This window comes from Castor canadensis, chromosome 5 (assembly GCF_047511655.1).
Source record: "Castor canadensis chromosome 5, mCasCan1.hap1v2, whole genome shotgun sequence".
NCBI classification, from domain to species: Eukaryota; Metazoa; Chordata; class Mammalia; order Rodentia; family Castoridae; genus Castor; species Castor canadensis.
This window is the reverse complement of record NC_133390.1, coordinates 109863707-110152064: the sequence shown is the minus strand read 5'-3', so window position 1 is coordinate 110152064 and position 288358 is coordinate 109863707. Positions and strand designations below refer to the sequence as shown.

General features: G+C 38.6%; 5 protein-coding genes and 2 pseudogenes across 8 annotated transcripts in view; 5 read left to right on the top strand and 2 right to left on the bottom strand.

The window, feature by feature from the left end:
* Rsrc1 (arginine and serine rich coiled-coil 1) overlaps nucleotides 1–73849 on the top strand; it is a 426533-nt gene extending 352684 nt beyond the window's left edge. The window contains exons 8-11 of the mRNA XM_074073903.1: nucleotides 53376–53444; nucleotides 60055–60161; nucleotides 67922–68074; nucleotides 68862–73849. Coding sequence (XP_073930004.1) covers nucleotides 53376–53444; nucleotides 60055–60161; nucleotides 67922–68074; nucleotides 68862–68954 — 422 coding nt within the window. The 3' untranslated portion in view covers nucleotides 68955–73849. The remainder of the gene's footprint in view (nucleotides 1–53375; nucleotides 53445–60054; nucleotides 60162–67921; nucleotides 68075–68861) is intronic.
* On the top strand, nucleotides 71815–76429 carry LOC109684898 (eukaryotic translation initiation factor 3 subunit L-like; annotated as a pseudogene).
* Nucleotides 76430–102908: 26479 nt separating this feature from the next.
* Nucleotides 102909–151904, top strand: Mlf1 (myeloid leukemia factor 1). Of its 3 annotated transcripts, XM_020157367.2 has the most exons (8): nucleotides 102909–103088; nucleotides 131058–131205; nucleotides 138105–138149; nucleotides 144266–144349; nucleotides 145877–146005; nucleotides 147971–148130; nucleotides 149598–149736; nucleotides 151646–151904. In XM_020157367.2, exons 1-8 carry the CDS (start codon nucleotides 103042–103044, stop codon nucleotides 151749–151751), a joined length of 858 nt encoding a protein of 285 aa, XP_020012956.2. In that variant the 5' UTR covers nucleotides 102909–103041; the 3' UTR covers nucleotides 151752–151904. The 3 variants fall into 3 exon arrangements, with proteins under 3 accessions (XP_020012956.2, XP_020012963.2, XP_073930002.1); XM_020157374.2 differs by lacking the exon at nucleotides 138105–138149 and having other exon boundaries at nucleotides 102912–103088; XM_074073901.1 differs by lacking the exons at nucleotides 131058–131205; nucleotides 138105–138149 and having other exon boundaries at nucleotides 102945–103088.
* LOC109682254 (tRNA:m(4)X modification enzyme TRM13 homolog pseudogene) lies at nucleotides 103908–114858 on the top strand (annotated as a pseudogene).
* A 10470-nt stretch (nucleotides 151905–162374) lies between the features above and the next one.
* Gfm1 (G elongation factor mitochondrial 1) lies at nucleotides 162375–205767 on the top strand. The gene is made up of 18 exons (XM_020157348.2): nucleotides 162375–162583; nucleotides 163595–163747; nucleotides 166331–166463; nucleotides 166867–167071; nucleotides 168248–168364; nucleotides 171419–171569; nucleotides 174737–174894; nucleotides 175690–175774; nucleotides 179273–179410; nucleotides 181246–181347; nucleotides 182892–182948; nucleotides 185485–185622; nucleotides 186108–186190; nucleotides 195446–195608; nucleotides 197339–197483; nucleotides 203690–203850; nucleotides 204658–204711; nucleotides 204857–205767. The coding sequence occupies exons 1-18, from the start codon at nucleotides 162497–162499 to the stop codon at nucleotides 204986–204988; spliced, it is 2262 nt and encodes a 753-aa protein (XP_020012937.1). The 5' UTR covers nucleotides 162375–162496; the 3' UTR covers nucleotides 204989–205767.
* Nucleotides 170866–191889, bottom strand: Lxn (latexin). 2 transcript variants are annotated; one of them, XM_074073900.1, is made up of 7 exons: nucleotides 191653–191889; nucleotides 190352–190414; nucleotides 189192–189369; nucleotides 188756–188892; nucleotides 186766–186828; nucleotides 173428–173498; nucleotides 170866–170881 (listed from the first exon to the last, which is right to left on the bottom strand). In XM_074073900.1, coding segments are annotated over exons 1-7 (642 nt in total). In that variant the 5' UTR covers nucleotides 191782–191889; the 3' UTR covers nucleotides 170866–170880. The 2 variants fall into 2 exon arrangements, with proteins under 2 accessions (XP_073930001.1, XP_020012945.1); XM_020157356.2 differs by lacking the exons at nucleotides 170866–170881; nucleotides 173428–173498 and adding an exon at nucleotides 186217–186523 and having other exon boundaries at nucleotides 191653–191887.
* Nucleotides 205768–209978: 4211 nt separating the features above from the next.
* On the bottom strand, nucleotides 209979–237688 carry Rarres1 (retinoic acid receptor responder 1). The gene is made up of 7 exons (XM_020157330.2): nucleotides 237502–237688; nucleotides 236898–237457; nucleotides 223310–223372; nucleotides 220329–220512; nucleotides 215054–215190; nucleotides 210391–210453; nucleotides 209979–210311 (listed from the first exon to the last, which is right to left on the bottom strand). Exons 1-7 carry the CDS (start codon nucleotides 237686–237688, stop codon nucleotides 210162–210164), a joined length of 1344 nt encoding a protein of 447 aa, XP_020012919.2. The 3' UTR covers nucleotides 209979–210161.
* Between the last annotated feature and the right edge of the window lie 50670 nt (nucleotides 237689–288358).

Below are 288358 nucleotides of genomic sequence, written 5' to 3'. Positions count from 1 at the left end.
GATAGAATTCAGCAGAGAATCCATCAGGTCCTGGACTTTTCTTTTTGGGGAGACTCTTGATTGCTGCTTCAGTTTCATTTTGGGTTACAGAACTATTCAGGTGATTAATTTCCTCTTGGTTCAGTTTTGGATGATCATATGTATTTAGAAATCTGTCCAGTTCTTTAAGATTTTCAAATTTATTTGAATGTAGGTCTCGAAGTAGTCTCTGATGATTTGCTGGACTTCCATGGTGTTTGTTGTTATCTCCCCTTTTGCAGTTAGTTGTTTTTTTTTATTTAAGTGTTTGATTGTGTGCAGCTGAATCAGTGTTAGTCTCTGATTCCTTGTCTTGTCTTCTCCTGTAGTTTGGTGCTACCTATCCTCTCTTGGTTTTGTTTGTTTTCATTTTCTGTGTGCAGAATTCTTTGAAGAATCTTTTGTAGTGGTGGCTTGGTGGTCATATATTGTTTTAGTTTCTGCTTATCATGGAATACTTTTATTGCTCTATCTATTTTGAATGACAGTTTTTCTGGGTTGAGTATGCTAGGGTTGAAGTTGTTTTCATTCAATGCTGGAATACCTCACTCCATGCCCGTATTGCTTTTAAGGTTTCCGTTGAGAAATTGCTGTGATTTTGATGGGTTTACCTTTGTATGTTATTTGTTTTTTCTCTCTTACAGCCTTCAATATTTTTTCTCCATTAAAAGTTCTTTAATTTAGGTTTTTTACTAAGTTAAACTGTACTTGTTCTTAATATATGGCATTCATACTCAATTCAATTCAACCTTTTTCAGTTCAGTACCTGAGAATTGTGGCAAAAGCACATCCCTACCTGTTTGAATTGCATTTTTCTAAGTCTGTTATCCTTACTAAAGCCTAGCCCCCAGCACTGTAGAAGACTAAGTATCAATGATGCCCAACACGTAGCAGAATCTCGATTTCTTGATTTAATGCATGAATAAGTGCATGACTAGTTTCTCTTTGTTCTTTTAAATCCATGCTTAAGTGGCTGATCTTGAGCTTGCAGTCAATCCTAAATAATTTTATTTAAAGTAGGAGCCAACTTTGTTATGTCCCTTCTTAAATACCATACCTGTTATGCTGTTGTTCTGATGAATTATAGTCATACAGAGTAAAGCCAAGAAATGTCAAAATACTATTATTATTTGCTAAATGGTTTTATCTTTACTTGAGCTCCCTGAATTTTCTGTGCAGTAAAAATGTAAGAAAAATTATTACCACAAATGTTAAATAATTTAGCTAGTTAAATAATCTATACAATACTTTTAAAAAGATGAAAAGTGTGTTTCTTATTCATGAGTTTTCCTTCACTTATTTTTTGTGAGTAAAAGTAAATCACTTGCTTGGTTCTTTGTTGTGTTTTTGTTTTTTGCTTTTTTTCTTGTGGATTGTCTGGATAGTTGAATGCTATTGAATTAACTTTTCCCTGAAAATGATTAATGTATGTTACATTTATTTTATTTCACATAATTAGCCTAGGTGCAAATTAAAACTTGAGACACACTGGTATGTGTATATGTATGTACTTCTGTATCTGAAAGAATAATAATCCTTTATCTCTAATCTCTATGCCACTACTAATTCATTATGTCATATCATTTATACAATCCATCCCTTAATTTCTCAGCATGCTGATATGCAGCACAAGGTTGAAAGCATTGTTAAAATGTAGACAAATGTTGTCTGCCCAGCTTCCTTTACCCACTCTCTCTTATCTCAGAAAAGCCATTGTATTAGCATAGCAGAATCTCTTCCTTACAAATCTACTCTCTTATGCAATCCTTTTCTTTAAGTGTTCTTAAATCAATACTATAATTATTTTTTTAAGTGTGGTGTCTAAGATAAAATCAGATCAAACACCAGAACTTGTTCAAGGTACCTGCTTTGCCTTTCATTCTTAAATAGTTGGGTCCCATTTACAGTGCTTTTTATGGTCCTTAGAAATAGCCTCATTTATTTTCTCTTACTAAAGAGCATAGAGCATTGGCAGTGGGCCCTCTTTCTTCAGCCATTAACTCACTCTCTTCACTTTAGTTGAGTTACATAAAGGATACATCGTTTAGTTATGGTAAATTGGATATTTAAAGTTTAGGTGTACAGCTTCACCCCTCCTTAAAAGTATGTCCTTTTATCCCCTAATTCTTGATATTGCAGCAAAAATCTTCCAGGCCTGTTTTCTTTCTTATTTTCTGACCTGATAAATATTTAACTTTGAGTCTTCCCTTTTCTCTGTATATGTTTGAAATGCTCTAACTTGGTTGTTTTTTTTTTTTTTAAGAAACTTTATAGCTCTGACTGACCTAGAACTTGGTATGTAGCTGAGGCTGACCTCAAGCTCTTGGGATCCTGCCTCAGCTTGTGGAGTTCTGGAATTATAGGCATGTACCACACAGCTCTTTACCTATACTTGCAATATATACAATCAGAACCTATCTCAACTTTTTTCCTTCCTTTGAACCCTTTCTCCATTATTGTGTGCTTTAGCACAGTTGCTTCAGTTTTCTGAATGTTTGTGTTATGGAATTTGAACTCAGGACCTTGTGCTTGCTAGGCAGAGCTCTGCCACCTGAGCACACACCTCCAGCCTAGAATGTTATTTTTTTATATTTAATTTAGTATTCATTTAAGGGCACTAATTATGTTTTAAATGCATTTATGAGCATAATCATCTTTCTTGGTATTCAGCTTCTCTCTAATATGAATTTCTTATTTGTGGTATAGGTACAGTAGCCTTTGCATTCTTTTCCCCTTGTGTTTATTCAAAATAGCTCAATCCATCTGTTAGGTTTTTTTTTTTTTTACTTCAAATATTTTGTTTCCAAGAGTTAGGCAGCTCATTCTAAATTATTCATGCAATTGGTGGACAGTGAAAATGTGAACACAATATGAGGCAGTTCAAATGAAGATTCAGAGCAAATCTCAGGTCTCATTTGTTTAAGTTGAAATTCATCAAATCTTGTGCCACCACTGATTGACAAGAAGTAAAATAAATTAGTCTTAGTTTTTCTTCCTACCTCTCTCCCCTTCCTTCTTAATAATCCTTTGGTGAAGGTCAGGTAAAGAGTACTAGGCACTGAAAGGGAAAGGAGGTGGCAGGTGGTGTTCTAAGTACCGTAGCTACTTTAACTCTTGTAAATCCTCATGAACTATGTGAGATTTGTGCTGTTATTATCCCCGTTCTATAGCGAGGGTGGGAAACTAAGGCACAGTTCTTATCACTTGCTATCGAGTTAGTAAGTGGTGAGACAAACCCAGGAAGTCAGGTTGCAATACAACCTTTAAACAACTTTCATAAACCTAAACTTTACAATCAGTGTTAAAAGAGTGACATTTAATTCTCCCTTCCTCTGTCCTTTGCCTGTCTCACTGGATCCTGCCCTCCAGCTCCTAAGCATTTGTTCACTATGAAGAATTCCTGCCCTCAGTTGAACCCATATTGGGTTGCCTTGCTTGGTTTTCTGGGACTTACAACAGGTATACACTACAGGCAGACACATTTTGCCAGGATGTCTGTGTTCCTTGCCCATAATCTATCTGCTTTTCTCCCCTCAGATTGGCCTATGTAAAACTTTCCCGGTGTCCCCTCTACATCCAAGCCTTGAAGTCTTGACCAGAGCCAGACTTAAGCATCCAGCTTCTCAGGTCCCTCCTCTGATACTTTTCCCACACCAAGGCTTCAAGGTTCCTAGCTAGAGTGTGTAGTCTTACCACACCCAGAGAGAGAACTGTAATAATCCATCCTTCACCGTTTTTCATCATCCAGAGGGAAAAAAATGAATGTTTGGAGATCTTACATATCTCTACAAGAAGGTTGGAGTGACATTAAAAGAAAGAAATTAACAGGTAGACTGAAATCACTTAAGAGTCACTGTTTGAGTATTGATGTAAGGTTAGAAGAAATAAAAAGATGATCCTTGCTAGCCGATCCTTGCTAGCCCTCATTCCGAATTGGCTATCCATTGCAATATGCAGTATTATTGTTTTGTTAGATTTAAAAACATTTGAGAGCCCCCATCTGGCAACTTTGACATGCTTTATTGAGTATTTCCTGTACACGATTTTTTAATGAATTTTCTCTAATATCAGAGTGCTATTTTCTTTAAGAAAAAAATCAATCTGCCTACCTTGAGTGCATTCCTTATGATATGTTTTTCCTCAAGTTCTTATTTAGTTAAAGATTGTTCAAGAACACTGTCACTTATCTCAGCCATCTGTCTTATTTCCCTCAGCAGCTCTTTGTCCTTTACATTCCCCTTGATTCCATGTCTGCAGGATTTGATTGCTAAATATTTTAACCTTTCTCTATTATATCATTTTATCTGTATCACATTGCATAGTATCAACTGTATTCCTCATTTTGATGCTTCCAACTTATTTTTAGTTTCTTAAACAAGGAAAGGAATCTTTCCTTAATTTTGAGCTAGCTGAGTGTTAATGTTTTTCCTTTCATACACTTTTTGCTTCATACATATGCAGCTGTATTCGTTATGGATTTGGAAGCCAGTTTAGATCACATTTTACTCATTTTCAGTAAGATGTTCTTGAAATGCAGATTTGCTGGTATCTGTTTAACCATTTCAGGCCTCCAGTAGCCTACCAACATGTGTTTCCTTACCAATGTAGATAATTTCTGTTCTCTGCACATGTATTTCAAGACCAACTTAGAGCTACAGGCTTTCTATTCAGTTGGATATTTCCAATATAAATTAAACATTAGGAAGCTGACATACATGTTAATGCTCACCAGTGTGAATCCTAGGGAAGCCAGTGCAACCCAGGGGTCAGCTGTGCGCTAGTAGAAGCAGCCCTAGTGTGCCCTTAGCTTCAGTAAGAGAGTGAGGTTCAGAACCGAGGCCCTGTCATTTCTTGCCTTTGTGTTTAAACAAGTCACTTAACTTCACTGTGACACAATAAAGTTGGCCCAGAATTGTTATACTATGAAATAGCATGTAGTATTTAAAAAGCATTTCATGACCACATAGTACTGTATAAACGTAAATTATTGTTATCATTCAGAATCGCAACATCAGTGTAGTGACTGTCCTTTTATCATTCATCTCTTTAGTAACGTCTATCAGTTAAAAAATAATGACCTGACATTCACTACGTGCTAGGTACTGCTCTACACCCTGAGAATGAAAACCAAGGCCCCAGCATTCAAAGAACTTACATTTGAAAGACAGGAGAAACAAAATAAACATGAAAACAAATAATAAAATGTAGATCCAAATAGGGGTTAGTTCTTTCTCATCCTGTGAAACCTTACATGGTCCCTTTGAATCCAGTTTTTCCATGTGCTAAAAGTAAGTAGGCTAATAACCTATCTTTCATCTAAAGATGTAGTTGTGATACAGTAGTATGAGACTCTCTTGTATGCTTTATAAAATGTTGGTTATTGCCCTTTTTTTTTTTTATTTTAGCACAGTTTTATTTACCTGCCATTGTATATTCTTTGAGGGATACGGAAATGAAAGAAAGAGTTCCCCCTTGCTCTCAATGACACTTAGACTTAATTTAGGAAGAAGGCATAACTAATGTACTTGAAATAGTAACTAGCAGAACAAGGTAATAAATAATTATATATATGGACTAAATTGTTTGAAGATTACTAAATTAGACCTGTTTACAACAAAATAAAATAGCTTTTTGTTTTGTTTTCCTTTTATTAGGTTGACTTTATTGCAGCTCCAAGTAAACTACTTTTTCCAACAATGGGATGCAGTTCATTTACTTTTACTATGTTTTCTGTGTTCTTACAGCAGCTATTAAATACTTATATAGGGGCAACTCTATTTGATCATGCTGTTACTGATAAGGGCAAATTAACTTCTGCAGTTATACTTCATGATTTGTTTTGTCAAGTTATCTATAAATAAGTCAAGTATTAAAGCTGCTACCACTTACCTTAGGAGGAATTTTTTTTTCAGTTTTAGTTTCCTATCATTAAATACAGATTTTTATGTTCTCATCTTAGCAGCATTATCTTGATTCTGTTATCCCAAGTGAAAACACTCCTTGGTGACTACCCTCCTACTTTTCCTCAGAATTGTTTGATTCAGAAGTAATTACTTTTTGAAGAAGATAGGCATAGTGATTAATAACACTTCTCTGTAGCCAAACTTCCCAGACTAAATTTGTTACTTACTTAACCTGTGCCTCAGCTTCCTCATCTGTTCATGAAGCTATTAAAAATATGAGTTCCCTGCATTAGTATATGTAAAGCACTTCCAGTTGTGCCTGGCAGGTAGTATGGATGGTAGAGTAGTAAGGCTATTGTACTTAATTCTCTGTAAAATTGTGTTTATTTTTGCCTTCACAACATCCCAGATATTTTACTATAAAAATGTGAGATTTTTTTAGCCAGGTGCAGGGGCTCATGCCTGTAATCATAGCTAATTGGGAGTTAGAGATTAGGAGGACCAAGGTCTGAGGCCAGCCTGAGCAAAAGTTCACAAGACCCCATCTCATCCAATAAAATCTGGGTGCAGTGTCACATGTCTGCTGCCTGAGCTATGTGGAAAGCATAAATAGAAGATCATGGTTCAGGCCAGCCGAAGCATAAACGTGAGCTGAAGGTGTAGCTCAGGCAGTGGAGTGCCTACCTAGCAAGCATGGGGCCCTGAGTTTGAACCCAGTACCTCTCCTCCAAAAAAGTAAAGTGAGATTATCTATCATATTGTTTCCTAACATTAAAAATGAAATAGCTCATAAAAAATCTAATTCCCCTACAAAATCAGTTACAAATTTGGTCTAATCCTGAAGGCTAAACAGTGGGTAAATTTTTCACTAAAATTCATTTTGATAAGTTACTTCTCAAAACAATAAGAAAAGCACCTAAAAGTAAATAGCTAACAATTATTCAGCCAATTACAACTTTCTTTTTTATTTTAAAAGTTTCTATGAATCCCTTCATGTGTGCTAGTTTTTTTATTCCATCCCATTTCACATCCAGGGTTGCAGCTTCTTCAAGACGGTTCTTGATTATGATAGAAGTATGTCATCTACATGAGGGGAAATGTATGTCTGCTTACTAATCCAGAAGGAGCTATCGATCCAGTTGATCTAAAAACTACATAATGTTTTTTAGCTATTATTTAAAGGAATGCCAAAATTATAATTTCACAATATTTACATTTAATACAACTATCCAAAAGTCCATTCTTATTGTATCTAACTTTAGAAGTTTCATGTCAAGCATGTCTTTAAGCCAGGCATGGTGGCGCGTAGCTATAATCCCAGCTTCTCAAGAAGTGGAGGCAGAATGATCTCATCTCAAATTCAAGCCCACTGAGGCAGAATTAGCAAGACACTATCTCAAAAACAAAATACAAAAAAATGAATGGACTGGGAGTAACTCTCAAATAGATATGCTTGAAAATTCTCTATTTGTTTACCGAGAACAAAACCAATGGTTAGTTGAATAAGCTGGAACATTACTTACCTGTCATATTATCTTAATTTTTTATGGTGGCATGATCCAACTCCAGGCCTGTGTATGCTAGGCAAGCACTCTGCCACTGAGCCACACCCTGCCCCGCCTTATATCCAGTTTTTAGCAGAAATATTTAACAGATATATGTCCGTGTTGAAGATCAAACGTGTTCGTGTTCACATCAGGAAGGCAAGGTAGCAAGTGCATGGACCATGCTTTCTGTATTTGAGATGAGAATGACTTAGCCTAAGTAAAAAGCCTTTCCTAGTTATGGAACTTGTATCTGGAAATAGTAATTATCTAAGAAAGGAAAACAAGTGGAATTAAAATAGTTTTTGAAATGCACATTCTAAGTACGAGTAAGATTCAAATTTTATTAATAAACAGTGGTGACAGAAATATTCACTCTAACAAATTTAATAAATTAGTCCTGTTAAAAGAAGTAAGAGGTCAGGCTGTGGTGTGGCTCAAGTGGTGAGGCCCTGAGTTCAAACTCCAGTACCACCAAGAAAAAGAAAAGAAAGAAGGCCAATACCCATCCCAAGTGTGTAAATATTTGTCGCCTGTAGCACATCTTATAATTTGTCTTTGGCCATAAGATACATGTCTATAACATATTTAGAGGTAAATATACCAAGAGTACTAAATTACTGATTACATGTTAAACAATATGTATCATAAATAATGAAGTCAGACCTAGCTTTCTGTTTTATGCCAAAGACTTTCATTCTGCTCTCAGCAGCTCAGAATGGGCATCCACAAAAAGTTGTTGTTGTTGTTTGGCAGTACTGGGGTTTGAGCTCAGGACCTTGCACTTGCTAAGCAGTCACTCTACAACTTGAGCCATTTTTGCTTTAGTTATTTTTCAGATAGCTCTTGTGAGGTTTGTTTTTTTTTTTTTTTTTTTTTTGCTTGGGACTGCAATCCTCCTGTCTGTATCTCCCCTAGAGCTAGGATTACAGATATGCCCCCACAACCCAGTGTATTTGTTGAGATGGGTTCTCACTAACTTTTTACCCAGAATGGCCTTGAACTATGATCTTCGTAATATCTGCTTGATGAGTAGCTGGGATTGCAAGTATGCACCATGCTTGGCAAGAATTCTATTTCTGAAAAGTTTTTCAAACAATCAGCCTTGTTTCTCTCTACTGTTATGAGTATATTTCATGTGACCGTCTTTTCTGAAGTTGACCTTTCTTAAAAATGTTGTTGTTTTAGTTATGTAGAATTATGTCATATTCTATGTTCTTTATTTTCTAAAACCACTTTGTTAGCTGATAGAGGAAAAAATGGAGAGTTAATACAATATATGATAATATTTTCTAAATTACAGTTGTTTCAGTATAATTAACTTGTATAAAATTAATATTTTTAAATTTTTAAATAAATTTTTATTAGATATACTCATTATACAGGGGGGATTCACAGTGACAATTTTGATTAGACTTATATTGTATATTATTTGCATTGCCCCCATCATCTCTCCCCCTCACCCCCTTCCCATACCACTTAAAGCAATTACAAGAGGTTTCTTAGTTCTGTTTCATATAGGTATAGGAAAAAGTCCATCAACTATATACCCTCACCTTAATCTCCTTCCTTCCCCCTCCCACTAGTATGCCCCCTACACACATACACACACACACACACACACACACACACACACACACACTCTGTATCTATTTTACAGTCCTGTTTTCATTGTTAATATTTATGTTGATATTCAAAGGTGTGTCTGAGTGTATGCCCTCTGTGAGTATACTTTACTTTGGTCTGTTCAACCCCTGCCATTACTCACCCTTACCTCTTTACCTCCCACCCCCCATTTTTCAACAGCTTTCAGTATACATCCGTTTATCCTCTACCTTCACATCTTCTGGTATGTGATATTACTGATGCTCCACCATTCTCTTTTTCCTTTCCCTCTTTCCCCAAGTCCCATAGGGTTGTTCCACTGTTACAAACACATTTTACATCTGAGTTTATATATGATCATCCTTGTTTTTGTGTATATGTTTATCTTTCGATCTGTCTACCACAGTGAGAGAAAACATGTAGCTTTTGTGTTTCTGAGCCTGGTTTACTTCACTTAACATGATGTCCTCCAGTTGCCTCCCTTTACCTTCAAACCACATGTCATTATTCCTTATGGCTGAGTAATACTCCATTGTGTACATATACCACATTTTCTTGATTCATTCAGTTGTAGAGCACCTGAGTTGTTTCCATAGCTTGGCTACTGTGAATAGTGCTGCAGTGAACATTGGTATATAGGTGTCTCTACTGTATCCTGTCTTACATTCCTTTGGGTAGATGCCCAGGAGCGGTATCACTGGATCATATGGCAGTTCTATCTTATTTTTTTGAAGAATCTCCATACTGCTTTCCATAATGGTTGTACTAATTTGCATTCCCAACAACAGTGTATAAGGGTTCCAATTTGCCACATCCTCGCCAGCATTTGTTGTTGTTATTGCCCTTGACTATGGCCATTCTGACTGGGGTGAGATAAAATCTTAAGTGTTTTTTTGATTTGCATCTCTTTTATAACCAGGGAAGTTGAACACTTCTTCATTTATTTACTGATCTTTTGTATCTCTTCCTTTGAAAATTCCCTGTTTAATTCATGTGCCCATTTCTTCATTGGGGTATTGATTCTTTGGGAGCTGAGATTTTTGAGTTCCCTGTCAATTCTGGATATTAATCTCTTACTGGATGAGTAGCTGGCAAAGATTTTTGTCCCATTTTGTGGCTGTCTCATGAGTCTAGTGACTGTTTCCTTTGCTGTGCAGAAGCTCTTTAGTTCGATGCAGTCCAATTTGTTCATTGTTTTTCTTAGATGCTGAGCCTTTTGAGTTCTGTTTAGGAAGTGGCTCCCTATATCTGTCTATTCCAGTGTATTCCCTACTCTTTCCTGCACTAGTTTCAAAGTTTCAGGGCTTATATTAAGGTCTTTGATCCACTTTGAGTTTATTTTGGTACGGGGTGAAAGACAGGGATCTAGTTTCAGTCTTCTACATGTGGATATCCAGTTTTCCCAGCAACATTTGTTGAAAATGCGTCTTTTTTCCATCATGTGTTTCGAGCTCCTTTGTCAGTTATCAGTTGGGTATAGATGTGTGGGTTTATATCTGGATCTTCTATTCTGATCCATTAGTCTTCCTGGCTGTTTTTGTGCCAATACCATGCTGTTTTATTGTTATGGCTCTGTAGCACAGTTCAAAATTGGGTATTGTGATGCCTCCAGCATTGGACTTTTTGCTCAGAATTGCTTTGGCTATTCGAGGTGTTTTGTGTTTCCATATGTATTTCAAAATTAATTTTTCTATTTCTGTGCATAATATCATTGGAATTTTGATAGGGATTACACTGAACATCTAGATTGCTTTTGGTAGTATAGCCATTTTCACAATGTTAATTCTACAAATCCACTAACATGGAAGGTCTTTCGATCTTCTGATGTCTTCTTTGATTTCTTTCTTAAGTGGTTTATCATGTCATTAGAAGGGTGTTTGGTTTCTTTCCTTAAATTTATTCCAAGGTACTTGATTGTTTTTGAGGCTGTTGTAAATGGGATTGTTTCCCTAATTTCTTTATCCATCTTTTTGTTGTTGCTGTATAAGAAGGCTAACTTGTATAAAATTAAGAAATAGAATGAAGACTACCTTTAAAAGAAAACAGTATGTGTAAACCCTGATTGTGCAACTTTAGCATAAGTGGATAACTAGCCACTGTTGTAAAATAAAGCTGAATTTTTTTGTATAAGGTCATAAACTAATCAAGTCTGGACATTCTTATCTTACCATAAACTATTATAATTCACGATAACTAGGAAGACCCATTTGAAATTATCTTCATTAAAAGAAAAAAATTGTTCTCTGTCATCCCTCTCAAACTGGACATTAGACAATGAGCTCAAGGTAAAAAGCAAACATTAGTGTACTACAAAAGTGATGAAGTTCAAGAAGCTTATGTAGCAAAAATCAGACTCTTACACTGGAAAACCAAGCAGAGGCTGAAACAGAATTTGGACAATGTTAGACTTGAGCCCAGGTCTAGAAAGTGATTAGAAGCTGTACAATTTTATACAGCCTAAAAAGTTATGGAAGACTGTTGCCAGGCATTGTTGTGCAGACCTGTAATCCCATCACTCAGGAGACTGAAGCAGAAGGATCAAGAGTTTGAAGCCAGCTGGCCAACAGTGACTCATACTTGTAATCCTAGCCACTTGGAAGGCTGAGATCATCAGGATAGCAATTTGAGGCCTGGAAAGGGAGTTCACAAGACTCCATCTCAACAAGTAACTGGTCACAGTGGCATATGCCTATCATCCCAACTACGTGGGAGGCTGAAATAAGACAATGTTCCAGATCAGCTGGGATAAAAAAAAAGTTTTCAAGACCCCATCTCAATCAAAAAATGCTGGGTGGGATGGCCTGCATCTGTCATCCTAGCAACTGCAGGATAGTAGAATAATGGTCCAGGCCAGCCTGACCAAAAAGCGAGACCCTATCTCCCTATAACAAGAGTAAAAAAGGGTAGGGGCATGGCTCAAGCAATAGAGCACCTGCATAGCAAGTGCAAAGCCCTTAGTACTGCCACCAAAAAAATAAATAAATAAAAAGTTCAAGTCCAACCTGAAATACAGAGCTAGTTTGCTAGTGTGAGGCCAACATGAGCCATATAGTAAGACCTTGTCTCCAAAAAAAACAACAATAACAACAACAAAATATACACACACACACACACACACACACACACATATTTGGAAAGAGAGAGAGAAAGTAAGTAGAGAGAAAGAAAGAAAAAAGAATGCATGAAATGCAAGCCCTAGCTGACAGGGTAACTTGAAGTCAAAAACATATTGACTTGTCTATCAGCAACACTTTAGTAACATTGTGACTGAATAAATCATGCAGCTCCTAAGGTCTTTGTTTTCCTACACATTAATGTCTTGAAAGCCTCTAGCACAGAGCCCAGAATATACCAAGTATTTAGCAAAGGTTAACTATTTTTACTACAGCAGAAGCAATAGTGATACTGGTATACCTTGGTTAGAGAAGGGCAGATAAGGGCAATGGAACCTCCATCTTCAAGGTCACTGATTTCAGAGTACAAATCACCAGTTGATCTAATCCCATTACAAATGACACATAATTCAGATGCTTGCCATTGATTGTGAATTTGCAGAATTTGCTATGAATTTAGAGTTGGAATGACTGAGAAACTTCAAGGCTATAAAAAGGTGACTGCCAAGGAACTGGGAAAGTTAGGAAGTTGTTGGAATGTGAGAGAAGGAGAGGATTCAGTCATCCTATTGAATTCTGTCCGGTTGAGGTGGTCATTATTGCTGGTGACTTGCATCAAGCCCTATTGCAGTGCTGTTCACAGCCCAGTAACCACTATGCCAACTGTGTACATGCTGTCTAGGCTTCAGACCTAAAACACACTAAGACATTTCAGGAAAGTATCACATTAGGGTTGTTTATGTGAAAAGACAAAAATGCTTATTCATTACACAAAGAATGAGTCACTGCAAACAATCATTAAGTACCAAAATACAGACCTCTGAAAAGTAAAAATTTTATGTGACAGCAACATTCTCAGTGTCCTTAGTAATTTTATTGCATTTAGTTTTCACTTAGTCTTTGTTTCTAAAGACTAACCTCATTCATAAATAAATTTTTGAAATTATGTCAGGTTTTTATTTCCAGACTTTTTAATCCTAGGCTAAGATTTTCAGGTCAAAGTGCGACTGGCCAGCATCTACTTTGATAATTGAAAATAAGAAATTTTCTCCTTTTGAAATAGCCTCTTGTTGAAAAAAAGAATCCTTTCCCATTCTCTTATTTAAATTTTTTCTCTAGAGCATCATCTGTGTTTTGTGTACAACACTCAAAACTGTGCCAAGAATACAACCTGTAATCCCAGCACTCTAGAGGCTGAAATAGGAGGATTGTGAGTTTAATACCAGTCTGGGCTACATAGCTTGACCTGTCTCAGTAATGAAAAAGAGAGAGAGAGAGAGATACAAAGATACTTTACAGTGTAGTTCACATATACATATGTACATATATCTGAAAAAATGTACAAAACAATACCTTTCCACTCCACTTTTTTTCTGATTCTGTTACATCTTTAAGCAAATTAAAATAAAAGATAGGCACTTGTGGATTGCAATCTTTGGTGTAAAAACATTGTTCTGGAGTAGGTTTCTTCCTGCATTTCTATACTACCAAATAATTCATACCTTAAATACAAAAGCCTAAGAAAATACATTGCTTTCACTTATGAGTATAGTTAAACTGAAGTTAGTAAATTACTTCACACGTTGTTGGAGCTTTCTTGAGGCAAATTTTAAAGATAAATCAATATATTGTAGTAATACTAAATGAGATTAAACCATCCAAAATTGGAAACAACCAGATTTCTTTAAACTGGCATCCTGCATGGACTCAATAAATAATTCTTAACTAATTGCAGATTATTTCACTGGAAGTACCTGTGAACTTTGAGAGGACATTAAATGTTCTTACATTGACTAGGATTATCTGTTAAATCTAGGTAATATAAAATTACTAGCTTTTAAGAAGTATCTTATATGTGTAGGTGGTTTATTTCTTCACATCTTTGGTTAGTGTTTTTAAGCTAGGTTATAAATACCTTTCCTTTTGGTACTGTTTTCCAACACAAATCACCAATGCAAATGGAATTCATATTAATATGAGTTTTATAACTGAGCTAAATCTTACTTAATGGTGATTTAGGATACAAACCTGAATCCAAGCTATAGAAATTTCACCTGAATTGATGTAATTATGTATTAGAAGCAAACCTATATTCAAATATTGCTGTGCATTAAAACTTGTTTCGTTTTTTTCTGAAGAAAATTATCTCAGAAGTAAAAATGTAGATTGGGAACAAGTAGACTTTTGAAAAGAGAAGTAAGATGGATTTTTTTCCCTAGCCAGGTTGTTTAAAGTGTATGTCCTCTGCGGTGGAAGTGGGATTCCAATATTATGATATTGGAGTAAAGATATTATGATTTTGGAGCAGTAATGATACTAAGTTACACTTAGTATCAAATTATTAAGTTGAAAATAATATTTGAACACAATTCTAATGCTAGAGCCTAGGATCTTAATCACTACACTATCTTATCTTCCACTATGCCTTCTATGGTAACATTTTTCAGTTTATCCTCCCACAAAAAACTTAGTTTATACTCATATGTGGTTTTCAGAGTTGAGACGCATAAAGATCACAAGATTTAAATTGCCAAATTTTAATCTAAGTGATATTTTTAACTGGAAGTTGATATACAACTTAGAATCTGTTTTAAAAATTTGTTTCTTAAAACTTTATAGCCTGTATTTTCCTTTTCCTAGACACTTTCTTTTAAATATAACTACACTTTAAGTAAAATGTAGTATAGTCTATTTTTTTAGAAAATGTCAATATATAAAAAGTATAAAGCAAGAAAAAGTACACATAATTCTCCTGTCCAGTGGGGCAGGAGGTGGGAATATTTCAGTGTATCTTGCTGTTGTTTTTTTTCCCCCTTCTTTCTTTTCTTTTTTTTTTTGACATTGTTGAGATCATATAGTACCTGCATCACATTGTTCATGAATGTCAGTTTTATTTATTAACTATCATAAGAGAGAAGAAAGATCTCACTACACAGAGAAGGCCACATTCTCTAAACATAGTAAGTTACCAGTGAAGTGTGACTACACCTTACCCTCCTCCCACCCCACAAATCTACCTCATACTTTTTAATCCCTAAATGTATACAGTTTTACACTCTACCTTTTTTTAAACTAGGGATTTCTTTAAATTGGCATCTGATATGGATTCAATAAGTAACTCTTTAACTGATGATGGGTCATATTTCTGGAATCCCCCATGACTTTCTAGGGATCACTTTTCCCTTTAATGATTACATGACTCTTTATATTTATAGACTTGTCATGACCTGAGCATTTCTGTATTATTGGATATTTAGATTGGTGGCAGCATTTTGCCAGAGATGCATAGTTCAGTAATAGGAAGCAGTTCAGGTCTGAGTATTCCATGCCATCCCCACACAGGTGCAGTATGGAGTATCAGCACTTCTTATGTGCAGAGTCATTCCATCTGCCTGGAAGGACATTCCTATACAATCTCATATCATTCATATTAACAGAGCTACAGACTGTGATGGAAAAAAGGCTATTTAAGCCGGAGAGGGACTAAAAATGGCTCTTTCAGTGAACTTCACAAGCATATGTTATTTTACTTACACTTCTCAATCCTGCCAGGTATGAAGTATTAATTCCATGTTACAGTAGAAGAAATTAATTAATTTTGTCAGTTTTTGCTGACAAATAATAATTATCTGTATGCAAGTCTCATGACCCATGCAGGCTCATCCTAGAAACCTAACTGGGGGTGATGAGCAATGCAGAAAGGACAAAAGACAGAAGACAAAACATGCACAAAGCTGGGGCCACGTGGGATGGGCACTCAGATGGAGACACACAACAGTCTCATCCACCTTCGAGTTTATTATATACAATGGTAAAAAGAGGTGGAGCAGCAGCTCTGGAGGGAGGGGCATGACATTGTAATTCTCAGGAACAGGAGAAACCTGTGACTGCTTCTCTTTGAAGGTAAATATCTTAGGAGAAACAGCTGTGCTGCATTTTGCCCTCACCCTCTTCTGTGGCTGGGGCTGTGCCAATATTCAGCTTGTAGATTATTTGGCATAACTATGCTGGCTCCCTTCTGTAGCTGGGGAGGTGCCAAACCCAGCCTGCAGATTATTTGACACAGCTGTGCTTATATCAAGTTCTCATAGGCCTCTGATACTCTGCTGTCCACATGCCCCCCTTTTTATTTCTTAAATGCTTCCAATGAAGCCTATCCCCCAATTCAAGGAGTTGTCTTTGCACCATGCAGCATCTGACTGAAAGAACAAGAAAACGAGTGAACAATAACACACTTATTCCTGCCAAATACCAGAAGGAGTGCTTTAGCAAGTTAAACAGATTGAAACCCTCGAGTTCATCCAGGATGGTTTTTGCAATATTAGCTGGAGAAACAACATTATCATAAACTTTTTGCATGACCAATATTTGTTGCCTTAATTGCCGTAAGTCTGCAGTATCATTTGCTTCATTCCCATGCGCCCATAAGATGAGCTTTACCTGTAAAGCTATAGTCACTATATTGAGGCACCAAATGTCCTGAGGAATGACCTCCCATGTGCACTGTATCATTAGCAAAGATAGCTACAGGGTGGCTCTTCCAAGTGATAGGATGCACCACTGGTGAGTTGGGCGTGAAAGTCCAGTATGCATCGCCCTGGACAACACTCATCTGTATTGTGATTATGACCAATGCCACCAGCAATGTGGCTGTGGGATTCCCAGTCATCCCTAAGTTACTGGTTACTGTTGTCATCATGTCTATTAGTTTCTTCATTTGACCCCAGGTGGGTGGCTCACTGTTCCGCGTCTGTGTCACTGGTGGTTGTCTTCTTGGCCACCCTCTGCTCGGCGGAGGAGTCAGCCTCAGCGGTTCCCTTTCCCGGGGAGTCCTCCAGTCTCAGCCTCCTCATCTTTGGGACCAGGGGGTCCATGAGGCTTGACAAACCACGATGATACCCACACTGGGTGTTCTGCATCTTCAGGAAAAGCACAAGCATGCTCCCAACCGCACATCAGGACAGGACTAGGATTGACATTTGCCAGTCAACACATTTTTCCAAAGAACCTGAGGCCTGCCAGTCAGCTCCTCCAGTTGCCAATGCCTTTCAGCAGGTATTAAACCCCATTCTAGGCAGTTCAAAAAATTAAGAGTATGTAAAGCTTTATGCAATTGGCCAGTTTGGGGAAGTACCTCATCTCCCCCTTTTAATTTTTTTAATTGCATTTTGAGAGTGGCATGTATGCATTCCACTATGTCCTGTTCTTGAGGATTATAAGGAATACCAGTGGTGTGATGTATCTGATAGGCCTCACAGAACCACTGAAAAGCAGTTGAAGTATATGAAGGGCCATTATTGGTCTTGAGCTGTTGGGGTTTACCCATGGTGGTGAAGGCAGCCAAACAATGAGCAATGACATGCTTAGTGGCCTCACCAGCGTGCACGGAGGCATAGATATAACCTCCATAAGTATCCACTGACACATGAACATAGCACTGCTGGCCAAAGGAGGGAACATGAGTGACATCCATCTGCTACAAGATTCCAAGCCAAAGGCTCTGGGGGCTAACCCCCTTAGGTGCTTATGGCAAACACGTGACACACTGTTGATATGATTTAATGATTTGTTGAGCCTGCTCCCTGGTAAGGTGAAATTGCCTATGCAAGGCTGAAGCATTTTGATGGTACAAAGCATGACTTAGTCGGGCAGTTTCCATGGGAGTGGCAGCTTGCATGGGCAAGCCCAAAGCAAGCCCAGAGACTAGGTTATCTGCCCAGGCATTACCTTCGGCGAGTGGGTCAGGGAAATTAGAATGTGAGCACAAATGGCTCACAAAACAAAGATAAAGGAAGGTTTGCACCAGACTACCCAACTGGAATAAAAGATCAAATAACTCTTCACTACTAGTATGGCCGATATAAGCAGTTTCAATGCAGCATAAAATACCCACCACATAGTGGCTATCATTGTACAGATTGATAGGTTGTTGAAGAAGGTCCCTGAGGACCATGGCAACAGCATAGAGCTCCACCATTTGAGCAGAGGCAAAAAAGTATGTTCAACCTTATGGCAATCTTTGGTGTAATAGACAGCAGCACCATGCCCAGAAGCATCAGTGAAAATTGTGACAGCTTCCAACAGAGTGGAGGATAGAATAATTTTTGGAAAGACAAACACATGAAGGGAGGCAAACTGGAAAAGTTTTGAATGTGGGAGATGTTCCCTGACCTGCCCTGAAAAATTAGCCAGTGCAGACTGCCATAAGTCTGAAAATTGCCATAACCAATGCTGTTGATCTTTTGAAATTGGGACAATGTTACTGGTCTCATGCCCCAGCAATTCACGAGTGCATCCCTTAGCAGTCAGCCTAGCTACCAGCTCATGATATGGTATAGGAACCTTAGTGGGAGAGTGACCTAAGTGTAACCATTCCAACACCCCCTGCAATTGCCAGAGTGCTCCTGTTGGCATTGATGGAGAGCATAAAATCAGTAATTGAACAGACTGCTGTGGATCCCAGCACTGAAGCTGGGCTGTAGTAATTGCTCTCTCTACCTTAACCAATGCCTGTCGGGTGTCCTCAAAGTGAGGAAGGATTAGGGCCGCCCTTGAGCAGTTGAAAAAGAGGAGGTAAGGTGTCAGAGGGTCTGAGCCAATTGATATGTCCCAGCAGTTTTTGTAAATCATTTAAAGTTTTTAAATTACCCTTTTTGATCTCTACCTTTTAAGGACAGATCAAGCATCCATCAATAACCTGCCCTAAATATTGAAAGGGCAGCATTTTTTGTACCTTTTCCAGGGCAATGCACAATCCCCAGGCCTCAAGGTCCTTTGTAAGCTCTTTCAAGATTAATAGAAGTATAGACTCACTGGGATGACTTATCAGAATATTGTCCATGTAATGAAGAACATAGCTTCTGGATACTTACGGCGTGTCGGTTCTATTGCTGCAGCAACAAATTCCTGACACATAGTGAGACTGTTAACCAATGCCTTGGGGTAGCACTGTCCAGTGAAATCAGCGCCCAGGGCCCTGATGATTTGGTGATGATAAAGTAAAAGCAAATTTTTGTCTGTCTTTTGAATGGAGAGGAATGATTAGGAAAAAAAAAAAGCATCTTTAAGATCAAGAGTGCAAAGACAATAATTTAGTGGAATAGCTGTGGGTGAGGGAAGGCCAGGGTGGAGTGCCCCCTCCCCCCATTGGCTGCATTACTCTGTTGATATCTCTTAAATCCTTTCACAGCCTCCATCTTCCTGACTTTTTTCTAATCACTAAAATTGTACTATTCCAAGGGCTATGGGTAGCTCAATATGCCCTGCCTTTGTTTCTCCACCAGAGCTGTGGCTGCAGCCAATTTCTCCCCTGTCAAAGGCCTCTGGTCCACCCAGACTGGATCTGTTGAGAACCAAGTGATCTGGGCTTCATGTTTGAAAGGGGAGTATTTAATTTGTTGGACCAGGGCCCCTACTGAAAATGCTGCATGGCCTAATATCTAGCCATGTCCTTCCTAGCTTCCCTAAAGGCTGTATAGGATGTAACCTACCTTGTTGATATTTTCCCAATCTCCTAAGGGACTGAAACATTTGGTGAGAGACCATGCTATTAGAACTGCAGAGTATACCTCCCATACCCTTTAATACATCTCTTCCCCACAAATTGACCAGAAGATTGTCTAAGACATAAGGAGCAAAAAGCCCCAAGTGTCCCTCTTCATCCCTCCAACGGATCTGCTGAGCACTCCAGAGGGGGCCATAAGCGGCCCTACTCCCTGCAGATCAGCAGCAGAGGGTTTACAAGGCCAACTTTTTGGCCAGTGTCTAGCAGCAATTACAGAGACATCAGCACCAGTCTCCAAAAGTCCCCAAACCATTTTTCATTTAAGAGCGAAGTCATTTCCAGCCTATCTTTTATTACTTGTTGTACCCAGTAGGCATAATCAGAGGAACCGTGTCCTCCATCTCTCCATAGGGTGTGAGTTAACACCCTGAGCTATTTTTTCCTCTGGGGATACTGCTACAAAGGCACCTGGTGCCTGGGTCATTATCTTAATTTCCCCAGTATAGTCTTCACCAATTACACCTGGATAAACCTGTAATCCCCTTATGGTTGTGCTACTTTTCCCTAATATTAAACCCACTGTGCCCTGGGGCAGAGGGCCATAGACCCCTGCAGGGATAATTTGCACTCCCACATCAGGTGTTAACACATATCGGAAGGTAGGACTGAGGTCCAGTCCTGTGCTTCCTGGGATGGCATGAATGAGGTTTTCAATGGTGGGTATTGGTGAGGAGCCTGCATAGCAATTGCCCCCACTATTTAACGGGGCTGGGGCAGGCACCACTGGAAGTTTCCCTGTCCTATAAGAGGTTGCCCATCTATATCTGTTTTGGAGTGACATTCATTTGCCCAATGTTTTCCCCTCTGACACCAAGGACATATCCTGGTGGGGGGGGGGTCGAGCCCTGGGCCCATTGGCACCAGTTGGTGGCCCGGTGAGGTCCCCAAGATATCTAACTGTAGGCAGGGCTTATTCCGACACTCCCTAGCAAAATATCTCTCTTTTCCACAGGAAAAACATGCTCCTTTTTTTCTTCCCCCAGGGCAGAACACTTCCTTAAAGGCAGCAGCTAAAGCTATACCCTGGATGTGACTCGGACCAACATCTGCACACATTCTAATCATTTCCTACAGAGTAGCTCTTTTTCTGTATGGCTGAAGGACAGTCTCACAGGCCTTGTTATCATTCTCAAAAGCCAGCTGTTTTACCAGTATGTTTACGGCTTGCATATCCACCACTGTCCTGCCTACATTTTGCAGCAGGCATGCCACAAATTCTCGATATGGCTCACTGGGACCTTGGAGAATGCTAGTTAATTCCAAAGTCTTTTCTCCTTTCGTGCATAGTTCTTGCCATGCCCTTGTGCCTGTGATGGCAACCTGCTGATAAGCCTGAAGCAGATACTGTAATTGATTATCTACGCCTTCAAAAGGTCCTCTTCCCATGAGCATATCTGCAGTGATATGCAGTCCATGGGTCAAATTATGGTTTGTTTGCTCCTGACATAACTCTTGTTTTCCATAGCAAGTAATCACCTGGAGAGAGGCATAGTTTAGCCAGACCTATCCAGTCATCTGTAGGCATAGCAGATTCTGCCATACTTTGTAGTAGCCCCAGCATAAATGGCGCTGTAGAGCCATACATTGTACAGGCTTGTTTTACCTCCTTTAAAGTTTTAAATGGAATTTTTTCATGAAATCTCTGTTGCATGCCAGAGTTGTTAGGGTCCAGTCTCTCAAGTACAGGGTAAAATCAAAAACCAGCTGTATCTTCTCCTTGACTACGAGCTGCCTGCAAGACAGCCTGTAGTGGACTCTTAGCAAGAGTAGGAAGTTTCTTGGCCCATGGAGGTAACCCCAAATGCATGGTTCCCAGTATTTGATGGGCCAGAGCTTCCTCCTGACCCTCCTCATCTGACACTAAATCAGAATCAGAATCATCTTTGAACTGAATTTCAATTTTATGTGAAAACTTATCCTCATAAGGTGTGGCTGAACAGTTCAGCAGCTCCAATCCCTGCAGCATTTTGTTCCTTCAAGGGACACTGCCTGACTGACTGTAAGGGGTGAGTCCCACATACCAGCTCGGATGCCAAGGAGGAAAATCTTTCTTTTTGTGAGGGAGTAGGCTCCAAACAATCTCTAATCATAGACCACAAGCCAAAAGTAAAAGTGGGCATACATTCCTGCCCCTCAGCCATATATCACACCCTCAGCCCATCTCCTCCCTTGTTTCATGTTTCTAAATTTACAGTGCCCTCCTCAGGGAACCACAGGCAAGTATCCTGCACAAAATCTACAAACTACATAAGCTGAAGCAACCTGACTCTGCTTCCTCTAATCTTTAGCATAGCTTTTAAAGCCTGTATATAGAGCTCCCAGTCCTTAGACTCACACTGTCCCATGTTTTTACACCTGGCTGTATTCAATTTACTCTCCCCCTCACCTTACTTCTTTTCTATTACATCTTACTTGTTTCTTATTACACACACGCTTCTTGGAGAGTGTCTCCTTGTCTCAGGCTTCAAGTTCCCCCATAGTTAGGTCCCTGTTCAGGCTCCATCTCTCTCGACCCTGTGAGCTCATCCTAGAAACCTAACTGGGGGCAATGGGAGATGCAGAAAGGACAAAAGACAGAAGACAAAACATGCACAAAGCTGGGGCCAGGTGGGCTGGGCACTCAGATGGAGACACACAGCAGCCTTGTTCACTTCCAGCGAGTTTATTATATACAGTGACAAACAAGGAGGAGCAACAGTTCTGGCGGGGAGGGCATAACATTGTAGTTCTCGGGAACAGAAGAAACCTGCAGCCACTTCTCTTTGAAGGTAAACATCTTAGGAAAAATAGCTGTGCTGCATTTTGCCCTCACCCTCTTCTGTGGCCAGGGCCCTGCCAAACCCAGCCTGCAGATTATTTGACACAGCTGTGCTTATGTCACATTCTCATAGGCCTCTGATAATCTGATCCCCAAATACAAGGTTCAATAAATGACCCTCCTAGAGAAGAGAAGATTGCTTGGTCATTGTTTGTATTATTTTTAGTTGTCTGTTTAGTTACTAGAACTGAGTGTAAAAGCTACCTGAAAATGTATTTATTTAAAGTGAGAATTTAATGCTTTTCATTATTTTAACAACCATTGAGCTGTCAGTGTGGCTCAAGCAGTAAAAGCACCTGCCTAGCAAGTGTGAGGCCCTGAGTTCAAGTCTCAGTGCTGCCAAAAAAAAAAAAATCAAATTGCCCATTATAACTTTTTATTTTTTACCTTTAAAAACTTTTAGAACTATCCTTGGGTATAAGTTACAGAGAAAATATCCTGTTTTTCTAAACCAATTTTACTACAAATCACATTCTATTTTTCTTCCAATGGTTCATATTTTTGTCAAGAAAGCATTAGGTCTGGGTTTTGAAGGACAGTTTATTTTGCATACATTGATTTGTTTAGGAATCCTTCACTAGCATATATATTATGTCGCGTGGCTTCCTTTAGCCTTATTGATGGGAAATAAGATAAAGAAGAATCTTCTGATTTGCTCTTAGACCTTCAAAGTCAACCAATATACCCAGGAGTAGAAAAGCACTCAAAGAAGTCCTCATAGATGGTCAAATGATTTGGAAATGGCAAACATCAAAGTTGATGTTGTTCATCTAAATTACTGTTTGTAAACCAAGTTGCATTGAACATATAGATGAGAAAAAAGCCAATTCAGTTATAAACATATAAACTGTACTTGTGGAAGTCAGTTAGCTAATCTTTATTAAAAGAAGGTTTATCTGAGTGATTTTCTCAGTGTTCATTTTTTCATAAAATGGTAAATTGTTCAGTGCTTTATTCTTGCAGGCTAAATGCAAAATTTAAGATATATTGAGATGCTACTTCATACCCACTAAAATGGTTATAATTAAGAAGACAGATTATAAGTGCTGATAATATGGAGACACTGGTGAGAAGATAAAACATTGTTTGTGAGAATATAAAACAGTCCACACACATAGAAAGACAATTTGACATTTGCATTAAAAGTTAAACATAGGGGCTGGGCATGGTGGTACACGCCTGTAATCACAGCTGCACAGGAGGCAAGCATGAGAGAATGGCAGTTGGAGGCCATTCCAGGCAAAAAAGTTAACAAGACCCTATCTCAAAAAACAAGCCAGGCATGTTGGTTTAGGCCCAGCTATGCAGAAGGTGGAGGCAAGATGATTGTGATCTGAAATCACCCTAGGCAAAAAACTCAAAACCCTATCTGAAAATAAACTAAAGCAAAAAAAAAAAGGGCTGGGGGCATGGCTTAAGTGGTAGTACACTTGCCTAGCAAGCTCAAGGCCCTGAGTTCAAACACCAGTACCACACACACACATTCACACACAGAGTTAAACTTAAATTTACTATGTGATTCAGCAGCTCCACTTACAGAAATGAAAACATATCTGTACAAAGACGTACACAAATACTCATAGCAACATTATTCATAATGGCCAAAAAGTGGAAACAACTTAAATAGTCTTCAACTGGAAATCGATAAGCAGCATGTGTCACATCTGTCTAATGGAGGACTATCCACCAATAAAACGGGACGGGCTACAGTGTATGTTCCAACATGAGCCTAAGAAACTGCTGGTTAAAGACGCCAGACACAAAGACTTTGCTTCAGTTTAATCAGTGTCCAGAACAGCGATTGTCTGGGGTAGGAACAAGGAATATTTGTTAAAAGATGTCTTTGGGGCATGATTAAAATGTTCTAAACTGGCGCTTTTGGCAGTGAATGGTTAAAAACAACCAAATTGGCTAGGGAGTGAACTCAGTGGTATAATGCTTGCCTAGCTTACCCAGGCCCTGGGTTTGATCCCTAGCACTGCAAAACTTAAATAAACAACTTAATAAATAAAATTTCTAAGAAATCTTGGTGTTGCATATATGAAAGACACAAGTTTCATAATAACTCAGTAAAGCTGTTTTTTAAATAATGATATGAAAAGAGCCTCTTCCAAATTATCTTTTGGGTTTTTGTGTATTTTTTTATTTTTGTTTAGTTGTTTGGGTGGTACTGGAGGTTGAACTCAGGGCCTGTGCTTGTCAGTCAGGCACTCTGTCACGTAAGCCATGACAATAGCCCTTTTTACTTTGGTTATTTTTATAATAGGGTCTCGCTTTATGCCAACTTGGACCATAATCCTCCTTTATAGGCTTCCCATGTAGGTGGGATAGCAGGCATGTGCCACCATGCCATTTTTATTTGTCGAGATGGAGTCTCATGAACTTTTTCCTGGGCTGGCCTCCAACAACAATCCTCCCAGTCTCTGCCTCCCAAGTAGCTAGTATTATAGGCTTGAGTCACCACACCTGGCTTGCTTGAGTCACCACACCTGGCCTACTTAAGTCTAAAAATGTCTATTTTATTGAAGAGATTTAACCAATTTAAGTTTCAGATAAGCTATTCAATTCAGCAACTGTGCAGTTGGAGTTTGTTTCCAAGTTTAAAACAAGGATCAGCTTTAAAGGCCACTTCCTCCCATTCTTGCTCCTAAAATAGTGCTTCTAGAGCCATTGCAAGTCATCTCTGGGTTTGTGTCAATAGTTAAATCAGAGCAGACTGCTCCTGAAAATTCTACTTTCAGCAGGAGTATTAGTCAGCTTTCTGCTACTGTAATCAAGTATCTGAGATGATCAACTTAAAAGAGGAAAGGTTTATTTAAGTTCATGGTTTTAAAGGTTTCTGTCCATCCTCTCTTGGCTGTGTTGCTTTGGACCTGTGGCAGCACACTGCACCACAGCAAGGAGCATGTAATGGAGGACGCTGCTTTTCTCTGGGGTCTGGGAAGCAGAGAGACACACAAAGGTGCCAGGGTCCCAATAGCCCTTTCAAGGCATGTCCCAAAAACCAGACTTCCTTTAGCTAGGCCATACCTCTTACCAGTTCCAGCACCTCCCAAGAGTGCCTCAAATTGGGAACCAAGCCTTGAATACATAGACCTTTCAGAAACACTTAAACCATGGCAACAGGTTTAAGGTGTGATGTGGAAATCTGAATCTTTAACAAGTGCTCCAGCTGACTTTTAGAATCTGGCAAGTTTGTGCAGTAGGTAAAGGATTGCCTTTTTAGGTGAGGCTGTCAATGTCTTCCTTAGCTGACCTGCAACATGGTGACCAGGATTCTCCCAAAACAAGCAAAGAAGGGACTAATCTATCTACTAATCCCAAGCTCACTCTTTTCCTGCACATCAAGGATAACCCAGTTTATCTCAGCTTCAGTGGCCTTTTCCATGTTCAAACAGTGAAAAGTAAATGCTTTTGGCCCTCACCCGTGCTGTTCTGTATACCTGGAAAGCTGGAACATTCTCCCTCTCCCTTGCCTGCTCTCTTTCAGGTCTTAGCCTGAAGGTATCTTCAGAGGAACTGTGTCTTTCCCTCAAAATTTAATAAAAACTCCCCATGATACTGTCATCTAGCTATCCTGTCCTAGTAGTATTTCTCACAGTTCTTATGCATTCATTTTTTTCAGTGAGCATTTACTGACCACCCAGTCTCAGGCCATAGTAGGAAACAAATCATGGAGTGCACATTCCAGCGGTGAGAGATAAGTTATTAATCAATGAGTAAATATATAATACATGGAATGATGTCAGGTGTTAGGAATAACAGTAGAGCATGGTGATGGAATAGGTTGGGAGAGGGAGGTTTTCTGTAGAACCTCCAGAAAAGGCATGGATGGAGTAGAAGGGCATATGAGCAGTTAGTTACAGGCAGCATAGGTGCCTCTCAGAATAAATGCTTTCTTGGGCTCCTCTCGATAAATCCCACTTCTATAAATCCATACTGTTAAAATTTGAATTGTTTCATATTGTGTCTATTTGATACTTGTTCAAAATAAGAGATGCATAAATGTAAATAATATAGTTATAATCTTGCCTACTAATATGAGTCAATTTGTGTTACAAGACACCTTATCAGTCCAACCACCTTGGCAATTTTTTAAGAATTAGCATTTTCTCTAGAATATCAAAATCTTTTTACGTTATTACCAAGTCCTATCACACAAGTATGAACTTGTGAGAAAATGAGATAATTTTTTTGTGAGGGGCACAGAAGATAAAAAGCCCTAAACTTCAGAAGCTTAACAAAATGTACATTTTAAAAGTGTTTTCTGCTGGTGGAGTGGCTCAAGTGGTAGAGTGCCTGCCTAGCAAGCATGAGGCTCTGAGTTCAACCCAACACCCCCCCCCCAAAAAAAAGTGTTTTATTCTTTTTTTAGAGTTATTAATTTTACTCTGTAGCTGACTATTTAATTAAACAATAGTTTAATGTATTTCATGTAAGAAAGATATTTTGAAGGCCTTTCACATATTGAAAAACCTATGGAGATGCCTCAAAGGAAACATCAGTTTGAAAGCACTCTGAGAAAAATGTTTTTTTCTAATTTTTATATTATAGCCTCCTTAGTAGAAATTAGGCAAATTTCCTATCTGTAACTGACACGTGGGCAAATATAGTTTACTAAAACCACATTCAATTATGTACTTTAACTTATTTCCACTTCCAATGCAAAATAAGCAAATAGTGTACTTTTCTAACTCCCTTAACTGATATTTAAATTTTGTGACTGATTAGAGTACATTATCAGTATGCCTTTAAATGTGGTTTAATTCATTATCATCAAGTGACTACCCTAACAGTCATAATCTGCATACTGCAGAGCAAACCGTCACAGGTATGTTCACATAAAAGGCCATAAATCAGTGGGGGAAAAGAACAGAGATCCCTGAAATTGTTCATCTGAATCTAATTCAACAGAATTAAAGTTTTCAGAAAAGAATTTGGAAGGCAGGACAGCTCTGAGCTTTCAGAGTGGTCTGCAGAGAAACCTCCCTGTGGAAGGAGGACTTAAACTTTTATCCTGATCAGTTGATTTGTAGGCTGCTAGGAAGCAGTATTGTTTGTATTGTCCTCTGATGCAGCCCTGGAGAATTTTTTCCAATTTCTTTAATTAGCATAGACTGTTCTTTGTTTAACATACGTGTGAGTCATGTTAGGTATTGAGTAAAGCCTTTTTATTGGTTCCTACCATTCTCTAACCACCATGAAGCTAGAGTAGAGGATCCTGTGCTGTGTATCCCGTTACTCTCTACATACTGCTTTGTTCACATAGCTAAGCACTAACTTGGTCATTGAATAAACTTTAATGATTTTCTAGTAGTTGTCTCATCTCAAAAATTGGGAAATTGACTCTCATGTTGGTTATTTACACAAACCACACATGAGAACAAAAACCATATCACATGTTTAGGGAAGGTCTGGGAGTTTGGAATCTGGCTGGTCAGCACCATTGAAGTTTCATTATTTTTGAAGTGGCCAGTCTCTGAAAGCAGCCCCAAAGAACTTACGCCATAAACTAAAGGAAGATAAAAATCAAGCAAAAGAATGATTTGAACAAAAGCCTAAGGGTATTTTAAATGTGTATCTGTATATAAACAAATAATGAAGTCTTCTTGAAAGTGTGACTAATGTCCTGTGTCTTCTTTCTTTCTCTATTACCAATTTTTATCACTCTAGTGATGATAATAATACTGTGTCTTCCAATAGAATGTGAGCTGTCAAAGTGTAGTATATAGGCTTGTGTTGTTGACTTTGGTTTGGCTAGAGCTCAGCACAGGATAAGTGATAAGTGTAATAATTTAAGAATGAAAGATGCAATTCCCTAAGGAATTTTTATTTTCATTCCTTTTTTTTTTGCCTTGGCTGGTCTTAAACTCAAGAACTCAAGCACTCCTCCTGCCTTAGCTTCCCTAGTAGTTGGAACTACAGATGTGCACTACCATACACACCTAGAGAGTTCATTTTTAAAATATGGCATTGGATTTTATTGCTCCAGAAAAGGAGCTTAATAAAATCCTTTACTGTTATATTCCTATTTATAATATGAATGTACTTATCATTTTTTTGTCCTCAGTTTTACTGAAGTTATCAAATGTTTTCAATAGTGAATTGACATTATTTGATAAAATTCACATTTACAAAGAGAAAGCTACCAATCAGCAGAGGAAAAAATACAGGTTGATATAATTGTTGAGGGTGTTATTCACAAAATAAATAAAAACAATGCAAAATTAAAAATTATAAAATGAAATATATTTGCATTTATTAATATTTTGATATGATTAAGTCTAGAAATCTTTTATCTTTGCAACAACTTTTTTTTCTTCTTTTTTTTTTTGTTTTGCTGGGTAGGGGTACATTGTAGCAATTATAAACATTCTTACAATGTATCATAGTTGAACTCACCCTCTCCACCACTCTCCTTAATCTCCGCCCCCCCCACCGCCCATTCCTGGAACAGTTTCAACAGTTCTCATTTTTCCATTTACATACATGTGTACACAGTATTTGCACTGTATTCACCTTCCTATACCCTTTCCCTGCCTCCTTCCCCTCCCACTGATACTAACACCCCTAGGCAGGATCCATTCTGCCCTCCTGTTTTCCAATAAAAAAAAAATTACATTTAGCAATACAACTCTTAATCCAAATATTTTCTTCAACCTTTGTTTTGAAAAATTTGTAATCAAACCCATTGACTATTCATCATACGGATGGTAAATTTTTCAGCTTTTAGTTTTCTGCTTATTTCTTCTTTACCAGTAAGAACTTGTCTTGTCTCTTAAAAGAGCCCCTGGATTTTTCAACAGATGGAAGTTTATCTTAGATCAAGGCAAAGCTTTTGCTTCAATGTGGTTCTGCCTAAAGGCAGAACAGACTAGAACTTCTTACAGTCCTCTCTGCATACCTGTGTTTTGTTTGCAGGTATCACTGCTTTTCCATGAGCTAGAATAGATGGAACCTCTAGTGCCACAAAGACGAAACATCATTTTCATCTTTGTTATTGAAAGGGTAGGCCTTGGAGGTGTAGTAAACAATATAATACTTTATTTAAATAAAGTTACTGTTACCTAATCCATGAGAAGGAGTTCTTATTTCTTCCCTTTATAGTTATGGTGTCCCTGCATTATTTTTATTGTAATTGTATTGCCAAATCAGGTGTGAGATTAGTTGTTGGATGTTACGTGTAATCTGCACAGAAATCAAATTATTTAACCTCTAAGCCCACAATACCCCCTCCTGCTGGTTTGCTGTTAAATATTCAGTATTTTCTTGTCATGAATACAAATGGAGGACAAATTAGAATCTACAGACAGCTGACCTGAGCTTCAGATTAGAGACTGGGGGCTTGCGCTATTTTAAATGTTTTAATTATCATAGTCCCAGTAGCCAGTTGAAGGACACACATAAAATCATTTTTAACAAAAGAAAAAGAAAAAGGAAAGGCTCATCCTCCTTCCTCCTCTTAATGTGAATGTTTGAGTGTGATTACATTTGCACTTCCATTAGAATTATGCTAATCTGCCTGAAATTAGGTCTATTAGTGGTAATTTTTTAAATTGATAAATATTTTCAGTTGGTGTTTGTTTCCCTTGTCCAGAAGGGTGATGTATGTTCTTTATTTTATTTCAAAGAATAGATCTGTGTTTACATGTAAAGCCTAATTTAGACAACAGATCTGGTAATTCCTGACTAGGAATAATGAACTAATTTAGCCATGATAGCATATATTTGCATTGGCAAAGAATGAGGAACCCAGATGAAACGAGCTAGAAAGACCATTCTGGGCATTAAAAATATTTAATGTGTGATAGCTTCAGATTTATTTTTAAATATTGCAGCTTAATTGAAAACTTATCATTTAGAAGTGGAGGAAAGGTTATGATGTAGAACGTAATGTTGGCTGATGAAATTTCAATTACCAGCATTTATATAGCAAAAAAAATTAATTTTAAAAAGACAAAAATTTAAGTGTTTTCATGTTTAAAGTAATTTTATGGTAATATTCTCAAGGATACCTGTAGTCTTGAATTTGCATTTTTTGTTCTTCTATATGTTGGTGTAATGCTGATTTGATTAGTTATGCCTGACTAGTAAGCAGTGAAACATTTTTATATACTCTTGGGAAATAAATTTGGCAGAAAATCAGCATGAGTAGATTTAATTATCACTCTGAGACCTTTCCCTTTTCTAGTTTAGTGATCCTGAAACTCCATGTGTCTCGCTGAAATCTGTGTGGACGCTAAGCTTCGCTTCCCAATTTGTTCTTCCACGCAATGATAAGCCAAGCAATTACTGGTTTATTGATTTTTCATCATGGCAAATTTAAAGTTGATTTCTTCCTGAAAAGGCAGGGGTGATTAAGTGTTTCCCCTCGGTTTAGTACAAGAGAACTATGTGGCAGAATCTAATATCCTGAGGTCAACCTCTGCAAGCAGATAATACGGTGTCTCGGCCATGTGCTAAAGAGAGAAATCAGGGCTACAAATGTGATAGGATATATGTGGAGACAGTTTAATTTGCTCCATTTATATGAACAAGTCATGTGGCACATGCTTGGAAAACATCATTTTGAATGGGCTTAGAAGTCCCACATGGGCAGAAAGAATGAGCGAGTACAAACAAGAAAGATGTTATTGGTTATTAAGGGAATTTCACTATCATTTTTAAATGAAAATAGGCAGATCATTGGCATATATGATGTTCAGAACATGGATTGAATTCCACATTTACCATTGTGAAAGATTTGCTGTTTATACACACACACACACACACACACACACACACACACACACACACATGGTAACCTCTTCAGGCAGTTTTCTGGCAGAGCATATTTTTGTGCTTTTTGAAGGTAGAAATTTGTAATCAGATATTCAATACTTGACTCCAAAGTGAAATCACCATATATAAAGCAACTTCAAGAATTTTTTTAAAATAATTTTACTTCAAGGAAGTTGCTAATTGCTAATCATAAATAGGAATATAGTTAAGGATACAGTCGTAATTGTGGGAAGCTTTAAACCTAAGAATGATGAGAAAGCTTATCAGTAATTTGATTGAATACTGGCATAGTTCTCATATAAAATGGAAGGGTTCTAGTTGTAGCTTTTCCAGGTACAACAAGCAAATGTATTTGCTAGATCCTAAAACAGAAGATGCAAAGTCTCAATATGGTAATTTTTTGTAATCTGTTATGTGAAACTAAATATTTTACCAAAATGGTCACCCAGTTTAACCCAGTCCTAACTATACAGGGCCCATTTTCCAACTAGCTCTGCTTCTGATCACATCTTCTGCTGTGAATTAAACCCATGTGTGTAGAATTAGATTACATACCCGCTCCGAGGACTCTTCTACTTCATCCATCAGTGTTTGAGCTCTGAATTTTCATGATTTTTCCCTCGCATCTGACAATAACTATCAGACTGCATTTTGAAATTGGTGAATATTAACACAAAGTTATGCATAAAAAGATGTGTGAATTAATTTTCATTATGTGATATGGGCATATCATTTTCTAATACATGCTGACTTCCATAAATTAGATGGTTATTATTTTCACTGACAAGTTTTTATTTAAAACTATAGAAATTGTAGAAATAAAAGTTACAGAAATTATAAATAAAACTTACAGAAAAATTCTAATTTTAATTATGAAAACTTTCTGAGTTGATGTGAATCCACATGCAAGTAAAATACTCATACAGTACTTAAAAATATTTAGTCAAAACATGAGCTTAAAGACTTGTTTATAAGCATCAAAGAAAACAATTTCTGTTTCGTCGAAACTCCTTATCACTTCTCTAGGTATTTAGAAATACCACACTACATTCTCATCCTTTTCCCAAAACTATTACAGATATTTTCAGACTAAGAAATGCCAGTTTTTTAAATGTCCTTTCCTGAACCAGCCTTCAAGTAAGTGTTGGTTGATCTTATGACTAATTGATAAATCACATTCTTTTGTGCCTTCCCTTCCCAGACTTCTAGTGTTGACTGAGCTGCAGTGACCTCTTTTAGTTGATGGTTGTTCAAAGAGAGAGGTCAATGTGGAAACTAGCTATTTCATTCATATCTTTCTGCTAGCAAAACTCCATATCTCTTCTAGGCATTGTGTTAAATGCTAGGGCTGTGAAGATAAATTAGGCAAGCTTCTTATTGTTAGAAAAAGCTTTCAGCCTATTAGAGGGACTTGTCATGTGCATAAATACGTACAAAACAAAGTAGAAATAAGCTCAAATGTAGGTAGACTCCTGGTAAAAAGGGAGAGATTACTTGCAGCTGAGAGAATTGGGGAATGCCTTGAGGAAATTGCTTACATTTTTCAAATCTGTCAGTGTGAACAAGGCTGGGGTAAACATACCCAGTAGGAGGGGGCAGGGGGATGTTAGAGAATGTTTCTGAGCTTATACCAAGTGCCTGTACCAGTGTTAATACCTAAACAAAGGTTATGTAATTTCAGTTTCACAACAATCCTATGAACTGTGTATGATTCTCATCTTATTAATAAAGTGGACAAGTTAAGTGACTCACTCAAGGTCCTACAACTACAAGTAGTAGACCTGGAACTTGAAAATTCTTATCTGAACTTTATGTTTTCAGGTTTTGTCTTGTTTTATTTTCACCGTGTTGCAGCTTACTAGCCTGCACAGCAATTGGATTTGGCTCTTGACTTCCACAGGCATGCTCTACTCTACACCAGTGCTTTCCAAGCCTGGCATACATCAGAATCATCTGAGAGTAGCTTTTAATACACCTAGATTTCAAGTGCCTCATTTTTAATAACTTGGAGAGAATTAGCCACAAACTGGTAGATCGTAAAGTCTGTCAGGTGATTCCAGTGTTCTTTCAGCACCATTGCATTACATAAACAACACTCTAAATAGTTGAGCTAACCAACTACAAACACCATTTACCACACGCTGTAAGAATGAGCACATAGTCATATATATGGATCTATTTTAATCTCTAATTTAGATTTAATCCTTTTTCTAACCACTCACTGATTGAATATTCAGATATATAAATTTGAAAGTGCCATGATGTCCAATCAAAATATCTGTGGATCCCTGAAAAATAGCAAGCCATTTTTTTTAAAAGGCATACTTTAAAAAAAATTTTAACATCTCTGAAATCAGAATGCATCTTAAGTTAATGTCATCTTAAAACCACTGTCAGCCAGGTAGCAGTGGTGACTCTTGATGTCATCATTTATTCTTTGGTGAACTTGGTCGTTATTCTTGGCCACATGAAGGGTCAACAAACCCTGGCTACCAATAAAGCATTTAAGGACCAGTTGGGGAAGGAAAATGAGCCCTGTTTCTGGTCCAAAACCCTTCCACTGACACCGTTAGGTCAAAATCAAGAAAATACCTGCATAAAACTTGCTGTATGGGTGTTGATAACTTGAAAGAAAACCCAAGAAACAATAGGTGCACCCTTGTTAACAAGGCTGCCTCAGAAACAGTTTTTTTAGAGATCTGTTTCAATTACTACATAATAATTGTACATATTTATGAAGTACAATGTGATACATATATATATTTGTATATGTATATATACATATACACACTCTGTGCAGTGGGAATTTGATTGCTTCACAAATTCTAAAGAGGATAAAGAGAACATTATTGTAAGCAAAAACATGGATATTAACAACCCTGAAGAAGTTTTGGAGATGCTTTAGCCAGTTTGTCTGTCTTATTTCTTTGTCTTTTTATATATATGCAAGAGTGATATAAAATAAAAAATCAGTTTTAAGTCCGAAAGAGCTCTTTTAATAAGTATAAAAACTTGAATAAGAGCATTATGCAATAGTTTGACAACTGCTTCTTACTGATAAATAAAGGAATTGTGCATTATAATCAATGGCAATGATATTAGTACCTGTACCACATTATTTTATTGCACTGTTTTATCATTTAATTTCTCCACTGTGGCCTGCCATGTTCAGCACAAATGATTCTTTGTGATTATGACTGACAAGAGGATATTGCTCAACCAATGCTAGGCGCATTGGAAATTACAGACATTAAAGAGGAGAGGCTTAGATATTAAAGTATATCAAGATGCTGCTAGAAACTTTAGAAACTCTAGCAAAGTATCTATGATGGAAATAAAGTTCCCTGGTAATTTCTAAATAAAATTAATTTTATTTTTGACAGGTGAAAGAGGCCATTGCCACATTAACTTCTACTGTGAAATGAGTAGTTTATTTCTAACTAAGTTAGACCAGGAGATGAGTCCCTTTGTTTAACACTTCTTAAAGTAAAAGTTAACATCCGGCTTTTATCTAATTGCTATCAAAGACATTACCCTATTTGGCTCTAGCATGATTCAATTGCATGAGGTCATGCAGCTTTGCTGTAATAACTTAAAGTGCTTCACTTGGTGATAAGAAAATATATTAAAATGCTCTTAGGTTCATTAGTTACTGCCTAAGGTCATACTTTATGGCTCATCCATTTACTGAAGTTTGTTGTGATAGCACTAAACTGAACTCACTTTTTTAAGAATAAGAAACATATTAAGTTTGTAGAAATTATGCTTGTATTAAACCCCCTTTTTCAAAAGTTTATTATTTTCATTTCTAGCACTTGGCTAGAGGAGTTGGCAATAGAATTAATGTTATCTTATCACTAAAGAGTACATAAGAGATCTTTTTTCTTCAGCTGTAATTCTGAAGACATATTTTTAAACTTTTAGCGAAAAAAACTGCTATATAAAAGGGAAGGCTTTGATTTCATTTTGTTTTTCCTTTGATTGCAAATCCTTCTGTATACTTTCATAAATAAGCAAATGAGAGGAGGTCCCTCCAAGTCCACCCTTTGTACCCCTTATGAACATGTGTTGCTTCATTAGGCTGGCTCAGCCACCTGGTGTGTATTCTTGGGTCTCAAGAGACTCTCTCAACATCTGGCATTAGCTATGATCTTTGATATGTAGGCTGAATCTTTTTGTTGACATTTTATAAGGAAAAGAATGTGGGACAAATTAGGAAAATGTATAGAGCAATACAAAATAAAGCTATGGACTGGCAAATATTTCAAATTTATTTTATGACAGTATGATATATAAAATATGTTATTCAAGATATTTTTGTTAGGCTTTTAGCCTATGGTCAAACTTTAGTCTTCCTTAAATTATATTTTTTGCTCAACTCTTAAGCAAAAGAGTTACCTTTTAAGTATCATTTTAACCAATTAAAATCTTGGATGATTTGACAGTAAAAACAAGAAAGTGGATTGGTATCTTATTAGCCTTCTGAAATATAATATAGTTGAGTTTTTGAACTAGTAATAATGTATAACAGTGACTATTTTCTTAGCACAAGAAAACTAAAAAGGTTTATTTCTTATGTCATGAAAAAACAATAAAGGGAGTTATTGGGAAACTATGTCTGAATTAGTTACAGTGAAAATAATAATGCTATGACTTCTTATATGAAAATACATTTTTCTATCTGAATATTTCCAAAAGAAAGATTTTAAAAAGCTAAATTATTTTCATTATTTTCTTTAAATTATACTCTGTATTTAAAATTGAGGAAAACTAGCACTATGTGGAGAAAATAAAACTGGTGTAGCAAGTGATAAAAGTTTTATTCTATTCTTTTGTGTGTATATTTATAAAGATGGTCATTCCATATGGTATTATTTAATACTTTTATTAAAAGCAAATTAAGCATGAATTACCAAATAAAATATGTCTGTCATTTGTATCTAATTTAGGTAAAGAAGACTTTAAGTTTCATAACGTATACATTTACTTATGTAATACAGGTGAATGGAGGGAAATTTCTGCTAGGAGCCCAGGAGATGGAGACTGAGTCTTAATCTGCTGACCTGCTGAGTGATCTTGATCAGTGTTCATGTTATACATGTACAGCTAAGATTGGAAAGATTGTGCAGCCATTAAATGCATTGCTATTATAACTTAATGGGACAAAGATTAACAGCAGCATTGCACGCAAATTTAATATAACAGATTCACTGAGTATAATTTTAGCAGTTAAAGACAAACCTCTAATAATTTGCAGATGAGTAGAGACATCATTTATTATTCCAATACTTAAGAGAGGTGAGAACATTGAACACTAAAGCTTTTGCTTTTCAATTATCTTTTGCTGCCTTATTTCGAGATCAACTGAAACTGATAATATTTTCCCAGTTATGTGGTTTATTAGCTATATATCTCATTTCCTGTTGTCTACTAGGAAGTAGCCCAGGAAAAAAAAGCCCTTAAAGAAGTAAAATAATAGCTACCAGAGTACTTTTCACTGACGACATCTTTGACCTCTTAAGATTATTTTTAATGTGGCTGGAGTAAAAATGAAAAGTATTCTTAACGTAGTTCCCAACTGATCAAAAAGTGCTGTTTCATGCCCTATTTATAGAATGATATAACTTCAAACTGGTTTTCACATCCAGATAATTCAGCCAATTCCAAAATTGTCCAGAATAATGGAGTACCAAGTTTTTTGGAGAGTTTTTTTTGAGCCCGACTAAGCATGGCTCTTCCATTACCAAATAAAGAATGTTAAGACTTTCCATACAATTGACCTTGTTAAAATTTTATGTTTTAACTGATTGGCAATCCTTAAAAGAGGACTTTGACTGAAAGTTTTAATTAAATTAGATTAACCATTTTAAACAGTTAACAGTTTTATATTCTTGAACAAGCATTGTCATCTTTTGTTGCCAAATTTTATGCTAAAATAAAGTGAAGAGAAGTAAGTTTCAGTGTGATCACAGAACATGCCAATAGTGGATGACTAGTACTTTTGACACCTGGTAATGTAGGTTGGAACATTCCAAGTAGAATTTTCTTATGTTCTTTATCAGAAGTTTTGCCTCCTTTGTAGCATATACAAAAGAGGGTGATATTGTGAGGTTTTTCTGGTGTCAGTAGCATTTTATGAAGTTTTTTTTAAATCCCTAGGTTGTGTTATTTACTATAAGCTTTCTATAAGTGTTAAGTAATAACCTAGGACAATTTTAAAGCCATCTATATTTTCAATCAAATTATAATGCTAGGCTAACATTGGACAGTTTAGAACAGATCTGACCAATGCTACTATTAGTTTGTTTTAACTACAGTATACTCTCTGAACAGCTGCAAAATGGTGTAGAAATTTTGTCTAAATATATGTATCTAAATGTGTTCTGCTTCACAACAGAAATAGGCTGAATATGTAGGGTCTCTTATTTTGCTTGGGTTTTTCCCCCTAGGAAAAAGGTGTTAGTTGATGCTGGTTGATTGAGGTTTGTCTTGACTTCTATAGTAAGGTATTTTTCAAATTATTTTATTTCTCTTCTTGATATCATCTTATTTTCTCTTTTTCTTATTAATACTGTCATAAAAGGCTGAAACTTGTAAAGAATCTTAAAGATGATAATCAGTTCAACTGTCTCATTGCTATTTATAGTGAACATTTCCCCCATCTCTTCACTACCTACCCCCTCTCATTCATACAGACAACCTTTGCCAGAAATGCACAGCATTGAAAGGGAAAAACAAAACTAAGTCAAGAGGAGAAACATGTTTCCGATACTATGGTGCAGAGAACAAAACTCTAAACTTCACATTGCTTGGACAAGTGACTGTTTCTGTCAGGGAATCTACTTCCAGAAGGACACACAAAAACTTGACTTAGCAGGAAACAAAAAGAGGTAGTCTTAACATCCATGTTAATTCACTCAACTCAGTGATCCCACCTGACTCCAGGGGTTTTACAGCAGTACACACCTTCATTTGTCTTCAGTAGCAGCAGAGAATGTGGAAATTGAAGTAAAGTGAGACTTGTTGAATCCCTTTCAATAAATGCTTCAAGAGCACAGATCGTTAGCTACTGAGTTAAAGCAGTAAGCATTGTCCACAATTCAATAATTATGGAGCACCTTGTATGAGAGGTGCCAGTGACCTTACTTTCTTTCAATCCAGTAGAAGCCTTTGAAGTAGTTTTATTCATGTTCTATATTGATGTCTTGAAGTTTGGACTTTTTAAACTTGTTTTTCTGGAAGTAGAGGTAAGAAGGGAAAGAGGAAACTCAGCAGAGAACACAGGAAATATGGTTTTTCTCCAAACCTTCCCTTTAGAGTCTCTTCAAATAACTTTTTTCTTTCTTAAAGAGATGCTCCATATGTGGGCCAAACTACAGGAAGTAGATTTTTCAGTGAATCTCCAAGAAGGCAAAAATATTAAGAAAAACTTAAGACTAACTTGAATATCACACCTGAGATAGATTGTAAAAACAGGGATGGACCAGAGTAGCTTAAAAGGCTTAAGCAATAAAATTTTCAGGATTATTTTGATCATTTCGGTATTATAATGTCATTAAAATATTGTAGTACTTCCCTTTCTATCTTGAATGCAGTTAGGAAAAAGTTGAAATGTTCCTTGTTCTAAGAGTATGCTTAGGAAGCAGAGGGGCAGAGGGGTCCAGTTAGGGCAAAGAAACCTATTACTTACCAAGCACTCCTCTGTCTGTGTACCAGAATGTGCTGTGCAGAGGAAGAAACTCAACATGTTTTTGATGGTTTCAGGATTAGAACTCAGGGCCTCACACTTGCTAGGCAGGTACTTTTACCTCTTGATCCACTCCACCATCCCCAGAGGGGGAAACTGAGACTTGACAAAAAGAGTAATTTTCCTGTAATTACATTACTAGTCTGTACAAGAACAGGATTCAAACTCAGTTTGTGTATCCCATGCCCTTGCTTTTTTTAATATAGAATTTCAGTGTCCATTAAAAAAAGAACAAACTTAGAAATAAATAATAGTTGAAAGAAAATATTTCCATAATTATAAAGCTCACTAATCATTAAGCCAATAGCTGTTTAGTTAATATTTATTAAATACTTATCACCTTATTAGGTATAAATAGGCGGTTTTATGATTTTTCTCTTCAAAAAGTTTCTCTTTACATTTCGTCTCCGTGGATGCTGTTAGCAGTGTATACACAATCTTAATTTATCACACTGGGTGTATTTTCTTCATAGAAAGCAGTATCTCCATTGTGAATTACTCATGCAACATTTGGTCCCTGGTTATATACACACTGCCCTCATTCACTCAGGAAGCTCAAGTAATGGAAAAGGGTTTTAATGACCGCTTTTGTTAGGGGTCGACAAACTACTGCCATTTGACTAAATCTGTTCCATAAACCTGGTTTTGACAATAAAGTACTAGTGGAACAAAAGTCACTCATTTGTTTATATATTTGCTACAAGAGCAGGATCTAGTGGTTGTGACAGAGACGACATGGGCTGCAGAGCCTAAAATATTTCATGGTTTGCCTTTTTTTTTTTTTTATTAAGGTCCTTAATCCACTTTGAGTTGATACTAGTACAGGGTGACAAGCATGGATCCAGTTTCAGTTTTCTGCAGGCAGATAACCATTTTTCCCAGCAACATTTGTTCAGGCTCTTTCTTCTCCATCATATGTTTTTGGTACTTTTGTCAAAAATTAGGTGGGTGTAGCTGCATGGATTCATATCTGGGTCCTCTATTCTGTTCCACTGGTCTTCATATCTGCTTTTGTGCCAGTGTCATGCTGTTTTTATTGCTATGGCTCTGTAGTGTAGTTTGAAAAAAAAAAGTTTTCAAGACCTCATGGTTTGCCTTTTATAAAAAAAGGTTTTCCAACCCTTTTTTATTACTTCAGCAATATTAGAAAGTAAGGCCAGGTGCTGGTGGCTCACACCTATAATCCTAGCTACTTGGAAGTTTGAGATCAGGACAATTTCAGTTCAAACCCATCCAGGCAGATAGTTCAAAAGACTCCATCTTCAAAATACTTGGAGCAAAAACGAACTGGAGATGTGGCTCAAGTAGCAAAGCACTTGCTTTGCAGGCACGAAGTCCTGAGTTCAAACCCCCAGCCCTACAAAAACAAAAGAATTCTGTTGCTAAAATATATTCGCACATATACACATGCATATGTTAATACAGATAAAAGCATAAATAAAAGGAGAATTATTTCAGAATTGCGTGTTCTTTTGTGATGTCTGTGCCCCCATATTCATCTTGTTTAGCTTCTTTGTCCTGGATATTAAATCGTAGTGTTATATTCATATATATAATATATGTGTATATATGATGTAATATATACATATATAATGTATATTATATATACATATGCATATATATAGGGATAGAGAAAGAAACAAGAAGATTTAACTGGAGCTCACAATTTATTTTATGAATAATTCTTCTTCTCTGAATAAGAATTTAACCTTGATTTCATGTTTGTTACAGTCACATAGTTGGGAGGCCAGATTTCTCTTTAAACTATGGTTCTCAAACTCTAGTGTACCTTGAAATCATGTAGAGGCTGATGAGGGTTTCTGATTCAGTGGGTCTGAAGGGGAAATAATAATTCCATTTCTAAGAGTCACCCAGGTGGTGTTGCCACTATTAGTCTAGGGACCACTTTGAGAACCACTGGAATAGACTTTGACAACAGCACAAGGGCAGCAGGGACCCTTGAAAGCATTAACTGAGACAGCCTGAGTCTGCTGAAAACTTACCCCCCTTTCCCAGAGAGGGTCCTGTGGTATTATGGACACTAATGCCACTTTACAAGAGGTGCTAACAACTGCCTGCCTAGCATGTGAAACTCACAAAGCATCCGAAAATTGCCAGGCTGTCTTTCTATGCTGGCATGCAACTATGATGAGCCTCTGCCTATCAACTTATTACAGGCGCTTTGTGCTGAACACCAGATCAACCTAATTAAGATTGGTGACACGAAACTAAGGGAGTGAATAGGTCTCTGTGAAACTGACAAAGGAAAAACCCGTAAGATGGTTCATTAGAGGTAAGTAACAGGGACCATGAAAAATATCAGGTGAAGGATATCAGCAAAGAGTAATTCAAATGTAAGAAATGAACAAATAAAAAGTTTGGCTCATGGAGGAAAAAAGAAGACTTGGTAAGAAGGGATTAAAAAGCAGAATACAAAATAGAATATAAACTACAAAAATGTATAATGGCATAGCGAATGTAGGTAATATGCCATGAAAACATGTTAAGGATAGAAAGATGAACTGTTCTTTTAATGTTTTATGTTGCTTTTAAAGTTGAGAGACCAAGGTCAGGTATGGCGGTTCTCATCTATAATTCCAGCTACTCCAAAGGAAGAGATCAGGAAGATCACAGTTCAAAGCCAGCCTAGACAAAAAGTTAGTGAGGCCCCCATTTCTACAACCAAGTCAGGCATGATGGTGAAAACCTGTAATCCCAGCTATGTTGTAGGTACATGTAAGAGGATCACAGTCCAAGGCTGGCCTGGCACAAGACCCTATCTGAAAAATAACTAAAGAGCAAGAAAGGGCTGGGAGTGTAACTCAAGTGGTGAGCATTTGAACCCCTTTATAAAATAAATTCATGGCCTGAATTCAAACTCCATACTGCCAAAAAATAAAATAAGATAAAATTGAGAGACCTAGATTCACATATGGCCTTTTTGCTTACTGGTTGAGTGAGGTTAGCCAGATCATTTAAGCTCACTGAACTTCAGTTCTTCAAGTAAAAATGAAGAAAGCAATGTGTATACAAAGACACCATGTAGTTTATCTCAGTGTTAACAGAAGGCTATGTAAATACAAATCTTGATTGTGCAAGGAAACAGAATGTACCTATTATGAAAGGATGTCATTATTAGGATAAAGGAAACCTTTGAAGTTTGTTAGAGGAAAGACATAATCAATGTTGTCTTCACTGAATTATTAAGTATATTAGATTTATATATTAACTCTTTCATTGAAATTATAATGTTTGCCCTTCAAATTTCCATTCATTTGAACTGTTTAGACTTTGAGGTTTTCATTTGTCAAAACTGTTAGCTCTTGGGTATTACTAACACAAATATCGATATGTTGCTTTGGCCTGTTAGGTATCAATGAAAATCAGAAAATCAACAAACTTAATAGCCGTTCATTACACAGTTGATGCATTTGCAGGACTATGTTGAGTACTGTCAGCAAATAATCAATTCAATCCAAATCTATTACCAGACACTGCCAGAATTTTTTAATAATACACTATTTTATTTATATCTTTATATAGCTACAGCAGCACTTTTTCATGAAACAGTCTTTGTCTTATGGGAGTCATGCTGCTTATATTTATGATCCTTCCACCCAATTAGAAGCACCTGTTACCCTGGAGGGCTTCCTAAATTAGCCCTCCCTTGATAGAAGCAGGGCTGTAGCTTTTACCTGCTTCCACCTTAGGATTAATTTCATCTAGTACATTCACTCAGCAAGTTACAGTTATTATGTCCCTACTGTGTGCTGAATACTATGGGAGTACACTACAAGAGTTCTTCTAGTGGGTGATAATATAAGAAGTATAAAATAAATGGCATATTCAAAGAAACAGTTCTAATCAACAGAGATCTGAGAAGACTTCATAGGGGATGGCATTTGAGCTGAATTTTGCAGAGGTAAAATGCATTTCAGGAAGATATGCATTTTAGGCTAGATGATAGACATCTAGCCTAAGGGAAGAACATGAAAGGAAGTACTGCAAACAATGGCAGTCTATTATAGGGTTTCTAATCAGACTGTAAGGGTCAAGAGAGGATTTCTTTTTTTTATTATTTTTTATTCATTTATTCACATGTGCGTGCATTGTTTGGGTCATTTCTCCCTCTTGCCCCACTCCCTCATCCTCTCTTCCCCCCCCACCCCCCCCCGCCACTTCTAGGCAGAACCTGTTCTGCCCTTATCTCTAATTTTATTGAAGAGAAGACACAAGCTTAATAAGGAAGACAAAGCGTTTTTGCTAGTTGAGTTAAGGATAGCTATACAGAGAGATTCCTAGCAAATGTACAAATGTGTTACAACCCAAGTTGATTCATCTCTAGCTGTTCTTTACACTGGTTCCTTATCCCCTTTTCATGTTAAACTCTGTCACTTTAAGGTTTCTGTATTAGTTCCTCTGGAGTGGGGGCATCAAATGTTTTCATGTTTTGGGTTTTCTACCTATTACCATATCTCCCTTATGTGCTCTTCCCTTGTCATGTGACCCAAGTCCAACCACATTGCTGCATTTGCCCTAGAGGGTTTCTGAAGGAGATAAATCTAAGATAAGGATTAAAGAACAAATGGTTAAGTGGATGAAAGAGAAAGAAAATAGAAGTGTCCCACATGGAGAAAATAGCATTTGTGAAACCTAAAGACTTGAGAACAGAATAAAGGTTAGCATGGATGAAGCCAGACAATCCTTGTGAAGAAATTATATGCTCCATGTATAGAAGCCTTATCCTGCAGACTTTTATAAACCCTCCCTTAATGAAAAAATATCCAGAGACATTTGTTGGGCCATAGACTTGCCCAAAGGCAGATTTTTATAGATGATTATTGTGAATGTCTATTGTTCCAAAAATTGGTATGCTTGTCGGATTCTTTAATGAGTATGCATGGAAAAGTGATTTTGATTATCCCATTATATAAGATTCATATTTATTCTTTAATGTAGTGTTTAGGCTCTGTCCCAGCACTGTGTTACATAGATAAAACGTGGCCTTAGAGTTAGAGATACCTGTCCTCAAATCCTCATTCTGCCACTTACTAGCTGACTGGTTTCTCTTCTTCATCACAGACCTCAAGTCAACACATCAAGCCATCTTTTCCTCACTACTTACATTCAACTGAAGACCTCCTTCATACTTCATTGACCAAACAGAATCCATCAGACAGGAACAGCCTCATCTTCACCACCTCCACTTATATTACCTTAGTGGAGTTTGCTCCTGTCCTCTTCCTCTTCACTTTTGTATTAGGAGTAGTGCCATTTTTTCCTGTGGTGTTCCCAGATCCCTCTTGCTTTATCAAACATTCATGCCTCTATTGGTCTCCTACCACTGTAGCCTGCTTGGTCTTTCCCTGTTTTCTCTATCATTCAGCATTAGGAAGTAAGATCTCCCATCTTAAAATAATTCCCTTGAAACCGTGATCCTTATCTAATTTCTCTGATACTCTTCATTACCAGATTTTTTTCTACATACATGATTTCCACTACTTTACTTCTCATTCACTTTTTAAAAAATACACGGCTTTATTAAGATATCACTCACAAACCATGTAATTCTTCCATTTCAAGTGTATAATTTAATATGTTTAAAGAGTTGTGCAGCTGTCACCACAGTGTATTTTAGAACACTGTCATCAGCTGCAGAAGAAACCCTATACCTAGTATCAGTCAATCCTCATCCTGTTCCCACCTCTCCCCAATCAGAGATCCCCACTCGTGAGTTTCTCTGCCTCTAGAGATTTGCTTATTCTGGACATTCCATATAGATGACAAATCTCACACCTCATTTCTCTTCTACATGAGTAGTTTGGTTATTTTAAAATATTTGCTCTTCCAGATAAATTTGAAAATGAGTTTTTCAAGTTTCACTAAATTCAGAAATTGACTAATTGAAATAGCCAGATTTTATTAAAATTATATTGGTTTCATACATTGATTTGTTTAAAAAACTACATCTTAGCTATATTGAGTGTTTTTATGATGGAGCATGTTGTATCTCTGCATATTTTTAGGACTTCTTTAATGCCTCTTAGTAAATGTTTGCGATTTTCTCCCTAAAGGATTGTCACATCATTTATAAGATTTATTCCTAGATGACTAAAATTTTTATGCTGTTGAAATGGTTATCTTTTTCAATTACATTTTCTACTTATGGCTGATACACTGAATAGCTAGAAAGTTGGTTTGTATAATACCAAAATTTCCTGTTTGTTTTTTAAGTTCTATAGAATTTCTCTGTAAAACCTTCTGATTGTGGTTGTTTATAATACAGACATTTTTGCAAGTGACTCAATTTCTTTATGGGTTTAAGGCTAGTAGCACTATTCTGTTCATTTTTGGGCTTTGTGGGTTCTTAACTTCTTATGATCTTAACAATATATTAAGCTTGATATTTTTAAAAAATTATCCAGCATTATTTGTTGTTGTGTTCAGCAAATGTGTCATTTAGAGAATTTTATCCTACATAATCCAACAAACAGAAGTCTTCATTTAACAACCATCCCTCTCCAGTGAAACTTACCACATTAATTCAATAAAATTACTTGTATCAAAATCACCAATATTTTCTAGTTTGTTAAATCTAGTGGAATTTTTCTCATCGTATTCCACCTTTCAGCAACATTCAACCCAACTGCTCACTTAATCTGATTTTCCTACCAGACCTATCTCTTTTTCCCCTACCCAACCTCTGAATGTTTTTGTTTACTAGAACTCAGACCTCTCCTCTTCTATCTCTTATTTTTTTCTTAGGTGAATTTATCTTTTTTTATTAGTATAAAGCCTGACGTTCAAATCTATGTCTTAGCCCCGATTATGTCATCTGAACTCCAGACTTGGAGACTTTTTTTTTTTTTACCATGTAAGCATCTCAAAGCCATCATCTTCAACTTTTAACTCACCTGTAAGTCTTCCTTGTCTTAACCAATGGGCTACCATTTATGTAATTGTTTGATACAGAATTGCTGAAACTTGAAAATCAGCCTTGATTTCTATATTTCCCTCACCCTCAGAATTTTTATTAATTTTACATGCAAAATGACTCTCCACTTTCTCTGATATTCCTGGTCCTGATGTTCATATCTTTTACCTGAATTCCAGTAATAACCTTCTACTAATTGGTTCATGTGCTAGCATGATCGATGGCTACTATAGACTGAGTATTCTGGGCAGGACTTCCTGAGGAGCTAGCATTTAAGCTAAGTCTGATACAAATAGGGACTTACCATAACTCAATTTCTTTATAGGTTTAAGCCAGGATAAGAAAAGGAGGAATTGTGACCATCCGTAAGGAGAGGGAAAACCAGTTGTGTATGATATCATGAAATCTAATGAAAAAAAAAAGTATTTTGAGAATGAGAGAACTATTCCAGGAATGGGGAGGGGAAGGGGAAGAGGATAAAGGAGAATGATCGAGGAGGTGAATTCAACTATGATATAGTGTAAGAACTTTGGTACATGGCACAATGTACCCCCAGTACAACAGTAAAAGATAGATAGATAGATAGATAGATAGATAAGGTAAAAAAATTGTTAAGAGTAAAGAAGTGGTCATTTCTACTGAATGATGGGCTGGAAAAGAAATAGAATCTTTCTCCTCAAAGGTCATCATTGAGTAGTTTGAAGGATAGTGAAAAGGTAACTTTTAGGTACTGTCTAGATATTCTTCTGAGAATTATCTTCCTGTTTTCAAAATTTTTAAAAAGAAAGCATGCTTAAAGGTTTTCTTCCCCAGAAAAGGAAGCTCCTCATTACACAAATACCTACTGGATTCATCCTAGGTGTTTAGTATGATCCAAACACTGTTCTTTTTTTATTATTATTATTCATATGTACATACAATGTTTGGGTCATTTCCCCCCCCTCCCCCCACCCCCTCCCTTACCACCCACCCCACCCCCTTCCTCTTCCCCCTACCCCCTCAATACCCGGCAGAAACTATGTTGCCTTTATCTCTAATTTTGTTGAAGAGAGAGTATAAGCAATAATAGGAAGGAGCAAGGGTTTTTGCTAGTTGAGATAAGGATAGCTATACAGGGAGTTGATTCACATTGATTTCCTGTACATGTGTGTTACCTTCTAGGTTAATTCTTCTTCATCTAACCTTTTCTCTAGCTCCTGGTCCCCTTCTCCTATTGGCCTCAGTTGCTTGTAAGGTATCTGCTTTAATTTCTCTGCGTTGAGGGCAACAAATGCTATCTAGTTTTTTAGGTGTCTTATCTATCCTCATATCTCCTTTGTGTGCTCTCGCTTTTTTCTTGTGATCAAAGTCCAGTCACCTTGTTGTGTTTGCCCTTGATCTGATGTCCGCATATGAGGGAGAACATATGATTTTTGGTCTTTTGGGCCAGGCTAACCTCACTCAAAATGATGTTCTCCAATTCCATCCATTTACCAGCGAATGATAACATTTCATTCTTCTTCATGGCTGCATAAAATTCCATTGTGTATAGGTACCACGTTTTTTTGATCCATTCGTCAGTAGTGGGGCATCTTGGCTGTTTCCATAACTTGGCTATTGTGAATAGTGTTGCAATAAACATGAGTGTGCAGGTGCCTCTGGAGTAACCTATGTCACAGTCTTGGGTATATCCCCAAGAGTGGTATTGTTGGATCATTTGGTAGATCAATGTTTAGCTTTTTAAGTAGCCTCCAAATTTTTTTCCAGAGTGGTTGTACTAGTTTACATTCCCACCAACAGCAAACACTGTTCTTTTTGACTTTCGAACATATTGTTTAGATCGCTAATTCATGCTGGTTTGGGCCGTTTTCATTTGTGGCAGAATTTCAGCATGGTTGATAATCAGTTGGACCAGATCCTTTTGGTACTTACAACTGCACAGTGTCTCTGAATAGACAGACACAAAGAAATTAACTATGTTCTCCCAGCAGTCAGCACATGAAGAAACATGAAGACTTGTCTTGTTTACTAGAATCCTCCACTCTGCAGTCACTTTTGAACAGAGACCTTCTGCAGTCAGTAAGTGTTTTGTTTGAGGTCATTACTAGCTTTCTGAATGTTTTTACTACTGAGACTAGAGCAGCAGGAAGACATTGAAACTTATCTTCTAAATCCATTTTCTTGGTATTTTGGTCAAATGGCTTTCTGGCATGTTGGACAGAAATTGCTTCCAGGGACTTGTTTTACTGTCTGGCTAATCACTGTCTTATTGCTTCTGGTTTATTGACTTCCTATGTCCATCTGGCTGCCAGGATAAGCCCTGAGTCAGCCTATGAAAATGCTTCATGAAATGTTTAAAATTAATTGTGGATTTGTAGTGGGTTTCATCTTGAAAGATTCATTTTCTGAATTATATCACCTGTAAATAGAGCTGAATTTACCTATTATTTTCTAGTTGTATAGCAAAGTTTTCTTTTATCATGAAAAAATACTATTAGCAGAAGCAAATTAATGGTTAATATTACTTCATTCCTATAGCTGATTTCCCTCAAAGTCACTGATGAAGGCCTGAAATATGTATCTCATTTCCCGTTTTTTAACTTTTTTTTTCTTTGTTTGTACTCACATATACCATCATATCTGAATAGCTCTATATATGCTTAATCTAGTAAATATTAGTATTGGGCTTTTTATTAATATCTTAATGTATTAGAAGTAGGTTAAAATCCTCCAATTTTATGATCATTATTTATGTGGGATTTCCATTTGAAAAGTTTGCTACCTTTTGTTTTTAATTAGAGTAGAATTTTTTAATGAAATCATTAGGTTACCTCACCAGAATTGAAAAAAAAAATTATGCAGCTGTGCATATAATTCATAGCTCTAACTTACAATATTTATAACATTGTCAAGGAAATTTCAATCTTATCTAAAGTTATCAGCAATATATTAAATAATATATATAGTCTTTAAATCACCTTGATCAATTGTATTTCAACATACAGAAATAGTCCTTGATTTATATAAAACAACAGTAAACAAGACTTTAGATTACTGTAAGGATAAAACATAAATAAATGGAATAGACTAGATACATTAGAATTTTAATGTATATGGTCAAGTAATTTTCAACAAAACTACCAAGACAACTCAATAGGGAAAGGAAAGTTTTCAACCATGGTGCTGATAAAACTGGATATCCTTGTGGAGAAAATAAACATTGATCCTTACCTCACATCATAAGTAAGAATTAGCTTGAAACATATTAAAATCTAAATATAAAGATTATAAAACTTTTGAAAGGTAAAATAGGAGAAAATCTTTGCAACCTTGAGTTAACCAACATTTCTTAGGACACAAAAAGCGCAAACCATTTTTAAATTATAAATTTAACTTTTAAATAAAAAGGATTTGCTGTTTCTTTAAGTAGCAAAAGGGCAAGCCATGGAATGAGAGAAAATGTTGGAAGACAAACTAGCCAATTAAAAATGAACAAAAACTTTGAGCACACATTTCAGAGAAGAATGAATGGCCATTAATTGCATGAAAAAAATGGTCAGTACAGAAATGCAAATTAACATAGCAATAAGATAGTAAACTACAGTAATTAGAAGACTTCAGTTTAAAATCTGATAATGCCAAATGTTGAAGATGTAGAACTGTTTGATGCACTGTTGATGTGAATGTAAAATGGTACAACCACTTTTTAAAAGTTTGGTTTTTGTCTTTTGGTGTTTTTGGTGATGGTAGTAGGGATTGAGCCAAGGCCTCATACATGCTGGGCAAGTGCTGTACCACTAAGCTAAATCTAGCCATTCCAATATTAGTGTAGTATTCACTACCCAAGAAAAAATAAGGTATATGTCCATATAAAAATCTGTACTTGAATAGTATACTAACTTTATTCTCAAAAGTCAGAAACTGAAAGCAATCCATATGTCTATCAGTAGGTGAATGGATTAAAAAATATTTGCAGGTATTCTACCGGCATTAAAAAGAACAGACCATAGATGTATCCAAAAACCTGTTTTTATCTCAAAAGCATCTGAGTGGAAGGTGTCAGATCTGAAGGGAGACTGAGTGTGGAGGGGCACGTGGAAGTTCTTGGTGGCAGTGGGAGTGTTCTACATCTTCACTGTGTGGCAGTCACCCAAGTTAGCTTTTAATATTTCTTAAAGTGAGTGCATTTATTTTAGGTAAGCTCCACCTCAATAAAGCTAATATTTTACAATGCAGTTTGAAGTATTCAGTGGTTTCTTTAAACCTATAATTTTGTATACTGCACTGCATTATATCAAAATACTCTGCTCTTAGGGAAGAGAAATTAGCGTCTCCCATTTGTTACCATTATTCCTCCTCTATCTCTGCTTAAAAGGTCAAAATTGTATGTAAAATGGCTAGGTGTATAAAATAGGCATATGTAATCACAGTTGTCATGTAAGGCTAAGGAGCCACCCAATGCCATACAGAATTTGAAATACAATATCCCAACAACGACTCTTTAAAATGGGGCTGTTATTATCAAAAGTTACAACTTTTTAGGATCAAATAAAATAACAGACAGAAAGGCACTTTGTAAACACAATAAATCCCTATACCTGCCCACTATGCAGTCAATGCAAAATTACTTACAAATGAAAGTTCTAAATACATGTTAGTTCAGTTTTGCCCATAGACTCTTGGAGAGCAAAGCTGTGGATTTTTTTTCAACCATAAAAATCCAGCACCTAGCCAGCCCTAGTGTAAAACCATGTAAGCTGAGTTAATCTCATTTCCTGCTTCTGAACCCCAGTATGTTTACCAACATATTCAGAGAAATTAGGGCCTGTGGGGTTGCAGACTATTTTCTCGTTTCTAAGCCCAAGCACAACACATAAGAAGAGGTGTTAGGATTTATAACGTTATACTGGTTTCTTTATTATTCAAATACAAATATGTACTTACTTCTGACATCATAAAAGAACACATCAGAAGAGATTTAGACTTAGGCTGTTTGCTTATCCCAGCATACCTAGTCCCCTGGTTCAGGGAATCTAGTTCTTATAGAAGACAGCCTCATTGCTTCTAACCCAGGTAGGATGTCCTTAAAAGATGAGAAACTAATAAAGAACTAGCCATAAGGGGAGATGTAAGATGAAGACAAGCCAGGCATCTTCTCCATATCTTAATAAGTGAATGATTCAAACTTTTTTTAGACAACTCCTAAATATGCTTCCCACTACCTACCGTTGTGTTAAAGGTAGGATGCAACTGTATAACTCAAAGGTGACTGAGCTGTCACCAACACCAACATTTGTGGCCAACATTTTCTCAGAAAATTTTAATTCATTAATTTTAATGACACACATGTACACTTTCTTATTTAGTGGGCAGCCAGAGCATAACTTGAAAACAGAAGTAAAGATACAAGAAAAGAGTTGGAGGGGTTTTTTCTCTTCTTTGCTGGCAGAGTGGCTCAAGTGGTAGAGTGCCTGCCTAGCAAGTGTGAAGCCCTCAGTTCAAACCCCAGTATCACAAAAGAAAAAAAAAATTATCCAGGAGTAAGCCTAAACAGTGCTTTGAGGTGGATAGATGGATATAAGTTGGAGAATACATGTTGTCATCTCTCTGGGATAGAGAATTCAGTGGATATGTTACCTGTGGGGTTAGTATTCATTTCTGTCTTTTCATTGTACTATCATCTAATAACCTACTACTTCCGTTCTGCAAAATGTTAAGCTCTGAAGCTAAAATACACATTTATAAACACACTTTGGGATAAATGGTTCTGTTACTCTTCTTCTGCTCTTTATTTCTGTCTCATTGATTTTTAAGTTTTAATTTAAAAAAAAAAGGTAAAGATTTAAGGTTGGAGGTACAGCTCAGTAGCAGAGCACTTGCCTAGCATATGAAAGGCCCCAGATTTGATCCCCAGCACTGAAAAAAGCAAATAAGTATTTAAATACAATACAGTTATCTTAGGTAGGTAAAGAACTAAGAGACTTAAAATTTTTTTAAGTTATTCTTGCTATTTTTAGTAATTATTCTACCCTTGCAAGTATTTATTATAGTCAGCCACTATTAATATTCCTATGTTCTCTAATTTGTTATAAAAAGTATAATTTTAACACAATAATACATTACATTTTTCATGAAAAATCATAAAAATATCTTTATATTTGAATCTAAATGTCAGTATGAATTTGTGAATTCTTATGCTTATATTAATACTTATACTTTGCAAAGTCTGTGGTAGTATATGTTTATTATAGCTGTATTTGACTACCTTGATATGTTCACAGAGATTTATATAAAGGCATTAGAAAAACAGGCATAGTCAGTCATGAGTATTCGTTATATATAAAGGTTATTGAGGATGCAAAGATATAAAAGATAGAAGAACCTAGTAATTGCCTTTAAGATCAGAGCACAAAGCATTAGTTTGGATTTTACAAGGCCAGCCAGCAACAAAAGAGCAGTAATTTATGAGCTCAGCGTAAAAGAATAGCATAATTGCATTAAAAATTAATGCTAATGAACACTAAAATGGGGAAGGTGGTTATGATGAAAGTTTGTATTCATCTTCCCTGGTTTGAATGATGGCTAGTGGCTTGATTAATGGCTTAATTTCTATCAATTAGCGGGGAAAAAAAATCTCCTGCGAGACAAGGGTAAATTGAGCATTGAATTACATATCTTGCTTTTGTGTGCTAAGAAAAAAGACCTGCGTATCTCTGATATTAGCCCCAGTGACAAATGTGGTGTGCCCGAGATGTCTGCGTTAGCTCTCCTGACAGGCGAGCTGTGTGTGGTTATGGGGTGTTTGGAGATGGCTGGCAGACAGCATTCACGGCATGTTTGTTACAAACATTCAGCCTTTCCACCTACAGAATTTTAATTAGAGCCAATAAGAATTCTAGAATCAAAATGGACAGCAAACAGCACCTGCAGACTCTATATTCTGACCTATTAATCCAGTATTCCTCAAATTATACTCCTTTCTTCTACCAGTACTTCCAGTAAAATAGGAATACTTCCAGTAGCTTTCATTTTACTGATATTATTAGTCTTACCACTCCAAAACTGGATCTGACTACCTAGGTTTCTTGAATTTGGAACAAGCATAAAGCTATAGTCTATGTAGTTGGACTGCATAGTGGTTGTTGGTTTAGCCAAATTTACATAAATCATGCGAGTGTTTTTTGTAACAACAATCGCTGTACAGTAAATAAAGGACAACTCTAAAGTGACAATTTTCTACTTTGGTTGTTTACAAGCTTAAAGGGGAAATGCTAAATTTTCTAAAAACTTTAGTTTTTATTCATTTATAAAGGTTTTTGTAATGTAACATATATAATTCTCTGAATTTTTCCAAATACAATGATTCTAGAAATACACATCTGTAATCTAGATGAAGATAATGTCAGAAGAACAAGACAATATATGTGTCATCTCCTCTGTAAGTAGAGGTACATTATATTTTACTGAATGAATAAGCATTAAAATGAAAAATAAGAACACCAAGAACATGTCCTGTTTCTAGTAAATGAATGGGGAGGGGGATAATTTGTTGCTTAGTGGGAGTAGATAAAGAATGCATTCAACTGGAAAATAATGGCAGGATCCCAATTCAGGGTTGAGATACCAGTTCCATCATCAACTACCCATGTGACCTTGGCCAGGTTACCTGTCAACCTCAGGTTCTCACCTTTACAATGAGAATGGTAATTATCCTTGCAGTTAATGATAGTTAAATGAGGTCTTTACCGTGAAATGTTTAGTGTAGAATTCCTTAAACATAACCTCCTCTTGCTTCTCCTTGTTCTGCTTCTACCAGTACAGCTCCTCTGGCCTTTTTACAACCATTTAAATGAAAAATTACCCTATATGACCTTCCCCATGAGAAAGGTACTACAAATAATGACCAAAACAAAGACTTCTGGGGGCCTACTGGTGCTCAGCGAAAGCACATTTTCTTTAAAACATGGCTTCTGCACCTTAGGTAGTTCATGTCCTGACACACCCATTAGGAAGCAGCGAACCTCCTCTCTAATCTCTGGATCCTGTGTGAGTGTGTGTTGGCAAAGCACCACGTCCCCACTCAGCCTTCAGCCTCATGTGACTCATGAGTGGACTTGCATAGTGGGGAGATAAGTGAACTCTTCTCAGAGATGTGCACGAGCCTGTCCTCCGCTGCTTCCATTCCCACGGTGCGGCCACTCCACAGCTACACTACACTACAAGATGTGTGGGCCAAAGCCAGTGACTACCTAGTTGAACTCCAATAAGGTTGCTAGCTTTTAAACTGTACTGTCAGAAATTTAAATTTGTATATGAAACTTTAGTACTATTACAGACTTAGCACTTTAGACTGTTAATAGTGCTAGCCATTTGTGCTTTGTTGGGGGACAGTACTGGCGATCAAACTCAGGACCACATACTTACTAGTCAGGTACCTACCACTTGAGCCAGGCCTCCAGCTCTTTTTGCTTTAGTTACTTTTCAGGTAAGGGTCTGACATCTTTTTGCCCAGTCTTGCCTTACGACATTGATTCTCCTACCTGTACCTCCCATATAGCTGGAATTACAGTTGTGCACCACCTCTAGTTTTGGTTGATAATGGGGTCTCTTTTACATTTTTACTTGAGCTGGACTTGAACCACAATCCTCCTATCTCCACCTCCCAAGTAGCTGGGATTGTGGGCATGAGCCACCACACCCAGCTATTAAGTGATACTACTGGCTCCCTAACCCGCAGTGGGCATAGATACTATTATCTCAGTCACACCATGCTTCTCTGTGCTGAACTGTCACCACATCAGGGAGTTCTTCCCTGTTCACCCTCAACTAGCTTCCTCCTCCTTTCTGACCATTAATGCTGCTCTGTTTTCCTTGGCATTGTATTACTTATTTAGTTTTTCATTATTTGTCTCCTGCATTAAAACATAAGCTCTAGGAGGGAAGAAACTCTTGTTCAGTATCTAAATCCTGGTGTGTGGAACAACATCTGGTGCACTGAACGAAAGGAGGGGGGGGGGGCGGGGAGAGACTGTCTCAGTCACCCTATGATATTTAGGTCATTCATTTTCCTCATGCCACAGATAAGAAAACTGAGACCTGCACAGCTTAAACAACTTGTCCAAGGCCACACAGTTTGTGAGTACGACAGGGAGAGTGTGACACAGCCTTTTAAACTCGCCACGTAAAGACATTGAGTTGGACATTTGCTCCATACTAATTTAATGGATATTTAATATCATTTAATTTTCAGTTATTCAAAAGTATATATTGACTGCCTAATAAATAATGAGCACCCTCCACCAGGTTCTGGAGGTGGCACAGAGTTGTGTCTCCTGGAACTTATCAGTAACAAAGAGGTTAACATCCGTACAAGGCAGCAAACACCAGGAGCAAATGAATTATGGAAAAGCCCCTCTCTCACATGTGGTGAGGGAAGGCAGCTCAAAACACAGGCATTAGGCATAGGTGAGGGAAGGTTCGATGAAGGTGAGAGCACTCCAGGTGAGAGGAGTCAAGTGCAGCATTTGCTGTGGATTTGTTTTTTGTTTGGGTTTTGTTCTGATTGTTTTCACAGTACTGGAGTATGAACTCAGGGCCTTATACTTGATAGGCAGACACTCTACCACTAGAGCCACACCCCAGCACTTTTATTTTTTTGGCTTTAGTTTATTTTTCAGATAGAATCTGGCATCTGGGCTGTGATTCTCCTACCTGCGTCCCACATAGCTAGGATTACAGGTGTGCCCCACTACCTTGGCCTTCGATTTTGTTTTTTATACAGTCTAGCCTGGTGCCCAGCTCACTTGCACTTACTGAAATGTTTAACCAAAATTCCTCCTGGTACAGCCTCATTATTCCTATTACTTAATCTGATATGGTAATCAGTTTAATATAAGGTGAGCTTGTGTTGGACCCCATACAAGAAGTGTTGTTGAAGACACTTCAGGAGCCTCAGCTTCCTTTATGGTTTAATACTATAATGTAAATTCCCAGAAAACTAAGAGATAAGCCCTGTTCACCTAAGAAGTTTTCTAGTGTTTCAAGTTATTTGTGGCATCAATTCTAGAAATTTGTTCTGATGGACATAAACTGTTGGGGTTGGATGGATTTCTAATGTGTCCTTCATTCTAACATGAAATGTATTGTACGAAAAGGGAAGTAGAGGCTATATTAAATTCCAAGCAAATTTCTTTGCATATAAATTTTACTGAATAGCCAATTTACCATACAAGTTTGTTGTTTCTTTCATTCTTGTAAAACAGTTAAAAATGCTTTATATTTCAAGGATTGATTTTTGAGTCCCTATCTTGTACCATAAAAAGGAATTTTATGGATGTTTCCATTCTTGTCTAAAATTTGAGTCAATTTAATCTGAAAATAACATAATTACTTGTATTATTCATGTATTTGTAGTGATTCTATTAGTATATATTTTTTCCTGTAACAATAGCATAAATAACTCAATAACTGGGGCCAATTGACCCAAATTCTTTATAACATAAGATGCATTTTAACTTAGGGTAAATTCATAAAATATTAATATTCAAAAGGAATCAGTTGAAGATGAGCTCTCTGTATGTGTTGAAGATATCTTTCATGAAACGCAAGTTGCCCTTATCTCATGATTACCTCTTGGGCAATAGCGCCATCTGCTGTTACCAACTAGTATCGCTACTAGAGGAGACTGCTTTATGTTTGTAATCTACAAATTTAGAACAGACTAAAACTTTGTCTTTTCAAGTGAAATTTTTACATTGGCCTTTGTAATTTTAAATTTATATATCATTTGATAATATTATAAAAATAAATCTTTGTAAATATTATGAGATTGATTGTCAGATATAATTTAAGAGAGCCTAATTTTTTATAACATCAATAGTAACTCATAAAACATTTTATTTTTTTCATCACAGAAAGACCAAGATTGTTTTCTAGTCAATGAATTAGTATTGATTTTTTTTGGTCTCTAGTAACATGGTTTTGTAATTCCATTATTTTTTTCACTGTGAAGTCTCTTCCACTGATGTCTGACAAACAACATAGAAGTCATTTTGTTTAAGAATAATGTATTTATAAAAATCATTAAGTGCTAATGGGTATATTTGCTTCATGTTTATGATGTCAATGTTTTAAAACATAATTTTTATTCTTCTAGTAACTTTGCTGTCTTTATTTTTACCTCATGGCTGATAATTATAAGATACTGTGTGCTAAGCATTCATACAAGCATATAAAAATAATTAGTTTTAAGTCACATTTCCCCAATCTTAAATTTCATACAGTATTTAAAATAAATTTAAAACAATGTAGCAATGCATGTTATTGATGTGCTTTGTTCTCGTCAAACACCAGAAGATGCCCAACATACATCTGTGGACATTGATGTTAGAATTTTGAGTATGAAGCAATTTAAAATATTTTGTGCGTATTGTTTTCAGACAACAGAGCTGAGCTGTTACAAGACTGAAAATGTAAATCTCTCATGACTCTTTCCAATTTTAATTTAAACATCACTCTCTTACAACTAGAGAATGGTCCCGGCATTAAAAGATAAAAGCCGTGTGGGTTTATTTTCATATTGAGAGTCAGGCAAACTGGCTTTCTCCTTTCTGCACTGTCACCTTGTTAATCCTGAGGTGATTTTTAAAGAAGCACAAAGATGATGTTCTGCTTTCTCTAATCTTTTTCCTTCCCGTTATAACTTCTGCAGTGCTGTTTTAATAAGCACACTAGCCCTTTGGCCAGCTTCTGTGATAACACTTTTATTTGTATTAGGAGCTGGTTGTATTTCCAAATTTAAAGCTACAAACACTGCACACTTTGGAGACCAGTACCGTTTGTGAGTTCACCTCTGACATTTAATACTAATGATGTGCTTTTGCACATCCAAATGAGAGAATATGTTAGAGAAAAAAATCTTAGTGATCCACAGTTGATACATATGAGATATCATCCTGAAGTCAGAAATAATGTCTTTTGGTTGGGAATTAGTGACAGTGAAAAATGCTGTTAAAACTAATTAGGATCTATGCAAGAAAATGTTGTTTTCATATGGACATTAAAGTTGGATTAGGTGGAATGGTACCATTATGACTTTGCTCTGTTACATTCTCATACATGTAGTTTAAAAAATTATCCACTGGTAACCAGGAATGTGTTAGTTTTAATACATTAGTTGGACAAAGAATCTCTCATTTCATATGCTCAGTGTGTTGCACAATTAATATCTAAAGGAGCTTTTATTCTAAAGCATGTGGAACTACTTGCTCTTCTGTGGCACTCTGACAGTGCTTGCATTTATGTAGGAAAATGTTTTCTTCGAAAACTAGGAGTGTTGGCTCTGATGGCTGCTACTTCCAAGTGTTCAGAGCATGGTTTCTCACATGGAAAAAGACTGGTTACAGCTGTCAGGGACACATCTTCACAGGCGCTCTCTTTCCCATAAGTAAGCAGAAGCTTGCACAGGATACACAATTATAATTTGTGATTGGCCAAAAGTTGAGGCAAAGATCTTTAAGAAAATATTAATTTTCATTTAATTATGAAATCAAAATTCTTTTGTGCCCTTCATGTTTATCTCTATAGCAACATTCAACTGTTTCAGCTTAATATAAAAATTACTTTGAGGCAAATAATTTAACCTACTTGTCAAACTAATTATAGTTGTTTCTTAGAAAATCTAGACATTATCCATGAGGTCTAAATCCCAAAGTTTTTGGGTGCCTTCGCTGAGTATACAATGGCTCCTAATTCAACCATGGATCCATGTTAGCTTGGAACAAGAATTTAAACAGCAAAGATGTAAGCCATGTTACAGTTTTTCTGCCCAGCTAACATGTGAAAAACAAAATGCAAAAATATGAAATGAATCATGCAGCTACTCATTAAAACACCAATGTAAGCGGAACAGACTTAAAATATGTAAGCCATTAACAGGGCATTATTAGAAAAAACTCATAAAACTATAAGATTACTATACAGCAGTAAATTGGAATAAAGAAATCTCTAAGCTGCTATAGAGTTATCAGGAGGACATATTAAGTTTAAAAAGTCATACATATATAGGAGTGTGTAATATGCTAATTTTGTACAATAAGCCAGAAGAGAATATGCATACTTACAATTTCAGAAATAAAAAATGGAATGATAAATCCAAACCTAATAAAAGTGGTTACCTGTACATTACAGAGAGAACTAGCTACACCAAATATGAGTGATAGAGAAACATATTAAATGATGCCATGAGGATAAAAATAGCCAGGTCCAGAGTGTGGAAAATTTAATGGCATAAGTGATGTAGTTTCTTTAGTAAGTAAATGGCAATGAAAGAAAAGGATGGTAGACTATTAAGTAATGAAAAGAGACTTAAAATACTTAACAAACAAGTGAATGTGTGGTCCTTGTTTGTATCCAGTTCAAACAAGCCAACATAGAAGAACATTTGTGTAAACAATCAGTGAAAATTAAATATGGACCATGTAAATGATATTAAGGAATTATTGATAATATCTTAGGTGTGAAAATGGTATTGCAGTTATGTTGTTTTTGACTCCTCATCTGTTAGAGATACCTATTAAAATACATAAGAGTAACATGGTATGCTGGCTGAGATTGACTTTTACCTGTTCCAAGTTTCTGCCCTGGAGTAGCATGGATGGATTATATGAGAATAGCAGGACATTAATGATTACAGAATTTGAGTGATGGGAACAGGGGACTCATTGTCCTCTTACTCCTTTTGTATATATTTCCATGGTAAAATGCTAAAATAAAAGTAGAATGGGTAAAGCCCTCCCCCAAGATCATCCTAGATTAGTTGAGATCTTAATAGCAGTGCCTCCTGAGCAGTGTTTTAGGTTTTAGGTGAGAGCCTTAGTTTCTGGGAATGTTATAGTTGAGAATTTTAAGGAGGGAAACTTTCTTATTATACTTAACTATAATGTATTTTCTTTTCATCCAGTTGAATTTTGTAAGTGGTAAAGTTCTTTGTAGAAAGAAAGATTCAAATACCAAAATATACTGACATTATATATCCTCTTTTTTTTTAGACCAAGCCACCCTAGTAGAACAAGTAAAAAGAATAAAAGAAATTGAAGCTATTGAAAGTGATTCTTTTGTTCAGCAGACATTTAGATCGAGTAAAGAAGTCAAAAAGGTAAATTTTCATATAGGCATTATGAATACGTCTTTGGATTCCAACTGAACAGATGCTTTATTAATGGATTTTACTTGATGTAAGTACTTCTTCTCATGGGTAGATGAAGTAGGGAGAGAGAGTGTCAGACATGTTACTAAGAAAGAATGAATTAGAATCAGTTCAAGTTAAACCTGAGTAAAAATACACTGTAAAATGAATCTCATACCATTTTTATTTTAAAATTTACCAAGATTACTAACAGGTCACCTTGGTGGTTCAGTATCAGTAATACACACTTTGTGAATATAGATAGTTTCCTTTCAAATTATATGTATATACTTCCCGAATTGACATTCCTGGATAAGCGTTAGGAAAGATCTTTAAATGATAAAACTAGTAACACATATCTCGACTTTTTCCAGATGTGAATCACTTATTCAACTCCAGATAAAAGTTGCTGGGAGTGATATTTTATTTCTGCCAAATCTTTTATGTATTCTTTCACTCATTATTCTTATTCATTAGTGAGACTGCTTTTAGGAACTTACATACCTTTAGTAAGAAAAGCTATTCTAGGAAATACATGTACTCTTTAATAAAAATCATATAATGAAGACATATAATAGTTACAGTTGCCACTTACTCTGAAATATTCTACATCCTACCAGTGCATTAATGACTAAAATATCCTAATGATGAATTTAATAGCTCATTAGTTTCCCTCTAATATTAGATATTTAAGTAATTATAAGTTTTGAGACATGTTTGCAAATGTGCATTATTAAATATATTTTTCAAGGTGAAGTTAATTTGTTAAAGGTTCCATTGTTTAACACATTTCCAAAGTCATCCTCCAAAAATGTGGTATCAACTCAAATTCTACCAAAAGTGCAAGGAGGTGTCTGCCACTTACACAATAGTAAATACAAAAGTCCACTCACACTTGTTCATGTTTTCTGACCTAATAGATGAAAATTGACATATTAGTTTTATTAGAACTTCTGTAGTTACTAGTGAGATGAAATTCATTTTTTTTTTTTTTGTAGAACTGGGGTTTGAACTCAGGGCCTTCACCTTAAGCCACTCCCCCAGCCCTATTTTTGCGGTGGTTTTTTTTCAAGATAGGGTCTCGTGAACTATTTGCCTGAATTGGCTTTGAACTGCCATCCTCCTTATCTCTGCCTCCTGAGTAGCTAGGATTATAGGCATGAGCCACCGGTTCCCAGCTGAGATGAAATTCTTAATGTCCGTGTACTTTTAACTGAGTATGTGATGCACACCAGGCACAGGACTAGATAGCCTTGAATAATCCCTGGGCTGTCACTATGTTGCTTACATTTGGAGTTTTGATAGTTTATCATCACAACTGCTAACACCTGGAACTATGAAATGGGCATTCATACAGATAGTTCCCCATTTTATTTAATATCTTACACTTGCATACTATAAGACTATTCATCTATCCTAGTAAAGTTACTGTATTTATTTTTAAATTTTCTTTCCTAGTATTTGTTTTCTGGAATTCATCCCGATCTCTCAGTTCTTTTTGGACTCTTTTATAGTCAAGTAGCACTTTCTTTCTGTAGAAATACTTATTCCTCTATAATTATCATACTGGGTTTTCTTCTAAACAGCTTTTTCCTGTTTGATACTACTTATTGATGCTTCCTTTTAAACTTATTTTTAATTCAATGCCTCTTCTTCAAAAAAGCATGCCTTGAACGTTAGGAAGTGGTGTTAACAGGAGATAGCATTTACTCTAGTGAATGCATAGTCGTCTAAAGTCTTCACTATCCCAACACTGAATTTTTATGAGTAATTTCGCTTTGAAATGATCAGAAGAGGAGTGATAGGCTAACAAGAATATAAGTAAGGGACAATTAATAACTTAGAAAGTGACATTCCTTTCTAATTTCTGAAATGTCTGTGTCTGCAATATAAGACTAGGATCTGGGATGCCCAAGAACCTGAATTATTTATCAGGAGATTGCTTAGCAAAGAGAAGTGAATTATCCTGAGGCCGATCTCATGCAGATCGTGAGAAGGTATGATGGAACACCCTGCTGCAGAGAAATAGCTAACTCTTCCTCTTCTGAACAGCTCTGTGTACTTTGGTATAAACATTGTATCTCTGAAACAGGGTGTTGTTTCATGCTAATCCCCTGGACATTGCCTTCAGTTGGTACAGTCTTTCCCTAGCTGTGTTAATTCCACTAATTAAGCTAAGAAGATGTTACCAGAAAAAAATGGCTAATACCAATACATCCTAGACACTGTGTCTCCTGCAACATACATTGATTTAACTAGTTTAACTCTCTAAAGTCAAATTTCTCTTGTCTAAATAGATAATCTGATAGCTCCTGGTACATCATTAACTTAAGGAGCTTTTTCAAACTGCTGTCCCCTATAAGCTTAGTATCAATTATTTAACCCTGAGATTGTCGTATCTGGCAGATAGTTCTCCTGTGTTAAAAAGGGAAGTAAATATGCAGCATGGGCTTTTTTGTTCATTTACTTGAAGTACATTAGAAAACTAGATTTTCCAAACTGAAACACCAGGTGGCAGTGTTGCTCAAAGCCAGAAGCCCGATAGTGCCACTATTGAGATACATGGTACAGTCACTGCAAAATTTTGTTTTCCTCGCTTAAATAAAGAAGCAATTAATTATTCTCCCCACAAAATTTTAAATCGCCCACTACTAAATAATATGTTTACTTTCACTTCTCAAAGAAAACATTAATGTACCATGGAAACCAAAATATAATGAGATTAACTGGCCTACTTAGTAGCATGCTTGCCACCTAAAGAGGTGGGATCCACGTCTTTGGAAACAGGAGTAACAGCACTACGTATCCTTTCAGGGGAACTCAGCATAGATGGCCAGTCTCCTAGCTAAGCACCATGATACGCGGCTGGGGTGTGTAGATGGTGAGCTCCTACAGGTTCTGTGTGCCATTGTAGATGACCACAGCTACTTCTTGGGCCACATCAAATTGCATGTTTTACACCTTCCCCAGTGCAAAATGCTGGGATTACCTTTAATTGTCCTCAATTTCATAAATGATCAATATATCACTTAGAGCCATGAACCTTCCAAGCCAACTACATTGGAAACATAAATGTTTGAAAGTTGAATGGAAAAAATACTCGTTCCAAAATAGAAGAAAACTGCCAAATCAGATTTAATAAATATTTCTTTAAATGTCTATAAAAGTTAATACTATGCTTAACATAGTAATTGTTCAATTTAGTATTCATAAACATTCCCACATTTGGAAACAATTTGTGGAATAATGCCTCTTACTTTGCAAGAATTCTTACACATGTTTGGTACTTCCCAGACTTTCCCTTCCACCATAACCTAACATAGAACTTAATAAGATCTATGCAACTCTAAAAAGTCCAATGCTGGAGGTATTGGAACTTCATCCAGTGAAGAAATGGGCACATGAATTAAACAGGGAATTCTCAAAGGAAGAGGTACAAATGACCAGTAGATGCATGAAGAAATGTTCAACTTCCCTGGTTAGATTTCATCTCACCCCAGTTAGAATGGCCACATTCAGCAGCAATACCAACAACAAATGCTGGCGAGGATGCGGCAAAACAGGAACCCTTATACACTCAATGGGAATGCAAATTAGTACAACCATTATAAAAAGCAGTATGGAGATTCCTCAAAAAAGCTAAAGATAGAACTGCCATATGATCCAGTGATACCACTCCTGGGCATCTACCCAAAGGAACATAAATCAGGATATGGTAAAGACACCTGTACACCAATGTTCACTGTAGCACTATTCACAGCAGCCAAGCTATGGAAACAACTCAGATGCCCTACAACTGATGAACGGATCAAGAAAATGTGGTTTATGTACACAATGGAGTTTTGCTTAGCCATAGGGAATACTGACATGTGGTTTGAAGGTAAGTGGATGCAATTGGAGGACATCATGTTAAGTGAAGTAAACCAGGCTCAGAAAGGCAAGAGTTCCATGTTTTCTCGAATATGTGGAAGATAGATCCGAAAGACAAACATATACACAAAAACAAGCATGATCATATACAAACTCATATGCAGAGCATGTTCATAGTAGTGGAACCTCAGGGAAGGAGGGAAAGGAAAATAGAACAATAGAGCATTAGTAATATTGTAAAGCATAACATCTGTGAAGGTAGAGGATATAAGGATGTGAATTGAAGGCTGTTGAAAAATGGGAGGGTGGGAAGTAAAGGGACAGGGGAGAGTAATGACAGGGGTTGAACAGACCAAAGTAAAGTATACTCACAGCAATGATACATAGAGAAATCCCTTTAAACATCAACTTAAATATTAATAATGAAAGACAGGACTGTAAAAATAGGTACAGATGGGGAGTAGTAGTGGGAGGAGAGAGGGTAAATGAAGCATATTAAGGTGAGGGTCTATGGTGGACGGACTTCATGTACTTATATGAAATAGAATAGAGAAACCTCTTGCAATTGCTTTAAGTGGGGCAGAGAGAGGATTGAGGGAGAGATGTACAATATGAGCCTAATCAGAATTGCCACTATGAATCCCCCACTGTATAATGAACATATCCTACTTTTAAAAAATAAAGATTTCTGTTTTCAGATACTGAGCAATAGGCATAGGGGACTGGTGCTCTTGAAGGAAATAAAAGTTGAATGCCATAAATACCCCAGCTTTCTGCCTGGAATCAGTTTCCTGCTGTGGTACTGGGAGGCAAACCCAAGCAGTGTGGTGTAGCTGAGAGTAGGAAGCAAGGTTCTAAGCTCAGGGCTGCAATATCCACCTGACTCTTTTACTCACTATATACTATCCACTCTGCCTCCTCTCAAGATCTTTGTAGTTACTGTTCCCTCTGACCAAAGCATTCTGTCTTCCCAATCATATACTTGGCTTCTTCTCATTCTTCAGGTCTTAAATTTTACCTCCTGAAAGATGATGTCCCAAACAGATCCCCCTCCCAACTCCCCATCTGTCCCTGTGTTAGCACCTTATTTATTCCTTGTTAGCATATACTACAATTTATGGTTATGTATTTATTTGGTACATATTTGCTTATAATTCATCAACTCCATCAGCAACATGTAATCTTCAGTTAGAACAGGGGCTATGTCTATTTTAGTCTCCTTATGTACACAGTCTTAGCAATTAGGAGTACTCAGTTATATGGGAGAATAGAAGGGTCTCCAATTCTAAAATAAGTTAATCTAAGAAAGGATTAATTCATTCATGCATAATCTATTCTGTAGACATTTTTCTCAGTGACATTTGTTTTGAGCTTCATTTAGAGAAGTAGAAGTTCAGAAATAGGTAAGTCAAAATGGAAATTGAAGAAACAACCATATGGGAGTAGAAATAAGTCCACATAGTGAAGTTAATCTCTCATTCATCTCTTTTAAATTATATTTTAATTTTTAATTTCAGTCTTATCTAATCTGTTTCATATTATTCTTAAAACCTTGCTGCTAACCAGCTACTTCCCTGGCCACTGCCTTCCTCAGGGAAGAAGAGTAAACTACATATTGATGGCTCCTACAAGGCAGAAACAATGATTTATTTGTCAGTGGGGCCTCAGCAATTAGTACAGTACATGGTATATGGAGAATACTCAATAAATATGGAATGAAATGAGTATAATTTTCAAGAAATTCTAGTTTCATTTCTGACTAAAAAGTTTTTTCCGAGCTTTCATATTATTTTTTAAATGTCTTAAGTATCTTAAAACATAGCCTATGAGTCCATCAACTAATGAATGGGTAAATAAAATGTGGTGGATCCATACAATAGAATATTATTTAACAATAAGAAGAATGAAGTACTGATATATGCTAGGACATGGATGAGCCTTAAAAACATTACGCTGAATGGAGGAAGAAGTATAAATGGCCAAAAAACACATGAAGAAATTCTTAACATCCCTGGCCATAAAGGAAATGCAAATCAAAACCACATTAAGATTCCACCTCACTCCTGTTAGAGTAGCTATCATCAAACACACAAATAACAAATGTTCGCGAGGATGTAGGGAAAAAGGAACCCTCATACACTTTTGGTGGGAATGTAAAGTAGTACAACCATTATAGAAAGCAGTATGGAGCATCCTCAAAAAACTACAAATAGAACTGCCATATGATCCAACAAAATACCACTCCTGTGCATATGTAAGTCATAATACAAGAAGGCACCTGCATACCCATGTTTATTGCAGCATTATTCACAATAGCCAAGCTATGGAAACAGCCCAACAACTGATGAATGAATTAAGAAAATAGAATTACATTCAGTTGTAAAGAGAAATGAAATTGAATTTTTATCATTTACAAATGGATAAAACTGGAGAATATCATTTTAAGTAAAGTTAGCCAGGCTCAGAACTACAAAGACCACTTGTTTTCCCTCATAAAGATACAAACACAAATACAAGCATTATCACATATACATACATATATATATGCAAAACATGTTTTCAAAAGTCAGACTGTTAGAGGAGTCTAAGAAAGAAGGAAAAGAAGAAAAGAATCATAGAGATTGGATAATAATGAAACACATCACATCTGTGTAGGAACAAGATATAATGAAACACACTGAAAACTGTTGAACAACACAGGATAGGGGGAAAAGAGTGAAGAAAAATAATAGAAGAGGTTTGACTGTTTAAAGTATAGTGTATTTACAGGTAAAATACAAGGCAAAATACCACTGAACAATGAACAGACAACAAAAGGACAGGAAAGTAAAACAGGTCATGCTAAGGGAAGGGTAGTTGTGAGAAGGGGGAGGGTAAATGAAGAAGGTGAAGAAGGGTGAATATGGTTAAGGTACTTTCTATACATGTATGAAAATGGAACATGGAAACCTGTGGAAGTCATTTATAGATGGGGAGTGGAACAAAGAAAAATGCCAAAAAAAAAACAGGGGAGTAGGTAAAGAGGGAGAATAATGGAGAGGATGAACCAACCCAGGGGAATAAATATGTATATATATATATATATATATATATATATATATATATATGAAAATGTCACAATGAAACCCCCCTATATAACTATCATATACTAATAAAAAATTTTTTAAAAAAACACTGTACTGAATGAAAGAACCAGTTACAAAAGATCACAAATTGGAGGAATCCTTTTATAGAAAATAATGAGACTAGATAAATCCATAGAGAAAGTAGAGTAGTTGGTAGCCCAGGGATAAGAAGGTTGGGAGAAATGGGAATTGATTGCTAATGGGTATGGAGTTTTGGAGGGGATGATAAACATTTCCTAAAATTGACTGTGATAATAGTTGCACAATTCTGTGGATATGCTAAAAGCCATTGAATTACATACTTTAGATGAGTGATTTGTATATTGTGTGAATTATATCTAAGCAAAGATATAATTATAGATTATATAGACTATATAGATTTTTTAAAGCTAACTTTGAAATTTGCCTTCTTTCCCTAAAAGGCCAACTAAGTCTTTTGCAACCTTGCTTTGATTATTAGAATATGAATGTATGTATGTATGTATTTCAGTAGTACACAGTAAGCACTAAGTTCTTAAGAAAAATATGCTAATCATAAGAAATAGTAAAGATTTCCTCAACATTTTTGTATTTATTTGTTTAAAGAACAGTTGTTTCTCATTCACTAATGCATAACATTTTCGAGATGAGTATGGTCTCAAAGGAGCTTAATAAAGCAATTATTCAACATCAGAAATATTATAAAGTACCCTTATAAGAGAGGTTATGTTAAAATGAACACGTTGTGTCTTTCAGTCAGTGGAACCTAATGAAGTGAAACACACAGCCTCAACATCAGGACCAGCATCCACTGCTGCTGATCCACCCAATGTTGTAAAAGAAATAGACCCTAGCAGCATCCCTACAACTATCAAGTACCAAGATGACAACTCTCTAGCTCATCCAAATGTGAGATCCTGAAACATGATAAGTGCCAATTGAAGGCTATCTAAATGAAATTATTTCAAACTGTTATACTTTTGTTCTGGCACCAAGAAGACTATTGGAAGAATGGGTCATATCTTCCTATTTGCTAAAAATAGGCAGCTGACTTCTAGGCCTTAGAGTTTGTTACATATATTTGAATGTGTTATAACCCAACTCATGTTTCCTGACTTCTAGAAGTATTTATGTTTAAGAAAAATAGAAGAGTTTTTCTAACTGTGACACTTAAAGTTCTAATTCTAGCTTAGCTGTAGTTGGTTCTTTGACCTTGAGCACATCACTAATACCATATTTTGCTATTTTTATGAAATAGAGTAATTCTGCTGTGTCTCTCAGAAAGGTTGTAGGAAATGAACTCACAAATACAGGGTACAAAATTATTAACCAGTGATGTTACTTTACTTTTTTTTTTCTGGTGCTCCACTAAGCAATACTGTTGGGTTTTTTTAATTCATTTATTCACATGTGCATACATTGTTTGGGTCATTTCTCCCACCTGCCCCCCTCTCACTTTTTTTTCTTTTTGCAGTATTGGGGATTAAATCTAGGGCTTCAACTTGCTAGGCAACTGCTCTACCACCCCAGCCCACAGCTGAAAATTATTAATTCCCAATAGATAGACTTTAAGTAGTCATCAAGGGTTAAACAATATCCAAATCTTGAGAAATGTTTTCTGTAAAGGTGATTTGTATTACGTCAAATCTAAGTTACTGGTCAAAATAACAGTTTTTCTTTTCCCTTTTTATTTCAGTTATTTATTGAGAAAGCTGAAGCTGAAGAAAAGTGGTTCAAGAGATTAATTGCTCTCCGACAAGAAAGACTAATGGGTAGTCCTGTGGCCTAACTAATATATTTATGGTTGACTTGATAGTAACATTGGAAGTTTAGATTTTTAAATCCCAATACTCTTAAAAATAATTTAGGTGAGTATATTAAAAAAAGTGATCTCATTTCATGCTTTCCTCCTGTAGACTTGAATACTCATTGGTTTGAACTGGGTCAAACATTGTGAAACTAGTATAAAATTTAACAAGGCATGAAAATGTCATACTATTAATAAAACTAATCATAAGAATATCAGTGTTCACATAAATGGTACATAGTGGTGTTTCTTAGTATACAATTTGGTGGCCCTGGGGTTTGAACTCAGGTCCTTGCTTTTGTTAGACAGGCACTCTTCCACTTGACCCATGCCCCCCAGTCCTTTTTGCCTTAGTTATTTTTCAAATAGGGTCTCAAGTATATACCCAAGCCAGTTGGACCATGAAACTCCTATGTATGCTTCCTACATAGCTGAGATGATAGACATGTGCCACCACACCTAGCTTTTATTGGTCTAGATGAAGGTCTTGAAAACGTTTTGCTGGGCTGACCTCAAACTGTGATCCTCCCAATCTCCACCTCCCAAGTAGCTGGGGTTATATGCATGAGCCACCATGCCCAGACTTGATCCAGTATTTATTAGTTATGCTCATATAAGAATCATTTTTTGCTATAAATATAGGATTTCACTTTCCATGTTCTATGAAACCCCTTTGAATCTTTTTGAAAATGGTTAGGCACAATAAAAAAGACCCTAAATAATCTAAGCAAAATGAGCATGTTAAAGGAATAGCATGCTTATTTTTTTTAACTCTTCAACATTAAATAACTGGATGATTTTTGCTAAGAGGTCAGCTTCTGCTAGGTTCTCCTTTGGAACCTGTAAGTAGATCCCATCTCATTCTTACAGAAATCACATACTCATTACATTAGTCACTGACCTGACATAACTTAGAAAGAGGAAAGATTCATTTTGGCTCCCAGTTTCAGAGATTTCACTCTATGGTCAGCTGGCTCTGTTGCTTTTAGGTCTGTGGCAAGGCAGAAACATCATGGAATAGGGGCATATGGTGGAGGAAGCTGCTCACCTCATGGCATCCAGGAAACAGACAGAGACAGAAAGGAAGAAACCAGGGACAAGATATACCCTTCAAAGGCACACCCCCCAATGACCTTCCTCCAACCAGGCTCCACCTCCTAATAGCCCACCACCTGTGAGCTCATAAATGGGCTAACCCATTGATGATGTTAGCATACTCATGGCCCAGTCACCTCTCAATAGTACCAACAGCTGGGACCAAGCCTTTAACATATGAGCCTTTTGAGGGGAACACTTCATATCCAAATCATAACATACACTAGACTTAACCAGTTAGCTAAATACTCATGCTGGAGAAATCATTTCTGAAAAAAGTGGTAAGAGTTCTCACTTTTTACCAATTGCTATTCCCTACAGAGGAAATCAGCTAAGTGTTTTGTTTTGTTTTGTTTTGTTTTGTTTTGTTTTGTTTTTGCAATACTCAGGCTTAAACTCAGGGCCTTCATCTTGAGCCACTCCACTAGCCCAGTTTTTTGTGATGGGGTTTCTTTGAGATAGGGTCTCATGAGCTATTTGCCTGGGCTGGCTTTGAACTACTGTCCTCCTGATCTCTGCCTCCTTAGTAGCTAGGATTATAGGCGTGAGACAAGTGTTGTTTTGATGAGGATACCTGTCATTATAGAATGCCTTTCTTTAGTAGCTGAGTGACAGTACAAGAACAAGCCAAGATAAGGACTTTAGTTCTTGTTTTACAAAACTGATTTTCTAATTCCATTTACAATAACCTCAAAAAAATAAAATACATAGGAATAAACTTAATAAAGGAAGTGAAAGACCTCTACAATGAAAACCATAAACCATTAAGAAAGAAATTAAAGAGAACATCAGAAGATGGAAAAATCTCCCATGCTTATGGATTGGCAGAATTAATATCGTGAAAATGAATATACTACCAAAAGCAGTCTACGTGTTCAATACTATCTCCACCAAAATTCCAATGACATTTCTCATAGAGATTGAAAAATCAACCCTAAAGTTCATTTGGAAGCACAAGAGATTGCAACTAGCCAAGGCAATACTGAACAAAAAGAGCAATGTTGGAGGTATCATAATACCTGACTTCAAACTATACTACAGAGCCATAGCAATAAAAACAGCATGGTATTGGCACAAAAACAAGACACAAAGACCAATGGAATAAACTAGAAGACCCAGACATAAATCCATGCAGCTATAGCCATCTGATTTTTGACAAAAGCATCCAAAACACACCCTGGAGAAAATACAGCCTCTTCGACAAATGTTGCTGGGAAAACTGGATATCTACATGAAGAAGACTGAAACTAGATCTCTGTCTTTCACCCTGCAAAAATATCCCATTCACAGTGGATCAAAGACCTTAATGTAAGGCCTGAAACTTTTAAAATAGTGCAGGAAAGAGCAGGAAATACACTGAAACATAAAGGCATAAACAATAACTTCCTAAATAGATCTCCAATGGCTCAGCAACTAAGAAAAAAAATTGACAAATGGTACTACATGAAATTGAAAAGCTTCTGCACAGCAATGGAAACAGTCCCACCAGACTGAAAAGGCAGCCCACAGGATGGGAGAAAATTTTTGCCAGCTATACATCTGACAAAGGATTACTAACCAGAATTTACAGTGAACTCATAAATTCTCAAAGAATCAATGACCCAATGAAGAAATGGGCAAATGAACTGAACAGAGCCTTTTCAAAGGAAGAATTACAAATGGCCAAAAAAGCACATAAAGAAATGCTCAACATCCCTGTCCATAAAAGAAATGCAAATCATTAAGATTCCACCTCATTCCTGTTAGAATGGCTATCATCAAGAATATAAATAGCTCTTCCATGGTGTTCTCAAGCATAGTAGCCATGTCTTATCCCACTGACACTGAGTCTGAGACTGCTTACAATCCCTATGTGTACCCAGGCAACTATGATATGCACACAGGAGATCCAAGCAGGACCTTGCTTATAAATGTCAGTATGAACAGCAGACCTAGCTGGTGATTCCCTAAGTGATCAAAAACTTCATCCAGTATTTTCAAAAAACTCTCTTCAATTTGATTAATCAGAAGGTGTATAAGCTTCAGGCCAGTTGTGTCTCCAGTGATGTCATAGACCAGAAGGTAAATGAGATATAGGACATCCACGAGAACAGCTGGACTAAGCTGACTGAAAGACTCTTCAAGAATACACCTTGGCCTGAGGCTGAAGCCGTTGCTCCACACGTTGGCAACAATGCTGTATTCCTGATTGTATACAAAGAATTACACTACAGGCATTTATATGCCAAAGTCAGTTGGGGACCCTCCTTAGAGCAGAGGTCTGAATCCTATTACAACTACTGCAATCTCTTTAACTACATTCTTAATGCTGAGAGGTCTGCTTCTCTTGAACTGCCCAACCAGTGGCTTTGGGACATTATCATTGAATTCATCTTCCAGTTCCAATCATTTAGGCAGTACTGCTGCAAGACTGCCAAGAAGTCAGAGGAGGAGATTGACTTCCTTCATTCCAATCCCCAAATCTGGAATGTTCACAGCATGCTCAATGTCCTTCATTCCCTGGTAAACAATCCAACTCAACCGGCAGCTGGGGGTATACACAAGTGAAGGTGACCCCGAGAGTGTGGCTGGGGAGTATGGCCAGCACTCCCTCTACAAAATGCTTGACTGCTTCAACCTGGTGGGTATTCTGTACCAGCACTCCAGGTTAGGGGATCACTACTAGGCCATGAGGGTGCTGGAGAACATCAAACTGAACAAGAAGAGCATGTGTTCCTGTGTGCTAGAGTGCCAGGTCACCACATCTTACTACGTTGGTTTTGCATATTATGATGCATTCCACTAGGATGCATTGCCAACGTCCATCCTGTACATCCTCCTGGAACATACCAAGAGCATATTCTCATACAAGTATGAGATAATTAACAAGCAGAATGAGCAGATGCATGCACACTCTGGCAACCGCCCTCACCATGTACCCCACACAGATTAACAAAAGCATCCACCTCCAGCTGCAGGAGAAATACGGGGACAAGATGCCGTACATGCAGAAAGGTAATCCACTGGTCTATGAAGAACTTTTCAGCTACTCCTTCCCCAAGTTCCTATCACCTGTTGTGCCCAACTATGACAGTGTGCACCCCAACTACCACAACAAGCCCAGACTGCAGCAGCTGAAGGTGTTTTCTGACGAAGTTCAGCAGCAGGCCCAGCTCTCTACCATCCACAGCTTCCTCAGGCTCTTCACCATGCCTGTGGCCAAGCTGGCCAGCTTCCTTGGTCTCACTGAGCAAGAGTTCCGCATCCAGCTTCTTGTCTTCAAACACAAGATGAAGAACTTTGTGTGAACCAGTGGCATCTTCACCCCAGATGGTGAATTCCAGTTGGCCTCCGTGGTTGACTTCTACGTCAGTAGGATAAGACCCACATGCAGACACCAAGGTTGCCAGGTGCTATGGGGATTTCTTTATCCTTCAGAGCCGCAAATTTAGAGCTTACTAGAACCCTGAAGAAGATGGGACAGAGACCCTGAAGACATTTATAATCACATTAGTCAGGAACCTGTTTTGACATTGTAGGTGGGAAGTGTTTTGTCACCATGAAGCCCTTATTCAAGTCAGCCATCAGCTAAGTTGAAATTTATTGAAATTAAGGACTGAAATGTTTTAAGTAGATCTCAGTGAAGAATCTTTGTAGCCACACAAAAAAAAAAAAGAAGAAGAAGAAAAACAACATTGGTGGAGTGGCTGAAGCAGTAGAGTGCCTGACAAGCAGGGGGTGAATATGGTTGAGGCCCTGAGTTCAAACCCTAGTACTGCCAAAAAAAGAATATAAATAACAAATGCTGGCGAAGATGTGGGGGGAAAAGGAAACTTCATACACTGTTGGTGGGAGTATAATTTAATACAACCCACTGTGGAAAACAGTATGGAGGCTTCTCAAAAAATTACAAATAGAACTGCCATATGATCCAGCAATATCTAAAGGAATGTAAGTCAGGTTACAATAAAGACATTTGCACACCCATGTTTATTGCAGTATTATTTACAATAGCCAAAGCTATGGAAGCAGCTCAGATGCCCTACAATTGATGAATGGATTAAGAAAATGTGATATATATATAGGAATTTTATTCAGCCATGAAGAAGAATGAAATTTTGTTGTTTGCAGGTAAATGGATGGAACTGGAGAACATCATCTTAAGTGAAGGTAGTCAGGTTCAGAAAGACAAAGGTTGCACGCATGTTTTCTCTCATACATAGAAGGTAGATCCAATACAAATACACAAGCATTATCACATACATACATATATATACATATATATATATAGAGAGAGAGAGAGAGAGAGAGAGAGAGAGAACATGTTTCCAAAAGTGGAACTGTATTAAAAGAGACTAAGGTAAGAAGAAAAGAATGATAGAGTGAATAATAATGAAATACATCACATCTGGGTAGGAACAAGACACAGTTAAATGCACCAAAAACTGTCTAACAACACAGGATGGGAGTAAAGAGGTGGGGAAGAGTAGTGGAGAGGATTAGATTGATTCAAGCACAATTTGGTTGCAGGTAAAATACCAAGGCAACATCCCCACTGAGCAACAAATAGATGCCTAAACAATGAAGGACAAGAACGTAAAACAGTTCCTGTTAGAGGGAAGGTACTAGTGGAAGGGGGAGGATAAATGAAGAGGGTACAGGGGGTGAATATGGTTGATGTACTTTCTGTATATGTATGAACTTGGAACATTGAAACCTGTTGAAGTTATTTTACGAGAAATGGGATGGGAGGGAGAGTAATGGAGGGGATAGATCAAACCAGGTATAATATACGTACATATGGAAATGTCACAACAAAAACCCCTGTAAAATGATCATATACTAATAAAAATGTTTTTTAAAAACTAGTTTCAACCACTGACATGAATATTTCTCTTTTCCATTTTATCTTGCCATCCATTCTCTTTCTCATTTAGTCTCTGTGTAGAAATTTATATTGCCAACATATAGGATCGTTTTAATGCTTTTGTATTTCTGGAACTAGTAAAATTCTAATCTCTGTTGAAAATGAAAAAAATTCGGAACTTAAGCTCAGTTACCAATGATATAGAAAATAGTCTGATGATGAAATACTTGTTTTCATATACACATGCTTTCTCATTGTAAATAGAACCTGTTTTCCTTAGCTGTAAATGCAAGTACCCAGTATGAAGTCAGGTTTGTGTGGTTTTTACTATAGATAAACAAATTTTAGTAATTTCTAAAAGGGGTTACAGTTTCTGAAATATTTGTATTTATTTGTAAAACTGATGTCTCAGCCTGGCACTGGTGATTCATGTCTATAATTATACCTACTTGGGAGGCTGAGATTGGGAGGATTGCAGTTCCAGGCAGTGGAGCAAAAAGTTCACGAGAACCATCTCAATCAACAGCTGGGTATGGTGTCATATGTAAAAGCATAAAATAGAAGGCCTGAGCAAAAGTGAGACCTTATCTCCAAAAATAGCTAGAGCAAAAAGGGCTAGTGGCATGGTCCAAGTGGCAGCGTGCCTACCTAGTAAACATATAAAGCCCTGAGTTCCAACCCCACTACTGCCCCCTCCAAAAAAGTAGTATCTTTCCAATTAGGAAGTGTATTGCAGTAGTCTGGGCAAGAATATGGAATGTCAAATGCAAATCAAAACTACACTGGAACCCCTCAGCCACAATTGCTAGCAATGATCAAGAAAACAAAACTGTTAGTAGGAGTGTAAACTAGTACAACCACTACAGAAATCAGTATGAAGAGTACTCAAGAAACTAAAAATAAAACTACCATATGATCCAGCTATACCACTCCTGGGCATGTATCCAGTGAAATGTAAGCCAGGATACAATAGAGACACCACATACCCATGCTTATCACAACTCTATTCGCAGTAGCTGAGTTATGAAATGAGCCTACGTCTCCATCAGGATAAAGAAAATGTGGCACATACACACGATGGAGTATTTATTCAGTTGTAAAGAATGAGACTCTGTTGTTTGTAAGAAAATGAATGGAACTGGAAATCACATTAAGTGAAACAAGCCAAACTGAGAAACAAAAATACCACATTTTTGTCTCATATGCTGAACTTGTGTTTGAAAAAATAAAGTGACTGATAAGAGTGTAAAATGGAGGGGTACTGTCTGGGGTTGGGAACCAGCAGGAGAGGAGGAGTGAGAGGAAAGGGTGATGAGGGGCTGAATGTGAAATATCCAACTATGAAAATAAAATAAACCCATTAAAATTGTTTTAAAAGAGGGGACAGGATAAGAATGAGTAACAGAGGAGGTGAATTTGATCAAAGTACATTATATGCATGTATGAAAATATCACAATGAAACACCTTTGTGCAATTAGCATACACTAATTTTAAAAATAAAATAAGGAAATTCAAGGACACTTCCGGCATGTCTTTTCATATCTGAGGAAATACCATCTTACAGATAAGTTTTATGTATAATCCCTTAAGTACTAATCCATACAGAGCAACATAAATCAGATTTATATGTGTGACTTGATTAAAGATATCAACTTCATAGGAAGAAGAATATGGAATAACATTTTGGCCACTAGAGATTCTCCAGAGACCTGGGCTAGGCAGTTTTTTCAATATGCCTGATGTTCCTCATCCACAAAGTAGTGAAAATATTATGATCTACTTTAATTATACTTAACACCATTGTTCCTCTGTGGTACATACCCCAAAAGCAGAAGCATCAACTAAATACATTTTTATTTTAAAGCTAAATGTTTCATGCAGAATAGAAAATAAAGTTGGATTTTTTTTTTAATAAACTGTGTCCCTGAAGGAACTCAGTGACTACTTCCCTCCTTCACTGTGACATTAACTTTACCTGCATTTCTATCTAAAACATCACATGACAAAAAAGGCATATTCAAGCTCAAGTGAAGGGAAGCCTTGCCTTCTTTAATACCTTCATCTAATGAGCCTATAAAACACAGTAATCCTTTTCATGTCGCTTGATTCATGATAACTAGACTTGCAGAAGATCTTAAGCATGTTCTGAAACTTTGACTTCTTATAAAATGATAGGTGCCAATAATGCAAGTTGGGTTTTATTTCTGACTACTGAGTGCATTCTTAGGGAAAACAATAAAAACATTGTTTCTGTCATTCCCTAGTGATGAGGAAGCAGATGCCTAAAGGTAAGAAGACAGAACACCTTGAGTCATTTGCTTAACTGGCTTAAGCATAGTAATGCAGATAGTAAGAGCATACCTGACTTCCTTGATTTTTCTTCAGTAAAATGGTAGCATAAAAGAAAGTTGAAAGTATGCTATCTATGCCAAGTGAACATTTTGACATGGTAGACATTTTAATGTAACAGGGAACAAGCAGTTGCATGGGGAATAGATGGAAAAGGTGCATTCCAACTTGTGTATACTTCCTGTGTGCAGCTGAACTGCAGATCCCATCTGGCTTTGCCCTCAGGCTTCCCTGATTGTCCTATCTGCCAAGGCCATAAGAAACCGACTTTCTCTGAAATTAGTGACCTACCTACCATCTACTTACTCGAGGAATCTCAGCTCTTCTTCTACCTACTTTTTCATTAACATTGGTTTTGAATATCTAGTTTATCCAGGCACAGCATAGGATCCTTGGTAGATAGACAGGTGAATCAAGTGAGGTCCTGCTCTCATGAGGCTGTTATAAAGCCCATAAATAATATAAGAGGTATACTACTTAGTGGCAGAAGAGAGGATTTTGTTGTTAAAAGAGAAGTTACTCTGAACTAAAAAAATAGGGAAGGGTTCATGGAAGAGATCACAACTGAACTAAAACTCAGTATGAAGGCTAGAGCCACAAGAACTCATAGTCACCTATCCATCTTCCTGGTAGCTACTCTAAAAGGCTGGAAACTGCTACAGTTATTAGTTAAGGACAGAGTTCCTCTTGTGAAAGATCCAAGTGAACTTGCTCTCTCACTCATAAAAAATAATAATAAGGTTCCTGTTTACCCTCTAAATCTCTCACCATTTCTTCCTCTTAGTAGAGAATCAGCTGAATAAGTCAAGTCTTCATGTTGTCATTAGCATCATCAGCCTTCATGGCTGCTGCTTGCCTACTCAGACAACAGGAGTTCTGCAATGGTAACTGAAAGAGACTTTCAGAGCCTCTAAGGAAAACTTGGATCTGCCATTAGGGCTTTAATAGCCCTGATACTCTTTCCATTCTGTACTATTATAGAAAGCATCTTTTTGGAGCTAAGAGATGCAATTCATTTGCCCATGGTTAGGTCTCCCCCCAACGATTTCCTTTGGTTTGAACATCATATGAGTAACAAAAACTAGAAATGAAATAAAACAGGACATTTTAGGTAACTGAACTCTAAATGAGTTGATCTGGAATTCTTTCACCCCTGTTACTCCTCCCTTTCCCTATCCCAAAAAACACGTTTTATTATAAAAGAGAATTTAAGCCAGATTCTTTTGGCCATCACTCAATTGTTACAATGCTTAGATTATGTAGACAATTTTTACATGCCGTTCTATAAGGCTTACTCTTTGGAACGCCTTTATGGAAAAATGGAAAAGCAAGTTCTCTTGATAAGAAAACATTTGAGTCTTTACAGCAGAGCAGGAGTGATGGAGATGAGAATGCTGTGGGGTTGGGGCTGATGGCAAGGCTCAAGCTGTAAGAGTTCCTGCCTAGTAAGTGTGAGGCCCTGAGTTCAAACACCCCCAAAAAAAGATTTTTAAAAAATGCTGTTGGTTTCATAGTCCTCTTAACCTTTTATGGTGGGGATGGACATTGATCAATATATTCAGCTCTATTTGGAGTTTTTTTTTTCCTAAATCAAAGAAAATGCCTTGGCACAATATATTTCCAGGTTATTTTTGTTTTCATTGTATCCCCAAAATTTGATGCAATGTCTGACTCAGAGGTCTCAATCAGTATTTTTTAATGAAGAAAGAATTAATTTTGCATCTTGAATGGGAAATCTGTTTAGCAGTGTGGTTACTTAAATTCCTCAAATAGAGATGAGAGTATTTGTGCTAGTCGGTTTCTTGTCACTGTAACAAAATAACTGAGAAAAGTAACTTAGGGGAGGAAAGATTTATTTTGGTTCGGAATTTGAGAGGTGTCAGTCCATCATGGCAGGGAAAGCATATCAGAGTAGCTCACATGGCAACCAGGAAGCAGACCGGCATATGCCTACACTAGCTGGATTTCTCCTTTTTCTATCATATCCAAGCCCCCAGCCTGTGGGACAGTGCCACCCACATTCCAGGGTAGGTCTCCCATTAGGTAATCCTCTCTGGAAAAACCCTCACAGACACACCCATAGGGGTGCTTAACTAATATGCGAGGCCATGAATTCAATCTTCAGTACCAAAAACAAATAAGCAAAATAAATTGCTCAAGTTCTTTGGAGTCTGTGCAAAAAAAATGATTTTTATAACTAAATTAGTTTGATTTTTCAGATTTATCTCTCCAAATGTCTTTGAGCTGACAGGTCTTTGGATGTCACAAAAAAGTACAGAGTATTGGTACCTTCTCTATTGCTTTAGGGGAATAATGGCAGTGGCACTGGCGTTTAAGCAAGGATATTTGTCCTACACTTGCCCAGACTTTTGATCTGATCTCATTTTTTGTATATATATCAAATGATATGGATATGGTTATCCAGGGTCGACCCCTTGACTCCTTTAATTTTTCTCTTTCCAAAGAGATGGATCAATTTTCAAGAAATAAAAGCTACCAATACAGTAAGACAAGACTTTAAACTCAACAACGTACTACTTTATTTTTAGGTTGAGAAAGAATGGCAAAATGATCCTGCTGCAATTCTCAGAGAGTAATGAAATGAGCTGACCCTCTCTCCTTAGCATCTTGGGACATGGTATTCACACAAATCCCACAGTGTAGTGCAGGCTCTCTTATAATCTTAAAATGAACTGACACAATCTTATGTCTTGAGTAAAACCCATGACTGCTGTCTTATCTATCTGTACATGTTACAAGAAAATTATGTTCTAAACTTAAAGTGGATTAAAAACAATTAATAAGCAGTTCCCAAATACCAGCACAGCAGATTGACTATACTAAAGACTGAATAGACTTTTTAAAACAACTTCTATAACTGGATCATTTACTTAACCATATTGCAGCTTTTCTCTTTCCTCTTTCTGCTTTCATAAATCTAATTGATCTAGAGAAGTCATGAGAAAGCTAAATTATTAAGTTTGAAAAATGTCTTTTTTTCAAAATGTGTATTGAATCAGCCAATACCTGACTACATGAGATGAAAATGGAAAGTCATCCAAAATTTTCATCTCAGGTAAATGTATTTTCCCCATTTTCAAAATGTCTAATAAAAAACATTTTGTATGGTTACAATACAGATATGCATGGACATGTCACAGTGAAACTCCCCATATATCTGTCTTAAACAAACAAAAATGTCCTTCTTCAAAAATGGAGTATAGGAAGGCAAAACAGGTCCTGTTTGGCGGTTGGTACCAGTGAAAGGGGGAGGATATGAAGAAAGGGTGGAGAAGGGTGAATGTGGTAGAAATATTGTGTACTCATGTATGAAAATGGAAAAATGAGACCTGTTGAAACTTCCAGGAATTGGAGAAGGAGGGATAAAAGAGAATAATGAAGGGGGTGACTTTAAGATATATTGTGTACACTTTTGTAAATGTCACAATGTACCCCCCAGTAGAATAATACAAAATTTTAAAACGCATTTTATATACACCACATAGCCCACGAAGCATCCCAAGGTCTGAGTCACTTAACAGTTGCTCCATCAAGAAAATTTGGCCTCTCAAGAAGAAACTCATTTTCATATTAACACTCATTTCCTGTGCCGCACTTGAGTTTCAAAGTTTGCATGACCCATTTTCAGCAAAGAAACTTGGAGACAATCAGCACACCTTTATAACTAACAATAAGAGGAGGTGACAAGCAATTGGTAAATAGGTTATTCTTACCTCAGCCTAGAAAATAACAGAGACACTAGGTGTCTATTTGGTCTTTAACTTGAAGTTCCAATTCTAAGCATTCTTACCTGACTACAATAACTGCAATATCATTTCCTACTGACTTTGTTCAATCAATTTCTAACTTCCTAGAAAGATATTTTCACAGATCTGGGAGATCTTTCAAAATATCATGCTTTTTCTTTTTTCATTTGAAATACCTGTTTTGAAATTACCACAACCTATGACAAAAATTTCTGTCCCTTTCTTTAAAAACAAAGGCAGTGTAGGGTCATTGGGGGTTTAAAGACTGGATTCTAGTTCAGACATGGAGCTTGTAAATTAAACATGATTGGTCACCATTGTACTTGATTCATTAACTTTCTGAAAGTAGTTTAAAATTTGCTCAATATTCATTTATGTAGTTTTCTTTTTTTCCAAGATTTAATGTACATTTATTCTTAACATGTGGAACATGTAGAATAAAGATTCCATACTGAATAAATGATATTCATTAAGCCAAAACAGGAGGAATTCACGTCAAGTTTTAGCTACATTTGTTGAAATACAAATGTGCAGATTTTAGCACTGAAAAAAAAATCTTAATTATGTTTCTTCATCAGGAACTTCAACTGAACCTAGAACTTTTTCACACCTCGATTAGAAAGAAAACAAAACAAAACCCCAGAAAAAAAGAACTGTAAGTTTCTGCCTTGCTGGGCAGCAGGACTTTTTACAGAAACCTGTACTGTAAAAAGAGATTAGGTAGCTGTGTCTTGCTTTGTGCAGGTCACCGATTTGTTAACTCATCATACTATGTAGGGGAAGCTGGGAGGGGGATCAAACTGGGGATCCAAGGATATGTACAATGTTCATATATGTATTCTTCTATAGAGTGTATGGCTTAAACATTCCAGGTTGCAAATAGCCACATGTAAGGTAGTAAAAATCTGCTCACTCCGCTAGCCCTCTATGGAGCAAGTGGCCTAACGAAGGATATAGAAAATGAAGGTTCTGTTTGGAATTATAATTTTTTTAAGTGATATCTTCCACATTGTTGTGATTTTTTTTCACTGAAAGATGCTAAACACACACACACACACACAAAGGATAGTCGCTATATGCAAGCAACTTTCAGATGTGAAAAAAAATCTACCTTTCTTATTCTGTTGCTTCCTCCACTCCACTAGGCCGCCTGTATGAGCAATCCTTCCACTCTCTGCTGTCTGCCTAAACAGATACATAGTGTGGAGGTATTTCTACATGGGCTGGCACTCCAGACCAAGAAAACATATTGGAGACTATGAGGAACTCCTTGGCCTGTAGTTAACTTTTGCCCTGAGTATTTATCTTGCATCATTTTGCAAAGCAGAACATCTGTATGTCTTGTTCTTGTTTGATGGCTGCATAGATCCCTCAGAGTGGAACTTCCATAGGGCATATGCTTTTCATATTTAAACTACTCAACAATAAATGAACAGCAACAATAAATACACTTTTATTACACAAATTCATTCAAGTTAAGGTTTTTAGCAATCTCTGCTTCAAATCACTTTAGAATTAAAAAGTCATTTTGTAATTAAGATAAAATTGTATGCTAGTACTCACCATCATCCCTTCAGGATCATTCTTCATTCTTCTTTTCCTTCAGTCCCAGGAGGCTGGCTGACCTTTACAGTCACATCACCCAGTTTCCCTTGCCCTCTGGCTTCTGGTTGCCTTTAGCCAATAGGAGGCACTGGCAGAAAATCAAAGAGGAGTCTGGGAGAGAACTGGGCCCTACTGGGCCATGTTTCACTGTAGATGCTTTTGCAAGGCCACAGCTCTTGTAGACCAGCCCTGCTCTCAAGGAGACAGCTCTCACTGGGTTATATAAGCTTCAGTGGCTCTATCTGCCCTGCACAGGTCTCTGCATTTTATGACTTCATTTAATTCTTTGAGTGTGCCATCTGTTTTCTGCTGGCACAAAGCTGATAAACATCTTCAAAAGCAGTTTGTCATTTAGGATTAATTAAGTATATCAATTAGTTTTGGTTTCATAGTAACACAACGGTGACAATGAGCAGTGGCTTTCAAAAGAAAAATGTTTCTCAAGTGAAAAACATCTAAAAGCTACAGTGCCTCCATGTGTGAAGGGCACAGGTTCTTGTTTCACAGTTCTTTGTAGGCAGCTGCCCAAGCTTTGTCATCATGCCTACATGACAGGACTCTTGAAGGATTGCTCCCTCCCTTTTAAGGAGGTTAAGTTAAAGTTAAACAGGATTGTAAATGTGTATCTCCTCAACTTAGTGGACTGACTGCTTTGTAGGAGAGATTAGGGTTTTGTTAGTCAGCCATTCTTCACTGTAACAAAATACCTGAGGAAAAACAACTTACAGAAAGGAGGACTTACTTTGGCTCATGGTGTCAGAGGTTTCAGTCCATAATCAGTTGTTTGCATTGTTTCTGAGCCTATGGTGAGGCAGAGCATCATGTCAGAAGGGCATGGTGGAACAGAACTGCCCAATAGGAGAGAGAAAAAGCAAGGGCTGAGAACAAGAGAGTTACCCCCTGAAGTCATACCCACAGTGATCTTTCTCCAGTTAGGCTTCATTTCCTAGTTTCTACTTCCTCCAATAATGCTATTAAATGAAGAACCATCAATGGACCACTGATGAGGGCAGAACCCTCATCATTCTCTTCCCCAAAACCCGAACCTCTGAACCAAACAACATGAGCGTTTGGGGGATGTTCCGTGTCCATGTCACAACAGGAATGTAATATCTCAACTCACCCATAGCAGAAAATAATCCTGATGATTATGAATCTGTGTTCTCTGAAGAAAATGCATCTGTACTGAAGATCCTGTAGACTTTTGGCTGACTAGAACATCTAGATGGAATGTTGTAGAAAAAGAGCCAAAATTATCTTGGGCTATATTTAGTCCCTTTGTTTGTTTGGTTAGGTGGGGTACTGGGGTTTGAACTCAAACCTTGCAAGGCAGGCACTCTACCACTTGATCCACGTCCCCAGTCCTTTTTTCCTTTAGTTATTTTTTAGGTAGGGTCTTGAGTTTTTGCCTGGGCCTGGCCTTGGACCACTATCCTGCCTCTCCTATAGCTGGAATCACAGTTACACCACTTCGCCCAGCTTATTGTTTGAGATAGGATTTCACTAACTTTTTGCCAGGCTGGCCTCAAAATATGATCCTCCCAATCTCTACCTCCCAAGTAGCTTGGATTATAGATGTGAGCCACTACACCTGGCCTTTAGTCCCTTTTAATAGCTGTTTACCATCAACCTCTGTAGCTGACCTAATATCCTCGTAACTACTTTGAAAAACTCTTTGAATGTGTCAAGCTTAGCAGAACTCCAGCTTCCACTATGCTTACGATAAGATAGTTTATGAACTCTACAGAAGAGATGTCCCACTCTTCTTTCACCTGCCTTCCTGATGCCCCACCACTGCATTTGGTAAGTACATTGATTTATGACTTTTTTTTGGCACTACTGGGGTTTGAACTCAGGACCTTGTGATTTCTAGGCAGGCACTCTACTACCTGGGCTATTTCCCTAGCCCTTTTTGCTTTACTTGTGTTTTGAATAGGGTCTCTCATTTATGCCCAGACCAGCCTGGACTGCAATCCTCCTATTTACACTTCCCTCTTAGCTAGAATGACAGGTGTGTGCCAGCTTGTTTTGTTGAGATGAGGTCTCAAACACTTTTTTCCCAGGCTGCCCTCCAACCTCCTGATCTCCATGTCTCTCCTGAGATGTTAGGATCACAACTGTGAGGTACCACACCTGACTTATGACTTTCTTTTAAGGCCTTGGTCACTCATATTTAGCTCAACATGAGCTACCTCTTATTTCCTTTGGAAGAAGAGATGTGTTTGGTGTCAAAAAATCATTGAAAAAAATTTTCTGACTTGTTGTGGTGGTGCATACCTGTAACTGCAACTATTTGGGAGGCACCTGTAACTGCAACTATTTGGGAGGCAGATGCAGGTGAGTTTCAGGTTCAAGACCAAACCAAGCAAATTTACCTATCTCAGAAAACAAAATGCTCTGGGTTCACTACCACAAAACACTTTCAAACTATAGAAAAATCCCGAAAAAGAACCTACCTATATAGCATATATACCGATTTAAATTTCCTTTAATTCAGAGAACGATTTTGTGGGGTGCTGCTGGGTGGCATAAACCCTTTCCAGCTCTCCAGAGGCTGGGCCTTTTCAGGAAGGTATATCAAGCAGTGCTTGATGTGGAAACATTTTCAAACATGAAATAGCGACGTTTAGACCCTGAGAACCCCAAATTGCTGCTCCTCAGCAATCTATCCCAGGCCAATAGTAGCTAAGAGGAGTTGCTCTGGGCTGGGTTGCTCAAGCCTGTAATCCCAGCTATTTGAGAGGCTGGAGTCAAAACTCTTAAGTTGATACAGGAAAGAGTAGGAAATACTCTGGAGTTAGTAGGTATAGGTAAGAACTTTCTCAATGAAACCCTAGCAGCACAGCAACTAAGAGATAGCATAGATAAATGGGACCTCATAAAGCTAAAAAGCTTCTGTTCATCAAAAGAAATGGTCTCTAAACTGAAGAGAACACCCACAGAGTGGGAGAAAATATTTGCCAGCTACACATCAGACAAAAGACTGATAACCAGAATATACAGGGAACTTAAAAAACTAAATTCTCCCAAAACTAATGAACCAATAAAGAAATGGGCAAGTGAACTAAACAGAACTGTCTCAAAAGAAGAAATTCAAATGGCCAGAAAACACATGAAAAAATGCTCACCATCTCTAGCAATAAAGGAAATGCAAATTAGAACCACGCTAAGATTCCACCTCACCCCTGTTAGAATAGCCATCATCAGCAACACCACCAACAACAGGTGTTGGCGAGGATGCGGGGAAAAAGGAACCCTCTTACACTGTTGGTGGGAATGTAGACTAGTACAACCACTCTGGAAAAAAATTTGGAGGCTACTTAAAAAGCTGGACATCGATCTACCATTTGATCCAGCAATACCACTCTTGGGGATATACCCAAAAGACTGTGACACAAGTTACTCCAGAGGCACCTGCACACCCATGTTTATTGCGGCACTATTCACAATAGCCAAGTTATGGAAACAGCCAAGATGCCCCAGCACTGACGAATGGATTAAGAAAATGTGGTATCTATACACAATGGAATTTTATGCAGCCATGAAGAAGAACGAAATGTTATCATTCGCTGGTAAATGGATGGAATTGGAGAACATCATTCTGAGTGAGGTTAGCCTGGCTCAAAAAACCAAAAATCGTATGTTCTCCCTCATATGTGGACATTAGCTCAAGGGCAAACACAACAAGGGGATTGGACTATGAGCACATGATAAAAGCGAGAGCACACAAGGGAGGGGTGAGGATAGGTAAGACACCTAAAAAACTAGCTAGCGTTTGTTGCCCTCAACGTAGAGAAACTAAAGCAGATACCTTAAAAGCAACTGAGGCCAATAGGAAGAGGGGAACAGGAACTAGAGAAAAGGTTAGTTCAAGAAGAATTAACCTAGAAGGTAACACCCACGCACAGGAAATCAGTGTGAGTCAATGCCCTGTATAGCTATCCTTATCTCAACCAGCAAAAACCCTTGTTCCTTCCTTTTATTGCTTATACTCTCTCTACAACAAAATTAGAAATAAGGGCAAAATAGTTTCTGCTGGGTATTGAGGGGGTGGGGGGGAGAGGGAGGGGTGGAGTGGGTGGTAAGGGAGGGGGTGGGGGCAGCGGGGAGAAATGACCCAAGCCTTGTATGCACATATGAATAATAAAAGAAAAAGGAAAAAAAATAGAAAAAGAAAAAGAGAGGCTGGAGTCAGAAAGATCAAAGTTCAAGGATAGCATGGGCAAAAGGTTCATGAGACCCCATCCCAACCAATGTGCCCAGCACAAGGTGCACAGCCCCAGCTATGTGGGAAGCAGAAATAAATAGAAGGATTGCAGTGAGACCCTAGCTAAAAACACCTAAAACCAAAAGGGTTGGTGGATTGAATCCTAGTACCAAAAAAAAAAAAGTTCTCTGAAACTGAATGTATCCCATGTAGAGAGACCTATTGTGAGTGTCTCAGCTCAGCTGTGTATCATAATGGTATGGCTTCATGGGGTGAGGTCCCAGGGGAGAGGAGGCACCAGATTATCAGTTAACTTTGGTGCCTGTTTGCCTCCTTGCCAATGTAAGCTATTTAACTTAACTAAACTTTTCATCCTTTTAAAGGAAAAAAAAAAGCACTTTTCATTCATCATATATTCTAAGCACATGGAAAATGCCCAGTTCCATTCTAATTTGACAGTTACTAGTCAGTCTTGGCTGTATGGTTTCTGACTCCACTGCAATGGTCTTTCTGTTAATAAACATTTTTATTTACTAAGCACCGAGCTAACTGGCTGCATGATCTCATATGAGAAACACAATACATTCATTTTCTTCAGCCTGCATTTGGTCCTGAAGAGCTAAGAGAGGTTACAGGAATGAAAGGAGCCATAATCTGGTTTTCTCTGTCCTTGACAGAAGAATTGAGGGGATCCGTTAATGTTCCTAGTCCTTCCTGGCCCTCTTCTCAAGGTAGCAGACCAGCCAGGAAGGAGAGGTAGAATTCTCGGCCAGCAGAAGCAGTACATCTGCCTGGAGTTCATTGCCTATGTTCTTGGAAAGCAAATGGGTTGACAGAAATTGTCCTTCTCCCATAAGGGAGAAAGACGACAACCTCAACTTCAACATTAAGCCACAAGTAGCAGTATACAGTAGGGTGTTTGTTATTCCCTGTGATGACTTTGAAACCTGTCTGAAAATCTTTCAACACTTTGAATCTGTATCAGTCTCAGAGACTTCCTTGTAATCAACAGATTGCATTAGAAGTGCCACAGGAAAGGCTTATCACTAGTTCTTCTGGAATACTCACTCCTGGAGTCTTGAGCTGCTACGGAAAATGATCAACTACTTAGGTTACCATGTTGAGAAGAACCCAGGCACATGAAGTTACTTTACTAACAGTTCCAAATGAGTTTCTGGCCAGAAACCAGCATCAACCACCAGACATGTGTGTAAAGAATCCTCCGGACACCGTCTTCCCCGCTGAGGCCCCAGCATCAGCCATCATCATTTCGCTGTTTGGATCCCTTACCCATGGAATCTATGAGCACAATAAAATGCCTGTTTTATACCCCATAGTTTGGGGTGGTTTGGAACACAGCAATAATAAAACACCAATTCTAGTGAGTCACTGAAAATCTGGGTAAACCAATAAATGATGATGTTTATATGAAGGCGTATTTAACATTGGGTGATGATACTATTGGAGATCGAGAGGTATGATGCTATGAACCTAAGCTATAGAGTTAGGCCTTGACTTTTGCAAGCTGCCTAAGCCTCTTTTTCATGAGCTGGCTAACAGCAATTGTGATTTCTACCATGTCAAGTTCCTCTGTGAATTGGAATTGGTGTGTGCAAAAACACTAAACACAATGCCCAGCACAAAAGCAGAATGAAAAAAGGGAGTTAAAAATAAGAATAAGATAGTGTTCTGATTTTATGTTCCCTGTCATTTTCCTTCTCAAGTTGGATCTTTTCTGTCTTGTGAGCAATTTCCTTATTTTATGAAGCAGATTCACCATATATAGCTATGGGTAGCTATACTTATAAAAGTGTTTGAGTTAAATGAAAAATATAATTAGAAAATGAGAGTGCCAGGTAAAAACAAACTCAGGGTTATTTAGTGCCTTCAGCTGATATCAGCATGTTGGATAAAACTGACTGCCATGAGTAAGACCATATGAGCCATAATCATCAAAATGCCTGGGAATTAAGAAAGAAAATTAATTCCCAAAGGAAATCACTGTAGATCTCATTATTTCAGAAATAACCTACCTTAGGTCTTTAATTAAAAATAATATTTATTCAAAATAAATGAGTGCTGGCAGGTTTCTGCAGAATCCATAATCTTGGTTATGCTAAATCTCCCTATATTAAGGTAGACATCATTAATCTCATTTGAGATGCCTTCCAGTATGACAGCCCTTATAGCAATGGGGCAATTTCTTGCAGAAGCCTTTTATCTTCACAAAAGAGTTATAACTCATGCAGATACCTAATGTGAAAAGGTCTGGGCAATTAAAGCCATCACGCTGAGATCTACATCGCACTTTATCATGTCACCAAGCAGCTCATAAATGAGTTTGTTCTCAAAAGGAGCCCAATATCTCAACACCACCATCAAATTAACAGTGGTTACTTTATTGTTTTATTTTTACCTACCAATCTTTGTTCTAGAAAAGCATCAGGTGTTTTATTAAAATTCATAGAATATAACCAGATGAAATACAAATTTCAACAAGTCAATCTAGAAATGAGAGGAGAAATGAGAAAAAGGAGAAATGAGAGTAGAAAAGGTAAGAAGTTAGAAAGAATGTGGTGACTTTTCTTTTTTTTTTTCATTTTTCTTTTATTATTCATATGTGCATAAAAGGCTTGGTTCATTTCTCCCCCCTGCCCCCACCCCCTCCCTTACCACCCACTCCACCCCTCCCGCTCCCCCCCCTCAATACCCAGCAGAAACTATTTTGCCCTTATCTCTAATTTTGTTGTAGAGAGAGTATAAGCAATAATAGGAAGGAACAAGGGGTTTTGCTGGTTGAGATAAGGATAGCTATACAGGGCATTGACTCACATTGATTTCCTGTGCGTGGGTGTTACCTTCTAGGTTAATTCTTTTTGATCTAACCTTTTCTCTAGTACCTGTTCCCCTTTTCCTATTGGCCTCAGTTGCTTTAAGGTATCTGCTTTAGTTTCTCTGCGTTAAGGGCAACAAACGCTAGCTAGTTTTTTAGGTGTCTTACCTATCCTCACCCCTCCCTTGTGTGCTCTCGCTTTTATCATGTGCTCATAGTCCAATCCCCTTGTTGTGTTTGCACTTGAGCTAATGTCCACATATGAGGGAGAACATATGATTTTTGGTTTTTTGAGCCAGGCTAACCTCACTCAGAATGATGTTCTCCAATTCCATCCATTTACCAGCGAATGATAACATTTCGTTCTTCTTCATGGCTGCATAAAATTCCATTGTGTATAGATACCACATTTTCTTAATCCATTCGTCAGTGCTGGGGCATCTTGACTGTTTCCATAACTTGGCTATTGTGAATAGTGCCGCAATAAACATGGGTGTGCAGGTGCCTCTGGAGTAACTTGTGTCACAGTCTTTTGGGTATATCCCCAAGAGTGGTATTGCTGGATCAAATGGTAGATCGATGTCCAGCTTTTTAAGTAGCCTCCAAATTTTTTTCCAGAGTGGTTGTACTAGTCTACATTCCCACCAACAGTGTAAGAGGGTTCCTTTTTCCCCGCATCCTCGCCAACACCTGTTGTTGGTGGTGTTGCTGATGATGGCTATTCTAACAGGGGTGAGGTGGAATCTTAGCGTGGTTCTAATTTGCATTTCCTTTATTGCTAGAGATGGTGAGCATTTTTTCATGTGTTTTCTGGCCATTTGAATTTCTTCTTTTGAGACAGTTCTGTTTAGTTCACTTGCCCATTTCTTTATTGGTTCATTAGTTTTGGGAGAATTTAGTTTTTTAAGTTCCCTGTATATTCTGGTTATCAGTCCTTTGTCTGATGTATAATTGGCAAATATTTTCTCCCACTCTGTGGGTGTTCTCTTCAGTTTAGAGACCATTTCTTTTGATGAACAGAAGCTTTTTAGTTTTATGAGGTCCCATTTATCTATGCTATCTCTTAGTTGCTGTGCTGCTGGGGTTTCATTGAGAAAGTTCTTACCTATACCTACTAACTCCAGAGTATTTCCTACTCTTTCTTGTATCAACTTAAGAGTTTGGGGTTGATGTTAAGATCCTTGATCCATTTTGAGTTAATCTTGGTATAGGGTGATATACATGGATCTAGTTTCAGTTTTTTGCCGACTGCTAACCAGTTTTCCCAGCAGTTTTTGTTGAAGAGGCTGCTATTTCTCCATCGTATATTTTTAGCTCCTTTGTCAAAGATAAGTTGCTCATAGTTGTGTGGCTTCATATCTGGATCCTCTATTCTGTTGCACTGGTCTTCATGTCTGTTTTTGTGCCAGTACCATGCTGTTTTTATTGTTATTGCTTTGTAATATAGTTTGAAGTCAGGTATTATGATACCTCCTGCATTGTTCTTTTGACTGAGTATTGCCTTGGCTATTCGTGGCCTCTTGTGTTTCCATATAAATTTAACAGTAGATTTTTCAATCTCTTTAATGAATGTCATTGGAATTTTGATGGGAATTGCATTAAACATGTAGATTACTTTGGGGAGTATGGACATTTTTACTATGTTGATTCTACCAATCCATGAGCATGGGAGATCTCTCCACTTTCTATAGTCTTCCTCAATCTCTTTCTTCAGAAGTGTATAGTTTTCCTTGTAGAGGTCTTTCACATCTTTTGATAGGTTTACACCTAGGTATTTGATTTTTTTTGAGGCTATTGTAAATGGAATTGTTTTCATACATTCTTTTTCCGTTTGCTCATTGTTAGTGTATAGAAATGCTAATGATTTTTCTATGTTGATTTTATATCCTGCTACCTTGCTATAGCTATTGATGATGTCTAGAAGCTTCTGAGTAGAGTTTTTTGGGTCTTTAAGGTATAGGATCATGTTGTCTGCAAATAGGGATATTTTGACAGTTTCTTTACCTATTTGTATTCGTTTTATTCCTTCTTCTTGCCTAATTGCTCTGGCTAGGAATTCCAGTACTATGTTGAATAGGAGTGGAGATAGTGGGCATCCTTGTCTGGTTCCTGATTTTAGAGGGAATGGTTTTAATTTTTCTCCGTTAAGTATAATGCTGGCTGTAGGTTTGTCATATATAGCTTTTATAATGTTGAGGAACTTTCCTTCTATTCCTAGTTTTCTTAGAGCTTTTATCATGAAATGATGTTGGATCTTATCAAAGGCTTTTTCTGCATCTATTGAGATGATCAAGTGGTTTTTGTCTTTGCTTCTGTTAATGTGGTTTATTACGTTTATTGATTTTCGTATGTTGAACCACCCCTGCATCCCTGGGATGAAGTCTACCTGGTCGTGGTGAATAATGTTTTTCATGTGTTGCTGAATTCGATTTGCCATTATTTTGTTGAGGATTTTTGCATCAATGTTCATTAAGGAGATTGGCCTATAGTTCTCCTTTTTGGAGGTGTCTTTGCCTGGTTTTGGGATAAGTATAATACTGGCTTCATAAAATGTGTTTGGCAGTTTTCCTTCCCTTTCTATTTCATGGAACAGTTTAAGGAGGGTTGGTATCAGTTCTTCTTTAAAGATCTGATAGAATTCAGCAGAAAATCCATCAGGTCCTGGACTTTTCTTTTTGGGGAGATTCTTGCTTGCTGCTTCAATTTCATTTTGTGTTATAGGTCTATTCAGGTGATTAATTTCCTCTTGGTTCAGTTTTGGATGATCATATGTATCTAGAAATTTGTCCATTTCTTTTAGATTTTCAAATTTATTTGAATATAGGTTCTCAAAGTAGTCTCTGATGATTTCCTGGACTTCCATGGTGTTTGTTGTTATCTCCCCTTTTGCATTCCTAATTCTACTAATTTGGGTTTTTTCTCTCCTCATTTTAGTCAGGTTTGCCAGGGGTCTATCGATCTTGTTTATTTTTTCAAAGAACCAACTTTTTGTTTCATTAATTCTTTGTATGGTTTTTTTGGTTTCTATTTCATTGATTTCAGCTCTTATTTTTATTATTTCTCTCCTTCTATTTGTTTTGGGATTTGCTTGTTCTTGTTTTTCTAGGAGTTTGAGATGAATCATTAGGTCATTGATTTGGGATCTTTCAATCTTTTTAATATATGCACTCATGGCTATAAACTTTCCTCTCAAGACTGCCTTAGCTGTGTCCCATAGGTTCCGGTAGGTTGTGTTTTCATTTTCATTGACTTCCAGGAACTTTTTAATTTCCTCTTTTATTGCATCGATGATCCATTCTTCATTAAGTAATGAGTTATTTAGTTTCCAGCTGTTTGCATGTTTTTTGTCTTTACTTTTGTTGTTGAGTTCTACTTTTACTGCATTGTGGTCAGATAGTATGCATGGTATTATTTCTATTTTCTTATATTTGCTGAGACTTGCTTTGTGCCCTAGGATATGATCTATTTTGGAGAAGGTTCCATGGGCTGCTGAGATGAATGTGTATTGTGTAGAGGTTGGATGAAATGTTCTGTAGACATCTACTAGGTCCACTTGATCTATTGCATATTTTAGATCTTGGATTTCTTTATTGAGTTTTTGTTTGGATGACCTATCTATTGATGATAATGGAGTGGTAAAGTCTCCCACAACCACTGTGTTGGCGTTTATATATGCTTTTAGGTCTTTCAGGGTATGTTTGATGAAATTGGGTGCGTTGACATTGGGTGCGTACAGATTGATGATTATTATTTCCTTTTGGTCTATTTCCCCTTTTATTAGTATGGAATGTCCTTCTTTATCTCGTTTGATCAATGTAGGTTTGAAGTCTACTTTGTCAGAGATAAGTATTGCTACTCCTGCTTGTTTTTGGGGGCCATTGGCTTGGTAAATCTTCTTCCAGCCTTTCATCCTAAGCATATGCTTATTTCTGTCGGTGAGATGAGTCTCCTGTAAGCAACAAATTGTTGGACCTTCTTTTTTAATCCATTTTGTCAAACGGTGTCTTTTGATGGGTGAATTAAGTCCATTAACATTAAGCGTTAGTACTGATAGGTATGTGGTGATTCCTGCCATTTAGTTATCTTAGTTGTTTGAAGGTTTGATTGTGTGTACCTAACTTGATGTTACTCTCTACTGTCTTGCTTTTTCTTATCCTGTGGTTTGGTGCTGCCTGCCTTTTCATGGTTAAGTTGGGTGTCACTTTCTGTGTGCAGGATCCCTTGCAGAATCTTTTGTAATGGTGGCTTTGTGGTCACATATTGTTTTAGTTTCTGCTTATCATGGAAGACTTTTATTGCTCCATCTATTTTGAATGATAGCTTTGCTGGGTAGAGTATCCTGGGGTTGAAGTTATTTTCATTCAGTGCCCGGAAGATCTCACCCCACGCTCTTCTTGCTTTTAATGTTTCTGTTGAGAAGTCTGCTGTGATTTTGATGGGTTTACCTTTGTATGTTACTTGTTTTTTCTCTCTTACAGCCTTCAATATTCTTTCCTTAGTTTCTGAACTTGTTGTTTTAATGATGATATGTCGTGGAGTAGTTCTCTTTTGATCTGATCTGTTTGGTGTCCTGGAGGCCTCTTGCATCTGTATGGGAATATCTTTCTCTAGATTTGGGAAATTTTCCATTATTATTTTGTTGAATATATTACGCATTCCCTTCGCTTGCACCTCTTCTCCTTCTTCGATGCCCATGATTCTCAAGTTTGGTCTTTTGATGGAGTTAGTGAGTTCTTGCATTTTCTTTTCACAGCTCTTGAGTTGTTTAATTAATAGTTCTTCAGTTTTTCCTTTAATTACCATTTCATCTTCAAGTTCTGAGATTCTGTCTTCTGTTTGTTCTATTCTGCTGGATTGGCCTTCTGTTTTGTTTTGCAGTTCTGTTTCATTCTTTTTTCTGAGGTTTTCCATACCCTGGCAGTTTTCTTCTTTATTGTTGTCTATTTTTGTCCTGAGTTCATTAATCCATTTATTCATTGTGTTGTCTCTTTCACTTTGGTGTTTATACAGTGCTTCTATGGTTTCCTTTATTTCTTCTTTTGCTTTTTCAAATTCTCTATTTTTATTGTCTTGGAATTTCTTGAGTGTTTCCTGTACATTTTGGTTGAGCCTATCCAGTATCATCTCTATAAAATTCTCATTGAGTACTTGTAGTATGTCTTCTTTTAAATTATTCTTGTGGGCTTCATTGGGTCCTTTGGCATAGTTTATCTTCATTTTGTTGGAATCTGGATCTGAGTTTCTGTTCTCTTCATTCCCCTCTGGTTCCTGTACTAATTTTTTGCTGTGGGGAAACTGGTTTCCCTGTTTTTTCTGTCTTCCCATCATTGTCCTTGGTGTTGTTACTGTCTCTGTACTGTGTGTAATTAAGTATTTTCTAGCTTGTAATAATAACAATGGTAATATTGAGAATGGAAGAGTGAGCTGAGATGGAAAGCAAGAAGTTAAAGAAAAGGGGAAAACAAATATACAGACAAGAGTGAGAAAGCAGAACAAGGTATCAGACAAGAGAGTTTCAAAGGTATAAACAGGGAGTGTTAGTGTACTAATCGACAGTAAGCTGAACAGACAATAGAGAGACAGAGAGAGGATTGAAAATCAAAGATAAAAAAAATAAAAAATAAGTATATGTAATATCTATATATAAAAATGAATTAAAATAAAATGGAAAATAGAACATTAAAAAAAAAAAAACCAAAAAACTTCCAAGTTTATATGCAATGCAATTTCAGTCTTAATAATTTGGATGTCCGTCTCAATCTCCAGTCCTGGAGTTGGTGCCTCAGATGTTGTTCTGTAGTTGTCTCATCAAAGGGGATGCATAAAGTAGAACAAAACTACACTCACACACACACACAAGAAAAAAAAAAAAAAAAGCCCCACCAAGTGTCCCCAGTTCAAATGCAATACAGTTTCAGTAAGTTTTTTGGCTTGCAGGTGTAATTCGGTTGTTCTCTCATCAAAGGTAGGGAGAAAAAGAAAAAAAAGCGTCTGGAGGCAGTTCTGAGAGTGGTATCTGCAACTGTGGCTTGCCTGCCTGCTGCTCTCCGCCTGTAGCTGGCGGCGTTATTTATGCAGATCTCTGGGGTGAGCTAGCACTCACCTGGTCCCACAGGCTTTGTTTGCTCAGAGTTCTCCTGTGCGGGAGCCTCTGCTACAGGCTTTCCCCTTTCCAAGCACTGGGAAAGGTGCCACTGCCCTGCGTTGTCAGGCCTGCGTGTTTATTTACAGTTCACGTGGGAAGTGGGTCTTTCCTCCTCTCACAAGCTTCCCCGCTCCTGGTTGCTGGGCGCACCCCGCTCCCACCAGAGCCTCTCTGGCCAGAGCCTCTCCGGCCCGCCCGGCTCGTTTATTTACAGTCCCGGGAAGGCTTCCCTTCCCCCAATCTTCAGCACTCAGGGCGCCCCCACCCTCTTTCCAGCGTGTCTTAACTGTTCTTATTGCTTAGTACTCAGTTTCTCTTTTTTTCCCGGGTGGAGGTCAGTCTGTCCAGGGGGCTATGCTGCTCTGGCCCAGGCTTGTCTGTGGGGCTACCGCGGTATCGCGAAGCTCACCTGGTCAGCGTCTTCCCAAGCCGTATGGGCTCCGGCCACTGGCGGCCCCGGGGACCTCCTCCTTTCTCCGTTTAACGTGAAGTGGAGATTCTCTGCACCGGCTGGAGGTGTGGAGGGGTCAAAGTTATGCCTTTTCTCGGTGATTATGCCTGCAAAGTGTGTCTCCAGCATCTCTCCAAGATTTCACTATAGGAGGGTCGCTTTCTGCTTCCTACCTCTAGCCGCCATCTTGGAATTCCTGTGGTGACTTTTCAAAATGCATGCAGTAAGCCCATTTATTGGCATTTCTGTTACATGTGGTTTTGACTAAGTGTAGTCAAAAACCAAGAGAGAAGAAGTTAAAAGAAATCTCAAAAACAAAGATTTGAAATTTCTGTTAGCGCCTCCCACCGCTCAGTAGATGCTGAGAAGCTCTCAGTCATCCTGCCTGGGGGTCATTTGGTCTGGGATCGTTGTGTCCTCTGATGTTTCCCTTCCTTAATTTTGTGAAAATCTGCCTCCAGTAAAGCAAATGATGTCCCAAAAGTAAGGAGAAAATGAATGTGCTTGACTGAAGAGATAAGGTGAGAATTTGAGACTTGTTGAAAGGCGGAGGTCTGTAGCTGAAGTTGGGTTGTGTTCTGGGAAAGTGAACCAAGCACCTGCAGCTCAGCGCTGAGCTCCATGCATCCTGAGTGTGTGTGCTCTTCCCTTAGTGCCGGCTCTGCTCCTTGGAACCAAGCCTAAGACGAGGCCTACTGGACTATAAAGTTTGGTAAAGACAAACTTTCAAGCTTGTCTGCTAATTGGTGGGTCATATTTCAAATCCCAGGTAATAATTAACTCTGATAGTTTTGTTCTGTGCCTATTCTGATTATTTTTGTTTGCATTACTAATACATGTATGAAGTTGGTGCCTTTCCTACTGCCACATGCATGTCCACCTGTAACCTGTGAATGTGACCTTGTTTAGAAATAGGGATTTTGCAAATATAATCGAGTTAACTGAGGTCATACTGGTTGGGCCCTACAGGCACAGATGCCTGTCATAAGGGGAGACCCACAGCAGAGAAGATCCTGTGAGTAGGGAGGCAGATATTGGAGTCATGTACAGCCGGCTTGGGAACAGGAGGGCTGTCAACAGCCTAGAGAAGCTGGGAAGAGGCAAAGCAGGCATTTTCCTAGAACTTTCAGAGAGACCAGCTCTGCAATAGCTTGATTTCAAACCTTCCTACTGTGAAAGAATAAACTTTGGTTGTTTTAAGCCACTCAGTTTATGGTACTCTGATATAACTCTAAGAAACTAATTGTTTTTCTAAAACCAACAGGACATACTCAGTATAAATTTAAAATTTTGATGAGAAAAAAATAAAGTAAAAGATAATTTTTTAAAAAAAGTATTGCCTGGTAAGCTTTGTGTTTAACCCCTATGGTCTCTATATTTACTGGCTGTTAACAAAACAAGTAACAAATAAACAAATGATATTTAGAGAAAAAGATCTTGGAAACAGTCAACCACATTTAGTTTAACAGACTGTTTTTATATAGATACATGGGCTTTTGCCATTTTATTACATGCGTTATTAGCATTAATTTTGTTAAAGCTACACAATACATTTAAAAAAAACTGAAAACAAGCATTTTAGAGCAGAAGCCAAGATGATTCCAATCCACTTTCAGGTTGACTAGAGAGAATTTTAAAAGTAATATAATACCCAGAGCCTGATACACTTGTGCTGAACTTCCGTGGTCCAGACAAAAAAATCTAAATGTCCTGCAGAAATGAACCTACTGCCTCATGGCCCTGAAACTTTTAAATATGGATCTTCATGATGTGGTTGGTGACTGGTGTCCACTGACAAAGGCTTATGGCTAGGAGTCCAGGCACTTGTCACTTCTTGCAACACTCGATTTACCATCAACATAGTTTAGAGTTGCATTCAGAAGCCAGTATGTGGAAGTTACTGGGTTTATGAGTCTCTTCCATGGCATGGAAACTTATACTCTCTCTCAGTAACTAGCTCGCAGGCCACATTCAATCCACAGGCCTTGTTTTGTTTGGCTTGCTCAGGTATTTTGTTTTTAATTAATTGCTAACTTTAAAAATTAAGAAATTTCACATAAAAGTCCACATTACTAGTGGGCATGAAATTCTGCAGGCAATCAGAATGTGGTGCCTAGCAGGAGGCAGGCCCTCTGTCTTCCCCTGCAGGTCTAGGTGGCCACACAGCGTGATGATAATAGTGGGATTCTTTGGCAAGCCGTGTGACTTTGAGCAAGTGTTTCTGTCCTTTGACCCTTACTTGTCTCTTATGTAAAATGGGCCTAGTAATAGTGTTTATCTCATTAGATCATTGGGAAATTAAGGGAGTTAAAACTTAAAAAGCACTTAGAACAGTATTTGACACATGGTAGAAACTCAATAAGCGTTAGTTATTTTGATTATTAAATCTTATTGTCATTTTGTCTAGCCTGCTTCCCTTGCCTTTTATTACTTGCCTGGCCCTATTGGTGTTTGTGATTTTTGACTCCAACCCCCAACTATAGGTAGTGGAGACAACGGGTCCTTTTTGTGTTCAGCAGTGGGGCCAGTAGGAGCCATTCCAGTTTATTGGTTAAAAGCCCAGAGTCTGCAGCCACACAGCCTGGATTCCAGTCCCAACTCTGCTATTTCATAGCAATACAGATATAGGAAAACTTCTTAACTCTAAAAGGCCTGTGTTTACTTCTATAAAATGGTGCTGGAGCTGCTACGAATAAGTGGGTCTTTTGCTTTTAGCACTAAGAACAGTGGATAACATTTACACATATATAAGATGTATTGATCTGTACACCTCAGAACAGTGGACTTTACCATGTTTAAATTATACCTCAGAAAAAAGTAAATTAAAATCTAGTCAGGCTTTAGGGTAGACTTTCATTCATCAACTACATGTGGCTCCATGACAGGCTCTTTATAAAGTTTGTTTTGTCACTAAAACAAAAAATTAGTAAAATGTATTTGTATTTTACATTGCCATCCAAACTTACTCTCTTTTAATAGCCTTTGTTTTATCCAAAGAAAAATGAGTCCTACATCTTAAAGAAAATGGATGTATAACACAACTTAATTTTTTTACTTTGAAAGCAAGCAAGCATGTGAGATTATGACAGAGGTCCCCATACTATCTTAGTTCAGGGGCCCTTGGTGCCCTAGTAATTGTTTCACTGAGGCCCCAGATCTAGAGAAATACTGAGTAGGTCCATTTATTATGTAGCAAGGTCCAAACAACTGAAGTATTTCTTTCCTGAAAATTTAGCAACCTTAAAAAAAATCATGCACATATACTTTTTTAAATTATATTATTATTTTTTGTGGTATTGGAGGATATTATATTTTAACAATTACACTTCCTAACAGATATGTGCCAATCTAGCACCACACAACTTCTTGAACCTTGGAAACAGATGTCAGAATTCTGCCACCATTGTTTCATCCTCCATATTGAGTCTCAAGAGGCATTTCCTTTTCATCACACCAGTTTTCAAAAACCTTGGTTGCAAATGATGGGACATCACCTAAAGAATGTGGTGCCATCTAACATTGAAGTACGCCACCTACCCCAAGCTACTATGTGGCACCACGTGCAACAGATGTCAGATTTCTCTACATCCCTCAAAATTTGTCACATGATCTCTTGCAAATTTGCTGTGACATCTCACTCCCACAGCACGTGTATGCATTAAGACAAAGAGATCAGAACAAAGAACCCCTAGACACATTGAAATCACCAGTGGTATAAAGACGTTTATAATGGCCTAAAATACAGGGCTGTGGAGAACTGAAATCAAGCAAAAAACCCAGCACTCAAAAGTCTGTTTCTTTCCTCTTGGGCACGTGAGATAACGTCTTCAGAAGTACATTGAAAATCTGGAGGTGCTGCAACCGCATATTTGTAGAATTCGCTGGTGGAAGAGCCGTCTTCTAGAATGTGAACTCCAAGTGTCCAGGAAGTTTTGTGTCCCACATGGCTGACATATAAATTGACCCATAATAAATATTTGGTGAATTAATGGGTGAATCATCAACTTGTTGACATTTTGAACTCTTTGTGTTTTTAATAGACTAGTAAGTGGTGCTAGGGTTTCATGTGTTTCTCTGGATGTTCTTGACTTGGTCAGTGTCCCTCCAAGTGCCACATTTTACACATATGTGTCAAAATGACTTCCACACATTCATGTTGGGAATTCATTTAACATTTTTATGGAAGCCAGGTAGGATGGTGAGGATAACATAGGCTTTGGAGCAGGGCAGAGCTGACATCAAATTGAATGGACAGATCTCTGGTTCACTAGTTCTCTGGTGTCAGTTTTCTAAGTGTAATACAGCAAGAAACATCTTAGTATACAAGGTTGCTGTAAGGGTGGAATGAGAAATGTATGTAAAGCCCTTGGGGCACTCTGAACATAGGTTGTATAAGGAAGAGCAGTTATCCTAAAAGGTGATGTTTGCTTATCTCATCTCTCCTTCTGACGGGGAGTTTCAAGGCATATGATTACAACTGTGTGTTATACACACCAGGCAGATGCTACCTTAGACCTTTGCACTGGCCTTGCTCTGCAGATAAACATCCACTTCCTTCCTACACATTTTTGCTCAAGTTTACCTGCCCAGCCTCCATATCCCCCTACCCTTCTCAATTTTCCCCCTACCACTTACTACCTTTTAATTTACTACTGTATTGTTTATTTCCAGTCTGCCCTCACAGGAACATAAATAACAGGACGTCTCCATAAATATCAGCTATTGTGATTATAGTTACAGCCTCTCCCCTCATCCCTGCCCTGCATCTCTCTTACTCCTGCGCTTGGGTATTCATCCTCTCCTGATCCACTGCTCCTCACTTCCTACCTCTTTACCCATTGAATATCAAACTGATATCAAGGGCTCTTCAGCTCCAGTTCTCCTTTTTCCTCTACAAGTATTTTTTAAAGCATACCATTAGGTCCAAACTGCTTTCAGGAGTAAGTAACTTTCTGACCAGTCTGTGCCTGGACTAAAGCTTTCATGTTTTATAAATATGGTTCTAAGAAAAATTCCCATGCTACGAGAGAGGAAATTTTTTCACATTTATTTATTTGGCATTAAACCAGAATTATTTTGATAGCATCATTTATCACGTGACTTACATCATTTTATTTTGTTTTGTTTTTCTTCAAAGTGTGGGTTCCTTAATATTTTTGTGCTTTCATTTTTTAAAAAAAGAAAATAATTTCAAGCTTGTAAAATCAATTTTTGTCATGAAATCAATTTAGAAGTTCTCTAATATATATGTGCTTTCTGAACTTCATTTTGATGCCAGAGGAAAAGAAAAGAGCCTATTTATTCCCTGGAAGGGCTGTGTCCTCTTATCTTAGGCCATGAAGTCTGCCCTACCTCATGCCACTAGTCTCAGGAAAAGCAGGCTGCCACAGAACTTGGCCAAAGGGGTAAGGTTCCAAAGGATTAAATTTCCAGCTCCCAAAATAACCCAAGTACTCCTGCCACCTCCAAATCAGGCTCTGCATGCTTGCTTCTTCACATTGGCAGAGTGCCACCTCTCTCTAGCCTGATCCCATAGGGTCCTGATAAGCCATGGATGCCTATCCATCTCAAGATAGCCCCCTAAAGATTCTGAGGAACCCAGTGAATTAGGGGCACCCATGCAACATGCATTTTCTCTCTTCTCACACCTTTATAATTCTTCTACTTTAATGTTCTTTTTTATCTTCTGTCTTCTTCTGTGTCTGGCTCCTGGAAGCCCCACGATAGTGCTTTCCAAAACTTAGAAATTTGAGTACTATTGTCATGATATCCAATCACCACCATATCCAAATCCCACCTGTATTAAGTGAGATCACTGTTTCACTTTAAAAATTTAAAGTCTAGCTGTTAATTTATAGCACTGCTTTAAATTTAAAATCAGGTTTCCTTGCCATAAGTAGAAGGCTCCTTTATAATGAAAACAAAAATATACAGCAATGGAATTTTAGTTGGATATGGACACTTGCTTCAGGTCTTGTACCTGAATCTTGCTCTGTTAAATGTTGGAAGGTGTTAAAGATTTGCCGGCTTCAAAGTGAGACCTGAGTCTTGACATAGAGATAGGAAAGAGAACAATTTCCTCATTTAAAAAAAAATCTCAGGTCCACAAGTTACTTTAAACATTTCCCCCTTAGGGAAACGCTGCTTTGAGTTTTAGGTTCACGGAAAACATTTACAATCTTTTTAATCTAATAGGTCTCGTCCTGTTTCCTTCAAGAACTGAGTGCTCTATTTGGTAACTGTACTCAAAAACTTTTTTCACCTTTTTCTCATTGTTGGGCCAGCTACCAGGCAATGTTTCAGAAATATGATTCACTCCTGTGGATCACAGAATACGACTGGCAACGAGACGTTGGTTGCCATCTGTTCCGAATCTTGAGCCATCTCCATTTTCCCGAAAGGAGACTTAAGGGTTTCGGAGCCAAGGGCGATTTGCCCAAGGTCAGGAGAGGATGGTCTAATGTTTTGGTTCCTGCAGCTCAGAGACTAGTGAAAAGTTGCCTGGTGGGCCTGGCAACACGCCTTCACTGTGTTGACGTCGGTTGCCATGGCAGCTCCGCATTGTTCCCCGCCTCCTTTGATGACGTCACGAGGACAGAGCCCAATAGGGAGGCAGCTCGGCGTCCTGCACCGCCTTTCCCGGCGGGCACCGCCTCGGCAGCCAGGAGAGGGGCGTCGACGGTGAGGGGAGGCAGGCTTGGGTCGCGGCCGTGGCGAGTTACACCGTTTTCCCACCTGTGCGCGCCCGCCGCCCCCGCCACAGAGCCAGAATGTTCCGGATGCTGAGCAGCAGCTTCGAGGATGATCCTTTTTTCTCGTGAGTGGCGGGGGCGCGGGCACTGGAGCTATTTTAAAGCGAATGGAGCGAGTTTGGGAGGGCGAGCGGAAGTTCTGCTGACAGCAGGAGGCGGGTTGGGAGGAGGGCTTGGGGCTTGGTAGAGAAGACGGGATTCGCTTCCGCCTCGGCCGCGGCCGGGGACTCGGGACGAGAAGTAGACTCAGGAGACCGCGTCCGCGCGCGGTTTAATGTCGGCGTTTTCCCGGTGACTGAGGACAGGACCGAGCCCGCCGTAGCGCTGCACCTGCAGGAGGTGCAAGGTGCCACGCCGCCCTGCTTGTTTCCTTCGCTTGCTTTGTTCTCAAGGCTGGCCTTGTTTGGAAAGGGACTCGGCCTTCTTCCCAAGAGCAAGTGGGGCAGGGCGACAAAGAAGGGGGTGCGTTTGACAGCTCAGGTACACAAGGGTCATTACCTGGGGAAAGGTCCCCGGGAACAAGGCATTCAGGAATCAGCTTCACCATGCTCTAGTTTTCTTGGTTTAAAAATTCCTTCCATTGGCCATTAAAAAGCATAATAACAAATAGTAGCTTAAATATGCAAAATAGGAAGTTCTGTGATTTTTTTTTTTTTTTTTGCCCAAGTGTTTCGCCAGTTTGGATTTTGACTTGATTCCTCACTTACTTTGTCTAGTAAATTCTCTGTGCAGCTCTAAATCTGCGGTTTACTGCACAGGTTTTTTTTTAAATTTTTTTTTTATTCATGTGTGCATATAATGCTTGGGTCATTTCTCCCCCCTTACACCCCACCCCCTCCTTTACCACCCACCCCGCCCCCTCCCTCTCCCCCCCACCCCCTCGATACCCGGCAGAAACTATTTTGCCCTTTTAATTTTTGTTTTTAAAGAAGAATGTTATTTGGCTTAGATGTGTTATTACTAATTTAAAAACAAAAACACAAAAGTGATACTTGAAAAGATGAATAATAGAAAAAAATGAAATGATTAATATAGAAAAACATTTTCCCCTAAAGGTATTCATTATAATTGAATGGACGCAAGCAAAATTTATTGTAACATCTAAGTTAACTCATTTAAGAGCTGTTGGGATATTTGTGGTCAGTTTTTTTTTTTTTTTTTTTAGCAAATCTAAATATTTAAATTAAATTTTGTATCTCTGTTTTCTCTTGGAAAAGCCTCTGAGAGCAGAGACTAAATATATCCATAGATTAGTTAAAGTAATCTGGTTCTTGTGTACGTGTGACATCAGTACACCGGGTAAGCTAATTATGTATCATTTTTGAGTCGTATTATATCTCTGATTATACCAAAAGGATTAATAATGCCTTAATTAAACCCTGAATGTGTAATTAGTATCTTCTTTAAAACGTCTAGCATAAGTGTAATTTAAACTGTTGGGTGACTCTGAGTAAAGGCAATGAACCCAAGAGTCAGGGTCAGAAATAGTAACAGACACAAATAGTAGGCAGACATCAAAGAGCACACTTACTCTCTGGCTGTCATGGAAAAGACCGGTGACACTTCAGTCTTTTCAGTCGTCACTTGTAGCCTTCTTCAAATGCAAGCAGCCATATACTAAAAATGTAAGATTAAATAATTGTAAATAACTTTATAAAACTGATTTGTGCTTTTAATTTCCTTTGTCCACGATTGAATATAGAGTAAATGTACTTGGAAGTGAGGAAGAGAATATGTTTGTATTTATTTCAGGTCTTCTGTCATTTGACTCACCCTTTTCACCCCATACAAAATGAGAATCCATTTCCTAGGTTAAACATAAGGAATTCATAAAGGTGACCGATTTACAACTCATTCACTGACCTTAGGAATACGTAAGGGAATATGCCCACCATATTTATGGAACTAGGATCTGGTCATGGGTTCTCTCTGCATAGTGTTCAGTAAGTACTGAATGGTGACCTGCTGTGCTTTATATGCTTGTAGTTAATTTGTGGTATTTAGTTGATTGTTTAAAGTGATTATTATTTGTACTAAATAAATACCATTGTTGACGTGGACTCATCTAATTAGAATACTATGATTTTCTAAATTTATTAGTTCACAATCAAGGACAGTCATAAGTACACACTATTAATTTACTAATTATCCCAAAGTAGAAAAAATATATAAGCTTCTTGAATATAAAATTAGAATTTTTCTTTGAGTCTGATAAATCTGTTATCAAATTGTTAAATGCTTAAAAGATTTGAGTAAAAAAGAATTAAAATGTGTGTTTTGAATTCAAATATATTTCAGTGTTCACCTTCTCATAACAGTGTATCGTAAGTGTTCCCTTGAAAATTAAAGGAAACTTTAAAAGTAATATTTAAATGTTGGTGTCTGTGTATATGAAATTTTTAAACTTTTGTATCTTATGTCTCAGAGCTGAATTTCAGTAAAAAGTTTGCCTTATACTATATTCAGATATAGTTCCTGAAATTATAACTTAGCTAAAAATGAAAAGGTTGCTACTTTTTTCTCAAACTTGTATTTTCTCTAAAAAATATATTTATACAGTTGAGGATTTATATATAGATAGGAAAATTAATTTGAAATTAAACTGATTTGGGTATCTATTTACACCCTTAAGAACATTGCTGATTTTGTATAAAAGTTTGGATATATCCAGTATGATCCAGTATTTTTCTGCTTGGTACAGAACATGTGCTGTGAATCCCTGTGAGCTACAAAAAAGAAATTCTGATCAGTCATCATTTTGTACTACATATACAGTGGAAGGTGGAAGGGAGGAATTTTCCCTTAATGAGTGAGACTACCATGTTGAAGATCTGAGAACCTCTAAAATGAAGTAGAAGTACAAATATCTACATCTTGATGCAGTGATAGATAGATAGGATACTGACCTAAGAACAAGGACATATCCTGAAAGAAACATTACTAGCCCTTAACCACCTCCAATAAAACCCCCAAAACTTTTGTGCTGAGACCTGCTTAGGAAGTGCAATGCCCTAAGTTCAACTCCCAGTACTGAAAAAAAATTCTCTTGGAACCAACATTTTGATTAAATATTCTGTATTTTTCCTCAAAATATATCATGAGTATTTTCCTAATCTTTAGATTTTCCTTTTAAGTTTGACTTTTAGAGTCTACAAAATGTTGTGGATATACAAAGAATATTTTTCATATAAACCTTAAACTGCATTTTAAATTATTACCTTAGATTAGTGTATGTGCATGAAATGACTACTTTGTAAGGCATGAACTTTTCGGGGTTGGGGGGTGGTACTGGGGTTTTGAGTTCATAGCCTTCTGCTTGCTTGGCAGGTGCTCTACCACTTGAGCCCCACTCCACCAGCTCCGGGCAAGAACTCTTTAAAGCCTCATATTGCCAATTTTTTTCCTAGAATAATGAGACGTTTATTTGCATAAAACAATGTAAATGGGTAAAATATATAAAATACTGTTAATTGCTCATTTGAGAATACAAACTCTAGATTAATTTCTAAAATATTTAAACACCACCTTGCTAATTATAAGAGGGACTTTTTTTGACTCTGATAAAAGTAAATTCAAGCTTGAATATAGAAATCTTAGTCTTCTCCTTAAGCAGCTGCTGTTCTGGATAGATACAAATGGAAATGACTAGAAGATTCAGCCAGATTTCTTGAAAGGTTCAGACAGGTGCAAAAGCAGATGGTAGGTCTTAATGCTTTTACCAATAAGCAGTCTTTTGTTCATGCAATTCAAAACACAAAAATGTATTTTTTAGCATTTGTGCTACATATGAATATGTCTATCTAGTACTATTTAAATAAAAACCTGGGTAATATTTTAAATTAGTCACACTTAGCTGGTAAATTTCTAGCCCAAGTATAATACAATGAGAAAAATAAATCTCACTAAATTTTATGTTTCTGAAGGAAAGTAATAGCTGTTTTATTCTCACTTGTTTCTTCATTGTGATGGAATCTCATCTACGTAGCTGAAGGAAAAGTTGACTGGTTTTCTTAAGTAACTGCATATTAATAAGAACCAACACTTGAACCTTCATACTTATTACCATACTCCGAGCTCTAACATGTTCAGTGAGTATGGAGCCCCTTGCAAAGGAGACCTTTTGAATTACCCATTTTCAAACAGCAGGTGATAGAATCATTTAACCCCCTTTACTACAAAACTGTAATAAGTACTTTGGGAAAATATGATTTTTGAGGTGAAAATTAGAAATAAATCATCCTTTAGACAACTTGCTTATGAGCTTTATAACTAAACTATTCCTTTAAATAAATGCGGGCAGGTATATCAAATTTTAATTGATTTTTTTCTGTGGTACTATAGTTTGAAATCAGGGCTTGTAGTTACTGGGCAAGCACTCTAGCACGTATGCCTTGTCTCAGCCCTTTTCTCAGAGGTAGGATCTCGCTTTTTGCCCAGGCAGGTTTGGACTGTGATCCTCCTGTTTTAAGCTACCTCACTATGGCTGAGCTGACAGGTGCATGCCACCATGCCCATCTTTTTTCTCTTTGAGATTGGGGTCTTGAACTTTTTGTCTGGGCTAGCCTTAAACTGTGATCCTCCTTATGTCAGCCTCCTGAGTAACTGTGATTTAAAACGCCCAGCTAAATTCCCTAATTTTAAGTAAGTTTTTTTATCTTTACATTTTCATTTGGGAAGCATAAAACAACTATCTTTCTGACCTCTAAGTGTGCTAAAATATGAGCTGCTCATTGTGTGTACTGATCCATTTAATTTGTAAACTGGAACAACTTTCTCATAGTGCTATCTGCCTATAATAGGGCTAGAGTGGTGTGAGTCTTAGATGTTTAACAGGAGGGGAATCAAGGAAGTCTTATTCTGAGACTAAGTTACTAATTTGTTTGAAAATAGTTTTGAGTTTTGAACTCCTGTTGAAACTTTTAGTCTGTTAAACTTTCTGTGCCCTTCATTCCAAATAAAAACTAAAAATCCTACAGAATGGCCTGGCATTGTAAGGAGCCTAGAGGTTAGCATTCTATCCTAACAACAAGTTAAAAACTGAACTGAAAAATTAACAACTCTTCTTATTAGTCAAAGAAGGGAAGTCACAGGGTAAACTGCTGCCCTAACAAACATAGATAGATACAGAGAATCACAATTTACCTGTACAGACACTGGCAACCAGAAACTTCCTCAGAAACCAGTGCCAGCTTTGGAAAACCTGTGCCGTAGTTGATAAATTGCTACAGACTAGTGTGAAGTAGCTGAGTTGAAAACTCCATGGTGGTGGGGGGATGCTTTGTGGTTTTTTTTTATTTTTACCTACAGATGCTCTACTGGGTCCTCACTGTGGATCCTAGGGAATATTTCCTCTTCTGTCAGGGGAAGGGAAAAGTAATCATTTGAAACATGTCAAGGCATTGCTCAGGAGAAACTTTTTTTTTTTAAACTGAAGCCTAACCTACCTGGAGAAAGGGGTATATCAACTACAAAAGGAGGTGTGAGCTGTGTGTGCTGTGGGAATACCAGAAGGCAAAGCCAAAGAGAAACAGAAGCAGCATTTTAAGCAATAATTGCTAAGAATCTTCCCAAATTAATGTAAAACACCAAACCACATATCTAGGAAGCTTAAAGAACACCAAACCATATCAACAAAATACTAAACCAAGACATCATATTTGAACTTCAGTAAATCAAAGATGAAGAAAAAAATCTCAAAAGAAGTGAGAAAGGGGAAGAGAACCTTACCTAAAGAACGGATAATTTTATGTGACTTTTCAGAAGTCATGCCAAGCAAGAAGAGAAGGGAGTGCGATATTTAAAGTGTTGAGAGAAAAAACATCGGTAACCTAGAATTCTGTACAACATGAAATTATCTTTCAAAAGTAAAGGAGAAATAAAGTTTTATGGAGTTTATTGCTAACAGACTGGTCCTGCAAGAAGTGTTAAAAGTTCTCCAAAGAAGAAAAATGATATATGTCAAGAAACAAATCTATATAAACAAATGAAAAGCTTAGAGAATAAATGAAAACAAAGTCAAAAAAATTTTAAATTCTTGATTGATATAACAGTTTGTTCAAGATAATAATAACATTGTATTTGGTGAAATGTTGTGTATGTAAAATAACAGCAATGATACAAAGGATGGGAGGGAGGAATTAGAAATATTTTGTTATAACTTGTACCACCTCTAACATGATACAGTGTTATTTGAGAGCATACAGGCATGTTAGCAATTCCAGGGTAACCACCAAAAAGTAAAAATCCTACAAATTAGTGGACAAATTATTTTATGATTCTTTCATGCACTGTGTGTATGTGTTATATGTATATGTGTATATGTATATATACATATTACATATATGTTGTGTGTATATAGGTGTGTATATTTGGTACACTGTTTTTAGTGGGCAGTAGTGAGATATGTAGTAATTTCAATAATAATACTCTGGTATCTTCATTTAATTTTATTTATATAGTTAGTGTATAAATGAATTTATTACAGGTTAAGGGAAGAGGACCAAAGGAAACTGAACTTTTTCTAGCTGTGTGCTGGATGCTTCTGCTATTATGGCAGCTTCTACACCGAGTCTGTGTGAGACTGGTTTTATAGCTGAGGGTAGATGCAGTTACTATGTGAAATAGAAGAAGCAGTTCTGCAGGATGGTGGTGGCCCTGGGGAAAAGGTTCTGTGGTGAACACGTTGGAGCCTTGGAGATAGAAATACTCTGAAAAGAATCCTATGTCCTTTAGATCTAACACACACAGTATATGATGATCAACTATCAAAGCATTTGAAAAAGTGTAACTCAAGAGAAAAGCCAAAACTTGAGTTCTTTATTCAAGATACTACTGCAGGCTTAAAAGATGAAACAAAAATACCTGAAAAATTAGTTCCAATTTCTTCTCTACTTGAAGAGCAGTTGGAAAACTTAATTAAGAAATTGAGAAAAACTATTGAAGACTTGAATTCTATACTTAAAGATGACATTATGTCCCATGCAGCATCATAACAGGATGTTCTTAATGACCTTAGAAAGGATTATTCTTCAATCAAGCACCTGAAACAGCAGGCTTTGATTTTAGGTAACATTGAAAAATTAAAGTTACCTGGTCCAAGAAGATGCTTTGTTGAGTTTGGAGAAGGAAAGGGAAAATTATCCCATTGGGTTGATACTGCCTTACAAGATGCTGAAAAACAGTTCACTTCATCCTAGTAGAGAAAGTGACCACACGATTCAAAGTGGATGACAAACACAGAAAGGAAAATTCAGTATTTGAAAGACTTCAAATTGGGTTTTCAGCCCTTGTGTCTGAATAAGATCCCTGTGCTAAGAGAAGGCAAGCTGCCTGTGGTAGGAATTGGGAAATATCTGTGTTGTTGTGGCAACAGATCTTGTCTTACGATGTTTCATTGAAACTTGTGCTGCCAGTTATGAGAGAGGGAACGCAGAACCTTTAGCCAAACACATAAAGAATGATAAAACAGAAAAAGAAATTAACACTTTGGCGAGGAAGGAAATGAAAAAAATGTCACACTCTGTTGTCACCACAGATATGATTGGAGACACACTATGTAGACAAAGAATATTTCAGGGATCTAGGCTTTGGAGCAGTGAAATTCCACTATTTCCAGTGAATGAGTAGTTTGGCAACTTGTGGGATGCGGAAAACACCCTTGGAAGCATACAAAGAAAAGATCACCAAAATGATGATATTGAAGAGCATTATGATGGAGGGTGCAGAGTCACAGATGATGGAGCTGATGCCCTGCCTGGGAAACTGAAGAGATGTTTTGAAGAAGGAAAAAAAAAAAGCTATTTTGTTTCAATTTTTTCTTGCATAAATAGGTGGAACTTCCAAAATGATACTTCTGAGCATCAATCACAAATTAAGTTTGAAATTTACAAATAACTTTCAGAGTTTATTAGGTAACTCAAATCATGTAAAGTAGAAATGGCTTCTATGCACAAGCAGATATTAAACCAAACATATGGTAGGATGTTACTCTCTTCCACATCTTATCCTTGACTCATTTCTAAATTTTTTTGTAAAAATTATTGTAATTGTTGGTATGTATGCCACAACAAGTTCCAGAATTACTAATCTTAGAAAATAGAATAATATCAAGATAACTATTTTTATCCTGTAGGTCTATGGTTGTATGAACTGTAAATGAGAAGCCTAGCCTGTTTCAATTCCTGCCTTTTCTACTTTAATCTCATATATTTTGTTAGATAGACTGCCTAGCTTCCAGTTCCATCCCTATTACCTCTCAACTGTGTGACCTTGGGCAAGCTACTTCTCTTTGTGCCTCAGTTTTCTCCTTTTAAATGGGGATAATGCTAATAATAAAAGCACCTACCTCACAAAGTTGTTGTGTGCATCAAATGATGCATACACTATGAAAATGTACTTTTATGACTTTGCGTAAGATTTGTCAATAGTATCCCCAAATGGATTGGTATGTAAAGGACAAGAGAGCAAATGGAGAAGAGTACTGACTAATGTTATAATGTCTTAGAAGTAGGTATTAGTTCAACGTATGCTTTAGAAAGTGCTGTAAGTCATACTAACCAGTAGTTCTCATAATGCAGAGACAGACTATCATGTTTGTCTGGTATGTGGAGGACCTGCTATTCATTTAAGTCATTTATAACTATATTTTCCCATTTAACAATTTCCTTTAACATTATTATTACATAGGAATAAGCAGGTATATGGAACAGAAGTCTGGAAACACTCATATGTAGTCTTTCAGTTAAATTTATTTAGAGAATGCTCTTTAATTTTTCATATTTTAATAGTTTAAAATGTCATCAGGTATACCTAGAAAATAGCACTGCTTTCTGAGTACAAGACTAGATTGTGGTTGGTAGGAATGATTGGTTTCTAGCTGTTTGTTTTTAACAAAAATTCACTCCTGAGATGTTTATGCTTCAGAACTGCAAAGGAGTTCTATAATTTAATTAGTCACAGTAGTTTCCAAAAAGATAAGGGAGGAGGAAGGAGGGCAGGGGAGAGAGAAAGAAAAAAGGAGGAAAGGGAAGAAGGAAGGAAGGTCCTTTATATAGACTTTTTGTGGTAGAACCAACTTAATGATTTTGAACATTTCATTAAAGTTACAAATTTGTACATTCAATTTTCAGAAATTTCAAATTATGTTCAAGTTTAATTAAGACAATAAGGTCTCATAACTACACAATACTTACAGAGCATGTTTTTTGCCTTACCACATTTTTAAAAACTAATACCTAAGTAATAACAGTGGGAAATGTTAATTTATTGGGGTACAGAACTTGCTAGCATCTTACCATGAATGTCAAAATTTGATAAGTTAGTGTAGTTTAGGGTTTTTATTGAGTGAAATAAATTGGCATACCTATTTTACAGCATTTTTGGCAACTGTTGAGAGATAAGTTTTACTGTTATTAAAGAAAAACATTTATTTAGCCTGAACTGGAAATTCATATTTGATTTAGAATTGTAGAATTTTTCCCATTTCAATTTTTAATATTTATGCATGTGATATAAGACTTTATAAAATGAGAAATTCTGTTAAAAATCAGTAATATCCAGCATCTGGCCCTTAATGCCTTATTATATAAAGAATCAAGGTGCTTTACATTTTCAAAAGTGTAGTTTTGAATTATGTAATACATACTTAAGATTAAAGAAAAAAGTTAGCTGGGTATCAGTAACTTATGCCTGTAATCCTGATCCAGAGATCAGGAGGATCGAGGTTCCAAGCCAGCCTGGGCAAATAGTTCAAGAGACCCTATCTTAAAAGTATCCTACAACAACAACAACAAAAGGGTTGGTGGAGTGGGTAAAGCCTGCCTAGCAAGCATGAGGCCCTGAGTTCAAACTCTAGTACCTACAAAAAAAAAAAACACTCCAATGATACAGAATATAACCACTTTAACTAATTTGAACCAATAGGAGATATACATAGATACATGATAGATAAGATAGACATGTTATGAGAAATCAGCTCACAGGATTATGAACTTTGAGAATTCCTTTGATTTACCTTCAGCAGCCTGGAAACAGGAAATCTGGTGCTGTTATGTCTAAGTACAAAGGCATGAGAACCAGGGAAGCTAGTGGTGTAAATACCAGTGTGAGGGCCTGTCCTCACTCCACCAGCAGAAGAAGGGGAGAATTCTCCCTTTATCCACCTTTTTGCATTAAATAATGTCCATCCACATTGGGAAGAGCACATCTGCTTTCTTGACATCAAAGACTCCCATGCTAATATGATCTGAAACACTCTCACAGACACACCCAGAGGTAATGGTTTAGACCAATATCTAGGCACCTTAAAATCCAGTCAAGTTGACACATAAAATTAGCCATTACAAACTCCCAAGGATATCTTCTGATATATATTACAAGCATATATACTTGAATTTTTATGTAAATTGAAGTATATAGTATATAGCTTGCGTCTTTCTATATAAATACATAAATATCTGCCTTGTTCTTTTAAAGGTGGCATAATATTTCATTTAAATTCTTTTCAAGTGTTCTTTAAATTTCTGCTTTCAGTTTCCTATCCTTTGTGGCTATAATTTCATCAGTCAGTCAAGAAACATCACTGGGCCACATAATTTTGGAGGGCACGTAAAAAAGATACATATGGTCATTTTCCTCAAGAAGTTCCAATTTAGCAGAGACAGACATTATTTTCTGTATGTTAATTTATTTCTACTAGTTTGTAAATAAAGGATAACACAAGTAACAAGATTTTAATTATTTTTCATTTGAATTTTTAAAGTTTGCCTTTGACTCCCAATAATGATAATATATGCCTCCCCTAAAAACTTTCAAGGGAAAGGGGGAAAAGTGGGAAAAAATAAGAAAGAATATTTGAAAAACAATAACATAATCAGAATAGTCAATACTGTTCTGAAGTGCTGGGGGACTGGGAGAGTGACTCAAGTGGTAGAGTGTCTGCCTAGCAAGTATGAGTCCCTGAGTTCAAACTCCAGTATCACCATAAAAAAAAGATATATTGATATAAACTATTTACATTGGTTTAGTTGTAAACAAAATTTACCATAGCAAGTTTCAGAAGGAGGGAATTTATTACAAGCATTAAATGGCTTAGAGAACCATTGATGGCTGAAGAAACCAACTGTAGGTTGAACTTTCAGGAATGACTCCCAAAGCCACATCACAGATCTAGACCACTACGGCAACAACTGCCACTTCCAGGATAAGGAAGCACTGAATAGAGAAGTTGCTGCTAGTGTTGCTGAATTCAATGCCATGGTGTTATCTTCTAGCATCTATACCAGCAAAATGGATTTCTCATGCTTGCCCCTCAATACCTATGATGGTCTGTGAAGACCAGACAATCAATTATGCTAACACTGCTATAGAAAAAGCTACCTACTATTATCATACATACCCACAGAGATAAACAAAGAAATTTAGGCCTAGGATAGTCAGAGTTTTCTGTGTTTAAATTGCTGTTAGAATCCAGGTAGGGGATAAAATACAAGAAGCAATGGCAATTCAGAAGTAAACCAAACTTTCTACTTCCGCTATTCTTCCAGTTGAATTATTGGAGAGAGAAGAAAATCCAACTACCATCCAGCCTGTGCCTGAAGTTTTGAACTTGAATGACTTGAAGAATAATGACTGTGTCTTTAATAAAAAATAGAGACATGAAGAGCCGGGTGCTGGTGGCTCATGTCTGTAATCCTACCAAGAAGCAGAGCTCAGGAGGATCACAGTTCAAAGCTAACCTGGACAAATAGTTCATGAGACCCTATCTCAAAAAAACCCTTTGCAAAAAAGGGCTGGCAGAGTGGCTCAAGGTGTAAGGCCCTGCCTGATAGTGTGAGGGGAAGGGGGAGGAGGGAGTGGGCAGGGGGAAGGGGGGAGAAATGACCCAAACATGGTATGCATATAAATAAAAGAAAAAAAAAAGATGTAAGGCCCTGAGTTCATAACCCAGGACTGCCAAAAAAAAAGAAAAAAAAAAAACAGACATGAGGAGAAAAAAGCTGGATAAGGAAAAAGTCAGTGTTGGCAAAGTGAGATTTATAGAGTTACTTGGATATTTACAGGCAAATATTTAATCATTGCTTTATCATTAGTTGTAACTTAGACCCTGAATACTTTAGAAAATATTCTAACTTCTTGGCCAATAGGAAATTGGAAATTGGCTTTAGCCCTTCAGAGGCCAGGACTCTATCCCCACTACCCAGTACCTTTTACATAAGCAGTAAGGAAATATTTGCTAAATAAATGGAGATATCTGCATCAAAGTCAACAGAAATTGAACTATAAAATGATTCAATAAATTAGTGTTTATTCATGTGAAGTCCTTGGAGTGTCTGCATTAGGATTACTTGAAATACTTGCTCCAATTTAGACGGCTGGACCATGCCTTGGATATATTGAATCAAGATACTGAGTGGATGTGTCAAAAATCTGTTATTTCAAGTACCTCTAGTGATTTTTAAACATGTTCAAGTTAAAAGAAGCAGTCCTTATAGAATAGAGAAAAGACCAGATAAAGGATCAAGCCCAGAGAAAGCATCTCTTTAGGGACAGTGCTCTTCATCATTTTTTGGAGGTACTGGGGTTCCTCAGGCCTTTTGCTTTCCAGGTAGGTGCTGTACCACTTGAGTCATAACCACAGCCCTTTTCTCTTTTGTTATTTTTTGAATAACAAAAGAAGTAAATTAAACTCCAGCCTGAATCACTATCCTCCTATTTATGTTTCTTGCATATCTTGGATGATATGTACGTACCAACATGCCCAACTTTTTATTAGTTGAGATGGGGTCTTGTGAACTCTCCGCCCTGCCCTAAAACAGAGATCCTCCCACTTTATACTTCCTGAATAGCTAGGATTACAGGTGTGACCCCTGCACCCTGCCACTTTTCAATGTTTTGATATCATTCACATTCTGAAGATATTTACTCATGTACAGGTACGAGGAGAGACTGATAAGACCTGAAGGTAACCATAACCAACTCTAGGAGTTTTGGCAGGCTCAGGCCTCTTTTGTTTGCCTCGAGGCTGAAAGTATCAACATTTGAGACACCAGTAACATATTCATGATATTCAGAAGATCTATAGAGGACAAGAAGTTAAAAAGGAACAATCCAGGGAGATTTTAAGCAGTTTGTTGATCAGGGCTCAAAATAGTGCATTGCTCCCAAATTTAGAGATGTTACATGCTGCTGAAATTCAAGGAGAAAAAGGATGACCTTTTGTTACTAGAACCGGTAAAACTCCAGGGCGGAGGTCTCCAAAAGGGAAGAGGCTTCCACCTGATCCTTTTTTTCATTGTTCAAATAAGTACAAATAATACACTAAATCACTGCCATTTGTACTGCAATCTAGAAGATTAATTCAACATACTGCTCTATTTAATACTGTCCAGCAGAAGAAAATAATTTCAATTTTAAAACAAACTCATGAACAAAGAAAAGGAAACCAATCTCATCACGGCCCTTTGACAAAGAAGGCAAATTGTTTGCTTTTGCTGCCAGGCATCAGTGTGTGGCAAGGGGCTTGGTGATCCAGGCAGGGCCTCTGACATCCAGGAGGTGGGGAACACTACCTGAACCTTGAGTATTGAGTTTGTGTGCCGAAAAAAAAGAATTTTAGGACACATCGAGATAGAGACCAAGAAAGTTATGAGTAAAGCAAAGAAAAGATAAAAGAGTACACAACCCAGACATGGGTGTAGGTGCATCTGATCACAGGTGCAATGAGTGCTCTAACTTGAGTGGTATTTATGGTGAAAAAGTAGGTTGGGGTTTGACTCAAATTTGCCTTAGGATAGTGCTTCCCTTATTCTGAAAATCTGTGTATTCTGTCATTCTTGCTATTACAAGAATGTCTTTTCATTTGGGCCCAGAGATTTCAAGATTGGTGGGTTTAGTACATTTTGGAACATAATGACCTGAATACTTAAGTATCCCCTTAAACAAAGGATGGGTTCTGCCATATGCTTCCTTTAGGACAGGTGTCCATCCTTGAGGTAAGTATTTTCTTTGGAAACACATTTTTGATCAAACGAGTCATCTTCCCAAAGTGTTATTACTTTGTCTTTAAGATACCCTTATCATTTGGGTAAGCCAGCAAGGTCAGAAGAAGATGGTTCCTTCACCACACCATTTTTTCTTTACTAAATGTTGCAGCTTGTTGAGGAAGTGTAAGATTTAAAGCAACAAAAATTGTGCCTGTGTGCTTTTTAATCAAGCTTGTAACAGCACTTTGAAGATGCTTACACACACACACACACACACACACACACACACACACACACACACACACACACGTTTTATAAATTAAGCATGCCAGAAAAAAATGTCAACTTAAGCAGGCATAAGATGAGCTGGAATTCCAGGAGCAAATTAAATTTTGCCCAGTGCTTTAAACAAATTTACACACACACACAATTAGAGTGCACTCTCAAAAAATACTTTTTAAAGTATACCCAGAGGGCTGCCTGGTGGAATGGTGGATGATGCATCTGTTCTCTTGTAAGTCTACCTCTTTGGAACTGAATTTTTGTTACCCATCCCTTAACCTCGGTTGTATTTCCTGGGGAAACCCCCCCCAACCCCCGCCAATACTGGAGGTTTCTTGCATTTTACCCAGAGTGCTCTCTTTTTACTTGTGTTGTTCCCCATTCTGATCTCTATCTTGCTGGTGAAAAAACCCGGTAGGTGTTCAACCTTGCTAATTCCCGGAGGTGTCTCACACACTTACACCCCACTCCCTAAACCTGAGAGACAGGCTTCACCCCAGATCGGGTCACTCTCAGGGGTCTCTGGGAGGTGATTAGGCTCCCCTTCTGGCCTCCCAAAGGCAGGCTTTTTATTCGCACCTGAATTCTTACCAGTCTAAGCAGGGCTCCCAATTGGTTCCAGAGCCTTCCGTGGGTTCCTTTGTGCAAGGAGTGCCCGGAGAGGTGAGTCCCTCCATCAGATCAACAGGTCCACTGGCGCCTGCTGGGATGCTCTGCCAAGGAGCCAGGGATGCCGAGTCCCTGTGACAAGGAGGTGAAAATACTGTCTCTGAATCCCAGTCTGAGCCCCCAGAAATGTTGTGGGATATTCATGCAGGGAAATGAGACACCAAGCCTTTTCAGGTAGCAATATTAGTGTGCTGGCAGTGGCTCAGCGGATTCACATCCAAAGTCTGAGCCCCAAGAACAAAGTCACCTTGCCTTATATACCTTGTAAGCAGGTTACAGAAGCAAGAAGCAAGATTTAACCCTGCTAATGGCTACGTCATCCCCTAGTGCTATGTGAACTCCATCACGTTTAGATTCTTTAAGTTTTATCTCCCTGCTATGTCGTCGTCTTCCCCCCCCCCCGCTACATTATCAGGACACAGACTTGCTGGCTTCTTTTCTGGCCCTCCTCCCTGCTACAGTAATAGCTTGAAGAACATCAGAAGAGAGTTTTTGAGGGGAGGGAAAGTATATTTTAAGCCTTTGTTTGCTAGACTAAAACAGTTTTCATTGGCAAAGATTCCATGAATTCTGCTTGTTAATTTTTCTAAAAACTTAATGATCATTTAGTAGTCTTAGAGTGAATCTCGAAATTCCCATTGAGTTATAGCCAGAAATAATAGTTACAAATCAGGCCATTACTACAGAGAGAATACATCAGGAGCTGATGTGTTCGGGATCTCTTTTTAGATTATTCTAATTCATGTTTATCTTTATTATTCTCTTAATTATCAGTCTTAGACATTCCATTCACCATACTAGTGCCAGGTTAATCACAGCTGTACTTTAAAGCATTTCAATATTATGGCACTATTTTATAGACTGGGCAGAAACAATTGGATGGTTTGTGTTGAAACTGCTTTAAACAACATTATTTTAGGGATAAATATTTGTGGTAGGTAGACTAATGGTTCCCCTGTAAATGTCCATATCCCAATTCCTGGAACCTGTGAATGTTATTACATTCACAAGGAGGAATTATGGTTACAGATAGAATTAGTGTAGTTAGCTAACCTGAAAATAAAGATACTAGTCTGGATTATCCTGGAGGGCTCAATTAAATCACAAGGATTCTTTAAATGTGGAACTGGAGGCAGAAGAGTAGAAAGAAAGATGTGAAGATGCTATGCTGCTGGTTTTGAAGATGGAGAAACGGCCACCAGCTATGGAATAGTCTTCAGGAGCAAGGAAATCATTTACCCTGCAGCCTCCAGAGTGAACACAGCTGCATCCACACCTTGATTTCAGTCCAGTGAGGCCCATTTTGGACTTCTCTACTGTAAGATAATAAATTTGTGTTGTTTTTAAATCACTAAATTTGTGGTAATTTACTACAGCAATAATAGAAAATAATATCCAAGTTTTATAATCTTAAATTTAAAATATGTTAAAGTCACATTCTCTATTAGAGTACAGGTTTTTCTGTACTTAAAGTTGTATCTTTATTTGTTGTTATTACAAATATGGTTGGTATACAGTATACATACTAAATGTTTATTGAATTTGCATTGCCCTGTCTTTTAGATGGTCTCCCCACTGTTTCTTATGGAACTCATTCACCATTCTTCAATAAAGGTTTTACTTGCCTTGGTGCTTGCTCATGGAGAAGCATCTCCATTGCAATCAATACCTGCAGTTCTTCTGTAGTGACTTTTGATTTGGGGGTGAGGGAGTGCATATTTAAACTAGAGTTGCTTTTCTTTGGTCCATGGAACTTACATCTCCTGATCATAAGACCCATAGGATTCTTATGCCTCAGTTTCAGCTGCTCTAGAGTAAGACTACTGAGGGTTTTTTTTTAAATGCCATTGAGGCGTATGTTTTAATTCAGACCATCATAAACATGGACTCAATATTTGGTGAAAATCCTTAAAAACTTTTCCTTAGTATGCAGAAAAAGGCCTACAAACAAACTACTTTTTCTTAGATTTTTTTAAAGTTTTCTTCTGTTTATCGATGAAACAAAATTGATAACTTGGGATAAGGGCAGTTTTAACACTATACTTGAAATGTAAAGTGTATTAGTTTTCCATTGCTGCTGTAACTTGTTAAGTTGCAATAGCAACTTAAACATTTATAATATCACAATTTCTTTTGATCAAGAATTAGAAACAACTGGTGAAGTGGCTCAAATAATAGAGCACCTGCCTAGCAAGCATGAGGCCCTGAGTTTAAATCCCAGTCCCATCAAAAAAAAAAAAAGAGAGAATTAGGAACAGTTTAGCTGAGTAATTCCGACTCAAGCCTCCTCTATGGCTGCAATTGAGTTGTTAGCTGAGGCTGCAGTCATCTCAAGTCTCAACTGGTGCATTCCAAGTTCATTCACATAGCTCTCTTGGCTGGTCTCAAAAATCTTCTAAGCTGCCTCATGTAGACCTTTCCACAGGGCTATCTGTCTGAAGTGAGCCATTGTACATGAGAGAACATCTAAGACAGAAGCCATGGTCTTTAAACAATGTAATTTCAGAAGTGACATCCTATCACTTCAGTTGTTTTCTGTTTATTAGAAACAAGCCAAAAAGTCCAGCCCATGGTCAAGAGGGGATGGGATTCACTGGAAGCCGTGTTGGTACTGCTTATCACACATACAAACTAGTGAGTTCCTTAGTTTACAGAGACTGTATAATACAGTTTATAATGTTCCTAACTGAAAGTCAGTAATGTCAGAACTTTTGCAAAATTTAAATAAGTTCATGATTAAAATGATGTTAAATGAAAATGGAAGCTTTTTTGGTACATTTTAAATGGGTTTTATCATGATAAAGTGAAAGCTTTTTAACTCACCTCAATTTGTCTACTTCCTATTCCAATTTTTTAACCATTGCTTTTAAAATTCTATTTGTTCCTCATCTTTTAAAAATAATTTAAGCCATATGAAATCTTAAAATTAGAATTAGTTTCTGAAAAGATGAAGAGAGGGGAGGTGGAGTAGCTGAAGTGGTAGAGCTCCTGCCTAGCAATCATGAGGCCCTGAGTTCAAACCCCAGAACTACAAAAAAAAAAAAAAGATGAACGTCAAAAAGATAGAAGATTTAGTCAGAAATAAAACTATAAGGTCATAGTCTATAGTGAAAACATCTATCAAAGATTCATGGCTATGTAACTAAATAAGTTGATATTTAAAAAATTACAAAGCTAATCAAGTCTAGGAAAACAAGACATTTAATAAAAGTTTTATATCAAAAATATATAAAGAACTCATAATTCAATAGCAAGGAAACAACCAAATTTTTTAAATGGGGGAAGATACATTTAAATAGACATTTTATCAAAGGAGATATTTGTGACAATACAAAATAAAATAACAATATTACATCACCACTCGAATGGTTTTAATTAAAAAGACTGATAATACCAAATTGCAGCAAGAATGCAGTGCATCTGGAACTCTCACTTCAGAGTTTTTCTGAAGTTAACACATTCTTTTTTTTTTTCTTTTATTATTCATATGTGCATACAAGTCTTGGTTCATTTCTCCCCCCTGCACCCACCCCCTCCCTTACCACCCACTCCAGCCCCCTCCCTCTCCCCCCCCACCCCCTCAATACCCAGCAGAAACTATTTTGCCCTTATCTCTAATTTTGTTGTAGAGAGAGTATAAGCAATAATAGGAAGGAACAAGGGGTTTTGCTGGTTGAGATAAGGATAGCTATACAGGGCATTGACTCACATTGATTTCCTGTGCGTGGGTGTTACCTTCTAGGTTAATTCTTTTTGATCTCACCTTTCCTCTAGTTCCTGGTCCCCTTTTCCTATTGGCCTCAGTTGCTTTAAGGTATCTGCTTTAGTTTCTCTGCATTAAGGGCAACAAATGCTAGCTAGTTTTTTAAGTGTCTTACCTATCCTCACCCCTCCCTTGTGTGCTCTTGCTTTTATCATGTGCTCATAGTCCAATCCCCTTGTTGTGTTTGCCCTTGATCTAATGTCCACATATGAGGGAGAACATACGATTTTTGGTCTTTTGGGCCAGGCTAACCTCACTCAGAATGATGTTCTCCAATTCCATCCATTTACCAGCGAATGATAACATTTCGTTCTTCTTCATGGCTGCATAAAATTCCATTGTGTATAGATACCACATTTTCTTAATCCATTCGTCAGTGGTGGGGCATCTTGGCTGTTTCCATAACTTGGCTATTGTGAATAGTGCTGCAATAAACATGGATGTGCAGGTGCCTCTGGAGTAACAGTCTTTTGGGTATATCCCCAAGAGTGGTATTGCTGGATCAAATGGTAGATCGATGTCCAGCTTTTTAAGTAGCCTCCAAATTTTTTTCCAGAGTGGTTGTACTAGTCTACATTCCCACCAACAGTGTAAGAGGGTTCCTTTTTCCCCGCATCCTCGCCAACACCTGTTGGTGGTGGGGTTGCTGATGATGGCTATTCTAACAGGGGTGAGGTGGAATCTTAGAGTGGTTTTAATTTGCATTTCCTTTATTGCTAGAGATGGTGAGCATTTTTTCATGTGTTTTCTGGCCATTTGAATTTCTTCTTTTGAGAAAGTTCTGTTTAGTTCACATGCTCATTTCTTTATTGGTTCATTAGTTTTGGGAGAATTTAGTTTTTTAAGTTCCCTGTATATTCTGGTTATCAGTCCTTTGTCTGATGTATAGCTGGCAAATATTTTCTCCCACTCTGTGGGTGTTCTCTTCAGTTTAGAGACCATTTCTTTTGATGAACAGAAGCTTTTTAGTTTTATGAGGTCCCATTTATCTATGCTATCTCTTAGTTGCTGTGCTGCTGGGGTTTCATTGAGAAAGTTCTTACCTATATCTACTAACTCCAGAGTATTTCCTACTCTTTCTTGTATCAACTTAAGAGTTTGGGGTTGATGTTAAGATCCTTGATCCATTTTGAGTTAATCTTGGTATAGGGTGATATACATGGATCTAGTTTCAGTTTTTTGCCGACTGCTAACCAGTTTTCCCAGCAGTTTTTGTTGAAGAGGCTGCTATTTCTCCATCGTATATTTTTAGCTCCTTTGTCAAAAATAAGTTGCTTATAGTTGTGTGGCTTCATATCTGGATCCTCTATTCTGTTGCACTGGTCTTCATGTCTGTTTTTGTGCCAGTACCATGCTGTTTTTATTGTTATTGCTTTGTAATATAGTTTGAAGTCAGATATTGTGATACCTCCTGCATTGTTCTTTTGACTGAGTATTGCCTTGGCTATTCGTGGCCTCTTGTGTTTCCATATAAATTTAACAGTAGATTTTTCAATCTCTTTAATGAATGTCATTGGAATTTTGATGGGAATTGCATTAAACATGTAGATTACTTTTGGGAGTATCGACATTTTTACTATGTTGATTCTACCAATCCATGAGCATGGGAGATCTCTCCACTTTCTATAGTCTTCCTCAATCTCTTTCTTCAGAAGTGTATAGTTTTCCTTGTAGAGGTCTTTCACATCTTTTGTTAGGTTTACACCTAGGTATTTGATTTTGTTTGAGGCTATTGTAAATGGAATCGTTTTCATACATTCTTTTTCCGTTTGCTCATTGTTAGTGTATAGAAATGCTAATGATTTTTCTATGTTGATTTTATATCCTGTTACCTTGCTATAGCTATTGATGATGTCTAGAAGCTTCTGAGTAGAGTTTTTTGGGTCTTTAAGGTATAGGATCATGTCATCTGCAAATAGGGATATTTTGACAGTTTCTTTACCTATTTGTATTCGTTTTATTCCTTCTTCTTGCCTAATTGCTCTGGCTAGGAATTCCAGTACTATGTTGAATAGGAGTGGAGATAGTGGGCATCCTTGTCTGGTTCCTGATTTTAGAGGGAATGGTTTTAATTTTTCTCCGTTAAGTATAATGCTGGCTGTAGGTTTGTCATATATAGCTTTTATAATGTTGAGGAACTTTCCTTCTATTCCTAGTTTTCTTAGAGCTTTTATCATGAAATGATGTTGGATCTTATCAAAGGCTTTTTCTGCATCTATTGAGATGATCAAGTGGTTTTTGTCTTTGCTTCTGTTAATGTGGTTTATTACGTTTATTGATTTTTGTATGTTGAACCACCCCTGCATCCCTGGGATGAAGCCTACCTGGTCGTGGTGAATAATGTTTTTCATGTGTTGCTGAATTCGATTTGCCATTATTTTGTTGAGGATTTTTGCATCAATGTTCATTAAGGAGATTGGCCTATAGTTCTCCTTTTTGGAGGTGTCTTTGCCTGGTTTTGGGATAAGTGTAATACTGGCTTCATAAAATGTGTTTGGCAGTTTTCCTTCCCTTTCTATTTCATGGAACAGTTTAAGGAGGGTTGGTATCAGTTCTTCTTTAAAGGTCTGATAGAATTCAGCAGAGAATCCATCAGGTCCTGGACTTTTCTTTTTGGGGAGACTCTTGCTTGCTGCTTCAATTTCATTTTGTGTTATAGGTCTATTCAGGTGATTAATTTCCTCTTGGTTCAGTTTTGGATGATCATATGTATCTAGAAATCTGTCCATTTCTTTTAGATTTTCAAATTTATTTGAATATAGGTTCTCAAAGTAGTCTCTGATGATTTCCTGGACTTCCATGGTGTTTGTTGTTATCTCCCCTTTTGCATTCCTAATTCTACTAATTTGGGTTTTTTCTCTCCTCATTTTAGTCAGGTTTGCCAGGGGTCTATCGATCTTGTTTATTTTTTCAAAGAACCAACTTTTTGTTTCATTAATTCTTTGTATGGTTTTTTGGTTTCTATTTCGTTGATTTCAGCTCTTATTTTTATTATTTCTCTCCTTCTATTTGTTTTGGGATTTGCTTGTTCTTGTTTTTCTAGGAGTTTGAGATGAATCATTAGGTCATTGATTTGGGATCTTTCAATCTTTTTAATATATGCACTCATGGCTATAAACTTTCCTCTCAAGACTGCCTTAGCTGTGTCCCATAGGTTCCGGTAGGTTGTGTTTTCATTTTCATTGACTTCCAGGAACTTTTTAATTTCCTCTTTTATTGCATCGATGATCCATTCTTCATTAAGTAATGAGTTATTTAGTTTCCAGCTGTTTGCATGTTTTTTGTCTTTACTTTTGTTGTTGAGTTCTACTTTTACTGCATTGTGGTCAGATAGTATGCATGGTATTATTTCTATTTTCTTATATTTGCTGAGACTTGCTTTGTGCCCTAGGATATGATCTATTTTGGAGAAGGTTCCATGGGCTGCTGAGAAGAATGTATATTGTGTAGAGGTTGGATGAAATGTTCTGTAGACATCTACTAGGTCCACTTGATCTATTGCATATTTTAGATCTTGGATTTCTTTATTGAGTTTTTGTTTGGATGACCTATCTATTGATGATAATGGAGTGGTAAAGTCTCCCACAACCACTGTGTTGGCGTTTATATATGCTTTTAGGTCTTTCAGGGTATGTTTGATGAAATTGGGTGCGTTGACATTGGGTGCATACAGATTGATGATTATTATTTCCTTTTGGTCTATTTCCCCTTTTATTAGTATGGAATGTCCTTCTTTATCTCGTTTGATCAATGTAGGTTTGAAGTCTACTTTGTCAGAGATAAGTATTGCTACTCCTGCTTGTTTTTGGGGGCCATTGGCTTGGTAAATCTTCTTCCAGCCTTTCATCCTAAGCATATGCTTATTTCTGTCGGTGAGATGAGTCTCCTGTAAGCAACAAATTGTTGGACCTTCTTTTTTAATCCATTTTGTCAAACGGTGTCTTTTGATGGGTGAATTAAGTCCATTAACATTAAGCGTTAGTACTGATAGGTATGTGGTGATTCCTGCCATTTAGTTATCTTAGTTGTTTGAAGGTTTGATTGTGTGTACCTAACTTGATGTTACTCTCTACTGTCTTGCTTTTTCTTATCCTGTGGTTTGGTGCTGCCTGCCTTTTCATGGTTAAGTTGGGTGTCACTTTCTGTGTGCAGGATCCCTTGCAGAATCTTTTGTAATGGTGGCTTTGTGGTCACATATTGTTTTAGTTTCTGCTTATCATGGAAGACTTTTATTGCTCCATCTATTTTGAATGATAGCTTTGCTGGGTAGAGTATCCTGGGGTTGAAGTTATTTTCATTCAGTGCCCGGAAGATCTCACCCCACGCTCTTCTTGCTTTTAATGTTTCTGTTGAGAAGTCTGCTGTGATTTTGATGGGTTTACCTTTGTATGTTACTTGTTTTTTCTCTCTTACAGCCTTCAATATTCTTTCCTTAGTTTCTGAACTTGTTGTTTTAATGATGATATGTCGTGGAGTAGTTCTCTTTTGATCTGATCTGTTTGGTGTCCTGGAGGCCTCTTGCATTTGTATGGGAATATCTTTCTCTAGATTTGGGAAATTTTCCGTTATTATTTTGTTGAATATATTACGCATTCCCTTCGCTTGCACCTCTTCTCCTTCTTCAATGCCCATGATTCTCAAGTTTGGTCTTTTGATGGAGTCAGTGAGTTCTTGCATTTTCTTTTCACAGGTCTTGAGTTGTTTAATTAATAGTTCTTCAGTTTTTCCTTTAATTACCATTTCATCTTCAAGTTCTGAGATTCTGTCTTCTGTTTGTTCTATTCTGCTGGATTGGCCTTCCGTTTTGTTTTGCAGTTCTGTTTCGTTCTTTTTTCTGAAGTTTTCCATATCCTGGCTGTTTTCTTCTTTATTGTTGTCTGTTTTTGTCCTGAGTTCATTTATCCATTTATTCATCGTGTTCTCTCTTTCACTTTGGTGTTTATACAGTGCTTCTTTGGTTTCCTTTATTTTTTCTTTTGCTTTTTCAAATTCTCTATTTTTATTGTCTTGGAATTTCTTCAGTGTCTCCTGTACATTTTGGTTGACCCTATCCAGTATCATCTCTATAAAATTCTCATTGAGTACTTGTAGTATGTCTTCTTTTAAATTATTCTTGTGGGCTTCATTGGGTCCTTTGGCATAGTTTATCTTCATTTTGTTGGAGTCTGGATCTGAGTTTCTGTTCTCTTCATTCCCCTCTGGTTCCTGTACTAATTTTTTGCTGTGGGGAAACTGGTTTCCTTGTTTTTTCTGTCTTCCCGTCATTGTCCTTGGTGTTGTTACTGTCCCTGTACTGTGTGCAATTAAGTATTTTCTAGCTTGTAATAATAACAATGGTAATATTGAGAATGGAAGAGTGAGCTGAGATGGAAAGCAAGAAGTTAAAGAAAAGGGGAAAACAAATATACAGACAAGAGGGAGAAAGCAGAACAAGGTGTCAGACAAGAGAGTTTCAAAGGTATAAACAGGGAGTGTTAGTGTACTAATCGACAGTAAGCTGAACAGACAATAGAGAGACAGAGAGAGGATTGAAAATCAAAGATAAAAAAATAAAAAATAAGTATATGAAAGTAATATCTATTTATAAAAATGAATTAAAATAAAATGGAAAATAGAAAATTAAAAAAAAAAAAACCAAAAAACTTCCAAGTTTATATGCAATGCAATTTCAGTCTTAATAATTTGGATGTCCGTCTCAATCTCCAGTCCTGGAGTTGGTGCCTCAGATGTTGTTCTGTAGTTGTCTCATCAAAGGGGATGCATAAAGTAGAACAAAACTACACTCACACACACACAGAAGGAAAAAAAAAAAAAGCCCCACCAAGTGTCCCCAGTTCAAATGCAATACAGTTTCAGTAAGTTTTTTGGCTTGCAGGTGTAATTCGGTTGTTCTCTCATCAAAGGTAGGGAGAAAAAGAAAAAAAAGCGTCTGGAGGCAGTTCTGAGAGTGGTATCTGCAACTGTGGCTTGCCTGCCTGCTTCTCTCAGCCTGTAGCTGGCGGCGTTATTTATGCAGATCTCTGTGGTGAGCTTAGCACCCACCTGGTCCCACAGGCTTTGTTTGCTCAGAGTTCTCCTGTGCGGGGGCCTCTGCCACAGGCTTTCCCCTTTCCAAGCACTGGGAAAGGTGCCACTGCCCCGCGTTGTCAGGCCTGCGTGTTTATTTACAGTTCACGTGGGAAGTGGGTCTTCCCTCCTCTCACAAGCTTCCCCGCTCCTGGTTGCTGGGCGCACCCCGCTCCCGCCAGAGCCTCTCCGGCCCGCCTGGCTCGTTTATTTACAGTCCCGGGAAGGGTTCCCTTCCCCCAATCTTCAGCGCTCAGGGCGCCCCACCCTCTTTCCAGCGTGTCTTAACTGTTCTTATTGCTTAGTACTCAGTTTCTCTTTTTTTCCCGGGTGGAGGTCAGTCTGTCCAGGGGGCTATGCTGCTCTGGCCCAGGCTTGTCTGTGGGGCTACCGCGGTATCGCGAAGCTCACCTGGTCCGCGTCTTCCCATGCCGTATGGGTGCCGGCCACTGGCGGCCCCGGGGGCCTCCTCGTTTCTCCGTTTAACGTGAAGTGGAGATTCTCTGCGCCGGCTGGAGGTGTGGAGGAGTCAAAGTTATGCCTTTTCTCGGTGATTATGCCTGCAAAGTGTGTCTCCAGCGTCTCTCCAAGATTTCACCATAGGAGGGTCGCTTTCTGCTTCCTACCTCTTGCCGCCATCTTGGAATCTCTCAAGTTAACACATTCTTACCATGCAGCCCAGTAGCCCTACTTCTAAGTAAAAGAAATGAAGAAGACTAGTACATGAATGCTCCTAGCAGCTTTATTCATAATGGCCCCAAACTGGAAACTGTTTTGTCATTATATTGTGATGTAATCATATACACACAATGGATTTAGCAACAAAATTGAATTAACTACTGATAAATGGAATCACAAGAATGGATCATAGAAGCAGTATGCTAAGTAAAAGAAGCTGAACACAAAAGATAATATATAATGATTCCATTATATGAAATTCTGGAAAATGCAAAAGTATAGTGACAGAAAGCCTATTAGTGGTAACTAAGATTTAGAGCAGATAATTATCTGCATAGATACAGGAAGGAATTTGGGAGGGTGATTAGAAATGTTATACAACTTAATTGTACTTGTTATGATTACATACAAAATTATACCTGAGCAAAGCTGAATTAAAATTTAAAAAACTCTCTGCACAACCATATATAAATCCAGTTAAGCAGTTTGCTAATCTTAAAATAATTGCACATGGATCACTTATGTTTTTTAAAAAATTATTTATTGTAGTGCTGGGGGCCAAGCCCAGGGTCTCACATATTAGGCAAGCAAGCATTCCACTACTGAGCTACACCCTAGCTGTGTGCTTTTGTTTATTTAATCTCCAAGGTAAGGTGTGAATAAATCTGAGCTCTTTTAGAGTAGGTTTGTGTATACAAATACTACAGAATTTGAAAGAAAAATTCAGTCTGTCTGAGATAACTGGAAAATGACAGAATTTTTGGACTTCCTCAAGGTGACAGCAAGGAATTAGAACTGGATTAGAAGAAGGAAGGGCAACCTAAGGAGGTTGTTGGAACAAAGTATTATAACTGAAGTGAAGTATGAAAACAGCAAGGCTGCTGGGGGGTTCATTCAGACTGCAGGGAAGCAGAGGAGTGCCTTAGTAAAGTGAGTCCCAATTATGATGTGCTTTTAAGTACTAGAATGAAGAATAAGGTACTGACTTTCTATCTGGAACAGAGTTGTGAAACTATGTGGTAAGGCATTAAAAATTTTTAGTTTCTTGAATGAGACTTGCAATGAAAATGTTACCATCAGATTAAGAGCACTGATATTTATAAAGTACATAGACTACAGCCTGGAACATGATTATCACTGTGTGTATTTGTAAAATAAAATTTCTTTTTCAATTAGAGGTATTTAATGCTAGAATAATGGGGAATGACATCCATACAGGAAGAGAAGGTAAGAGAAATGAGCATTATTCAACATATTATATGGGTCAGGTACTCTTCTTTGTGCTTTCAAATTACATGATTTAATCTTAACAAGAGATATTTAGCATTCTTATTTTACAACTATGAAATTTATTCTCCACCTAAAAAATTAGCTAGCATTTGTTGCCCTTAACGCAGAGAAACTAAAGCAGATACCTTAAAAGCAACTGAGGCCAATAGGAAAAGGGGACCAGGAACTAGAGAAAAGGTTAGATCAAAAAGAATTAACCTAGAAGGTAACACACTCGCACAGGAAATCAATGTGAGTCAATGCCCTGTATAGCTATCCTTATCACAACCAGCAAAAACCCTTGTTCCTTCCTATTATTGCTTATAGTCTCTCTTCAACAAAATTAGAGATAAGGACAAAATAGTTTCTGCTGGGTATTGAGGGGGTGGGGGGGAGAGTGAGGGGGCGGAGTGGGTGGTAAGGGAGGGGGTGGGGGCAAGGGGGAGAAATGACCCAAGCCTTGTATGCACATATGAATAATAAAAGAAAAAAAAATTTATTCTCCTGAAGAGAGGCTTGAATTCTAAACAATTTGGGTACCACAGGCATATAGAAGGGCAGTGTTCTCAAAGGTTGGTGAGAGCCTATTGGATTAAAATTACCAGGGATGCATGTCCACAAATCATACTCAGAGCTAGTAAATTTGATTGGGCTGTTGGGAGTTGGGGTGAACAGGAATCTGCATTGCTAACCAGCTCCCTAGTTTGTTGGTAATCTCAAAGTAATTTGACAAACCCTGTTTTAAGATTTAGATATTTTGGTGTGTGATGGTTTCAGGGACAAAAGTTAGCCTCATTCGTTATCTTTGTCTTTGTTAAAACATAAATTGTATCTTTACAGTGTTCATAAAACATACATATGGTTCTCACTGCTCATGTTTCATAAATGAGTTAAAAATAAGCCTGTATTCTGTATTAGACCTCATTAGAATTTATATTGTTGACTACCTAAAGAAACCTCTATCTGGTAAGCAATATTTTTCAGACTTTTCTTCCATTTCTCTCAGCTTACGCTACTTAAGATCTGTTACTTTTTTTTTTTTTTACTATTTTTATACAGTGTGGGATAAAGGTGTATTTTCATTATTATAATAAGTATATTATAGTGAATAACAAATAGAAGAACAGATTTTATAATGAATAACAAATAGAAGAACAGATTTTCACAAATTGTATTTATAAGTAATGGGCCTTTTATGAGGTAATTCTATTCTCCTAATTGTTTTCATTGTCTTTTTAACAAGCATATCATCCCCAAATAATAATTTGTAGTGTGTAGCTGGTTGTTTGCACTTAGTTTTACAATTTTCTGTGTATTGTCAACAGTGATTCTTTCCTTGCACACCGAGAAAGTCTGCGACACATGATGAGAAATTTTTCTGAACCGTTTGGAAGAGACTTGCTCAGTATCTCTGATGGTAGAGGAAGAACCCATAATCGTACAAGACATGATGATGGCGAGGATTCCTTAGCTGTAAGTTCTTTACGTTAAAGACAGTTAGTGAGAAGATCCTGTGGGAACTTGATGAAAGTATTGTAGAAGTACGTATCTGTGATGATGGGATATGACTACTGCTTGTGTTACAGAAATAGCTCATATAATAGAGGAGACCTGTTAGAAAGCTGAATCCTGGAACAAAGAGTTGTTATCTATATAGAATTCCACTGTATTACAAAAAATTTCAGAACCTTAGGATTATATATGCCAAACTTAACCCATTATTTTTCATATGAATGTATTTCTCACCTTAGAACTTTCTCCCATGTCTCTTAAATTAGAAAAAACAAGGAAACATCCTGCTTGGTCAAATGCACTTAAAAAATACATTTTAAAATACTCCTGAAATCTCTAGTATATTTATCTTTATTAGTCTAGGAAACACTAATCTTCTACGTGGATACCTTGGATTTTCAAAGCCTAGATTAACGTTTAACTATTTCAGAAGCCTTGCACAACTGTAATATATTTCCATAAGTTTTTTCTGAGGGCAAATCTTGGAGGTTACAAACATAATCAAGTCAAAAAAAGAAAAGAAAAATAGCAAGGATATTTATCTGAACCTTTTTACTTTTTTGTCTCTTATTTATGTTGCTTTTTCAGCCTCAAGAATGGCAGTTGCAAAAATTAGAGATAAGAGCAAAATAGTTTCTGCCTGGTAGCGAGGGGGTAGAGGTGAGAGGGAGGGGGCAAGGGGTTAAGGGAGAGGGTGGGAGGAAGGGGGGAGAAATGACCCAAACATTGTATGCACATATGAATAAAAGAAAAAAGAAAGAAGAAAACAACAACAAAAAACCCACTTAGCAAAAAAAAAAAAAGGCAGTTGCAGAGTAACAAATTCACAGGGGTTTCTATAAAAATGAATGTCTGCAGTCGAAATGTAAATATTTGGAACTCAGTGAACACTGAATTGGTCAATTGTCAAAGTTCCAGAATCTTTTAGAAAAACATTTTCATATTTTCTGCTTGCAGGAAGCATAAATAGAGCAAAATCCTTTAGTTAGTCCTGAGAAGTTTGATGAATAAAATTGCATTTATCATTTAAAACAAGATTAATCCTCACATTATTCTTTTCATATATATTATCCCCAAATAGCATATCCACAATTCAAATTAGTTTTCTTTTAATTAGTGACGTGTAATATGGCAATATGTATTACTTTTAGTGTTAATAGGTTAATATCAGACTAAGTTTTATAAAAGTCCTATCAGAAAAAGTTGTCAAAGGGAAGAAAAATGTATTATGAGCATTGAAAATCATTTGAGTATTAAAATAGTTTGTACATCTACAACCATAGTAAGGAAAGAAAAGGGCTTTTTGTATTTGTATGTATAAGTGTGCTACTTGTAGCTTTTATGGAAAAAGCAAGAAGAGGCAATTTTATTACTCTAAGTATAGAAATGAGGTCTGTTTATAATTCAGCTGGAAATTTCTTACTGAAGGTACTTCTACACATCAGCTGTAACTCCAAAATGTTTCTTTCCTGGACACTTCTATGTAAAGCACCTATAACCAAATAAGAGATAAATTTCTGTGAAACTGTAGTTTGTAAGATTCTAATTTAGGACTATTTGCATTTTGTTAAAAAGTGACTTAAAAAGGAAACAGACAACAGAGGTAACATTGCTGTATAAATATAATGATTGAATAGAAAAAGTCAAGTAGGAAAACAGTTCTGAAAATAAAGGAAGGCCAAGACCAACCTTAGAATGAAAATCTTAAATAGTTGGAGTTGGTCCTTTGTTCTCATAGTTAGGCTGCTCTAACAAAATACCCAAGACTTGGTAATTTATAAACAACAGAAATTTATTTCTCATAATTCTGGAGACTTGGAATTCCAAGATCAGGATGTTGGCAGACTCCTTGTGAAGCCTTGTAGTCTGCTCCATAGATTGCACCTCACATAGTGGAAAGGGCAAACAAGCTCCCTTAGGTCTCTTATAAACCACTAATCCCATTCATGAGGGCTCCAGCCCCATGACCTAACCATCTCCTAAAGGCCTAACCTGTTAATACTACTGCATTAGGGATTAGATTTCAACATAGGAAAATGGAAATACTCTAAATTTGCTCTGCCTAATGTGGCAGCCACTAGCCACTACATGTATAGAATTCTTCAAATGTGCCTATTGTTCAAAAAAGCAATATTAGATGAATGGAATGATATCAAACTAAAAGTCAAAGGAAACAATTAACCAAATGGAGAGACAGTCCAAAGAATGTTGCAAACCATACATTTGATAATTCCAAACTATATCAGGAACTCAATTCAATAACAAGGAAAAAACCCTACTAAAAAATGGAATAAGGACCTAAACAGGCATCTCTAAAAGAAGATATACAAATAGCCATAGATATATGAAAAAATGCTCTAATCATTAGGAAAATACAAACTAAAACCACAATTAGCTATTGCCTCATGCCTGTTAGAATGATTTTTATTTAGAAAGATGAAAAATAGTAAGTTCTGGGAAAGATGAAGAGAAAAGGGAACTCTTAAAAAATTTTGGTGGGAATTCATGTAGCTGTTATGAAGCAATGGTAAGGTATGTCCTCAAAAAACTAAAAATAGGAGTTGGAGCTATACCTCAGTGATAGAGCATTTATGTTCCTAGTATGTACAAGGTCATGGGTTCAATCCCCAGCAGCATACACACAAAAAAATCCTAAAAATAGAACTATCTCATTACCTAGTAATCCCACTTCTGAGCACTTACCCAGAAAAACTGAAGTATGTCTAAGGAGTATCTGTTCCCACCATCCTTTTAGCATTATTCATATAGCCAGGATAAGTGTCCATCAACAGATGAATGCATAAAAGTATGTGTAATATATACATAATGGAATATTATTCGGCCCTAAAAATGGGCAATCTTGTCATTTGTAAAATGAATGAATCAGAAAACATTATGCTAAATGAAATAAACCAGGTACAGAAAGACAGATACTGCATGATTTCACTTTTATATGAAAGCGGAACTCAGAAGAGTAGAACAATGGTTACCAGAGGTTCAGGTGTGAGAAAGGAAGGAATGGGGAGTTACTAATCAAAGGCTACAAAGTTTGAGACAATCAGGAGGAATAGGTTTTGAGATATATTGCACAGCAAAGTAGTACAGTCAATAATAATGTATTATTTATTTCAAAATAACTAAATTTTAAATGAGTCACCATAGGGCTGGTGAAGTGGTAGAGTGCCTGCCTAGCAAGTGTGAGGCCCTGAGTTCAAACCTCAGTACCACAAAACCTCAAATGAGTCATCATAAAATATGATAGATAATCCAGGTGATGGATAAGTTAATCAGCTTGATTTAATCGTGCCACATTTTATACATAAATCAAACATCACATTATAACCCATTAATGTATATAATTAAGATTTGTAAATAAAAAATAGTTTTATGTAAGTGCTACTGAAGAACTAAATTTTATTTTATTTTCATTAAAATTAATTTTGAAGAGCCACATGCAATTAGAGGGTGTCTTAATGGACATGAAGATAGACATTCAAATAGACTCCAACACATTAGCTTTTTTTTTAAACCAATAGGGTGTAAAGAGAACTAATCACGTATATGTGAAATTATTGCCTTACTTCTCATTTAGTAATCATCTCTTTAAGAAAATTGCAGTATTCATACACCTATTAAATAAAAGTAAGTGTAATTTTTACTGTATCAGATTTAGACCAACCTGTTTTATAAAACTTTGAACATAAGTCTCATAGCTTTTTAAATAGTAATAGGACTTGATAGTATTTACTTGCCTTATATCTAAAATTAAGTGGTAGTCATATTTTTTTTCTTGTTCAAACTATGAAATCCTTTTGCTTACCAAGAGCACTGACGAATGTCCTAGGGTAGTTGAAGGGGTAGTAGTGATTCTTAAAATATAGGAATTTCTATTATAACAGATTTTCAAAGGAACATTCACTCTCTCTATTAGCCAAAAGTCATTTCTGTACATTCAGATTATACTGAGAAATATAGTAGCCTAGTGTATAATGTGTTGAATAAGTTTATAGGACTTAAATAACATCAAAAATAAATTAGTCTAGGGTGGGAGTTTAAGGAATAAGGGAAAGTAATGGAAGGGGTTGGATGGACCAAATTAAAGTATACCAGTGGACATACATTGAGACACTCTTTGAACATCAACTCAAATATTAATAATGAAAGACAGGACTGTAAAATAGGTAAAGTATGTGTGAGGGTCCTAGTGGGAGGGGAGAAGGTGAATGAAGGGAGATGAAAGTGAGGGAATATGGTTGATGGGCTTCTTATTTATATGAAATAGAACAAAGAAACCTCTTGTAGTTACTTTAAGTGGGGTGAGGAGGAGGTTGAGGGGAGACACACTGGGAGTTATCTAACCAATGTACAATATAAGCCTAATAGGAATTGTCACTATGAATCCCCCCCTTTTAATGAATATAGCCTAATAAAAAATAAAATGCAATAATTTTCTAAAAAAATAAATTAGAAAAAAAGAAAATAAAAAGCAAGCAACATCAACAACAGAGCCTCTACTCCAACCTGATTTTTCTAAATATAAAATAGATGTGAATATGGGAACAAAATTAGAAACTGACTGTAGAAACAGCAAACAGACACCTAAACAATGAAGGACCAGATGTAAGACAGGTCATGCTTAGTGGGAGCACTAATGGGAAAGGCAGGTGAAGAAAGTAAGGAGGGTGAATATGGTAAATGGACTTCATATACAAATATGAATATGGAACATTCAGATCACCCTAAGAAGGGGGGACTAAGGTAGAATAATGAAGGGGAAGAACCTATGGCAGGTATAATACATGTACATATGCACATATACATAAATATACACATATATATGGAAGTGTCACAATGAACCTGTGTAAGCATCATAAACAAAAATGTCTTTTTAAAAGTAATGAAGGGCAGAAAGGTAAAACAAGTCCAGTGAGAGGGAGGAGGGCATAAAGAAAGGGTGAAGGAGGGTAAATATGGTAGAAGTACTATGTATTCGTGCATGAAAATGGAATGGTGGAACCTGTTGAACTGTTCTAAGGGGAGAGGAGATAGAGGAGAAAGATGGAGAGGGTGAATCTAACTAAGATATATTGTAAGCACCTTTGTAAATGTCACATTGTACCCCCAGTATAGCCATAATATGCTAGTAAGTAATTAAAAAAAGACATTGCAGAAAATGAAAATCAGGCTGCTGCTTATTAGCTTAAGAGGATCAGAGCTAAGAAAACAGTAGGCTTTTTTGATCATCTTAATTCTGTCCAGTCTTCTTGAACTTTCAATAAAAATTTATATAAAGCTCTTCTCTTTTCATAAAGTGATGCCTTAAAATTTTGAGTAAGCAGTGAGCCATTATACTTATGTTGTTAAGTTTAGTAGATGAAGATCCTTGTTTCATAGAGATGCCTTTGATACTTTTTTCCCTTACTTTTGGTTAATTTCTGAACAGTTTTTATCTTTATCAGCCATATTATGAAGGAAAAAGACTCATATTAGAAGTAGAAATATCAGCTATGCCACTTTTTTGTGTTTATATCGTTAACATTTTCTTCAGCCCATGATTTCCTTATGGGGATATTTTTAAGCCAGTTATCCATTTTGTAAGGATTAGTTTTGTCTAAAACAAGATAAATTAATGTCTGAATTCATTTAACTAGCACCTTATACTCAAGATACAACATTGAAATGAGTGATGGTGCCAGTGTGCATCTAATCTATTATTTCTTTCAGTTAAAAGAAATAGAAATAGGAATGTATCAATGTATGTATTATCTGATTTCATTTATTATAAACCTTAATATAAACACAGTTTTTCTGGTTTTTTGCCATAACATATAGGGAGAAAATTACCACCAAGTAATAAAACTTTACACCGATTGTCTAATGATTTATAATTATAGATGTCATCTATTATGATACTTTATTATGAATGGCAAGACTTTACATGTTTTTTGCTTCATTTTGTTTGAATTTTCTTGGTTTTTGTTTACTTTTGAAATAGGGTCTCACTATGTAGCCCAGGTTGGCCTGAAACTCACTAGTAGTGCATACTGGGCTTTAACTCATCATCCTTCTCCCTCCTGAGTGCTGGAATTATAGGTTTGTGCCACCATGTCTAATTTGTATTTACATTTTACCCAGAAACTCAAATATTATTTTCAACATTTGAAACTTCCAAGTAGTGAATACTTTTAATTTTTACACATCTAAAAATATTTTTTGTTCATTTATGCCTATTGATGAATATAATTTGTAAATATTGATTTTGATTATTCCATCTATCACACTTATATTTCATCTGTTACACTTAATATACTTGCCTATCACAGCCTCCAAACTTTTAAATCTATCTATATGACCTTTTCTGAAGTCTATATTAACTTGTTATTCTATGAGCTGGTCCTTAGGAGGTACTGAATTTTTACTCAGTATCTCTACCAATATTTGAGAATTTTATTTAATGTAGATAAGATTATTTTAATTGGTTTCAGATAAGATTAATGAATCTTTTAAAAATAGAGAATAATTGAACAAACATTTTACCATATGTTTTTGTTAATTCTAGTATGAATTTACATTTCTTCTGAGGAATGTTAATCTACAGAAAATACTTTTCTTTTCAACTGTCCTACTAGAGTAGTCATATTTTTAATGATATATGGCCTCCCTGTTTGTCAGCCAGGCTCCTGTCAGGTTCTATAATGAACAGGAAGCAGATCATTTTAAAAATGTATGTTGAGTCTTTCTTTATTAAAAAGTTCTATAATGTTGGTATGAGCTATGTAGTTATGCAGTACATTTTTTTAGTTTTGGGTAATTATTACATAAGAAATACAACCAAAATTGATTGGATGTTATTTTTCTAGGCAACAAATTTTTCTCTTGTGCCTTCCAGCAGTTTTGGTGGTATGGTTCGTATCGTGAGACAGAAATTCTAGTAATTTTTTTTGTCAAATATTTATTTTTCACTAACTCAGCAGATTGAAATAGCATGCATCTCATTAACTTTCGTAATAGCTTTGTAGTAATTGTACTGGAAACCTTTGTTCCATGCATTAAATTTATCTTAGAGTGTGTAGGCATGTGTTTTCTGAAATAAATCGCATCAAAAGATATAAAATTGGTGAGGGGAGATAAAGGGGAAAAATAGAAGGGTTAAATCTAACTAAGATATTTTATAAGCACTTTTGTAAATGTCACAATGTACCCAATACAACTATAATATGCTAATAAATAAGAGAAAAGGTATAAATCACTTCAGAAATAAAAACATTTTGATAGATGAATATTGTTTGATTTACAAAGATATCCCCATGGTTGTATGCTTATAATGACTTTCCATAGGTAAAACGAACAAACACAGCTTTTAGAAGAGCTCAGATTGTCTGCTTTCTCTATACTTTTGTTGTCAGTCTGTCCATGCTGCTTTTTCTTGCTCCTATGCAAGTATGACTGCTGTGCAACAGACTGTTCTCCCACCCCTGGTTCTTTGGGCTTTGGTCTTGTGTCTGTGTTACAGACAACTTAACACACCTAAAATCATTCTGAGGAGTGGGAGAGAATAGCATGAATTGGGAACATTTGTATTTGTTTCTCATGAAATTTTCTTTTTATTATTTTGTGCTAAACTTAACCATTTGTCTCCCTGACCAGACTTTTCAGTTGGAAAAGTGACAATAAAAAGCAGTCATATGACAGAGATATCAGTAAAATGATCAGGAAGTTCATGCTGTGGTAGCACAAATAGGAGAAAAAACAAAGCCACAATCCAGATCTTTTAAGTGGGATGAGTCGGGGTCAATCAGAGGTTTCGTGAAAGATTAGTAATAGAAGAAAAGCAAGGAGGAGAAAGAAAGAATGTGCAACACAGGAAACAGATTGGTGAAAGACCTGGGGGTGGGCAGCTGAAAACCCTTAGGACCACTGTACTCTTAAGAGTATAAGATTATTCACAACGACCAAGTAGGCTTCATCCCAGGGATGCAGGGGTGGTTCAACATACGAAAATCAATAAACGTAATAAACCACATTAACAGAAGCAAAAACAAAAACCACTTGATCATCTCAATAGATGCAGAAAAAGCCTTTGATAAGATCCAACATCATTTCATGATAAAAGCTCTAAGAAAACTAGGAATAGAAGGAAAGTTCCTCAACATTATAAAAGCTATATATGACAAACCTACAGCCAGCACTATACTTAACGGAGAAAAATTAAAACCATTCCCTCTAAAATCAGGAACCAGACAAGGATGCCCACTATCTCCACTCCTATTCAACATAGTACTGGAATTCCTAGCCAGAGCAATTAGGCAAGAAGAAGGAATAAAACGAATACAAATAGGTAAAGAAACTGTCAAAATATCCCTATTTGCAGACAACATGATCCTATACCTTAAAGACCCAAAAAACTCTACTCAGAAGCTTCTAGACGTCATCAATAGCTATAGCAAGGTAGCAGGATATAAAATCAACATAGAAAAATCACTAGCATTTCTATACACTAACAATGAGCAAATGGAAAAAGAATGTATGAAAACAATTCCATTTACAATAGCCTCAAACAAAATCAAATACCTAGGTGTAAACCTAACAAAAGATGTGAAAGACCTCTACAAGGAAAACTATACACTTCTGAAGAAAGAGATTGAGGAAGACTATAGAAAGTGGAGAGATCTCCCATGCTCATGGATTGGTAGAATCAACATAGTAAAAATGTCGATACTCCCAAAAGTAATCTACATGTTTAATGCAATTCCCATCAAAATTCCAATGACATTCATTAAAGAGATTGAAAAATCTACTGTTAAATTTATATGGAAACACAAGAGGCCACGAATAACCAAGGCAATACTCAGTCAAAAGAACAATGCAGGAGGTATCACAATATCTGACTTCAAACTATATTACAAAGCAATAACAATAAAAACAGCATGGTACTGGCACAAAAACAGACATGAAGACCAGTGCAACAGAATAGAGGATCCAGATATGAAGCCACACAACTATAAGCAACTTATTTTTGACAAAGGAGCTAAAAATATACGATGGAGAAATAGCAGCCTCTTCAACAAAAACTGCTGGGAAAACTGGTTAGCAGTCGGCAAAAAACTGAAACTAGATCCATGTATATCACCCTATACCAAGATTAACTCAAAATGGATCAAGGATCTTAACATCAACCCCAAACTCTTAAGTTGATACAAGAAAGAGTAGGAAATACTCTGGAGTTAGTAGATATAGGTAAGAACTTTCTCAATGAAACCCCAGCAGCACAGCAACTAAGAGATAGCATAGATAAATGGGACCTCATAAAACTAAAAAGCTTCTGTTCATCAAAAGAAATGGTCTCTAAACTGAAGAGAACACCCACAGAGTGGGAGAAAATATTTGCCAACTATACATCAGACAAAGGACTGATAACCAGAATATACAGGGAACTTAAAAAACTAAATTCTCCCAAAACTAATGAACCAATAAAGAAATGGGCATGTGAACTAAACAGAACTTTCTCAAAAGGAGAAATTCAAATGGCCAGAAAACACATGAAAAAAATGCTCACCATCTCTAGCAATAAAGGAAATGCAAATTAAAACCACGCTAAGATTCCACCTCACCTCTGTTAGAATAGCCATCATCAGCAACACCACCAACAACAGGTGTTGGCGAGGATGCGGGGGGAAAAAGGAACCCTCTTACACTGTTGGTGGGAATGTAGACTAGTACAACCACTCTGGAAAAAAATTTGGAGGCTACTTAAAAAGCTGGACATCGATCTACCATTTGATCCAGCAATACCACTCTTGGGGATATACCCAAAAGACTGTTACTCCAGAGGCACCTGCACATCCATGTTTATTGCGGCACTATTCACAATAGCCAAGTTATGGAAACAGCCAAGATGCCCCAGCACTGACGAATGGATTAAGAAAATGTGGTATCTATACACAATGGAATTTTATGCAGCCATGAAGAAGAACGAAATGTTATCATTCACTGGTAAATGGATGGAATTGGAGAACATCATTCTGAGTGAGGTTAGCCTGGCTCAGAAAACCAAAAATCGTATGTTCTCCCTCATATGTGGACATTAGATCAAGGGCAAACACAACAATGGGATTGGACTATGAGCACATGATAAAAGCGAGAGCACACAAGGGAGGGGCGAGGATAGGTAAGACACCTAAAAAACTAGCTAGCATTTGTTGCCCTTAATGCAGAGAAACTAAAGCAGGTACCTTAAAGCAACTGAGGCCAATAGGAAAAGGGGACCAGGTACTAGAGAAAAGGTTAGATCAAAAAGAATTAACCTAGAAGGTAACACCCACGCACAGGAAATCAATGTGAGTCAATGCCCTGTATAGCTATCCTTATCTCAACCAGCAAGAACCCTTGTTCCTTCCTATTATTGCTTATACTCTCTCTACAACAAAATTAGAAATAAGGGCAAAATAGTTTCTGCTGGGTATTGAGGGGGGGGAGAGGGAGGGGGCAGAGTGGGTGGTAAGGGAGGGGGTGGGGGCAGGGGGGAGAAATGAACCAAGCCTTGTATGCACATATGAATAATAAAAGAAAAATGAAAAAAAAAAGAGTATAAGTTAGACAATTGATGCAGATGAAGATGAAAAGGAAACCAGAGGCTTCTTCAGGCCATAATGAGTATGGACATTATTTTAGCAACAGGGGAATAATTTAATTGCCTTTCATCAAAGTGGGAATAGAGTCAGATTCTCATTTTTAAAAGATCATTGTGCTTGTAGAGAAGAGAAAGATTAAAGGGACCACAGTACAGGGAAGATGGCCAGGAGACAGTTGAAGCATTCTATGTAAAGATTTAGTGTTATTTTCTACTTGATAAATGGCTGTGCTGATAAAGAAAAATTCTCTTTTAAGAGACGTTAAAGAGGCAAATGGCTAGAACTTGGTGATTGGTTGGTTTGAAGGAACCTAAGGGAAATATAGCACTCCTTTTTCTGGCATGAGACATTTTAGGTAGATGGGAATGCCACTGACCTAATGAACAGAGAACATTGACTCAGTGCAGGTAGGGGAAAGAGGGTGGTCAAAGCAATCATTACAGTTTTGGGTGTTCTGCCTGAGGCATCTGTAGATTTTTGCAGTGCTGGGGATCAAACTAGGGGAATTGCACCTGCTAAACAGGTACTTTGCTACTGACTCATACCCCTACCCAAGAGCTAGAGATAATTTGGTAATTCATACAGAAAATATTTGTTTAGCCCTTTTATGTGCCAGGAATCATTTTTCACTATTGGGGACATAATTGTAAATAAAATAAAGGGGATACTCCTGCTCTCACAGATTATTTTTTAAATAATTTTGGACATCCAAGGTACTCTGAAGGAGATGGAGCAGGGTAATGATATCTGAATATGGGTAGAAACTAAAGCAGGGATTAAGTGACTGGAAAAGACCTTTCTAAGGAAGTAATTCTTGGATGATGAAAAGGAACTAACTATGCTATGCTGGAGAAAACACTAGAGTAAATGTATGAAAAGCTGTAAGGGTCCACTAGAATCTCAACTCTAATTTGTACCCCCCACTTTTTGTTACTTCAAGGTATTGAGCCACCCCAGAGCTACTTCAGATTCATTTTTCGATGACTAATTTGACAGTGAAATAAGAAGAGGGCAGACTATAATATCTAATCTTTTCTTCTATACTCCTTCCATTCTTTGAGCTAACTCGTCCATCTCATGAATTATTTCTTTTATATAGGCCCTAGGTCTCAATCTAGTGTTAAAACAAAATATTCAGAAGTCCCAGAATTGTTTAAATCTGTAACTGCAGATTGATTGTATTTCAGTCCTTTTTGTACCAGAGACATAATTCCTTAAATGTGCCTTTTACTATGTTAAATGCAGGTTATAAAGAGGAATTTATTTTCTGCACTTATTTCCTGTTGTTATTAATAGTAAAAACCCAACAGAAGGCAGAAAGAAGGCTTTGATAATTCTTTGTTGAGGCACAGCTTGATACACAGCAAAGAAATCTCTAGGAGGATTGAAATACCCACTGAACCACAGTGCTTACAGGACTCAGAAAACTCCTGCTTGAGTCTTAAACCAAGCAGTTCCCATTGTTTTATAATAGTAGATGACTTCTCAAATGACATACTAGAATTTGTGCTTTTATTTTTTGGTGCCTGTTCCAGCAGTAACACCTAAAACCAATTTTTCCAGAGCAGCATTTCTCTACCTCAGCAGTACTGAGTGACATTCTTTGTTTTTGAGGGCTTCCCTACACATTCTAGGATATTTAGCAGCATCCCGGGACCTCTACCCAACGAGGGTAGAGACCCAAAATGAGGATAGTTATTGCCCTGTCTCCTGTGTATTAAAATACATCTTGGTTGAGAAAACACTTTTTGGTGGAATTCTTAGCTGTTCTTTTGAAAGAACATGCCTCGTGTTTCAAGGGTGTGACCCACTGATCCATCAGTAGGCAGCAAATTGAAGACCGATTGGTGGAGTGGATTGACCTCTTCCACCTGGACCCTGCTGTGATGACAGGAAGGCTGTTACTTGAGGGGCCACTTCTTTCAGCCCTTTGGTATTGGTGAAGGTGACACTGGCATCTTAAATCCAAATTTATTTGCATGGTGTGGGATATTGAGAGGGAAGGAAGTAAAAATTGAAACTATTTTATGTAGCTCTTTTCCAGCCCAAAATATATCACTAAATATTTAATGTCAACCAAATTATGTTTTAAGAAAGCTGAAAAGTGATATATGCCTGTATGTATATTCATATGTACATACATGTATATATGTGTCTCTATATATTCCAATGTATGCTTATATTTACAGTTCTCTAATATTTATGTTGTCTGTTTGAGTTTTTTTTCTTTAACAAATAACTTACTCCATAATTATTATTTTTGCCTGATTGATTAGTGCATGAAATCCCACTAACTTAATCAGGGAAAATAACTTCAGCTGTTTTGAGAAGATTGGTTTGCTTTTTTTATTGTACCTGTAGTTGATAACATATTTCCTAATATCCTGTAGCGTACAGATGTCAACCCTTTTCAGGCAATGGACCAGATGATGTTAAATGTGAGAAACAGTATGCAGGAGTTACAAAGAAACTTCGTGAGTAATAAAAATACAGTAATGAAAACATTGTTTTCAATTACTGGTGTCCTTTATTATAGTGACTTTCAAACATCTTTTCACCATAGTCCATAATACCAAAAACACTTATATGACTATATCATCTATAGTATTTTTATACTTTCTAAATATACCTGAAGCAAAAGTTTTATGAAAAAATGATCATACTGTTTATAGTGTTACTGATATTTTCCATTTTATTCCAGTTTTTAAACAATCCAATTATAATCTCACTAAATTTATTTCACAGTCTACAACTTTGAAAAATAACATTATAGTTAATTTTAAGAATTAAAAAAATGTAACCCCAAAAAATTTATTCTACTGAATCACTCTTGTAAGTGAATATTTTGTATAAATTTGCATATTTTTATTTATAGCCATAAAAGGTTTTATAGCATCTAAGAAATTAAATTTTAATATTTAAAAAAAAACCCTAAGCATCAGTAATATTGTAAAACATAACATCTGTAAAGGTAGAGGATACAAGGATGTGTATTGAAAGCTGTTGAAAAATGGGGGGGTGGTAAAGGGGTAAGAGAGTAATGGAAGGGGTTGAGCAGACCAAAGTAAAATATACTCACAGCAGGGATACATTGAGAAACCCTTTTGAACAGCAATTTAAATATTAATAATGAAAGGACTGTAAAATAGGTACAGCGTGGTGGGGTACTAGTGGGAGGGGGAGAATGAATAAAGGAGATTAAGGTGAGGGTATATGGTAGATGGACTTCATATACTTATATGAAATAGAATATAGAAACCTCTTGCAGTTGCTTTAAGTGGGATAGGGAGGGAGTTGAGGGGGAGAGATGATGGGGGTGATCTAACCAATGTACAATATAAGCCTAATAGGAATTGTCATTATGAATCCCCCTGTAAAATGAATATATCCTAATAAAAAAGTATAATGAAAAAATCCTCTAAACCCAGAAATTTCAGGAATGTTTAGACATGTAAGGATCTAACTTAGATCCTTACAACCCAAACACAAGGACTAATACTCCTAGTTCTATACTCATAATATTAACATCAAAACAAATAACCTGATTTGATCTGAAGAAGACCTAAGCCATTCCAGTTATCCAGTTTAGATTCTGTAAATCATTTCTGGATGTCCAAATTGAGGGCATTAATTAATAATTGTAGTAATGTAGCAATCTGGTCCCACAGAAGGTATGAAACTTCTTGGTGCATAGCTGACTGTCTTGATAGTGGCAAAAATCGCATATTGGGGCCAACCGCTGACTATAGAATTATCACAGGTTTCAAAGGTAAAAGCATCTTTATTTAAACCTAAGGTACAAGGACTCAGAGATTTAAGGATCTCTGAGAAAATCACTTGTTATTCTTTACAAGGAACTGGTACCAAGAATTGAAGAAGGTTATAGGACCTCTTTATGGTACCATTTGAATAAGCTAGTGTTATTGCTTACTTGAAGTCTTTTAGCATTAATTCTTCATATTTGACTAGATTCTGAATTCACTATTTCCTTTTTCCTCTAGGGTAACCTTTCTGTGGATCCAAATGGACATTCATTTTGTTCTTCCTCAATTATGACTTATTCCAAAGTAGGAGATGCACCACCAAAGGTTTTCCAGGCCTCAACTCAAACCCGTAGGGCTCCAGGAGGAGTAAGTATTTTTAATCATTCTTAGAACTTATAAAGTTGTAGGATGATAGATTGCCTATATCAAATTTTAATTAGTGAAGTTTGAGGTGGTAAAGAGTGGCAGGGGAGAGGAAGGAGGTGGCACGATGGGAAGGTAGTTACCATGGTGAAGACTATTAAAGTTCAACTGTGCTTAGTTTATGTCATTTTTTTAATTCTTTCATGAAGGTGACTTCTTTCATGTAAATAATCTATTGATGGCTATTACCTTTACATATTGACAAGATAAAGACACTTAGTGAAGCCTTTGTTTGATGAAAGAAATATCTTCTTATAGTTTATATTTGAAGCAAATTAATTTTTAACTAATAAGTTATTTCTACTATACCAAAAGGATATATAATGAACCCACATTCCTACATAGTCAAATCATAACAATTTTCTTTATTTGCTCCAGGTTTTCTCTTGTGTTTTTGAGCAAAAAGTTTACAGATATAGTTAAAGCTTCCAATGTACTGTTCCCAGTTTCCTTTCCTTTTCTCCTTCCCCAGAGATAACCATTTTCCTGTATTTGGAATTTATCATTCTCATATGTATTTTTATAATCTTATTTACATAGGTATCATAAAATAGTAGATTATTTTTGCAGGTTTCTAAACTTTATTATTTTTTTTTCTGCTGTAATCGTAGAGGTTTATTATTTCTCATTACACATTTCTTATTACAGTTTTATAAGTCATAACATGGATCTCTGCAGGACAGCCTGGGGCTGTGTTCCTTCTGAAGGCTCTGGTGCAGAACCCATCATCTTGGCTTCTCCTTCCAGAAGTGCCTGCTTTCCTTGACTCATAGCCCCTTCCTCCCTCTTCAAAGCCACAGCAGGTCGTCTCTATGACCTTCTGTGGTCACATCTCCTCTGACCCAGCCAGGGAAGTTCTCTGCTTTAAAGGACTCATGTGATTAGATTGGTCCCAGGAAATCTCCCTTATCTTGGCCTTTAAGCTAATCCCATCTTGCAAAGTCTCTTTGTCTGGGTTAGGAAATGCACTCACAGGTTCCAGAGAACAAAACCTGGCCATTACTCCATCCACCACCATCTCTGCATATGAGCCTTGAACAGTGGCCCTCTGAGAAGCAGGTTTCTAAACTTTATACAAAGAGTATTATGCTTATATCCTTTATAGCTTGTCCTTGTTCAATAATATGTTTTTGAGATTTATTCAAGTTGATACAAAATGTAGCATATTTTTAACATCTGTGTAGAACCCAAAATATAAAGATAACACAAAATCTTATCCACCTTTCTCTTTTGATAGATAGTGTAGTATCTAGTTCATCTTTACACATGTCTTCTTGTACAAGGGCCTAGGGATGGTGTTTCTGGGTTGTCGGGTAGTATACCTTCAACTCTACCTATAATTACCAAGTTACTGTACCATACTGATTAAAACTGTTAGCATCTACAAACTGTCCCATGAAAATTCATTTCTCCATTTCCTTGTTACTACTTACAGTACAATTTTAGAGTTGACAGACTAATGGATATGAAATAGTTCGTTTTTCAGTTCTTATATACTAACACACACCTTTAAATGATAAAACCTTGCTATAGTTTCACAAACTCATCACAGACATTTGGACTTATTATAGTCTTAACTGTAAATAATGTAATTATAAATGTCTCACAGCAAATTATGTTAGTAACATTTGGTTATCATAAATATGTTAATAACACTTTCATAGAGTTGATAGGTAGGAGCCTTGAGACTCGAGTCCATCAGCATGACTGATGGTAATTAGTTGCCCTTATTTGTAGGGCACGCCAGCATGAACTTCCATCTGTTTATCATACTGCCAAAGACAGTGTTGGAGGCTTTTAGAGCTGTAAATCTAAGCCCTTACCACAATAAGTAACTAGACTCTGAGGACTTTAGAGTCAAATCCATTCTGTGCATTTAAATAATGTGTATTTTCTTTATTTTTATAGATAAAGGAAACAAGAAGAGCAATGAGAGATTCTGACAGTGGACTAGAAAAAATGGCCATCGGTCATCATATCCATGACCGAGCTCATGTCATTAAAAAATCAAAGAACAACAAGACTGGGGATGAAGAGGTCAATCAAGAGTTCATCAACATGAATGAAAGTAAGCTATCATAATGATAATAGCAAGCTGCATTTGTAGAACTTGATTTTCTTTTAATGAAAAATATCTTAAAATGTTTCATGTAAGGAATACATTATCAAAGTACTTCAGCTGTGATTTCATCATTTAACAGATCTGTTGTTTTACAGTGATTTTTGGCAAGTGGGGTATCACTTATTTTCTCATTTTGTACTTATAAAGTGAAATCTTTTGAATTGTTATTTATTAATATTGTTAATGGGCAAAATGAGTTTTTAAATATTTTTAATTATCAAGAAAATACATGTTGAAAAGTATAAAGAAGAAAATAAAAATCATCCATAAACTAAACCCAAAGTAAGTACTATTAATGTTTTAGTGTATTTCTTTCTAATAGTTTTACAAATATATAAACATAAAATTTTCCAAATTAGTATTTTACTATCTAAAACTCACCATTATAATTTTAAACACTCACCTATTTTATTTTTCAAATCTTTGTAAGTGGTTACCTAACTTTTATCAGTATTTTTAGCACTTACACTTCTGTATAGGGTTCAATCCCCAGTACAACAAAAAAAAGACTTTCATTTCTTGTAATAAAACTAGATAACATGTCATACTTATGTTTCAAGTGAGTCTTTTCTTCTAGATTTTACATTCATTCTTGAATGTGTTTAAACCTTTCCAGTATCCCAGTTCTTCTCAATAAGGGTTTTAATTTTAATTGACAAAACTAATTTGATTTTAATCTATATTAATAACCAAGCTTTTTCATTTTTAAATTTAAAATTATATTCATCTATTTTCAAAAGATATTTTGAATAGTAAAGAGTTTAAACTATTACATTATTTTATAAAAAGAAATTCTATTGAGTTTGATAAGAATTATTCTTATCTTTGTGATTTTATCATGTAAATATATACTGAGTATTTCACAATAATTAACAATTTGGAGAAAATTTAGTTTAGGAACACATTATTATAAAGGCAGTCTGAAATAACAAGACCTGTCATCTCTGTATTGTTGCTGCTGTAGAAGTTAGATTACCTCCTTCATGATACCATAAGTTGACAGTAGAGTTGAATAACACTCTTAGGAAGTTGACAACAGGGCTTTTGAGGTCAAGTTAGGGAGATTGTGAGGTGAGTAGAAATACTTGCCACAGAAGAGTGTCCAAGTATACAGGAACACTATGGTCATTAAGGTGATTCAGGAAGAACAATTATAAATGAGTAATTGTGTCAACTGGTCCACTGAGTAGAATGGCATGATGTCCAGACAGGTGAGTGAAAAAGCAGACCATCAACAAGCAGCTCACCAAAAGGCAACAAACAGGAATGGAATTATTACCCTAAACAAAGACCTTTGTACTTGAAGCTGCATCCTGTCTCTGTCATGAGGCTAGCCTCAGGAAAATCAGGCTAGGCAGTTACTGACCGTTGATACCTAAGTATATATTCCCTTTATTTTGATATTTAATATAGATGATGCTCATGCTTTTGATGATGAATGGCAACAGGAGGTTCTGAAGTACAAATCAGGGGGACGATCACGCAATCTAGAAAACACTAGAATGCGAAGTGTTGAACTTGAAAACTCAGGATTACGAGAACTTAAACGAAGGTAAATTTTTTCCAAAAAATAATGTTTTTTAAAGATTTAAAAGAAAAGTTAACATTATTTTATCTCTTGACAGGAAGTTTTGGTGCACATCCAAGTTGTATCCTCAGTATATTTTGTGAAAGATGTAATCATTTTACATTAAATCTAAGTATTCCACACAAATTTAAAATAATATTTTAGGGTGGTATGCTTAGTAATTTCACCAGCAAACTATGATTAAGAAGATAGATGAGAAAATCCTCCTCAGGAAATTTTTTTTGGGGTGTGTGGGAGGGGATTTGGGCATTGAATCCAGGGCCTCATGCACGCTTGGCAAGCCTCTACTACTTGAGTCTTGCCCCCAACACTTTTGTTTGCATTTTATTTCTGAAAATAGGGACTCATTAATTTTGCCTAGATGAGCCTCAAACTGTGATCCTTCTGCCTCTGCCTCCTGAGTAGCTGGGATTATAGGTGTGTACCACCATACCCAGTAGGAGACTAAGGAAAATTAATATAATGTAGTTATTTTGCAAAGCAAATTCTAATCCAGATATCCATAAAGACGTGTATTTCAGCCTATAATTCCATACCTATAATCCCAGCTACTTGGAATATGGAGATTGGGAGAATTGCAGTTCAAGGCCAGTGCATGTAAAAAATTAGTCATACCCCATTTAAAAAACAAGCCCAGGCATGGTGGTACATATGTAATCCCAGAAATGTGGTAGACATAGGCAGGAGGGTCACAGTCCAAGACTGGCCTCACACAAAAAGCACAAAAGCTTATCTGCAAATAACTAAAACATCAGGGCTGGAGGCAAGGCTCAAGTGCTACCTTGAGTTTAATTCCCAATACTGCAAAAAAAACAAAAAAAGACATACATTTGTGTCTAAAGACAAGCACAAGTCAAAATTCAGTATGTAATGGCAAGTGAATCTTTAGACACTTGTATATTTCACAGCATGTTAAATAACATGTCACGTATGTTAGATAGTTTGGAAGAATTCTGCAAAAGCTTTAGCCTCCCTTGGAATTGCTTTTAGAATAGCTGGGGGAAATAAAATGTGTTGAAACCATGTTAAAGGTTATAGAGATTTGAACATATTTTGAAGTTATGATTTAATTTGGTTCTATGGTAGATAATTGAAAGCAATACCTAATTCCTATCAGAATTACACTTGAGAGAGAGAGAGGCTTCAGCAGGCTTAAAACAGAAATCTGTTCTAGGCTATAAGAGTGGAGGATTGCTGCAGATGGCTGAAGGTTTTACACACCCACGACAGACAAGTGGGTATCCAGTAAATCCCAAGTCTTGTACACAGTTTTGTTGCTGGCAGCTTCCTTTCGAAAATACTGTTCGAGGAATTTAGAGCCCTAATATTTTCTGTCTAATGTCTTCAAAACTTGCTTTCATCTTAATTTTAGTATTATTTACCTCATTTTGAAAAATTTATGGTTAAAAGTCTAACAGTGCTAAGTCTGAATATGAAATCCAGGTCCCAATTAGAGAAAGCATATTCTTTCTGGATGATCTATAAATCTACGGCCCTAATAGTGCCATCTCCTGAAATGATTTTCTGCAGTGATGAAAATGTTGTCTGTTGGTCAATGTGGTGACTACATGTGGCTATTGAATAACAGTTGACATATGACTAGTATAACTGAGGAACTGAATTATTTTACTTAAATATAAATGTCACTATTGACTACTATATCAAATATCATCATTTAAAATATAAATGATTAAATAGTGGTTGCTTTCTTAAATGTTCAGTGAAATAGTCTGCCTTATATTTTTCAAGGTTATTAAGGAACTATTAGGATAAAACTCTCCTTAAGTAGCAGTGGTTTAAAACATATTTGTAGTGACTTATAAATCATTAACCATTTAAAAATGATGTTAATGTTCATCTGTATATTCCTCAGAGAGAAATCTCATCAAAGTCCAGCCATTGACAGTGGAAGAAGAGCAAACATTTTTGTGGACAAACTCAACGTCAAAGGGTCACCTGTGAAAATCAACAAAAAATAAATGGCCATGCATTTCCTTGTTTAGTTTTTGATTGTTTTAAGAGAGAAAGTAATGGTGCTGTGTAATACACATAAGACCAATCTCCTGTTGTTAAATCAGTACTATACTTTGCAAATGTTCCTACTTTAGGAATAAAACTTTAATTTTCAACAATGTGACTAAATTGGTAAACATTCTGTAAAACTAAGACATACTAACTTTTAAAGCTCACACGCTAATTTTGCTTACCATATTATCTTTGTACTGGGTATGTATTGTATACATACCATCATTGACTGTAGAGCTAGTTCTATGATTTGTAATTAGCCATAAGAAAGTATAGTTAAAAATAATCTTCATTAACACTAGAGTGATGTTAATAAACATTTAAATAGCAAACTTTATAATGTTATATCACCAGATAGCTTAAAACTTTAAAAATATTATAAAACTATATTAGCACTGTTTTACAAGAAATTAGTTTTTATTTTGATTAAATTGTCCAAGTCATAAGTGTGGCTGGTTAGTCATTAGCTCATTCCTTGCTTGGGAGGGGTTCTAAAGAACCCCTTCACTTGAGGGGGATAGCCTGGTCAGGGTGAACAAGTCATTGTTGCTTGTCAAATGGTCTGTCCTGAGGTTCTGCTGTTCCTTTCCTTGGGGGTAGCAGCTTCTTCCCTCCTTATAAAGATGCTGCCCATCAGTCCTGTCCTTCCTGAATTCTACCATGAACAGCTTAGATCAAAGGACACAGATACAAAATGGAGGCAGGGATACCAAACTTTTTTCCTGTTTTTAGTTAATTTGTGTGCCCAAGTAAGGAGTCAGTGCTTTTCAGCAAAAGCAGCTTAAGTGCCTCTTTCAGTTCTAGTTAGGCCCTTAAAAAAGCACAGCTATAGGAAGTGCTCATAAAGATGACAAATTCAGATAATCTAAGGTATTCACACATTTTCAAATAAGACACTTGGGCTTACTAACAATAATATTGTTATGCTAGAGGTGCGTAATTATTTTTTACAGAAATCTTTGACCATTAACATTTGAAACTAATATGAACTGATCTCCTTTTTTAAAACTTTTATATTCACTCATTTTGATATAAATCATATATTAAATGTAAAAGCTTTTATAAAAGCCATAAAACTTCCATCAGTAAAGTTTTATTCAACCTAACTTTTACTTAGAATTCACTGAAATTACATTAACTGAATACCAGCTTGAATTGCTGAAAGGAATTGCTGAAATAAAGCCACTGCCTCAGTTCCCTGAAATAGGTGTTAAAGCCATTGTTAACACCTTAAATTGCCTCAGTGGAAATCTAGCAGTGGAAAGACGTAATTAGGCTTTGCCCATTTAATTGTTCCCTCTATTTTAGTGGAATGAAAAGGGACTTTCTTGTTCCTGCAGTGACAGATGGCACTTAATTTTTATTCCTTGAACCTTCAAAATCATATCTCCTAAATCGCTGGACTGAAGCATTAGTGAGAAAATATAAACAGAAAACTGCCTGTTCTACAAATGCTTATTCTGAGGAAGTTGGCACTATAAAATGTAGGTAGGGGACATTCTACAAAATACCTAACCTCGAAATTGTCAGGCTCATGAAATGGCTTGACAGTGAAAGACTGAGACGCTGTCACAGCCCAGAGAAGACTTAAGACTGGTGGAGAGAAGGGGCACTGCCTGGTTCCTGCCAGTCAGACTGTGATACAGACACATTTCTTTCCATTCCTCCCACCCTATCTCTTCTTTGTATGTTTGTTTGCTTTTGTCTATATCTGTTAGCATTTCTGGATTATATGATTCTTTAGTACCCAGTCTGAGATCTGTGAAATGCAAAAAGGAAAAGGAAACACAGGAAACTCACTGCCATATAAACCTTTGGTGCAATTGTTGCTGTTAGTCTTTTTCTCTCCACCCTAAGAATCTTATGTTTAAATAGCCTTTTCAGTTTTGGCTTACTTAGTGGGAAGAAGAGAGAAATGTGTGTGTTCCATCTTGTCTAGAAACAGGTCTCTCAAATACTGCTTTATATATCTAGCAATAGCTTTTTGCCTTAAGTGTTTATTATAGGTGTTGATGCACAGATGACACACAGAAATTTTCAGATGTTCAGGGTTCTTGGGTCCACTCTGAGAATGAAAGCACAGGCGGACTCCAGCAGCAGATTTTATTTGTAGAGAAGAGAAAAGAAAGACTGCATGGGGGCATGCACAGGGACCTGGAAACTGGTGGTTCCATGGGTCAAGTTGGAGATTGGGTTTGTATAGCCCTTTTGTGTATTGCCAGAGGGTGTAGATATCTCTCAGGTCTCCTGGGAAGGAGAAGTGTCTCTTTGGCCAATTACCACCTTTTGGGACCTCCTGCAGTTCCTCCTTCAATTCTCCCCTCAGTGATCTTCCTAACTGTTAGGGATAGGGATGACGAAGTCTATTCAGTGACTGCTTCTTGCTGACGGGGGCAATAAAGGGGTCCACAGCATCAGGGCTCACCACTGGAGAGGAGTTAGAGGGGACCACGATAGTAGGTCGTTTTCATCTCCATCAGGGGCATCTGTAGTTTCATGGATTTGAAGTGAGTAAACAAACTTGACAAGTTTAAAATGCAAGACCCAAACACAAGTAAGAGAATAATGGAAACTGTAGGCCCCAGAAAGGGTAGGAACCAAGTCCTGGAGAGGAGGAGCCAGGATTTTATTTGGTCCCACACCTGTGTAGAAACCTGAGTTTTGAGGGACTGTTCCTGGAGCCACTTAGCCTGCTGGAGAATGTAGTCTGCACGTTCCTCTACAATGCCTGAAGTGTTTGTATGTATATGTGCAATTGGCAATGGCACATACCCCTCCTTGTTTAGCCAAAAGAAAGTCTAGGGACAGGTGGTGGTCCATGACCATATAGGCAAGGGATGACATAGACCTTTGTATGTTGTTGATGGCAAGGTCTACCTGGCCTGAGGTGCCCTCTACTACTTTGGTTAGGTTTTCTGCAGTTACATGATTGGCAATCACCCCATAGATGGTTCCAGCCAGGGCTGCAATCAATGCTGTTATCCCTAAAACTATTAGCGTAATCTCCCTTTTATTTCTATGGGAAGTTGTTCCTGTTGTAGTTAGCACTCTCCTTTCCTTACAGATGGCTGCATGAGCCTGCAGGTTCAGGAAGGCATACTTAGAATCTGTATAGATGTTGATTCTCTGTTCTTTTGACCGTTTTAGTGCTTCTGTTAGGTCCACTAATTCTACCAATTGAGCACTTGTATTCGGAGGAAGAGGACCTGATTTGAGGGTGCCAAATTCTGTAACAACTGCAAACACTGCATGTCTGACACCATTCTTGACAAAGGAACTGCTGTCAGTGTGTAAATCTAGATCTGGGCTTTTTAAGGACCAATCAGTTAGATCAGGTAGCATAATTCTCCATAAGTACCTCCTCACATGAGTGTTCAGGATTTCCCTCTGCCTCTGGTAGAAGGGATGCAGGGTTTAGGCTCTGATAGGTCCTTAAAGTTATTTCTGTCCCTCCCAGAAGCTGGGCCTGGTATTTAAGTAGACAGTTGTCAGATAGCCAAAGTTCTCCTTTTGAGTTTAGAATTCCCCCTAGGTCATGTGGGGTGTAAACTGTTAGGGGGCAGTTTAGGATAAGTTTCTGAGGCGCAGGCACTAGAAGGCTAACTGCAGCTACTGCTCGAAGACATCCTAGCCATCCCTTGGCTACCTGATCTAACTCTGCTTAAGTAGCCCACTGGCTGGGGAGTGATGGCCCCAAGCTGAGTCACCATGCCCAAGGCCAGTCTCCCTGGGAGACCCAGGGCTGGAGCTGTCATAAGGATCTTTTTTAACCGGTGGAATGCATTTTCTGACTTGTCATCCCATTCAATGAAGGGCTGGGTATCCTTCTGAGCTTCCTTAAGGATTTGATATAAAGGCCTGGCTAGGTCTGCTTATCCTGGGATCCAAATTCCACAGTATCCTGTCACCCCAGAAAGGCCCTCAATTGCTTTAGAGTTTTAGGTAGAGGAAATGCCAGGATTGGACAGATTCTGTCTTCTCCTAGAGCCCTCATTTCTTTCTCCAGGACAAAACCTAAATATGTAACCCTAGACTGACACAATTGGGCTTTTTCTTTAGAGATTTTATAACCTCTGTCTGCTTAGAAGTTTAATAAGGACTAATGGCTCACGAAATGACAGGCTCACTTGATCCACAGAGCAGGAGGTCATCTACATATTGTAGCAGAGTAGCTTGTGGATATTACCACTCTGCCAAGTCTTGGGTTAGAGCTAACCCAAAGAGGTGGGGGCTGTCTCTGAATCCCTGGGGGAGGACAGTCCAGATGACCTATCTAGACTTTGGTGTGGGGTCCTCAAAGGCAAAGATAGATTGACTTTTAGGATGTTAGGGAATGCAAAAGAAGGCATCCTGTAAGTCCAGGGCAGAGTAGTAAGCAGTACCCAGAGGTATTTGGGCTAGAAGTGTATAGAGATTTGGAACGACAGAGTGGAGGAGCACTACTGCTTCAGTGATCAGGTGGAGATCCTGGACTAGCCTCCATTTGTTAGGTCCCTTCCTGACACCAAAAATAGGAGTATTATATGGGCTGGAGTATTCTATTAGCAGTCCCTGTCTCTTTAAGTCTTTGATTATGGGAATTAGCCCCTCCTTAACTTCTGGTTTTAAAGGATATTGGTTTTGATGGGAAAACCAAGAGGGTTCCTTGAGATGAATTAGGACTGGGACTGCTGTTTGTGCCCATCCCATGGTATGTCCATCTGTCCACACCATGGGGTCTACTTGTTCCTCTATTAGGGGCAAGCAAAAGTACTCTCCTTGGGGTAAAAGGAGCTGTACCCCCAATTTAGATAGAAGGTCTCACCCTAGCAGAGGAGTAGGGGTTTCTGGGACAATTAAAAATGAGTGACAGAAGCGGAAATCTCCCTAGGAGCAGGCCTAAAGGCTGAGTGAAATAATGCTCTAGAGGCTGGCCTGATATGCCCCGAACAGTAATTTCCTTGGAGGACCTGGGTCCGGGAGAGAAAGGAATACTGAGATGCTGGCCCAGTATCGATAAGGAGGCTGACCTTTTGCTTTTCAATAGTAAGTATCACCGGGGCACCTCTGGTTTTATGGTGGTTACAGTAATCTGGATGGGAGGCCCTGGGAATTGTCATTGGGTGGGAGACTCTGGCCTTGGTTCCCAGAGGACCCTTCTCATGTTTTCCCTGACAAATGGGGGAGGGTCCCAGGGGTAGTTTCCTTCAGGGGCACTCCCTCCTAAAATGGCCTGCCTGTCCACATTGAAAGCATGTCCCCAGGTTTGGACTTTGCCCTAGAAGAGCCTCTCTGAGCCCTGTGATTGGAGCCTCCTGCCATTTACCCTTTCTGTTTTCCCTCTCCAGGTCCTTCTTTGTCTAAGACCCTATTATAGTATATGGATGTGGCTATATGGACCAATTGGTCTAGATCTCTGCTCCCTTCAACCACCAGTTCTTGAAGCTTTTTATGGCTATCTGGGGCTGCCTGTGTTAGAAATTTATCTTTTAGGATAATTTCCTCTTCCTGTGTCTCTGGTACAATGTTGGTATGCTTTTGTAAAGCATCCTTAAGTCTCTGTAGGAGAGCTATTGGGGTTTTTAAGGGTCCTTGCTGTACAGCCATGACTTGGGAGTAATTAAGAGGTTTTATCTTAGCTCTCCTTAGATCCTCAAGAATGCAGTGGATGAGAGTGGGAGAAAATATTTGCCAGCTACACATCAGACAAAGGACTGATAACCAGAATATATAGGGAACTTAAAAAAACTAAATTCTCCCAAAACTAATAAATCAATAAAGAAATGGGCAAGTGAACTAAACAGAACTTTCTCAAAAGAAGAAATTCAAATGGCCAGAAAACACATGAAAAAATGCTCACCATCTCTAGCAATAAAGGAAATGCAAATTAAAACCACACTAAGATTCCACCTCACCCCTGTTAGAATAGCCATCATTAGCAACACCACCACCAACAGGTGTTGGCAAGGATGCGGGGGAAAAAGGAACCCTCTTATACTGTTGGTGGGAATGTAAACTAGCACAACCACTCTGGAAAAAAATTTGGAGGCTACTTAAAGACCTAAACATTGATCTATCATTTGATCCAGCAATACCACTCTTGGGGATATACCCAAAAGACTGTGACACAGGTTACTCCAGAGGCACCTGTATTTGGGATGTTATAATGAGTTACATAGTCTGGGTGGCTTAAACGACAAGCTTTTATTTCTTACTGTTTCAGAGGCTGGAAGTTCGAGATCAGGATGCCAGAAGAGTTGGATTCTTGTGAGGCCCTCTTCCAGGCTGCAGACTGCAGACTCCTTACCTAGGAGAAACAGTGCTAGAGAACTCTCTGGAAGCCTTCCTATTAGGGCACTAACCCAGTTATGATACCTCCATTCTCACGACCTACTTACCACTAGCTCATACCTTCACGTTGGGGTTAGATTTCCACCTGGGAATTTGATGTGGGGAAAGACAAACATTTCAATCCATAACATCCTTCATTCTTTTATTTCTTAATATTTTTCACATCTTTGTCTTTTGGATTGCATTCTGGATAGGTTTTCCCCTCCTTTGGCTTTACCTAACAGTTTATTTATTCTCTCTTCAGCTCTAGTGGATTTTTAATTCATGCACTAGGTTGTTAGAGTCAGTTATCTTGTGTTGCATTTCTAAAAGCTCTATTTGATTCTTTTCAATTTTACTTGGTCTTTATATTCTTTTATTCCCTCCTTAAATTTTCATATTGCTCTTTAAACATTGATCAGGGCTGGGCGTGGTGGTTCAGCTCTGTAATCCCAGCTACTTGGGATGGCAAGAGGATGGCAGTTTGAGGACATCCTAGGGGAAAAGTTCAGTGAGATATCTATGGCATGTACTACATAAGAGACAGGTAGGAGGATCGCTGAGTCTGGCCTTGGGCAAAAATGTAAGACCCTACATGAAAAGTAAAGCAAAAAGGGCTGGATTCATGGCTCAAGTGGTAGAATGCCTACCTGCAAGCTCATGACCCTGAGTTCAACCTCCTGTACTGCCAACAAACGAAAAAACTCATATTGATCAAATTTTCTGTGTCAGATAATTCTTATATCTGAAGGCTATTTCTATTTTCATTGTTTCTTTTGGTTCTTACTCATTTGGTTGTTTTCCAGTGACCTTTTCTGTGAGTGGATTATTTTCCTCAGAATTGGTTAATTTTTTGAGGCCTGTGTTGAGTCAGGCCTCAAAGAATTAACACTTCACTGGGTTGAAGTGTTTCTCCTTCAAAAATCATTTCTATTTCTTTCCTACTAGTTGCAATTGCTTGGGGACATCACCCAAACATTTGGACAACATGGAGATTAGTCCTCAGCCTACATTTTCCTCTAGTTTAATGCTGTCTTTTTATAATTGATGGAACTGAGGTCTAGAAGACAATGTCTGTGGCTATTAGCAGCATTCATTCATGCATTACAGAACGACCACTCGAGTAGGCTATGTCCAGAGGCATTGTGCATGCTGCAGGCTCCATGGCCAGTATGGTGGACAAGAACTCTGGTCCCTGGTGTTATAGCCTGTAGAGGAAGAGAGGTAAGAATGTGTGAAACAAAACTCCATATAGGGAACTTCTACTGAGAAAAAATGTGTGTGTGTTTGTGTCACTAGATAGATGTTCAGGGAAAGCCCTGTAGGTGAGGGGACCAATTAGAGATAAATAAGAAGAAATCAGCCATGTGAAGGGTAAAGAGAAGAGTGTGCCAAACATCAGAGCCAAGAGCAGGTAGAAAGGGCTTGTTTGATGAGCCTGAGGAGCAGAAAGGAGGCCAGAGTGTGTGAGGGGAGGCAGTTTGAGGTGAGACCAGCGAGCTCATGAAGCGACAGGTAATTCATGGTAAAGAGTATGAATCTTATTCCATGCATCCCGTGAAACTGGAGGATTTTACTAAGAAGAACTGGGACAAGAAACTCAAGACTTTCCCTAGCAAATTCAGTGTGCTCTTCACTTGTAGTAGTAGAATTGACAGCTTAATGATGCGGCCACTGATGGTGTTTTCACAGAAGCTAGCCAGTGGGGAGTGTCTAGACTTACAACTGCCCTTACATTCACCAGGCTGGAGTAACCAGCACAGACTCACTAAGCCAGCACCACAAGTGTCAGGAAATACATCTCTTAACGCATACTGCATGTGTGTCACAATGACCCCTTTCATGGAAGACTACTGATTTCTTACTCTAAAATCAGAAACTGTTAAAAAATTTATATTGGAAAGTATATTAGTAATACTGAAACATCCCACCTCTGCCAGGAGAATAGAAATCACTAATAATCACACAGAAGTTCCTCAGATAAAGGGTTTAGGACTCAAAATCCTCACCTAAACTGTATTTTCTTCAAGGAATGGGGACTCAAATCCACATCACTGTCCAGACTTTTCAATTGATTCTGTCACACTAGCCCTGCTTTGCTCTGAGTCTAATCTCCATTTAAAATTCTCCTAAACTCTGCCTTTCCCCAGTACTAGAGTAACACAATCTTTCCCTTCACTCCCACTCCCACACTTCCTCTGGTATGTGGTCTCCCATGCTGCAGTGGGCCAATAAACCTGACTATGTGACTGCAGTCACAGATTTATTGGGCCAGGATAATCTAGAGATTCTACTGAGGTTTGACTAAGACCTTCACTGCCTGCTTGGGTAATCACACATCTGAGACTTTTGAGATCTCATAATTGGTTCCAAATTATGAAAATTTTATAGGAAATCTGGGTTCTGGACTTCAACCTCAGTGTCTTAATGTCTCCTGGGGTTTTGAGATTCTTAGCAGGTTTTGGTGTCTTCTGACTTTGAATACCATCTTATTTGTCAGTGAAAACTTTCTCATCTGCATAAGAGAATTTGGCTTTGGGAGAGACCTTCTCTGTCACCTGTGGTGCCCTCTCTTTTCATTCCTTCGATTGACATTTAGAGGGCTCAGTGTTGGGGTTGAGGTCTGATGTGTTCGTAGCAATGTTTTCATGTTCATCTAACTTGTCATGGATTTCTCAGATTATAAATTTGTATTAGCTCTTGGCATAACATTACCAGGGAATTGAATAACTTTGGGGAACTTTGATGTGCACAAAACACAGAGAGAGGCACTTTGAAAAAGAAAACCAAAAATTAATAAATTCAGGAGAGTGTCTTATTTTTCCAAAAGTGATCGCTTTGTTTAATGTAAAAGACTGCCCATCTTTTATTTCCAATTCAGGGCTTTCTAATTAGGTGGCTTATATTTGAACTTTCTCATCTCTCTCTGAAGAGAGAAGACAGCTCCTGTTTTACAGTGACTATTTCTTCTTTGTCTAAAACTGACCCTGGATTTCCTTTTTGCCTGTTCCTTTCCCTTTTTACTCCACTTGAAAAAAACTTAAAGACAAATTCATCAGAAAGAAAAATTCTGCCATGATATGTGCAATCCAGGAATATCTAGTCCAGAAAACTAGTAAAAAATATCTAAAAGAAAAAGGCAAACTATTTGTGATTCTTTTGCTTTAAAAAATGTAGATAAGTGATTTAAGTAATATAATACACTTTGTTGTTATGGTTGTAAGAATCAAAATTTCAAGATAAAAATCTTTGAAATGATTAAGAGTATAAGGTTTATAATTTTTTTTTTAAAAAAGAGCTGGGGGCATAACTCAGTGGTAGAGCACTTGCCTAGTTTTCACAAGGCTCTGGATTCGAGCTTCAGCACTGAGAAAAAAGTTTCAAATGTATTTTTTTGTAGTGACACTGAGCTACATCCCCAGTCTCCTAAACATTTCTTATAAATAGATGAATTTGGTCAAACACTAATGAATTAGTATTTACAATCAATTATATAGCTTCTTCCAGATATTATTATAATAATTAATGCTAATACAAGATTCTAATTTATATAAAACGAAGGCTGAACTTGAGGAGGGCTGGTAGAGAGGCTTTGGAAAAGAGAAGGAAGTGGGGGCGAGCCAGGCCTGACAAGGCCAGGAGCAGGGACACCTGGGCGAGCAGCTCCCAGGGCCTTGTGGCGCTCATCTGAGGCCGAGGGAAAGCCGTTTCTGTTCTTTAAAAATGTCATTATCATGGAAAACACTGGGATCACAGCTAAGTGGAGAGCACAACGACAGGAGTTCTCTGGACCGAGCGTTTTTGCAGCGAGAGCACTGCGTACCGGACGCCGGGCCACTGGAGAGCATCGTCTTCCTGATGGGCTGGGCATACAGCTGGTCTGACATTGAGCAGTAACGAAAGGCATTTTTAAATGGCACAATTATTTGTGGTAGCTTACCCACTATTTTTCCACTTTCTCTGTCCTATCTTTTATCGACTTTTCATATTTGTAATAGTGTGCTAACGTAGACAACCTATTGGCCCATTTGTTCACTCAAATTCTATTTAAACTCTGCCTTTATATAGCGGTAATTTTTTTTTTTTTTTAAAGACAAAGGAATCAACCCCGTCCCACCCCGGCACTACACAATATTAAATTCCTAGGAGCAAAGGATTAAGCTACACCAATTACTGCACTTTCTCCTCCAGAACAGCAGAGGGCGGCAGGCAATCGAGGTGCCACTCCGCCCTTGGTTCAGGAGACTCTTCTCGTTTCCGACGCTGCGAACCTTTGCCCCGGAAGTGTTCAGGTGCCGGTTGCAGGCGTGACTTTGAGAGCTTGCCGCTGTGGTCCCGGCACCGAGCAAAGCAGACCCGCTGCCGCCGGATCTCGCGGTTCTTGGCTGTCATGAGGCTTCTGGGTGTCACTGCGGCAGTTCTGGGGCGCGGGCCTCTCCCACGGGTCCCTGCCGCCCTGGGCTGGCAGGGGAAGCAGGTACCTGGTGCCCGGCGAGGCCGAAGCAGGGACCCTTCCCTTCCCTGCGACCTCCTGGCTGGCAACTGCGAGCGCGACCGAACTGGTTATTTAGGAGCTGCGTCTGGGTGGCTGGGAGTTGGGTGGGTCCGCGACGCAGGGGAAGCCTCTGCCCCGTGGCGTTCCCTAAAGAGAAGCGACCGCGTGAAGGTCAGACAGCCGAGGGAGCGACTCGAGGCTCGAAGCCCGCGCTCCTGGGGTCCTGGCCGACCGCCCTCTTTCTCGGCCGGCCTTTGGGTAGTTATCGGGCGCTCCACTTCCCGGCGCTCTTCTCTGCCGTGTTTCTTAGTAGGTGCACAGATGAAACTTTGCAAGCCTTTGGGGGTGCTGAGTGGGCAGGGTTAGGTGGGTGTTGGGCGTTTCCTGTCGTGCAGACCTCAGGCATCCCTGGGGCCCATCTGTTAGCTACCTGATCCTCGTGTCCCTCTTTCCAGAAGTGGTCACAGTGCCTTTGGACGCGCAATTCTGTAGGGAAAGGTTATGTTATGCCACGATTCCATAAAATACAGGACACTCCCAGCTCAATTAAAGTTTTTTCTAAAGAAAAAAGTTGTTTTTCTTTAGAAGCAGTTGGGGCTGTCTTGGAGCCACTGTGTAGAGCATGTAAATCCTCAGGACACCTCTGGTAGTTGTGAGCCACAGTAAAGGAGAAGGAGGGAAAGTTAAAGTAGAATTTGTAGTTCCTCTTAAAGTCATTCTTGAGAATTGTTGTTCTGATTTTTATCACATTCCGTGTGTATTGTAAAATCATAACATTTGTCCTGGTTTAATTTAATTTTTAAGAATATGTATTTTCAGTCTTTTGTAGTCTCTCCTTTGGTTACAGGATTTGCAGGTTTTAACATTTCTCCTGCTTTTCCAGGCAATTTTTTGTGTAATGAGATTCTTCGGAAGAAAAATGTTTACTATTCCCATTTTAATTGCCTATTATCTTATAAAAAGTCCTTGAATTGAGATCTTTTATTTTTTCAGGTTAATTGGAAAGCCTGCCAGTGGTGTTCATCAGTTACAATTCCTAATGAAAAAATACGAAATATTGGAATCTCAGCTCACATTGATTCTGGGAAAACGACATTAACAGAAAGGGTGCTGTACTACACTGGCAGAATTGCAAAGATGCATGAGGTACATGGTTCATGGTTGGTTCCATAGCCTCATTCTAATTGTTTTGTAGATGTGGCTTTATAAATGTTACAAAACCTGGAAGATTAAAACAGTGGATCTTTAACCAAAGTCGCATGTACAAAGGAGATAGCTCAAGTTGGCTTGAAATGTTCTGAGTAATCTCTCTAGAGATGATCACTGTTAGTATCCTGAGTACATTGTCTTTTAAAGATGAGATGTACCCTGAAGCAGCCATTAAAATCATTCTGATGTAATTTGTAAGGATGGATAAATGCTTATGATGCTAAATGGAAGATGGGTTTAAAATGACACATTGTGTGTACTCAGTTGTTTGAAATACCTGTCTAAAAATTGTTTTAAAAAAATCTTTTTTTTTTTTTCATTTTTCTTTTATTATTCATATGTGCATACAAGGCTTGGTTCATTTCTCCCCCCTGCCCCCACCCCCTCCCTTACCACCCACTCCGCCCCCTCCCCCCCCCCTCCCGCTCAATACCCAGCAGAAACTATTTTGCCCTTATTTCTAATTTTGTTGTAGAGAGAGTATAAGCAATAATAGGAAGGAACAAGGGGTTTTGCTGGTTGAGATAAGGATAGCTATACAGGGCATTGACTCACATTGATTTCCTGTGCGTGGGTGTTACCTTCTAGGTTAATTCTTTTTGATCTCACCTTTTCTCTAGTTCCTGGTCCCCTTTTCCTATTGGCCTCAGTTGCTTTAAGGTATCTGCTTTAGTTTCTCTGCGTTAAGGGCAACAAATGCTAGCTAGTTTTTTAGGTGTCTTACCTATCCTCGCCCCTCCCTTGTGTGCTCTCGCTTTTATCATGTGCTCATAGTCCAATCCCCTTATTGTGTTTGCCCTTGATCTAATGTCCACATATGAGGGAGAACATACGATTTTTGGTTTTTTGAGCCAGGCTAACCTCACTCAGAATGATGTTCTCCAATTCCATCCATTTACCAGCGAATGATAACATTTCGTTCTTCTTCATGGCTGCATAAAACTCCATTGTGTATAGATACCACATTTCTTAATCCATTTGTCAGTGCTGGGGCATCTTGGCTGTTTCCATAACTTGGCTATTGTGAATAGTGCCGCAATAAACATGGATGTGCAGGTGCCTCTGGAGTAACAGTCTTTTGGGTATATCCCCAAGAGTGGTATTGCTGGATCAAATGGTAGATCGATGTCCAGCTTTTTAAGTAGCCTCCAAATTTTTTTCCAGAGTGGTTGTACTAGTTTACATTCCCACCAACAGTGTAAGAGGATTCCTTTTTCCCCGCATCCTCGCCAACACCTGTTGTTGGTGGTGTTGCTGATGATGGCTATTCTAACAGGGGTGAGGTGGAATCTTAGTGTGGTTTTAGTTTGCATTTCCTTTATTGCTAGAGATGGTGAGCATTTTTTCATGTGTTTTCTGGCCATTTGAATTTCTTCTTTTGAGAAAGTTCTGTTTAGTTCACGTGCCCATTTCTTTATTGGTTCATTAGTTTTGGGAGAATTTAGTTTTTTAAGTTCCCTGTATATTCTGGTTATCAGTCCTTTGTCTGATGTATAGTTGGCAAATATTTTCTCCCACTCTGTGGGTGTTCTCTTCAGTTTAGAGACCATTTCTTTTGATGAACAGAAGCTTTTTAGTTTTATGAGGTCCCATTTATCTATGCTATCTCTTAGTTGCTGTGCTGCTGGGGTTTCATTGAGAAAGTTCTTACCTATACCTACTAACTCCAGAGTATTTCCTACTCTTTCTTGTATCAACTTAAGAGTTTGGGGTCTGATATTAAGATCCTTGATCCATTTTGAGTTAATCTTGGTATAGGGTGATATACATTGATCTAGTTTCAGTTTTTTGCCGACTGCTAACCAGTTTTCCCAGCAGTTTTTGTTGAAGAGGCTGCTATTTCTCCATCGTATATTTTTAGCTCCTTTGTCAAAGATAAGTTGCTTATAGCTTTGTAATATAGTTTGAAGTCAGGTATTGTGATACCTCCTGCATTGTTCTTTTGACTGAGTATTGCCTTGGCTATTCGTGGCCTCTTATGTTTCCATATAAATTTAACAGTAGATTTTTCAATCTCTTTAATGAATGTCGTTGGAATTTTGATGGGAATTGCATTATTGTTTTAAAAAATCTTCACACTTTCCTGAAGATACTGCCTAATCATTGGACAATTTAGTTCTCCAGTTTAAAATATTTCTTCAGATGAAGAGCATTTTATTAGGTCAGATGCTTTAGAAGCTGCATCCTTCCCACTCATGCCTTAGAATCCACATGGAACATTGCTGGGAAAGGTCTGTTCTCTAAATGGACTAACACATGGCCAGTGGAAGCAAGAATGGTTCTAAGACCAGAATGATTAGTCTGCCTTAGTTTTTGAAGGACTGCAGTGAAAAAAAACGTTTTGGCAGTTAACACAGGGCAAAACCTGTTGCCAGTTATTTGTTTAGGAGATGATATGATCAGAGAATTAGGCTTATCTGAAAATCCTGTGAGTTAACTGTGTTCTGGTTCTATTTCAGTAGAGCTTGCTTTCTTGGGATGCAGGGGCAGAGAAATCTGAATTGTTGTGCTCATGTTTAGGTGAAAGGTAAAGATGGAGTTGGTGCTGTCATGGATTCCATGGAACTAGAGAGACAAAGAGGAATCACTATTCAGTCAGCAGCCACCTATACCATGTGGAAAGATACCAATATCAACATTATAGATACTCCTGGTGAGTTGGATTCTGGTTTAATTGTAGCTTCTTTTGGCAAAAGCACATTTAGTTCTAGTATGACCCAGTTAATTTTTGAGTATCAAATACAAAAAGTTGTAACACTGAGAAGAAGAAGACAGATGTGGGACATGGAGTACTTTGTTGGCATGTGATGTGTAAACAAATGTGAGTGGGAAGATTCTTGTCTTTTACATATTCCAGCTCATTCCAAACTTGCCCATGCCCTCATATCCTCGAAGTGACCTTGTTGGCTGTGCCTAATGATGGGTGAATTAAATTGATGAGCTGAGGATCCACATTCTAATTGAATGACTTACGTAATGAGCACAAAAAATTTATTAGTGTGTGTATTAAGAAGTCAGCCTGCTCTTTAAAACATGTGCTGCTTTGTTTTATTTAGGCCATGTGGACTTCACAATAGAAGTGGAAAGGGCCCTGAGAGTGCTGGATGGGGCAGTCCTTGTTCTCTGTGCTGTTGGAGGAGTACAGTGCCAAACCATGACTGTTAATCGTCAGATGAAGCGCTACAATGTTCCATTTTTAACTTTCATTAACAAATTGGATCGAGTGGGCTCCAACCCAGCCAGGGCCCTGCAGCAAATGAGGTACTAAGTCTCAAAAAACAGTGTACTGATGTGCACAGGAAGCCTTATATCCAAAAGGACAGTTAACTCAGTGTTATTAAACCTGATCCTTAAATTTTCTTTTTCTTAAAAATGTACGTGAGTCTTAGTAAAATGAATTCAGTATTTTGGTTTATGGTGTGATTTCATTAGCTGCCTTCTTTGTGAATAGAGAAAATATGACTTAAATTCTAGGGAGGCTGAAGATGACCACAAAAACAATTTGGTAATTGAAACTGTTTTGCTATAATTAAAGAAATTGTAGTCTATAGTAGATTCTAGGAATACTTTGCATTTTATTTAGACAAATCTAGAGGATTATTTTTGGCTTTAACCTTTATTTAAGGCATTTTGATTAGTGCCCTTAAGTGGTATCTTAGAGATGACTTTCCCTTGCTTTCATGTGGTAAAGTGTTTGCTAGGTCAATAGGAGCACTTTTTTTCTGTACCATATACAACTCAGCTGTATGGTAGCATTTTGTGTTTTGTACAGTATCTTATACCTGCCCTTTATAAGGGCTTTTGACCCAATGAAGTTGTAGAGTTCTACTCAGGTTTTATATGGCAAAGCTGATGAATATAGGCTGTAAACTGGTAGTAGATAGGCTAAAAGTGATGTTTTTGATGACAAAAAGTGCTGCTGACAGTGAAATGGCAGTGAGAGCATATCTTCCAATGAGAGTCCTGGCTGGTGAGTGCAGTTTCTGTTCAGTGTTTGTGTCTTACCAGAGTACAGACTGATGAGTGTCTGACTTCAACACCTGCTCCTAAGAGTTTTCCTATGAAAACTCCCCTTTCAGACCATTCTATTCAGTTTTGCCATCAGTTGATTCAAGAATGAGAGGTGGGCCTGGCTATCCCTCTGTCCTCTAATTTCCTGGCTAGCCACCCATTCACTTGTTCTTCCTTCTGCTCGTGGTTGAGCGTATTCAGGAACTCCTATGGGAAAACTCATTTTGGAGTTCTTGTTCTCTAAATGGAATTGTGTCTTGTGCGCCTTGAGCTTGTCATCACTCTGTTCTTACTTGCTTTACAGCATCTGACTTGTTGATAACACCCTTGGTTCTATAATGGTTCTGCCATTGGTTTATTTTTATATGTGTCATTTCAAAAGGATTTTGAAAGAAGAAAAGAGGTAAACATATTTTTATTTTTCAGGTCTAAACTAAGTCATAATGCAGCATTTGTGCAAATCCCCATTGGTTTGGAGGGTGATTTTAAAGGAATTATAGATCTTATTGAGGAACGAGCTATCTATTTTGATGGAGACTTTGGGTAAGTGCTAAAAATACACTACTAATATTTCGTATTTTTAAAAACATCAAAGGGAAGGGAAAAAGTTCTTTAAACACAGAATAAGTATATTTAAGGAATGTGGCTGGAAGATATTCCTGTAGATGAATTTATTTTAACGTGTTAAGGTCTAGTTATTCTCCTAGTGTTTATTCTGAGAGAGTATATGCTTCTTCTTGGGTATATACTCATATCGCATTATAACATGCATGGGATGGTGGAAAAGGCTTTTTTAAATTTTTTTTTTGGTGGTACTGAACTCAGGGTTTTGTGCTTGTTAGGCAAGTGTTCTGCCAGTTAGGGCACTCTACCAGCCCTTTTTGCTTTGGCTGTTTTCTTCTTTTTTTGGTTGTACTGGGATCTGAACTCTGGGATTTGTACTTGCTAGGTGGGCACTCCACCAGCATGCTTTGGTTGTTCTGACATAGGATCTTGTTTATGCTTTTGCCAGCCTAGACTGATCATCCTACTTGTGCTTCCCCACATAGCTGGAATGACAGGCACATACCACTGTGCCCAGCCATTGGGTTAGATGGGGTCTGGATAACTTTGTTCCCCAGCTGGCCTCACACCATGGTCCTTCTGATCTCTTCTTCCCTAGTAGGTAGGATTACAGGTGTGAGTCACTGTGTCTGACTAAGACTTTTAATTTGGACTAGTAATGTTTTGTTTACTTTCTCACTTGTTCATGTATTTGTTCATTCATTCATTCTGTAGACTGGCTTACAGAGGAGCAACATTGCTATGTCCTATGAATTAAGATAAAAATTGGGAGGAAACAGGGATTATAAATACTGCTGTACCTACTTCATAGAATTAGAGAAAGGTTGGTATGTAAGAGCAGTTAAAATTATAAAAATGTGGCTTAGCAAATGTAAAAACAAATTGGTATCTTTTGTCATGGTGTTTTTTTAGTCGTCTTTTGGGTGTTCTCTGCATACAAAGTTCCATTAATTCCTCAGTGGCTGTCAAATCTCCGCATTCACAAAACCACTGCAAGGATTTATTAACATATAGATACGTTAACATATAGATATGTCCTATGGCCCACCGCAGAAGTTTGATGCAGCGATTCTAGGATGGGGCTGGGATTTGTCTCTGGAAAGTCCCCAGGCGATGCGGATGTTGCATGTCTGCACACCATCTAGGCCCTGTGCGTGAGCTTTTGCTTTGAGGAGTGCCCCCAGTAGCCTGGCAGTGTTCCCAAAGGCCCTTTGAGGGGTTCTCCTCCTAAGATATTTATCACTCTCTAGAATGTAGGGCCCAAGAAGGCAGGGTTTCATTTTTCTGCTTTATTCACTGCAATGTCTTCAGTCCCTTGAACTGCCTGTTGCATAATAGGGACTTAAAAATATGTTTAAATGAAGGAATAAATCCACTTTCCCAGGATTACCAGGGTGCTTGATTCTAAAGTAGAGGCTCTTCTATGTTTTTTGTACCTTGGAAAGACAGATGGAGTTTCTTGATGTATGTGTCCCTTCCCCAGCCCACTGGATGTATGTATGTGGAAAGAATCCACAGATGAGTTTCTCATGAAAGTATAAAGACCAGGAGCTGGCTAGGAAGGATGAAATTAAGATCCGAAGGTTACAAAAAGTTTTTGTTAGGATTTAAGAATTATTTTCTGAGTATTTGGAATTAGCATCATTATTTATCTGGGTTTGGTTGTTGTTGTTGTTAAGAATTTGCATTAGTTTCTCTTTGTTGTTGTTTGTTGAGACAGTCTCTCTGTATATCCAAGGCTAATCTTGAACTTGCTATGTAGTACAGACTGGCCTCATACTTTCAGTCTTTCCACCTCAGCTTCCCAAAAGCTGGGATTACAGATGTAAACTACCGTGTCTGGCTTTCTGTTTTTAAATAAATGACTTACAATACTTTCAGACTGATGTTTTTACACATCAAGTATACTCATCTTTCAGTTTTGTGTATTTTGCTTGTGACTTGTACCTGTTTGGCCCCTAGAGGAGCAGAGAACTGATGTCAAGGTTTAACAGTCTATCATTTTATTATTTTCTTGACTACAAATTGGGATGTTCTGTGTGACAAATGTGTGATCAGGTTTGTTATTTATAGAAAGAAGTTGACTACAATCTCTGATCCTCCTTATGTGAAATTATGATAATCTGATAAGTAAGGTTATGGTTAGTAGTTTTCAAGAGCTTAGCTGGGCATCACACAAGTTGGCTTGAATATTAGCTGTTCCATTTACTAGCAGTACAACTTTGGGCAAGTTACTTTGCTTGTTTAATTTCCATCTTAAAATGCAGATAATAGGAGCTACTTCATATCATGTGAAGATTGGTTTAGTGCTTGCTGCAGCAGGGGTGATAAATGGATATTGTTTTTATTTGTATGCTTTCCAATTAGAATGATGTAGCAAAAACAGTCCTGTAACTACATTGAAAAGAATTTTAATCCTTTATTTAGTTGATACTTTTCCAGGTCAGTGTTTTGCTCTTATTCATGTATTTGATGGTAGATGTTCATTTTTGATTTCTAAAATGAGGAAAACCAGTTTGTATTAAATTGAGAAGGATTTTGAATTACATCATTTGTCATTATTTTCTGCAGAACGTGACTGGAAAAATAGAATACAATGCTTATTCCAAAATTAAGGATACCGAATTTTTTTTCTCATTATCATGAACTGTTTTGGCTCTTCTATTCATGAGTAGTACAAACCTTGAGCAAGTTACTTATGCACTATTTTTGCCCACTGTTCTGATTTTTTTTTTTGTGAGCACCTTTTTATTTTAAAATTTTGTTTTCCATTTTTATTACCATGTATTCATTGTACAAGGGGGATTCATGATGACAATTTTGAATAGCCTTATATTGTACATTGATTAAATTGTCCCCACCATCTTCCTCCCCCCATGTTCTGTCTGAATTTTAAAAATATGTGTTAATCTTATTTACCATTTGAATTCAAATATGTCAGCTCTTTCTTATCTAAAAAAAAATTAAACCATAATTATATCTGCTTTATATGTTTAATTAAATAGCCTTAAAATAAAGCATGTCTTTTCTTAGTCAGATTGTTCGATATGGTGAAATTCCAGCTGACCTGAGGGCAGCAGCTGCTGACCACAGGCAGGAGCTAATTGAATGTGTTGCCAATTCAGATGAGCTGCTTGGTGAGTTGTTCCTGGAAGAAAAAATCCCCTCAGTTTCTGACTTAAAGGCAAGTGCTCTCAAAATAAGTCTTATATTAACAAAAAGCTTTTGTTAGTTTTGTGGGGAGGGGATATGATGCTTTTATGTATGGCTTTAAATAGTCAATTTCTGGGGTATATCTTTATTGAAAAGAAAAGTTATAGCCATAAAACAGATTAAGAGATTAGATTGCTAAATGATTACAGACTGAAGTTCATAGGTACTAATAGTCAATTTTGCAATAAACTTTTCTGCAAAGAAGATATACATATGATTAATACAAGAGAAGATGCTCAACATCGCTAATCATTAGGGAAATGCGAATCAAAACCCCAATGAGATACCACTTCACACCCATTAGTATGGGTCCCATTCAAAACAAATAAACAGAAATCAAGAAGTATTGTCATGGGTGTGGAAAAATTAGAAACCTTGCTCCTTGCTGATGGGAGGGTAAAGTGATGTAGTCACTGTGAAAAACAGTATGGCAGTTCTTCAGAAAACTAGATATATAAGTACTTTATAACCCAGAACTTATCCTTCTGGGGGTATACCCAAAAGAAAGAAGGGTCTCCAATATTTGCTTGTGTACCAATGTTTATAGCAGCACTATTTACTTCCTACTAAACTGCCTCAGTGTCCTATATCTCAGCTTAAGATTCCCACAACATTTGGTCCATTAATGAATGAATGGATAGACAAACTGGTCTGTTTTAGCTCTAAAAAGGAATGAAATTCTGATACATGCTACAAAATGAATGAACTTTGAAGGCATTCAGAGTGAAATAAGCCAGATTTCTAAAGGAGAATGATTTTATGATTCCACTTACATGAATACCTGGAATAGTCACATTTTTGGAGATAGAAAGTGGAGTAGTGGTTACCAAGGGTTGTAGGGATGGCTTAATGGGGAGTTATTGTTTAGTGGAAATAGAGTTTTAGTTTGGGATGGTAAAAAAAAGTTTTGAAGATGGATAGTGGTTGTAGTTGTGTAACATTGTGAATGTACTTAATGCTGTTGAGCTGTGCACTTCAAAATGGTTAAAATGGTAATACATAAATATATAAATTTTATCTTATATATTTTACCACAATACAGAAAAAAGACTGATGTTAATTTTCTCAAACCATTTGGTGCACTTAGCAGAGATCAGTAATTACTGTGTGAAAGACACTGCACTTACGGAATTTAAAATAAATCAGACACAGGGAAAGGACCCTGTTGCAGCTGAGATGGTCTCTAATAACTTTCACTTTACTATTTAAACTGGAACTATATCTTGTAGCTGAATCCTTTAGCATTCACAAAGGCCTTAGCACCTCAGCTCTGAGTAGGGAGTACACATAGGAAGATCTAGGCCTAACCCTACGAAAAGTCAAGCATTGTCCCAGTATTCAGCACATGGTTAAGAGGATACACAGCACATTGATCAAAGGGAAAGGACACAAGAGATGATGTTGAGAGGAGACCATATATAAGCTTGCAGAGTCCTTTCCTAGTGGACACATAGGACTGCTTAAGTACTGCAGCAGGGTATTGTGACATCACCTATGAAATATGGAGCGTCATTAGAAACTTCATTGCCCAAGACCAGTGTGATGGCACATGACCTGTAATTGCACTCGTAGGCTGAGGCAGGAGGATCACAAGTTTCAGGTCAGCCTGTGCTACATAGTGAGATCCTGCCTCAGAAAACCAAAACCAAACAAAAGCTTTTTATTGGGGTCTGGAAACCGTCTACTTAGCATGTAATCAAAGTTTAGACTCCAAAAACAAGTGTTTAGCACCTATCACATTGTTTATATAAACAGTATAGGCACAGTGAATCATTCTTGGAAGTTCTGAGAATGATGAGGGTCCTCCTAAAATCCAAATTTCCACATACCAACCAAGGGCGGGTGGGCCTTGCAAGGAGGCCTTTCCATGGAAAGTTGTAGTCCTGCTGTTTTTGGTCTCCTGCACAGAACAAATGAGCATATTTTAGTTTCTGTATTGATGCTGGATATATTACTACAGTGGAAAGGCTACAGCTTTCAAGGAAACAAGGGAACATTTTGGAAAATAAAGTCTTGTTGGGTTGTTGTAAGGAATGGTTTTAATTGCTCCTTTTCTGTTTATCTATCCCATTCATGTGTTTCTTTGTTCTGTATATATAAAATAAGTGTAAAATAAGATTACTGTATGTTCACACTTCTGTATTAGGGAGAAGTGGAAAGTCAGTGTGACCAAGTGGCTTATGATAGCCTAAGTGGCTAGTGATCTAGCTTTTAAGATCATTATAAGTAGTAATTGCTCCGTGTTTTGCTCTAAGCTCTTTTTGTTGTGCTGGTAATGGAACCCAGGGCTGTGAACATGCTGGGTAAGTGCTGTACCACTGAACTTCATCTCCTGCCTAGCTGTGAACTTTTTTTTTCATGAGGATTAAGAAATAATTGTATGTTGCCTGCATAATTGTGCAATGGCAGGTGTGGCCACAGCACTCATGTTACTCTTTCAGCTGCTAGAGCTAAAGCACCACCATGTATTCTTTGAGGCCTGCACAGCTTGCAGAACACGATGATGGAATTGCACAGAGGATTGGGGTAGGATCTAGAGTCCTTATTTTAGAACCTGCTACTTCATGTACCTTAATTTATGAGTGATTTGGTTTCCTGTGTGTATGTCCATTAAAGAAAAAAAATAATTGTTTTTAATAGTTCTACTTTCATGTGGTTTAAACATTTAAAAAGTATACAGAGGTAATGCAGTAAAAACTCTCACCTCTTCCATCTGCCCTGTTCTCTGACCCCTTCCCAAAATAGGTTCCAAGCCAATATTTTCTGGTGTATCTTTCCAGAGATGTCTTTTTCATATATGTTACTTTTCACACTGTTTTATACATTTATTGACATTATAGTACATACTGTTCTGTGTGTCTGTTTTCTATAAATATGTGTTTGTTTGTTGCCAAACTGAAAATCAGTAAATCCAGGAATGTTAAAAGCGGTTGTACAGTAAATCAGTTTCTGTCCCTGGAAATGACTCTTTTTAAAAATGTTTTGGTCTTATGTTTGTTGTAATCTGATTTTAGTCTCTGTATTATAACCAGCACTCCTCAGAGTGTCAGTTCATTTTATTCATTTGTGGATTTGTAATTGACTTAAGAACAAAATGTAATGTTAACATTAATCATTTTCCGTTCCTTTTTTTTTAAGCTTGCAATCAGAAGAGCTACATTAAATAGATTATTTACTCCTGTCTTTGTGGGAAGTGCCTTGAAGAACAAAGGAGTTCAGCCTCTTTTAGATGCTGTTTTAGAGTACCTCCCCAATCCATCTGAAGTCCAGAATCATGCTATTCTCAATCAGGAGGAGTAAGTCTTGGCAGTCACTCTTGGTTTGTACAAAAATATTTTAACATTATGAAGGAGTTTAAGGATCGTCTAATTATGTTTAGAGTTTTGTTTTTTTTGATAGTTCACAAATATCAATCACTACTTTTAGTTGGGTAACAATTTGGGCATATAGAAAAGTATTTACACCAGTTCACATATCATATTGTATTTGTGACGGTATAGTTTGTAAATGAACATGGTTTGTTTACTCTCAAAATTTGTAGCATTAGAAAATTTTCTTATTTGGGACCAGCTAGTTTCTGTCAAAATTTTTTTTAAATCCTTAAGAAAGAAACTGGAAAAAAAAAAGTCTCATTGATGATTTTTTTCTTTTCATTTGCTATCAGTCCATTTCTGTGTTTTTTGGCTCACTCTGATCCTATCACTATGTAGTAACTAAGTAGTAATTTACTCTTTCTTTTTTTTTTGTGGGACTGAGGGTTTGAACTCAGGGTTTCACTCTTGCAAAGCAGGTGCTCTACTGCTTGGGCCACTCTCCTGTCCATTTGGTCTGGTTATTTTGGAGATGGGGAGTCCAGGCTGGCCTTGAGCCTCCATCCTCCCCATTTCAGCCTCCCAAGTAGCCAGGATTATAGGCACGAGCCACCAGTGAACTAACGCTTTTTGAACTACTTTGGTGAAATTTTACTTGTGTGTGATATCAGGAATACTTAGCATACATGTACTTTTTCTCAGATAATGCACTTTGATAAAGCAAATGATATAAAGGAAATACCAAATATTATATCTCATTGTTTTATATTCATTTTTAAGGAACTCAAAAGAGAAAACCAAAATCTTGATGAACTCCAAAAGAGATGGGTCCCACCCATTTGTAGGCCTGGCTTTTAAACTGGAGGTAAGTGGGTTTCTAATGTATTTAATTGCTTTCTGTACAAATTTTATTTACTTTTAAGCTTTTATTCCTATTACAGAAAGACTCTACCCCTTGTGAAAGATCTAGAAAATGGGAAGAGTAGAAAGAACAAATAAAGAATTTCCAAAGTCATAACACTTAAGTTCTTAATAGATACATTTTCTTCTCTACAGTTTTAAAATACTATTTTTACATAAATCATGCTACCTTAATACTTTTTTGTCTTGCTGTTCGCATTTAACATCACCGTAGATAAGGTCTATGTTTTTATACACTGTTTGAGCATTTTTATTTTATTTTTAAATTTTTTATTTATATATTTGTTTTGAGGCAGAGTCTCACTGTATAGCCAGGTTGGGCTCCAACTCATGATCCTCCTGCTTCAGCCTCCCGAGTGTGGAAATTTGAACGTTTTAAATTGCCTGCATAATAGTCTATCAAATATCTGTGTCATGATTTGCTCAACATTTCCCAAGTCATTGTACTCTGACATTGTTTCTAGGTTTTCACTGTTACAAATTACAGTGGATCCAGCCCTAGAAATGCTTTCTGAGGAACCAATGAAGGGCCGGGTATTAATGTGAGCCTCAGTTTACTCATCTTGTCTTTGCTTATAAAATCAAAATCTTACAAACAGTTGAAAAATGCCCAGGAACTGCAGTTTGATTAAATAAATCAGGTATATCTTTGTAGTGGAGTATTACTCAGATTTTAGAAATCGTGTGTTGACATGTCTGTATTTTGATGAGGAAAGGTATTTGTGGATTAAAAATAAAAAACAAAGCTTATTTTAGATTTAGAGAAAAGTTGTAAAGATAGGAGAGAAAATTCCTACTTTTCTCTACTTCCATTTTTGTCTTAATAAACTTTGTCACAACTAAGGGGTTGAAACTTATGTGTTGTCATTAAGAAATCCATACCTTGAGCCCTCTTAGTTTTTGCCCGTGCCTCCTTTTTGTCTCAGGCATTGCATTAATTAAGTGTCTTAGGTGCCTCTGGACTGTCAGGAGTCTCAGTCCTTCCTTGTTTCTCATGCCCTTGATGTTTTTGAGAAGTACCAGTCAAGTGTTTTGTAGAATGTTCAGGTTTGGCCATTGGGAGATCTTTCACTTGGCTTCTGTGTCCCAGTGAAACCTTCTAATGATTTGCTATTTCAAGTACTTCCTTACTTTCTGGAAAAAGATGCTCCAGGCTTACCTTGTATATTCCATGTCCCAGCCTGGGAATTAGACATTTCTCTAAGGGGTCCACTGCGAATCCTTCCAAACCAAGATTTGCAAGTATTTTTGTTAAGGTATTGTTGCTTCTGTTTGTAGTATTTAATATTTTATTTGAGAAAAATGCTGAATAAGTGGAAACTATTAGAAGTAGTTATTTCTGGGGTGGGATTATATTTTGGGGGCTTTTTCCTATTAAAAAAATTTTACAACATATTAAAATGAAAAGTAATTTAAAATTACAAAGTAAAAATTATACTGCAGTGAAAAATTTTATGCATAAAACATTGAAAAATATGTGTGTAGGAATATTTTCTTAGGATTCCTCAGAATATTATTGAGTTAGTTATAAAGTATTTTAATATTCAGTGGTTGCCAGATTGCTTTCATACTCTGAGGAGTTTGTTTCTTGGCAATATGGGGATTTGCACTCAGGGACTTGCACTTGGTAGGCAGGTACTCTACTACTTGAGCCACACCTCCAGCCCTTTTTGCTTTTAATTCATTTATTTTTATTTAGATAGCGTCTCACACTTTTTGCCCAAGGCTGTCCTTAGACATTTGTGATCTTCCCACTTATGTCTTCATAGTATCTGGGAATGTAGGTGTGTACCACCATGCCCAGCTTGAGATGGAGCCTTGATAACTTTTTCCCAAGACTGGCCTCCAACAGCAGTCTACCGATCTCTGCCTTCTGAGTAGCTGGGATTTCATACTCTCAGAATTTAATGTATTGGATTAGTTTGAATTTTTATTAGCATTGAGTATTATGTACAAATCATTAATGATTTAATAAATGAAAAATTATATATAGTTCCTATTGCCTTACTGCCTAATGGCAGAACATTTTCCCATATGTTTATAATACAATGTAATTCCTCTGTTGTAATTGTCTTTTTCTTTTGTGTTTTTTAAAAAAATACAGGGTCAAAGTGCTCTATTTATTTTATCATCTTTCTCTTAAAGTTTTTTCCAAAAAAACTACCATTTTTAAAATTTATAATAAAATACATCAGTCTTTTTCTTTAGTCATTCTTTCACTTTTAACCTTAGAAACTTTCTTCTTTGTATTTGTCAGTAGGTTTTTCTTTTTTTGTGGTACTGGGTTTGAGCTCTGGGCCTCATGCTTGCTAAGCAGGTGCTCTACCACTTGAGCCACCCTGGCAGCCCTGTTTTGTGTTGGGTGTTTTCGAATACGTCTCATAAACAGTTTGCCCTGGCTGCCTTCACACTGGGATCTTCCTTATTTTTGCCTCCTGAGTAGCTAGGATTGCAGGCTTGTCAGTATTTACTTTTGTCTTCAGTACTTTTTTATGGTTTTGTTTTTCCATCATTAAGCCAGCTGGAGTTTGTTTTGGTGTGTGTTGTGAGGGAAGAAGGGCCTTTATGTACCCCTTTTCTTCAAATAGAAAATCAACTGTCTAGTACAAGTTTATCAGTAATCCTGTTCTTTTTCATTGATTTGTCATGTTTCTTTTATTTTCTTTTGACAAATGAGTGTATTTTACCCTTCAGATATTTATACTCTACTTTCATAAACTGTTAAGTCTTAATTTGTTCTGATTCTATACTTTTGAGCCTTTATAGAATGTAATGTTTTTGTATCCTGTTAGGGTTAGTTTCTTTTCAGTACCATAATTTTTGAGAAATTTTATTTTTCCATATTTGTTCCTCTGAATGAATTTTAAAATTGCTAACCAAATGTAGAAAGAATTCTGTTGTGATTTGATTGCTATGGTATCAAACATAAATTAACATGGTAAGAATTGACAACTTTTAAATAGGTATGTAATTGCTCAGGATTCACAGATCTTCTGTTTGTGTGTTGTTATCAAAGGTGGCTTTAATACATAGTGTACTCTTTCCTACCACTCATATTTTTGTGTCTTCAATAATTATACCTTATTTTAGTTTTGTGTTATATTAAATTGAACTTATGAAATACTATTAGGAGGTAAGAGGATACTGCTTTACTATGTAGTCAGTGTAAATTTTTTTCCTAATAACTTCTATGTTAGAAGAAGCATAAGAAGTATTTTGGATTGTGATATCAAAGAAATGTATCAAGAGCACCCACTTAATTTATCTTACTTGTGTTCAAAGCCAATACTATATAGTTTGTGACATTAAACTGAAACATGTATCTAGATGGACTGTTTAAATTGGAAAGGGACTGTTTGGAGGTAGTTGGAAAATTTTCCTCTTTATTTTGATTCTCATGTTTCTTTTTATTCTTCCTTCTATACTCAATCTTTATTTCTAGGCAGGTCGATTTGGACAGTTAACATATGTCCGAAATTATCAGGGGGAGCTAAAGAAGGGTGACACCATCTACAACACAAGGACAGGAAAGAAAGTTCGAGTGCAACGGCTGGTTCGCATGCATGCCGACATGATGGAGGCAAGTACGGAGTCACTTGAGATCACAAGTTCCTCTGATGCAGGTGAAGTAGGGCTGGCATCTTTGTATCTTGAGCTGCACTAGAAGGTCACATCTGGTTGAACTCATGTTTTTCTTGCTTCGTCCTTTTTACTAACATGTGCTGTACCTGTGATCTAACCCTTTGCTGTAAACTAAATTGGCATATTATGCCACAATGACCAAGGTTCAGGAAAAGGAATAGTTAGTTTCCTAGGACTCAACACAAGATTTAGCACTTTTCTCAAAAGCTACAAAGACACTGGGAGTGGTGGTGCACACCTATAAATCCAAGCACTGGGGAGGCTGAAGCAAGAGGATCACAAGTTCAAGCCTGACTGACTTCACTATGTAGCCTGACTACATAGTGAAAACGGTCTCAAAACAAAATAAAACAAAACAGAAAAGAGCTACAAAATAGATAGGATAATAGGCATTTAGTATAGTAGAAGTGTGCTTTTTTAAAAAAATTCCTCAGTACTGGAGATTGAACCCAGGGCCTCTTGCATGATAGGCAAGCACTTTTACCACTTGATCTATATCCCCAGCCCTTTTTCTGGTGTTTTTTGTTTGTTTATTTGTTTTTGTGCCCACGGGGACTATAAGTCTTCTTGCCCCCACCTCCTAAGTTGCTAGGATTACAGTCGTGCACCACCACGCCCATCTTGTTACTGTGGTAAGTGAAAATTTTCCATGTGATTCAATGTTTACTTTCTGGAACATCAGCTGTGAAAGTCCCATTTAATACTAAAGCTTTTATTCCTGTTGTAGAACCCCTTGCAGGGCCAGAGTAGTACCAGAACCTACCTGAAGTTTTTACAACTTCTCCATGTCTAGTGTGGGTCTTTGACTTGTAGGTTGAGTTGACTCTCAGTCTGCCCTAGCCTGCTGTAGTGCTTATGATTAGACCATGGCAGGAATGCTGAGTGTATGAAGGTGCCCCCACTTCTACCCTTCCCCAATCTGCTTCTGTTTTTGCTTTCCCTTTTTGTTCCTTTTATTTTTTTTATTTTATCTTTTATCCAATCCAGTTCTATATTTCTGGAGATACCTACAAGTTTAAGCAATTTTGGGGAGCCATAACATTTGTCTCTTGGAAGATGAATAGGCACTCTCAAAATCAGACATTTTTGCTGCTTTGGGAGATGTGCAGCAGGAGGCAGGCTAGAGGGGGCTTAGTTAGCAGTCATAGCTGCTTCAAGGACCAGATGCAAGGTACAGGTATAGCTGTGTGGCATTAAGGACAGACACACACACTCTTTCATCTTCCTTGCACCACAGCTGTTAGGGATGAACTGTGACTAGGAAAGAATAGCTAGGAAGCTTGGCGGCAGCAATGTTTTATCCTCAGCTTTCCTGTCTTTTCTTGACTGCTTGCATCTGTGAGAAATTAAAAATATTTTTAGTACAACGTACTTCATTCTTCTGCCTTTATTTTCAAAAATTCCTGTGCAGTTTTTCTTTGTCTGTCACATATGATCTCATTATTTGTGGCTGATCATACAGTACATGCTTTTCAATTCTACAGAAGTAACTTTAGAACTGTGAGGCACTGTTTTTTCAGTACTTTAGTTCTTTCAGGTAATGAAGCCATAGCTCTGAGTTTTCCACTTGAAAGTGTCTATTGAGATAGACAGTGTTTTAAACACTCTATTGAAGATAATGTTGTTTGTGTTGCATTGGTTCATTCTGTATAGAATTTGTGGTGAGAAATTATGCATTGTTTGTGTATAAAGGTTTGCAGTGCAATTACTTCATTTTTATTATTATGTCTTGTATTACTTGCAAGTATTATTTTGTGTTATTTCTCCATTTAGGATGTTGAGGAAGTATATGCTGGTGACATCTGTGCACTGTTTGGCATTGACTGTGCTAGTGGCGATACATTCACAAACAAAGATAACAGTGGCCTTTCTATGGTAAGACATTTAATTGCAAAGATACTTATCATTTAAATTTCAAGAGTCTCTTTTTAATGTGTGTATTGAATACCTAAGGAAAAAACTGTGAAAGTTTCACTGATTGCCACAGGCGTCATGTTCGTTGTGGGTCTTTGTTGGGTGTAGCCTTTTGAATATAGAGGAGCACTCTTTGTAAGCTAATTTACCTGGCTTTTCTTAGCAAAAGTATTCCATAATCCTCTAAATTTAATGTGGAGTTAAAAATCTCCATTAGGTAACATCTGGACTTTGGCTCTGACTCCTCCACCCTGAGGTCGCCTTCCCTACTGCAGGAGCCTCTCTTAATTGTTGCTCCTACTGTTGGGCTACTCCCAGTGCACTGCTGCTTTCTTATTAACTCAGCAGCTAGAAGTGAGCCATTCCCTCAACCCTCTAGAAAGCTGTAAAGCCAGACTGGACTCGAGGATAACAGAGCATCACTGTGCTCAGAAGGCAAGGTGCAATGAGACAGTCAGGTGTACTGTGAAATTCTGAGGGAAAACTATGTGCAGGCAGTTCCTGCATCTGAATCCCCTTCATTCACTCCTCTTATTTGCTCTGTAGGAAAGCAGGCCTTCCTCTGCTGAATTCAGTAAAGAAAGAGTACATAGGGGGACAGGTAATTTGCAGTGGGTCACTTACATAAGAACTGGTCTAACTTCTTTTTTAAATTTTTTTTTTGGCAGTACTGGGGTTTGAACTCAGGGCTTCATGCTTGCTAAGTACATGCTCTACTGCTTGAGCCACGCCTCCAGCCCTTGCTGTAACTCTTAACGGATGAGTACTATAGTACCTCCCTGAATCATACAATGAATTCATAATTTTACAACTCAGTTTTTCATACAAAATATTCTCTAATGTCTGAGTTTTACATGTCGACTTAAGACACTACCAAAATCATACAATCTATGTTGTTTTGAGATTTAGATAATAGGGATGTTTTATGTCACAGCTAAGACCCTTTCCAAATACGTGTCATATCAACATGAGTGATTGGCTTTTGTAAGTTCTTACTTGGGCTTTGAAGAAAACAGGTCACTTCTACCTTATACTATCTACTGATCCTTGACCAAGTTATTTCATCTTCTTCCCAAACGTTTAAGTGACTGTAAAATGGGGACATCTGCTTCTCAGCGCTGTGATTGATCAAATAAGATGAATATGTATAGGGGAGCCCTTTCTGGTTCCCTTGTCATAGTATACTTTGTATCAGAAGATTATAATAGCAAATGTAGCCACTAGGCAGTAAGAATTCCATGTCAGCATTTGGATTCATGCAGTGATTAAACAGGTAAATAAATAGATAATTGTTTATTTAGGGAGGGAGGAGATCATATAAGTGGACACATTTATTAATGTCACATTAATATATGTACTTAATTTCATGCAAAACAGACCAAGATATATATTGTCTAGTTTCAAGATGTTGACTAATGTTTTGTTATAAAGTAGCAGTTAATCCATCCCTGGGCTATATAATACTGCTTTTGAATTCTTTTCTGTTCTTTTGAAAAAAATTTTAGGAGTCAATTCATGTTCCTGATCCTGTCATTTCAATAGCAATGAAACCTTCTAACAAGGTAGGAGTTTGATTTAAAACTTAATTATATCACAATAAAAACTTAAGCTCTCATTCATTTGTCTCCACAGTATACATAGTATCTTGTGGTAGACAATAGTCTTATGATCTCTGCTCTTTTGGTGTTAAGATTACCTTTTTAAATTTCTCAATTCTAATAATTCCTCAGTATATCTGAAGATATTGTTGGTATTGTACTTTGTAACCCATTATTATATATCATTGACTCCTGAATGATTAGTATACCTTCTTGGATTCTTAAAGTATTGAAAAGAGGGAAATAAGATTCTTTGTCCTAAAGTATAGTGAAACTCTACTTTAAAGTCCTCTACAATGTTTGATAGATTAATTGCCTTATGGCTTATAATACATCTGTAGATTTTGTGGTAGTTATGAAGTAAATGTCTGAATATAACATTGAAAACCTATAAAACAAGACCTTTTCTCACTTCTAAGTAAAATTTTATATTTGGGTATTAAAGTTAATTTTGTATTCTTACAGTTTTATAAATGACTTTTGTGTCATTTAGCATTTTACAAAGCCAAAATTGCTGGAATGTTTTGCATTCATGTTGTTGGCCATTGGAATTAGTCTGATTTTGAGCCATAACTGTTAGTCCCTAAGTTGCCTTTACTTTCATAACAATCATGTTAAGCTGGCTTACTGGAATTCACTCATTCATGCATTGAGTGAACAATTCATGGCCTCTTGTCATCTGAGAACTATCATTAATACAAAAGAGTCTGGTAAATTGTCCCAGGAGATACATTGTTAACAGCTACTAACTACTTCCTGCATTTTGAGGAACCTTGAAATTTCCATCAATATAGAAGAGGGGGCTGGTGGAGTAGCTGAAGTGGTAGTGTCTGCCTAGAAAGCTTGAGGCCATGAGTTCAAACCCCAGTAGTGCCAAAAAATAAATAAATAAAAGTTGAGGAAAAAAAAAAAAGTTGAAGTGATTAGAAACATTAAATCATTCCATCTTAGAAACTTAACAAAGGGCAAATCTTACATTTTATCTCAGTAAGATATCATACTTTGTTTCAAGAGCTTTACCAAGATTACCAGCATGGTTAACAGTGGAAGGTGTTACGCGTTTTCATTCCTAAATCTAGAGTTTATATAAGAAAAGATATTTAACTGTTGATAATTCACAACAAGGGGGGGGGGATCAAATCCATCAATAATCTGAAAGGTTTTTTGGTGTTTCCAGGTTATTTATACATTAACGTTATACATTAAAAGGTTTAAAAGTTTTGTCATTGGAGTAAATCAATTTAAAACCAACAGTGAAGTCTGCATAAAACCATAAGTCTTAATAGTAAGGGCAGGGATGATGCACTTACTAACTTGAGAGTATCTGGCTAACACAGGCAAAAGACTAACCTAAATATACTAGCCTAGGATTTAATCCCAGCTTTGCTGTGTACTAGCTGTGTGGCTTTGAACAAGTCATTTAACTTCTCTGTACATAGTTCCCTCATCTGTAAGAGGTCTGTCTTACATCATTGTGGTTAGGTTTGAGATAACATATACAAAATGTGTTTAAGCACACCTTGAAGCATGTGGTAAATGTTGACTGTTAATACTAGTGACACAGGACATGTTTTCAACTGCTACCATAAGAACATAATGTATTATTTTATAGTTCTATAGGTCAGAGACTGACATAGTTTTCAATGGGCTATTGAAACACGGTTGTGTTCTTTTCTGGAAGTTCTAGAGGAGAGTTTCTTTACTTGTTTACCCAGGTTGTTGGCAGAATTCAGTTCTTCATGGGTGTGGGATTGGGGTCTTTTTTTTTTTTTTGGTAGAACTGCTGACAGGACCTTTCTGCCCACCTTCTTTGACTCAAGGCCTTCTCTCCATCTTTAATCCAGACAATCGTGGGTGAAGTCCTTCTCATGCTTCAGCTATCTCCTGCCTCTTTTTCTGTCATTGCATCTCCAACCCACCCTTCTGTCTTCCTCTTCCATTTTTAAAGGTTTACATGATTACATTGGGCCCATCCAAATCATTCATGAAAATCTCCATGTCTTAATATCCTTAACCTTGAGGACACCAGTGAAATCCTTCTATCATAATAACACATCCAGAGGTTTGGGGAGAAAAGGGCATCTTTGAGGGGCTGTTATTCCGCTTACTTTGTGGAGTTATATCAGAGAAAAGAAAGGTGCATCATACCATATCCAAGGAGATTGTTTTGAAAGGGAGTGGCCACTTAATGGGTAGTTTTCCATAAATGGACAGTTTTTGTGAGTTAAATAGGAAAGGGCATATAGTCAAGTCTTGGACTCTTGTTTTCTGTCTTGATATGGAGAGAAAATCCTACTAAGCTAGTTATCTCTTGATCTCTTGGCTGTGGTTTCCAAGCTCCTTTATTTTTCAAAAAAAGATACGGAGTAGAACTAGATGTGGATCATCTTTATTTCCTAATTGCTGATGTATTTGGTTTTACTTACTAAAGTTCTTTCAAAAATGCCATTATTAATCTTGCTTAGTAAAATGTATAATGCCTTTTTTTCCTCTTTTAAAGAATGATCTGGAAAAATTTTCAAAAGGTATAGGTAGGTTTACAAGAGAAGATCCTACATTTAAAGTCCACTTTGACACTGAGAGCAAAGAGACCATTGTATCTGGAATGGGAGAATTACACCTGGAAATCTATGCTCAGGTAATGACTAACAAGGAAGTTAAGTTAGATTTACTGCTGTATGTCTTAAGAGTCAATAAGGCTCAATCCAAGGATGTAAGTTTATAGTGGTTCTTGAGGGTTTAATGTGGTCTGTATCCAATGGGGCATACTGCTTTTACCATTGTGTGTTATATATTAGTTAGTTTTGGATCTTTGAATCCTTTTTATTTGTTGAACATTGTGGACTCCTAGGATCAAGGCTCAGGGGATTTGCAACAAGACCAGCCATCCATTCTCCATGTTGTGGTTAGTTGGGTCAGGTAAATCCTGGTCCAGCTTCAGGGAGACAACCTGCAGCTATACCCACATTTCAGGCCATTTCTTAAGTCATTCTTTATTTCATTGAATTCTATTACATTTCATTAAATGTATTTAAGGTATTTAAGATGCTGAGGATTTTTTTTCTTTCAGTTTACTTTTCAAATTTAAATATACCAAAACATTATTTGCTCTTTTCTTTTTAGAGGCTGGAAAGAGAATATGGCTGCCCTTGCATCACAGGAAAGCCAAAAGTTGCTTTTAGAGAGACCATTACTGCCCCTGTCCCGTAAGTATGCAACATAATTACATGGATGAAATTGAAACTTTTTATTATGGGATATGCATAACACTATTACTGTTATAAATTCATTTTTAAGTAGTAACACTTATTTCTGTACTGTAATTAAGACATGATACAAAGTGACACTTTGGGATTTGTTTGGTCTTTTAGATTCCAATGAGGACTAGCCTACACATTAACAGGAATGTTTACATTTCATCTCAGTGTTAAGGTCTTTGTTTATTCAGGTTGTACTTCCTTTGCGAGACGGCTATTATGCTTTACTTTTGTACCATATTGTGGATGCCAAAGAACTTGCATTTGCCAAGGAATAACCTCCTATAAGTAAAGAAAATTAATGCCGTGATGAAATTCAGAAAACAATTAAGAAAATACAGTTACGTTTATACTTTGTTGGAGATAAAATAGTCTTCATAAAGAATAGCACAAAACAATTTAAACTGCTATAAATCCCTATGGTGCCTATCTGAATTTACACAAATTCAAAATACAACACACTGTGGCCACAAAAGGATTCTTAATTTCAAAGTGGCATCAAATAAAGGTAAATAATACTTTACCTGTGATGCAATGTCATGAAGTAGAATGGTATAGTCTAACTCAATAAAGTCATCATTTCTTTGCTATGACAAAAAAAAATAAAAACCAGCTTATTACTTTGGGAAAGCAAAAGTATATATGCTATTAGCTACACAGAAATATTAAGTCTGAATGGTTTAAAGCCAGCATCATTGAAGATTTGCTCTGCTACACAAGGCTTATCATGGATGTATTGAGGCAAGCCCTAGATTTCAATGGGCAGCACAAGCTCCTGAGTCTCCTTTGATTAACAAATTTGGCCTCGGGGTCAAATAAAAGCATATTGTTCTCTTTATAGTATTTTAAAACAGACTTTGTGCTTTGAATTTATCAACAAAGAATGCTCCCTAAAGATAATAGGTTAAGATATGTAATATGTATAATGAAGCAGTATTTAGTTAAACCCTTCTGTCGAGATTTTCATTAGTGATTTAAAATCACAATGTGGTGAAGGTTTATGAAAGGAATTTCCTTTCATAAAACTACTTACACTGTCTTGTACATAAATTGCTAGAGTAGCTTGAAAAAAACATCATAATGATTTTATCGTCTCTGCACCTGGATTCAGTTATCAAGGCTTCAGTGCCCCTACAGGAATGTTGTAATCAAAGTTGATGTTTATGAAATACATTTGCAAAAAGGCTCACTCTGTTTTCTAAAATGTTGGGATATTCAGATTGGGTTTTTGGTATCACACTCTGAGTACTGTAACTGGGTATTCTGTCCAGTGCCCGTTGGTGTCTAATAGTGGTTACAAGAGCCTATGGAGAAATGGTGCTCCAACTGTCTGCCGCTGTTGCCAACAAGCTGAAACAAGCCAGCAGGAAAGTCCTTTTCTCTCATGGAGCTGACTAAAACTGCTGGTTGTGCTTTCTTCGAACTTTATTTTTCTTGATTTCAATTAGCCACTAGTTGAAATACTTTTTTTTTTTTAATTTAACCTTATAAGCTAAAATCAAAGAGTTTACTTCATGTCTCTAATGTCTAGAAAGATAAATGAATAATCAATCATCATATCAGGCTTAAGAAAACTAAGGCTAACACATACAAGATATGAGGCTGTAGATGATGACAGAATGGACTATAAAAGAAAATTATATAGAGCAAGCTAGGGAATGAGTGCTAGAACTATTTCAGAGACAACACAGCAAGCTTCACAAATATGGAAATGCTACTACTCTTCTTCAGGCTCATTCCTAGAGGGGAAAATGCCAGTCATGCCTCTTAAGTACAGGAGATACCACTACCACCGTTGAGTAGAGAAAAAAAGCTGAGGTAGTTTCAGTATTATAATTTGAACACAGGATTTAGGTTGCTAAAGGAAATAATTTGTATTAAGTTGAGCACAAAAACTGCCAAATTATAAGTCAGGTCTTCATTTTCATGAAAGTGGAAGTTTACTTGTGACTGCCATAAAAAGTGGCCCTGGGGACCTTTGTACAGCCTGTATGTAGTGTACCTGAGCTTGTATCTTGCCTCTACTAATAAAACTCCAATCCTTTTTGCTCAAGAAGAGTATTTGAGTAAAGAATCTGACTTGCCTAACATGAAAGATTAAGAACTATCATTTACCATGGTGCCATAGGAAAGTGCAGTCTAGATACTACTGCTTATTACTGAAAAGCCTTTCACTGAAATCCTTGGCCTACCTGGCCTTGCTATTGCTATGCTTCCTTGTCACTTTGTGCCCAAGGAATGCAAACTGACTCCCCACAATTATTAGAAAGACAAACTGGAGACAGAGGAGGCTTGTGGTTTGCATCTCTTAGCCAAACCAAGTGACTTTTGGACCAGTGCTGTTGCTTTGAACTCTTGCTGCAACTCTTTACCTTCTCTAGTCTTGTGACTGACTTCTTCAAAATACAGGTTCACTGTTTTAAATGCAAAATAACTAGGGACACTACCCAATTACGAATTACAGTACTTTTAATCAATACTAAATGTTAATAGTGTACTTTAGAAATTACTTACCACTTGCTTGACAGTTTGAATTTTCGCCATTTTATACCATGTGTTTTCAGTTGAATTCTGCCATATTATATAACCACAGGCAACCCAGGCTAAGTGTTGCACTGGTTTCATTTGTGGAGATACATTTCCAAAATTGTCTGGTAGGGGAAGCATTTATATGACAAATGTAATTATTTTACATATACAGCAGCCTTTTAAAAAAAGCTAAATTCTAAGTCATGAATTAGTTTTCTTCAAATGTGTGCAGGAAATAATTTAATTAAGCCCTGGAGCTATAAAATGCCAAAGTCTTTTTTTGTTAGATGAGATTGGAAATAGATATTTTTGCAAAAGCCAGCATGTTTCCAATATAGTTAATATCTTAAAAATTTTGAGCATTGATAATTGAAATTAATCCTAAAGTTGAAAAAAATTTTTCCATTCCAAATGAGTATACCTGGAATATTTTGTGCTTCTAGTGGTTCCTTTGTGGATTTGAGTCTTTGATAAAATGTGTTATCTTCTTCATCAGGGTTCTTGCCAATTTCTCCTTCAAATGTAAAGTTGACTTCTGGTGCAGTATTTTGTCCCATTGGTGGGTAAAGAACTTCAGCTGTGCAGTTCACTGTAATTTGCTGTTTGAAACATTTTTTTACAAAAAATCCTTTCTGATAGATGGTTGTCCATCACTCATTATTGTTTTCTAAATAGGACTCAGAGCACTAGTCCCTATTGGTATTATTTTAAGCTTGACTTCACAGTGCTTATTTTAAGAGGTATCTACTTGGGCCTGGCCTATTAATTTTCTGAAGGCACCATGCAAGCACTCTAAGACACCTTGTTTACTTACAACATACTAGGATTCATGATCTTGTTACATATCAACTCAAGACTGGTCACTTTTAAAGATTTTCCATTACTCTTATTTTGTTCCTGAAGTGATTCTGTTCTCAAATGCAGATACAGCAGCCTATATCTAATGGTAAAATTAAAAGATTGTAGCATTGAGTTATATTTTGTAAAGATGTCTGTCTAGCAGTTCAAATGCCTTTTAAGAAATTTCCTTATGTTAGCCTATATCTCATTTGTATTATATTGAAAAAAAGGGTGAACTTTTTCAAGGCAGTTATAGTGTATTTGTCTCATTGATAACTTGACAAGGTACGCAGTATTTTAAAAATTTCCTGCCGCATTACTGAAAGATCATTAACAATGAGATCAGCTTGGCCAGTCTATTGCTATGAATATCTAAAAGCACTTTCTTTACCCAGTCAAAAACAGAACTAGAAAGGTAGGCATAAGAAAGTAGTCATGACTGGAGAGTAAATTACTTCACTCAATCCTATTGGACCTAAGTTCAGACTACTCTATGAGTATGTAACTCTTTAAAGATAATTTATTTGAACTAAAGTATAGTCTGTTTTCTAAATGGTTCAATAGAAATAATTCAGAATGGACCTCAGAATACACAGACTTACAAGCTTTGCCTATATGGTCAATGTTTTAGAGGGTCAGGGATCTCACAATAACTTAATAGCCTAGGATCAAATCCTTAAGCAAAGATGATCTGGAATATTTAGAATCAAATTCTAGTTACTTAAAAGGACTTTCACTTACTTTTTGGATAGTTTCTTCCACAGAAAATTTAAGGTAATACTTCTGTCCACTTCCTGGAATATCCTAAAATTAAGAAAACATGGTGGAGAGAAGAATATAGTATAACAAATTAAATATTTCCATCGTAGGGAGACCGTTGTTGGCAGGTGGGAGGAAATGATTAAAACTGTATATCTTGAAAAAGGCATGTCATCAGGTCTATGCTATCTCATTTAGACTTTCTAGCAAGTTTATTTTGGATTAGGACAAAAGCATGGAAAAGAAACATGCAAAAAAGGCACAATTCAGTTTTAATCACTGGAAGACTTCAACCTCTGGATCTGTAATATTTAATTCTTTACATAAGTTTTGAAGCAGCTTTTAATTCTGAAAATGGTAAGTAGGGTACATCTTTGTAAAGATTTTTTTCATACTGCCCAGTGTACCCTCCAAATGTTCAGTGAATGTGAATTCTATTCTGAGGGGAATTACTGCAGAGTAGTTGGAGACTTAGCCTACACAGCACTTGTATATCGCTGGACCTGCAAAATGATACTTTAACAGATTTTATAAGAGCAAGACATGTTTAGATACTTCACTTTTAAATCAAGAGATAACAAGTCTACACCTAATTATGTTATGTGGTGTAATTTCAAATAATGTCTATTCCCTGTCTGTCTCACAGACTTTTAATAGTGTAAAACTAAGGAACAGTCTCAAATCCAGTACATTGGGTACGCCGAGGTCTTAAACATTTAATTCAGCACTTCAGCCCTGTGAAGTACATCATTTAAGGCAGTTGCTGTGACAGCCGGTGTTTTTGGGTGGTTAAAGCCAGGCCTTCCACTGCAATGCTTCCATTCTCTGACCTTGTCAGTTTCTGTTGTTTTGGTCAAAGGATCAAATAAGGATTGGTCTTAAAATTTAGGCAATGGGTCATCCCCCCCCCATTCCCCCAGGGGGAAAAAAAATTGGCAATAGAGAGTGCCTTGAAAACTTTTGTTGGTTAAGACTCTGGTAGCAGATTAAGCATAGCAGCAGTTAAGATTCTCTAGACTGGTTCCTAGAGGTGTCACTTTGGGAAAGGAGAAAATGTTCACTGCCTTTAGAGTATTTTCCCATTTCCTTGTAATAGTGGGCATAAAAACCGCACTGATATCTCTGCCTTATGAAGAAAAGACAGGAGTGCAGGCTGCTCCCAAAAAGCTCTCTACTGAGGAGGAGAGCCCTGGCTCCAGACCCCGGGTGGTGGAAGTAGCCGCTCCTGCCCGCGTCCTGCTACCAAAGTAGCCGTTCCTGCCCGCGTCCTGCTACCGACTCACCTCCTTGCTGGCCTGTTCCACCCTCTGCACCAGAAACACCTTATGGGGGGTCCCCTGCTGGTAGTTGATGCAGTTTTCTGCCACAGAGGCCGCTCTGGCGGCTGCATAGTGGGTCGGCGGGATTTCCATTTTTACCGGAGTGCAGTTCCTGCTGCCTGCGGCAGATGTAGAGGAGGAAAAGTTGGCTGGCGGAGCTGCGGCTGGGGCTGGGGCTGGGGCTGGGGCTGGGGCTGGGGCTGGGCTGGGCTGGGCTGGGCTGGGGCTGGGCTGAGGCTGGGCTGAGGCTGGGCTGAGGCTGAGCATGCGCGGGCTAGTGATCGCGTTCCTACCCTCCCTCCCTCCCTCTTCCTCCTCCAACTCAGGAAGCTGTGGTTGGGGCTGGCTCCTGGAGCCTGGGCAGCTGTTCTGGAGGCCCCGCCCCGCTTTTTCACCACCAGCCTTCATGGCCACGCCCACTGGAGGAGAGGTGTCTGCTCTGGCACCCATGCAGGTGTGGGAGGGGGCGGGGGGGGCGTGCTGCATCAGTGCAGGGAAGGGCTGCAGGCCTTGTGTTTATTCTGCTTGAAATCAAGGCAGTCTGGTGGCATAACTTGCAGATTGTACAACTCTCTTATACACCTCACAGGTTAAGGTGCAAAGGTGCACCTGTAGAGAGTGTGATTCACCCCTTCTCTTCCCTTCCCATTGTGAGTCCAAACAGGAATGCTGGCCTGCCTTCTGTGGAGTTGGATTGGATCTCCCTAAATCCAGATAAGGGAAACTGCGAGCTAGTATTCAACTGGACTATGTAGTTTGGGTCAAAGGAAATTTTTTAAATGAACCTGCCCGCCTCTCCTCCTTTACAGATCTTAGAAAGATGAGGTTTTGATATAACACTATGTTTCTTACTTGAATCGCCTTGAATATTTAGGGTTAAAACATACTTAGAAAGTGAATGCTGCAAAGCACTACATTGGAGTAGCTTCTGACGGAAGCAAGGTTTTAAAGCTTCGTAAACTGGAGCAGACTTTTAGTAGGTAGTGCATTTTCATTTTCAGTTTCCTCAGTTACTCTTTTCATTTTTGAAGGAGTTGCAGTTTATGTCATTTGGGTTTCCCTGTAGATCAGGAAGCTAAGGTTCCTTTTTCATCAGAGCTATGGACAGAACTTCATTTTAGGTGTTTGCTTTGGAAATGAAGTGGGGTTTTTTTTCCCTCTTATTCTTGAAAATGGAATTTTGAAGACTTTTTGTCTAGACTTATTATGTATTTTGTGGTAATGTTTTAAAAAGGTGAAAAAATTCTGTGTGTGCTGTAATGTGTTGCTTTCTTTATGCTGTTTAAAGTTCATTTATAAGTGACTCTTTGGAGTCAGTGAATTAAAAAAAAAAGTACTGAGACATTTCTCATCCTTTCTAGTTCTGTAAGCTTACAACTGTAAAGTAAATAGAGACTAAAAAAGTTAGCTTTTCTTTTTAAGCCACCTTCTAAGAAATCGAAGGTGTTTTTTCTTTTCCTCTGGATAAGTCATTTATCTATAAACCAACCCCTTAGGAAGTTTGCATGCATGTGAATTTTTTTTTAATTAAGTGCTCCTTGGATAGTGTCCAGGAAAGAGTGATCAAATACATTCTAATAAGTTAGAAAGCACTCTGCCGATAATGAAAATTTAAGTTTCATAAATTGGTAGTTAAACCACCTACATTACTACTAGCTCAGATAGTGAGAAGCACAATGTGGGGAGTCACCATTTTGAAGTTTCTTAAAATAATCAGCATCTCTGTAAATTAAAGCTGGTAACATAGATTGTGGCATAAAATGCCACTATAACTTATGAAATTATGTATGAGTATAAAACTGAAAATGTAAAGACCAAAAAGCCTAGGGCTTAAAAATTTGGTATGATTATAAAGTCAAAACAAGCCTACAAATTAGAGTAGACAACGAAACTAACACAATCCTAATTTAACATTTATATGACATACTGTTATGCTAGAACTAAGGTGCCTTTCACAGGACAAGGGCTCTTTTGCCTTTAGTAGGTCTACTTAGCTGCCTACCAAATAGCCTCCTCTATATATAAACTGCAAAATCTGTCTGTGTACAGCACCTTCTAACAGCTCTAAAAGCAAATGCCTCATTTGTGGGTTAAGGCAGTTTATATTTTTTTATTAGCCTTCTAGAAAAATATTTGGTTAAAGACATTGATGTTGGTGCAAATCCTGGTTCTGCCGCTTATAACTGTATTGTACTGGCCACATTTCGTAACCTTCTGTAAAATGATTAAAAACAGTACTACTTCATGGGTTTGTGATAAAGAACAAGTAAAGTGATCATAAAGCCTGACACTTAAGTACTCCGTTGTTTGGGATCTGGCATCATAAATTCTGACATGGTCCCTGAAACTGTGGAATTGCTTGTTTGTGAGTTGGCCCTCCAGAGCAGTTCTGCCCAGCAGATCCCTGCAGTGGTGGAAGTGTTCCATGTCTGTTCTGACCTGAACAGTGGCCACTTTCCATATGCCACTGCTGAGTGCTTGAAATGTAACATTGCAACCAAGGAACTGAATTTTTTATTTTAAATAAAATAATTAAATGCTATAAATAAGTTAAATGTCTACAGTTAGTGATTATCACATAGAAAGTACAGATCTAGAGTTATGTTTGTGTAGATGTTATAATATTGTCAAATTGCAAACAGAATGTACAGAGTCACATTTGTACCCAAGAATATGTCAGCATTCCATAGTTTTGGGAATCCCTTCACAGTAATTCTTTGGTGATTTTGGTCCTTGTTTCCTCTTTTCTTTCTCTCAGTTCTGATTAAGGCTTTTTTTTTTCCCTCCCAGGAAAATTAACCTTTCGTTTTGTTTTTCTCAGCCCATCTTGAAGTTCCTGACCTCTGGACGATTATTAAAAGACAGTTAATCAGGCGCCTTCACCTTAGCTCTTTAGGAACATGTGCATATCAAGCCTGCATCTTCTACCAGTGTTTGTATTTATTTCCTCGAAGCTGCTCACAGTTCTGTGTGCAGGAACACATTTACCTGCAGTTATCTACAGATACTTTTGAAAGTGGCTGGCCTCTTGAGGAAGGTTTCAGTCTAAAGGAAGAGATGGCTTGCAAAAAGTAGACATGCATGAAGTGTGTTTCCTATGAAACAGCTGCCTGTGTTTACATATGTGTAATATGTATGTAAAAATGTACTCTATCCTATTTATGTTGCCATAAGTGGTTTGAAGTAAACATTGACCTGTTTCTACGCATGTCTTTTTAAATGACTTGCTTTTGTTAGTCACTATCATTTTGACACTAATCATTTCAGGTGTTAATTATTATTCTACCTGGAACTCTCTTATTGAGTATCACCTGAGTGAATAATGTCCAAATAGGAACTACCTGAATTAATGAACTGTAGCCACCAGAGCGCCATTTTCAAGTAACCATCATTGATTTATAGAGATTTTAGGAGAGAACATTGTGTAACAGGAAAGGGAAGCATTTCAAGAAGTGGGTAAATTCTTTGGAATGTTGGTTATTTTAGGTATTTACCTGACTTTTACTTTTTACTTTGCAATTCATAATTAACAGAGTTAACAAATGGGATCACTTTGGTAATGGACCCCACCCTCACCTCCAGTAAAAACAGAAAGGAGGAATCTTTGTAAAGTAACTTCTACAACCAGATTTTATAGTAAAGTTGTTATTCAACAGAAAAAATAAAACAAAATACAGTTTTTGATTTCACGTAGTAGGAATTACTTGGCAATTACATAATGCTATGTTGGTTTTTGTCCCTCCTAATACACTGTCAGGTTTGAGTTTACACATAAAAAGCAGTCAGGTGGTGCAGGCCAGTTTGGAAAAGTGATAGGTGTGCTGGAGCCCCTGGACCCAGAGAACTACACTAAGTTGGAATTTTCAGATGAAACATTTGGAGCGAATGTTCCCAAGCAGTTTGTACCTGCTGTAGAAAAGGTAAGTTTAACAAAGCTTTGTTGCATTTTTTTTAAGTTTATTTAGTGCAGATTATACTTTATCTGCTTTCAAATGTCTGCCTACCAGTTCATTTTAAAGAAGTCTTACTTCTTTAACTGATTGTCAAACTTTCCATCTGATTTAGAATCTTCAGTTCATTAAGTTCAAAACTGTATTCCCATGCTATGACAATGATGGGAAGTCATTCATTTTCTTAGTCATATTTATCATATTTCTCTTCATGATTGAAATACTACATTGAGTGTAATCAGCAATTATAATTTGTAATAGTCCCTCGGGATTTATGGCAGTTTTGTTTGTACTCTTTTTTGTTTTCCTCTTGCCATGCTGGGGCTTGAACCCAGGGTCTTACATATGATAGGCGAGTGCACTGCTACTTGTCACGTCCCCAGCCCTTTGTGTACTGCGTATGAAATGAGCATTCATTAAGATTCCTAACACCTGGTTTCTGCTGTCATTTTTGTTGCTGATTAATGTACCACATTTGGTTAGTGAGTGTTTAGAACCAGTTTTAAAATTTGTAAACCTGCACCCTTTATAAAATTGAGATCAAATAAGATGGTGACATTTCATTGGGAATTGTGAGGTACTTTGCACACATGTAAGGGGTTAATGTTTTGTTTGCTTTTCCTGTACTGGGGTTTGAATTCAGAGCCTTCACCTTAAGCCACCCCACCAGCCTTTTTTTGTGATGGGATTTTTCAAGATAGGGTGATGTGAACTAGTTGCCCAGGCTGGCTTGGAACTGCGATGGTCTGCTCTCTGCCTCCTGAGTAACTAGGGTTACAGGTGTGAGCCACTGGCATCCAGCTTGTTTGCTTTTCATATCACACACTTTAAGGCTGTTGTATACCTTAAACAATTGTTTATTCTTATAGACTGAGGGTTTGGGCTTTTGTTTTAACCTTTTAACTTGAAAATCCTTGCGTAACAGGTTACAATTTTGGTTTCAGTGGTGGTAGCATTTTTTAAGAAAATACTTTGTTATTCACACACTTCTAAATGTCTTATTTCTCCAAGATTAATGTAGGTGAAGGAGCACTTACGTATTTTTCAGCATACATAATTTACAGTTTCAAATGTCAGAATATAATGTACTGTATGTGCAACTGTATGATTGTGTTGCCAGAAAAAACTAACTTGAGTTGTAGGAGTCTATAGATACTTAAGTGACTGAATGAAAAAGAATTGCAAACATATCAAACTGTACTCATTAAATATGTCCAGTTTATTGAATATCATTGTACCTCAATGAAACTGTCTTTTAAAAAAAAATTGCATTGCAAAAAATGAAGTTATTAATTATAGACCTTACTGATATTGTATAACTTTAGACATTCTAGATTTATACTGTGTGATCTCAGCAAGACAAAGCAGTAATAGCTGTGTAGTAGGGGTGTAGGACACAGTATAGAATAAACACCAATTTTGATGGGGTTTTCTTGTAGGGAGTAGTGCTCATCCTCACTTTCCAGCCAACTGCCACCTTTAAATAACATGCTTTTCCAAGGAATTGCTCATTGAGATGCCATAGTAATGAAACTTCAATAGGATCTTAAACTTTTTCAGAATTCTGTTTGGAGGGATGAAATACATCATACATCACAACAGCATTACACTTCTGAACACTAAACTGTTTTTGGCATTTTAGGCAGTGCATCTGCAAGTGAAATCCACTCATTCCAGAAGTTCTATTTATTTATTAATAGGGTTTTTTGGATGCCTGTGAGAAGGGCCCTCTTTCTGGTCACAAACTGTCTGGGCTTCGGTTCGTTCTGCAAGATGGAGCACACCACATGGTGGATTCCAATGAAATCTCTTTCATTCGAGCTGGAGAAGGTGCTCTTAAACAAGGTAAGCTTTGTTCTACCTCATCTCTTTTCCCTGGTAGACCATCAGAGCCTTAGAAAGCAGCCCTGTTCTTGGTCTTCTCCACCCAGAGCACTAGGTACCACAACCAAGGAATAAGGTAGGTTATGGACAAATATTTATAGAACTGAAGTGAAGAGAGGATAGATTACTATGTTTTATTTTTTGCAAAATTGAAAGCCTGCCCTGTTCTTCTCAATCATCTGTGTTTAAATTCATAGATAATTTGATGTTCTGTTTTTAGAGCATCAAATTCTGACAAATGCTCAGAATTCTAAGAAGAATTTTATAGATTTGTTAACTACATTCATTCTGTTTTTAGTGATTTACTTAAATGTCAGGAAGTCCATAAATTTGTAAGTAATTTTTTTCATGTATCACATTTTAGTCTGTAGGCATTTTGAAAATGGCAAAGTATTTTGAAAGAACTCAGTAAACCATATTCACAATGAACTTGAAGACTTCTTGGTAAACTGCTAAAATTGTTAACCTTTTCCATTGAGAATAATACATATATTAAAACTGATAAACTAGAACCTGAAGAAATTGCAAGCATATCTGATTATTTGATTTTAAGAGAGAGAGAGAAAGCAAATGACAGCATAGCAGTTTGACATCAAAGCTGTTAAAAAATGGAGCTTCAAAATTGTCTTCTGAAGCCAGAAAAATTAATTCTCTTTGCCATCTTCTCCATGCCTTTTCTTTGGTAGTTCATTGGTATTATCTGTACTTGCCTTACATAGGAAAAATGTGGTTCACAAAACAGCTCAGAAATGTATTCATCAGAGCAGGTTAAAGTGGACAGTAGATAATTACACTAATCCTGTCATTCCCTAAGCATTCTGTAAATCAGGATTGTATTGATTTTGTATGAATTTTGGACTTCATGTTACCTTAGGTCTCAGTCTGTATCTATGATCAGGTTTAAGGTAGCAATTGGAGAAGGATGCTAATTCCTTATTTTACTTAAACTAATTGGAACCATTAGTAATTGATGCTCTAGTTTCTCATTTTCTAATATCAGCTCACTATTAAAAATGCCTCTTCAATCTATGATGTAGACATGTGGTGACAATCTGAAGATTGTGTTGATAGGAAACGAAAATAAAATGACATACAAATTAGACTTTATTAGGAATGACTTAGAATACCTACCTCAGCCTAAAAGCATTCATCATTTTAATAAATCTTTAACAGATTAGTTACCACTTTTATACTTTTTACACATATAGTTAAATGTCCTTGAAAACACTTGGCTCCTCTTGTCATACTGGCTTTAACCTGGTACTGTACCATACCACTCACTTCCCAGCTATTTTGTCTCAAGAGTAGTGATAACATTTATTGATCACTTACGTGCTACATATTACGCTGAATGCATGAATTAGCACATCTTCCCAGTGACCTTAAACTTAATCCCAGACCAGTGTCATTAGTCCTTGACCACTTTATGTTTTGTTTTTCTATACTGGGGATTGAACCTAAGGCCTTGCACCTGTCAGGCAAGCACTCTACCTCTTGCTATACCCTCAAGCCCTCCATGAGCACATCTTCACACAATCACGTTAGCACCTGGCGTAGTAGTACCAGTGTTGTTACTGGTGATTTGAAAGAACGATGCTCTTAGTATTTTCATTAGCATATATTAATTGTACAAACTAATGGGTTGCATCATGACATTTTCATACATGTCTATAATGTACTTTGATCATATCATCCCCCATTTCCCTGTACTGTCCCCTCCCCCCATACTCTCCTTCCTCTTCCCCAATAGTCCCCCTTCTATTTTCATGTGTTTTTTTTTTTTTATAAAATCTAGACTCCACATATGAGAGAAAACATGTGATACTTGTCTTTCTGAGTCTGGCTTATTTGGCGTAATGATCTCTATTTCCACCCATTTTCCTGCAAAAGACATAATTTCATTCTTTGTCTGAATCATATTCCATTGCATATATATTACCACAGTTCTCCATTCATCCATTGATGGGCAAGTAGGTTGATTCCATATCTTGGCTATTGTGAAGGGTGCTGTAATAAATGTGGATGTGCAGGCATCTCTGTTGTATGCTGACTTTGATTCCTTCAGGTATACACCCAGGAATGTGGTATAGCAGGATCTTATGGTAGTTCTATTTTTCATTTTTTAAGCATTTCCTACCACTCACATCCTCGCCAGCATTTGTTGTTACTTGGATTCTATGTAGATGTGTGCGTGGTACTGGGGTTTGAAAATGGGGCCTCACAGTTGCTAGGGAGGCACTCTGCCACTTGAGCCATGACTCCGGGACTGAGATGCTCCTACTTATGCCTCCTACATAGCTAGGATACACACCACCACACCTGGCTAGTTGGCTAAGATGGAGTTTCGCCAACTTTTTGCTCTGGCTGGTCTTGAACCTCCTTATCTAAGTGCGTGGGCTGTTTCATGCATTGGTCGACCATATGCAGTTTTTCTTTGAAGAACTGTCAATTCAGTAGTCTGTAGTTCATTTGCCCACTTACTGATTTGGTTATTTGTTCTTTTGGTGTTTATTTTTTTTAGTTTTTTATATATTCTGGCGTAATCACTTGTAGGATGGATAGCTGGCAAAGAATTTCTTCCGTTTTGTAGGCAGTTTCTTGACTCCGATAATCAGTTCCTTTGCTGTACAGAAGCTTTTCAATTTGATGCCAGTCAGTTTGTCAGTTCTTTTTTCTGGGGAAGTAGTATTGGGATTTGAACTCAGGGCCTCACACTTGCTAGGCAGGGTCTCTACCACACCACCAGCCCCAGTTTGTCAATTCTTGCTGTTATTTCCTAAGCTATTGGAGTCCTAGTCAGAAGAATCCTTGCCTGTGTTTGTATGTTAAATGTTTCCTTTATATTTCCTCTAATTGCTTCAAACTTTCATTATATTCATTATATATGCACACAATATAACATACGTCATTATATTAAAGACTTTGAGCTACTTTTTGTACTGGTGAAGAGATGGGCATCTAGTTTCAGCCTTTTACAAGTGAATATCCAGTTTTCCCAGTGCCATTTGTTGAAGAGACTGTCTTTTCTCCAGTGTATATTTTGGCAGCTTTGTTGAGAATTGGCTGGCTGTAACTGTGTGAGTTTATTTCTGGGTCTTTTATTCCATTGGTCTTCATGTCTGTTTCTGTGCCAGTACCATGCCTGTAGTATGGTTAGGATTCAGGTATTGTGATACTTCCAGCATTACACTTTACCCAGGATTGCTTTGGCTATTCTGTGTCTTTTATGATTCCATATGAATTTTTGGATTGATTTTTCTATTTTAGTGAAGAATGACATTGGAATTTTTATGGGGATTGCATTGAATCTGTAGATTGCTTTCAGTAATGTAATCATCTTGGCAATATCAATTCTGCCAATTCATGAACATGGGAGGTCTTTCCACCTTCTAGTTTCTAGTTTTCATCTTTTTCAGTTTCTGCAGTGCTTTATAGTTTTCACTGTAGAAGTCTTTTCTTCCTTGGTTAGGTTTATTCCTAGTTTTGTTTTTGGCTGTTGTCAATGGTATTCCTGATTTCTCTCTCAGCATATTTGTTATTGGTATGTAGAAAAGCTGCTGATCTTCATATGTTCATTTTGTGTCCTGCTACTTTGCTGAAAGTGTGTACCAGATCCAAGAGTTTTCTGGTGGTGTCCTCAGGATCATATCTTCTGCAAATAGGATTTTCACTTCATACTCTAAGGATCTAAGACCACATGAATTTGCAAAGGAAAAATTTGGGTTTAGGATTTGGCTGCTGTATGGCTGTTGAAAAATTGCAGGGGTGAATTAGCCCTGGAATCTTTTTTGTTTTGCTTTTTGTTTCTGTTTTTGTGGAGCTGGGGTTCGAACTCAGGGCTTACACCTTGAGCCACTCCACCGGACCTTTTTTGTGAAGAATTTTTTCAAGATAGGGTCTCACAATTATTTGCTCAGGCTGGCTTTGAACTGCAGTCCTCCTGTTCTCTGCTTCCTGAATAGCTAGAACTACAGGCATGAGCCATCTGTGCCTGGCAAGCCCAGGAATCTTTTCATGTGGGGTGGAGTTAGAGGGCAGTATATACAAGGGCAAGGTTCACTTGGAAGTGAATCAGAAGATAGATTTGGGAAAAAAAGGAATTAAAAGGAAGGAGCAGAGTGAGGAAATACGAAAAAGTAGACAGGCTGTCCTCAACAGTTGAGTGATGGGCTGTGAATACTGGGCCCTCTCTCCTTCCTTTGAAAATATGACCTTTTTCACAATCTAGCTCTTTTAAATTAGTAACCTGTTGAAATCATTAGGTAAAGGGTAACTCAATCTGGATATGTCTGCTCATTTCTCTAGTTCTAGATGCCTTTTTTCATATTACTTATGTATCTTTAGACCCAAGGAAGTTCCATTATTGCACTAACCCAGGAAGTTAAAAAGAAAGCTGTTTCTGTCATCTAGAATTGTTAGTCTGAGAAAGATGTCCAAGTAGGGTTTGGCAGGGCTTATACAGTGAAACTTATGTGTTGGCAGTATGTCTATAAGTTCAGTTATTCCTCTTTTCAGAACAAAATTTATTAATTAAGACTAATCAAAAGTAAGTGTGAACTGGAATGTGATTTCAGTTAAGAATATATTTCTAAGAAACATGAGTACTCTCAACCTTCCATGTTCTTGGGTTCTGCATCTGTGGTTTCAACTAACCATAGATCAAAAATATTTTTAAAAAACATTCCAGAAAAGACAGGCACCTGTGGCTCACATCTGTAATCCTAGCTACTCAGGAGGCAGAGATCCAGGAGAGGAATGCAGTTTGAAGCCATCCCGAGGCAAATAGTTTGCGTGACCCTGTCTCAAAAAACATAATACAAAACAGGGCTGAAGGAGTGGCTCAATTGGTAGAGTGTCTGCCTAGCAAGCCTAGCAAGCTTGAGGCCCTGAGTTCAAGCCCCAGTACCACCAAAACCAAAACCAAAAAAATTCCACAAAGTTGCAAAAAGCAAAACTTGATTTGCTGAATGCTCAGCACTGTGCTAAATGCACGTGAAGGATAATGTAGGCACAGCCTGCGGTGGCCTCCCACTGTCACAGGTCTCCCAACAGTCCTGTGAGTTGTTTGTCATCTCATGTCTTATAAAAGCATCTTAAGCATCTGTGGATTTTGGTATCCACAGGTGGTCCTGGGACTCAGCCCCCACTGATACTGAGGGATGACTTTGCATATATTTCTGTTCCTATAAAAATTAATGGCATATTTAGATCCCATTGCTCTTTAATATACAAGAATGATTGCCAGTTAGGTTAATACAGACAAACTGATACTTCTAGGAAAGTTATGTTTATGTTAAAATAATTTGTCATCTTTTTCTGTGTCTTGCTTTAAGACCTTTATTTGGAGATAATATAGCTGGTCTGCAGCTGAAGTGTATTCTGCTCTAGCATAATTTCCAGATTAAGTATTTGAAATTTTATTATACTTTCTCTATAAACACCAGTTACATTTGTATCTAAGAAATGTATGGTTATGTATTACATGGAATAAAAAATAAGCATAGACATTCACATTGAGTTTTAGTGCTGAAATGGTTAGTACATGTAGTCTAGCATCTTTATTTTGTAGGTGAAGAAACTTGAGACTGGGACAGGCTGTGTTTTTACAAAAGCAGTACGCCTTGTTGGAGGTAGAGCAGAAACTAAAGGTCTTCTGCTTCTCAATCAGATGGAGAAATTGTTCAGCCTAGAAAAGGGGAAAGATAGAGCTCAGGGATGACTTGATTCTTACCTCCACACACATGAAGAGTGTCCTGCCACCCTCTCTTGGCTGTGATAACAAATTGTCTGCCAGGGACCGACATAAAGGGTGGGCTTACCTTGACCAAAGTTCATGTCTTTACTCCTGAATTTCCATTGAGATTAAGTAATATAACTGGACAAAGCACTTGATGATTGATGTTTTAAGATCCTTTTATATTCTCTGCAGTTTTAAGGATAAAAATGTGATAATGGAAATACTAATAATAGAATAAGTGTTATCCTTCTGGCATTTCCACATAGAAGAATGACCTTGTTGCTACTTGAAAAATGAGTTCAGATGAAATATTTTAAGTCCATCATTTGTGCGTGTACTTTTGGAAGAGTGCCATCTATCTCTTCTTGTAGAGCTGAAAGAGTTCCAGTTTGTTCAATGACTAACAAAGTTTTCTTTTTTTTAACCTCAGCCTTGGCAAATACAACATTATGTATTCTTGAACCTGTTATGTCTGTGGAAATTACAGCCCCAAATGAATTTCAGGGACCAGTAATTGCAGGAATTAACCGACGTCATGGCATAATCACAGGGCAGGATGGAATTGAGGACTACTTTACGCTTTATGCAGATGTAAGTACTACTGGCCATTGACATTCTTGTTTTTTTAATCCACAGAAGGAGATCATTTAGCTTTTGTAGATTGGAGAGCAAATTGATACATTCCCTGTTGAATTGTGACTTCTATTTATGTGGCAATTTCTGTTATTTGCTGTTAGTGCAAGAGCTAAAAATAAGATTGACTTTGTTTTGGGTCTTTGTGACTATTGCCATTTTCTTAGTTTTATTTGCTTAGCTGCTTTATTCTGTCTAATTAATTAGAATAATATTTAATTGCACCTGTTTTGACTTATAACTGGGGGAGAAGGTGATTATTATATTACTGAAGGTCTCCTGGAAGACACTGCTATCAGCATATCATTAAAATACCTGAGGGTGGCTGGGGGTGGAGGTCAGTGGTAGAGCACATTCCTAGCATGTGCAATGCCCTGGGTTCAAGCCCCAGCACCACACAAACACACAGAAGGAAGAAACCAGTGGAAATTTTGTTAACATTTTTACACATACAAAAACCCACTTCTGAATATGTGACTGGTGTTAAGAGAGCAGAGTGGTGATGAAAAGGGAAGGCCACCACTGGTGTCTACTCTGAAACTGAAAGAATTTGGTTTCTAGTTGTCTCTGTCAAATTAAATAACTTTCAAATAGGGTTTCCACTTGGAATAAAACAAAAGTATATTCTCTTTGACTTTTAATGCTTTTAAACTAAGAGTAGTTAGTAGAAACCTAAATCTAAGGCATTAAATTACTAGTGTGACCCGGGTTTTTCCTCAAATATTTTAAAACAAGCATTGCTAAGATATCTGTGTTTGCTTTTAGGTCCCTCTAAATGACATGTTTGGCTATTCCACTGAACTTAGGTCATGCACAGAGGTAAGTAGCTTTAAAATGAAGTTAAACATCACTGTGGTGCTTTTCAAAAGACTATTCTATAAGATGATCATATTTGTGAAATCATAATTTTTCATGATTTGAAACAAAAAGAAACAAGAAAATCTCTTTTCTCTCTCTTCCCTAGGGAAAAGGAGAATACACAATGGAGTACTGCAGATACCAGCCGTGTTCACCATCTGCACAAGAAGACCTTGTTAATAAATATTTGGAAGCTACAGGTCAACTTCCTGTAAAAAAAGGAAAAGCCAAGAACTGACTTTCCTCATTTTGAATGTAATAACTTTAAATCTGCAAGATTTAGATATGATGGACTCCAGTGGAATGAATTCAGGTTGCTGAAACATTTTAGAAGCCCATATTGTTTCACATTCAGGAGCTTCTGTCATATGCAAAGATAATTCTATGTATATCTCAACTCTGTTGATTGGTTTTATAATTTACTGAAAAACCTCAAATAAAATGTGATTATTACTGAAATATATTTGATATTTAAAGAAGGGACTGAACATAAAAGTTTATACTTTTATGTTTAGAATGTATATAAACCTCTTTCAAAAATTTTTTTATGAGAGTTTGTTCAGCAGAGAGAAAAGTTGGAAAAACAGTACATAGAATGGCATGTCCAGTTGAACAGTTTTGTTAATTATTTGCTTATTAAATAATTTGTCTCTCTTCTATTTATGTCTCATACATTGGTATTTTTAAATATTACTTTGCCAAAGGCTTGAAAGTAAATTTTGTATTTCATGACACTTCTTGGAGTGTCATTAGTGGTCAGGATTTTCAGTGGATTCTATATGATCTTACTAAGAACATTTTTTCAGATTCTTCATTGGGGTATTAAAATATTACCTAAATTTCTAGCATATAATTGCACTTCAGTTTGTGGCTTCTGCAGATTTGTAACTGCCTCTGTTTTAGGAGTACTGATGTCACCTGCAGTCTTACATAAAGTAAAAAATAGATTGTTACATGTGCTATTCTTGTTTGTGTTCATAGTTTCTGCTCCCTAAATAAAAAATACAATTTATAGAATTGCTGACTCAGTTCATTCACTTAGTAAATATTAGTTGCATTTGAGTCTGCTATAATTTATCATGTATTGTATTCACTGAGATTGTAAAAGAACAAATGTTTAGCTTTAATTTCCAGAATAAGTTGAATTTTCACAGGCAGTGTAACCATACTGCTCAGAATTTCTTCATTCAAAAATTATCTGATGCCAAACTAGGCATGGTTAGTGCATACCTCTATTTCAGCACTTGGGAGATAGAGGCAGGAAGGTTGTGAGTCTGTTGTCCTTACTGGATAATAGAAATAAAACAAATGATTTTAAATTCTTTTGGTTTTCTTGATTTGTTAATTTGCTTTATAATTTAAGATTTCTAAAAAAAAAGATTTTTAAGAAGTATTAAGTACATATTTTTCCAGACATTTACTAGTTTGAACTCGTCACATAATTTTCATAACCCTGTGAGAGTAAATACTTCTGTGACTATTTTGTGATTGAAGAAGCAAAGATAAAGAGAAGGTAAATTGTCCCAGGATTAGACAGCTTATTAAGTTCTTACTCTTAATTTTTTTTTTCCTTTTAGGCTAAATAGTCTTTCTTTTTTGATGGTACTGGGGTTTGAACTTAGGGTCTCACGTTTGCTAGGCAGATGCTCTACCACTAGACCACTCTGCCAGCTTGCTTATCCAGTTCACAAATGGATACTTTAGTTACAATTATTCACAAAGTACATCTCCCCATAAATTTGTCTGAATTTGTCTATCGCAGCAGTAGCATCAGTTGATGGTTTCTTTGTCATTTCATCCGCATCATGTGCCATTCATGATTGAGTACTGTCCCCAGTGAGGAAAATATTACAGAATTTAGCACAGTCCCTCTGGCTTTTGAGAATAGTTAGAACAATGAGCAAATCTAGATGTGTGTCTTATTTGTTGAATATTCTGGTTATAAAGTTACAGTGTCAGAAAACATTCTAGGTATTTAGTCCATCAGCAGCATTTCATAGGCAATGATAAGGGCCCACTGGGTGGAAGAACTCAAATAGCACCATGTAGCGACAGGTCCGGGACCCAGAACGCACATCTCTTCTACTCATTAGCATAATGATAGTTGGTAAACACCATGTGCCAACCAAAGTCTGTAGCATGGAAAGACAATATTACTTGTGTTGGAGAATAGTAGTGGCACTAGGAAGTATTGCACAGATGCCTGCTGCTGACTCACTTTAAAAATCACCTGGGAAACACCCAGACTCACCTCCAGATATTTGGAGGCTCAAAAAATTTGCCAGGTGGTTCTAATTTGCATTCATTGTTAAAGACCACTGCAGTGATAGTTGGGTGTGGTGGTTCACATCTTTAATCCCAGCACAAAAGGACCTGGCTTTAGCTCAAGTGATAGAGCACTTGCCTGGCATGTGCAAGGCCCTGGGTTCAATTCCCAGCACCACACACAAAAAAAAGAACAACAGACAAAAATCCACTGCCAGATATATTCATGCGCATCTGTAATCAGCTACATAGGAGGCAGGGGTACAAGAATTGCAAAGCCGTATCTGAAAAATAAAAGCAAAAAGGGCTGGGGATGTGGCTCAAGTTCAGACCCTAGTACTGCTGAAAAGAAATAAAACACTGCATTGTTGCCTGCATTTAGACCTAAACCATGAAGTCGGAGTTCTTGCAGTTTAGATGTGTCATATTATTCTTCTGTGTGATATTAGAGTGTGGCTAGCTATTCTTCATTTGATAACTGCCTTTAAAGAAACAAGTCAATTTTTCTGTTATTCCTTTCCTCTCTAGTCACTCTGGGATGATATAATTTGTGAAATCATTAAAATTTAATCAATTCTGAAGTTCAGGATTGTTCATTATTTAATGCTTTCCATTAAATATGTATGAGTCTTAAGTTTGGCAGGAATCAGGAAGGAGTAAATTGTGACGTGTTGGAATGTGTTCCTCTGTAGAAGATAGCTATTTGCATTGTCAAAACTATAAATTGTTGGATTGGGGCTTTAATTGCTGATTAAAGTGAGTATTTACACATTCAAGTGCAAATATTAAAGCTTCCATCTGACTTTCAAAAGAACTTGTTTAACATAACAATTTAGATAGGAAATATGTAAACTATGAATGGAATAAAATGGAATGCAGTCAAAATCCTGGTATTTTTTTATGTGTTAAACTTCTGAAAGTTGTGTCATTGGCTCAGAGTGATTCAGAAGAATTTGTACTCTTTAACAAAAAGAGGATTTAGGGAATTTAGTTTTTCATCTTATGCCAAGGTAGATTGTTGTTAGTAAAATCAGTGTTAATAAAAATGAAGTCAGCAATTTTAGAGTTTGTGCTAGGAAAAATGTTCTAATGGTGAGATTAAGGAATGCTTAGTTGCTTTAACTTTTATGGGAATTGCAAATCTATAAATCAGGTAATTGTGTTTTTATGTTGTTAGTATATAATTCCGCTTCATAATCTGTTATCCTGAAACAAGTCTGTATAAGGGTTACCTTAGAATCTGTGGTTGAATTATGGTCATATTTATGAACCTAATGTCACTAATGGAAAATGCCTTTTTAAGAATGAGAGTTTGGAGAAAGCTGAAGCACCACATAAAAGCACCTTTGTAATGTGATAGGACATGGATGTGCTGTAATAATACTGTTGGGATATATTTTTAAAGATCATTTAGAGAGCTTCAGTTAGAGGAGTTTATCTTCTTAGTTTCATGAGAGATAAACTGTAGGTTGTAGATGGTATCTTTGATATTTTAGAAAAAGTACTTTCTCATCTATCACCTAGGCAGGACAGACAGCAGACTGATGTTTCCTTTCAAAGATACCTTCTTTTAAAAGCATGCTTGCCAGTCTTTAAAAGGTGCTAATGTTGGGAAGGTACATGCAAGTGTAGGTTTTAAGCAGAAAATACTAATTAGATCTCCTTAACTTTTTATTTTGTAAGAATCCATGTCTAAATTTTTTCTTTAGAGTAAATTTTCCCAGTTATATAACAGTGCAGACTAAGTAATACAGACAGTCTCCACTTGATAATGATTGACTTAAGATTTTTCAACTTTACAGTGACATGAAAAGTGATGATCCTCAGGAAAAGCTGTACTTAGAATTTCAATTCTGATCTTTTCCCTGGTTAGTAATATGCAGCATGATACTCTCCTGAAATGCCGGGCACCAGCAGTGAGACTCGCTTCTAAGTAGGCACAGGATCATGAGGGAAACAACATGACAGTGTCATTGAGTAGGATGCTCGGTACCTTAGGTGTGTCACATGCATTTTCAACCTATGATATTTTCAACTTAGGATGGGTTATCAGGACATATCCCATCATTAAGTCAAGGCACATCTGTACTTTGTTGTATTTTAAGGCTGATGTATTCTAATCAATTACTGGCCAAGGAACCTGGCTAACAGTTTTTAGACACTGATGTAAGTGTTCCATTAAATTATAATAATTTCAAGAGGCAAATGGTAACATTTCCTGGATCAATTCCTCCTGCCTTGAGGAGGTACTCCACTGAATTTGATTATGGTACATACTGTGTTTGCTTTTATAAATTACTTAGGCCAACACGGGTCCAATTTATCCTTATAAACAAAAATTGTAACTATTTGATATACTTTCATTTACATCAGTGTTTCTTTTACTGCATGTTTTCAGACATCTTTATCTGGCAAAACACTATTTGTAAAATTTGAATCAAGCAATATTAAGTTTTCATTTAATTCCAGTTCAGCTCAAATTTTGCCTATGCATACAAATCTGCAAACACATTTTATTATTTAGGAACATAAACATTTATTTAAGTCAAATCAATTTAAAAGGAGTACTTGCCTGAAATTATAAAATATACTAAAATTTCATAAACAGTTAATATTTGCTTGCATTGAAATACATTTGTTGACATATTGGTAGGAGCAATTTAGCAACATAAAATAGCTGTAGTATGTTCAAAATATTAAGAAACACAAATTCAGAGATGAAACCACCTTTGAAAGATAATTACGGATCCATTTGCAGCATATACTAATGGACTAGGTTTTTACTTCTAGGACTAAAACCTCAAGGAATGTGCTGATACTGATTAGCTCTGAGCAGAGGTCAGGATGTGCACACTTCCAGAGTCAAAACTCAAGCAGACCAACTGAACACCAATCCTGTCTTTTAACTGTTGAAATGTTTACTCGTAACCCTGGGCTTTCTTAAGTTACTAGAATGCTAGACCTTAGCTCTTGTGCTGGAGTAATGATTTAGGCTAGGAGAGTCATTTTGTCTAGAGTTTGGTATAAGCAGATCTTTTTTTTTTGGTGGTGGTGGTGATACTGGGGTTTGAACTCAGGGCCTCATGCTTTCTAGGCAAGTGCTCTGCCACTTGAGCCATACCCTCAGCCCACATTGTTTTTTATTTTTAGAAATTACTAAACTCCGCTGGTGCCATGGCAGATCCTTCCTCAGTTCCAGAGGCTTCTTCTGGAGTCTGCAGTTCTTGACAGTGGTACTTCACTTTCAGTGGTTTGCCAGGGTACCAGACCAAGTGAATACGACAGGGAACAATTTCCTAGGAAAGAAAGTTCTAAATATCATAACCTGTAAGAAGTTACAGTAAAAACATTTCTCCATACAATTTTGTATTTTACCTGTGTTGAGAATTCATGAAGCAGAACAGTATAATCAAAATCAATTGCACCAGCACTAGTTTTCTAGAGGAAGAAAAAAAAGAGTTACTGTGACAGATATAGTGGATTTCTGTGAGCTTAGAATTTGGGAGGCTTAAGTCACGTACATCTTGCTTTGAATGAGTGCCTCAGCTCTCCTGCTTTTAGACTTCAGCCTTACTTCCTTTGGTAGTACTCTGCATCAAGATAAAGAAGTCGTGGATTTTTATTTTGGTTTTGTCACTGGTTTTGAAAGCCTGGTTGAATGTCTTCATTACTTTTCTCTTTGATTTTACAGTTTTTGAAGAAGACCAAGTCTGTGGGGTAGGAGGAATGTTAATAGTCCTCAGGGATCCGAATGCAGTGTGCGCAGCAAGCTGGTGGGTTAGCCCTAATCCGCTAGGAGGTGAGTCAGCAGAAAAGGCAACCAGTGCTTCTCAACTTTCTTCTGTGGGCTAGTTCTGTGCTGAGCACTTCGTACCTGGTCTCCTGGTTCTGTCTGACAGCAGGATCGATCAGACACCTCATTTTACAGCATGGTTATAGCTATGGGTTTATAGCTACTGAGTGACAAGTGAGGATTCAAACCTAGATCCACTGACTCCAGTACCCACTTTCTTCATGTGTACTATACAAAGTTCTGCCACACTTTCTAAAACCAGTATGTTAGATCTTTTTTTGTTAGGCAGGTAATTGTCTCATCTGATTTACCTGGTTTCTTTAAGTTTCTATTAGTGACTAAAAAATTTTGTCTGGGGAATAATAACCCAAACATTGTATCCACATATGAATAAGAGAAATTAAAAAATAAATAAATAAATCTGTACTGGACATGTGTGGACTTTTTTCCTTTTCATTATTCCCTGTACGGTAGGACAACTGTCTACATAGCAATGAAGTATATGGGAAATGTGTGTAGGCTATATGCAAATATGCCATTTTATATAAATGACCTGAACATCTGTGGATTTTGCTACTGGAGGGCCTAGAATCAATCTCCTCCAGATACCAGTGGACAACTATATCTGTCTGGTATTGTTTTGTGGGTTTAATTAGCCTTATTTGATCTTTATTTGGTGACTATCTTGACGTTGGAAGGAAATAATTATCTGTCCTACAGCGTTCCACAACAGCTGCTATGTTGTGTGATAGTTGTTTCAGATTGTCTCACACTTCTGTACTCTTGGTACTGCTTCTCAAGCCTGACTGTGAATTGTGTTTTTATAATTAAAAAATTGATTTTATTTATAAATTTAAAAGTCTTTTTTTCAGGACAATGCCTTCTTATTCTAGAAGAAATCATGGCTGTCCCTGGTTTTCAGGCAAAAGGCAGAGCTTGAAACAAACAATGAAATTCCAACTGCATTAGAACAAGTGTTATTTTTAATGCAAAAACTTGAGTTATTATAATTAAGACCTTCCTCAGTGAAGTACTGAAACACCCTTAAATTGCTGTTCTTATAAATTCTTCCTCCTCTAAGAGGAGGCATCCTGAAACCAACACAGAAAGCACAGCTTATTAAGGAGCTGCAGAAGAGAACAGTGCACTTCCCAGTCTGGTAAAGGCTTCCAGGATTGGACCGCCCTCACCAGGTCAAGCTCTGCCAAGAAGTCATTTTTATATTCAGAAATAATCTCTGGCTTTTATTCAAATCATCGCAAATGCCAGATCTTTGTAGTCCAAATTGATCATGATTTATTGTTACATTTTTTGGTAACTTTGCTTTTGAATCTTCCTGGAGACAGACTGGACATGTTTTGTTTGTTCTCTTGTGACCCGTCCTCCCCAAAAGAGAGAATAAGCCCTAGCAGAATCAATGTGGTTTTACTAAAGAGTAAGAAGGCTTAAGTGATTACTATAAACTATTCTTGGCAGGGTAGGTGAGGTGGTTTCTATAACACACTTTTAGCTAGTATTCGAGTTAGTGTCAGTATTGAGCTGTCCAATAATGATGTTTGCTGGGTAGACCAGCTTACAAACTATGTACAGATTGGTAAGATTTGGGTCAATAAGCAGTTTTACTTTTCTCTATTCATATTAAAGGCTGAGAGGAAAGGGAAAGTCTTTATGTGGTGTCTCCTAGCTAGTGTACCTTCCAGTTCTTGGTATGGTTTTTGTGGTATTGGAATGGCATCTGTTTCAGTTCTAAAGAAATAATTATGCTAGTAAGATGACTCTTACAGTGTAGTTGTGTTTCAGTTCTTTTCTTTGCACACTCTTAGGGATATGGGTTTTTAAGCTTGCATTTACTTACATAATTGCTTAAAAGATGAGTTTAACTCTGAACATAAAGATAATGATTCCCACTCAGAAAATTTTGAAAAAATATAATCCCCGTACTTTTCTTGAGCTCCAGTCACTTTCTGCCTGTGCACTGTCTTGGCTTTATCATCTATGTCGTCCTGCTGCTGGTCTCTCAGAATTGTACTTAGACCTTTAACTCTTAGTGACTTAATAAAAAAACCACTGCTTGTTTTGTTTGTTGCTTGTATTACTTTTTTGCTGAAAAAAAAATCGTAGGAATCATTGGTGGTCACTGAATGACAGATTTGAAAATCTATGTGGCTATGAGCATACAAATACTTTTCTTTAAGAAAACTCTAAGCCAAAATGTATATTAAATGTTATATTTGGTTTGCTATTACTCATTTAAGAGGCCCTATAATATGAAGTGCCAGCAAGTCAGTTGCATGTTCATCCATTATTTACCCAGCAACATCACTCACTCACATGGGCATTTAGCCCACAGGGTAAAGAAAATCTAAAGTTCTTTACTCAATGACCCATTCACCCTCATTTTTGTTTTTTTAACCATGTGGTTTACATGTATGTCCCCCCTTTCCTGCTTTCAGAGAGGAGGGATCCTATTTGATAAAAGAACTAGTGCGGTTTCCTGCCTTGTTATATAGCAACACTTAATTCCATAGTCATTTCTATTAAAAAAACACTCTATGAGGGGGGAAAAGACAAGGAAAGAAAAAACAGTTCTGACTGATGTTTTACAAGTGGCTTTTGGAAGGTACACCAGACTATTAAGCTGACTTAATGCTGGGCAAATCCCTATACCCAGAAGATACTGATGATCTACCCATGGGTAAGTCCGTGAAAAAATGGGTTTAAAATTGGCACTTACAATTAGTTCAGCTTGCTACTCTCAGAGAAGTTGAATTTATTTACCTGGAAATTCTGTTTTCTCCATACATCACACTCACCTTGACAAAAAACCCACCCTTTGCTAAATCCAGCTCTTTGCTTACTTAGCACCCATACCCACACAGCTGAGAGTGGCTGGTGCTTTGAATCCAAACCTTCAGGCAGCCTGTAGGGCTGCATGGCCACACTCAATGCTAGCTCTCATCCTCGCTCTCAGTTGATGACTACCTTTTTCATTGAGAAGACAGAGCAGGTAGCAGAGAACTTTCACTCAGTCTCACGTGGGCAGCTACCTCCTACCAGCATCTGGCTATTGTTCTCTGCCCCCTCCAGGTGAGCTGTGTTCCTGCCTGAGAGTTAAAGTTTAAGGGTCCAGGATACAGTCCTTATATACCTTGCTTTTCTGTCCACACTATTACCTGTGACTTACTCCAGTCTGTGGCCATCCCCATGGTCACAGTCATGACTCTAGCCCATTCCTCTCCCTTGAACTTCAGCCTCTTATGTCTGATATCATTCTTTTCTTGGTGACAGAATATAACATGTCACAAATCAATTTTCACCAAATCTGTTTCTCCCATAGTCTTCCCCAGTCAGTAAATAAAACTGTACTTCCAGTTTCAGCCAAGATCCTAAAATCATCCTCAACTCATTTTCTGATACCTATATACAACCCATGGGCATATACTGTCAGTCTACCAGAATCCAAACTCTCCTCACCAACTCCATTGTTTCCATCCTGTTCCAGACTACCACAAGGCCTCTCCTAGATTGTCGCTGTACTTTCCTAGTCTTCCTGTTTGCTCCCTTGTCTCCCTAAAGTCTGTTCTCCACACAGCAGCCAAAATGATCCCATGTAAGTCACAGCATGTCACTCCTAAACTAAAACCCCTGTAATAGCAGGTAAAAGAGAAAAAGACAAAGCCCTTCTGATGGTCTCCAAGGCCTTACATGAACAGATCCCCTCCACTTGCCCTCTATTCGATCTTATCTCCTTGCACAGCCCCTTTTCCATCCCACTGGCCACATTGCTGCCTCAGTTTCCTCTGCCTGAAATTCTCTTTCCTTATGGGTCCTGGTTCAGTCTCAGTTCCTTTTGGCCTCTGCTCCAGTGTCGCTTCTGCTCATATAGGCCTTACTTTAGACTGTATAAGCAGTCATTGTATCAAAACCCTGTCTTCCCTTTTCCCTACTTATTTTTTCTTTGTAGCACCACCATTCAATCAATATATATGTATTTCTTTGTTGGCTCACCGTCTTTTATCTTCTCTCACTAGAATTAAATCTCAGTATCAACATTTGTGTTTTTGTTCACTATTACATCCTCAGTCCCCAAAACAATACCTGGTCCATTGCAGGCACTCAAATATTTGCTAAATGAATGAAAAGTTGTAACAAACTTTTGCCATGAAGTTAGAAATTCCACTAGTTCCATCTAAGAACGCTGCACTGGTTGTGACTCCTGGCACTGGTTAATTTTTGGATTCTTACCCACTGCTTCACACTACTGAGCTGAGCCAAGTAGTAGTGTAACAACTGGGTGGTCTTTTCCCACATCACGTAAGAGCTGCCAAGAAAAGCCAAGTCCCAGATGGGTCTCAGTGAGGGATCGATATGTCCATGACTATCTGAGAAGGAGAAAAAAAAGTACTTTTGTACTAAGGCATTTCTATGAGACAAAATTTCCGAAGTTTAAGTTGAAGAAGTAAGAAATTTACCATATCAGATCATCTCTCACAGCAAGACTTTGAGCCTGGACATGTGATTTTTTTTTATCTGTTTCTGTGTTAGAATGGAGATTAGTCACACAATAAATCTGTTAAAAACAATTTAATGGCAGTTTGCTGTAGTATACACATACAAAGTAAGAGCCATGCTCATACTAAAAGTTAACCTGAAGTTTAGTTCATTGAGAAATACTGTTAACTAGGTAGAAAAGACTATCAGTGATCTCCATGTTACCTGCTGGTTTGGGTCTTTGCGTCCTAACCTGACAAATGTCCTTGTTCCTCACCAGTCAGCGAATTTAATGCTGATCAGTGTATTGGCCACATGAAGAAGTCAGGTGGGTTCTTCCTATATCATTGTTTTTGGACCTAAAATATTTTAAATTCAGCAAATTTTTAAAAAAATCTGCTTCATAACAGTCTGCAGAGGTACATATACAATGCTTATTAATTTACTTTTTTGTAACATTGAGAAACTCAAATTTTAATGAGTAATTTATAAGATAACTTCATAGATATCATTTAATGCAATTTTGTGGAGATATTCTGAGTCTATATTAAGGCCCAATAATAGCACAATACATGGGGAACACTAAAAAGCTTTTTAGGAAATTAATTCTTCTTGGTAAAATGATTTTATCATAAATCTTATTTGTTGGTAGAACTTGACTTAGCTGGTTTGTAATGATAGACAATTCAGAGGTTTTCCCTGATAACTTTGGTACTATGAGAGATACAAAGGTAAGTCTGCCTTTCACGTGTGGACAGCATAGAGACAGAACTGATGTATTCCTTAACACAGGAGACAGCTGAGAAAGCACAGGCAAGGGAGAAGGGTTCCTCAGGCTGGAGAGTTTGGGGGAAGGCTTTATAGAAATGAGATTTTGCTGGGCCTGAAGTCCTGTTATGTAGGTGGGAGTAGGCAGGGGTTGGGGAGAAGAGAGAGAGAGAGAGAGAAAACACCAAGATGGGAGAGCACTTGGCAGATTCAGACTAAGACTCAGTGACTGGTCTTAAAAGAGTATCAGCCCTATTCACAATAGCCAAGTTATGGAAACAGCCAAGATGCCCCACTACTGACGAATGGATCAAGAAAATGTGGTATCTATACACAATGGAATTTTATGCAGCCATGAAGAAGAACGAAATGTTATCATTCACTGGTGAATAGATGGAATTAGAGAACATCATTCTGAGTGAGGTTAGCCTGGCCCAAAAGACCAAAAATCGTATGTTCTCCCTCATATGCAGACATTAGATCAAGGGCAAACACAACAAGGGGATTGAACTTTGATCACAAGATAAAAACGAGAGCACACAAGGGAGATATGAGGATAGGTAAGACACCTAAAAAATTAGCTAGCATTTGTTGCCCTCAACGCAGAGAAACTAAAGCAGATACCTTAAAAGCAACTGAGGCCAATAGGAGAAGGGGACCAGGAACTAGAGAAAAGGTTAGATCAAGAAGAATTAACCTAGAAGGTAACACACATGCACAGGAAATTAATGTGAGTCAACTCCCTGTATAGCTATCCTTATCTCAACCAGCAAAAACCCTTGTTCCTTCCTATTATTGTTTATACTCTCTCTACAACAAAATTAGAGATAAGGGCAAAATAGTTTCTGCTGGGTATCAAGGGGGTTGGCGGGGAGAGGGAGGGGGCAGAGTGGGTGGTAAAGGAGGGGATGGGGGTTGGGGGGAGAAATGACCCAAGCATTGTATGCACATTTGAATAATAATAATAATAAAGAGTATAAAATACATTGGCTTCATACTATGAATGGCCTTGTGTGTTGTGTTGTGCTGTGCCGTGGTGGGGGTGGGGGTATGAACTCTGACTCAGTAGTTGGTGTGGGAAGATGACTTGAGCTGCTGTGTACAGGACAGCTGGAGGAGAACGAAATCGTAGAGACTAGATAGGAGGCTATTGTAGAATTCCTAGGAAGAATACCACAGGCACAAAGGATGGTGACAATCGGTTGGCAAAGACAGGGTGGGACCCAGATGCTTAGTGGTGGTGGCCTTGATAAAAAGCAGCATTTTAACATTAAATTATTAAATGTTAGGAGATGAGGTGTCAATGACCAAAGTTTCTAGCCAGACTCTAGCAGAATATGCATATCTTCTGGATGAAAGTAGTTGAGTTTGGAATTAGCTGTCTTAAACACAGTATCAAGAAAGCCACAGGAGTAGATGGTGTAAAATGCTCACAACAAATTGAGGAGGAGAAGCAAGAAAGCACATTCGTGTTGGTGATCTGGGTGTCCTGGGTGACCTGAGATAGGGTAGTTGAGCTCCACACATAGTGTAGAAACCAGACGGGAAAGGTTGAGGATGAGGCAGTGTGAATAGAATCTCCTTCTGAAGAGTGGACAGAATGAGGAAGGAGATGGGATGGTCATTCTATGAAGCAACAGCTTGACAGAGCGGTGACCTTGACTATCTCTTTAGGGCAAGCCCAGGAAATGGTGATAGTGATGGGGCAAAAATCATGGAAGAAGCCAGACAAAACAGAATCAAGGGGATATAAGTAAAAGGAGCCTTAGAATAAAGGAGATAGTTGGGAAGAGAGAGTTGGTGAGGTGGAAAGAAGTCATGGAAGCACTGTCTCATCCTCAGTAAAGCAGAGGAGAAACTGTCCTGTGGAAGTGCGTGAGGCCAGGCCGTGCTCTGCGCCTGAAGAAGTGGAGCAGCTTCCACACAGCTGTTAAACAAGGTGCGGTAAGAAATTAGAGATGAGTAAAGTGGCATGAGCACCCAGCACTCGGAGAATGGCTTAAAAATAAAAACCTGTAGAGACTAAATCGGAGAGGTGTTGGTGGTCCTGAACTGTTGTCATTCACTGTTCCGTGTTCCTCTATGTGTTTTGGTCCCATAATGCTGACCTGTTAGCTAACATCCAAGCATCTTCACACTTAGAACGGAGCATTTTAATGCTGTTGATGAATGCTCCATGGAATTTCTTTAACCTGGCGGTCATTTTTCTGCCAGCAAATGTTAATCAACAGGGAGCTGAGACTGTTTTTATAGAAGTTATTGTAGAAAGTGTGTCTCTGATTTCCACTTCCTGACTAGAATGTCAGCATTTTCTTCATGTATCTCGTTTCTCCTGGTGTGAACCTCTGGGCCATAAGGATTTCGGAATGTTATGTAATGCAGGACTCTGACATCAACATTATGATAGGACATTTTCTCCTTGTTTACTATTACTGGGTTCCCTTCATCCTAGTTCTCATTGATTGGAAGCTTCCTCCATGCAACTTGCCCTCATCTCACAGTGCTGTTCTTTGCTTAGATTTGTGATATCCAAACCCATTGCCCTTGAAGATAAATGCTTTACACTAAAGCATTTGTACATAATGAGAACTTTTGACAGAAGAAGCACTTTCGGGACAGACTGGACTATTCATAGCTCCTTAGTCTTCTCTGTACATAGCATACCTGGGTTCATTTAGGGGGAGTTTATGAGTTAATTAGAAAAAGCAAAATTTCTATTCATAATAAAAACAAAGTAACTACTTTTCTAAGAGAAAGCCACATGAAGCAAGGATTAGATCTTCTTAAGTACCAGTTATATAACTGTCCAGTATCACGGATTGATTAAACACTGAGCAGAATCTGGTAGGATTTGAACTGGCCGCTGCAGGGATATTTTTCATAGCTTTGACTCAATCTAAAACCAATTCTTTTTTAAGTAGACAGTTTTGCACACACAGACTATCATTGAGTGTTTGCTGAAATGACAGAGCAGAATTGTAAGCTTTGTTACGAAGAGGCTTCCTCTACTAAGATTCTTTGGAGTTTCATAGTAGCCCGATTAAGTTAAACTTTTACAGAATGATCCATATGAGTACACAGGCTCATTAACTGAAGAAGATCCAGTTAGCCCGTGCAACTGAAAAGTGTCAGAGATTTAGTGATCCTGTGGCAAATGTTCAAAGAAAGGTCTTATACATTTTCTAGACTGTCTGAAGAATAGATAAGCTCTATTTCCTGAACTAAAGGGAAAACAGGACCCTAAATAGCTATAGGTTTGTAAGCATTGGTCATTGGCTCACTTACTTCAAGCAGTACCAAGTATAAAAATGTGCTACTCCAATGTAAGGTTTTGAATTGCTCTTGGCACAGGATTTGATCCGAGCTGTTAGAGAACTATTAGGTGAGAATCATCCAAGGCTCTGAATTTTAGAAATGCAAGAAGTGTTTCATTTCTGGGTTCTTAAAAACATTTAGTTAGTGTGAGTAAGTGGGGAACAGAGACACTCAGGAATAGAGGCTGCAGGCCTGCGTGTGCCGACATATGTTTGTCATGGTATCTGCACAATGAGCGAACTGTAAGAGTGTGTGGGATGGAGAGTGTGGTCAGATGTCAAGTTTAATGCTCAAGTGCAAGTCCAGAGATGACTTTTGTGGTTTTGGAAATTGGATTTGCCAGTAAGTGCAGAGCCTCTACTGCTGCCCACACACTGTGTTGAGTGCCAGGACAAATGAGCTCTGCTCCATTCCAGCTGAGTCATGGCAGAGGGCAGGACCTGTCTATTAGAGAAGGCACCACTGCCCATTAGCCACTGCCCAAGATGAGATTAACATGACCCAGTGCCACAGCAAGAATGGCCTGCCCACCCAGCCCTGGTACAGAGGGGCAGAGTATAGGCACTGGAGGGTGTCCTGTCATCTAAAGTTCCCAAGGCCATCACCACTCTAGAAATGTCACCTCAGGCTCTGAACTCGATCCTGAACACTGCACTCCAATATGCATTTCCTGTTGCAAAAACCTCTCTACCTTTTATTTGGAGGTTCAGCTCTTGCTGAAATGAACCCATCCCATTGTTCTGGGATGGGAAATGAGATACAGATAGCTTTTGGTGGAGCTTCTATATTGTACTAGAGATGAAGAACAGGAAAAAAAAACCTCAGCTTTGTTTAGATGATGAGGCACACCATAATCTATAGCTGAATTAAAGTGCCACTCCATGCCTTTTAAGATTTAGTAGTTACACGCATTCCTAAATATAGACATCAAACTACAGATTCATACCAGGTATGCTGCCGATGCCCAAGGGGTTCTTAAGTTGCTTCATCTGTTTGTAAAGCAGGTAATCCTCTTGTTGCTGTTTCTGTTTCTCAATGAGCCTAGTACAGGTTACATTGATGGCTGGTTTGGGCTTCTTGTTCTTGAAAAACACCTGAGCAGAGCATTTCCCCAAACGATCCTCACCTTCCTGAAGTAAAGATTTTGGAATTAAACAGCAAGGCTCCTTATGCCCACCCCAGTGCACACCACACACAAGACTGAGATGAGCAAGTTCACTGCACATGGCACATGCTCTAGCATCACAAGATGCAGCATTCGCTTTATAGAAAGTGATTCTGTGCTCGAAGCTGATGCAATAGTCCTTCATGCTTTGCTGTGGTTTCAAGTCTTGTCTTCTGACTGTGGCCTTGTGTCCCAAAGCTGGGCCTGTTCTAAAGAATACCACTGATGTCTGTGGAGCACAGCTTGGCACAAACTTTTAGCATAGTGGATAATTCGATCTCCACTGTGGACAGGCATGATGGTTAGTTGGACGTTTAGGTTATTAACTTGAACTAAAAGGTGAGGCTGGCTCCTATTAACATTTGTGTATTAGCTCCTCCGGTTCCAGTTTTAAAGACCAAGATACTGAAGTTTAAAGAGGAACCTACTCTGTGTCTCACAGCTAGTAAGTGGTAAGCCAGGATCTGAATTCACTTCTGACAGAGTGCAACTCCTAACTGCTCTCCTCACACTGAGATCTAGTCTAGAAGTGCAGACACAGACCATGGGACTAATTTAAATACCCGAGTGATGCTTGTTCACATTCATATTTAAATGGAGATTTACTGTGTATTAAAAGGCCCATCTTACTTCCAATCTAAAGACTTCGGAGCACAACTAGGCATCTTATGTATGACTCATTTCTAGGATAGTGGTTCTTCTTTACCACTTTGGCCACAGATTCCTTAACCTGAAAATAAAAGCCAGGGAACCTATTCCTGGAAAAATGCACTTGTATACCATCAACACTAGGCCTAGAAATGAGGAGTCACTGGTCATGGGCCATTGGTCATGGCCCTACCTAAACCCAGCCGTAAGCCCCTAGCCAGGCTCTCCTGTTAAAATGTGGTTTGTTGAACATTTGAAGCAATAGCCTTCTTTTCACTTTTCTCTCTCTCTTTTTATTAGCACATATTAATGGTACAAAGTGCTCTTACTTTGTTCATTTCCACATGTACATATAATGAACTTTGATCAAATTTGCCCTATTACTTTTTTTTACCCCTTTTCCCTCTTTTTAAAACCATTTTAACAGGTTTCATTATTTTATTTTCATACATGTATATAAAGTAATCATATTTACTCACACCCCCATCTTCTCCTTTCACTCTCCTCCCACTGGTTCCCGTACTCAAAGAGTCCCCTCATTTATACTTGTGTCATTTTTTTTTTAAGGTCTAGATTCCATATATGAGAGAACATGTGATACTTATCTTTCTTGGCCTGGCTTATTTCACTAATATGATGATTTCCAGTTCCATCTATTTTCCACTTTTGCAGTTGTTTAAACGGGGTGGAGTCCCAGTTAGAAAAGCCTCCAGAAATAACCTTACGAAGAAAAGGCCCACAGGGAAACAAATTGTAATCAAAGTGGAATCTACCTAATAAGCTTGTTTTTGAACTAACTCAAAAAACTGAAATCAGCCTTTCAATGGACAGCTTTCCCCCTATGAGGGCCAGTTTTGAGTGGGAAGGAGTTTCTACAGTGCATTAAGGTGCTAATTATTGGTGCAACCTAGAAAAAAGGTGAAGGGAGTTTTCAGGAAGAAGTGTTATCAAAAAGCAGCAGACAGGGCACCTCATGGTCTCCTTAGATGTCAGCCATCTCCCAGGAAGAGAAAAATAACCAGGTATGGTATCACCCCCTTTTGTTTTGCTCCCTCCCAACCACCTTCCTGGGGAATTAAAGCAGCTTCCTAAAGATGAAAGGGCTCTCCTTTACCTCCTGAAATGGAGCACTTAATTAACTAAGTAGATTAATATACCCGCAGGATCAAATCCAGAGGAGCAGACTGATGGTCAGAATAATCTAGTAATTGTTTTCCTTTTAGCTTTAACCTAATGCTTTCAGTTTGCTACCTTAGAAATAAAAGGCATCTTCCTAATTCTTTAAGAAAGTTTTAATACTTGTGTTAATAAGCAAAATCAAAGTATTTTGTTGCTGCATGAAAACTTGTGAGCCTCCTAGAGTCCTTTGGCTGGGGGAAGTTGCACCTCTGCCTCTGAAGCTCTCCCTTCCTAAAACACTTTGGTGCCACAGGCTGGTGGCTCTTCCTAGGCTGCTTGGACGCAGAGCAACACCAAGAGAATCTGGGTTGGTTTTTCACCTATGTTCCAATCACTGCTTCCCAGCCTGGCCCAGCACAGGGAAGTTCATCTGGCTCTAATTTCCAGGTAAGTTTTCTGTTTGCTTTCTTCTTGAAAACAGGGTAAAGGAAACTTGGAAAAACATGGGCTGCTTGGTGGGCACTGCGGGAGACTACTGATGCCTGTGGCACACACGGGCATCCCTGTTTTGCAGAGCGCCCCTATGTACGTAAGCTCATGGAGTTGGCCTCATGAGCTGGCCTGCTCACCAGAAATGTCACCAGCTGACAGGAAAAAGAACAAGTTGGCATTTGAGAGTGAGTCATTCTAAGGACTCTGAGGTGCTAGGAGGGACAGCAAAGGGAGCTGTGAAATTCTCTCCCAGAGAACCCAAAGAAGGAGGAGATGACGGCTATGTGGATCATTCTAAATGCAACCACAAAAGGCCATGACATTCAAGCAGTTGAATCTTAAGTCTTCTGCCTGGCTCAATTCTTAAATTCTTGAGAACAAGTAGAAAACAAAACTGGAAAAAAACCAGAAAATCTCCAGGCTTTGTTAAGGTTCTCACTTTTTTTTCCAGACTGTATTCATAGGAGTTGTTATAGTATATATCATTAATAGTGGCAGCTTACCTCTGGGTTGTAGTGCTCTGTGCTAAACACCAGGTCAACTTTACATCCCTTTTTTGGATCAACCTGAAATACAGAAACTAAATTTTAGCATAGTGGAAGCGCTACAAGCATCCTCATGTCCAAGAATCACGTGAGCTCTTGGGATGAGAGGGCATGCAAATGGTAGTGGCTGCATTTATACCTGAATGAAATTGGTGATTTCTTAGGAGAGGAAAGATGTCACATTTTGGTCTGATCATGTCATTCTGTTTGCGAGTGTGACACCAGCTCACAAAGAGGGAGGCTGAGAAAGGAATAAGGTTGGGTCCAGGCTGGAAGCTGACTGCCGTAAGAGCAACTAAATGAGAACTAGACAGGTGCAAACTAGACCTGGAGCAAATTCCTTTACATGGTGCCTTCTCCAGGCCTTGATCTGGGTGCTGGGGATAGACGAGGCTCTCCCTTGTCTTAGTCAAATGGGATAAAGGTAACAAATGCATAATAAGTGTGGTTCAGGTGGTGGTAAGTAAAGAAAGGGAGTGGTGGTCAAAGAAGTTACCTAAGACAAGGCAGTCTCGAAGCTGAGATCTGAAGGGCAGTAAGGAAGCAGCTGCACTCAGAGATGAGGTACAGAAAGGAGACCTACAAGTGCAGGTATGAGGTGGAATTTGGAAACAGACCTTTACCTTGTGAGAGGATGACAATTCTGAAGTCCTCAAATTCAGAAGTCCTCTGTAGGTCTCTGCTACAGTTTGGATCTTAAGTGTCCCCCAAAGACCCATGTGTTAAGGGCTTGGTCCTCAGATAAGTGTTATTGGGAGATGGTAGAACCTTTGAGAGGTAAAGCCTAATGAGAGGTCTTTAGGTCTTTGGGGGGTATGCCCTTCAAGTAGATGTGGGACTTCAGTTTTCTCCTCTCTTTTCTGTCCTGGCCAGGAAGTGAGGCTTTGCTCCATCACATACTCCTACCATGATGTGTCAATCAATCATGGACTGAAACCTCTGAAACTGTGAGCTAAAAAACCCCCTTTCTTCTCTATAAATTTTCTCAGGTATTTGTTATAGTAACAGAAAGCTGACTAACAGAACTCTCTTTCCCTTGCAGTTTTCATAGGCAGACACACAGCTAAGCTTTTGAAATGCATGTTTAGCTTTTTTAAACTTTTAGGTTGATTGCAGTGTATATTTTTGGAGAAAATTTAAGCTTATTTTTTTTTTTTTGGTGGACTGGGGCTTGAACTCAGGGCTTCACACTTGCAAAGCAGGCACTCTACCACTTAAGCCACCTCCTTTATGTCATTTGCCATCATTTTTTTTAAGAAAGCAAAATGATCTTTCAATAAAAGGAATTTTATTTAGAGAAGAAAAGGAACTTTGTGATGCATGAAGCTTAAGTTATTTTGGTTAGTCTTGAATAAATTAGACCTTGTAAGCATCAAGTTCCTTTGAGTTTTGGCACAGGCACACAATAAATAAACAAGGTTATTTTATTTTAAAAAGACCAGATACCATCCATTCCTGCTGTAGAAACTGGAGAGGGGAGGATTATGGCAATTATTTTTGTAGAGCATATTTAAGCATGTAAATGTATATATGTTGGGTGGGGGGACTATCTAAGAGCACTGCACAAACAATAGTTTGCTTAGGGTTCATTCCTACTTTTCAAACACATTCTGGTATAAGTTGATGCACTGACTTCAGCTTACCCAATGCACACACAAATTGATCTGTTCACTCATTCCCTTTTGACCACCTACTATGCCAGGCACTAGGGAGATAAAAAGAAATGGGCATGGTGTCCAACTATCAGGAACCTTTTTCTAGGATCATCAGTAGGCTCAATGCTGCCCATGTGCAGGGTGCTGAATGTCAGAAGGATTTCTAGGGCAGGTGAGGCCTGGGCTAACTCTACCTGGTATTGGCCGGGAAAGGGGGTAGTGATGGAGGATAGGAGCTGGTATTCCAGGGGATGATGAAGATGAAGAAAAGATGCTCTGGAAGTGCTGGGAGGTCCTGGAAAGCTTCAGGTTTTATGAAGAGGACTTGGAACCAAATCTGAAAGCCTGAAGGAGCCATATCACACATAACCACAGTATGAAAGGTGTTTCCAAAAGTAGGATGAGACTTAGGATAGTACAAAAGTGAAATGTAGGATCGCTATTTTTATTATTAAAATCTATAGACCTAAGAAAGAGGAAAAACTGTGGAAATCAGAGTCTGGCCCAAGTTGAAGGAGAGGAAAGAATGGTAACATGGATTCCCATCAAGTTTCCTATTAGTCATCTTTCTGTAACGGTGACAAAATATCTGAGACAAACAACTTCAAAGGAGGAAATATTTATTTTGAACCGAATGTAGGTTTCAGTCCTTGGTCACTTGCTCCTATTGCCTCTGGGCCTGTGGAGACACAGTACATCATGGCAGGGGCATATGGTAGAGGAGATCTGTTTATTTCCTGGTGGCTAGAAACAGAGAGAGAAGGGGCCGGGGTCATAATATCCCTTCAAGGACATGCTCCAGTGACCTACCTGTCCCCAACTCCACTCCACCTCTTGAAGGTCCAACTACCTCTCTACAGTGCCACAAGCTAGTGATCAATACAGAGCTGTGGCAGAGGTGGGGGGAGTGGCATTTACACACGATCCATAAAAATGGCTTTTACCTGGGTTTGCTCCTGCAACATCCAATGAACAGGGAAAGGATATGAAGGAGAAATGTATGGCAGTGGCTCGACAGGGTGTCAGGGCCTCTGTCTCATAGGCTCCGGAAGTTTTCTCCCTGCCCATGTTAGAGGGACACAGAACAGTGGGCTTGACACCCCTAGCTGTGTGAATTACATTCACCTGCACAAACTCAAAGAATGGACTCAGAGACACAAAGTCCAGCAGAAGTGACACTTTAATGATGATTTTGCAAGATCAGGTGTCTGGTAAGCAGGCACACCCAAAAAACGGTTACAAGCATTTTATTCCCTAGTGCACAAGTCCCTCGCCCAGTTCCTCACTGGCTGAATACTGTGGGGTGTACAATCTTCCAGGATGTCACCTAAGTTTTATTATTTCCGTACAGGGTATTTTTTCTTCTCCCTTCCCAGTTTAAGTCACATTCCTTTACAATGACAATTGGCCCCTCCCCCAACATCCTGTTTTTCTGAGGACTCTGGATGCATGAGCTTTGTGTCATGAAAGTCTGCTATGCAAACAAGCTACTAGTCATTTTCCACTCAGGGTCAAATGTCTTGCCTTGCAAATGGACCACCACTGAATTTATTTCCAACAGCGGCCACACTGGTCCCATGAACAATGAGTACTCACTGGAGGTAACACTTCTGCTAGCCTGCAGGTTCTAGGCCTTAGAAGGCTTGCTGCTCCAGCCCCAGCCCTCCGCCCCTGCATGTGCCCTGGAGGACCTGGCGGGTGGTCCTGCATTTTCACTCAGGGCTGCACAGTGTAGCTCTAGGTGGCAGCCAGCACTGCTTTTTGGTTGCCAGCTGCTGTGGGGAGCTACGGGAGAGAAGAGGAATAGGAAGCAGAATGGATGGCTTCACTCTGTGGTGCACGGGATGCTGAGTGTTGTACGGGTGGGCTCAGCAGAGGTGGCTAAAGACATGGAAACTGTGCAATGCTCCAGGGAAAACATGGAAGAAGAATCCTGAGGAACATCAGCCTTTTTACATCAATAACAAATTGAGGCATGTTAATTTGCCAGAGGAAAGCATTCATAAGAGTCTTCCTTATTCCTGCGTCTTAAATAGGGGACTTCAACATTGCTTGGCTCAGCAGTTCTTTGGAAATGTGAAGCAAAGTGAGGTCCCAATAACTTCTTTGTAGGGAAAGAAACAGAACTTGATTACCCAAGGCTCTGCGCTGAGTCTGTTGGAGTCTGTCCTTTGGAAAAGTTATTTTCTTTGTTAATTTGATTTCCTTATTTTGTTTTAACTCTACACTCTTAAAAGCATCTACATTTCATCCAAAGTAGGATTTTAATATTTCCAGTTGTATTTTATCATGTGTCAAAACTTAATTGTTTTATCTCCCTCAAATCCCTCTCTATCTGAGTCACAACTTCCACAGCGATTTGCTGGCTCTGGTGAGATAAGCCACAAGGTCATCACAAGGCAGGGCATCAAGACACAGTGCTTTGTGGTCCTGGGGGTTTGAGGATTGGGTTTTACCCTATTTTATATCTTTAACTGGGATTTGAGTACTGGGGTTTGAAGGAATTCAGGCCCTTGTGCTTGCTAGGCAGGCACAATACCACTTGAGCCATACCCCTAGTACTTTTGCTTTAGTTATTTTTCAGACAGGGTCTCAATTTTTTCCCTGAGGCTGAACTGAGACCACCACCTCCTACCTACACCTCTTATGTAGCTGGGATGACAGGCATGCATCACCACACCTAGACTTCTAACTGTCCTTGAATCAAAATATGCTGTGATAAGGAGGTCTTTGCTCTCTACCACCTCCACTTCAGGGTTTACTGAGTGCCCACCATATTCCAAGCACTGTGCTAGGTGTGGGAAACAGCAGGCAAAACAAGAGTATCATTTGCCCTCTGGCAGTCTACAAAGGCTCTGTAGAGTTGATTATTTGATTACAGTCATCTTACAGCTTTGAAAGAATAACTGAAGAACTGATGTAGCTTAGGGATCAGGACAGTGACATCTGAGCTAAACTCTAAAGATTAAGAAGGAACTGACTTTGGGTGGGGAGTGGAGCCAGCAAAGTATCCCACAGAGAAGGAGCAGGAGGCTGTGGGGCATAAGAGCAGAGAGACTGGAGCCAGCATGCTGAGCAGGTGGCAAGGGTTGCTCCTGCAGGCTGAGATCAAATGGGAAGCCATGGACTAGCAGGAAGGATTGTGAAAGGATCCTCTAGCTGGAACGCAGAGAGCTGATGCTGGAGTGAAGAGGTGTGCGTGGTGGGGAGGGGAAATCTAGCTGAGGTTGCAGATGGAGGTGGTAGAGCCTTGAGTCAAGGTAGTGACTATAGAAGTGAAGTATATGGTAGACAGAAACAAATCCCATTAGAAGTAAAAACTGAATGGTTATAAATAGTCATGTTCTGTACTGCAACATTTGGTTAACAATGAGCCACATATACCATGGTGATGCCATAGATTATTATGGACTTGGATACATTCTTATTTCAGGGACGCCATGGCCATCATAACTTTATATTAGAACACATCACTCAGGTGTTTGTGGTGATGCTGCAATGCCAGCTGTACAAAAGTATATTGTGTGACATACAGTACATCTCACTTGACAGTGGTAATAAGTGACTGTTAACTGGTTAATGTTGTTATTAAACTTTTATGTCTTTATTGGGGAATGTGGGGTTTGAACTCTGGGCCTTGCACTTGCTAGGCAGGTGACCTACCACTTGAGCCACATCCCCAGCCCATTACTACTTTAGAGTATACTCCTTCCATAAACCAGTTTACTGTGAAACAGTGCACCATGATATGCCAGCACCAGCCTCACACATCTTGTGCTTATGCATCTCGTGATTGCAGCAAGAGGTCACATTGAATGACCTGTACTATCTAGGTCTGTGTGAGGACACTGATGTTTATACAAGGACCCAGAACATATCCCCACTGTTAGCTGACACATGACTACAATTCCATATCAGAAGCAGTGAGTTATCATTGTGCAACCGTGAGAATAGCAATTGGTTAAGACAAGGATAAAACCAACTATTATTGGTCAGGGTTGAAGGTCACAACTACTCTTGCCTGGCTGATGGAAGACTACCTGGTGTGGCCTGGCTGGGGACAACCTGTATTCTTGGTCAAATCAAGCCTATATATGCGTGTCCTACAATCTAGAAATCCTGCTCTGGGTATGGGTACCAGAGAAACTGTGATACAGGCTGATAAAGGGGCTGACTCATCTGAGGATGTTCACTGAGGCACCGTGTGTAGTGGTGTTTGCTATCCACCCTGGGGAGTAGGCAGGCAAAAATGGGGATACACACTGTGGAGCAGTAGGCAGTAGGCAGTAGGCAGTAATAAAGTAAGCATACATGTGACAGATGGCTATTAAGTGACTATGGATGCTCAGGGCATCCACACTGTGTACAATATAGATTTTACTATGTTGCTCAAATGTCATGCAATTTAAAACATGGATTATTTATTTCTAGTTTTTTCCATTTCACATTTTTATGATCGACTGTGGGTAACAAACCACAGAAAGCAAAATCGTTGGGGGGATTACAATGTAATGACTTTTATACATGCATTAAGAAGCTGAAACTACACGTTCTAATAACAATTCTACTATTTTCAGTTAAAAGCTCTTTATCACAAAACAGACAGCTATTTTTATGTTAATGGAGCAAAGATTTTTCTTCTAGTATGTATCTAGGCTATCTTTATATTAGGCACTATTCAATATTTTGGCTTTTTATTTTGCTTTGTTTTTGATATATTGAGTAAAGTCGTTGAAATATTGGGTATATTAAAAATAAACCCAATAGCTTTTCAGCTTTTTGACTAAGTGTAGCATTTGTTCTTGTCAGATAAAAATAAACCTAAGGAGCTAGATAAAAGATAGAGAATAGATATTTGTTTATCCTAAGAGCACATTCTGCAAATCTGGCTCCCTCTTTAAAGTCACTCAGAACAGCAAGAATTTGAACTTGATCATGTCCTAGACAAATCTTGCTGGGGCTTCCAGAAGGCAGCCACAGAAACACCACTGACTTCTCATTCTGCCAAAAGGTCATACATGGAAAGAAGCCCTGTGCTTTGGGCAAAACACTTCCATCCTTTCCCTTTTCTCTCTGCCATTGGTTACTAAAAGCTAGTCCCTTTCTTTGTCTTGGGGCCTGTCGTGACTTCATCTTAACTTTATGTTTTTATGTGGTGGGCAAGAACCAATGTATGTGGTTAAGAGCTCTAACCTCCTCTCTGCTACACTGGGACCCACTGCTCCAACCAACACTCTGCTTCTAAATGTCTCTCCCAGTCTCATATTGGCAAGAAAACATAAATGTCATCTATTCCAGTAAAAGTGAACTTCTTCATTTTATAAGGTTATGTTTATGAGTCAGGCTCAGTTAGAGACAAATTACTCATTTGTGAATAAAAATTGCTGTGTTGTTCTTATGTTCTGGACAGGGAGAGCTCAGTGTATTACATTATATCCTGGAATTGTCTTATTGCATTTTCCTTCTTTCAGGCAAATCCAGATAGAGCAAATGAAGTTTGTGTTACAAAAGTCAGCTACTCTTGGGTCATGCTCATCCAGTGGTATCCAAGGAGCTCTTTTCACTTAGACACTTTGAATTCACAGGCTAAACAGCAGTGGAGAAGAAGACTGAATACTGTGCATTGACCTCTGGCCAAATCTGGGCATAAGTCCTTTACTTGCAGTGGGAAGCCAGAGGGGAAAGGCCAGAGGCAGTCTCCCTCATTTTGTTCTGTGCTCAGAATGAGACTAAGTAGAAAGGCTGGATGTAACAGGGACATTCAGTGCTGGGTCTCCTCTCTCCTGCTGGGACCTGGCCTCCTGCGCCTAATGCCCCAATAGTAGCAGCATCCTTCCAGCTGCTTTCATTTTAGTGAACAAACATTTAAAATTAGTCCCTAGAAGGGCCCTATGCTCCTGCAATGGAGGAGATAAAGAGATGTGATGCTTTGTGCCCTGAAGATCTTACCACCTAGTCTGGGAGAGGCAGACACACCTGCAGAGCAGAATTAAAGCTGTCTAGTCAAGCGCTAGGTCAAAGCAGCCGATGGTCAAATTCCAAGATGGGAAGTAGAGGGCAGGTGTGAGATTACCAAGGCTGCAAGATAGCAGCAAGACAAGAAGTGGGAACCAGAGCAGCCACTGCCTGTCAGGCAATGTAGGAAGTACCCACATGGGCCCTGGAAGCTGGGTATGGTGAGGCATGATGACCCCCTAGATTTTACACTACAAAAGGAGTCATCTGCTGTGATTAAATTAATGATCATGAAATGGTGAGATTATCCTGGATTATCTGGTAGGCCCAAGGTCACCACAAGGATCCTTGTAAGGAGACAGTGGTGTCTTAACCAGGAGATGCTACACTGCTGGCTTTGAAGAGGGGAGATGGAGCCATAAGCCAAGGAGTGTAAGTGACCTCTAAAAATTGGAAAAGTCAAGGAAATGGGTTCTCCCCCAGAAACCCCCAGAAGCAATGAAGCCCTCTACAACTTGGCTTTGACCCAGTGAGACCCATTTCAGACTTCTGACCTCCAGAGCTACAAGTGAATAAATGTGTGTTGTTTTAACCCACTAGGATTATGGTAACTTGGTACAACAGCAACAGGAAGAAATACAGAGACAGAATGACTTGTGATCCTTAATGTCATGTTCTGGGCAGGTACTTTCCCTCGGCACAGTCATGGATTCACATACATCTTATATACAACTATGGTACCAGGTTTTCTTTCGTAACTTGACTTTACTGGGGGATTGTTTATTTGTATTCAGTCTCCAGCAAAACCATCTAGGTCCTCAAAGGAAGAGTCTGTAGTCACTCCAGACTCTTGGTGGGTAATATTCACCACTCCCATCATAGGTCTTCATTTGGGGCACTACCAGTAACTAGTACTCTGGAATTACATGCATCTCCTGTTTCCCATGTGGAAAGCCAAATATAAAATGTTACGGGCTGGCAAAAAAAATGTGGTTTAAAAAATGCATTGTAAGATGGTTAAAAATATTCCTTCCTGCTAGCAGTTAGCTTGAGTAATAGAAGCAGAGTGCCAAGGAAGCTAAAGTCAAAAATTGTTACCATCCTGGGTTCTGTTGACCTCTCATGCCTCAGGCTAGACTCAGATTCTGCAATCTGAGCCTTCAGACTTGGTGGCTGCAGTGTGATGGGCAGACTGTGCGGGTCCTTTGCTGCAGGAGCAGGGCCGGGAAAGGAGGCACTGCCTCTGCTCTGTGCTCCCAGGATAGCTGGGTCTCACCCCCGGAGCTTCGTGTGGGTGCTGAGGCAAGTGTGCTCTGCCTGTGACCACCACTCTCTCGTGTTCTCTCAGGATGGCTCTATCAGAGATGAGGAAGTTTGACTTCACTCATCTTTCTTCCTGCACAAGCACTGCAGCCTTTTTAATCCTCTTCCTTTTGTTTCTATGCTTGCATAATGTATTGCTTCCCTATTCTGAATGATTACTTCTGAATTATTGATATTAATGGACAGAAGCCTTCAAGAAGGGCAGCAATTAGATGGATGATATTGTACTAGATTGCTACATAGATTGGAAAGTGATCATTTTTCTCAGTGCCTGTGGCCCAGGGGACAAGCTCCACTGCTTCAGACCCCCAGGAACCTGAACCCTGGATGTGCAGTGTCCCTGCCGCCTAGTCTGCACTGGAAGGTGACCTGATGCTTACCAAAAGCCAGTTAATTTTGTTTCCAGACTTGCTTGTGTCATGTGTCCTTACTACCCAATTACAGAATTAAATGCTTTGTGAACTGGAGACAAGTGGGTGCAGACAAATTCCAAGTTAAACCCTTTAGACAGAACTGATAAAGTCAAGTCTCTAACACTTTTGCTGATGAATTGGGTGTGGGTGTGTCACGACTGGGGATCAAAAAGGGAGAAGTGAAATAGAGGATTAGCATGATATTTGTTGCAAGTGCTCACACCATGGCAAGTAAACAAAAAGGGAAATCCCAAGTGGCCCCTGTGGGTGTGTTTTCTTGCTATGAAGACTGCAGGGTATTTCAGTGAAATGGCCCTGGCTCTCTATCAAAAGACAGGAAGTAAATTTACACTTGTCAATTTTTTTTTTTTGGTGGTACTGGTGTTAGAACTTAAGGTTTTGCACTTTACCACTAGAGCCACGCCTCCAGCCCTTTTTGCTCTGGTTAGTTTTGAGGATAGTGTCTCACATTTTGCCCAGGTTGGCCTGGACTGTAATCTTTCTGCTGCTGCTGGGATGACAGGCATGGACCACCATGCCCAGCTTTTTTCCATTGACATAGGATCTTGCAAACTTTTTTGCCTCAGCTGGCCTGGAAATGCAATCCTCCTGATCTCAGCCTCCCAAATAGTTAGGATGACAGGTGTGAGCCACTGGGACCACCTACACTTACTAAATTTCAGAGGAAACAAAGTTTGGGCACAACACAGAGACATGTGCACACAAGCTGGCCTCTCCCACCTTGTTCAACTGTCTCAATTTTAAGTTTCCATCACCTAGTCCCACACCGGTCAGAGGTGTCACCTAAGTTACTAATGCAAACATCAAGTGAGTCTGAAACACGTGACTTTCTCTTGAAGTGTGTGCACAGGAAGACTTCTGTCAGTCTCTAAATGTCTTTGAGAGCACTGATTGTCCGGGTGGTGTCCTAGAACTTGCTGGGTGGCAAGGGAAGGCCACCCACGGATCTGGGAATGGAAGAAACCTCATAGGACTAGATCAGCACACTGCACAACATAACTCCCACAACCTTCCAAAGTCTCCCACCACTCTAATTGTGGTCCTAGCCCATGCCTTGGGATATTAAAGAAGCACAAGCCTTGCTGGTCATGGAGAGATGGTATCAGGCAGGGGCAGTGAGGAAACACAAGCCTGTCTGAGATCTTCCTACAATCAGGAGACCAAACAGAACAGAACAGAATGTTCCCCAGTCCTTGCCACCTCCCACTTAATCTTCAATGCATTTTCTGCAACAGCTATGACCACATTTTACCACTAGAGGACGACAGTGATTCTCAAATGAGGGCTCTGGGACCAAGAAACCAGAGTTGGAATTTAAGAGCTGGAAGAGGTCTTAAGAAACAATTAGTTTCACGGGCTTTCACAGCTTTCTTTTTTATTATTATTTAGCTGAAACCCACAGCAAGAACTGAACTCATCATGATTTGTTTCATGCATATATATTTGAAATGCATTTTGAAATACCACCTGCTTTTGCAATTGACTATCATGATTTGTATCCAAATCATTCCATTAAAAAAACAACAGGGCTGGGGATGCAGCTCCATGGTAGCGCCCATGCCTAGCACTGTGTCAGGCCCTGGGTTTGATCACCAGCACCAAAACAACAACAACAACAACAACAACAAAACTGGTCCCTACTAAAAGTGATTTCATAACTCTTCCTTTGAAGGACCTTCCTGTGAAGCTCCTGACTTAAGTCCCAGCCTCTCTTTTTTCAAAGGAGTGTGCTGACCCCTAGAACAGGAGGGATCCCCATCAGTTGCACTTCTCTCACCCACCCAGCAACCTGCTCACTCCAGGGTTGGTCCTGGATGAATGACAGACATTGTGCACACTGAGCCCTCACTCTACCAACACGCTAATGCATGCAAGCTGAGGGATCCACCAGGTTTCTTTCTCACCAATGGTCTTGCAATTGAAGCAGAAATTCCATAATCCACTGGGTGGAACCCAGTGCTCCTCACTGGGCAGCTCAGTGCTTCAAAACTGAGCGAGTCTCAAAGAGGACTTCCCCAAATGAGCCTACCCCAAATCTGAATCAGAGCCACAAAACTAACCTAGTACTTACCACAATGTAAGTGCTCAAGAAACAGCAAATATATGAATGGCTGCCCCTCAGAGGGTGTGATGCTAACTCACATTTTTATACTTTAAATTTGGTGCATATGCCAGCTGCTAAGACTCTTAAAGCCACCTGGTGTGCATGCTGGCAGAACATGAATTGTTTCCACTCCAAATGGGGAAATAGCCAGAGAAGATTAGATGTAAATCTCTAGGTTGCATGGCTCATTGGAGGCAAAGCAGGGGCTGGAGAGAAGGGTTCCTACAACACCCAGTCAGCTGATTCCCCAAATTCCAGAAAGACTGCCCAAGGCAATCCCCAGTGGAAATCATTCATTCCTAGCCTTTCCCTCTTGTTTCTGCCACCCTCAAAGACCCTGTCATGTCCTTGTCACAAGTTTACCACTCCTGCACCAGGCTGACTTGATTATCTTGAAGGAGGGCTTCTCTTTGGTGGTGATGTTTGGAGTAGGCACAGAAATGGAGGAAAACAATTTTACTGAGTTCCTGTGACAAGGCGGAATTGCCCTGGCGCCCAGAGATTCTTGGCACTGGCCTCTTTCCCTTGGCTCCTGTAACCACACAAATGTTTGAAAATCAGGGAGGAAAGGTAAAAGTAAGCCAGATGACAACAGGAAATCCTTTCTCAGGCTTGGTGTCCTGATTCTACCACATGCTCCCTCCCTCCATCTCACCCATACCTGCCTCTTACTCTTTCTTTTTGTGCTATAAGGAAGTAAGAGAGGATCTCTTGAAGTTCAGGATCACTACATTATTACATATAAAAAAACAGTAACAGAGCTCTTTGTGGAAGACAGAGGGAAGGAGATTTTCTTAATTCACTCAGGTTTTGAGAGCTAGTTTGATTATTCTGTAAAAGATGCCAAGTATTTTATTCTTTCTGAAGGGGTGACTAAATTCATGAAAAATGACAATGAAAGTTATTTTATGGCTTTTTTTTTTTTTGAAAAATGGTCGTGGAAGGAAAAAACATCCTTGGAATTTGAAAACTGGTGTATTTTAGAACTTGCTTTTCTACAGGGAATTTTCCCCCTGATTACCAGGGGGCCAGTGTTCAGTCTTCAAGGCCTCTCTTTGGGCTGGGGGAGATGGCTACTCACCTACCTTAATGGAAAGTTATTGAGCTCTGTTCTCTCACCTCTCTGTTGAGATACTAAAAGGGGACTCAAGACAGCAGACTGTTAAAGCAGGTGACAAGAACACTTTGTCTTTTTCTTGGAACAATTTGGTTTACTCATTCAATAAATCTGGCCATATTAGGTACAGTCTTTGAAGAACCAACATGGAGCATGGAAAAGGTTTTTCCAACCCGTCTGATCCCAAGCTGAGGACAGTCCTGAATGAAAATTCCACCTGGTCACATCCCTGGCTTAATTCCACATTCTTTGAGGCTGTGTGCCTGCAGGTTTGTGGAATATTTGGGGACTGACAGCTGGTCAGTGTGGCTCTCCAGGTTTTGTAACTTTCTGTTGATGAGGAAAGCAGTGTAACTTCACAAACACAGTGCCTTGTAAAGTTCTCTTTCTTCCAGTTCCTAACGAAAGCTACCGCCAAGCTAAGCTCACTCACTCCCACTGGAGGAGTGATCCCGGCACTTGAAAGAAGGTCCTGCCCTGGCCCACGTGTGAACTCCAACCACCGCATCCCCAAAGGCCTTGCATGGTGGCCTGCAATGACCAAGAGCCAGTGAGTGTCTTCGATCTGGGAGCTGGCTTAGATTTTGGCAGGAGCCACGACTGGGTGTCGCCCTCATTGAGCACTGCCACAGGGGCCTACTCTGGGCGCCCCAACAAGATGAAGGCTGTCCTTGGGGCCTGGTGCTCAACCAGCTTCCTGCGCATCCTTCTCTCAGGTACGAGAGCTGTCAAGAGCCCTGACCTGTGAAAAGTCCATGGCCTCGTAAGCGCTGAACAGAAGCAGCCGGCGATCCGCGGCCTCTGCGCGCCGGGACCCCCCGCCCCCGCACGCCCTGGCCTCAGGCGGCGCTAAGGCGTGGACGCCGTGTCCCCGCGTGGCGCGACCACCGCCTCGGTCATGGGCGGGAGCGCGCGCCCCGGTGTCCCCGCCCGCGCCCCGTCGCGTCGCCGCACTCACCCACGCGCGGCCCTCCTGCACGGCGGCCAGCACTCGCAGGGCGCTGGGCGAGCCGGCGCGGAAGTTGAAGAAGTGCAGCGCCGCGCGCGCCGCCTGCTGCAGGATCCCGCGTGGGAGCCCCGCGTCCTGCGGCCGCCCCGGCCCTTCCGCGCGCGCCGCCGGCACGGCCAGCAACAGCAGCAGCGCGAGCAGCGGGGCGCCGGGCCGGGGCGCGGGCGGCGGTTGCCGGCGGGGCTGCATGGACGCGGGCGGCTGGCGGGGCGCTCGACGGAGCCGGGCTCGGTGCCCGCGCACGCGGAAATAAGGCCGCGGCGGCCCCACCCTCCGCCCCCGGGCGGCCGGCGGTCGGAGCCCGGGTCGCCGCTGGGCCGCGCCCTCCCCGCGGCCCCTCCCCGCTGCCCCCGCTCGGTCCCGGGACGACGAGGCGCCTGTGTCTCCGCGGGTGCGGGGACTGGGTCGCGGGGGCAGTGGGCGTCCCCATCCTCCCTCTCCCCCCGCCGCCCGGAGCCCCCTCGCGCCGCTCGGGGGCTTGGCATCTCCAGCCCCGTCCCCCAACCGTGCTGCGATTTCGCAACCCTTGGGCTTCAGCGTGAAGCCACTTTACTCGCCAAGGATTCCCAGCAGGTGAATGAGGGGACAGGTGGAGAAAGGGGAGGCCGCAGCGGGCTTTCCTGGGGGTCACTGATCTTAGAGGTGGAAGAGGTTGCCAGAAGCCCGCGGTGGCAGAGGCTGCAGGTGGACATAGGAAGGGAGTCCGGGACACGTGGGAGAGTGGCAGCTGAGGTGGGCATGAGCACCCGAGGGCCAGCCACGAGTGGGATGGAGGATGGACACTGGACAGCAGGACAGCTCAAGCTAAGGCCTTTAGAAATACGTAGATCTTACTTATCCGTGGTGCGAGGCAGGGTTAGGAGCCGGATTCCGGCGGGGTGAGGTGTGGATGGGGTTTTAGGGAAGGGGGTGCAGAGTGCTGACAGCTCCGTTTAGACACAGGACAGTGAAGGAATGAGGAGAGAAAGCCCACGAGAAATGAGAATCAGGGGTACCACCAGAGCTGCTAGGTGCTCAGGGCCCCATCCCTCCTTAGCACGTGGGCAGCTCCACTGTGGAGTTACAGACTGGTTGAGGCCCAGCCTGCCCAATTTTGGATAAGATGCTGGGGGAAGCCTGGAGATTGATGGGTGGGGCAATCTCTGGAAACAGCCCCCCCCCACACACCTCTTCCTCTGGATGTTGTCCATCTGTAGACTGTGACTCCATACTTCTGCAGATTATTTCTCAAACACCTACTCTGCTGGGTCTTGGGGAAATGAGGATAAGCAATCAGATAAACATCTCTGCCCTTTCCCAGCCACCTTCTAAGCAGGTGGGGGCCCAGACAATGAGGACAGAGAAAATGTGCCCTATGTTGACTGCAGTTACATGCTGGGCAGAAAAATTAAGGCAGGAAGACAATAGGAAGTTGGGAAGTGGCGATAATCTCAAGTAGTGTGGTCACGGCCAATCTCACTGGGAAGGTGGCATTTGACTTTATTTTGTTTTTAATGGCAGTACTGGGGTTTGAACTCAGGCCCTTGCACTTGCTAGGCAGGTACTCTACTGCTTGAGCCATGCCTCCAGCCTGGAAGGTGGCATTTGAGTAAAGACCTGAAGGTGATGAGTGAACGAGGTGGACAAGTGCAGGAAGAGCATGAGAGGTGAGGGGAACAGCTATTGGAGAGAACAGGAGCAGGTGTCTACCTGGAATGTTGGAAGAAGAGCAATAAAGTACAGCTGGATTTGGAAGAGGATGGAGAAAGCACAGACCCATGGACAGCCTTGGACATGTCTGCCGTGCAAGATGGGACACACGCTGGGAATGAAAACCACTTCAAGAATGGCAAGGCATAAAGAAAGGCAGATCTAGGGTTCCTGATGAATTGTCGAACACTTGAATCAGCTGAGTCTAGAGCTCATTTCTTAGTGTTCAGCCTTGTCTAACTTTTTTGGCATTTTTATTTCTTGTCCTCAAAAAAACATCTAACAAATAATCCACAGAATCCAGATGTCTCCTTCATGGGGTTAGAGTCGTAGGCTCATCACCTCCAAGCTTTACAAAGATTCAATTTTCCTTCAGTGCTTGGTCCCTAAAGGACATGCTGGTTGCAAGTGACGGTAAACCTGATTAACAATGTGAACTCTTCAGTGGTCTGGAGTACCTCAATTTTCCGAAGGGCCTGGGTTTTTCTGTACTGCAAAGCTGTCCTTGCTGGTTGGATTTTTGTCCATGGACTTGTAGCTTCATGAATATAGAATGGTTGCCATAGCTCCAGGTTCACATCTTCACAATCAAAACCAAGGGCAGATAGCAGGGGGTGGGTTGCTAGTCAGGGTGGCAACCTGGGAGTTCTGCCATACATCTATTTTTCATTTGTTTTGTTTTTCATTAGGGAAGAAAAATATTCCAGAAATTCCTCCTCACACCCTTCTCTCCACCACACCTTCCTTTATATCTCGTTGGCCAAAATAGGGCCACATTGGCTAGTGTTCGTAGCTGCAAGGGAGGCTGGAAGATAATGTCTTTTTCCAACCACCATTATTCTGTAAGTTAGGATTCAATTTAACTGCATAGAACAAAAACATCAGATGGCAGGAGAGAAACATTTCTCACATAACAGATGTTGGGGGCAGCAGGCAATCTGTATTGATATTTGGTGGGTCCATGAAGTTATTAGGGATCCAAGCCCTTTTCAGATCTGGGTGTGTGCCCTTTGTCCTCATGTCCATGGTTTCAGAGGTTTCAGTCCATAGTCACTTGGTCCCGTTGCTTCTGGGGCTGTGCATGCTGAGGCAGAGCACCATGGCAGGGAGTGTGTGGTGGAGCAGGGTGGCTCACCTCCTGGGGGACAGGAGGTAGAGAGTGAGACAGATAAGAAGGGGAGGAGGACAAGGGATATCTTTCCAGAACATGCCCAGTGACCTATGTCCCCCAACTAGGCCCCACCTCCTACTTTTCTACCACCTCTCAAAGTGGCAAAAGCCAGCTGGGGATCAAGTCTTCAACATACAAACCTGTGGGGTACATTTCTTACTCAAACATAACACCTAGTTCCTCAGTTGTTGCTCAGTAATCATGAATACTTTTATCTAGAGAACTAAGTTTGGATTCTTAAAAAATTTGTTGTTATCTAAAGCACTACTGGCTTTTTGCGTGGATTATGGGGATCAAACCCAGGGCCTCGCACATGCTAGGCACATGCTGTCCTACTGAGCTGCACCCTCAGCCCTCAGCTACAGTGGAAAGATATTCAGAGGGTGAGAGAGTAAATTGGGAGATCTGCAGAGTCAAAATGAGAAATGTATGTTCCCCTGACCCAGCACTGCTACCTTGAGCATTTGTGGTAGCAGTAAATTCACACCGGTGAACTTACTAGAGGTAGGCACAAGAATGTTCACCTCTGCAGGTGGGTTGTGCATTCTTCAGTGGCAAATGTTTTATTCTCTGTTCCGAGCCTCTTTGAACAGTGCGTGGCCCGCATGCATACTTTTAAATTTTATTTTACTGTACTGGAGTTTGAACTCATGGCCTGGCCCTCTATCACTTAAGGCCATGCCCTCAGCCCTTTTGGCCTTATTTTTCAGATAGTGTGTGGAGTTTTTGCTCAGGTTGGCCTCAACCTTGATCCTCTTATTTATGCCTCCTGAGTAGCTAGGAGCACAGGTACCTAGCTTTATTGGTTGGGATGGGGTTTCAACTTTTTGCCTGGGCTGGCCTTGAATTCTGATCCCTCTGATCTCTGCCTCATGAGTAGCTGGGATTATAGGCATGAGCTACCATGCCTAGCCACAATACATAGTTTTTGACAAAATGAAGAGTAAAGGACTAGAAAATAAGTTCCATGATTGAGTGATTGGGTAACGCCATACAGTGGAATATTGTGCAGTCATTAAGGAGTAGATCCAGATGTGTTGAAACTGAGTCATTTCTAAGCTATGAGGTTATTGATAGGTGGCACAGTGTAGACTAGGGCAAACAGTCTGCTGCTGGTTGTTTATGTGTGCATAAAATATGCAAAGACTGTCTTAAAAAAGCTTCACAAAAAACTGGCAACCTTAGGATGGGAGACAGGAGTGAGAGAAACTTTTGGCCCTGTGCCCTTTTGCAGTGGTTGGGCCTTTCATAGTGTGTAAATAAATAAAACGTTATTTCCAAAAGCACTCATGTCAGCTTCTCTTGTGGCAGGAAGGCCCACCCCTTCTGCAGGGGTTTTATAATCCTGTCGTTTGCTGGGGTTCCTGCAAGTCTGTCCTTGCTCCTTTGCCATAGGATTTAGGCTTGTCTTCCACAAAGCTTGTCTTCCATGCCTTTCACACTCCTTTTTGACTGCACACCCACATTAAAACTTATAGAGAACGACTGATGACTTAATTCTTACTGGAGTGTAACTGCTAGCACTCAGTGCATTGCTCCTGCCCTGAATATTTTTGTTTAAATAGAGACAAAGCTCTTGAGCCAAGAGACCTGAGCTGTGACTGAACAGGTTTCAGGCACTGGCAGCAACAGTGTGCTAAGCAGAGCCATCCAGCAGCTCGGGAACATCTGCACCTGCCTCTTCCCACTCCTTAGGTAAGCAAAGAAGCCAGACAGCAGAGAGAGAGGCATTAGCTCTTTATTCTCCTCTTAGCTCTGGCTGCCGTAACAAAATACCACAGAGTAGATAGCTTAAGCAATAGAAATTTATTTTCTCACAGAGTGGTAGCTGGGAAGACCAAGATGAAGGTGCCACTGACTCTTCATGACTGATCTTCACTCTCACGTGGCAGAGAGAGGGAGGAAGCAAGCTCTGGTGTCTTATTTCAAGGGCACGCATTCCTTCAGAGGAAGCCCTCCCTGATAACCTAATCTATACCTAATGACCTCCCCAAGGCCCACATCCAAACACCAATACATTGGAGGTTAGGGTTCAACGTGTCAGTCTGCAGAGAAGCACTCCTCCTCTCCTCAGGGCTGGCGTATGTCTTTCCTGCAGGTAGCTAAAGTACTTGCTGAAGTACTCTTGTCCTTTCTGTCCCTGATGCTGCTGGGGACCTGAGATGACTGGACATATGGGGACTGATGTGTAGAGAAAGAAGGGCATGGTAGCCCTGTTGTCCTATCTATCCCTGGCTGTATCTGACTACCCCTAGCTCATGGACAGTGTGTGAGAGAACTCAGGAGCCAGTCATGTACCTTGGGCCCCATGTTTCCTCTGCCAAGCTCTGAGACTCCACCAAGGGTAGGGGAAGTTGACGGGGTCCCTCTGCTATTATCCCCTTTTCCTCCTGGTGCTTCTACTCTGCGTCCTGCCATGGGCCCTCCTCTCCTTCAAGGTTGTTGTGGGGTTCAGGACTCAGAGCCCTGTTTGGGGGAGTGAGCCACGAGGAGTAGGGTCTTGGAGAGATTTCTTGCTCTTCAGAATACATGCTCTCCCCTCTCCTAGCTCTCCTGTGAGAATGTAAGAAAAATGATCTTTTCTACGAGGTTCCACCAATGGTGGCAACTTTCCGGATCTGTGAATGATCTTGGACTGCAGAATTTCTTGACAACGCAGGTAAAAGAGCTCTGAAGGCAGGGACCATGATGACCACATAAGTTTTGTGCACAAACCAAGACAAGAAACATCACGGGGGTGATCAAGTAATGTCTTGGTGGTTGGAATACTGGACACTGTGTGATGCGTGAATGAGACGTGTCGTGTTGGGTGACACAAAGGGAAAGGAGTACTGATCCTGATCCGCAGTTCTGAGGTGACCGCATACTGTTTAGGGCGGAATTAGATTCTTGAATCTAATCCAGGTCAGCAGCTTACACTGACCCGCAGGCTACCAAGAGGTAGCCTCAAGCTCCCACAAGGGACGCGGCCGGAGACGGACAAAGTGAAAAAGAATCAGAGTACAAGAAACCTCCAAGGCAAGGGGGGGGGGGGGGTTGAGCTCCTGATAGACAGAGCACAGTCAACCAGAAGGGAGAAATGGGAAATAAAGACAGCAAGGGGGGTGGGCAGAAAATCAAGGCCCAGGATAAAATACCCTCTGGGAGCTCCCTAGGGAAGATGTTAAAATATTGGGATGATAGCCCCTGTACTAAAGGGAAAAAGAAACAAAGAATGGTTAAATACTGTTGTTTTATCTGGACCCAAGAACTGATCTTAAAGCCTTTGGTTTTTTGGCCAAAATTTGGGTCTGATGAGGACTGTGTCTGTCAACTATTAATTGAGTATGTAAACGACAAGAGCTCAGTCACTCAAGAGGAGATGGAATATGCCCTCTGTTGGAGACAGAGTCCTGTAGTCCTGTTTCCACTTAAAGAAAAGGAAAACAGACAAAACAAAAACAAAAACAAAAACCTCTTCTAACTGGGGTTTACTCTCCTCCCTCCCCCGCTCCCTTAGAACCCTGCCTTTCCTCCTGCTCAGCGCCAGAACCGGTCCTTGCGCCACCACCTCAGGCCTCTGCCTCTCCACCTCACCATTCCACCTCCACCTCCACTCCCTCCCTACCCTCCCTTCTGTCCCTACTGGGACTTCAAAGGGAGTTAGAACAATGTCATTGAGACACTGAGAATTCACTTTTTTCTCAGTCTGAAGAAGAAAAACCATATATGTCCTCTTTCCTCTTAAGAAGGTCACCCTCGGAGGGGGTGATACTGGGTCTGTAAATGCCCCTCCTACCTTACCACCTCTGAGGTCCGAAATTTTAAAAAGGAGTTGTGACCCCTTCTTGAGGATCCCTTCAGGGTCTCAGAACAGGTTGGTCAATTTCTGGGACCACAGATATATACTTGGGCTGAGTTAATGTCTATTCGGGAATTCTCTTCTCAGGGGAGGAAAGAGCCATGGTCTGTAGAGTGACAATGGCTATCCGGGAGTGTGAACATCCCCTGGACAAAGTGTCCTGGCTGCCGATGCTCAGTCTCCTAATCAAGATCCTGATGGGATAACAACACCCAGGGCACTGAGGAAATGTAAGGGACTTGAGAGATGTAATAATGGGGGGATTATCAGGGGGAGGTGATCAACACCACTTAGTTATAAATTTCTTGGGAAGCCGGGGACTTTGTATTTCAAAGAATAAGTTACAGTTTGCTGAGGCTGAAGTAAAATATCTGGGACAATTGATCAGTAATGGCCAATGAAGGACTGGTCCAGAAAGAATAGGAGGAATCACTGGTCTCCCTCTCCCAGGAACAAAACAAGAATTGAGAAAGTTCTTTGGTTTAGTGGGATATTGCTGCTTATGGATAGACTCATATGCCCTTAAAACTAAATCTTTATATCTCAAACTGGCCCAAGCTGGACCAGACCCCTCCTTTGGACCCCCAAGGAGATAGAACAAGTAGATTACCTAAAACAAGCCCTTATCACAGCTCTGGTGCTAGCCTTGCCCTCTCTTGAACAGCCTTTTCACCTCTTTGAAATGTAAACAAGGGAGTTGCCCTTGGGGTGCTAATACAAAAACATGGGGGCCAATGTCAACCTGTGGCCTTCTTATCTAGGTTCCTGGATTCTGTCACCTGAGGTTGGCCTGAGTGCATTCAAGCAGTAGCAGCTATAGCCCTTCTAACAGAAGAAAGTAGAAAAATCACCTTTGGGAGAAACCTAATTATTATCACTCCCCATCAAGTTAGGACAATATTAAACCAGAAGGTGGGTAGATGGCTGATGGATTCCAGGATCCTAAAGTACGAGGCTATCTTGCTAGAAAAGGATGACCTAACTTTAACTACTGATGAGGCCCTAAATCTAGCCACTTTCTTGGAAGAGGATGCAGGAACGAGGAGCCCCACACATAAATGTTTAGATATTACTGAATACCAAACGAAGGTAATGCCAGACCTCAGGGAGACTCCTTTCCAGACTGGGTTCCATTTCTTTGTGGGTGGATCCTCTCAGGTAATTGAGGGAAAAAGACATAATGGGCAGGCCTTGACTATAGTAGAATCAGGCTGACTCCCTAACAATTGGTCAGCACAGACTTGCGAATTGTTTGCTCTAAATTAGACTCTTAAAAGTCGGCCTACTAAATTAGCCTTAGAGATCAGATTACCTTGGACGAAATGCCTTCCCACAGTGTTGGCAATAATGGTGCCAATAGGTTTCAGTTCTTACTGCACCCTTAAGCTTCTGTTTTCTGGGGTCACAGTCCTGCCTCAAGTCTAGCTTGAATCCTCCTTCTGCCCCAACCTCCAATCAGCACGAACCATAAGATCCTAACCAATCAGATCATGCTGAGTCTCACTGAGAGGTATTTAAGCCCCTGCCCTTCCTGCTTCTCTCTCTCTTGGCTCTCTCCCTCTCCCACCCAGCAATAAAGAATCTCTTGGCCATATCACTCCTCTCCACGTGATCACTTTTGGGGCCTACATTTCCAACACACAGCACTACTCAGGATAAAGATGGCCCCTCGGAAGGACATTGGCCTCTCCCCTTATGAAATGCTTTATGGTCTTCCTTACCTTAGCTCTGTTACTGATGTGCTTACTGCGCCTACCTTTGAAACCAAAGACTATTTCCTCAAAAATTATATACTTGGATTGTCCTATACCTTACTTTCTCTTAGGAAAAAGGGGTTGTTAGCACAGGCTCCTCCACTTGACTTTCACATTCACCCACACCAGCCTGGTGCTGATCAAGACCTGGAAAGAAAATAAGCTTGAGCCAGCTTGGGAAGGACCCTTCCTGGTCCTGCTGACCATGGAGACATCTGTCCAGACCACAAAGCAGGGGTGGACTCATCACACATGGGTAAATAAGGCACCTTCTACCCAACCAGAAGGAACAATGGGCTGTGCTTTCACATCCAGGCAACACAAAAGTGACTTTAAAAAGACTATAGTGAAAATATCCTTTCTCTCTCACTTGGGAAATGGTATGCTTATTAGTAATTAACTCAGAGTACTTCTCTCTTAATTGTTGAATTTGATGCATGTCAGGTCCTTCCTTGTGGAGGCCTTACATCCCAACTCCAGCTCCAAGGATACTCCTTTTATATGTGTCCCATCCAGGGAAGCCTGGTATCTGTCCATAGTGGATGAATATGGGGGTAAAACACTAGGTATAAAGGATACACTTCTCCCTTTTATGACAATCCTAAGGTCTGGACCAGACCCTGAGATACTGGTAAGACTCCAATTTCCACCATCCAGAAAAATCGACACTTTTAACAGACTATAGTCAAAATTACAGCTGTTTCAGACACACCCCTCTCCTACTTGTAAAGATAAACGTATAGCCCACTTAGATTAGTTACAGAAAGCCCTTGGAGTATGACATGAGAACTATCTATATTTCATAGATATGGGTTGGGGCAGATGTCTCAGGGACAGACCTGTTAGGTGCCTATGAGCTCCTTCTAGCTCCCAACCCCTCCCAGGTGACACCCAGTTCTACCTCCACTCCAGTGTTACCTCCACGTTTGTACAACAGTCGAACTCAGATAACTGTAGTAGAAGTTAAGGACCTAAGACAACTGTGGTTACTGAAATTGGGTACAGTGATACAAATGCTTGGATGGAATGGATAAAATATTTTGTCCACATATTAAATAAGAGTGATTGCTATGTTTGTACTACTGGGAGACCAGAGTCTCAGGTGGGCCGGTTTTCATTATGATGGTCCTCAGATCCAGATGGAAGGTATTGCCTGTTGGCTCTGTTTCAGGATGCCAAGGCTCGGGGCAATGAATCCTGCCAGATGCTATCACTACTGTTCCCAGAAGTCAGAGGTCCTGTGTGTCAGCCCCTGAGGACTATTAGGCCACCCGCCCTAGATGTCAGTTTTACCTCATGACTCACCAGACTCGGTGGGGGGTGTGGAGGGTGGGGAGTGGGTGGCGAATGACAAATGTGGGAAACCTGATGGATGCAGTGAAAACTGGTCCTCTAACAACCTCAAAAACCAGTCAACACTCTCAGTGGGCAGAGGCACCTGTGCTTTGGTGCAACTGGCAATCTTTTTACCCTAGCATTTAGATCCCCGGGCCGTGCCACAACATCTAGAAAAAGGAGAGACATAGACATAGACACTGCAGCCAACCACGGAGGCTCCTTTGATCCCCATGTTTACACTGATGCCATTGGGGTTCCTAGAGGGTGCCAAGTAAATTTAAAGCCAGAAGTCAAATTGAAGCAGGATTTGAATCAGTACTCTTTTGATGGTCCACTATAAATAAAAATGTTGATTGCATTAATTATATTTATTATAACCAACAAAAGTTTGTTAACTATACCAAGGATGCCATCTAAGGAATAGCAGAGCAATTGGGACCAACTAGCCAGATGGCTTGGGAGAACAGGCTAACATTAGACATGATGTTGCCCAGAAAGGGAGGGGTTTGTATGGTGATTCGAGTTTTGTGTTGCATGTATATTTCAAATAATACAGTCCCTGATGGAACTATTACTAAAACCCTACAGGGATTAACTGCCCTATCTAACAAGCTAGCTGAAAACTCAGGTATAAATGATCCCTTCACCGACTTAGTGGAAAATTGGTTTGGGAGATGGAAGGGCTGGATGACCTCAATCTTAACCTCCTTGATCATAGTGGCTGGAATTTTAATTTTAGTAGGAGATTGCATAATTCCTTGTGTCCAAGGACTAATACAGTGGTTAATTGAGACAGCCCTTACCAAACAATCACCCCTGCCTTATCAAAATAACTTGTTTCTATTAGAAACCCAGGAACATGAGAACCAACAGCTCCTAAATGAGTTTGAAGAAAAAATGTAAATTAAAAGAGGGAGAAATTGTAAGAAAAATGATCTTTTCTATCAACGTATTTGTTACCCTCTTAGATTACTTAAAAATTACTCAGGTTGCCATCTTGGGTGACTTGCATGTTTAAAGGGTCATCTTCTTCTTCTGGATTCCTGCATGACCCCATTGCCTGCCAATGGCATGCCCTAACCCATCCCCCAAGCCTTTTAGCCAATCGAGGGAGATTGTGAACCTTTGACCTGGACAAATCCCGGGTGAGGGCAGGTATGACTGTGTTAGGGATATAAGGAGGAGCCACTGTCAGCCATTTTGTGCTTGCGTGTTTGCTTAGCGGGAGTGAGCACATGCTTGCACTCTCTTGATCAAGAGAAATTGCGTTGTCAAGATTTTCTGTGTCTTGTGTGTCTGTTTTTGGCACCGGAGGGTTATCAGTTCCAACAAGAAGAAGCCCTGTCACAGAAGTTGCTGGCACCATCTTGACTCCCTCAGGAAAGTGAGCTTCACAATGAAGTTGACTTGGTGGAAGGTAGAGATAAAGCATGGAAAGAAACGAGATCCTTGGGGATAGCGCCCACCTAATCATGGCCTACTTGAAGCCTGCCCTATCTCTGGACATTTTAGTTATAAGAACCAATAAGCCAACTCTACTGTTTAGGTATAAGAACTAATGAGTCCACTTTATTGAGTGTGATTTTGTAGCAGTGTTTGACATTTCCTAACAGACACTGAGGCAGTCAGTATTGGCTGAAACCATAAAGCTGCTCTTGGGAGATCTGCTTGTGAGGGGGAAGAAGCCAAATGCATTCTGGGAACACCACAGCGGTCTCCTCCCTGGGACCACTATAGCTTCAGATTATACAAAGTGGGAAGACCAAGGTAGACTTGAGAGGTTTAGATTTTAGCAGCAAAATGCATTGAAGGGAGCTGGAATTGTTTCATTTCAAGAGAAAACTACTGAAGGAGGCAGTCAGTCTTTAGTAATCAATTAAGAGATTATTTTTAGAGAAGAATGGCTAGTTATCTCTGCCAGCATTAATAAAACGTGCAGGAAGAATGTGGTAAAGTCTTGGTTCTGACACTGGGATGAATCTCTTCACATGCCAGTGATTTGGCCTGGACATCAGGCCCCCATGAGGCTGAGGTGTGGTCTAAGAGGAGGTCAACATTTCTGGTCTTAGGACACTGTGAGTAACATTTGAGCTGACCAGAAGCTGGTGGCTTCTATAGAAGATGAAGAGCATCATGTCTCCTGTGTTCAAATCATTTAGTGATGTCAGTGCCGATTAATAGCAAAAGTACACGGTGGAGACAGCGTCCTTGCTCCACTCCTCTTGATGCACAGATAGTACCAAGCAAGAGAAGATTAATAGAATTGTTATGTACCTTTCTGCTCTACTTACTGTGAGCACGAAATAATTCTTTTAAAACCCACCAAGCATTCATGTTTGAAGCTAAAAGTAATTTCATTTATATGGATTTGAGAAAAATTGCTTCTCTTGCAAAGATTTGACAAGCCCATGTTGACGCAAAATTGCCAACAGATGTTTTCTTAATGTAATGAAATGAAAATGCCTAGTCCCCTCCATGTTAGATGTTTTGAGTTCCAAAGTAAGCCCTCATTTTTGGCATGCCATACTAGTTAAGCATACAGTCTGTATGGCTCAATTATACATTTTCTGGTGAGTTTCGCCTGGTATTTTGTTTTCCATGAGTCACTTAAGGCAGGACATTTGCCATTCCACAGATGAATTGACATTCTCCTTAGAGATCTATAAACCAAGATGTCAAATACATTACATATTAGGACTGCTTTAATTTTCCAATCAAAGGGTGTTTAAATAAAACTTGAAATTGAAAACTTCATTTCTGGTTAAGAAGGTGCTGTATTCATTACAGAAAGAGAAATAAAAAGATTTGAAAGGATTTTTTTCTGGCAATAGTACTTAGAATTTTGTGTTCTTCAAAGAAAATTTCAGGGAAAAATTCATTAGCAATTGATAATATTTCTGTACCATGAATTTCCCAGAGTGTAGGACTTGTGAAACTCTTTATGACTCTAGTGTTTATCAGTTAAATCTGCATAGAATGTGTTATCAGGGCAAACCAGAGCCAACAGCCCACATACTGTGCCTTAATAACAGAACAATGGGTTGGAAAGCCTAGTTCTATTTTTCTCCTCCTTGCCATTGTTTCCACAAGGTGCATGACAAGGTATGCTAACTAGTGAGCATAATAGAAATACAGATAAGTAAGTCACTTGACTACTATGTAAATGATGCAATCACTTGGAAGATACCAAGCACTGTAAATATACACAGACAGCAGGTGTCTGAGTTCCTCGGAAGTTACTGACACCCTGGGTGGAGCTGCAAGTCAGGGAGCTAATGAAGAAAAGCTGGACTTGTGAGGGTTCAGGGAACCAGCAAGTTCTAAGAGCAAGGGGCAGCTATTCTAGGCAGAAGGGGTGCCAGAGGAAATGAATTGTAGGGGTGACCAAACAGACCATTAGTGAGGTTGGTTGGAACAGTGTCAGTGGCTTTCTGAGGTAAAGGAAAGAGGCAGAAGACCTGAAAGTCAGCAGTGGGCACCTGTTCTGAGAGGTGTTCTTCACGCCTAGGCTGAAAAGAGCTCATGGTGTTCACAATGAGCTAGATTGTATGGACATTATTTTCAAAAGAAATGCCAGTGCAAAAATATTTTTCTCTTTACAAATAACAGAATTATGATCAGGCTTTAGGATATGGAAATACTATTGTTAGTTAAAATGAAATCTTTTGATTCTTTTTTCTTTTTCTATTTTTGGCAGTGGGGTTTGAACTTAGAGCCTTGTGCTTGCTAGGCAGACGCTTTACCACTTGAGCCATACCCCCAGTCCTTTTTGCTTAACTAAAATAAAAAATAATTTTTCAAGCAGGGTCTTCCATTTTTCCCCTGGGGTAGGATCCTTCTATCTATGGCCTTCTGTGTAGCTGGGATCACAGGCAGGTGCCACCATGCTGTTTGTTGATTGAGAAGTGGCCTCATTAACTTTTCTTGGTAGGCTGACCTCGAACCACAATCCTCTCAACCTCTGCCTCTCAAGTAGCTAGGATTGTAGTGAGCCATTGTGCCTAGCCTATCTTTTCATTCTTAAAGAGTGGCAAAGCACAAAGATCTCTGACCTAAGGGTTAGAAGGAATGGGCTCCAGCCCCAGCTCAGTCACACAAACTGGCTCTGTCTCTTCTGTGCAAAATGCTGGGTGTGGAATGGATTACATGGTAATTGGAGGAAACTTCTCGATCGAAGGACCTTGATTTCATCCTCTTTTACCTGTGCCTACCCAGTGTAGAAAGCCTTGTCAAATTGTCTTTTCTTTGGACTCATCTTGGTAACTTCTGTGATGCTCCCTGTGTTTTGTCAGTACTGGGATTTGAACTAATGGCCTCTTGTTTGCTAGACAGGTGCTGTACCACTTGAGCCACTCCACCAGTAACCTCCTGTCTTCTCAAGAAGACTTATGTCCTCTTAGCACTATGCAGGAACCATACATGGCCTTGTTAGCAGATATTGAAAAAATTTAAAAATCCAAACTTAAAAAAGATCAATAGTTTAATTATATGCCTATTGTTTGAATTAAGTAAAACAATTAAATGTTTGAAATTTTATAGATTATATGACTCACTTTGTAATGTTTGATTTAGAATCTTATTTAAATGTGTTCTTCATGCTACAATACAACCTTTTTTTTTCTTTTATTATTCATATGTGCATACAAGGCTTGGGTCATTTCTCTCCCCTGCCCCCACCCCCTCCCTTACCACCCACTCTGCCCCCTCCCTCTCCTCCCCACCCCCTCAATACCCAGCAGAAACTATTTTGCCCTTATTTCTAATTTTGTTGTAGAGAGAGTATAAACAATAATAGGAAGGAACAAGGGTTTTTGCTGGTTGAGATAAGGATAGCTATACAGGGCATTGACTCACATTGATTTCCTGTGCGTGTGTGTTACCTTCTAGGTTAATTCTTTTTGATCTAACCTTTTCTCTAGTTCCTGGTCCCCTTTTCCTATTGGCCTCAGTTGCTTTTAAAGTATCTGCTTTAGTTTCTCTGCGTTAAGGGCAACAAATGCTAGCTAATTTTTTAGGTGTCTTACCTATCCTCACCCCTCCCTTGTGTGCTCTCGCTTTTATCATGTGCTCAAAGTACAATCCCATTGTTGTGTTTGCCCTTGATCTAATGTCCACATATGAGGGAGAACATATGATTTTTGGTCTTTTGGGCCAGGCTAACTTCACTCAGAATGATGTTCTCCAATTCCATCCATTTACCAGTGAATGATAACATTTCATTCTTCTTCATGGCTGCATAAAATTCCATTGTGTATAGATACCACATTTTCTTAATCCATTCGTCAGTGCTGGGGCATCTTGGCTGTTTCCATAACTTGGCTATTGTGAATAGTGCCGCAATAAACATGGGTGTGCAGGTGCCTCTGGAGTAACCTGTGTCACAGTCTTTTGGGTATATCCCCAAGAGTGGTATTGCTGGATCAAATGGTAGATCAATGTCTAGCTTTTTAAGTAGCCTCCAAATTTTTTCCCAGAGTGGTTGTACTAGTTTACATTCCCACCAACAGTGTAAGAGGATTCCTTTTCCCCTGCATCCTCGCCAACACCTGTTGTTGGTGGTGTTGCTGATGATGGCTATTCTAACAGGGGTGAGGTGGAATCTTAGTGTGGTTTTAATTTGCATATCCTTTATTGCTAGAGATGGTGAGCATTTTTTCATGTGTTTTTTTTGCCATTTGAACTTCTTCTTTTGAGAAAGTTCTGTTTAGTTCACTTGCCCATTTCTTTATTGGTTCATTAGTTTTGGGAGAATTTAGTTTTTTAAGTTCCCTATATATACTGGTTATCAGTCCTTTGACTGATGTATAGTTGGTAAATATTTTCTCCCACTCTGTGGGTGTTCTCTTCAGTTTAGAGACCATTTCTTTTGATGAACAGAAGCTTTTTAGCTTTATGAGGTCCCATTTATCTATGCTATCTCTTAGTTGCTGTGCTGCTGGGGTTTCATTGAGAAAATTCTTACCTATACCTACTAACTCCAGAGTATTTCCTACTCTTTCCTGTATCAACTTTAGAGTTTGGTGTCTGATATTAAGATCCTTGATCCATTTTGAGTTAATCTTGATATAGGGTGATATACATGGATCTAGTTTCAGTTTTTTGCAGACTGCTAACCAGTTTTCCCAGCAGTTTTTGTTGAAGAGGCTGCTATTTCTCCATCGTATATTTTTAGCTCCTTTGTCAAAGACAAGTTGGTTATAGTTGTGTGGCTTCATATCTGGATCCTCTATTCTGTTCCACTGGTCTTCATGTCTGTTTTTGTGCCAGTACCATGCTGTTTTTATTGTTATTGCTTTGTAATATAGTTTGAAGTCAGGTATTGTGATACCTCCTGCATTGTTCTTTTGACTGAGTATTGCCTTGGCTATTCATGGCCTCTTGTGTTTCCATATAAATTTAACAGTAGATTTTCAATCTCTTTAATGAATGTCATTGGAATTTTGATGGGAATTGCATTAAACATGTAGATTACTTTGGGGAGTATCGACATTTTTACTATGTTGATTCTACCAATCCATGAGCATGGGAGATCTCTTCACTTTCTATAGTCTTCCTCAATCTCTTTCTTCAGAAGTGTACAATATAACCTTTTAAAGTCAACCAGGTTCCTAACATTAATATGCTTTCTTAAACCTTATCAACTTAAATGATGACCTCCAAACAACAGCTCCTAAACTTCTACAAGGAAGCTTCAATATCCATAAGCACAATTTTGTAACTGTGTCATGAAATCCCATTTCAATGGAAATTTAAGAAAAGCAAGCAGAAGAATATTATCAGACTACCAAAATGACACATATTTTTAAATGGAGAGAAAACTGAGGTAAGAATGAGGACAGGCTAGGATATGCTGCAATAACAAACTATGCCTACATGACAGGGCTTAGTAGCAAAGGTTTATTTGTGGATCCCACTGCAAGTGCATTATGGACTGATGGGGGGGTTCACTGTATTATTATCAATGTCTATTTTATAGGGCTGGCTAATGGAGTAGACTTTTCTGATGCATCGCTCATTGTTATGACCAAAGGGGAAAAAGATCTTAGGCCCTTAAGGTTCCTTTCTAGGAGTGACACATCTCACATAAGCTTACTTTTTATTAAAGCATGCCATATGGCCATGGTAAGTGCTTCAGATGGTGGGAAGATACAACCTCATTATGTTCTCCCTTAGGTGGAGAGATGGAAAGATTTGGAGCAGCACAGACACCTATCACTATGGTGACTGTAGGTGAGGCCAAAATCATCACAGCAGAGTTTTTTGCACAGTGTATTAGTTAGCTCAGGCTATCATAACAAAGTATCACAGATTGGGTAGATAAAACAGCAGAAATTTATTTTTTCACACTTCTGGAGGCTAGAAGTCTGATACAAAGGTGCAGACATCATTGGTTTCTTTGGCGGTCTTCCTCCTTGTCTTGCAGGTGGCTGTCTTCTCTCTTTGTCTTCACATGGTCTCCTCTCTGGGCATCCCTGTGTCCTAATTGCCTCTTAAGAGGAGACTCATCATATTGGATTAGGGACAACCTTAATGACCTTATTTTAACTTAATTGCTCTTTAAAGACCCTATCTTCAGATCCAGTCACTTCAGAGGTATTTGGGGCTTAGGACTTCAGCATATGAATGGGGAAGGGCAAAATTTAGCTCAGAACAGAGACTGTATTAAAATTAGAGCCTTGTCTCATTGATTGGGTTGTAACAATGATAGTAATAACCAAGGCTTTTAGATACATTTTATCCCTGTACTTGGTTGGTGCCAAAAAAATCCAACAAGATCTATTTTTACAAGTAAATATTTTTATATGAAAATCATACTTACAGTTATTGTAGGTTCTTTGTGTGTGTGGTACTTGTTAGGAAAACACTGCACATCGCACACAAAGAAGGCTCACAAGAGGTATGTCATGTCCAAACGTTTAATAAGCAGGCTGGGTGTCCGAGAAAAAATGGCACAGAAGCTTCTCTTGGTGGGTCTGACCTTAAGTAGCATTTGGGAGAAAGCAAGGGGTAGGGACAGACAAAGAGAGGTGGCAGGAGATAAGGAACAGTGGGCTTTGTTCTACAAGGAATGAAACCAGCTGCGGCTCAGGCTGCAGAATGGTGGCAAGGGACAGTTCTTATCAGTACTGAGGCTCTAATCCAACCCACGGCCTCATGCCAAGCAAGCACTCTACCACTGAGCGGCACTCCAGCCCTGTTCCACCTTTTTTTCCTTTTTCTTTTTGCAGTTGTACAGTAGTATTCAGTTAGCAGAACAATTATTAGGTAGAAGCTGCATCAGAGATGACTGAAGATAAAACTTCTGTCTGCTGTGCACCAGCAAGAACCTGCTTTAAAGGCCATGCCCATTTATAACCCTCGTCCTGTTCCAGGCAAGGTCAGTGGCCACTGAAATACATACAGGGAAGAGTGTTAACTATACAAAGAAAAGAACATCACTCAGTTTAAAAACAAATCTTACATCTCAATTTTTTTCCTTTAAAGGATGAGTTGTGTACAGAAGGGTTAAATATTTTATAGACAAAACAATGCTAGAATGGACTTAACTCATCTTCATCTGCACCTTCTTTATCTTCCTCCTCATCCTCTTTGTCTTTCTTGTCTCCCCCGCTTCCTTCTTTCAGCCTTGATGACTCCCTGTTTGCTGGGGTTTTCTTTTAACTCCATGCACGGCAATATCCTTTCTATATTTCTCCTTCACCATAGTGACCTTCTTCTCACAAGGCCACTGTCACTCATGGCAGTGCTCTTTCAATGGATAGGCCCAGGCTGCTGTCCTTTGGGTGACGCTCAGAACAGAAGACAAAGGCCAGAGGAGGTCTGTTGGGTGCACAGTGATTCTTGAGCTTCTTTTCTGTCTTCCCTTTGGTAAAAATACTAGTTTTTGTGTGTTTTTCATAACAGGCATTGTCTTTGCCACATCTTCAAATTTTTCTTCTCTGGAAGACATGGTTTTCTGCATCTAGGGGGCCGTCTTAGAAAGCTCTGGGGAGTGGGGCTGGAGGAGTAGCTTGAGTGGTAGAGCATCTGCCTAACAAGCATGAGGCCCTGAGTTCAAACCCCAATAACACCAAAAGAAAAAAATCCCAAACCCAAAAGCAAACAAAAAACACCACTGAAAACCTCAGGAAGTAGACTGAGTGGGTGTTGCTTCTTTTGTGCCTTTCACCAGGTTTGCACAAAGAATGCATTGGAGGGCATTCTGTTTTTGGGCTCCTTAGGGTCTCCTGAGTCTATCTTAGTTGTTTTTCACCCAGTGTCCATTTGGCTCTCACTTGCCCAGACATTCTCTCTGTGGAGCAGAATGTCCTGCCATAGCTGTCACAATCATTTCTTGCTCTATGCTTCAGACAGATATAAAGAGATGCTGTGATTAAAATAGAAAAACATTTAATTGCATGTGTGTAACATTTCCTAATGCATCTCATACCCTAAACTCTCTCTAAACTCATTAGACAGGACAGACTCCAGAAGACTGGTTTTACTATTTCTTTTGCAATATGTGTTAGAAAGCATGGACTTGTTCCTTTGGTTGACTATTTCCCTGCTGTTACAGGGAATAGGCTAGTGGATCTCAGATTTGAGCGTGCACCAGAAATTCCTGAGATCCTTGTAAAACACTAACCACTGAGCCCACCCTGGGCATCCAGAGTCAGAGGGTCTGGGATGGGCCAAAAATGTTGTGTTTCTGACAAGTTCCTAGGTGCTGCTGATGTTATTGGTCCCAGTCTAGGCACCAGAATCGGTAAGCAGTTGGTGCAGGAAGTTGCAGGTGAGGTGCTGCCGACTGTCTTTCTGTGTTTGCTTATCTTTGGGTGCCTGTGTGAGAGGTGACAGGAGGGCAACCATGCTAATGGAGACATCACTGGCACCTTTGAGGTCCTGGGAGACAGCGAGCATGGATGAGAACTGTGAGTGACACCGCATCTAAGCAAACTAGTTCTTTAGGATTTCTCAATCCCTACACAAACCCTGTAACACTACCCTGTCTGCACAAGGCTGGCTTCCTCTTAGTTTGCTCTTGAGTAATTTTGATTTTGTTTTAGAACAGAGGGTCCTGGTAGAACATTCTTTTGAACAGTTATGCAAATTCCACCAAAGTCCTGAGAAAAAAAGAATTACCCAATCCTTTTTCTATTTCAAACTGCGCTGTTGTTTCTCAAAATATAAAGTTGTCCTGGGACCAGTGCTAACCGTCATCCCTTCCGTTGTGGGAATTGTGGAGCTTTTTTTGCAAGGCACAGTACCACGGCCTGCCCTTACTTCTCTTTTTGAAGTCGTTAGCCTCCCTATGGGATTGCATACTCAGACTTTCCATTGAGACTGGCGGGGTTTTAGTGCCCCAAGCAAGTGAGAGATGGCAAAATGACAGTGATGTATTCAAAGAAGATGACTGAGGCAGCTGCTGCTCTGTACTTTAACCAATATCCAGTCTCCTTTTCTTTTCTTCTTTGCTGTTGTGAGCTAAATGTTTGTAGGCCAATCCCCTGCAGATGATGGGTTAAGAAGTCGGCCCTTTTGGAGGAGATTAGGTCATGAGGTCAGAGCCCTCATTAATCAAATTAATGCTCTAATAAAAGAAGCCTGAGGGTGACACCTTGTTCTTTTCACCATGTGAGAACATAGTGAGCAGAACTGACTATGAAGTAAGTTCTGCAGATTTCTCAATCTGCAGAACTGTGAGAAATAAATTTCTGTTGTTTATAAGCTATACAGTTCATGGTATTTTGTTATAGCAACTGAAATGGACTAAGACAGTTACTGAAGAGACCTTAGGGTGGTTCAGGGTAGTGGTGTATCCAGCTAAATACTGTGTAGGTTCCCTTACAGCTAGGGGCAGCTCTGTGAGCTGATGCTGGCCAATGATATGCAGGAGTTTCTGCATGGGGCTTCTGGGAAAAGCTTTTTTTTTTTTAAATATTTAATTTAATTTTTGCATACACGCTTGGGTCATTTCTCCCCCCTGCCCCCACCCCCTCCCTTACCACCCACTCCACCCCCTCCCTGGGAAAAGCTTTTTGGAAGGAGTCTGGTTCATGTGGGCTCTTATTTCCCTTTTCCTTTCTTCCTTGCTGGAATGCAGATTCTAGGCATGGGGGTGCAGCAACCACTCTGCTGCAAAGAAATCTGCACACAGGCTGCACTTCTCTTCCTGGAGCAGGAAAAGAGGCACAGTCTGCCTCTGTAGTGGCTTTCCTAGCAGATGCAGAAGTACAGACTTGTTGTCATGTGAGAGAAACAATACTCTTATTAGACTCAGCCTCTGGTTGTCAGAATTTCTGTTACTTGCAGAGACTCTGCCTATGATGACCTGGCATCTGGGAAAGAAAGAGGTGATGGGTGAGTGTCATGTGAGTGACTCTCCCACTGGTGATGGTGGTGAGAATAAACACATCTACTTATTCAGATTCAGCAACAGTAACCAACACAGCCCTGTTGCCTCCAGGTCAGGCAAGATACCTCACCCTCCACCAGTCATTTTGTAGAGGAGGAATCTAAGGCTCAGAGGGTTTTAGTGACATATCCAAGTCACACAGCCAGAAGGATAGAGCTGGGTTCAAACCTGATTCTGTCTGATGTCCCCTCATTCCCACATTAGGGCTCTTGACCTCTGTAACTCTGGTCCCCAGGTGTTGGGAACCAAAAGCCACAGCCTGACAAGGTCACTGTGGCTTAGCACAATTCCAACAAGGTCGGAATCTGCAGGTGCACCATGCCTCTATCACGGTGGGAAGGAACGCTAAATGGTTTTCCTTGACTGACAAGGAGTTTATACTTAGTCAAGGACACTGGCAGTAAAAATGAAGGGTGGAAAACACAGAAAGGTTGTAACTAGGTCAGAGTGTTTTTGATATTTAAGTCTCTTCCTCTTTTATATAAAGCTTGCTGAGAAAAATAAAATTTTGCCAGTTGGTCATCAGCCTGCTGGCCCTCTCGATATGTTTCTTGTCTGTTCATTCCTTCCCTGAGCCCTTTCAGGTCAAGAACCTCTGTGATCCCAGCGTCCAGGCTCTGTCTGTGATGTCTGGAGTTGGGCCTCAAGGCTTCTGTCCAAGCTATGGCCCTGGGTCCCATGATGGGAATCCCCAATCTGGGGACAGGGTCCTTTCCCCACAAACCTCCCCATGCCTTCCTTCACAGATGCAGCTGCTCCCCCAGGACTGGTCTGGGGGTGGGCCCCGATCACGTGCCTCGCCTCCTCCTCTGTGGTCACTGTTCCAGGACATTATTCACCTGTGCCTGTTCCTGAGTTCTCCTTTGCCTTCCTTATCAGAATAACAGGAAGGCAAGCCACTTCTTAGAGTTTTGATTCTCTGGAGTTGCAAACACATCTGCTCTCCAACTTGTGTCTTCCTCTGTTTAATGTCAGTTTCCAACCTCCAAAGACACTCTTATATAAAGGTAAGCACCAGAGGGAAATGATGTATATTGTAAGGAAACTTATGTATGGCATATGTAAATTACAGATCCTTGGGGTTAAAAGGAATCTTGGGTATCATCCATCTTCACCCCTACCCTGAGGACTGCAAACTCCAGGGGGTTGGAGTGCTTGCAAGTGAGCTGGGGACTGACCCTTCTCTACAGAAAGACTAAATCATGTCTCCTATGTACAAGTTCAAACACTTTCCAAATGTGTTGAGACACTGTCCTGATTAAAATAATGCAGATTCCTTTTAAAGCATCATTTAGCACAGAGGTTTTGACCATGGTGAATTTTCCAGGTGTGTGTGTGTGTGTGTGTGTGTGTGTACAGGGTCTTCACACCCATGGAGTGCTGAGCTTCTGCTCAGGCAGACCTGCCATGTGCTATTCACTTATCTGAAAGAGCTCCTTGGAAACCTAAGAGCCATTCTTATCGTGTATCCAGCTCTGCTTCTGGACAATGTCTACAGTTGCCCTGGTCCACTGTGGTGAATTGAGAATAAGCCACTGCAGCGAATTGAGAATAAGCCACTGCAGCATCTGGGAATCAGAGTCTGTGTCTTGCTTCAATGTGTTCTGGCACCTTTTATCCCATTCTCACTTTGATTTAGGATGATTAGCTTATCCTGGCTTGCCAAAGACTAGACTGAATTTAACACAGAAAGTTCTGGATCTGGAAACCATCTTAGTCCTAGGTAAACCTGTAATGTCTATTCCTTTTCAGAACATTTCCTAAAATATTCATAGTGGGACAAGGTGTCTGCATCCTAACTTCATGATACCCATCTGTGGCTCATAGTCCAGGTTGTCAATGTTTGAACATGCACATCTAGAGTTAAAGGAGATACTTTGTTTACTTGTGTGGTCCCTTGTTAGTGTGCTCAAATTTTAACCTATTGTATCACACCATTCACATCATTGGCTATAATCACATGTGTGACAATTAAAGTCACAGGATTTTTTCCACATACATTTCTGTCAAGCATTTCCCCCTCCCCCGGCAAAACCTACATTGAGCAATTGTTCTTTTTGATCTGATAGCAGTTTGTTTTAAAGTTCCCTTTATTTTAACTACATTGGTTGGGACTTTGACACTATCTCTGTTCAAGTAATATGAATTGTGAGCCTGTGACTCATATTGGTGGTCACAACCAGGCATGCAGCTTCTGAATCTTTAGTAAACACATCTTCTGGGCCTCATTCAAATTTTTGATTAAAATGTTTGAAGCAGGGCCCGGGGCCTACTGTCTTATATCCACTCAGATTAACATTGACTTGTCAGTCGCTCGTTCAGCTACCTGGGAGTAGAGCTAATTGTGATTTGGCCCTTGTTGGGAGGTGACTCTAGAGGTTTAGGGTACATGCAGATGAAAATATTAGGTCTCTTAGGTGCTGAAGCATATTCCAGAGAGGCTGGTGTGGCATCAGGTCACCACCACCCTGGATGAACACAGACAGTTGAGGCATTGACCCTATCATTATGTGGGTGGTTTACCAGCCAAGCCTAATCCTTAACTGACTCATTTTTGCCACTCACAGGTCTCTGAGTCACTTACTCTCACAAGTAGTTTTTGGTAAAGTCTAGGGAATTCAGATTAAATTTCTTTCTTTCTTTTTTGCAGTACTGGAATTTTAATTTGGGGCTTACACCTTGAGCCACTTCACCATCCCTTTTTTGTGATGGGTTTTTTTTTTTTTTCCTAAAAAAGGGTCTTGTGAACTATTTACCTGGGCTGGCTTTGAACCGTCATCCTCCTGATCTCTGCTTCCTGAGTAGCTAAGATTACAGGTGTGAGCCACTGACTTCCAGCCCAAATTAACTTTCTTAATGTTTCAAAATCTTATTCTTTCACATAAAGAAAGTAGTGCAGTGGGATGTATCATCTGGTTTAACCTCTTAGAACTTGTTTTAATATTCTTGTTTCTGTACCTGTGATCTTCTTTTTAAAGAGCAATGCCCCGATCTTGGGTGCACAGTTCCATGAATTTTAACAAGTGTGCCGCCCATGCGGCCAGCACCCAGTCAAGAGGCAGATCATGCTCCTCACCTTGAAGGACCCAGGGCCCTTCCAGTCTGTCTCCTCGCCCACCTTTCACATGTCTGAGACCCTAGCACTCTGACAGGTCTTGGAGGACAAATACCCTACAGAAACACAATAAGGCAGATATACATGATTTGAAAATATCAGAAGGTTAAAATGTCCCATCTCCTTCCATTGCATAGGTAACCAGGTGTTTACTGCCCTGTTTTCATCCATTTCCCATGCCATAATCTCCTATGGCTAGTTCAGTGTCATACCAATGAAAGCATGCATTCTGTGTTGTGACTTCCACCTGTAGTATTTTAGAAATATGCACATAAAGTGAACTGAAAAGGGGGCAGTCTGCCTGGACATGAGTGTAAGGACCAGGTGTGTAAGGACATGGGTGTGCAAGGACCAGTGTCATAGTCCTTGGCTGGCACAACTGTCCCATGAGGCCTGCACCCAGCAGAGGCCCACATAGGAGCAGGAGTTGACACCAGCTGGGCTCCACCTGTTAGTTTGTTTGTGTTGGCTGCTGTCTGTGGAAACCACATGGCCAGGCATCCCTGACTGCTGTGGCTGGTATACCTGGGGTGTCTCCAGAATGTGAGTAATTAGTGTGGCCTGGCCTTGAAAATAACCAGGGCTGCTCTTGTGGCAGGAAATGAACTGGACAGGCCCATTTAAGTGTACAGAAGACAACTCTGTATAATTTCACTTTGTAAAAAGTGTTCAATGTTTTTTTACTATGATGTTGATCTTAAGAAAACTCTGGAAAGTTACATTAATCCTGATAGCAAATTATGTTTTAGATATCCTGTCTTAAATTAAATTTTGGTGTTTGTGATAGTTAATTTTATGTATCAACTTGACTGGGCTAAGGGGTTCCCAGGTAGGTGGTAAAACATGATTTCTGGGCGTATCTGTGAGGTGATTCTGGAAGACAGTAGCATTTGAATCTGCGATACTTATAGTATCTCTAGGCTTTACAGTGACTCATGGAGATCTGAGTCTCCATTTTTTCTTGCCCCTCCTCTTTTTTCATTCGATTTTCCTTCTTAGCTTACCTTTTCCTTTTATTCTTTGCTATTAATTTCAGGATGAACTTGACAAGTTCCATGAAAAAATTACCTATTGGGATTTTGTTTGGAATTGTACTGCATTTATTGATTAACTTGGAGAAAACTGATATATTTAAGATGTTAAGTTCTACTATTTGTTACCATGATAAATAGCCCACTTGTTTAGGTTTTCCTTCTTGTCCTTCATTACCATTTCATAATTTCCTATGAATGCTTTTGTTAAGAGTTTTTCCTGTTTAGGCACCTGGTGGTTTTGTTTTACTTTATAATAAGACTGGAATGTTCTTTTCCATTTTTTAAAATTTATTTTTTATAATTGTTGTACTGGGGTACATTGTGACATTTACAAAAGTCCTTATAATATATCATGTTCTTATAATATATCATGTTGAATTCACCCCATCCATCTCCACCGTTTTTTTTTTTTTTTTAGTTGTTTCTGCTCTAAATACTTTTTTTTTCCTGTTGATCTTGTGTTTGGCAAACTTGTTAAACTATTTTAGTTATACGTCTTTTTAAAAGTCTCTTGGATTTTCTATGTTGCTGTGGGTAAGAATGGTTCCCAAAATTTCCCTCCTGATGTACATACCTTGTGTAAATTCCTTTCCTTGAGTGTGAGCAGGATCTGTGTACATGGCGAGATAGTCACTCCCATCATTACATCATATAGGACTCAGTCCTAGCTGACTGAAGGAAGATCCTCTGGTGGCTCTGAGTAGGTAAGCTATCACAGTCAGGTTACATGGTAAGAGATTTGGGGCAGCTTCCGGGGGCTGTGAGATGCCCTCTGGCAACAACTATTAAGAAAATAGAAACCTCAGTCCTGCAATGGCAAGTAACTGACTTCTGCCATCAACCACACGAGTTTGGCCAGGGACCCTGGGCTCCAGCTGAGACTCAGTACAAAACAGATTTCTGACATACAGAACTGTGACGTAATTAAACATAAGCTGTTTTAAGTTGCTAAATTTGTGATCATTTACCCAGCAACAAAAACTAGATTCATATTGTCTGCAATTAATGGCAGAATTGTTTCTTCCTTTCCAACCCCTACATGTTTTGAATTTATTTTTGCTCTTGTGCTGGCTGAAATCTTGGCTTAAATAGAAGGGATGGTTTTGAAAATCCTTGACTTTATCTTAAACTGTGAAGTAACACTTCTCACGTTTAACTATTAAGGAATCTTTTAGAGGACATCTTTTATGAAGTTACAAGCTTTACTCTTTCTTCCTACCTAGTTAAGGATTTATATCCTAATTATTAATGAGCTATAAAGTTATTAAAAACATGTTCTGAATCTATAAAAATATATAATTGTTCTTTCTTAGGATGTGAAGCTGGTTCCTACACTGAAAGATTTTCAGATGTTAAATGATCATTTAATTCTGGGAATAAGCCTTACATTTTAAAACAAGAAAACCCAATATATTTCTGGATTTGTTTTGCTAACGTTATATTTAGCAAAAAAAAGATTTGGTAAAGTAATTATAAAACCATCAAATACTGTTGCTTTTTCCCCCCTTTTAAGTACACTTCATTTTTTTTTTCAGAGAAGTTTTAGGTTTACAGCAAAACTGATTGAAAGGTGCAGTTTCCGCATCCCTCCCGCCTCCCCCCTCCACTGCTGCGTCCCCCCGCCCCACCCCACCTCCCATCATGTGCACAGCTTCTTCCACAATCAGCATCCTGCATCACAGTGGTCTGCTTATTGCAATTGATGAGCCTCCATCGGCACTTCATTATCAACCAAAGTGCATAATTAACACTAGGGTGAAATTGGTGGTGGTATATATTTTATGGGTTTGGACAAACGTATAACGCTATGTGTGCACGCTCACAATATCACAGAGAATAGTTTCACTGTCCTAAAAATCCTCTGTGCTCTGCCTATTCATCTTTCCTTCTGTTCAACCCTTGGCAACCACTGATCCTCTTTCTGCCCCATAGTTTTGCCATTCCCGAATGTCATGTACTTAGAATCATATAGTAGGCAGCCTTTTACATTGGCATCTTTCACTGAGTAATATGGTTTTCCGTTTTCTTCATGTCATTTCACGAGAGTTCATTTTTATTTAGTGCCCAGTAACACTCCACTGCCTGCATTTATCACCATTTATCTGTTGGCTTTACCCAAGGGCATTTTTGTTGCTTCCAAGTTTTTGCAATTATAATGAATGAAGCTGCTATAAACATTCACGTGCAGATCTGTGTGAAGGTGTGTGTGTGTGTGTGTGTGTGTGTGACTGGTGTCTGAACTCAGGGTTTCACACTTGCAAAGCAGGTGCTCTACCGTTTGAGCCACACCTCCAGTCCACGTGTACAGTTTTGTGTACACTTTTGTAGGCATAAGTTTTCAGCTCATCTGGATAATTATCAAGAGCTGTAAATGATGAATTATATGGTAAGAGTATATTTAGTTTTATAAGAAATTGCTAACCTGTCTTCTGAGGATTGTATGTTGTTAGTTCTTTTTTAAAAAAATTACTGATTGTCTTTAAATGCTTATAGATCTTTTCAGTTTTTTCATTCTTTTTGAGTCAAGTGGATTTTTATTTTTTTCTTGAAATTGTCTACTAATTATCTACTCCAATATTCTTATTCATAGTATTCTTTAATGGAATTATAAAAATTCTTGGTACCAGTATTTATATTTAATTTTTATACTTGGTTTTATTGATTTATGCCCTTTCTCCTTTATTACTGAGCAATTTGTGAGAGTTTCATCTGTTTTACAAGTCAGCTTTGGTTTTATCAAATTTATCCTTTTAGTCATTTTTTATTTTTAATTTCATGCATTTCTGTTTCTTCATTTATTGGTTCCTTCTTGTTACTTCATTTATTAGTTTTATAACTTCTTGAACTGAATGCTTAAGTTATTAGTTTAGTTTTAAATTGTTCTCCTTTTTTAATGTATCTAATTCCTCCTCTATATTCTGTGTTAGCTGCATTCCATATAAGTAAGATTTTCTTTCACATCTATTTAAAATTTTTTATAATTTTAAATGATTTATTCTTTAACTCATAGAATGTTTAGAAAACTGTTTCTTATTTCCTGAGCATCTTGGCTCATATTTATGTGAATCTTAATTGTATTTTATTAGGATCAGAGACCTTGATCTGAATGACTCTGAGAGTTGGGCATTTGAGAGTTGAGATTCATTTTGTTGCTCAGTCAGTGCTAAATTTCTGTAAAATTTCAACTTTCATGAATGTTTCAAATGTGACAGAGAAAAATACATCCCTAATGTTGGGTACATGGCTCAGTTATCTCAAATTTTTGAGGTTTAATTCCTTTATGGTAGCCTTACAGGGTATTTTGTCTTTTCTTAGATGTTGAGGATTTTTGGGCACCAAATTAACTCTAAATTTATCTTTTTGAATCAAAGATTCCTGTGCCTGTGGAAAATGTGAGTGTGAATCCCATACCCATAAATGGAGTAGGTTTGGGGGTTTGGGGTCATGTGAAAAATTTCCTCTTTTTTATCTGGACCAATAGGTGGATGATAGACTGTCTTGAAGTGCACCACGTTTATACATCGAGTTTGACTAGCCTCTTTTTTCATAGAGGGTCTTGTAAGGTGTTCTGAAACTTGTGCTGCATTTATCAGAAATTTGAGAGGCTAAACTTCCATGAATACACGGTTGGATGATAGAGATGTGTGCATTATGAGAAATGTCTTGTGTATGTGTGTGTGTGTACATGTTTGTGCATGTGTGCATGTGTGTGTATGTGCATGTGTGTGTGTGTGTGTGTGTGTAGCAGTACAAGTCTTAGTTTTCATTATAGTGCATAAACTAGCAGCATTGCTTTTGAACTTGATAGACATTAATAACATATTTTAAAAATTTCATTGGCTGCAGCCACTAATTAGATTACCCAGAGCTGTCTTAGATAACATATTCTGTACTTGGAAAATGGAAAGGAATCTTTTATCATCAATTTGTGCCACTATCTATAGAAACTGAGATCAGCTTTGACTAGGCCATATTGGTTGTGTACCATTGGTGTGAGGCTTTTTTTTCTGTTTTTTGAAAAAGAAATAGATTTTATAACATGTGAGACAGAGATTGTCCAATTTTCTCTACTACAGCATTACATACCACATCCTACAGAACAGATTGTAAACTTCCATCCTCACAGATACATGAAAACTTTGGTAGGCCCCAAAATGGGAATATAATGACTCTGAATGAAAACACAAAAGTAAACCACAATGTATTGGATTTGGGGAATGAGGACTCCTATGGGGTAATGTCCTTTTATTTTCTTTATTCATTTATTCATATGTGCATACATTGTTTGGGCCATTTCTCCCCCCACCTCCTTATTTCCAGGCAGAGCCTGTTCTGCCCTTTTCTCCAATTTTGTTGAAAAGTAGACATAAGCAATAATAAGAAAGACAAAACATTTTTGGTAGTTGAAATAAGGATAGCTATACAGAGAGATTCCTAGCATTGCTTCCATGCACAAGTGTATTACAACCTGAATTGATTCATCTCTACTTGACCTCTTCACTACTTCCTGGTCACCTTCTCATATTGAATCTACTATTTTAAGGTTACTGTATTAGCTCCTCTTCAGTGGGCACATCAAACACTTTCAAGTTCTGGGTTTCCTACCTATCCCCATTCCTCCCGTATGTGCTCTCCCCTTAGCGTGTGACCCAAATCCAACAACACTACTGCATTTGTCCTGGATCTAAAGTCTGCATATGAGGGAGAACATACTATTTTTGGTCTTCTGAGCCTGGCTAAACTTGTTCAGTATGATGTTTTCCAGTTCTATCCATTTACTTGCAAATTATAAGATTTCATTCTTCTTCATGGCTGAGTAAAATTCCATTGTGTATAAATACTGTATTTTCTTAATCCATTCGTCAGTAGTGGGGCATCTTGGCTGTTTCCATAACTTGGCTATTGTGAATAGCGCTGCAATAAACGTGTGCAGGAGCCTCTGGAGTAACCTGAGACGCATTTCTTTGGTTATATCCCCAGGAGTGGGATTGCTGGATCATAAGGCAGATCTTTTTTTTTTTTCATTTTTCTTTTATTATTCATATGTGCATACAAGGCTTGGTTCATTTCTCCCCCCTGCCCCCACCCCCTCCCTTACCACCCATTCCGCCCCCTCCCTCTCCCCCACCTCAATATCCAGCAGAAACTATTTTGCCCTTATTTCTAATTTTGTTGTAGAGAGAGTATAAGCAATAATAGGAAGGAACAAGGGTTTTTGCTGGTTGAGATAAGGATAGCTATACAGGGCATTGACTCACATTGATTTCCTGTGCGTGGGTGTTACCTTCTAGGTTAATTCTTTTTGATCTAACCTTTTCTCTAGTACCTGGTCCCCTTTTCCTATTGGCCTCAATTGCTTTAAGGTACCTGCTTTAGTTTCTCTGCATTAAGGGCAACAAATGCTAGCTAGTTTTTTAGGTGTCTTACCTATCCTCGCCCCTCCCTTGTGTGCTCTCGCTTTTATCATGTGCTCATAGTCCAATCCCCTTGTTGTGTTTGCCCTTGATCTAATGTCCACATATGAGGGAGAACATACGATTTTTGGTTTTTTGAGCCAGGCTAACCTCACTCAGAATGATGTTCTCCAATTCCATCCATTTACCAGTGAATGATAACATTTCGTTCTTCTTCATGGCTGCATAAAATTCCATTGTGTATAGATACATTTTCTTAATCCATTCGTCAGTGGTGGGGCATCTTGGCTGTTTCCATAACTTGGCTATTGTGAATAGTGCCGCAATAAACATGGATGTGCAGGTGCCTCTGGAGTAACAGTCTTTTGGGTATATCCCCAAGAGTGGTATTGCTGGGTCAAATGGTAGATCGATGTCCAGCTTTTTAAGTAGCCTCCAAATTTTTTTCCAGAGTGGTTGTACTAGTCTACATTCCCACCAACAGTGTAAGAGGGTTCCTTTTTCCCCGCATCCTCGCCAACCCCTGTTGTTGGGTGGTGTTGCTGATGATGGCTATTCTAACAGGGGTGAGGTGGAATCTTAGCGTGGTTTTAATTTGCATTTCCTTTATGGTCAGAGATGGTGAGCTTTTTTTTCATGTGTTTTTTGGCTATTTGAATTTCTTCTTTTGAAAAAGTTGCCCACTTCTTTATTGGTTCATTGATTTTGGGGAAATTTAGTTTTTTGAGCTCCCTGTATATTCTGGTTATCAGTCCTTTGTCTGATGTATAGTTGGCAAATATTTTCTCCCACTCTGTGGGTGGTCTCTTCAGTATAGAGATCATTTCTTTTGTGGTGCAAAAGCTTTTTAATTTTATGTAGTCCAATTTGTCCATCCTTTCTCTTAGTTGCTGAGCTGCTGGAGTTCTACTGAGGAAGTCCTTCCCTATACCTAGGGCTTCCAAAGTATTCCCTGCTCTTTCCTGTACTAACTTCAGAGTTTGGGGTCGGATATTAAGGTCCTTAATTCATTTTGAGTGGATACTAGTACAGGGTGATAAACATGGATCTAGTTTCAGTTTTCTGCAGGCACATAACCACTTTCCCCAGCAACATTTGTTGAAGAGGCTGTCTTTTCTCCATAATAAGTTTTTGGCACCTTTGTCAAAAATAAGGCGGGCAGAGCAGTATGGATTCATATTGGGGTCCTCTATTCTGTTCCACTAGTCTTCATATCTGTTTTTATGCCAGTACCACGCCGTTTTTTATTGCTATTGCTTTGTAATACAGTTTGAAGTCGGGTATTGTGATACCTTCAGTATTGCTCTTTTTGCTGAGTATTGCCTTGGCTATTTTGAGGTCTCTTGTGTTTCCGAATGAACTTTAGGGTAGATTTTTCAACCTCTGTGATGTCATTGGGATTTTGATGGGAATTGCATTAAACATGTAAATGGCTTTTGGTAGTATAGCCATTTTTACTATGTTGATTCTACCAGTCCATGAGCATGGGAGATCTTTCCACCTTCTGTAGTCTTCCTTGATCTCTTTCTTCAGGGGTTTGTAGTTCTCCTTGTAGAGGTCATTAAGTTAAGTTTACTCCTAGGTATTTGATTTTTTTCAGGCTATTATAAATGGAATTGTTTCCATACATTCTTCTCAGTTTGATCATTGTTGGTGTATAGAAAAGCTAATGATTTTTGTTAAGTTGATTTTATATCCTGCCACCTTGCTGAAGCTGCTTATGCTGTCTAGGAGTTTTGGGGTAGAGTTTTTTGGGTTAAGATATAGGATCATGTTTTCTGCAAATAGGATATTTTGATAGTTTCTTTATGTATTTGTATTCCTTTTATTTCTTCTTCTTGCCTAATTGCTCTGGCTAGGAATTCCAGTACTATGTTGAATAGGAGTGGGGATAGTGGGCACCCTTGTCTCATTCCTGATTTTAAGGGAAATGGTTTCAGTTTTTCTCCATTAAGTATGATGTTGGCTGTAAGTTTGTCATATATAGCCTTTACAATGTTGAGGTTTTCTTAGAGATTTTATCATGAAGTGGTTTTGGATCTTATCAAAGGCTTTTTCTGCATCTACTGAGATGATCAAGTGGTTTTTGTCTTTGCTTCTATTAATGTGCTGTATTACATTTAATGATTTGCATATGTTGAATCACCCCTGCATCCCTGGGATGAAGCCAACTTGGTCTTGGTGAATGATCTTTCTGATATGTTGTTGGATTCTGTTTGCCATTATTTTATTGAAGATTTTTGCATTGATATTCATTAAGGAGATTGGCCTATAGTTCTCCTTTTTGGAGGTGTCTTTATCTGTTTTTGGGATGAGTGTAATACTGGCTTCATAGAATGAGTTAGGCAGTGTTCCTTCCCTTTCCATTTTGTGGAAAAGTCTAAGGAGGGCTGGTATTATTTCTTGTTTAAAGGTTTGATAGATTTCAGCAGAGAATCCATCAGGTCCTGGACTTTTCTTTTTTGGGAGACTCTTCATTGCTGCTTCAATTTCATTTTGTGTTACAAGTCTATTCAGGTGGTTAATATTATCTTGGTTCAGTTTTGGATGATCATATGTATGTAGAAATCTGTTCAGTTCTTTAAGATTTTCCAATTTATTGGAATATAGTTTCTCAAAGTAGTCTGTAATGATTCCCTGGATTTCCATGGTGTTGTTATCTCCCCTTTTGCATTTCTGATTTTACTGATTTGGGTTTTTCTCTCCTCTTTTTTTAGTCAGATTTGCCAGGGGTCTATCAATCTTAATTATTTTTTGAAAGAACCAACTTTTGGTTTCATTGATTTGTGTGTGTGTGTGTTTCTATTTCATTAATTTTGGCCCTTGTTTTTATTATTTTTCTCCTTCTGCTAGTTTAGGATTTTGCTTGTTCTTGTTTTTCTAGGAGTTTGAGATGTAGCATTAGGTCATTGACTTGAGATCTTTCTGTTCTTTTAGTATATGCACTCATGGCTATAAACTTTCCTCTTAGAACTGCCTTTGCTCTGTCCCATAGGTTCTGGTAGGTCGTGTTTTCATTTTCATTAACATCCAGGAACTTTTTCATTTTGTCTTTATTTCGTCAGTGACCCACTGATCATTGTGCAATGTGTTGTACTGCTTCCAATTGTTTTTATATTTTCTGATGTTGTTTTTGTTTTTGAGTTCTAGTTTTAATGCATTGTGATCAGATAGAATGCATGGGATCATTTCTATTTTCTTATATTTGCTGAGGCTTGCTTTGTGCCCTAAGATATGGTCAATCTTGGAGAAGGTTCCATGGACTGCTCAGAAGAATGTATATTGTGCAGAAGTTAGATGAAATGTTCTGTAGACATCAGCTAAGTCTATTTGATCTATGGTGTGATTTAGTTCTAGAATTTCTTTATTAATTTTTTGTTTGGACAACCTACCTATTGGTGATGGGGGGGTATTAAAGTCTCCTATTACCACTGTGTTGGAGTTTATATATGTTTTTAGGTCTTTCAGAGTATGTTTGATGAAATTGGGTGCACTGGTGTTGGGTGCATATAGGTTGATAATTGTTATTCCCTTTTGGTGTATTTATCCTTTTATTAGTATGAAATGTCCTTCTTTATCTTGTTTGATCAACATAAGTTTGAGGTCTACTTTTCTGAGATAAGTATTGCTATTCCTGAGTGTTTTCAGGGGCCATTGGTTTGGTAAATCTTCTAGCCTTTCACCCTAAGCCAGTGCTTGTTTCTGTCAATGAGATGGGTCTCCTGTAAACAACAGATTTTTGGATCTTCCTTTTTAATCCAGTTTGCCAAATGGTGTCTTTTGATGGGGGAGTTAAGTCCATTAACTTTTAGTGTTAGTATTGATAGGTATGTGGTGATTCCTGTCATTTAGTTGTTTTTGGTGTTTAAGGGTTTGATTGTGTGCAGCTGAATCAATGTTACGACCTACTTTCTTGCCTTTTCTTCTCCTGTGTTTTGTACTGCCTGGCCTTTCATGGTTTTGTTTGCTTTCATTTTCTGTGTGCAGAATTCTTTGGAGAATATTTTGTAGTGGTGGCTTGGTGGTCATATATTGTTTTAGTTTCTGTTTATCATGGAAGACTTTTATTGCTCCATCTAATTTTGAATGATAGTTTTGCTGGGTAGAGTATCCTAGGGTTGAAGTTATTTTCATTCAGTGCCCTGAATATCTCACTCTATGCCCTTCTTGCTTTTAAGGTTTCCATTGAGAAATCTGCTGTGATTTTGATGGGTTTATCTTTATATGTTATTTGTTTTTTTCTCTCTTACAGCCTTCAATATTCTTTCTCTATTCTATGTGCTTGATGTTTTAGTGATAATATGTCATGGGGAAGTTCTTTTTTGGTCAAGTCTATTTGGTGTCCTGGAGGCTTCCTGTGCCTGTGCCTGGGCATAACTTTCTCTAGATTTGGGGAAATTTCTGTTATTATTTTATTGACTATATTATGAATCCCTTTGCTTGGACCTCTTCCCCTTCTTCAATGCCCATGATTCTCAGGTTTGGTATTTTGATGGAATTGGTGAGTTCTTGCATAGTCCTTGCACAAAACTTGAGTTGTTTGACTAGTAGATTTTCAGTTTTTCCTTTGATTTCCATTTACTTTCAAGTTCTGAGATTCTGTCTTCCACTTGTTCTAGTCTGCTGGAGTGGCCTTCCACTGTGTTTTGTATTTTTGTTTCATTCTTTTTTCTGAGGTTTTCCTTATCATGTGTCAATTCCTCTTTAATTTTGTCTATTTTTTTCTTTAATTCATTTATCTCTCTACTTATAGTGTTCTTCTTTTCACTTTGATGTTTATTTAGGGCTCCTAAGAGTTCATTTATTTGTTTCTGTGTCTTCTCGTATTCTTTATTTTTGGTGTCTTGAAATTTCTTGAGTGCCCCTTGTACATTTTGGTTAACCATGTCTAGTATCTTCTCCATTAAATTCTCAGTGACTACTTGCAAGATTTCTTTGAGGGTGTTCTTGTGGACATTGTTGGGTTCCTTGTTGTCATTTATCTTTGCTTTATTGGAGTCTGGAACTGGGTTTCCATTTTCTTCATTTCCCTCTGAATCCTGTATTAAATTATTTTTGGGGGGAGAATGGTTTCCATCCCTTTTTCTTCTCCCCATCACTCCACTTGGTACTGTGCAACTGTGTTCTTGATAGGCTAGTTGGTGGTTTCAGTCACCTGTTTTCTTTCCCTTGATTTAATTTTGTTTTGTGGCTGTTTTGTGATTTTTAGATAAGTGTATGTGTGCTATTTCTGTCCCTGGTCTGGGTCTTATTTACTATTAACTAATTCACAGGTTTAATACCCAACCAGTAGTTCATGTGTTACATAGAAGATACCCTCATAGTAATATCTATAAGCAGTGGGAGTTGGGAGGGCAGTTAACATTTGTTATGTTAACTATAGAAATTTGAGGGGTTTGATAGGGTGGCACTAAAGGTGGAGATGAAAGTGGGGTGGGTGAGTGGGGAAAGTAGTTTGGGGGCTGCTGTTTTTGTTGTCCTTGTGTGTGTTTGGGTATATTTCTGTTATTGTAGAAGAAGATGTTTGTGTTAGGGATTGCAGGTGTTTGGGGTTGTGTAAAGTTGGTATAGTAGGTTGTTTAGTGTGTGATGAGTGTGAAGGAGGGAGGGGTAGTCTGGTGACAGGTTAGGGGAGAATGGTAGGTGAAAGTGAGGGCTGGGGGAAGAGAGTGGGTAAGAGGTGGCAGAATAAGTTGTGGGATGGGGAGCAATAGGTGTTAGCACAGGAGAAGGATGGGGAGTGAAGGGGGTGAGAATAGGGATGAGTGGATGATGACAGTTAAGTTAAAGGTATAGAAAGAGAAAAGAAATAAAAAGATGCTAGGAGTAAAAGTAAAAATAGAAATCCCACAGTAATAACAGTAACAAAAGCAAACAAACAAACAAAAGAACTCCAGGTTCAGGAACAATAGAATTTCTGTCTTAGTTTACTTTCTAGTGTTGCTCTTCCCCCATCCAATCCTGGTGTTGGTATTTAAGCAGAAGCTCTGTTGTAGTCTTGCCAGGTGGTTGGGTAGTGTTTTTTTCTTCTGTCTTTCAGTGGTGGCTGCTTGGTCAGCTCCTCCCTAGTGAGGTGTGGCAGTTTAAGTTTGTATGTTGTCCTCAAGTTCAGGAGATCAGCTCTGTTTTCCACCAGCTGTCTTGCTTTGGAGTTGGGTTTTCACTGTGCTTATTTACTACAGTCTTGTTTCTTTGCCTTGCTCCCTTTATCTGGGGCAAGGTCAGTGATCTGTCAGCCAGATCCCTGCTGTCAGTGTTTTGTGATGGTTCGTTGTTTTTCAATTTTGCAGAGCCATTTGACTTTGGGTTTGCTCACTGGCTCAGGTGATGAGCTTTGTGGTCTGCTACCTGCCCTACTTCAGGCAGTGGCTTATCACCCGCCCACCGTTGGTCTTCCTGCCTTTCCAGCCTCTGTTTACTGAAAGTTCAGGCAGAGATAACTCCTTGCTCTTCCCCCTTCTCCTGTGCACTTTCAGAGTTTCTACTTCTTTTGCTGTGTGCTTGTTTTCAGTTCTTTGATTATTGTTCCTGGTTTTTTGTTTTTTTTTTTTTGCAAGGGGGTCAGTCTGCCCAGGGGCTACGCTGGTTTATCCCAGGGTTGGCTGGGGGAATACCATGTGATTCTTGGCACTCACCTGTTTGGTCTACTGAATGTCTCCCTAGCAGGTTTGGAGATGGTGTCTGGTGGCAGGAGCAGCCCTCCAATTTTCTCAGTATAACATGGTATGGAAAAACTTTCTACAGGCTAGGGGTTCAGGGTGTTGAAGTTTTGATCCTCCTTGGTGCTTTATCTGTGCCAAGTGTGGCTCCAGCCTCTCAACAAAGTTTTTGATTCACAGAGCTCATACTGTCTGCTTCTGCACCCTAGTCACCATCTTGGATCCTGTCCTTTATTTTTTAATGTGGAAAAATAAGTTCTCTCTTTGACTTCTGATGAAGGCAGACTATCTTGAATGCTTAAAATGGTTGACTTAATCCACAATAACCATGTACGCTTCATTTACTTTAATCCACCACAGTTCTGAGTTCACTTACTCATTGACTCACTTATTTTTCTTAGGATGGGTGGATGCTCTTCATGAAGTAGGTCGAGAATGTCCCATTCCTTTCAGCTTGCTCACCCTTATCCACAGCCAGCTCATCTTTTCCCGCTAATTTGCAGCAGTGCCTTGTGACTTTTATGAACATTTCTGTCAATAAAATTAATCTTTAAAATAATTATTTTTAGTTATTGTGTGAGAGGCAGGATTTTTTTTTTACCATTCCCCAACTCCAATCATAATACTATGTCCACAGTAAGTGTTCAAGAAACTGGCACAGAAAGTAGTACACCAGTGAGCACACTAACCCATTCCAAGCATTGGATCTTTGGCAGGTGCTGGACTAAAAGCTTCAAATGGGTTCATGTTTGATCTTTGGGCCAATTCTGTGAGGAGGAAGCAGGTCATTTATTATAAAGGTTGGAGTTTGGCAAGACTCAAATCCTCATCAGTTGTTGCTCTGCTTGTTCATACTGATGGTCCAGATGATTTCTTTCCTTTTTAATTATATTCTATTCCTTATCCTGATCTTGACCTTGAAATGTAAACCAATTTGATTTCCTTGAAAAGACAGTTCGTTTTTACCTTAATTTTTCTTTTTTGTTAGTGTTTATTAATTATATAAAATAGGTTTTATTGTGACATTTTCAAATATGCATATTTTGTACTTTGATCTGATTCACCCTGCATTCTGTCTCTTATTTCCCTATCACCATGGAAAGAATAGTTTTTGATGGTAAAAAAAAATTTCAGCAAGCGCTCTTTCTTATTCTGCTGCAATCACAACAATGCATTTTTCCCCTCATTGGCAGTGTGTCTAGAAAGGGCAGGACATACTTACATCACCTCCTACCATCGTGACTGAGAAAGAGAAGGCAAGAAGATAAGACCTCAGCTCTCAAGGAGGACTAAGTCAAGGTAAGAATAAATGACAAGAGCTACTTCATCTTGGGCTTCTTTTTCACAAAATATTGAGTAAGGGAGAGAATGTGGGTTTTGGGATTAGGCCAGGTGTGAAATAGCATCCTGCTGCTTACTGATGATGTCATCGTAGACACATTTCATGTGTTCTCTCAGCTTTAGTTACCCTGAGGAAAAAAAGACCAAAAAAGGAAAAACCACAAGAAGAATAAAAAAACGGTGGTCAACAGAACCTTAAGCCTAAAGAAAAGTGGGTCACAACAACAGGGTGTGTTAAACTGGAGCACCAGTGGCTCACTCCTGTAACTTGAGCTCCGCAGGAGGCAGAGATCAGGAGGGTCGCAGTTCACAGCCAGCCCAGGCAAATGGATCCATGAGACCAGATCTCCAAAAACCTTTCATAAAAATAAGGCTGGTGGAGTGGCTCAAGGTGAAGGCCCTGAGTTCAAGTCTCAGTACAGAAAAAAAAAAGACATGTACCTTCCCTCTAGCACTATTAATGATAGAAAAGAGTAATGGGAACCCCTTCCCTATAACTCACTCTCTTGTGCACAACCACTTCTCAGAATTTGGTCTATAGGAACCAGGATCCCTTGGAGGATGCTGATTTCCTGCCTTGGGCAGAGAAAACATCAGGATTGATCTGGGGCAAAATATGGATGATTATAATGACTTCAGGAGCCATGTTGAAAGGTCATTGACCTAGAGAGGTTCTCACCCACTTTTGGTAAATTAAACAGAGAGTTGTAGTTTATTGGGATAATTTAAATTGCAAAATCCTCATAATATTTAAAAGAAAAGCTAACATAAAGTGAATAAAATGGGAGTTAGATAAATAAATGCATTGATGTATGCGTAATCTTGCAACAATTGTCTTAAGTAGGTGAACAGTACTCCCTGTACACATTTTATTTCTCCTGTTGGGCTGTGTCTACTGAAACACTGGGTAGGGGAGAAGGGTACAGTACAGCTGAGTTTGGCTCAGACACCAACGTGGCTGGGCCTTGTGCGGGTGGGAGGGTGGTGCTCCAGCCTCCTGCAAGGCGGTGGTGGCACTGGTGGGTGCTCTGGGAGCCTCAGGTGTGCAGTCTTGCATTCTGATTACACCATTGCTATAGTCTGAATGTGTCCTCAAATTTGTGTGTTGGGAACTTTATCCCTAGTGAAACAGTGTTGGGAAGGTATCAAAATAAGTTAGCCTCCAATACATTTTTATATAACCTTAGGAAGGCTACCTAGTAAAACAATTGAAAAGTGAATTGGGTTGATTTTTTAGAATAGTTAAAACAAAACTCCTTAAAAGCGTTTTGTAATGACTGTATTTGTGTTAGAAGTATTCAAAATTTAGTAATGCTAAAATGTTAATTGTAGTTTAATCCCTATAATAATTTAGGTTTGTGATCATTGCTTGAATATATAGGGGAATTTTATTTTCATAACAATAATAATAGCAATATGACATGATTGTTTGTCAGGGTAGCCAGGGAAGGGGTTGGGGGAGAGGAGAGGCTGATGAAGAGGTGAATATGATAAAAGGACATTATACATATATGTATGAAAATAACATAATGAAACCCACTACAAACTGATTAAAAGGTGGGGGAAGAAGAGGGCTAAGAAAGAATAATTGAGGAGGTGCATTATATACGTGTATGCGAATATCATAATGCAACCCCTTGTACAATTAATTTACATTAATAAAAAAGAAAAACTAAAACAGAAAATTTTATTTTCAAAGTTTTTTAAATTAAGATAGTAGGTTTAAAATAGAGCATTAGACAAAATACAAATAACAATGAGGAGTCCTTTAAACATATATATATATATATATATATAGAGAGAGAGAGAGAGAGAGAGAGAGAGAGAGAGAGAGAGGGAGAGTGTGTGTGAGTGTGTGTGTTGGGGGTAGTATTTGATTATTAAGTGAATTATGGTCTGAAAATCAGAATCAGGATATAGACTCTTTAAGTGGATATTGTCTTTCTTTCTGCATGGTGGAGAGCTGTCCAGCCTCTCCTGTGTGTGAGGTTGCCTTCTGCAGTGCTGTGGACAACATCTCTCTTGTCTACTGGGAGTGAAGATTAGACAGCTGGGCTGAGGAAGACTGAGTATCGCTCACCCTTGAGGATGACACAGCAATGCCAGCTGCTAACTAGGTGACTTACTGTTGGAAAGGCATTAGAGTCTTTCCATAGGCCCAACCACAGATATTATGAGAGAAGAGAAGAGTCCAAGACTTTGGCTAAGAGGACAAATGAAGGGAAATGGGCAAAAGCTAAAATAGACCAAGAAGAACAGCAGAAGCCAGGCACCTCCAGCTGGGAGAGTGATCCTCCGCTGGGAGCCATGGTCTCCAGTGGATCAAGTGAAGATCCACTTCCCAGCATCCAGGCTTGGTCCAGGATTTATATTTTGGGATTTTTGGGGCCTATCATCTTAGCTTCTCAGGAAGCCCAGGAGTTTGAGGCCAGCTTGAGCAACATAGCAAGATCCTGTGTCAAAACAAACAAATGCACAAACACATACTTCTTTTAGCTCCTCTAGAAGCCCATGGCTATGGAAAGGGAGGTCCTGGCACTAATAACATCAGTAATCAGAGCCTTGTACTGTTCTTACTATTTGGAAAGCAAATTTACAATTATTTTCAAATAAACTTGTTTTTCTCCCCATGACAACTCTACGGACTTTTTAAATAAAACAATTGAAACAGAAATGGGACTGAGTGTGGTGGCACAAACCTGTGGTCACAGCTACTTAGGGGGCAGAGGTAGAAGGATCATGGTTTGAGGTCAGCCTGGGCAAAGTTAGTGTGAGATCCTACCTGAAAAACAAAAATGAAGAGCAGATGGACTAGGGGTTGAGACTCGAGAGATAGAGCACTGGCCTAGTGTGCTGAGTCTCTGAGTTCAAATCCCAGTAGTTCCAAGAAAAAAAGGTTATTTCAGAGGAACAAGGCCTAGCATGCATCAGCTTCACAGCTAGTTGGCTCACTTTCAGTTCCCAAGCAGTCTGAGGGATATTATGTGATAAGCAAGTACAGAAATTTTCTTTTACTATTAGAATGAATAAAGATTAAATTTCTTGGGCAGGAGAAAGTCTCTAACAGGAGAAAACTTTGGAAGCTCAGTTCTATTGACTGGACTAATTGACTTTCACCTAGTGTTTAAACTCTCCAGTTGAGACAATTGCACCTCCTTCAGTCGAGACAATTGCACCTCCTTCAGTCCTATAAGTCTATGATTATTTCCTTTATTCCTGGAGGGCAGAGATGCATGAATTAAAGTAATCAAGACTTACTGTCAAATTCTAGAGACCAAGATGCAAGAGTAAACTTTGACTGTATTTGGGACAGAAATATGCACAATTGTATCTTATGTTGGTGTGGTGGGGAGTGAATACCAATATGCATTTGTAAAGGATGGTTTAGCATGGGACCATTTATTCATGCATCAAACATTCATTGAGTGGCTGTGAGGAACCTGTGCCAGTCATTAGAAAATCACGTGGTGAGCAAATCAGATGTGGGCCTTGCCCTTGTGGAAATCATCACTTCCTGGGAGAGGAAGACAATCAAATAATCATACACATAACTGCATAATTGCATATTGTGATAAATTCATGAGGGAAAAACCCTTGGTTCTGGGGGAGGTAGATTAATTCTGGGGCAAGAAGTTTATTGAAGATCAGACCTTTAATTTCAGATCTGAAGTGTGAGCATGAGACAAGGAGAAGGGTGGGGAGGGGAGAATGTTCCAGGTGGAGGGAGCAGCCTGTGCAAGGCTTCATGGGGGAAGGTGCCTGTCTGGAATGCGTGAGGAGCTCACAAAGACCCATGTGACAGGAGAGGGAAATGGAAGATCAAGTGGGAGCAAGTGGGCGGTGGGCGGTGGCGGTGGGCGGTGGGCGGTGGCCAGAGAGTTGGATACAGCTTTGATCTGAATGCTTGTATCTCACCCCAACCCTTACACACAGGAGATTAAGTTATAAGGTCAGTGCTTTCATGGAAGGAATTAGTGCCCTATAAAAGAAACTCAAGAGGATTTGTTTGCGCAGATGAGGTTAGTGAAAAGTCTTTCATCTATGAGGAAACAAGCCTTCACTAGACACCAAATCTGCTGGTGCTTTGATCTTGGATTTTCCATCCTCCAGAACTGAGTGATAAATTTCTGTTGCTTATAAGTTATCCATTCTAAGGTATTTTGTTACAGCAGTCTAAATAGACTGGCAGCTATTAAGTCCTGAAGACCCAATTGGGATTTGACCTTTGTTCTAAGAGTGATATAAAGCCAGAATCTTTAAGCAGACACGTGACATGATCAGGCTGTGTCTTGAAAGACTCACTCTGGCTGCCCTGTGTGGACATATGGCAATAAGCAGAGGGGTTCTGGAGACTCAGAGGGGAGGGTCTGACCTCAGTGCCTGGCACTCAGTTCCTCCCTCCCTCATGCTGTCTACTAATGTGGACAACATCGTGTATGATGTTTGGGAAAATGACTTTTTCTTGTCACCTTGGTGTACTGGGTTCATGGTAAGGCTTTGAGGGTCTTCTAAGGTTTCAAAAGAACCCCAACAGTGCCAGATATTGTTGCTATTACTGACTCAAGGGGATGAGGCCGCTCAAATCAGAACTACTACTTTCTGCTGTACCCCAAGTACTTTTTGGCAGTGCCTTGCTTGAGTTCTCTGCAAACCTAACTCCACTTTGTTTGAGAACATAATCCTACAGAGCCCAAAGGGTTTGACTTGGGGCTATATCTTGAACAATTTTAATACTTTATGAACTCCAGCATTTCCATTTTCTCTTATTGACCTGCAGAACTTTTTCTTCATCTTTGGGGAACAATTACCAATTTTGGAGAGATTTCCATATAAACCAATATGATTTCTTTCAAACTTTAATAATGAAAAGTGAAATTATTTTTTTCTAGTGGAATTATCGGTGGAGCTATTTTTGGAAGTTTAAATTTTTTATCACAATTAATATGGCACCAACCTTCTGGAAATTAAAGCTAGTTTTAAAGAAAAATTCAATGCCACACATATTACCACATTTTGAATTCAGCAATCAAACAGTTTATTTTGAGATAAACTAAAAAAATACTTTAAAAAGTACTTTCTTTTCTAAGTGGAGAGATGGTCTTATCCTATCAAAATATATTGGACCAGGAGCAGTGGTTCATGCCTGTAATCCAAGTTACTCAGGGATTACAGTAACTGTAGGTAGGCAGAGGTCCAAGGCTGCCCCCAGGCAAAAAAAGCATGCGACCCTAGCAGAAAAAGGGTGGTGCCATGGCTCAAGTAGTAGAGCACCTGCCGAGCAAGCAGGAGGTCCTGAGTTTAATCTCCAGTACTGCAAAAACAAATACAAAAGTAAATAAAAAATAAAAGATATCAAATTCTTTCCACCATCTTGGAGCCTGTGGAGGCCTACCAAGAACAGGACTACTAAACAGTTGGACGTATCTTGGCTGTGTTCCAAGGCCATTTTTGCTGGGATATGTGGGACCAGAGATAGCACACAGTTCTTCTTGAAATTGAAAGTGTTTATGTGCGAAATGAAACTGAATTCTGTTTGGGAAAGATGTGTCTGAATGTGCACATATAACAACACAGTGACGCCCAGTGGCAAACCAAACAAAACCAGAGTAATCTGGAAAAGGGTAGCTTGTGTCCATGGGAAGAGTGGTGTGGTTTATTCTAAATTCTGAAGCAACTTTCCTGCCAAGGCTACTGGCACATAATCCAGGTGATACTGCTCCCCCTCAAAGGCTTAAAGGCATTTAAAAGTAAATGAAATCACAAATTCAGTCTCTTAAAAAGCAATAAATTTCTATGCATTGAAAGGACCAAACATGGAACATGGAGCTTTGAGATGAGGGCAGCACGTGAGAGTCCTTCTTTCTGACCTGCCTTTCACATCACGTAGGTAGTTTATCTGTAGAGTTTGTCCATCTGCCACTTGTTCCACTTCCCCACTGACGGGCTGCTCTACTTTCCCTAAGGGATTTTGATGAGGCTTCATGGATATCCTTTCTAGGCTGATGTTCGTGGAGAGGTAAAGAACCATCTTTAGAAACTAATCAGGTAAAAATGCTGAGCAGCTTGAGGTCAGAAAGTCAGAGTAGTTCTTGAATTTTATGAACAATCATTAAACGAACTGGAGTTATTTACTCCATTGAAAAGAAGATTAAGGGTGAGCTTCATTTGTTCCACATCTAGGAAGGATTAGCATGTGATGAATTGTAGGAGAAGAGAGTTGGATAATAGGATCTAAGGGCTCTCAAATGCCTTCTCCAGGAACAGAGACTAGTGAACATCTGTTATGCACCTCAGCAAGAACTGAGGACTCACTCTCAGTTCTCTGGGATGGTTTTTTAGGAGTGATAGGAAATGTTTGGGGAGCATCTTGAAAGCACACAACAGGTGTCCCAATAATCAAGTTGAGAGTGGCCCTGGTGGAATTTTGGGGAACCTGGGTGGCTCCAGTACACAGTGAAACCTACAGTAGGGGCTTAACTTCCACCCTTGGAAGGTCCCCACCTGACTCTTTGTCTTGAGTGATTTTCAAATGGTGGCCTGCCTACAGGTGAATTCTCCATTGCACTGTGGGATGCATTGATGGAGATTCGAGGAAGTGTTATTGAAAACTAGTGTATTGGGCTAAAAACAAGGTACTGGACTTAAGTGCTGCTTGGAAGTCTTTTTTTGTTTCTCTAATTAGCTTTTCCTCCTATGCCTCATGATGGTTACCTTAATGTTCATCCTTCATCAGCCTCCCAACCTAACTCCACTTTCACTTTGAGTGACCATTTCCTCTTTCTACACTTCAGAAAAACAAAACCCTTTCCTACTATAAGCCCTCACCTCTTTTCCCTCCTTTTATTATGATGGAAGGGGTGTCCTTCCAGGATGAGTCCTTGAATCTGCTTTTTGGATCCTTTCTCCCTAGTTTTTTTTCTTTCTGTTATCTTCTCTTTCTGGTGTATTTTTTCCATCCTCCTTTTCTACCTCCATCATTTAAAGTATGCTTAAATGTTACCATCTTCACCCAAACAACCAACAACCAACCAACCAACCCAACCAACCAATCAACATCTCTTCAATGGAGAATCGGCATGCTAACTTCCTGTCTGTGAAGTGTAAATCAGTGCAACTTTTTGGAAAGCAATTGGGCAGCACTCAGCTACATTTAAATGTCCACGCTCTTTGACCCAACAATTCCATTTCTATGAATAGGTCCTAGACATGCTCAGAAATGTTCATTGTTTAAAAAAAACATTCACTGTGGCATTGTAATAAACAGCACAGAAACTGAAAAATTTCCATCAATCTAGGATTGAATTGCTATGTAGCTGTTAAATAGACTGTGGTGATGCTGGGTATTATATATGTGCTCGTAAGAATTCTTTGGAGAAAAGTGTACACACATATGTATGCATTCACACATACACACACACACATCCCTCACCAGGGAGTTCATCTCTCCTGGCTGTGTCAGAAGAATCCTGTGTCAGAGGTTCACTAATCAGATGACTTCTAATGTCTAATAAGTACAACTTTTTATCACTAATATAACATCCTCTGAAAAGGTTGCAAATTTAATTTAGAAAAGAAGCAAAGAGTGTGTTCTACTGAGGAGACTGGCTTATTCCTTGGATGATCAAATCTCTTTGGGTTCCTGACCACAAACCACTGGGTACAGGGCCTCTTCCTTACCTGAGGCACTTCGTGGCCCAGCTTTCCTCTAGCCCAGGAGAGGGACAGCCTTCAGGGGGTTCACTTCTCCACCAGGAGGTTTCCTGACCACAAAATCCTGCCGTCATACCCCTTGCTAGGTTCTCTTGCCTGCTGAATCTCAAAGTTCATAGTAAAAGGAAGGGACAGGGGCCTCTCTGTCCCAGACCACAAGTCAGGCTGCAGCCAGTGGTGACTGTTCTAAGCGTCTTTGTTAGGTGATGACTGACTTGGAGCGATATGCATTATCTCACAGCTCTCCCCTGCTGACTGGAGCTGCACCATGGGGCACCTGATGTGTTTGTACCAGTCCTTCGTGTGGCAACACTGTAAATAACTCTCCAGCAGCAGTGTCCAACTGATTTTTATGAGAAGCCAGAAACCTTTTATAGTATCTGTGCAACCTAATATGGTAGCCACTAGACATATGTGGTCATTGAAGCCCCTGAAGTGTGGCAAATATGGTGGAAGAACTGAATTCTAAATTTTATTTAATTTAAATTTATATTGCTACATGCAACTAGCATTTACTGTATTAGACAGTGCAGCTCAGGAGCCTTGACCAGAATTAGTTTGGAGTTGGTTAAGCTTTAGCATTGGGATGTTAAACTGTTCTTGAAATGTTCCCTGATTCTTCAGCTGGGGAGCTATTATTAACAGTCTGTGTTATCCACAAACCAATCATTTAATCCACCAGTAACCAGCCTACCCCCTTTATTGGCTTTACTGGTATTTATCACCATCTCTTATGTTGTACCTTCCAGATCCCTTCCTTGCAAAGCCCCCAGTCAAACACATAGCCATTCAATCTACACATGGATGTCCTATGGGCAACTCAGATCCAACAAGATCAAACTGCATGAGCTATCTTCCCACCTTCACTAAACTGCTTTTCTTCTGAGTTCTTATTCAGTGCATGTCACTTGTGCTCTCCCACTTGCTTGTTCTGGAAGCTTATGACTTGATCTAAACGCCACTTCTGCCTACCATTCTTTCCCTGTGATCTGTAAGTTCTGCTGCTTCACTATCACTCTGCTGGGTCAAGCCACCTCTGAAGCTTCTTAACTACGAACGTGCTCATGTTCCTCCTCTGTTTAAAATGCTTCAGTGACTCCCCATTTCTCTCAGGACAAAGATAATGCCTCTTAACATGATGTTCTGTTATCTGCCCTGCATCCCCTGCCCTTTCCTATCTGCAGCTGCTTCCTCTGCTTCCTTGCACTCTCTGTTCCAGGGTGACTTAAGTAGTTCACAGGCTCTCTCACCTGTGGGCCTGACACTTGCTACTTCCTTCTGGAAACCTCTCCTTGCCCACCTGCTTTGGCTTGATGTTTACTGCTCATCTTTTAAGGGTCAGCTCTTAGGAGCTACTGTGTGGCTGTCTGGGCCATAGGTCCTCCCTTTGTGTGCCCCACAGGGTCCTGCAACTCCCAGCTCCTCACATGACTGTGTTCTGAAAGCAGAGCTTATGTCCATCTTGTTTACTGTGACACTCAGTAGCTGTTCCAGTACGGAGGCTGGCTGGTGTGGGGGTTATGGAGACCTTCTTCCTGTTACTTCTGTTCGCACAGAAGTTTTCCAAACACCAAATCATGCTAGTAAGCCTGTGTGGTTCGTGGGAAATGATGACTGAATCTCTGCTTTTCTGGTGCTGGCCTCATGAAGAAGATTAGAAAGAGTAGGAAGAGAGGCCTTTCTCCCCATGCCTGAGACATGTTGCCACTAGGTCAGTCAGGACAAGTTCCCAGGGCAGGCTCAATCAGGATGGAAAAGTGAACTGGAACAGAATACAAAACAGAAAATCTACAACACACTCTCACACCATAGAAGGTTAAACTTACGGCTTCCGATGATTTTTTTTTGTTTTTGTTTTTATTCATTTAAAAATATTTGTTGAGGGACTGGGGGAGTGGCTCAAATGATAGTGCCTGGCTGGCAAGCATGAGGTCCCGAGTTCAAACTTCCATACTGCCAAAAGAAAATTGTTGAGACCTTGAATGCCAGGATCTCTGTTCTGAATTCATGGAATATGCATGAACCAAGCACTCCAACACACATACAAGCAACCATGTCCCCAGAAGAGACTGTTCAGAGGGACTCTTCAAGATGTTCTCCTCGTGGAGTTGTCTTATTTTCCAAAGCTGGGAGGTTTTAGATGGCAGGGCTTGAATTTTGCAAAAGGGAACTATTTATAAAACTGAAAGAGAATTACACATCCTGACATTTTCACAAGAGTAAATAAAAGCAAAGTTGCTAGAGCTAAAGAAGTGTATTAGGTGAAGACTCTGTACTTTGAAGCCTGAACAAGTACAGAGTAAGACCAAAGATTCGCTTCCATTAAGACATTCTTCCTAGAACTCTGTCAAAAACAGAGTCACTTGATGTGACATTCTCTGTGCCATCCTCCCACCCTCAGCATAAGCACAATCATGGGAAAGACTCTATTACTAGCAGGCAGTGTGGGGAAATTCACAACCCTCACACCAGTCCCCAACTGGGGGTGAGTATGAGGCCCACCATAGTTGCATCTTCTATATCCACAGCTTGAATGTCCATGGTTATAAGTTTAAATTTTCCTTTATTCACATTTTGCCTCCCCAAATGGATTGCTATATTTTAAAGGCAGAGAGTGCACCCTAAACATCAAAGGCATCCACTTCATATGTAACAAAATATAAAATCATTTTCTCAAGAGAATCAGTAAGAAGGGCAAGAGTATGGCCAAAGTACAGCTACTAACATGTGCTAAGCACTCATGATGTGTGAGGAACAGTGGATTTGTTTGTTGTTTGTTTATCCACTCTTTCATTCGTTCACACGTGTAAGCAGTACCCAGTGCCTTGGATTGGAGGAGGAGTTACTCACAGTGCTTCCTGCTGGTAAGAAAAGCAGACACCAGAGGCTCAGGGAATTGACACTGGCACTCACCCCTACATGTGTCTGCATCTGCTGTTTCCCTCCTGTTTGTGATGACACTTTTGGCTTAAGAAAAAAGATGGATGAACACAGTTCATTTGAAGTTTATTGTGCCTGTGTATTTCCTTACAGCTTGCACTTGGCAATCCTCAAGAGAGGACTTTGGCTGAACCCAGTGAACTAGGGTGAAAGAATCACAAATGTCTGAGATTTGTTGACCAGAAAAATTCCCTGTAGTCTGACAGATGACCTTTTTCCAGCCAGCCATCCTCATCAGAGAAATGAAACTCACTTTCACCCAGCTCAGCTGCTTTCTTGGCAGTTTCCTCCACATGTTGACTTCTCAGATTTAATACGAACCCTTAACTTCCTCCTCTGAACTGTGAAAAGCTAGCATTATTGTTCCCTCCCATTCTTCCAATGTAATATCATACTGTTTTGTTAAACCAATATTCAAAGTTAACACTGTTGTGATCATTGTAAATATTTTCCCAGATAAAGTATACAGTACACACTAAAGTTTCATTTGCTATATAACTGTAATCACCAGAATTAAAAATCATGTTATGTTTGAATATATACCTATCCCTAATTCTCCTCCAACTCTTTACCTGAAATGTGAATATCCTTTACATAGCTTAAACACATCTATTGACTTTTTATTTTTGACACTTTCCATCTGGACCTCATTGGCCTCCTGCTCCTTGTCAGATCCTTTTTTCTGACTCCTTTCTGTTCCTTTTTTCTGTGTTGTTCACCCCTTGTGGAGAAGTATCTCCTCCAGTACCACCCAAGAGAGCCTACTTGGATTTTATTGAATTCCTTTCCCTGTTTTTATATTTTTTAAAACTGAGGGCTTACTGTTATTCTATCAATAGTCTATTCTTGTACATGGGTGCCAGTTATATTATCTATCTGAAGGTATTAATTATGGTTTTCTTGAACATTTATTCTCTTTGTGCTGTCCCCCGACTTTCCATGAGTGATTACAATGCCCAGGAGTTACTGTCATAAGTCAATTCTTTCAGTTTCTCTAGAGAAGAAACGTTTAGCCAGCTGCTTCACAGGGCTAAGCTGGGTCACCAGGATTCTCCAGTATATCTTCTGTTGGAGGCATCTGGCTGGTAGTGAGAAGCAATCTAGGGACCCACCTGCATTCCATGCAGCATTTTAGCCAAGTCCCCATCTGCTAAGGGGTTCCCTGGGCCTCTAATCCTGCACTAGTCAAGGGCCCTGCATGGCCAACATGTTAGCTCACTGCCTCTTCTCTGTCTCTAAGTCACTCATCACTTGGTACCCACTATCCAGTTTTCAAATTTGTTCACATCTCTCTCCACTTTTACTGCTGTTTTTTAAAAAAAGATTTGTCCTTGAGGTTTTGTTTTGTTTTGTTGCTTTTGTCTATAAGAAAATCTCTATTCTGTAGGGGGTTTCTGGAAAGGAACGAGGCAAAAAAAGGTGTTCAATTCTCCCTGTTTATTTGGGTAGTTATGTTAGCAAACTTAGTGGGTTTCATTTTGGTGTGGGGAAAGGCAAAACAAGCACAGCCAAAAAATAAAAGATTGGAGAAAGATTTATGACCTGCAGCAGGTAAGGGGAGCACAGGAGTTATGTTCAAACCAATGCCATCCTCGAATATTGGAAGCATAGGGGCTTTATTTGGGGAGCCTATACACATTCCTATAGGAATGCACTTCAGGGTGAGCACACTCTGGAGCATACTCAATTTAAGGTCATAATTTAAGAAGGAAAGATGGAAGATACATTTTTGGTCACTCTTAGCTCAAAGTCATACAGCATATGGTTAAAAGGTTAAAATGTTAGACAGGCATATCTCTGGGCATGCTCAACTTGCACTGTAAAATTTTAGCTGAAAATAAAGGTAAGGAAGATGCATTAATATAGAATTTTCCCCTAAAGGTGCTTGCCTCAACCAGTAGCTAACTATTACTCCATCTTTCTTCAATGGACAAAAGTACTTGAAATAGCTCCTGTGGAAATTCCATCCAGAGTGATAATATTGCTGAATCCTCCTGTCTCTATTCCAG

Bases quoted from the DNA above. Each gene is read 5' to 3' on its own strand.
- Mlf1 (XM_020157367.2), top strand. From the start codon at position 103,042: ATGTTCCGGATGCTGAGCAGCAGCTTCGAGGATGATCCTTTTTTCTC. The intron at 103,089-131,057 runs GTGAGTGGCGGG...TATTGTCAACAG, and splicing joins GAGGATGATCCTTTTTTCTC to TGATTCTTTCCTTGCACACC. The intron at 149,737-151,645 runs GTAAATTTTTTC...TATATTCCTCAG, and splicing joins TTACGAGAACTTAAACGAAG to AGAGAAATCTCATCAAAGTC.
- Gfm1 (XM_020157348.2), top strand. From the start codon at position 162,497: ATGAGGCTTCTGGGTGTCACTGCGGCAGTTCTGGGGCGCGGGCCTCTC. The intron at 171,570-174,736 runs GCAAGTGCTCTC...TTTTTTTTTAAG, and splicing joins CCTCAGTTTCTGACTTAAAG to CTTGCAATCAGAAGAGCTAC. The intron at 186,191-195,445 runs GTAAGTATGCAA...ATACACTGTCAG, and splicing joins ACCATTACTGCCCCTGTCCC to GTTTGAGTTTACACATAAAA.
- Lxn (XM_020157356.2), bottom strand. From the start codon at position 191,781: ATGGAAATCCCGCCGACCCACTATGCAGCCGCCAGAGCGGCCTCTGTG. The intron at 190,415-191,652 runs GTGAGTCGGTAG...TCTTAATTTTAG, and splicing joins TGGAACAGGCCAGCAAGGAG to GATATTCCAGGAAGTGGACA. The intron at 186,524-186,765 runs GTAAAGTATTAT...CTTTACTTATAG, and splicing joins TTCATGACATTGCATCACAG to GAGGTTATTCCTTGGCAAAT.
- Rarres1 (XM_020157330.2), bottom strand. From the start codon at position 237,688: ATGCCCACCTCAGCTGCCACTCTCCCACGTGTCCCGGACTCCCTTCCT. The intron at 223,373-236,897 runs GTGAGTGCGGCG...TCTGTATTTCAG, and splicing joins TGCAGGAGGGCCGCGCGTGG to GTTGATCCAAAAAAGGGATG. The intron at 220,513-223,309 runs GTAAGCTGCCAC...TCTTTACTTCAG, and splicing joins CAGAGCACTACAACCCAGAG to GAAGGTGAGGATCGTTTGGG.